Genomic DNA, 288,358 nt, shown 5'->3' on the forward strand with positions numbered 1-288,358 from the left:
CCGATTTTAGCTCTCTTTTTTCTTACAAGCCTTGAACATTTTGTATTTTTTTTTTAAAAAAATAATTGGCAGCCTCTCAGGAGGAGGAAGGCTGTGCGGTATTTTGACCTCCTCTGCTTCTATAGTGCAGAGTTGTTGTTTTTAACTTTTTAATGTTTTATTTGCTGCTGTGGAGCTGTGGAATTTTAATCTTCTGTACCTGAAGCTGGGCTATTCTCTAACAAGTAAGGAGCGGCAAGTAGAGGGTTCCCTGGCTGTTTTGACTCCTTTGGATAGCTCTAGAGAAGCTCCCCCACATACCAAACCTCTCAGGTTGTATCGAGGAGGTAGAAGAAGCAAACAAGAATTAAATAATTAAACATGAAATAAGAGAGCCAGGAACTTGGAATTAAAAGAAGTAAGACATCAAAGAACCAGAGAATTAAGAAATTAAGAAACAAAGAAGAAGGAAGGAAACGGATAAAAAGGCAGAAGCAAAACAAACAAAACAAAATTACCAGGAACTACGCTATGCATAAATCCTTGTCGTAAGTGATCCCACTCTCTACATGCTGATTCCCCCAGGTGTGTTTAATGGCAGGACACCAAGTCCAATTAGGAGCTCAGTACTGGGAGCTTCTGAAGCATTAAAGTTGTTAATCATCATCTAATCACTAACTCTTAAAGTTAGTTAACTGCCCTCATCTGCTTACAGGGAGACTGCTTTGTCTGTTAGTAAGCCAGTTTATCTGCAACTTGGACTGTTTTTTCCTGCTGCCCTTAGAGCTACCGCCACTCAGACATAGCAAAAAGGAATCACCGAAAAGACATCGGCCATCAGTTACTGGATATCACTTCTCGTGCCTCACTGGGCTCTTTCCAGCTCCCTGACTGTGTGCAACATGATAAGGAGCACAATGGTCCTCACCAGGGACAGATAAAAACAACTAGGTCTGGTTCCAGTAAATGAAGATGTGATCTCCTATACTAAGGCCCATAAACAATTAAAAATTACTAACTTTTTTGCCATCAACTCTGAGGAAAATCCCAGTCCAACACCTGAGACAAAGACTCCTTATTTGGATGTTTTAGACTGGTCCCTGGGTCCTCAGAGTATAATGAGGGTCATGGAGTGGGAAAACCCAGAGGAACGTAGATGCAGTTTAACTGCAGAATTTGCATCTGTGGGGGCTCCCCTTGCAGAGACTAGACATACGTCTCATGCATCTAAAACTCCTCAAGGCAGTTCTACAAGTCCTGTCATACTGATCGGCCAGGATGCATTCTCAGACAAGAAACTCGATTCTTTACCTTCATATCGAAACACTCACTCTATCTCTTCTGAAGACAAAGACCTCCACGCAGTAGTCAATTTGCTTAACAGCCAACATGAGCTGACCAAGAAACTGTTTCTGAATTGGGCTGACGATCTATCTTTGATAAAGAAGTTTCTATCAGAATGCAAGGAGCTTCTGACTACTTTAACAGTTTTTGCGCTTGGCAGATTTAAAGAAGGAATCCAGGGCAAGTCAAGTGAAACTGAAATGAAGACTTCTGAAAAAAAATCGACACCAACTTCCAATGCCACATATGCCAGCGGGCTCTCTGCCAAAGATCATCCAAATAGGGAGGTTAATAAAAACACTCACAATATGAAGAGTGATAGTAGTATATGGCCCTACTTGCTGTCAAATTTATGCAAATGAGCCACGTGGCTTTGTTTTGGTCACGTGACCAAAACAAACACCACGTGACCGGAAGTGACGTCACCATCTATCAAAATAAACACCACGTGACCGGACGTGACGTCACCATCTGTCAAAATAAAACACCGCGTGGCCGGAAGTGACGTCACCAGCTGTCAAGACAGCACGTGACCGGAACTGACGTCACGAGCTGTCAAAACAAAACACCATGTGCCCAGAAATGCTGGCACTACCTGTCAAAAGAAAGGCCACGTGGCCGGAAGTGACTTTTTTTCTGCGGCGACCGGAAATTATGCTTTTTGCAGGCGACCGGTGGAACATGTCCAGGCATGTCTCCCCACAGCCTCTCAGCGGTTGGCTAAGGAATATCACATGGCCTGCCCCGCAGCCAATAGGAAGAGTTTTCAGAACCCCTAAAGGATTCACCAGGGTGTGCAATGCTTTTCAGACTTTCAAGCCGTCGGGAACAGTTGCTGATTTTAAGCAGGAGACAACATGGAAACCCCCAGCACCCTGATGAGGCCTATAGAGGTATCTACCCCGCTGGCACCAGACAGGCCTAACCCCAGAAAGCGTTATCTCAGCACCAGCTCTGACGATGAACAGTTCCCACCGACAAAGACCCCACAGGAGGAAGATGAGGAGATCTCACAAATATGGCAAAGCTTGTTGGAATCTATCTCGATACCAAACTCTATAATGCAGGTAAAACTTTTTTTCTGGCATCCGATTTATGTGCAAAAACAACTTGTAAGAGTTACAGAAAATTACATTTTCCCCTTAAATTTCCAGGAGCCAGCAGCAGAGGCTGTAACAGCTCAAGAACCTGAGAAGTGCATCAGTACTAGCACCCCGCCGTCACCGATTGAGCTCTGGAATATGGCTTCCAGATGCATCCACCATTGCAAAGCCATCCAGGGGCAAACCCTGGACACTCCCAAAAAGTCTGGTACTTATCCCGACTTTTTTTTGGCAGTGGAGGCTTGACCCCTGATTGGTCACCATGGGCTGGACAGGGAAGGGGGTGGACCTCCAGGAGCTCAGGAGAGCTCTGTGCCCCATGGTAAATAATAATAATAAAAACGGGGGGAGGGGAGGAGAGGAATGGGGCCTGCACCTCTTTAAAAATCAAAAACGGGGGTGGAGAGGAACAGGGCCTGTTCCTCCCTCCTTTTTTTATTAGCTGTATCTGCACAGATACAGATGGTGATGATGATGATGACGATTTTAAAAAATGGGGGGGGTAGGAATGGGCAGCCAGAGGGAGGTCAGAGGGGGAGAGGTAGTTCGGGAGCCCGGCAACCCTCTCAGCGTCCCCCTCTGGCTGCCTTGTTCCTGCCCCATCCCTCCTGGTGCTCAGCTCCATGGGGAAAGTCCGAACTTGCGTTCCTTCCCATGCAGGTGCCAGGAAGGAATGCAAGTGCGGGAGCCCAGCACCAAAGCAGCACCTTCAAGACAGTGGCAGAGTTTCTGAGTTTTATGGGACTCAACATAGAAGTAAAAAAAAAACCCAACCTAGTTTGACTCTAAGTGCTTTGGCCTTGAATCTAATGCAAAATAGGCAGATTGAAGTTTAGTCATTTGAACAAGGCCCCTATTTTATTTTATTTTATTTCATTTCATTTTATTTTAAAGAAGTTCAAAAGAAGGAGCTTGCCTGTACGTCTGCCTTTTCTTAAATGGGAATCTATACAAAAGAAGTCTAATGATAGCACAGGAGCAGTTTTTTGTTAAGAAAAGCAGCTCTGGAAGGAGTGGTTCTGAGGTAGAGACAATTCAGGGCAGGGCACATGTAACCCTTTCCCTACCTGCTGTTTTGCTTTTCTTTATAACTAGATCTTTCCGTACCCCAATAATTCAAATCCACAGAGCTGCCCCAGCTCTGCTGAAAGAGCAGGTGTCCAATTTTAATAGTTAAGCAGTGTGCAGCTGAGATGTCTGACCTTCTCATAGCTTGTCTGGAGTGCTTTTCTCCTCAGCTGAACTCCAAACCTGGAAGTGTGACCAGCTGGGTAAAATGTACTCAGGGGAAGGCTCTGCAGGAAGATTATGCTCTCCTCACCTTGCTTTTAAAATCGTACTCCCACTCTTTCTACGCGATTTGGGCAAATCAGTCTTTAAACCAGGGATCCCCAACCTTTTTGGGTCAGTGGGCATATTTGGAATTGTGAGAATGTCATGAACACTCTCAGAAAGTGGCTGCCATGGGGATGGGGGTGGGGAAGTTGCCATCAGAGCATGGCAACAAGGGAGAGGGCCTTTTCAGTGGTGGCCCCCCAATTCTGGATGATCTCCCCGACGAGGCTCGCCTGGCGCCAACATGGTTATCTTTTCGGCGCCAGGTCAAGAATTTCCTTTTCTCCCAGGCAGTTAACAACATGTGCTGAGTTTGCTTGTTTTTAACAGACCCCAGAATAGCTGTTTTTATAAGGATTTTAAATTTTGTATATTTGTTTTTAATGTTCACTGTTTCTAACTTTTGTAAACTGCCCAGAGAGCTTCAGCTATGGGGCTGTGTATTAATGTAATAAATGAATAAATAAATTCATAAAATGACAGGGCAGGGCAGGGATGGTCACAAAATTCTAATTTACCATAAGGCAAACTGGTGAGACTAAGGCCTTAGCTATTATTATTGTTGTTGTTGTTATTATTATATTTATTTATTTAGCACCATCAATGTACATGGTGCTGTACAGAGCAAAACAATAAAATAGCAAAACCCTGCCACATAGGCTTACATTCTAATAAAAACATTCTAATTTACATGAACAGGGATGACTCCGGGACGATCCCGGGATAAACCTTAGGTCTAGCTAAGGCCTCCAAGTTTCATAAAACCACTCTTTTGAATCCAAGGGAAGATGGTGCTGGAGGGCATCACTGTGCTTTGCAACATGCCAGCTCACAGTATACATATAAACTAGAAATCAGGAGAGGCAGGGAGCTTGGGGGAGCACATTGGTCGCCCATGCCGAACACCCCAGGGATAAGCTAGTTTCAGTAATCCATGCTCCAGTTTAGATTACTGCAATGAGTAATGAGGCTACCCTTGAATACTGTTCAGAAGCTGCAGCATGTGCAAAATGCAGCATCCAGATTAATAACTAGGGCTAGAAGTTCTGAGCACATAAGATCAATTCTGGCCTGCTTGCATTGGCTGCCTGTATACTTCTGAGCAAGATTCAAGGTGCTGGTTTTCACTTATAAAGCCTTACAGAGTCTGGGACCGCAATACCTGACAGAACGTCTCTCCCGACCTGAACATACCTGGATACTACAATCAAAATATGCCCCCTCCCGCCCAAGTGCCACCTCCAGGAGAGGCTGGGGGGGGCAAGGGGAGGGTTCTGCAGGGCAGGTGACCACCAACATTGGAGTTAGCTCCCCACTCAGGCCCACCTGGCACTGTGGCGTTACACCCCACAAGTCAGTATATATGGAGAACCTGGTGAAATTTCTCTTCATCACAACAGTTAAAGCTGCAGGTGCCCCGCGCTCTTTTAAATCTGTTCACTCTAGTATAGCTCCTGCAGCTTTAACTGTAGTGATGAAGAGGGAATTTCTCCAGGTTCCCCATATATACAATGACACCTGCTGAAATTCCCTTTTCTATGCAACTGTTAAAGATACAGGAGCCCTGTCCTCCTTTTCATAGGGTCACCCTAAGCCAAGCCCTACTCTGATTCATAGTTTCATCCCACATACCTGTTTCCTCGAATTATCCCCTACAGCGCTAAGCTGTTGCCGTAGTAGTTGTTGTTGTTGCTACCGGGTGGCTAGATCCTTTACATACCAGGAAATGGATTTAAGGGGGGAAATGTAAAAAAATCATTAAAAAACAACGGATTACCCAATCTGATTCAAATTTGGTATCCTTAAAGCTCTCCTTAATATCTATTAATGTGCCAATTTTGATATCTTTATCTTTAAAGCTTACACAGATGTAAGCAGTTGTTTAATTTTTCTTCAAATCCTGCTCATGCACCCCAGTGGCCGCTCAGAAAACAACAAATGATACGCTCGAAAACTAGTAGCAAAATACAGCGAGGCTTTTGCCTTTGAAGCGCAATTAAAGCAGGATGTATGGGAATACTTCACAATAAAAGCAGGTTATAAGCTGGAAAACGTCGGAGTCCTTTGCATGCAATTCGCAGTGATTGCACAATATAACGCTGGTGTGATAAAGCTCTCAGCCTGAAGACCCCAGTTTCTGTTCATGCTTCTTGTTGGATGTGGTGTGTGTGTGTGTAATAAAATCTAATTCTTTGTACCTTTCTTGGTTCTAGCAAAGAGCTCTGATGGTGTTTCCCCGCAACCTGGTGTTGTATGGTGTCCGAGTAATTGGATTTTGCATCGAGATACCTGTTTCTACCGTTCAAATGAAGAAAAGAATTGGACGAGTAGTCAAGACTTTTGCTCGTCCCATAATGCTTCCCTGGCTAGGATTGGAAATGAGGATAAGGTGAGAAGAGCAAATATTTTGTCCGTCATAGGCTGCTGGTCCTTTTGTGTAGTAGAGGAACTGTTGCTTTATTGGCCATGTTCAGCCATTATGCAGCATGAAGGCTGTAGTAGTGATGCATCAAGCCTCAGCAGACAACATGAAAATAATATTGGCCCCATTCAGAAGACACCTCAAACCATGGCTTTAACCATGGTGATTAAAGCCATGGTTTAAGGTGTCTTCTGAATGGATGCAAAGGAAATCACATGTTTGTGGGTGTGAAAATTAACACATCATTGTGAAGGTGTTTCTAAAATTAATACAAATAAATAGGGTTCTAGCGGCAAACCTTTAGCACAGCAAATATATTTCTTTCATTTTAATTTTTTTTAAAATTACATTCTATTTTTATGGAGGTAGTTGTTGAGTAAGTGCATATATGATCTGATTTTGGCATGTGTCTCTGCCATTTCAAGGGCTCTAACATCATCCATCTCTTCTAGGCTTTAATGCGTTTTGTAATGCTTCTCAGAGGCAAGGAACCTCTTTGGATTGGTCTTATGAGAGAGCCCAATCAGCCCTGGAAAGGGCCACACGGAGAAAATGCAACGTGAGTTCTTCTCCTCTTTCCCTTTTAGTCTTCAATACTGAATCTCTTATCCCCCAGAGGCGTGAATTTGAACAAACCAAAGTACTTCATCTGAAGTTGAGGGTTAAGATGAATTAGGGTGACCATATGGAAAGGAGGACAGGACTCCTGCATCTTTAACCGTTGCATAGAAAAGGGAACTTCAGCGGGTGTTATTTGTATGCATGCAGCAACACCTGCTGAAATTCCCTCTCCATCACAGCAATTAAAGTTGCAGGAGCCCTGCCCTCTTTTGTATCTGGTCACTCTAGTATAGCTCTTGCAGCTTTCGCTGTTGTGATGAAGAAGGAATTCCACCAGGTGCTGCCTGCATACAAATGACACCTGCTGAAATCCCCTTTTAAAGATGTAGGAGCCCAGTCCTCCTTTCCATATGGTCACCCTAAACCAGTTCAGACTATTAATCCAGCTTGCCCACTGTTGTTTGCTGTGGCTGGCAATGGCTCTCCAGAGTTTCAAGCAGACACCACTTCACCTGCTACGTGGTGGCACCTGGGACTTCACCTGCTACGTGGTGGCACCTGGGACTTCCTGCATGCAAAGCATGGGCTTTACCACTGAGTCGTGGTCCTTTCCCTTTGGTGAAAGTCTAGTTCCTTTTCCCCCTTTTTGTTGTTGTTGTTGTTTTGTAGTTCTGGTTACAGGTGTCAAATAAGCCAGTGCCTGCAGGGGAAGGGGGAACTTCTGCCATCGCCCAGGGCAGGGGGAGAGTCATCACCTGTGCTGCTGCTGCCTGCCTGCAGTGTTGCCACCGCCTCCCTCTTCCGGTTGTACTCCAGCTGCTGCTGCTACTGCTGCACCCTGAAGGGACTGCAGGCCCCCAGGGACTCGGCCAGCTGCTGCTAACACTCCCCATCTGTCCCCTCCCTGGAGGGGATATATAAGCCGGCTGGCTGAGGGGTCCTGGGAGAGCCAGTGCCTGCAGGAAAAGCGGGAACTTCTGCCATCACCCAGGGCAGGGGGAGAGCCAGCTACGCTGCTGAGCCCTGTCAGCCTGTTGCTGCTCTTTTCTTTTTCTTTTTCTGAAGGTCTCAACTATGTGCCTGGGAGGGGGGGATACAGAGCCAGGAGGGGGGATTGGAGGGCCCCCCAATTAGTGTAGTGATGGGTAGAGGGAGATACGGTGTTGTGAGGACAACCTGCCAGGTAAGGGGAACGCAGCCCAGACAGTTAATGGCTGTGCAATGTTCCGGTCCTCCTCACATCCACAGGTTTGTTGGTTGCTCTATCAGCCAGCCTTCAGGCCTCCGGATTCTGCTTTTAAACGCCAGATTGGTGCATAATAAGACCTCCCTCATCCACGACTTAATTGTGGATGAGGCAGACGATCTGGCATGTATAACCAAGACCTGGGTGGGTGTGCAGGGAGGAGCCAGTCTCTCCCAGCTATGCCCACCAGGGTACTTGGTTCAGCATCAAGGTAGACCTGAGGGCCGGGGAGGGGGGGTTGCTGTGGTCTATAGGAATTCCATCTCCCTCTGCAGGCTCCCTGTCCATGTGACTACTGGTCTGGAGTGTTTGCACCTCATGTTGGGTCAGCAGGACAGATTATTATTATTATTATTATTATTTATTTATATAGCACCATCAATGTACATGGTGCTGTACAGATAACACAGTAACTAGCAAGACCCTGCCGCATAGGCTTACAATCTAATAAGTTGTAGTAAACAATAAAGAGGGAAGGAGAATGCAAACAGGCACAGGGAAGTGTAAACAGGCACCGGGTAGGGTGAAGCTAACAGTATAGAGTCAGAACAAACTCAATATTTGAAGGCTATAGGGAAAAGAAAAGTTTTTAGCTGAGTTTTAAAGGCAGTGATTGAGTTTGTATTTCTCAAGTGTTCTGGCGCGCGACCCGCACCATGCAGAGAGCTGAGAGTAGTCTCAAAATGACCCCCATCCACGACTCTCCAAGCACAAGAATTTTTAGAAAGATAGCTTCAAAAACAACACAGTTATCCCCCTTTCTTTTCCGCAATGCAATCCTATGGGCGAAATGTTTCAAGATGGCGATAGAAGCGGAACGCGGAAACCGGAGCGCTCCAAAAATGGGCGCTTCTCTTCGCCTTGCTTCTAAGGGTCTGTGGTCCGCTTCTACTCTGCCTCTGGGCAAGGCGGAGCAGGCCAATTCGCTCCTGCTTCTGAGCTTCTAATCGGAGCGGAGCACATGCCTAATTTACAGCAGCTTTTCCCCTCTGCAAGGGTGGGGGACCTATTAAGATGGTCCACCCCCGGAGACTAATGGATCCGGATGGATTCCAAAGGGCTCTGGGGAGTTTTCTGGCTGATAGGGCTGGCTCTCCTGTCAAAACCCTGGTTGATCTGTGGAATGCAGAAATGACCTGGACGGTTGACACGATTGCTCCTGAGCGCCCTCTCCTGAGCAGAGCTCGTACAGCTCCATGGTATACCCCAGAGCTGGGAGCGATGAAACAAAATAGGAGACGGCTTGAGGGCAGATGGAGACAAACTCCTAGTGGATGCAACCAAATACTGGTAAGTGCCTATAGTAAGGCATATTCAGGGGCAGTGAGGGCAGCAAAAAAACAACACTTTGCTGCCACTATTAAATCTTCAATCTGCCGCCCAGTGGAGCTTTTCAGAGTTGTCCGGGGGCTATCGCACACCAGCCCCAAGGACATGGTAGAACCATCTGAGGCCCGCTGTAATGAATTTGCAAGGCACTTCCAGAATAAAATCTTTTGCATCTGCCAGGACTCCAGTGTTACAGCAGGTGAGTCTAGTGAGGTATCCAGAGCACAGCCTTGTCCAGTTTTCTTGGATCAGTTTCACTTGGTACAGCTCAAGGATGTTGACAAGGTGCTTGGTCAGGTCCACGCAACCACCTCTGTACTGGATCCTTGCCCCTCTTGGCTAATAAAAGCTAGCAGGGATGGAACAGCTGGCTGGGCCAAGGAAGTGATTAATGCCTCTCTGTGAAAGAGAGTGGTCCCAGGCCGTCTGAAAGAGGCGGTAGTGAGACCACTCCTGAAGAAAACTTCCTTGGACCCGGAAAATCTTAGTAACTACAGGCCGGTGGCAAATGTTCCATTCCTGGGCAAGGTCCTTGAGCAGGTGGTTGCAGGCCAGCTCCAGACACTCTTGGATGAGACTGATTATCTGGATCCATTTCAGTCGGGTTTCAGGCCTAGTTTTGGCACAGAAACGGCCTTGGTCGCCCTGTATGATGACCTATGTCGGGAGAAAGACAGGGGGAGTTTGACTCTGTTGATTCTCCTTGATCTCTCAGCGGCTTTCGATACCATCGACCATGGTGTCCTTCTGGAACGTCTGGCTGAGTTGGGAGTAGGAGACACTGCATTGCAGTGATTCCACTCCTACTTGGCAGGTCGGTTTCAGAAGGTGGTGCTTGGGAGACATTGCTCGGCCCCGTGGATTCTCCAGTATGGGGTTCTGCAGGGGTCAGTCTTGTCCCCCAAGCTGTTTAACATGTACATGAAACTGTTGGGTGTGGTCATCTGGAGTTTTGGAGTGTGTTGTCATCAGTACGCTGATGACACGCAGCTCTACTTCTCCTTTTCATCTTCATCAGGTGAGGCTGTGGATGTGCTGAACTGGTGCCTGGCTGAGTCAATGGTCTGGATGAGTGCAAATAAACTGAAACTCAATCCAGACAAGACTGAGATGCTGCTGGTGGGTGGTTCTTCTGACCAGACGGTGGTGTTCAACCTGTTCTGGATGGGGTTGCACTCCCCCTGAAGGAGCAGGATCACAGCTTGGGGGTTCTTCTAGAACCATCTCTGTCACTTGAGACTCAGGTAGCCTTAGTGGCACAGAGTGCTTTCTACAAATTCCGGTTGGTGGCCCAGCTACACCCCTATCTGGACAGGGATAACCTAGCTTCAATTGTCCATACTCTGGTAACCTCCAAATTAGATTACTGCAATACACTCTATGTGGGGCAGCCTTTGAAGATGGTTTGGAAGCTGCAGCCAGATTGATAACTGGAACAAGGAGGTTTGAACATATAACACGGTCCTCCTCCGAGTGCCTACTCCGAGGGAAGCTCGGAGGATGGCAACAAGGGAGAGGGCCTTTTCGGTGGTGCCCCCCCCCCCCCCCGGACTGTGGAATGATCTCCCTGATGAGGCTCACCTGGCGCCAACATTGTTATCTTTCAGCTGCCAGGTCAAGACTTTTCTCTTCTCCCAGGCATTTAACAGCATTTAACAACGCTAAGTTTGTTTATTAACTGACTCAAGAACTTTTGTTTTTAAATGGATACTGTTGTTTTTATACTGTCTTTTTATGTTTTTGATGGTTTAAAATTTTGTATACTTTTTTAATGTTTACTGTTTTTAACTTTTGTAAACCACCCAGAGAGCTTCTGCTATGGGGTGGTATATAAATGTAATAAATAAATAAATAATACATCACATATGTACATTCGGAGTCAATACAAATTACATACACACACACACACACACACACACACACACACACACACACACACACATATTCAAGCCTGGATATAGGATGTTTAACATTGATTTATTTAATTTAATTCCATTTAAATTCCCTTTAATTCAATTTAATTTATGGGCCCCCAAAACTAGTGAAAATCTAGTTCCGAAGTTACAGCATTTTAAAGTTTCTGTTTTAATTAATAGAAGTGAGGCTTAACTCTTAACTTAAATATTTCTAGAACAAATTGGTGAACAGGATATGGCGGGAAAACAGAATTATGCCCAAGGGTTCAAATCCCATCCACAAAAGACAGAGATGGGATTTCATAGTATGTACTGTATGTGTTTCCAGTTTCTAAATTGCTGAATTGTATTTCCCCCCAAGATGTCGAGATACCTGTTCGTTGCTGTTGGGGGAAACATTTGAACCTTGCTTGACTCCAGCTTGTGTTTCAGGTTGGAGGTTCTTGGAAATGGAGGTGATTGTGCATATTTAAATGATGAAGCCAAAGCCAGCAGCTCTAAGTGCGACATAGAACATCACTGGCTCTGCAGCAAAACTGACCCATCAAAAAATTGAAATGAAACACAGACGGTACATAGGCTTACCTCTTGTGATTGAGGCAGCATGGTGAAGTGCTGGGATACGATATGCCTCTGGGGGTGGGGAGGGTTCCAATCACGTCTACACCTGAATAGTCTTGCTTCGGATTGAACTGTTTTGTATTTTGCATTACACCTGACCCTGCCCTCTTCGCTCTCTGTCCTTGGCTCTTCCTCATGCTCTTAGCCCCACCCAAGGCTGGAACGCAGCCCCCCTCCCAAGATTGTGCCAGAACTGAAATATGTCCCTGGAGTAGTGGTGGGAGAGTAAGACTAGGGGTGGGGGAAACTAGGTTCAAATCTCTACTCAGCCATAAGTTCCCTAGGTGACTTTGGGCTTATCTCAAATGGTTGTTCTGCGGATAGAAGCATACAGGCTTGAGCTTTTTTTATGTAAAAATGAGATTTAAAACACAAAATAAATATGTTTTCTTTCTCTGCCTCTTATCCATGCCCCCCTTTCCTTGTGAAATGCATTTTTCTTGATCTGTACACCTGCAGAAGAAGGACGTTTATTCACTATTACAAAAAGTCTCTCTCTACTGATCCCAGGTGGGAGGTTGCTGGAGGATAAGAAAGTTGTCTAAAGTTGAAATTTGGATGGTGATTGTTAGGGGTGTGCACTCCGCCCTGGAATTGTCTAGTAACTGCAAACATCCGTGGAGCATTCAATCTTCCAGAGCAGAAATTGGCTGCTTCCAAACCCATTGATTAATATTACAGCTGTGCAGGGACACACACACACACGATCCGCTTTGGATACCAATCCCAATCTGGACCTTCCTGATTGGGACTGAACCACTCCTGATCAACCCGGACCTCTTCCAAACCGATCCAGATCCGAAGCGAGATCCGGAGGTTCGGATTTTCTCCCATAGACCTACATTGGAAAAGAAAAATGCCTATAACCTTTTTAGTTTTTAAGATAGAAGCATGAAAATGGGCACCATGATAGCTTCTAAATATAGTGAGATGGGAGAAAGGGGTGGATGTATTGGTGACCGTATCAGTGTCAATAATAACATGTAATATGAAGATAACTGAAGTATTTAAAAATCTTTAATATACTGAGCAATATAGCTACTCTGTATAGTCCTTCTACAACTTCATTGGCTGCCAGTCCAGGTCTGGGCCTGATTCAAAGTGCTGGTATTAACATTCAAAGCCCTAAACGGTTTGGGGCCAGGTTATTTGAAGGAACACCTCCTCCCATATGTGCCTGCCCAGACCTTAAGATCATCCTCAGGGGTCCTTCTCCGTGAGCCCCTGCCAAAGGAAGTGAGGCAGGTGGCTACTTGGAGGAGGCCCTTCTCTGCTGTGGCACCCCAGCTGTGGAATGAGCTCCTCAGAGAGGTTCACTTGGTGCCTACATTGTTTTCCTTTCGTCACCAGCTGAAGACCTTTTTATTTTCTCAGCATTTTAACACCTAATTTAACTTAAATTTAAACTCTGCTGTTTTAATCTCATATTTTAACCTATATCAATTTTTGCTGTGTGGTTTTATCCTGGTTTTGCTTTTTATGTTGTATTTTGTATTTGTGTTTTTAAATTGTTGGTTGTTTTATTATGCTCTTCATGGTTTTAATTTTTGTGAACCACCCAGAGAGCTTCGGCTATTGGGCAGTATAGAAATGAAATAAATAAATAAATAGTTCAAGTATATATAAAAAACTATATGGCATTACATAAAAACATAAATAGGAACAATGAAGAACAAAGAAACAATGAAAAACCAAACGCGTTTCGACCATGCAGGGTCTTCTTCAGTGGTCTAATAAAATATACATGTATATAAAGTACTGAGAGTTATTTTTGAATCGTCATAGCCTAAAAGTCAAGAGAATATCACATTATGTTAGGTACATTCATATTAGTGCTAGATCCACATGTTTAAAAAAATATAATTCAATATGGAATTATTTAACTTTTGTCTTTGATCCTACTTACCACTTTACACTCTAGTCTGTTTGTCTTTTAAAGGCTCAATATGGCTCTAGCTGTTATCAAGCTCATGGCTTGGATAAGCCCTCCTGTCCCAACTGGTCTTGCCATTTAAAAACTACCCCACCAGTTGGGACAGGAGGGCTTATCCAAGCCATAAGCTTGATAACAGCTAGAGCCATATTGAGCCTTTAAAAGATTTACAAAAATGCATTTGTCTCTGTCATTTTTCAAGATACACACATGTAACTGGGTACCATGATAGCTTCCACATAGGACCATATGCAAGCCAACTTTGAAGCAAATCGGATCATGCCCTGACTTTTAGCGATTTTTTTAAAGTTAAACCTTAACCACAATATCCTCAGAAAAAAAATGTGTATTCGAAGGAGCGGAACTGCATCTGAGGACATCATTAGCATTTCAAAGGGAATACAGTGTACTGTGTTCCCTTTGAAGTGCTAATATTGTCCTAAAATGTCCTAAGATGTACTTTCAATTAGCTCCTTCCAAAGGCCTATTTCTTACTGGCAGTGGCTCATCAAAAAGGTCCATCTCAGTCAAAGGTGTAGTATCTCTACGAGATTCCATGGCTTCACAATGGTGGTAATGGCTCCAAGGAAGGAACTCATATACTCCCCGAGGGCCCCTGGGCATGATGAAGGGCTGCCTTTGGCAGGGTCCTATTGGTCGAGGGCGGCAAGGCAAGCACATAGAGGGGAAGACTCTGCTCCTGTGGATGCCTGATCATACATTTGGATAGTGCTAATTATAATTAGAATAAACTTGCAAAGAATACAAAACATGTCTTTAGTAAACATTCAATTACAGAAATATGCCACAATCTGTCTTTCTATGTATAAACAACAACAAAACATAGATCTCTTGCTTGCAGCTCAATCCCGCGTGGTTCTGCATCTCCAGGCACTGTGTACTCTGGAAGTCCCTTTTGTAGTCTCTTTCTCAACTTTTATTTCACAGGGCAATCACCAAGCAGTAACAAAACAGTTCAGAGTATTAGCTGATTATATATATATATATATATATATATATATATATATATTATAAAAAATGCAAAAAATATAAAAAATGCAAGAAAAAAGAAAAAGATTCCACCCCCTTAAAATGCTACTGTACACAATTAACAGTTCAATTTGCCTTATACAAGGTGATAAGAGCTTATAATTAAACAAATTCTTCTAATATTCAGCTTTCAGCAGAACTGGTTCTCTTTCTTTCTGCTGATTCTTCTCCAGCCCTCCCTCTGAGTGAGAGCCCTGCCCAAGGGACTAAACCATCTATTCCAAGGGTTACACTAATCTTTGCCTTTGAGGCACCTATTTCATTCTTCATAACGCTGCCTAATGTGTCTAGACCAGTACAATCCAGCCTAGTGATGCAGGTACTTCCACTAGATTTCAGAGCTACAGCCTGCTTCTTAACGGGGCAGGCTGGAACCCTTCTTGGCAAGCAGATAGCTTCTTGTCTAATCAAACTCAGTGTTGGAGCTCCAGTCAAGTTGCCACAACTTGACTGGAGCATTTATTGTGAGTTGATAAGAAAGAATGCCCACTATGCTGTTTTTCAAAGTGGCAAACTTGTTGGGGCAATATTCCTCACATGGTGATACAAGTAGGAAGTAGAAACCTGATCTGGGGAATATTTGGAATGTTGGAAAAACAGGCCTGTGGCAAAACTGGGGCCATAGCTAAATGGGGCGAAATCCCGGGATGATCCCCAGGATCGTCCCTGTGTGTCCACATGATGCACAGGGGATCCCAGGATCAGGGAGGGATGATCCCTCCCTTGCCCCAGGATCTCACCCTACCCTTTAGACCCGGTTTTTCCGCAGTCTTGGGCTGAGCCCCAGACCATGGAACGTGTGGCCGGGTGCTGCGGTTTGTCCCGGCTCCTCATGAGGAGCCGGGACCCACACAAGGGGCACAAAGCTCTTCAGGAGCACTGCGCCAATCTGGGGTGGGGGAGCGGGGGAAATAATTATTTTTTTTAAAAAAAACACTCACCTTTTGTGCACAAGCGCTTGTGCGCATCTTCCCCTTTAAGATTTTTTTTAAAATGGTGGGCGTGACGCCTCTCCCTCTGAGGTCGTCGCGTGTCACATGTAAAGAGAGAGGGGATCTCGTGATAAAACTGTCACGAGATCTTCACTCCTCCGTGGCGCACTAACAGGTAGGTCTAGCCAAGGCCTGGGTCTTTGATCCCTGCTTCAGGGATTCTTGTCATTCAGCCTCCTGCTGCCTTTTCCTAGCCTCCAATGTAGATGTTTTCTCTCCCACAGACTCTGGAATAAAGGCTCATTTTATATTCACAATATTCTTAATTTGAGGGTTTACTGTCATAGGAGAGTTCCTTTCTTGACAGGCTTTAATCAGCTCTTCTATATCCAGGTAACTGCCCATTTATTTTAGCGCAGACTCAGCCATTTCCCCCCTTTCTAGCCTTGTGATGTTAACACTATAAAAATCTTTCCAATTTGAATCTGTTGTTTTGTATTCTCCTATAAATAAATCTCTGTTTGATAAATCCGTATCCCACAGTTACCACCAGATGTGGCAAACCTGGTCTTGGGGTGGAGGCCTATACACTGGGACAAACCCACCCCATCCCCAAATGTGGAGAATCACCACTTACCCCTGGCTAATCCCTGCCTTTCCACTGCCACCATTGATTTATATCCCTTTATTTAATAGAAACCTTTTCCCTTAAAGTAACTGGCCATTAGGTGTGAGATAAAAAAGTAAACAAAGGAAGGAAGGCTGAGAGTGGAACTCCCTTTCCCTGGCCAGTGCTACATGTAAGCATCCTTCCCATTGTCCTCTCCCTGCAGCACAATGAGAGGCCATTTCAGAGGCCATTATGATATCTCGGGCTCTCATTTCATATAAGAGACCTGCTACATAAGAGGTCCACTGGGTAAGAACTGAAGCCAACCTTTGTGCACCATAAATAACGTTCAAGGCACCAACGCAAAAGCTATCATGCTTTCATTGTGCTGCAGGGGAGGGATTTTGTGAAGACCCAGAAAACCAGCAGTGAATTCCTTTGAGAAAAGCCGATGTGTGTTGTCTTCAAGCTCCCTTGCCGGGGAGTCTAAGCGCTACAAGATCTAATATTAGACCGGTACAAATCTCATGCAGAACTGTCATTATTTAAGTGGCTACTCATGTAGCTGTGAGCATTGCAAGTCCTTGAAGTAAAGCAGTAACTTAAGGGAGGCGTTGTATTTGGCCTCTGAGGCTGGATATTCCCTGGCTCAAGGGAGATCCCCCAAAATCATCGTTTCATTTTGCTGCTGGGGAGGTAGGTTGGGAAAGCCCAGAGGAGCAGCAGTTGAGAGTGGAACATTTGGAGGAAAGATGAAGTTTGTCATCTTCAAACTCCATTCCAGGTGAGTCTAGGCTGTAAGTGATCTAATATTAGACCAGTACAATCTATCATCAATATCAATATAGCAAGCCCACCACTAGACCTACCCTTTGTTAGAGAAGGGGATGCAGAACTTGAGTATGACACATAACCTGGCAGCCAAATATCTTGATTTAACCAAGTTTCTTGGAACAATAAAATTTGAAATTGGTTAATATAAGATAGGAAATCAGCATCCTCTAGCTTATTTTTCCATCCTGCTATGTTCCGAGAAAGGCAAAGAAAATCTGTCTTCGGTTGAATTAATAGTCAATTATAGTTTGGAACCTGTGTTTCAGTGACAGTTTCTTCCACTGCTATTCATCGATTCTCTGTCAGAGAAGGGTTACCATTTAATTGATTTATATCAGCAGTAAAGGTGACTTGTTTCCCCTTCTTGGGTTCTTCCATTTCATGTAGCTCTAGTTTCCTCATAGCTAGCCAATTTGCCGTTATTTGGCATGCGTAATCAGAGATAACATTCCTGTTTTTAGAAGGAGTCACAAAGGATATTAAATCCTCCTGGGATATTGGCTCTTGGTCTGGATTCATCACCACACTACCTGATGCTGCTAACCTTGACCTTAATGTATCTAATCTATCGATTATGGCCTTTTTTTCATTCAGAGGTAGGCATTTGTAAGAACTAATTAACTGCTCTTCTTCCAGAATCCTAGAGGCATTAGATGAAGAAGCATGTAAAATAGCCTTTTCTGGTAGAGAAGATGGGCCAGGGAAGTCTCTTGAGGGCTGGGGATTTTCTAGTCTCAAAAAGGGTAGAAGAGGTAGCCTTACTGCATCTAAAAAAACTCAGGTAGAGATGACATCAAACCTAGCTAAAAGAGCCTTCTCCTTCATAATCATTACTGGTATTTTATCAGATCTAAACAGTAAAATACGTTTTTGCACTAGTGGAGGAGCATACAGCTTATCCATAGACATTAAATCAATTTCCTTCAGTGGTAGTTGTAGTAGATAACTAAGGTCTCTCTGTATAGAAGACAAGGTGTTCCATTGGATAATACAATTTCTGTTAGGGTATACAGTTAAAGCTATCCTGTTAGGCTGCAGAAGAAGATTTGAAGCAAACTGAGAGCTCACGACTGCATAGAATCATAGAATAGCAGAGTTGGAAGGGGCCTACAAGGCCATCGAGTCCAACCCCCTGCTCAATGCAGGAATCCACCCTAAAGCATCCCTGACAGCTGCCTCTTGAATGCCTCTAGTGTGGGAGAGCCCACAACCTCCCTAGGTAACTGATTCCATTGTCGTACTGCTCTAACAGTCAGGAAGCAGGTGACTGAGAAAAGTAATCAGGTACCATCCTATTAGGAGCCCTGGTATCATCTATCTTTAATAGGCGACTTAAATAAAGGAACAGAATTTTGCCCCTTCATGACTGTTACAAGACTATCGACCCTATCTGAGATATCTCTAAGTTCCTTATATATATTTTTAACCGTTAGGGCCACCAAGTTCTATTGCTCTTCCAAAAGAAGCCTATCATTACAAAAGGAAGCAGACTTTCCCTTAGCTTCATCAGCATTATCATTAACTACATCTGTATTTCCTATTATACTATTCTGATTTGTGTGACATTGTTTCCAGCATGTAAAGGTTGGGGCTCAAAACTCTCCACCTCCAACACACTAAATCTGTTAGAGGTAGGGATAGTAGGCTTGCAAGTATCTAATTTATAAAACTCAAGGATAGATTGAACTGGAGTTACTACGAGCATGCTTTCTCAGACCCATTGTAGTTAACGGTTCCTCGTCAATCAGACAATAATAAAATAAATCAGATTAAATTACTAAAATACACTGACTAATAGAACGAGCAACTTAATTACACCCACACCCCCAAATCTAGCAACATACATACAGACAGACCCTAAAAATAAAAAAACAGTTACAAATTAACTCTACTTGTACAAATCAACTCTGCTTATAGTCCCAGAAAGTTGAGATGTATGCTTTCTGAAAACATCAGATAAATTCCAAAGATCTAAACAGCTGTAATTCGTTAAAATTTTGTTTTCGTTTCCCTTCCTTCCTCGAAGCTGGCTTATCAGCAGTCCACAGAACCTTCGCAGAGAATCTTTTAGCATAGGATCATCACGCTAGGATATAGAACATCTGTCCGGCTCCTTGCAAATGAAGATTTGTTGTCCTATTGTTATCACCCCCAGAGTTAATGCTCCACACCCAAACACTCAGACACAACCAGAAATGAGCCGCTCCTCCAGAGGGATTATCAGATTCCTTTCTTTCCCTTCTTTCCCTTTCCTTCCTGGACTTTCCTCTCCTCCTGGCTCCCAAGTCCTTGGACAAAATCAGGTTCTAAGAGCTTGAAACAGTACACGGCAAAATCTCATGGCAGGGAGACTACACTCAGACCTCGGCGGCGTCTTTCTCGTAATCAGCTTTCTCTCTGTATGCTGTTAGCTGTAGGCTTGAAACTTCTTGCGTTCTTTCTAGCCTTGTTTCAAAGTAATTAATACAGTAGTAGCTTATCCTCGTGTGGGAGGCAAACGACTTGTCTTCTGTATCCTAAACGCGGCCTTCAAGGTTGTAACATGGATTCCCTCAGCCGCTCCTAGGTTGTTTGGCAATCAAGCAAAAACAACTCTCGCACAAAAGCCCAATATGAAAGGGAAGGCAACAAGCAGATGAGAGAGCTGAAAGGAAGGCAGAATCCAAACAAGGTACTAAATTAAAGATAAAATCAGCAAAGCAGAGCAGAGCAACTAAGACGTGTGTCTTACTGTGCCGCCATCTTCCTTTCCAGCCTACAATCTATCATGTAGAACTGCCCTTATTTAAGTGGCAGCTCATGCAGATGTGAACGAAACAGTTCTCTCAATGCTTATTTGGATCACGCTCAAAAGTACATCTGGGTTTGTTATTTTTCCTTGTATCCGACTTTTTTTTTTTTTAATGAAACTTGCCACCATTTCCTGCTGTGTGCAGGAAAAGCAGCGCAATAAAAATGCCCACTGCATGGGTCACGTGGTCGTTGCTGCTTCCTCTTCCTCTCCTCATGTAAAGAGATCATCACTATTGTGGGACAGCAGCAGGAGGCCATAGCGACGGTAGGGAAATGTGAAAATCCCCCCATCTGATGGCACTCATTGTGAGGCAACCTACCTGGCCACTAAATGCAGCTGCTCCATACCACTTGTATTGACATGTAAAATGTCCATTCCTAACTAAAGGGTATACATGTCCACCATAGGCTTTTGAACAAGACTTTGTTGTGTGGATCAGCAGAACAGTCTTTGGGCTTGAACCATTCTTGTTGCTTATGACTCTGTTCCTGCTGCTGATCACCATGATGCGCTCACAATCAGCTCTGCGCCTCCACTTTTGCCATTATTGCATTATGATGACTATTTGACTTATATCCTGCCCTTCCTCGCAAGGAGCCTGGGGTGGCTATTATTCTAGAGTTAATATTTCATCAGTGTCAACCCGAGCAGCCCAGCTGACTTGCAGAAATAGTTAGCTATCAGTGAGAGGTCAAAGTAAAGGAAGAGAGGGAGGTGTGGTTGCCGATTGTTCTCCGGGCAGCAGCCAAATGGCCATCATAGGTGCAGTTATTTATAAAAGCCCAAAGAGAAGAGCTTTGTTTGGCAACTGGTGCGGCAACTTTTCCATTGCTTCCCTCTTCTGCTCTTTTCCCAAGCCTCCTGAAATGTCTGAGAGATTACAGGAGGGGGTAATAGAAGTCTATAGTGGGTGTACTGAAGACTCGGCACTAGAGCGCTCATAACTTCTAATCTGGATTCAACTTTAGTCAATCCACACCCAGTTTCTTTAAAGACTTTTGGGAGTGTTTCCTACTAGGGGTGTGCACAGACCCCCCCGCTCTGCTTCATTTAGAGATCCGCCATTTTCGGATCGGGCCGCTCCGCCCTGCCCCCACTCCGCCTGTGCCCACTCCACTCCGCCCGCAGCTCCGGATCTGGATCGGAGCTCCGGACCGAGGACGGAGGCAGGTAAGGGAGAGGAGGGCAGGGGGGTTACCGGGCCCTGCCCCCATCGCCGCCCAAGGGACCAACGGGGAGGGGAGGCCTTACCTGCCTCCGTCCGCGGGTCCGTCGCCATCTTCAATTGAGCCCGTGGTTCCAGCAGGAAGTCTGGGCCGCAAGTGCATACATCCCAGGGTTTTTGAGAAGATGAAACGGCGGTGGAATACCATGTATTTCACCCTGATCTTCTTGGAGAAAGGGTGGGATGAAAAAAAAAGTGTCTGTTAAATAAAGAATAGTACCTCAGATTTAGTGCTATGGCAGTGCTACAAATGGTTGCATCTAGGGATGAGTGAGAATCTTGTTTGGTTCGGATTTTGATAAGAACTTACCAACATTTCTTCATAATTGGGAGGGAAAGTACTTGAGATTTAAAAGATTTAAAGGTGCGAGAAAGCAAAATGGACACATTATGTCCAGCTAGGCAGAAGGGCATTGAATGTTCATAGAATCATAGAATCATAGAATAGTAGACTTGGAAGGGGCCTACAAGGCCATCCAGTCCAACCCCCTGCTCAATGCAGGAATCCACCCTAAAGCATCCCTGACAGATGGTTGTCCAGCTGCCTCTTGAATGCCTCTAGTGTGGGAGAGCCACAACCTCCCTAGGTAACTGGTTCCATTGTCGTACTGCTCTAACAGTCAGGAAGTTTTTCCTAATGTCCAGCTAGAATCTGGCTTGCTGTAACTTGAGCCCATTATTCCATGTCCTGCGCTCTGGGAGGATCGAGAAGAGATCCTGGTCCTCCTCTGTGTGACAACCGTTTAAGTATTTGAAGAGTGCTATCATGTCTCCCCTCAATCTTCTCCTCTCCAGGGGGGATTCCACACGTCGTACTGAGGGCACTTCCATGCGCCCCAGTGCCCCCCAAAGCGATCGTATAGCTTGCCTGTTCGAAGAGACAAGGAAGAGGTTCCTTGCCGCCGCCGCCGCCACCCACCTACCTCCTCGGCGGCCGGGTCAGAGAGCCCCGCCTTCTTCCGCTGAGCTCTCCGACCCGGCCGTTGGTATGTTGGGAATAACTGTGCCTGAAAATTTTGGTTAGTGGAGATGGTGTTTTTTTTTTACAAAAAATAATAATCATATAACGTGTGTATGTGTGCTTTTAATAAGGACTTAACAATATTAAGAAGAAGAAAAAACAAGGGGACAAGAGCAGGCAGAAGAAACATCATGGCCTGCTCCTGTTGGACTCTTCCCCCACCCCCACAGGGCAAACTGTCATCTTGGCCCTGTGAGGAAGAAGAAAGTGCAAAGGGACAGGAGCAGGCAGAAGAAACATCATAAATAAATAAATAAACAATATTCCCAAATTACTTTCTAAATGAGATGGAAAGCACTTGAGGTTCTTTAAAATTTATTTTTTTAAAAAAACAATGTGGGAGAAAGCAAATCATGGGTATATCCATGACCATTCCTGGGCATACATGTGAGCTCTGATTAGGTAATGGAGTTTGATGCCTGCTTCTAAACATCATGAGGACCCATGTCTTCGATCCACATTTTTTCACTAAAGCAGCACCGTGAACCAATTATTTTTGTAGTGCAGTCTGTTGGCACAGATGTGAATTGTGATTTGGCCCTGGAGTTGTTGTGGTCTCTGTATATAAATCAATGGGATCCATACGGACTATGCCTAAGTTTAAGTTTTTTAATGCCACAGTGACATCGTAAAGCGCTGAAGCAATGAGTTTTATCATGCCGTCCATGATGCAATTTGTGATTTTTATGTCCTGTCTGCAAAATCTTTATAGATTCAAGAGGGATGCATGCAGGTGCAGTTAGATCCGACCATTACTGAGGTCTAACCCTGACACCAGTTTCCATGAACAACTCTTCCTGTTTGGGTTGTTCATGCACAGATGGAGGCTGATTTAAATTGAAAATAAAAGAACTTGAGCAGCTTAACAAATACGTTGGGTAACAGCTTTCCCACCCCAACCCCAGCACTGCAAGTCTACAGAAATAACCCTACAGAGTTCTGAGAAAAGTTGCCCAATCCGTATGCATCACTGCATCTAAACAGCTTGAACTGTGGAAAATGTTGCCATCATCTATGTAAAGAGGACTCACTCCTCCCGCTTTGACAGCTGCAATATGTGTGCCAGTAAGTGCTGTAGAGGCTCTAGTCCTGTTGGGGTAAACTTTTATTGTTGCAGAACCTGAAGAAACTCTGAAGTTTCCCCTCCCCTCCCCTGTGGTTAGTGGTTGTATAGATGTGGGTGCATGTTATAAAAGAGGTACACCCACACGTTAAAGAAAAATGTAGATTTATTTTATTTTATTTATTGCATTTCTATACCACCCAATAGCCAAAGCTCTCTGGGCAGTTTACAAAATTAAGACAATTCAAGTATAAAACAACAGTATAAAACCATAATATAAAATACAATATAAATGTTCACTTTTTAGTGATTTGCAAGTATGGTGTTGAATGGTAGTTATTTAGGACTTCTTTTAACACCATACTCAGGCACATTCAGCCATAACAATGATCTCTTCCCCTCCAAGCACTCCACAGATCTTCCCAACTCTATGTGAATTCACTCAGCCCTACCCAGTATATATCTACCTCAACATCACATCTTTGATCAGCCAGACTTCAGTAGCATCTCAGGCCTTAGCTAGACCTAAGGTTTATCCCGGGATCGTCCCGGGGTCATCCCTGTTCAATGACACACAGGGGATCCCAGGAGCAGGCAGGGACGACCCTGGGATGATCCTGGGATAAACCTTAGGTCTAGCTATGGCCTAAGGCCTCAGTTACATGTGAGTTCTTCTGAGATAATCCTGCTTCCCTCCCTAGACTATCTTTGGTCTCTCATGATACCCTCTCCTTCTGCAACATTTCCATGAGCACATGAGCAGCCAGGGAGGTATCTATATTCATAGGATTGCTTTCTTTCTCTCCCTTTCTTTTCAAGATGGACATTTAGTATTATTTACTTCTCACATTTATATCGTATCCTTCTTCCAAGGAGTTCAAGGTAGCATTTGTCAGGTTTCCTCCTCCTCACAACAACCTTGTCAGGGAAGTTAGGCTGAGAGAAAGTGATTGGGCTAAATTTACCCAGAAGGCTTTATGGCTGATTGGGGATTGTGGGGGGGAGGGAAGGAACCCAGATCCCCTCGATCCAACTAAAATACTCTACAGCACAAGTGGTTCTTGACTTAATGAATTCTTAATACCTTTAGTGTTGATAGGACTTCACACACTTCATTGTAATCCTTGGAACAACCCTACAAAGTAGACCACTGCTGTTATCCCCATATTGCATATTTTGGGATAGGGATGCTGTTATAGACAAGAGAGAATGGTTTGCTTAAGTCAACCTTAGCAAATCCCTGGCGGAAGCAAGATTATATCCAGGGATGTTTTGATGCACACTGAGAGTGCAACTACTTGGCATGTGGGACAGCCATGATTTGTCCAGCTGGACATCAGGAAAAACTTCCTGACTGTTAGAGCAGTATGACAATGGAATCAGTTACCTAGGGAGGTTGTGGGCTCTCCCACACTAGAGGCCTTCAAGAGGCAGCTGGACAACCATCTGTCAGGGATGTTTTAGGGTGGATTCCTGCATTGAGCAGGGGGTTGGACTCGATGGCCTTGTAGGCCCCTTCGAACTCTGCTATTCTATGATTCTGATTTAACTTGACAAAAAAAATTATCCCACTGAATTTCAGGCATGGGGGTATTAAATCCCCCCTTGACACTATAGCATCCTAAGGAACATTCCAAGGTAAGATGCACAGCAAGTGACTAGCCAGCCTTCTTCATTTGTGTCCCCTGCCTGCATGCTTGTATTTGCTCAAGTCATGTGAACTTTATTGTGTGTTTGTTTAGAGCTAAGTATTCTGCATGTTTGTTTAGTTGAGTTCATTCCAGGGGTGTAAGCCATGGGAGGGGGGCTCAAGGCCCCACCGGGATTTCCCGGGGGGGGGGGCAATGCCCAACCAGATAACATCAGGATGCTCACAGTCTGGCTGGCAGATTCCTCAGTCAGTCTCCAGTGGTCTGTATCATTGTGTGTTTGGGGGTCAGTCTAAATTACCTCCAAGCAAACCCTGCTTCCTCCTCAGCTGCCCAGCAGATCTCTTTGCAAGACAAAAGCCGTTCTCTTTTTGTGTCAGGTTCAGCCTTCCCCAGATTCATTTCCTCCTACCCACTCAGGCCTTGTAGGACAAAAGGTTGCCCATTTAGAAATTACAGGCCTGGTTTGGAGGACACAATAATCAACAAGGGGTGGGGGAAGAGGCAACTATCCGTTGAGTTGATTACTGTGCCGTGTTGTGGGGGACACACAACTAACAATATGTTATTTTGTTCATTTAAACGACATGGAAAAATAATGGGCTGCTCCATTGCTTATCAAATACTCAATTGAGTAAAATGTTGTGTGGAGGGCTCCATTGTATAATTTCCCCCTGTCGAGTGCACTATTCCATAGTTGATAGAGTTGTCTGGCAGGAGCGGCTGAAAACACCTAGGCTGCTCCTGTACAGCTGGCAGAACTCACAATGGTTGATGGGATAGGGCCGGGAGGACTGAGGGAGGAGGGAGGGTGGAGCACCAGACATCCAGAAGGATGCCGGGACTTTCAGGCACAAGACGGGGGAGGAGCAACATGTCATTTGGGGACTACCAGCAAAATAATGGATGCTAAGTGTGCTATTCCACCCTCCATTGCCTAATATGTCGTCCGAACGTGGGCAGTGTGTGTGGATGGTGGGTGGGTGGGTGGGTTTGCCTTTTAAATATGCCTGAACATATAAGAAGGCAAAGCTGTGCCTCTTTAGTTAAGGCCCAACCAGAAAAAAAGCATTCTACCATGATAAAGGGGTAATTGGGGGTGGTCATTCTAACATTCATAAAATTGAAAAGGTTTCACCAACGTTCCTGAAATTTACATGTGCCAGAAAGAAAGGTTGGTTTTACATAACCTGAAAGTTTCAAGAAAATTGGTGAAAGAGTGACGGAAGGAGGGCAGTTTAAAGTAGAAAATAAAAAAACCTCTGAATCAAAATGGTTCTGATAATTTTGACTGGTGATTATTTGTGTCCATGATTTTTGAAGTAATTAGACCCTTATTAATTAATCTAGTGGTGGTGTTTTCTTCCTCCTTCATTGTAGTTGGTGGAATGACTTTTCTTTTTAAAAAAATACCCTTTGGTTGATTTTTAACTAATATTTGTTTGCCCCATTATAATGCATACAGTGGCCATTTCGTCCATGAGCATGATCAGTAGCATCCCTCTCCCTCCCCCTTCCTACTGCATCAGCTAGATTAGAACCTTGACCATGGGACAGCACCAGGTTGGGGAGGGGCTGCTCTAAACAAAAACAAAAAGAGAGAAATAGGTGGCCCTAAGTTGTTCGTCATCAGTTTTCCACAACTCCACAGTCACCTCTGCATATCATATTCTTCATCCTGTCCTCATGGTTTATCTGCTTTGGCAGAATGAGAATTTCACTGGTACTTTCTGCCTCCTTAGGGAGGATGTGGCGTTAAGGCTGGCGAGCCTTAACTCCCAATTTCCCTGCTTTTGGTGCTTGGTTGAAAACTGTAGAGCCTTAACATCATTTTGTAAACCATAGGTTTTTTGTTCGATGAAAATATATAATTGCTTCCGGGACATGTAAAAATAACCAGGCCACGATGTCCAGGCAGGCAGGCAAGCGGGACTCCCTCTCCCTTCCCCCAGGAAAGCTAGGGACTTGTGGAGTCCTTGTAAGGCAAACTCTCCTGCTTCCGGATCCTGCGCGCGTGGATCAACGGGACTTGCATCTGACAAAGCGTTGCACCGGGAGGCACCAGTGCGGCCCAATCTGCCTATGCCTCCTTACTCGGAAGCCTTATTCCCCCGAGTAAACATATGGAGGGGATCAGGATGCCAGGATGCATAGTGGGTTGAGTTCGCACGGAAGTAAGTCCTGGTGAATTCCAGACGGCTCGGTCCCAAATCGAAGTGAGCCAATCCCAGCTCTCCACTCAGCGCACACGTTTGGACTTCTGCACAATTTGGGTGTGTGTGTGCAAGTAGCTCACCTTGCCTAGGGCGCAAAATAATCTGGCACCGGCCCTGAATAGAACCTTGTGGCACCCCACAGCTTAATTGTCACAGGGTGGAGCAGGAATCCCCCAATACCACTCTCTGGGATTGGTCCTGCAAGTAGGAGTGGAACCACTGTAACACAGTGCCTCCTACTCCCATCTCGCAGAGCCTACCCAGTAAGATACCATGATCAATGGGATCAAAAGCCCCCAAGAGATCCAGGATGATCAACAGGGTAGCACTCCCCCTGTCTTTCACCTGGAGTAGGTCATCAGTCAGAACCACCAAGGCTGTGTTTCAGTGCCGTGCCCTGGCCTGAAACCAGACTGAATGAGAGGGGAATATTAATGCAGGTTTCTAGTTTATATATAGTAGGATTAGATTGACATTGGTGCCATCTGATTGAAAGATAGCAAAACATTCTTAAGATGTCTATCGGTCCTGAGTTTTAATAGAGGTCGAGCTCCCTCATTTGCCTCTTTCCAGCATCTGCATGGGAAGGAGAACAAGTGCAGAGTTGCCACCGCCACTGCCGTGCCGAGCATGAGTAGGGCTCGGGAAGGAACAAGGCAGCCAGAGGGGGAGGAAGAGAGGGACACACAGAGTAAAAAACACACCCACCCCCCACCACAACGGTATGTGGGGGGTGGGGGTGCGGGTGGGGAGGAACAGGCAGCCAGAGGGGGAGGAAGTGAAATTTCCTTTTCATCACAAGAGTTAAAGCTGCAGGAGATTTAAAAGAGGGCAGGGCACCTGCAGCTTTAACTGTTGTGATGAAGAGGAAATTTCACCAGGTGCTGCATGCATACAAATGACACCTGCTGAAATTCCCTTTTTTTACACAACTGTTAAAGATACAGGAGCCCTGAACTCCTCTTCACATGGTCACCCTATAACATATGTCACTGTTTTTGGCATGTGTGTGTGATATAAAGGGACTGTTCCCGCCTTTTCTACTCCATTCCGGCTTTTACACCGTCCCTACCTTAGTCTGTGTGATAAAGGATTGGAGGATAGAGCCCATTGGAAGAGAAAGCGCGGGCTTTCTCTCTGTGTGTGTGGGTGTGAACGTTGCAAATCAGACGCCTTACCTCTTGGCTTGAAATTAGTAATCGTTTTCTGGGCGAGAGAGAAAGACAAGAGCGAGGAAGGAGAACGGCGGGGGCGAGAAGTGGGAAAAGCCCCCTTTACATCCGCCCGGACCTTGTAAGCCGAACACGAAGCGTCTGTCTGATTGTTTGAATGAGTGGCCTGAAGGCAGGAAATCCCCGAGTTCTTGCCACGTGGAAGAAGAAGCCTTCCTTCTTCTAGATCGCAGGACAGGTATGGTTGGTCGCATCTGGCTCCGTGTTGTATGCCTGTAGCCTACAGATCGGGCAACGGCTTTTACCCTTTAAAGACATAGCCAAATTGGGTGGACACGAGGGCGAGTGTGTGTGATCGGGGATCGGAGAAAGGTCGCCTTACCCAACTGGCGGGCATAACTTGCCATGTGGAGATAGCCATTGTTTTACAGGTGGACTAAAGATAATTCGAAATTAAAAAATGAGTTTAAATGGCTCGAAGAGTTTGAATCAATTAAGGCTACGAACCGTTCTGTAAAAGTGTTTAGATACGTTGCTTTCAGTAAATCTGCAGGCGTTTATTAAATTAAATTATGCGACCTTGATTATTCACTTTATAGTCTGTATTCAGGAGTAAGTCTCACTGTGTTCAGTGGAGCTTACTCCGAAGTAAGTGTATCTAGAATTTTATCGAGAGATGGATGGTCCCACCTGAGTTTGGCTTGGTTCGCTAGGATTGTAGTGACAAAAATTGCTGTCCTTCCTAAATGCCTTTTTTCTTCCCTGGTTCTGCTGGTATTTAATAGGTTAACTGGGTGAAGCTATTACTTAATCCTATTTGGGATAAGAACCTGTGTTAAACTTTCAGTCTTGTAAGCCCCACTTTAAAGGGTGGTTTAGCTTTTCCTTGTCTGTAGTTCTATCAAGCAACATAAACTTTATGAATTAAATGTTGGTTTGTTTCTCAAAGGTAACACACATTTTGAGTATTTGTTGACTAAAAATTTGGATGCCTTACCTTGGGTAAAAAGGGGGTGGGGGAATCTGAAGAAATAGTTAGTGGGAGGAATGCTATGTTTTAGGTCAACCTGGCATTTTGCAGTGCTAAATATTTTATAATTATTTTTACATCTTCTAAGTGGGTATATTTGAAAACCTGACGATACCACTGCATAACCTGGGGGGAATTTGAGGTATTTAGTTTTCATACCTCTGAAGGCCAAAAATAGTCATGCTATGATTATTATTATTATTATTACTATTAAATTCATTTCTATTCACCTAATAACTGAAGCTCTCTGGGTGGTTTACAAACGTTATAAAAAATCATTTACGTGATCACAAATGACAATAAATTGCGGGGGGAATCCATTAATCTGTCCATTTGACTTCAGTTTGTATGTTTGTTTTGTTTTGCCTCTGTTGCTATATGTACCAAATAATGGCAACAAATGCCAGGAATTTATACATACAACAGTTGTTTTTTCTTCATTATGCATCTTTCAGGTTGTATATGACAAATATGTAAAAAGTGTTCTTTTCTTTTCGGAATGAAACAACACATAAAATGGTGGAGAGCACAGCAAACTGCTTTGAACCAGGTCAGACAATTTGCCTGTCAAGCCCAGTATTGACTGCTCTGACTAGCAGTGGCTCGCCAGGGTCTCAGATGGAGTTTCCCCACCAAATATAATCCAAGGGGTACAGAACTATTTTAATTTGGAGCCCTGAATTACTCCCTCAAGCCCACCGCATGCTGGATGATGTCAGTGGATGTGGCCAAGACCACTGTGTACGGTGACCCTATGAAAAGGAGAACAGGGATCCTGTATCTTTAACAGTTGTATAGAAAAGGGAATTTCAGCAGGTGTCATTTGCATGCATGCAGCACCTGGTGAAATTCCCTCTATATCACAACAGTTAAAGCGGCAGGAGTCCTGCCCTCTGACCAGATGCAGAAGAGGGAATTTTACCAGGTGCTGCATGCATACAAATGACACCTGCTGTCATTCCCTTTTCTGTACAACTGTTAAAGACACAGGAGCTCTGTGCTCCTTTTCATAGGGTCGCCCTACCATTGTGATGACTTTTCCCCACCCCCTGCTCAATGTTTCCCTACTGGGAGAGGTATGGAGTTCTGTGCTTCTCCCAGCACAGTGAAAGAGACTTGGCTGGCACTGAGCAGAGCAGCTGCCCTTCCAGGCACCAGTCAAATCCCGGGCTTCTTCACACAGCGTCCGTTTGGTGCTAGAAAGTGCAGATCGATGAAAATGAGCGTCATCCCACGTACCTGTTTCCCTCGAATTATCCCCTACAGCGCTAAGCTGTCGCCGTTGTTGTTGCTACCAGGCGACAAGACCCTTTGCATACCAGGAAACGGGTTTGAGGGGGGAAATGTAAAAAAAATCATAAAAAATCAACGGATGACCCAATCCAATTCAAATTAGGTCTGCTTAAAGCTCTCCTTAATATCTATTACTGTGCCGATTTTGATGTCTTTATCTTTAAAGCTTACACAGATGTAAGCATTTGTTTAATTTTTCTTCAAATCTTGCTCCTGCGCTCGGAAAACACCAAATGATGCACTCGAAAAGAGGCTTTTGCCTTTGAAGCACAATTAAAGCAGGATGCATGAGAGTACTTCACAATAAAAGCGGATTATAAGCTGGAAAACTTCAGAGTCCTTTGCACGCAATTTGCAGTGATTGCACAGTATGATGCCGGTGTGATAAAGCTAAATGTCCACCCACTGTGCAGCTGCTCTAAAAAAAGAGCATGCTAAACTCCATGTTAAGTGTGGAGCGTAGTCAGAAAGGTGGATTTTTGCATTTCCCTACCATTGTGATGGCCTCCTGCTGCTGTCCCATTAAGTGATTTCCCTTCTCCAGGATATTTAGTGTTAAAATCCCCACTGTTCTTGTCTTACCCTCCTGGGAAATAGCTGCTCCCTTTTGTGATGTTGCTTTTTCTTCTCATGGGGATTCTTCTTTGCAGAGTCCATAACTGCCTCTCCTAATTCTGTCCTGAGACTGAAGAGGAGCCCTGCTTTGATGGAGAAGGTGTCACCCTCTCTGGCTCCTCCTTCTTACTGGGCTGGTGTCTTTTGGCTTTCCATCCCTCTCTGTGGTGTGTATGGATAGTTCAGATGGGTGAACAGAAGTGGTGTTTAGAGCACTGAGATCCGAGCTTCACCCTGCATTAGACGGTATGAAACCCGGCTCTCAAAGGGTGCTTCCAGAGACGTCACCCTGCCTCCTTTCACAGTGGGCGGGACCCAGGATTGTGTACTTTGTTGGAGACCGCTTCTAGTAGGAAACGTTGCCCTTTTATGCCTGGAACTCATTCCCAAAAGCAGCTTCCTGCCCTCCCTCCTTTAAACCCTTCCTCTAACCCCCTCTCCTCTGTAAAGCCTTTGCCTTAACCCTTTAGCACCTGTCTCCTGAAACTAAGCTGAAATACTTGTGCCTCTACTTGAGTAGATTCCCCCCCTGCTTTTAAACACTTTTGTCTTCTTCCCTTTGCTCTATTGGCTCTCTCCACTATTGAAATCTACAATGTAAGCTCCTTGAGGACAGAGAGCTGCCTTTTTGGTTATGTTACTCTGGGACGGGTCCTCTGACGGTGGTACTGTTTAAATAGTCAAGAATAATGTTATGAAGCCTCGTTCCCTCTGTTTCATAAATGATGACTTGAAGAGTATTCTTCAAGGTTAACGGGTTGGAAGAGATTTCTGGTGGATTTTACTTTAGGAAAGGAGGAAGTGGAGTTAAATAAGGAACTGAGAATAGATTTCAACCATTGTCAGTTGACTTAATGACTAAACACAGAACAGCATAAGCACCCCTGGATAAGTAAAACAGAGGGTGGCTGGGAAGGAAGGAAAATAGATTTTTTTTTTTTATTTGCAAGTGGGCGGTTCAGTGGATTCTGTTCCAGCTTTTCTGGCATCACACTTCCTGCCTGCCTGCCTGCCAGCTGCTGGACAAAGGTCTCTGTTTCCAGGAAAGGACATTTTATTTGGGTGTGGTGTCTGCTGTCTGGTAAACCCTTCTTTATCCTTATCTTGGTCTTGGTTTGGCTCCAGTTGTGAGAATAACTTTTTCTCTTCTAAGTTGTGAGTGCAGACTTGCTGGCAAAACCCCAGCTGAAGGAGATCATGATGGTCTGGAAGAGTCTGAGTTATTGAGGATTATAGCTGCTTTCTAGTCTGGGGGACAACTGTGCTTTTCCAGAGCAGAAAGGGCACTCCAGAGTGTATGCTGTTGCTGACTAAATTGCTTTGGCCACATCGCTTCTTTACCTTTTTGAAGAGGAGGGAGTCCTCTGCTTCTACACATTTGTAGATGCTGCTCTTCACAGTTGATCCCTTCTTTAAGATTAGCTACCTTTTTCTAACTGCAGTGCTGGGGTCGAGGCAGGGTGGAGGGGACACTTCCTTTATGTGTAGGGTCTCCATATGGAAAGGAGGACAGGGCTCCTGTATCTTTAACAGTTGTACAGAAAAGGGAATTTCTATATATATATATATATATATATATATATATATATATTTTAAAACACAAAATAAACATCTTACAAAAAGGAAACAACAACACAACATACTACATACATTTTGAATAAATGTTGAATACATATATAAAATAATATTAACTATAACCTATCCTATCATTACATATATAATCATTCTAAACATATAAGTGCACCCTCCACCTCGGGATCTATTCCTGCTTCCAAAATCTCATGCTTTCTTCCGCTGGCGGTTTCCCACTTCCAGAAAAGGGAATTTCTGCGGGTGTCATTTGTCTGCATGCAGCACCTGGTGAAATTCCCTCTTCATCAAATCAGTTAAAGATGGAGGCCCTGCCCTCTTTTGTATCTGGTCACTCTAGTATAGATCCTGCAGCTTTAACTGTTGTGATGAAGAGGGGATTTCACCAGGTTCTCCATATATACAAATGACAGCTGCTGAAATTCCCTTTTCTAAACAACTGTTAAAGATACAGGATCCCTGTCATCCTTTCCATATGGTCACCCTATCATTTGTATACATGGTGAAATACCTGGTGAAATTCCCTCTTCAACACAACAGATAAAGCTGCCTAGCGTGACCAGATACAAATGAGGGCAGATATTTTATTTTTATTTTTATTTATTTTATTTATTACATTTTTATACCACCCAATAGCTGAAGCTCTCTGGGCGGTTCACAAAAATTAAAACCATAATAAGACAATCAACAGTCTAAAAACACAAATGAGGGCAGCTTTAACTATTGTGATGAAGATTGAATTTCACCAGGTGCTACATGCATACAATTGACACCTGCTGAAATTCCCTTTTCAATGCAACTGTTAAAGATACAGGAGCCCTGTCCTCCTTTTCACATGGTCACCCTATTTATGTGTCACATAAGAGATAAATAAGCACTTTGAGCTAGGGCTGTGCACTGCCTTGGACCAAGGCCCTGAATCCGAGGCAAGGCGGGCTGATTTGGCTCAGCCTGAGGCGCCCCGAAGCCGATCAGCTCCAAAGCTTCGGGACGGTTGAGAGGGGCACTGGGGGGTCCTTACCTGCTGCCATCATTGTCGCCTTGCTCCTGCAGGCTTCCAGCACATGTAAAAATAACCAGGCCGCGTGCGATTTTAAGATATTGCGGAGGCTCTGAGTGATTAGTACCTCTATGGCCACCGTAGTTTGTGGCTATGTTCTGATGGAAGCTCCCCTTGAGTGGAGGGGCTACAGGCTGTGTTGATGAGGATTTCAGAACAGAGGGAGAAGGTCTTTTAGTTCTTATGCATCAAAGCTTTGCCTATACCAGGTTTGCATCTTCAGCATGGGTATTTGGCCTACAGTTGCCATCATCCTTCACCATTGGTTGGGCTGGATAGAGCTGATGGGAGTTGTAGGCCAAAACATCTAGAGGGCCACCATGACCTCTTCACAAGCTGGAGCAATCCATCTCCTAATGTTCCTCTCCAGCATCTAGTATGTAGAGGCATACTGTCTCTCAAACAGAGAGTTTCCAGTTCACAGAGGCAGAACTGCCTCGTTTTACGTTGTGCCTTTTATCTCTAGACAGCAATGTGAAAGGAGAAATGGTAAGCAGAAATGACCCTACTGAACAGAGATTGGGTGAGGAGACAACTGAACCACTCAGCACTTTGCATACAATTAGGCAGCCAAAGGAAAGTAAAAGACTTCATCGTTTCATAGGTAAGTTGGAAAGGGTGTCTAGGGCTTTGGCAACAGGCTGTGACTTAGACACACTATATAATCTGCAAGGCAATTGTAGTTTTTATCCAGTATTTACCCCTGCACTCCCCAAGCCTCACCACCTGGAAGCTACCAGGGATTTGGGGAGGGGTATCTCCCAATTGGGATGGGTAGTGGTGTGCTAAATGCTTTACCCCTCCCCAGTGCGTAGGGCAAGTGAAGCCACTCCAACCAAGGTGAGGGGTGGAAGATTGATTTTCCACCTTATGCCTCAGTCTTTGTGCCAAAGTCCACCTTGTGGACTCTTAGATGTTGCTTCAGTCTTGCGCCATGCAGAAGGACGAGCATGGGACGTTTGCATTTTCCATGGAAATGTTTGAGGAGTTCAAGCAAGTGATTGGCTCATGGGTTGCGAACTCCTGGCAGTGCCCCAGAAGCCACAACCCAGCCCATCCAAGTCTGAGACAGTCACACATGATCATGGCCTAATTTCTGAAGCATAACAGCGCTCAAATTGGACACTGAGCATGCTCTTTAAGCCAACTTCCCCACCCTTGAGCCCTGTGCATGGAGTGACATGGTATTCATTTGTTCTTCTACCTCATGTTTAGTGTGCATAGGATTGTCTTTGCATACAAGCTTCTTGATTCGTTATTGGAGTTTGTACAGCAATATCAGCGACTAAATACTCATTGACTAAATACCTATTGTAAATAGGCCAATTCATGAAGTGATCATTGTGTACATTCTGATTCTTCTGTAATTAACCTCCTTAGAAATAGAGTTTGAATGCATGGCTGGGTTCACACAACATGCTAAACCACTACGGGTTAACAATGTAGTCTTGATGCAGTGTGTTTTTCGCAGGGTGCCTAATCATGTTATCTGAGTGCAGTGCATTTTCTGCAGGGTGCTTGTTAATCATGTAGGGTGGTTTATTTCTCTAGAACAAGCCACCTTGGGAGCCCAGTTCAGAGTGGTTAACAAGCCACACTACATGGTTAAGAAGCAACCCCGCGAAAACGTGCTGCGTTCAGACAACACGATAACCCAAGGTTCAGCAACTACCCACACTGGGTGGATTAGCGTGCTGTGTAAACCCAGCCCACATGGGATAAATCTGCTAGGCCACACCACTGCCAAGGGTAAAAGATGCCTTTCTACATGTGGGTCTCCCCCAAACATGTATCTGCAGAGGATGTGTGTTAACAGTTGGGCTGTCTGTATTCCCTGTTTCTGCTGTAAAACCACATGAGCAAAGCATTTGGCATTGGGTGTTACAGAAATCAGCATCCTAAGAATTCTAGCTCTGCTATTCAAAATTTGTTTCAAGCCCCTATTGCTGTGAAGATAAATCTTGAAAATGTATGGGTAATTGCTTAAGCCCAATAAACAGGCATGCTTAAGGCCATTGATTTCAATGGGCGAAACATCCCTAACTCTGTTGCATTTAGGGCAATGCTTGGTAAAATCTCAGAAGCTAAGTGAGACATGAGCTTAACTTCGGTGTAACACTTAACTTGTTGTCCCTCCTCATAGAGAAGCAGAATGCATAGTTCAAAATAAAGGATGCTCACATTTGCTTAAACTGCATAATGTTTCAAAGCTGCGGGATCTAGAGTCTTCCCTTAATAGAGAGTGCACAGCTCTGGCATTTTCAGCCAAAATAATTCATAGAATCATAGAACAGCAGAGTTGGAAGGGGCCTACAAGGCCATCGAGTCCAACCCCCTGCTCAATGCAGGAATCCACCCTAAAGCATCCCCGACAGATGCTTGTCCAGCTGCCTCTTGAAGGCCTCTAGTGTGGGAGAGCCCACAACCTCCCTGGGTAACTGATTCCATTGTCATACTGCTCTAACAGTCAGTTGTTATGCAGGTTTTAGTTTAGTTTGCTTACTCATGTGGCTGGAGAAGAAACACCCCTTCCAGGTGAGATAAACATTCTTCCTCCCTTGAGGCAGCATTGGCCGTTTCTACACCTGCCTTTTTTTTCCAGGGATCATCCCGGGATCATCCCTGTGCATGCAAATGACACACAGGGGATCCCGGGAGCAGGCAGGGACGATCCCTCCTTTATCCTGGGATAATCCTTAGGTGTAGGAAAGGGCCATTGTCAGCAGCATTTGTGTGTCTTATTTCCTTTCAGAAAATCTCCAGAGGCATTTCCGTGTAATAACCCTGTGTGTTGCCATCGCCATCTTAATAGCACTCCTCATCATTGTCCCCATCATTGTTTCGTCACAAGGTGAGTTTTCTGACTCTGGTCTTCCTGCTTTCTTCTTGGTCTGTCACAGTGATGATCCCTCTCTGGCTTCAACAGTTTGGCTTCTGAGGCCCACTTCACGCTTAGGAGTAGTGGTGTGTCAGCTCATGCCCACTTCACTCTGATAAGCACCTGAATCCAAGGTCCACCTGGGTGAAGAAGGCTGCTTGGTTCCTTCCCACTTTATTATTATTATTATTATTTATTTATATAGCACCATCAATGTACATGGTGCTGTACAGAGTAAAACAGTAAATAGCAAGACTCTGCCGCATAGGCTTACAATCTAATAAAATCATAGTAAAACAATAAGGAGGGGAAGAGAATGCCAACAGGTACAGGGAAGGGTAAGCAGGCACAGGGTAGGGAAAAACTAACAGTAGAAAGTAACAGTAGAAGTCTGCACAACATCAAGTTTTAAAAGCTTTAGGAAAAAGAAAAGTTTTTAGTTGAGCTTTAAAAGCTGTGGTTGAACTTGTAGTTCTCAAATGTTCTGGAAGAGCGTTCCAGGCGTAAGGGGCAGCAGACGAAAATGGACGAAGCCGAGCAAGGGAAGTAGAGGCCCTTGGGCAGGCGAGAAACATGGCATCAGAGGAGCACTTAATCATTGCACACACACACACCCAGCCAGTGATTGGAATGGGAAGCTACTGCATGGCTGCCCCCACCAAATGGTTTCTGAAGCCATGGGGGAGGTGTGTCCCATGGCACTATTGGGCCTGAGTGTGTGAATGGAACTAAAAGGCAACGTGGGGAGTCCTAGTTGCTAAGTTGCTTCACTGGCTGGGCTGCTGCTGCTGCTCTGTCTGATCTTACTCAAGCCACAGCTTCCCTCTTCTCTGCTTCAAGTGCTACCTCCAGTATCCGAGGCAGTAAGCACGAGTTGCTGGGGAACATGGGTGGGAGGGTGCTGTTGCACTGTGTCCTGCTTGGGTGGTCCCTGGTCAACAGCTGGTTGGCCCCTGTGTGAACAGGGTGCTGGACTAGGTGAACCCTCAGTCTGATCCAGCAGGGCTCTTCTCATGTTCGTAGGTTCATCAGTGGGCCAAGCTAAAGATTACAAGCAAACCCAAGTAACAACCCCCCACCTGAGACTGCAGTTACTTCCTAACAGGGAAGACCCCCCACCAAAAAGGCTTAACACACCCTGAAGGATCAACAGCCCCAGATAGTGGATGTGTTAACCATTGTTTTGACTTCATTCATTGGCTAAAAACACTAAAAGGTGGGAGCTGGCTAGGTTTTTTTTTACAAAAAAAAATAGGCAGGATAATGGCTGTACAATTGGCCTCATATCTCAGGTTCTACACGGGTTAGAGACCTTCTTTTTTTTTATGAGAGCTTGGTAATCTGGAGACCATGGCTTATCCCCAGGAGTGTCATTTGTGCTTCCTTGCCCCATTCCTGTGGATGCCCATGAGCATGGACAAAATTTGGAACGGCTAGCTAATGTTCTCTTCCAACGCGTTTCCAGCCATCACGGGTGAAAGTATAGGGCAGCCTTCCTCAGCCTGGGGCGCTCCAGATGTGTTGGACTGCATCTCCCAGAATGCCCCAGCCAGGCTGGGGCATTCTGGGAGATGCAGTCCAACACATCTGGAGCGCCCCAGGTTGAGGAAGGCTGGTATAGGGGTTTATGGTGCTTTTGTTGAGAAAATTGGCTTTGCTGAGGAACAAAAGAGAGCGCTATGTCTACTTGCTGTATAACCGTGATAAAGAAGCAGGAGCATACTGAGGTAACCGGGGAGAAGATATGCCCAAGAAAATATGTGCCAAAGGGTGGTGGTTGTTTGGCCCAAACCTTTTTGTCTCCCAGTTAGAACTTTCTGTTAGAGGGGCGCATGTGCAAGCATCCACCAGAAGATGGCATATCAATACTATAGTTTGTTAACTCTTTACTCGAGGAGACACTTTTTTTTTTGCAGCACGAGCGCCTGTGTCTCCATATTCTGCAGAATAAAGTTGGTTTGGACCCAGACCTCAACCTCCTCCTTTGTGTGCTACTTAGCGCAGTACACCAGGGTAACGAGCAGATATTTTTGCAACACTTCCACATGCCAACATTAACTGCCCAATCCTATGCAAGTTTACAGGGTTGAGGGCTTAAGTCACAAAAAGCCTGTGTACATAATAAGGTGTACATCTTCCATTATTATTATTATTATTATTATTTATTTATTTATTTATTTATTTATTTGTATCCCGCCTTTTGCCCAATGCTGGGCCTCAAGGCGGTCTTACAAAGTTTAAAATATACATGGGGGGGGGGGGGAGGGAAACAAAACCATAAACAATTAAAAAATACACAACAAAATTATAAGACATTAACATAGATGGAGGGCTGGATTATTCTCCAAAGGCCTGCTTGAACAAAAAAGTTTTAGCCTGCTTCCGAAAGCCCATCAAGGAGGGAGCCAGCCTAGCTTCCCCGGGAAGAGAGTTCCAGAGCACCGGAGCAGCCACCGAGAAGGCCCTCTCCCATGTTCCCACCAAGCGTGCCTGTGAAGAAGGTGGGACTGAAAGAAGGGCCTCTCCAGAAGATCTCAAAGCACGGGCAGGATCATAAGGGAGAATACGTTCTTATGATTCTGGGAATGGCAGGGACTGTCCTTTCAGGCAGTACCTCCCCACACATTTCCCAGATGGGCAACTTTCCAGGGTTCTCATCTAACCTGTGTGCCTGAAACCAACTCATTGCTTCACTTTACATTAAAGTGAACTCATCCAGTGGCCCATGCCGGGTGGAACAGGAGGCAAAGTCGGTGATTTCCATAGTCACAAGGGATGATTTTTGAAGCAGGCAGTCCTGCAGGCCACCAAATCGAAAGCCTAATAGGCTGTGGTGCTGCTTTAATTTATTGACCTCCTGTCCTTTCCTGAGTCTTGCGAATATGTCTGGAAACTGAAAGTAGAGAGAAATGGGGGAGATGCAGCATGAACAGGCTCTGTTGCTACTCTCAGAATGATGGCATGAGACGAATTGGATTGGGTGGGCAGGCAGTTGCACCTCCTTGCCCCTATGAGTGGATGATGCCCATGGTTGCTATTAGGAGAAGTTGCTATCAGGGCTTGGCTACATGCATTGCCTGTAATGTGTCATTTGGTCCTCTGAGTGTCTCTGCTTGGGCTTTTGGTGGTGGTGATCTGACCTGCTTGTTCAATACTGTCAATCGCTATATGCTACGTAGTTGAATGTTTGAACTTGCGATATGGAGCAGGTTATTGTAGTTTTACTCCATGGTTGTGCTAACTCCATGGGGGGGAAAGGAGCTAAATCAGTGCAGGATTTTGCTGATCTTGGATGATAATAAATTATCAATCAGTGCAGGATACTTTGTGCCATTTCCCTATACCTAAGGATATATTTTATTTTATTTTTAGTAATTCTGGCCTTAAAATCCCTCTGCAAATTTTTGTTCTAGGCTGCTCGGTTCTAGTCCCAAGCAGACAATAATAGATGCCAAAAAAACACACACACACACCCTATTTTGGGGAATGTATTGCTAACAATGTCATAGGCATGCGCACAGGGTGTGCTGGGTGTGCCTTTAAAAAATGAAATAAAATTCCCTGGGTGTACACCCTAATGAAGGAAAGAAGACTGAGGGTGTTGTGTATTCTCTGTGTACCCTTATTCTGCTGTGCTGACGGACCCAATCAAATGCTTGAAATACCCGTGTAACCTTATAAGGTCATTGAAACTGCTTCAAGGCTCTACTGGCAGTCGTCCAAAGGGCACCTTGCCCCCTCCACATATATACCCTGTTTCCCCGAAAGTAAGACATCCCCCGAAAATAAGACCTACTTCCAGTTTTGCCCCTTGCTGTAATATAAGGCATTCCCCCGAAAATAAGGCCTACTTCCAGTTTTGCCCCTCGCTATAATATAAGACATCCCCTGAAAATAAGACCTAGCGCATCTTTGGGAGCAAAAATTAATATAAGACACTGTCTTATTTTCGGGGAAACAGGGTATGCGTGTATCACGAGATTGGGGTTGTTGGGTTCCTGATGCTGATGCTCTAGCATGTATTACTCAGCCTTATACTAGTATAATAAACAAAGAACTAAGAAACCTTGGTGTCGTCTCACCTCAGTGAGTGTCCGGTTGGACAACCTAACCCATAATCCACATCAAGGGAGACATGATAGAAGTTTGTAAAATTATACATGGTGTAGAGAAAGCAGATAGGGAGATTTTTTCGCCCTTTTACAGTACATAATACTAGAACTCAGGTTCATCCCATGAAGCGGATTGGTGAAACATTCAGGACAGGTAAAAGAAATGGCTTGCTCACACAATGCATAAACGATGGAATTTGCTATCACAAGAGGTAGTGATGGCCCCCAATTGGGATGGCTTTAAAAGGGGGTTGGGCATGTTTATGGAGGAGAAGGTAATCAATGGCTATTAGTCCTGATGGCTCCATGCAGTATCAGAGGCAGTAATCTTGCTGGAGACCATGAGCTGGAGGGTCCTGTTGCATTTATGCCCCGCTTGTTGGTTTCCCACTGACAACTGGTTGGCCACTGTGAGTGAGATACAGGTCTAGATGGACCCTCGGTCTGATCCAGCAGGGCTTTTCTGGTGTTCTTATGACTGTCTTGGCTCCCCCTTCATAAGCTTCTATTGCCATGACTTCCCTTTTCCACTCTCCAACTTTTCTGTGACCTGAGTTGTTTCTCTCCTCCTGCACCTGCTTTGCCTCCACTCACAGCCGTCCAAAGAAGTGTTGAATATTTCTGGAAATTTAAAAGATGCAGAAGAGGAATGTGGGAAGAGCCAGGATCAGTTCTACCCAAGGGACTAAAGCAACCCCACAGAGATTAAATAAGGAGGCAAGGCAGGTCTGCCTTTATTCTTCTGTTTCAATTGCTGGCTCACTGGCATTAGTCTGTTTGGACTAGTAATGGCTTCTGTGGGCCAGTTACGTTCCTGGTCTTATTGGCCTGGCAGACGTTGGCTGTTTTAATGGCCTTCCCAAATTGACGTGGCCCATTTCAGCAGCAGATTAAACAGCTGATTGAATTGTGTCCTCCTACAGTTTCAGGAAAGCCGCCTAACCAGATGTGCTCCGGTACGGCTGTCTCTGTTCCTTTGGAGCCACCTTGTGCAAGTGGCTGGATAGGCTATGAAGGGAAATGCTACTTTTTCTCAGAAGAGGAGAAAAACTGGACGTCTAGCCAGACATTTTGTACTTCCTGTGGCTCATCTCTGGCCTCGATTAAGAGTGAACAAGAAAAGGTGAGACCAAAAAATAGGTGTGTGAGAGAAGCTTTTAAGTGTGTGTGAGAACAATTCCCGGCAGTGCTAAGAAAGAGCTAAGCCAGCCTTCCGCATGTGCTGGACTACAACTCCCATCACCCCCAGCCATCATGTGGGTTGTAGTGCAGTGTGTTTTAACGGCATCAGGTTGTGGAAGGCTGACCTATACAGACCCTGATGGAGGCACAAAGATGACCCTTGATGTAACTTGTACTTTCATAACTTGACATGAATATATTTTCCATCTCAGCTACTGGACCACTTTTTTTTTGACAGGCAGTGTTGGATTTAGGAACAAGCCAAGAAGCCATTGCTTAGGGCCTCATATTATGCGGGGCCTCCAAGTATATTGGAGATAACTTAGGGCATGTCTACACCATGCCTATATCCCGGAATCGTCCAGGGATCATCCTTGGGCATCCAAATGACACACAGGGGATCCCGAGAGCAGGCAGGGTCAATCCCTCCATTTGCCTGGGATAATCCTTAGGTATAGAAAGGGCCTAAGCTGCATTATAATTGAAATTGCTTTGGCTTAAATATGTTGGAAAGTCTGGTGTGACTTACAGCAGAGTTACCTTATATAGCGAAAGCATGGCAACACAGCATTTAGTATTGGAGGCAATAAGTGCATGCTAGAGACAGTTTAAGTTGAAATCAGCTTACTTTATTAATGCTTTTATGCACACAGAAGGTTATCTAACACTGTTTAAGCACAAGTATCCCCTGATGCTGGTTGGTAACCTTTCATTACCTTCCTATTGTAATGTAATACACTTTTCCTCTTAATTTTTTATGCTATGGGGCCTCTGAATCTTGGCATGGCTTAGGGCCTCAGCATGTCTTAATCCGGCCCTGTTGACAAGTTTTCAAAAGAATTGAGAGAGTTGAAATACAGGATTTCGGCAAATTGTGATGTGTAAGACAAGCTGGGATAGTAGTAGGCTGCCCAAAAGACAGAGCTCCTGTGCTTTCACTAGTTGCTCAGAAGAGAGAATTTCACCAGATATATTCATTTCATTTTCATTCATTCATTTATTACATTTCTATACTGCCCAACAGCAAAGCTGCATCTAGGATGGCTCCCAGGAATCTTGAAGTTTTGGTTGGCCGTGACAATCAACCCCAAATTTCCGATTGCCAGGACCCTGCCTTTCCCCTTCCCTACAATCCTGTGCATGTCTACTCAGAAGTATGCCCCACTGTGTTCAATGGCACTTCTTCTAAGGTGAGCATGGAAGCACACTTGATCTGGAGGCAAGTCCTATCAAGCTCCCTGGGACTTACTCCTGCGAAGACATGCAAAACTTCCCCTCCATGCAACCCCACTTTTCCTTGGTCTTTTAGGCCCAAATCCAGAATGGATGCAGAGGCTGGGAGCAGCAAAGATGCCCCATGTTGTCCTGGTCCTGTATTGCTTTTATGTATATATACAACTATACATTAACTTCAACAAAAACAGACCAAATATCCCAAGAAGTATCCATATACAGGTGGCATCTATACACTAACCGTTTAAATGTTGCAAGTATTGCAAGGTCTTGGAACCATTGCATTACAGGAAGTAAGCATTTACCTTTCTAGTATTGTAATACCAGTCTTTATTTGTCAGATGGGCACAGAGAATCCATTTGTGTTGACCATGTGTTAACTTCCAGATAATTTAAAAGGGCATGCACATCAGTACATATTAAGGAGTGTTCCAATACAAAATTTATCCATATAATAACATCCTCCCCCAAAGATGTAACTACTACGCATTGCCAAAACATACTTTTAAGAGAAGCATTAGCTATGTTACACCTTCAACAATTTGTGGAGTTATACACCTGCTCCCTCCCACTGTTTTGAGACAAATCCCCTCAGGAGAAAAGGACAAAGAAACCCCCTCCTCAGGGGGCTACAAGGGTGCACCATGACAAGGCCCATGCCTAAGGATGCCAGCGGGCATTCCTACACTCAGAGAGGACAGTAGGCACAATGACTGGGTTTGGACGTCACAATAGTCAATGGTTGATTAAATGCGACATGTTAATATTCATCCGTGGGGTGGACTGTTAACACAGGGTTGACTGTTGTGTTGTTCGAACACGGCCAACGTCTCAAATTCATTCGGTTGTTTGCTTGAGGACTTCGCAATATCAAGCTAAGGGTTATTTCAACCTGTGGAAGCTGGGTCCATTTACAAATACAAACATGTTTAGAATGTTACCCTAGGAGAGCTTTCCTTCAGGATTATCTCTTCCCTATAATCTTCATCCAGCCACTTTCCTAATCTTTTAACATTCTTCCTCGTCCTCCTCTACTATCCTACCTTCACCTCCGTTCAATTTCCATTCCCACTGACAATTCCCTATGCCTTCCTCAGGACTTAACTGACAGCTTTTGTCCTCTTCTTCCTCCATCTAACATAGATTTTACAACTACTGGCATTTCAGGTATAGGATGTTCCTTTGAAGACACTGTTCTATATTCTTTTTCTGTGTGCATTTAAGGCATTCATTCTGCGTTACAAGGGAAAAGCTGATCACTGGATTGGCCTCCAGAAGGACCAAGGCCAAGGTTGGAGATGGGCAGATGGGACAGAGTTCAGGAACACGTGAGTCTTTGTTCCTCTTAATGACAGTGCTTTGGAGGGCGGATTGCAATATAGGAAGAGCTTGACCATTCATTCCTTTGAGGGAGATTTTAGGAGAAGGCCGAATGTCCTGATATTGCCCAAAGAAGCCAACAGGGTCCATAGTCTTATATGTTATTTTGGTTGGGAGCCCATCAAGGATGGTGATTGTGAAAAGATCTAATATAGAGAGTAACCAGTTTCTAAAATAATGTATTGGATGAAGATGAGATTTGAGAGGGTTGAGCTGAACATGAAGAAGAGGTAACAGTTTGGGAGAACCAATGGAATGGGGATATATAACAGACCATCAATCAGCCTAGGTCATCATTTTGCGACCAGAAAGAAGTTGCCCTCAGTAAGTTCACAAGGAAAAACATGGTAGAGGTGGCCATCCCCTCCAGTTTCCTCCTGGCATCTGAATAGATTTCTTTAGCTGTCATAGTTCTATCCCCATCATAATTTATCACTTTTAAAGTGCCTCCTGCACTAAGTCTAGTTCATTAATTAATTCAGTGCAATTAATAGGTTTGCCTACAGGTTTGTAATCTCAATGAAGGAAGGAAAAGTGAGGAAAAGAAAATGGGAAAGCCACTGAAGATGTATGATAACTGCAACCTTCACACCAGGCAGGCAATTTTACGGTCTACATGCCAGTTACAAACCCAACTGTCCCTAGGTCTAATGATTGAATCTCCCATCACCGCAAACTCCCCAGAGGCATATGCTTCATGCAAAAGAATTTTGTCTGCCGAAGGGTGGGTCCCTTTCAAGGGATTATTTCCCTCTTCCTTAGACGGATGCCTTCCTCTCCCTGGACCCCCATTCTCTCTAATTGCAGTGGAGCTGGTACCCTGGGTTTGGGATGCTGTTATGTAGGTCTTCGAAAGTCTCATCCACAAAACTCTCTGCTTCTTATTCTGAATTTTCCGAATTCTGAGGGCCGGTTAGCCTCATACTGCTGTAAATGCATTGAAGCAGCAGATATGCACATACGTTCTAATCTGCATGTGGGGGTTCAGGATAACAAAAGGCAGAGAAGCACATGGCTCTAGCCCCATTGCACTGCAGGTTCAGTGGATTCAATATGCTGACGAATCCAGCTCTTTTTCTCTGTGACATCTGAATTGGGAGAGGCTGTGCACATTCTGAATTGGTCCCTGGATGCAGTTATGTCTTGGATGGGGACCAATAAACTGAAGCTGAATCCCGATAAGACAAGAGATCCTATGGGTTGATGGTTTCCTGGTTTGGGAATTGGGATGTTTGCCTATTCTGGATAGGGTTGCACTCCCTTCGAAGGAGCAGATTCATAGTTTGGGGTTGCTCCTGGATCCATCTTTGTCACTGGAGACCCAGAGGAGCAGGTGTGGCCATTACTTGGGCTTGGTATGCCAACTACATCCATTCCTGGATAGGGCTTGCCTAACCATGGTGACCCATGTACTGGTAACCTCATGATTAGACTACTGCAATGCGCTCTATGTGGGGCTGCCCTCGCATGTGGTTCAGAAGCTGCAGCTAGTGCAAAATGCAGCAGCTAGGGTACTCACTGGGGCACATAGCACCAGTATTAAAAGAACTGCAGTGGTTGCCTATTAAATACTGAACCACGTTTAAGGTTATGTTATCTCTACCTATAGAGTGGAAAGTATGTGTGTGTCACACACATATGTCCTGAAATGTTAACCCACTTCCACATATGGTACTGCCTTAATGCTGTTCATGCAGACAGGTCAGAATCTGTCAGAAAAAATCTAAAAACATGAATTTTGGGATTTAAGTATTTTTTAACGAATTTAATAAAAAACCAGTTCCCAGCATGCCTTGGGCAGAACTCCCAGTGTGCCTTGGGTGGGATGCCAGACTTACTGGCCTTTGGCACCCATTGTGATTCCTAAGCTCAGCCTCAAGCAGTCAACCCAATTCCACGTGAAAGGGAACAACCCACGTAAAAGGGCTGCATCCATTTGCGGTGCCTCCTCCCACCTGACATGTGTGTCTTTGATACAACAGCATGATTTTGAGAGGCCAGACTCTGGACATGCTCAGAGTCACCCCGTCCTGATACCGCTTTTCTCAGAAACTGAGGGAAGCACACACGCAGCCTTCACCCTTAAGAGGGAGGGAGGGAAGGAACTCAGCTGGGCTTACTTTTGAGTAGACATGTATAGGATCACACTCTTAAGTGTCTGAAGTGGAGGGTTATGGAAGACTGATCCTATGGAAATGGACTCCAGTATCTAATGGTTTGGTTCCGTGGCTGCATAGTTTGAAATGTCTGCCCCTCCCCACGAAAGAGAGAATAGCTTGGCATGACTATTCCACCTTTGCTTCTTCTGTTGCAGGGTGGAGGTGAGAGGACAAGGAGGAGACTGTGCCTTTCTAAGCACTGACACTGCCATCGTCTCTCGCTGTTACATAACAAGGAATTGGATCTGCAACCACCCTGATGCTTATTCAACGAACAGGAGCTCTACAATAAGGCAATGAAAAGCCAAAAGACATTATGGTACCGTAGTACGAACATAAGAAGTGCCATGCTGGATCAGACCAAGGGTCCAGCACTCTGTTCACACAGTGGCCAACCAGCCATCGGCCAGGGACCAACAAAACAGGACATGGTGCAATAGCACCCTCCCACCCATGTTCCCCAGCAACTGGTGCACACAGGCTTACTGCCTCTGATACTGGAGGTAGCACATAACCATCAGGGCTAGCTCTATATGGTTCGGGTCCAGGTTATTTGAAAGACTGTATTCTCCCTTATGAGCCTGCCCGTGCTTTGAGATCTTCTGGAGAAGCCCTTCTTTCAGTCCCACCTTCTTCACAGGCACGCTTGGTGGGAACATGGGAGAGGGCCTTCTCGGTGGCTGCTCCGGTGCTCTGGAACTCTCTTCCCAGGGAAGCTAGGCTGGCTCCCTCCTTGATGGGTTTTCGGAAGCAGGCTAAAACTTTTTTGTTCAAGCAGGCCTTTGGAGAATAATCCAGCCCTCCATCTATGTTAATGTCTTATAATTTTGTTGTGTATTTTTTAATTGTTTATGGTTTTGTTTCCCTCCCCCCCCCCCATGTATATTTTAAACTTTGTAAGACCGCCTTGAGGCCCAGCATTGGGCAAAAGGCGGGATAAAAATAAATATAATAATAACTAGCTGTACCCTGCCACGCATTGCTGTGGCTCAGTCTGGTTAAATTGAAAAGAAAAAAAAAGACAAAGTGGATGTTTCTAATATGTTTAATTTCACAATGCTTGTGGGTATACAATATTTTTAGTTGTTCCATTGTCTGTGTAGATATAGAGATTGTCTGGTTTGCCGACTCTAGAACACGCAACATATAATTGTCCATGTGAGAAGCAATCTGTGTCTAGATCTAAACCGCACAATTCTAAAGATTGGCCCTGAGCTTTGTTGATAGTGATTGCAAACGCCAATGGAATTGGGAATTGCAATCTCTTAAATTGAAATGGCATATCTGTTGGAATCAAAGGAATGCGAGGAATGAGGACATCTTCACCTTTGAAAGGTCCTGTCAAGATTGATCTCCGCCTATAACAATTGCCACTTCGTCTATAGTTGGAGCATTGAATCTTCGCACATGTTCTCCAGCAGGCGTTTTGTCAGCATGAATAACAATCTTGTGCGTATCAGATGGCATCATGTCAATTGCTGTTTTGAACAAATGTACTAAATTGTTTTTTTCGTGAAGTAGCTGTTGCAGTTTTGAAACGATGGACCTTTTTATGCCGGTATAAATTCCTCAGCGTGCATTCAATTCATCATTGCCATCACCAATGAAATACATTTGTAGGAATTTATGTTGACTATCTTGAAACGGAAGGAAGGAGCCGGCTTTATGATAAATTTGTCCTTTGACTTTGAAAGTTGGCATAAATGGAGCTGTGATGATTTCTGCGCCGAACGACATCATTTGGAAGCATGAGTTGTATTTCCTGATGTTAGATAGGAAATGCTTTGATTCTGCGGTATATCCGGCAAGCAAAGTTTGTAATGGCTCTGGTGGTTCTCCAAGTTGAGGCAGTTTAATTTTTCCAGCAGCGCAACACATTCCTTTTGTTTCTCCATTAAATTTAAGAGCCTTGCAATAAGGACACACTTCAGTCATAGTGCCGATGAGAACATGCCGCCTCAAACTATAATCATCAGCTGGGTTGTACCGGAATGCAAGGCGATTGTAATCGTGTGATTGTTTACCACGGAGTCGTGTTTGACGCTGATGTGCTGTTTCTCGTTGACGTCTTTTAGCCACTCTCAGCCTGTCGCGTTCATTCTGTTGAGAACAAAGCAGATCTGAAGCTGTAGAATGCGATTGCTGTGCTCGCAACCGTGCATCCTCAAGTCTGGCTGAACGTTGCTTGCCTGGTTCCTTGGCACGTATTTGAGGCATTCTTTTTCTTTTTTTCTCGTTTGCTGATGCCCGTTCTTCCTCAGTCTGATTTGCAATTTCTCGTCGCAGTGCTTCCACTCTGCGAGTACGACAACCTAAGTGTGATCTTCTGTGAGGCATTATTTGGATGAAATAAAGCAGATTGTTTGGTTTTTAAAAAAGGATGTTTTTATGGTGAGGAGGTTAGTGGAAACTCCTGGCAGTTACCTTTCTTCAGAATGTGTAACTGTCACAGGTGTGACATCTATATTCACTCAGCCAATTGTGAGAGAATATGCAAATAGGAGAGGAGGCAGAGGCAGTGGATTGGCCTACTGGTTGGTGATGTCACAATGATCAGCAGGACTGGTTTTGAGGAGGCCTATTTCTTCGATTTTAAGACAAACCTTTGACCCCATAGAGAACATAGTTACATAACAACGCTTGCGTATTCGAACGCAACGCTCTGTCAAAATTTCAAAGCAATCGGTGAAGAACTTTCGGAGATATAACGACAGTAACGAACGGTCTTTTTCATTTTTATTTATATAGATAATAATAATAGCCATTGATAGTCTTCTCCAGGAATTTAACCAACCCCTTTTAAAGCCATCTAAATTGGTGTCCATCACCACATCTTGTGGTAGTGAATTCCATTATTTAACTATGCATTATGTGGAGAAGTACTTCCTTTTATCTGCCTTGAACCTCCCACCAATCAGATTCATGGGATGATCCTGGGTTCTAGTATTGTGGGAGAAGGAGGAAAATGTCTCCCTGTCCACATTCTCCACGCCATGCATAATTTTGTACACCTCCATCATGTCTCCCCTTAGCCTTTTTCCAAGCTAAACAATCCCAGCTGTTGTAACCTTCCCTCCTAAGGGGGATGCTCTAGTCTCTTGATCATTTTAGTTGCCCTTTCCTGCACTTTTTCTAGCTCTACACTATCTTTTTTAGGTGTGGTGACCAGAACTGTACACAGTATTCTAAGTGTGGTCGCACCATAGATTTGTATAAAGGCAGTATGATACTGGCAGTTATAGTCTCAATTCCTTTTCTTATAATGCCTAACGTGGAGTTTGCCTTCTTTACAGCGGCTGCACAATGGGTGGACATTTTCATCAAGCTGTCCACCACAACCCCAAGATTTCTTTTTTTTTTGGTTTGGTCATTGCTGGCTCAGATCCCATGAGGTTATACTTGAATTTGGGTGTGGTTTTTTTTGCCCCAACATGCATTACCTTACACTTGCTTACACTGAATCACATCTGTCTTTAGATGCCCACTCGCCCAGCTTGGAAACATCCCTTTGATAAACCTTTGTCCCTATTTAAGCTAGGGATGTGCTCCGCTCCGATTAGGAGCATAGAAGCAGTAGCGGATTGGCCTGCTCCGCCTTACCCAGAGGCGGAGTAGGAGCGGACCGCGGACCCCCTAGAAGCAAGGCGAAGAGAAGCGCCCATTTTTCGGAGCTCCGAGTTCAGGCGGAGCGCTCCGGTCGCCATCTTGAAAACATTTCGCCATAGGATTGCATTGCGGCAAATAATCGCGCATAACTACGTTGTTTTTGAAGCTATCATTCTGAAAATTCTTGTGCACAGAGAGTCGTGGATGGGGGTCATTTTGAGACCACTCTCACCTCTCTGCGTTGTCTGGGTCGCGTGCTATATTTTTGTGAAAATCGGGTCAACCGCGCGGCTCAAACGGCGTTTTCGGCTTTTCGCCCATAGGATTGCATTGAGGGAAAGAATCGGGGATAACTGGGGGGGGTTTAAGCTATCATTCTGAAAATTCTTGTGCACAGAGAGTCGTGGATGGGGGTCATTTTGAGACCACTCTCACCTCTCTGCGTTGTCTGGGTCGCGTGCTATATTTTTGTGAAAATCGGGTCAACCGCGCGGCTCAAACTGCGTTTTCGGCTTTTCGTCCATAGGATTGCATTGAGGGAAAGAATCGGGGATAACTGGGGGGGGTTTAAGCTATCATTCTGAAAATTCTTGTGCACAGAGAGTCGTGGATGGGGGTCATTTTGAGACCACTCTCAACTTTCTGCATCGTACGGGTCGCGGGCTAGAAGTTTTTAAAAAATCAGCGGGAAAAATACCTTTTTCAAAGGGCTGAGGGGCAGAGTCAGCTCCCGGTCATGATGATCCCAAAGTTGGAGGAGGGCATAGGCAAAACAGGTAACTTGGGATTCTGGGAAACTTCTCTTTCTTCATCTGAACGGGCTTTTCCCCGTGTTTTTTAACACAGTAGCCCCACCAAATGCACAAACACAACCTGAAATCATATACTAAGCCAAGAATAAGAGATAGAAACACAGCACTGCTCCCCACCCTAACCTTGGGGAACAACTGAATCGATGTGGTGCAAGGGGATGAGCTCCCCTAGGGCATCTCATCGTGGACGTGCCCCCACTCTCTCCTGCACTGGAAGGCCATTAGAGCCTTCCAAAGAGAGTAAAACGGTGGAGCAATGCCTATCATGAGTTGAAGTGAATGGTCACTTTTCAGTGGTGGAGCAATGCCTGTTATGAGTCGAAGTGAGCGTTTTACTTCTTCTCAGAGCTGTTGGTGGCTGTCAGTGTCTTGAACTGGCAGCTACTTCCCCCTCCCCCGGGCACGTCCCCCTATTGCTGGTAAAAGACAGATATAGCCTTTTAAAAAAAATTCTTCTTGCTGTTTATTGAGCAACACTGCTGCTTTTAATTCCACCCCTCCTTTGTTTATTGATTGATTTATTCCATTTTATATGCATTACTGGCTTATCCTTGGCTCACTTCCTTATGCCCCCAGAAATGCCAGCTGCATGCCTGCCTGCCTTCCCTCCCTCCTCCCCTGCCCACCTCGCAGGGATGTTGTGTGTGGGGTGCCCGATTTTCAAAAATTCGCCAAAAATCAGGGGATGATGGGATTGCTTTGAAACTTGGCGTGCATGTGTATATCCCCTTGAGGTGTCATGGTGCCAAACATGAGGTTTCTAACTTGAACAGAAAAAAAGTTGTATAATTTTTTAGCTTTCAATGCAAGCCTATGGGGGGGGGGAAACGGAGCTCCGGGCGGAGCGGAGCGGAAGTGGGCGGAGCGGGGGCGGGGCGGAGCGGCCCGATCCGGAAAATGGCGGATCTGCAAGTGAAGCGGAGCGGGGGGTCCGTGCACACCCCTAATTTAAGCCACAGGAGATAGAGTTGAGCTTCTTGATGAATATTTTTATGAATTGTCCTAATAATGGTATTATACTGTATGGATTTTGGAATTGTTCTTATGGGAACATGGCTGCCTTTGATTCTTGAGGAATTGTAGTTTGTTGTTTTCATGTCGATCGATCTTTGAACTTCCTTTAATCAAGAATGGCCACCTTGAGGTCAGTGACCCTGTGTCCTGGGATGATGAAATGTTCCACCACTATTTTTTGCATATTACCATTTCTGATATTATTCTTTATTCAGTTTGGCTTCAGGCCTGGTTATGGGATAGAAACAGCTTTGGTTGCCTTGGTGGATGCCCAGGTTTCGGTGGTGGCAGGTTCATAAGGGAGAATACGTTCTTTCAAATAACCTGGACCCGAGCCATATAGAGCTTTATAGGTCATAACCAGCACTTTGAATTGTGCCCGGAAACAGACTGGAAGCCAGTGGAGCTGTTTTAACAGGGGAGTTGTGTGCTCCCTGTAACCAGCCCCGGTCAACACTCTGGCTGCAGCTCTTTGAACCAGCTGGAGTTTCCGAACACTCTTCAAAGGCAGCCCCACGTAGAGCGCGTTACAGTAATCCAATCGGGATGTAACTAAGGCATGTGTCACCGTGGCCAGGTCCGACATCTCTAGGAACGGGCGCAGCTGGCGCACTAGCTTTAACTGTGCAAATGCACTCCTGGCCACCGCCGAAACCTGGGCATCCAGGCTCAGGGCTGAATCCAGAAGTACACCCAAGCTGCGGACCTGCGTCTTCAGGGGGAGTGTAACCCCATCCAACACAAGCTGAATCCCTATTCCCTGATCTGCCTTTCGGCTGACCAGGAACACCTCTGTCTCATCTGGATTAAGCTTCAATTTGTTCGCCCTCATCCAATCCATTACTGCCAACAAACACCAGTTTAGCACAGAAACCGCTTCCTTGGAATTGGGTGGAAAGGAGTAGTAGAGTTGGGTGTCATCAGCGTACTGGTGGCACCGCACCCCACAACTCCGGATAACCTCTCCCAACGGTTTCATGTATATGTTAAATAGCATGGGGGACAAAACAGAGCCCTGAGGGACTCCACAGGCCAATGGCCAAGGAGTTGAACAGGAGTCCCCCAGTACCACCTTCTGGGTCCGTCCATCCAGGAAGGAATGGAGCCACTGTAAAACAGTGCCTCCAAGACCCATCCCAGCAAGGCGGCCCAGAAGGATACCATGGTCGATGGTATCGAACGCCGCTGAGAGGTCCAGCAGAACCAGCAGGGACACACTGCCCCTGTCCAGTTCCCGGCGAAGATCATCCACCAAGGCGACCAAAGCTGTTTCTGTCCCATAACCAGGCCTGAAGCCAGATTGAAGGGATGTTGATCTGAAAGGATCAGAAAACATCATATAAAAAACACTAAGAACTGGATGCACATTCCATAGGGCATATCTGAGAACAATCAGAGGGTTCTCAGTAGGGTGTAAAATGCGGTAGGCTGATTTCAGCAAATGATGACATATATCACATTGGAAAATGGGCAGGTAAAAGAACCCCTGGTGTTTTGGATGACATGATTAGGTCCTGTAATGGAGTTAGCACAGTAGGCATGGGGGAAGAGTTAATATATGGGTTTGACATGAGGTCTGGTTCCCATGTCTGTATCTCTGTTACATGGGGATCATCTACATCAAGCAGGATATTCCACTATGAAAGTGGCATGAAAGCGTTATATAAAAGGCAGGAGCCACACTACTGCTTTATAGGGGTATTGAAGTTCACTGAAGGATCTACACTGCTGCTTTAAAGTGGTACTGGAGTACACTGACAACTATTGGGGCCCATGACATATCTATACCAAGCAGGATATAGCACTATGAAAGCGGTATATGGTATGTGTCATGGGCCCCAACAGTGTCAGTGCACTTCAGTACCACCATAAAGCAGTAGTGTGGCTCCTGCCTTTTATATACCACTTTCATAGTGGAATAACCTGCTTGGTGTAGATGAGCCCATGGTCTGTTGTTGGTGGATAGCTGTTTTAGGTTGGGCGACTGTTTCTAGGTCTGGCCTACCATTAAAGGCCTGCGAGAGGGAAATGTCATTATCCAGATGGACTGTAAATCATTGATGATAATGTTTGAGAGGTTTTAGCTGCACTATGATAAGAAGGGGTGTTCTGTTTCTTCTTCTGGGTCTGTCGTAGAGTAGATCATTTGGCCAGGTTGTGAATCAATTTCTGAGTCTGAATGGATAAGGTTCTATTGTGGAGCTTGGCTGTAGACAACAGAGTTTGTGGTGTGTTCTGGGTGGAAGCTTGAAGCATGTAAATAGCATGTAAACATTGTTATCTTTTCGGCGCCAGGTCAAGACTTTTCCCTTCTCCCAGGCATTTTAACAGCATTTAACAACGTTAAGTTTGTTTTTAATGGACCCCAGAATTGTTGCTTTTAAATGGATACTGTTGTTGTTTTTATACTGTTTTTATGTTTTTTTAAATTTTTGTATACTTTTAATGTTTACTATTTTTAATTGTTGTAAACCGCCCAGAGAGCTTCGGCTGTGGGGCGGTATATAAATGTAAAAAAATAATTAAATAAATAAATAAATAAAAATAGGTGTAACAGTCAGTAGGTTTCTGATAAAAAGTGATGCTCATATTTCCATTATATTGTTTCACAGTGGTGTCTAGAATTGAACCTGTTGTGTGGACTGGTCTAAACTCTTGTTGATGGCAAGGTGAAAGCTTAGACATGTATGTAATTGGCTAAAACCTGTATTTGGTTGCCTAAAGTAAGTTGATTGATTGAGGTCTAAACTCTTGTTGATGGTGAGGTGACAGTTATTAAAGTCCTGGTGGAACTTTGCCTGGACTTCCTGTACAGATAATAAAGATGTTATAATTTTTTCTCAGTAGAAAAGATGCTTTTGGAGACTGAAGGAACTCCCTAAGTAAAGTTCATCCATCCCCTACACTCTAATTGTGGTGTCCGGCCAAAACCAAAGTCGAAGAACCAAACAGAGGGTGCTGGTGTCAAGGAGCCAAGAGCAAGCGAAGGTCAAGTCCAGTCCTATATCAAGAGCCAAGTCAGTCGTCCAAAATGCCAGGGATAAACGTTCAAGCGGAGTCAATCAAGCCGGTCCAGGTCAGGAATCCAAAGTCACGGTCAAGAGGCAGTGTGTGGGGCACAGTAGCAACCGGAGGAACGAAAGTTGTTTGCTACACCGGACCAGCGGTCAGATTTTCCCTTTTCAAGCCCTGCCAGCATGACCCACCCAGATCCCAGCTGTGCCTCATTCCTCCACCCTTTGACCCAACCCCCTACTACAGCTCGGCGTCTTTTCCCTGCCTGTTTTGCAGGCGCATACTTCGCCTGACCACCTGCATTTGTTCTGCCATTCTCCTTCGTCTCCTTTCACGGGGGCTGGGTGGTTGAACCACCTCCGTCTCTGACTCAGCCTCAGGAGAGACAGGCAGAGGAAGCGACTGACTGGCCCATGGCTCCTCCACGGGACCTGCATCCTCTTCCATTGCACGACTCCCTTCCAACTGTACATCGGTCTCTGGTCCGGCTGTTGGGGAGGAAACACCCTCTACTTCTTGTAAGTTTGCCTCCTCCTCATCTGAGGTGGCTTCCTCGGGTGCAATCCTAACACATGGTGTGGATTATCATGTTGTCTGAACCTGGCATGCTGTGTGGCAGTTCAGAAGTCATCCCCACTGCACACCATGCCACGTTCAGACAACACAATAACCTGTGACACATTGCAGGCAATTTGGCCAATGTTGGGCATGCAAGCAGCAAGACAGGAGGTGGGGAAAGAAACCTCAGTGGCTTCTGATCGTGTGAACCTGGTCAGAGCTAGCTTTTTCCTAGGCTAGCTTTTTGGCTCATAGACAGCTTTTGAATAAATCTTGGTTTTTCTAGGTTTTTCTTTCTTGTTCCTTTATTTCCTGGTGAAGTTCAAACTTCACTACTTTTATGTTTAAACATTTTTTTTCCAGTTTCTGTGTGAATACATTTTCTATTTGAATTCCACTAAATCATACACCTTGGACACTGTTTTACTGAATGGAGAAAGGGCAGATATATATAATAATAACAACAACCTTTTAATATTTATTTATTTATTACATTTCTATACCTCCCAATAGCTGGAGCTCTCTGGGCGGTTCACAAAAATTAAAAACATTCAAAGTATAAAACAACAGTATAAAACCATAATACAAAAATACAATATAAAAGCTCAACCAGATAAAAACAGCAGAAATGCAAAATTACAAATTTAAAACACCAAGTTAAAATTTATTTATAGACTGTTAAAATGCTGGGAGAATAAAAAGGTCTTCACCTGGCGTCTAAAAGCATATAATGTAGGTGCCAAGCGAACCTCCTTAGGGAGCTTATTCCATAGCAGAGAAGGCCTCACTTCCTTTGGCAGGGGCTCGCGGAGAAGGACCCCTGAGGATGACCTTAGGGTCCAGGCAGGTACATACGGGAGGAGGCGTTCCTTCAGATAGCCTGGCCCCAAGCCGTTTAGGGCTTTAAATGTTAATACCAGCACTTTGAATCGGGCCTGGACTGGCAGCCAATGAAGCTGGAAAAGGACTGGCGTGATGGGGGGGGGGGGATTTACACTACTGCTTTAAAGCGCTTTATAACAGTTTTGACAACTGTTGGGGCCCAGGATACACTGCATATACAGGTTTCAAAACGTTTTCAAAGCGCTTTAAAAGCAGTAGCGTAGATCCCCCCGTGGTCTCATTGGCCAGTCCCTGTTAGTAACTGTGCTGCCCTGTTTTGTACCAGTTGAAGTTTCCGGACCGTTTTCAAAGGCAGCCCCATGAATAACGCATTGCAGTAATCCAAACGAGAGGTTATCAGAGCATGGAGAACTGTAGCTAAGCTATCTCTGTCCAGATAAGGGAGCAGTTGGTATATCAGCCTAAGCTGATAAAAGGTGCTCTTTGCCACTGAGTTCAGCTGTGCCTCAAGTGACAGTTCTGGATCGAAGAGCACCCCCAAACTATGGACCCGATCCTTTAGGGAGAGTGCAACCCCGTCCAGGACAGGGCAAACATCACCTCGCCGGACAGATGAACCACCCGCTAACAGTACCTCCGTCTTGTCTGGATTGAGTATCAGTTTGTTAGCCCTGATTAGCGTATCAGTTTAATATGGTGTTTTATTCTTTTAACTTTTATTGTTTACCACTCCAGAATCTGTTTATATGTGCAGTTTATATGAGCAGTATATAAATGTTGCAAATAAATAACATAAACAAATAGCAAATGAAAAAAAAAATCTAATAAGAGCTGGCTTAAATGTTAGACCATTTGTCACCTTGGTACTGATCCATCAGCACTTCCTTAGTAATGCAGAATGCAACTCCTTTTGAAGGCTTGAACCTAGTATTCCAAGGGTATATCACTTTTAAAAATAAAATAAAAACCTAATACAACTCTCCATTACTGGACAACAGGGAAGCAGAAGTTGGGAGATAAATCAATCAAGCCCCTTAAATATCATTGTGCAAATCATGTTACTATCTACTTATCAACTTCTACTTATATAGGCTATATATGACCTCAAACTCTGAAAGGAGCAGATGAACAAGATGGAACTATGCGAGTGGGCAGGTGTCATTCCTGCTGGAATATGGGTGTTATTACTACAGGAGTATGGGTGTACTTACTGCCAAAGTGGTTTAATTTTTATTTTTCTGTCATTCACAAATACCCATACAACCAAACAACTACGGATTATTTCCAGAGTGGCTATTCGTGATGTGCAAAGCACCCCAATAACTAGGCTCAGATTTGGAAAGCAGCCTTCATGGATACCCAATGAGCAAGAGAACTGCAAGATGCACTATCCAGTCTTTGGGGCATAATTTACAGTACTTGACATACTCTACAGGAAGAAAGGGGAACCCCCAAAGTCAAAGTGTATGCTTGTTTTTATCTTTCCCTCATTGACAAGTTGGTGTTTATAATGAAAAATAAAATGTCCCACTGCAAAGAGGAGTTGTATTTATTTGTGAGAACTTACATCCCACCCCTCTTCCCAGGGGCCCGGAGTGACATATGTGGAGTTCCTGATGGTTTCACATCCAAGTTGAGATGATTATTTTCAGATGAAAGCAACAGTGGAGGCTCCCACTTAATTTAGAGGGCAATTCGTGGCCCTCCAGATGTTTTGGCCTAAAACTCCCATAATCCCTCACTATTGCTTATGCTGGATAGGACTGATAGGAATTATAGGCCAAAACATCTGGAGGGTCCAAAGTTGCAGAGTGGCTAGTGGTGCCCATTGTCTCTGCTATTGGCTGGCCCTCTGCATGCACACTAGCCATTACTCAGAATAGGAGGCATATGGGAATGTCTCAGTGGCACCGAACTATTTATTATTTATTTATTTATTACATTTCTATACCGCCCAATGGCTCTCTGGTTGGTTCACCAAAACCGCTTCTCTTGCTTCTCCTCAGGTTCCTATAAGTTACTCCTGCTCTAGCCTGCAAAATGTCTTATGCTCTCTTTGGTAAATCCACTGGGAAGTATGTGCAACAGAGAAACCTTTGAGGAAGGAACACAGTTGACCTTCCCCTTGCATACAGGAAGTGGGGGAAGCAAAATTACTTTCACTTGGCAGTAAAATTGCTTGACTGGCCCTGCTGGAAGGAGGAGGACGCCAAGGCACCTGTGACGTCTGCATTTTAAATCGTGCCCTTAAAGGCTTATAAAAGCAAAATTGCACAATTTTAGAATTCTGTCCTTAAGGGCTTGTAGGAAACCCAGAAGACAGTTCATGCAGATATAATTTGCTGATAAAGAGTGTTGGTACATGAATGAACGTGTGCAAAGCCACACATGAGTCAGGCCTGAGCTATCTGCCGTGCTGCTGTTTGGAGAGCTGCACAGAAAGTGTTTCAGCTGCAACCAGAGTTCAAGAATAGGAAGGCAGCTGGTTCCAGTGGTGATCTTTGATGTTCCATTGGTCTGTAAAACTTTAAAACCCCACATCAATGTTAATAAATGAAATACATTATGTTTCCCCTGTCAACCAAGCATAGTGAGGATTGTTTTTTAATGGTAAGATAACGGCAGTGTGTGATATATAGGCTTGGCACCTTTTAACCTGGCAAATGATGGACAGTCCTATCATTCACAGTATCTGTGGGACATAATAAGTAGGACAGCAAGAAGCCAGGAACACGGTGTACTGTTCGCTATCTAGAAACATTTAATTCTTAAGTAGATGGAAAATTGAGCTAAACTGTACAAATTTTAGGATTATGAAAATTAAGAGAAATGTACAAATGTGTAATTTATTCATGCCCAGAATTCAGCTTTTCTATGTAAACAATTTAGATTGCCTGTACAATGACTTGCATTTATATAATAATAATAATAATAATAATAATAATAATAATAATAATAAAATAATTTTCCATTTCCTTTCCTTTTTGTTTTGTTTTTTGTTTATTCGTTCAGTCATTTCCGACTCTTCGTGACTTCATGGACCAGCCCACGCCAGAGCTTTCTGTAGGCCGTTGCCACCCCTAGCTCCCCCAAGGTCAAGTCTGTCACCTCCAGAATATCATCCATCCATCTTGCCCTCGGTCGGCCCCTCTTCCTTTTGCCTTCCACTTTCCCTAGCATCAGCCTCTTCTCCAGGGTATCCTGTCTTCTCATTATGTGGCCAAAGTACTTCAGTTTTGCCTTTAATACCATTCCCTCAAGTGAGCAGTCTGGCTTTATTTCCTGGAGTATGGACTGGTTTGATCTTCTTGCAGTCCACAGCACTCTCAGAATTTTCCTCCAACACCACAGTCCAAAAGCATCTATCTTCCTTCGCTCAGCTTTCCTTATGGTCCAGCTCTCGCAGCCATAGGTTACTACGGGGAATACCATTGCTTTAACTATGCGGACCTTTGTTGTCAGTGTGGTGTCTCTGCTCTTAACTATTTTATCAAGATTTGCCATTGCTCTCCTTCCAAGAAGTAAACGTCTTCTGATTTCCTGGCTGTGAAGTATAAACTAAAATAGCTTTATCAATATTTGGGCCATGTCTTGGAAAGCCATGCCATTTGCCCTAACTGCTCCTTAATCCTCAGCTTTTGCAATTGTTCCATAATGTGAAAAAAAAGGCATCAGATCTTTGAGGCATCAGATCTTCCCCATTATATTACATTTGTTGATAGCTGCTAGTCATTCCTCCTAGTGAACAGCTATGAACAATGTGCAATTTGATTTTTAATGGAGAGACAAATTCATTAACTGGCAACTTGGGGTCAAAGGAAGTCAGAAAGTTTCTTGGCAGTCTAGTTTTCATTTGTAACATGATGTGGATATGTTGGATCATCAGATCCATAAATCACTTTGTTTCCCCTCCTTTTCTTTCTATTAATAGAGTTGCAATACTTCTTAGATTCTTCCTTTTGTTCTGTATTATTTTATTTATTTATTTATTTATTTATTTATTTATTTATTTATTTGTTACACCTATATACTGCTTCCATAGCCAGAGCTCTCTGGGCGGTTTTACAAAAATTCTAAAATTGAGATAAAAACAAGTATACAAAATTTTAAATTTTAAAACACAGAACATACACAAATAAAGCATTACTTGAATTTTTAGGAAAGGATGTAAACCTTTCCTTTTTTTTTGTTTGGCTGTTTACTCATTTTGTCACTTGTTACTTATGAGTGGTTAGATTTCTAAGACTGCTGTTGTTCATTTAATATGATCATTTAAAATTTGCAGTCTGCATTCCACTTCTGTGTGTGAGGAAAAGAGGCATGTATATTTATAATTCAATAAATCAATGCATGTTTCTTATTGCCATCAGCTGTTCATTTGTCATCATGTTTATTTCATTTTATTGTACTTTCTGAATGAGGAATATCATCCCCCTTTGTACATTATTATACAACTATGTCTGAAAACAGAAGAAATCAAGTATAGACTAAAGACATTTTCTTACTAGGAAGAAAAGAAATAAGCTTGACATAAATTAATACCTGATAAACTCTCCCTTGCTTTGATTCATTGCATTATATTACTTTTGTATTATAGATTAATGTGGGGGTGGGCAACTTAGGACCCTCCAGAAGTTTGGCCTGTAAGCCCCATCAGGCCTAACCTGCACAGCCAGTGGTGAATGATGCCAGGGACTGGGCCTCTTCTCACCATGTCACTACTGCAGCCCTTCCACCAATACAGAAATGACACTTGGGAATGTCTGTAACTTGTTTGCAACACCCACCCACCCCCATACAGAAATGTCATCAATATGTCTAATTATCTCAGTGGTTCACAAGTGCAAACATTTGCCTGTTCAGTCATTTACTTTCTTTTTGTTTTATCAGTAGTGGAGATCAATATTTTATTTATTTATTTATTTATTTATTTATTTATTTAATTAATTAATTAATTAATTACATTTTATACTACCCAACAGCCGAAGCTCTCTGGGCAGTTCACAAAAATTAAAACCATAATAAAACAACCAACAGTCTAAAAACACAAATGCAAAATACAGTACAATATCCCCTCTATATGTGCTGAAATCCCAGTTGTCAATGTGGTCCTGACACTATATCATATTCAGCGCTTCCCTTGACCTCAGACTCTGAAAGCGGCAGCTGCACGAGATGGAAGTATTCGGGTGGGCAGGTGTTATTACAACAGGAGTATGGATGTACGTACTGCCAAAGTGGTTTCATTTTCATTTAATTCCAAACCCCACCCCACCCATCATTCGCAAGTACCCTTACAATGAATTGACTGTGGCTTATTTCCAGAGTGGCTATTCGTGATGTGCAAAGTAGCCCAATAGCTGGGCTCAGATTTGGAAAGCAGCCTTCATGCATACCCAACGAGCAAGAGAACTGCAAGAGTCCGAAATAACCACATCCTTCTTTTTCAGCCCACAGCTGTTCTCTTGAGCAGGGCCTGTTACAGAAAACCTGCAAAATAAAAGAAATTATTTGTTAAAAATAAACAAGGCTCTCCTACAGACTATATCAGGGTATTGTTTTCATTCTCACATCTTTTGTTGTTTATCTTGTATGTTGTTATTATGTTTGTATCCTGCCCATGGGCTCATCTGTTAATGAGCAATTTTTTAAAAAAAGTCACTAAGTAACCACCCAACCTATCCCATGATGCAAAGGGGTGAGCTACTGATTCTCAGCTTAGAAGGACAATATCCTCTTATTCTGGTAATCGCCTTCACAGGGTTAGTGTCATGAGTCATGACACTCTGAGAGGTGCAGTAGTACAGCAGTAATCCACCACTGTAGATTGCCCCCTGGTGCTAACAATCCTACTCTTGCTCTAATTTATCAGATGGTAATTTTAAAATACTTCTATTTGCTGACCAGCACTTAATCTGAACCCAGGCACAATTCCAAAATCTGTTTTCGTTTCCTGGGCTCTTCCCTTCAACTTCTGAAGTAACTAAAAAGGGAATGACTCTGAACATAACACAGAACCACCACTAGCATCACACATCACAGATGCTTCAAGCAGTTGGAGCATCAGCCTCAGCCTCTGGCATTTATTAGCCAGAATTATTAGCCTAGCAGTTGGTTCAGTTCACACCATTGTGGCCTAATAGTTTAGGCACTAATTGACCTGTGTGATCGTCACAGAAATTACATGGATAACGTGCACCTTTAGAAGTACTCACAGTTCTTTCGTTAAGGGGGATCCATCCACCCAGGTCCACCTTTCAGAGTACATGGCTATGAGCCCCAACCAGTAGTGTGTCTTTTGTATTTCTTTACTTATGAAGGCCTAGAATTGAACAAACAAGGATGTTGTAGTTTTGCCAGTTCTGAGATGAGCCAATGCTCGGCTCCAATGGAACCATTGGATTCCATTGGTTCTATGGAACCCTTCGTTGCTCCACACCTTGCTCCTCAACTATCATCAGTCAGCTCTCCAGTGCACTTGATGGCCGTGTAGCAGACCTGCCTTGTGCTAGCCCACGTTTCTGCCTTGCTTGTAACCCTGCCGATTGTACTGCCTCCAAGCAGTGCAGCTGATTGTTATAAGATCCCATCATACTGAGGTTTTGCACTTTCTGCTGGCGTCCCCTTGGTGTCCCCTTCCACCCGACAAAAACAGCCAGTGTAGGCCATGAGGCAACTCTTCATTGTTGCAGTGCTATAGCTCCCCAACTGCATGTGGACCAACAAGCTCTGATGTACTGGGAGGCTACCTCCTGACTTCCTAGCTGGACCAGCAGTGAATTTCTGGTATTAATGCTGCCTTCTTCAAAGACTAAATGGCCCTCAGCAGTTAACACAGTGGTCTCTGTATCCGACATTTATGGAATTTATTACCACAAGATTTGCCAGATCCAAGAATTTGGTGTGTTTGGACAAGCTATTATTTTTAAACCAGCTCTTAATTTCCAAATCAGTGATGGAGAGTGGGGCGGTTTATTTTGGCCTCCGTGACATTAAGATTATACTGTTGACACAGTTTGTACTTTTCCTTGGCTGTTAATACTTGTTCTTCTTCACTTTGAAAGTGTCAGTTGAACTAAATCTTCCAGTACAATACAGATGCCACTTTTTTCCGCCTCCCAGCTCACAAAGCCTAATGACCACTTGATGTAAGCATTGTCTCTGGGGGTTGGCTCTCTTTTTCTGAGGAGAAAGAATGATGGGAGTCAGGCTGATGGGTGGAATTTAGAGAGGATGATGATGATGGCGGTGATGTAGCTAGGTCTACACTACTGTTTTATAGCAGTATAGAAATGCACGGATTACTGTTGAGGCACATTAAACATTCCATATACTACGTTCATAGTGTTATTTCCTGATTTTTATTCCACATTATCCAAAATACCACAATAAATGTCATGATGTGTCCTACGAGGTATAAATGCAGAAGAGAGATATAGTGTTAGTCACAGATTATCTTATATGTGCAAATGTGATGGTGGCGGTGGGAATACCACTACTTCTACTTCACTAAAGATTGTTTTGATGAGGATGATAGTTACTGTATTTTCTGGCGTATAAGACTACTTTTTAACCCAGGAAAATCTTCTCAAAAGTTGGGGGTCGTCTTATACGCCCAGTATAAGATGACTTTTTAACCCAGGAAAATCTTCTCAAAAGTTGGGGGTCGTCTTATACGCCCAGTATAAGATGACTTTTTAACCCAGGAAAATCTTCTCAAAAGTTGGGGGTCGTCTTATACGCCGGAAAATACAGTATTAAGCTTTTAATATTGTAGAGATGAATATAGTTTACCAGTAAGGAGGCATCTTACACCAAGCAGGCTATGACACTTTGAAAATGGGTTGAAAACTGTATACAGCGTGTGTCCTGGGCCCCAAAAGTTGTCACTACTTTTATAAACTGTTTTAAAGCAGTAGTGTGGATCCTGCCTTAGGTTCTAGTGGGGTTGGGCAAAGAAGAGCTGGGACCAAGGCAGAATTCGCAGTAAGGATCAAGTGCTCTTGGATTAATTCAAGATTAAATTGTGTGTGTGTGTGTGTGGTGGTGGTGGGGAGAGGAATCAGTTGTGATTATTTGTTGTTTGATGCCTCTTCCACTAGACTTCTCTTATGAGTTTTATCTTTACCATCTCCTCCTGATTCTGAATCACAAGCAGTGTGGAGTTCTTTGCTCTGCAGTCATCTTGGCTCTGGGTCCAGTTTCTTTTGTCTTGAGATATCCAGTAGCAATTGCCCTGATGCACTATCCAGTCATTGGGACATAATTTACAGTCCTTGGCATATTCTAGAGGAAGAAAGGGGAAGAGATGAAAACCAAAAGTCATAATGTACATACATACATGTTTTTATCTTTCCCTCATTGGAGAATTGGTGTTTATTTCGAAAAATAAAATGTCCCACTACATAGAATTGTATTTATTTGATAAATTTATATCCGACCTCTCTTCCAAGGGGCCCTGAGTAGCATGTGGAGTTCCAGGTGGTCTCACATCCACATGCTAACCAAGGTGAGAGGATTATTTTCAGATGAAACAACAGTGGAGGCATCGAGTTAATTTTTTTAATATCCATTCTATTCACAGTGGAAGTTCAACCTCTCAAGGGATGAGGGCATTCCATCTATTACAAGGAGATAATCTGTCATAGTAAAAACAACAAAGAGTCTTACATCACTTTAAACACTAACACATTTCTTCTGGCATTAGCTTTCATGGATACTGTCCACTTCTTCAGATGAAGTGTGTTATGTGATGTGCTCTCATTAGACCCGTGTACAAACTTGCACACGTTCTAATGAGACTTACACCCGCTTATAAGGAATCTTTTGACATTGGCAATAAAGCGTCTGTGGCTAAGTAAGGCGATTCTTACTTAAGAAACTTACAGCATTGAAGGGGATAACGCCACAATGGCACATTTATTGAGGTTGAAACAAATACAAAGGTACAAGCTAGTTTGGTGGAAATTAGCTGAGCAAGTAGAGGCTTAGAAGCAGTTTCAAGACTGAAAAATAGATATTTTGAGACTTAAGAGCATACACACACACACAGACAACAGGGGAAAGAGTAGAAGGAATCTTTAAAGGCAGTATACCTTTCCTTGGGTTGCAGCCCTTTCCTGTAGAGCAGAACTGGAGAGCATTGCAACTCTTAGTCTTAGGTGAAGAGGAAAAGAAGACAGCGAGGCAAAGCACGCACCCATGGCCGCTTGCTCTCGCAAGTTGGAATCTGTCGTCTATTCTTTGCTTCTGGTTCTAAAGAGAGAGCGAGAGCTAGCCTTTTTCTTCCCCCTAACTTGAGGGTTTTTTTTGTGTGTGATCTTCTCTAAAGATCTACTTGCTATGGGAACAAAAGAGGGTGATTTGGGATGATGGCTATACTAGATGCAGCCTGGAGTTCAGCAACAGGGCTACATTAGCATGTGTATGACCAGGTAAAACTCTTGCCATCCAGCATTCATATTCTGCTTAGTTTTACCCCTACCTTTGTCTCCCGGGAATGCATTTGAAGAAGTCTATCAGGAAATGGTTACTTGACCTAGGCCTTCTGTGAATGCTCTCAGTCTGTAGGTGGGGTTTTGGGTCGCTTCAAAATGGAGTCAGTACTGCTCACAGAAGCTACCTTGTAACAAGTGGATACAAGTCCACAAAAGCTTCTGACAGAATAAAGTTGTTAGTCTCTAAAATGCCATGGGACCCTTTTTTCTTTTCTTTTTGCTGCAACAGGCTAACACAGCTAAACCTCTGGAAACTGTCATACAGTAGTGCATGATCATGGAGGTATGTGGGGGGCCAACGGAGCTAGCTGTCTCTGGCAATGGTTGGCTGTCTGCATGCACACCCTGAAGTATACTGATAATTACTCAGAATGTCAGGTTTATGGAAACCTGCCAATGGCACCCAGCTATCCTCCTCCTCCTCTGCAGGGTCCCATGAATTACTCCCCCTCCAGCCTGCACGTTTCTTATGTTCTCTTCACTACACTCAGACCCGGTTCAGACAACACGCTAAACCATGCTGCTTAACCACAAAATGGTTAAGGGATTCCCTTAACCATTTCGTGGTTAAGCAGCATGGTTTAGCGTGTTGTCTGAACCAGGCCACAGTGGTATGGAACAAAGGGAAGTATGTGCAATAGAGAAAACCTTTGAGGAAGAAACACAACCAATCTCCTCTTCATATACAACAACTCAAAATAGCAAAATTACTTTTTCACTTGGCAGCAAAATTGCTTGACTGGCCCTGCTGGAAGGAGGAGGACGCCAAGGCACCTGTGAATTCTGCATTTTAAATTGTGCCCTTAAAGACTTATAAAAGCAAAATTGCACAATTTTAGAATTGTGCCCTATAGATTTATGAAAGCAAAATCCAGAAAGCAGTTCATGCAGATATAATGTCTGAGAGCCAGATAGCTTTGGCGCACGTGCACATGTGTGCAAAGCAACACATGAGTTATGCCTGAGTTACCTGCTGTGCTGTTTGAAGAGTTGCACAGGAAGTGCTTCAGCTGCAACAAGAGTTCAGGAACAGGAAGGCAGCTGGTTCCAGTAGTAACTTTTGATGTTGCATTAGTCTGTAAAACTTTAAAACCCCACATCAATGTTAATAAATGAAAATTAATATTCAAAGCTGTATATCAAATCTAGAATTAAAAGATATTAAGGATAACTGGGATCAAGGGAGAGCAAAATATATTATGTTTTCCCTGGAAAAGCATAGATATGGTAATATGGGATACGTATAGATTTGGCATCTTTTCACCTGGTAAATGATGGACAGCCCTACCATTCAATGTCTGTGGAGCAAAGTAAGCAGGACATCACAGCGTACTCATAGCTATCTGGATACATCATGTTCATTATTTTACTTCTTAAATAGTGATGGAAAATAGGGCTAACCACTACAAATGGCAGAACTGTGCAAAGTAAGTGAAACACATTTACATAATTTAGTCAGGTTACACAATTCAGCTTTTCTCAGTACAGAATTTCAATTTTCTGAGCAGGTGAGCCTTATCAGGGAGATCATTCCATAAATGGGTGCCACCGCAGAGAAGGCCCACTCTCTTGTTGCTATCTTCTGAGCCTCCCTCAGAGTAGACATCCAGAGGAGGACCTTAGATGTTGAGCGTAGTGTATGGGTAAGTTCATGTCAGGAGAGGTGCTCCATAAGGTATTGTGGGCCCAGGCCGTGTAAAGCTTTATAGGTTAAAACCAGCACCTTGAATTGGGCTCGGAAATGTATAGGCAGCCAATGCAAGCATGCCAGAATTGGTCTTATATGTTCGAACCTTCTGGTTCTGGTTATCAATCTGGCCGCTGCGTTTTTCACAAGCTGCAGCTTCCAAACTGTCTTCAAAGGTAGCCCCATGTAGAGTGCATTGCAGTAATCTAACTTGTTTATTTATTTATTTATTTATTTATTTATTAGATTTTTATACCGCCCAACAGCCGAAGCTCTCTGGGCGGTTCACAAAAATGTTCACAAAAAAACTTGGAGGTTATCAGAGCGTAGACAACTGAAGCCAGGTTACCCCTGTCCAGATAGGGGTGTAGCTGGGCCACCAACCGAAGCTGGTAGAAGGCACTCCGTGCCACCTAAGGACAGTCTCAAGCAGTCAACCCAATTCCACATAAAAGACCTGCTCTCCCACCACATCTCAGATGGTGTTCAAAGACTAACACGTTATTCAGGGAACCTAGGTTTATGCCTACAACTCCCAGCATGCCTTGGGCGTGAGGGAATTCTTATTCAGGACATTCCATAAATAAAATTTCTTCAGCAGGAGATATTGAAAATTGATTTATCCTTTATGTGGCTTCATAGCAGTGGCATAATGCCACCAGCACCATAATGGTGGGTTGGCCATTAACCAGGGTCATGTGCTGTTTGCGGTTAATGACACTAACTGGGTCAAATAGCAGCTTTGGGGAAATTTGAACCAGGAAAATAGCATGTGTGGGAGGGTGGGTGGGTGAGTTAAATTCTCCCTTGCTACAGCCCTGATCACAATCGGGTCCCCATAGCTGCTTTTTGTTAAGAAGAGGTATGGTCAACCTTAAGCATGCTATTTAAGTACAATTCAAGTTACATGCAGTTTGATTCGTAATCAGCGGCTGTATCATTCTATGTGGCTTCACTTCCTTTTGTATGCACTTATTGTAGTGCAGATGGTTAATTTATACATGAGTATAAATTATGTCAGATAAAAGGCCCAAGTCAACCATCCTGGCTCTTGGCCAAAACCTGTTAAATGTAAATATTATACAGTAAATTATGCCAATAAACTGTTCTGGCTGGTTTCTATTTTTCATAACAATAACTTCAGGGCATATGCATACAACAGTTCCTGCGTCCACTGAGATCTGCTTGTTATATGTGAAATCTGGACAATGCCGGGTCCAGATATTTTTAGGTTTGCATCTTTTTTAGCTGGTAGAAAGGGTGTTGTGTGTCCTGATGGTTTTTGAAGTTTAGACAGCTGCTCCAGCTAAGGCATGATGGGAGGTGTAGGCATTTCAGGTAAAACAAAAAATGTGGTTGATCACAAAGCTGTAATTTAAAATACAGTTCTTCTTAACAGAATTGCATTGCACATATAAAACACATACACTTTGAGAAACGAATATTAAACACGGAGTTACTCACCCCAAATCAGCATTATTACAGCTCCAGTGAGGAAAAGAATCACAGCACAAGCGACTCCAAGGGCAGTGCAATGCCACCGTGTACACTGACGCAGACCTATAAGAATGAATGATTAGTAAGATTCCAGGAACATATAATGCAGAAAGCAATTAGATGGGCAATGGGTTGGTGTTGTGGTATTTTTATCTCATGCCTATGGCTATTTAGTCTGTGTAAAGTATTTATTTCATTTCATTTCATTTCTATACTGGCCAATCGGCGAAGATCTCTTTTAATACTAAGTCACTGGGTTCACACAGCATAGTAACCAATGGTGATTTAAATAGTTGATGGCTGTTTATTTAACCTACTGTGGGTTATCGTGTTGTGTGGAGGGATTTTTTTAAACCAACGTTTGGTTAGTTGTCTGAAATAACCCACGCAAAGAACCAAAGCTGTGCAGAGTTGGCTGTTGTAACTAGCATAGGTTATCGTGTTGTGTGGCGGACACCATTGGTTATTTTGTCAGCCATCATTGGCTATTTCATCAGCCACTGAGTAGCAAGGCTAGAGTGGTCAAAGTAGCGACTGCTGTTATAATCTAGCCAGAAGGATAGATTTTTGGCACCAATGGCTGATGGGATACTAGCAGGAGAGGGGGGGAGTGGGAATAGGGATTCAGCTTGTGTTGGATGGTGTTACACTCCCCCTGAAGACGCAGGTCCGCAGCTTGGGTGTACTTCTGGATTCAGCCCTGAGCCTGGATACCCAGGTTTCGGCAGTGGCCAGGAGTTCATTTGCACGGTTAAAGCTAGTGCGCCAGCTGCACCCGTTCCTAAAGATGTCGGACCTGGCCACGGTGACACATGCCTTAGTTACATCCCGATTGGATTACTGTAACGCACTCTACGTGGGGCTGCCTTTGAAGAGTGTTCGGAAACTCCAGCTGGTTCAAAGAGCTGCAGCCAGATTGTTGACCGGGGCTGGTTACAGGGAGCAGACAACTCCCCTGTTAAAACAGCTCCACTGGCTTCCAGTCTGTTTCCGGGCACAATTCAAAGTGCTGGTTATGACCTATAAAGCTCTATATGGTTCGGGTCCAGGTTATTTGAAAGAACGTATTCTCCCTTATGAGCCTGCCCGTGTTTTGAGATCTTCTGGAGAGGCCCTTCTTTCAGTCCCACCTTCTTCACAGGCACGCTTGGTGGGAACATGGGAAAGGGCCTTCTCGGTGGCTGCTCCGGTGCTCTGGAACTCTCTTCCCGGGGAAGCTAGGCTGGCTCCCTCCTTGATGGGCTTTCAGAAGCAGGCAAAAACTTTTTTGTTCAAGCAGGCCTTTGGAGAATAATCCAGCCCTCCATCTATGTTAATGTCTTTTAATTTTGTTGTGTATTTTTTAATTGTTTATGGTTTTGTTTCCCTCCCCCCCCCCATGTATATTTTAAACTTTGTAAGGCCGCCTTGAGGCCCAGGACTGGGCAAAAGGCGGAATACAAATAAATATAATAATAATAATATTAATAGCTAAGGCCTCAGTAGTCGAAGCCCTTTCATACCACTTTGGTAACATAGGAGGCACATCAAAACTCAGACAAGGGAGGGCTGCAGCTCACTAGCAGAGCACCTGCTTTGCATAGAGAAGGTCCCAGGTTTGATCCCCAAGTAGGGCAGGAAAATTGACTGTCTGAAACCCTGGAGAGGCACTGCTAGCAGTCAACATTACTGGACTAGATGGATCAATGGTCTGACTCAGTATAAAGCAGCTTCCTATGTTCCTAAATCCTGCATCATTATATCCCTGTGCAGATTATGGCTATGTACAACTTCGATGCACTTAGCCTCTATTCAGAAGCCCCAGTCAGCATGTGGTCAGGAGTGGGGGCATAGACATGATCATACTCTGTCTCCACATGTGGATTACCCCTGAAATTATAGCAATCGGCACATGGCTTTTGTTTTAATCATATATATATATTAGGGATGTGCTCCGCTCCGATTAGGAGCGTAGAAGCAGTAGCGGATTGGCCTGCTCCGCCTTACCCAGAGGCGGAGTAGGAGCGGACCGCGGACCCCCTAGAAGCAAGGCGAAGAGAAGCGACCATTTTTCGGAGCTCCGAGTTCAGTCGGAGCGCTCCGGTCGCCATCTTGAAAACATTTCGCCATAGGATTGCATTGCGGCAAATAATCGCGCATAACTACGTTGTTTTTGAAGCTATCGTTCTGGAAATTCTTGTGCACAGAGAGTCGTGGATGGGGGTCATTTTGAGACCACTCTCACCTCTCTGCGTGCTGTGGTTCACGTGCAATATTTTTTTAAAAATCGGGTCAACCGCGGGGCTCAAACTGCGTTTCGGCTTTTCGCCCATAGGATTGCATTGAGGGAAAGAATCGGGGATAACTGGGGGGGGGTTTAAGCTATCGTTCTGAAAATTCTTGTGCACAGAGAGTCGTGGATGGGGGTCATTTTGAGACCACTCTCAACTTTCTGCATCGTACGGGTCGCGGGCTAGAAGTTTTTTAAAAATAGGGTCAACCGCGGGGCTCCGTTTCGGCTTTTCGCCCATAGGATTGCATTGAGGGAAAGAATCGGGGATAACTGGGGGGGGGTTTAAGCTATCGTTCTGAAAATTCTTGTGCACAGAGAGTCGTGGATGGGGGTCATTTTGAGACCACTCTCAACTTTCTGCGTGCTGTGGTTCACGTGCAATATTTTTTTAAAAATCGGGGTTTGGGTTTTTTTTTATTATTATTATTATTTTTTTGGAAGCGATGACAGGCACATTCAACTCCCAATCCTGATGAGAATTCATCTCCTCAGAAAGCATCCTCCTCCAATCCCAGCGTTGGAGGGGGGACTAAGGCAGACCCACCCTGAGAACTTTCTGTTTTGTGTCTCTTTGTGGGTTGGCGTTCGTGGAGGGAACACTTACTTAGCTAGTGCTCCTGCTTTGGAGATAGATTAATTTAATATAGGTTTAGTTTGGCGCGTGTGTGTGTTTGTTTGCTTCTTTCTGACTTGTAGCTTAGTTTGCCCTGTGTTTTCCCCTTACTTTGATTTAATATAAACTTTATTTTTGAATTTTGGAGTGTGTGGTTGGGTTGGTTGCCCCCCCCCTTCCCTGTATTAAAGCCTGACTGTTCTGCTTTTGTGAAAGCTTTCTTTTGAAAGCATACACACACTTTTTGTCCCATTTCCCTACATTTATATTCTTAAACATATTTTATTATATTCTTTCACATAGTCCATTAGTATATATTCTCATACATATTATATTAGTATTCATATTTTGTTCTTCTTATAGTAGTGGTTGGTTCTTTTTCCCCCTCCCCTCTCTTAAATCCTGATTGTGTTTCCTTCTATCTTCTATATACCAAATATACCAAAAAAATTGGATTCTCTTTTTCTTCTCTGTGTAACTTCGACGGAGTGGGCTGCTTTTGTCAAGTTCAACAGGCAGCCACAGATTGAGCATTTTGGGGAAAGCATACGCACACCATTTCCCTATTCTTAAACATATTATTATTATATTCTTTGACATAGTCTTAGTAGTCTATTAGTATACATTCTCATACATATTAGTAGTAGTATTCATATTTTGTTCTTCTTATAGTAGTGGTTGTCCCATTTCTTGTCCCATTTCCCTACATTTATTAGTAATATTCTAAAACATATTATTATATTCTTGTAGATATTCTTAGTAGTATATTCTCATACATATTAGTAGTAGTATATTTTATTGTTCTTGTCCCATTTCCCTACATTTAAACATATTATATTCTTCTTATACATATTCTTAGTAGTACCTTATACATAGTATTAGTAGTATTAATATTTTGTTAGTCATCATGAAAAGAGAAAGCAGGCGTGCTGAAAGCAGCAAGGCTCAGTCTGCCAGCAGGGCTTCCTCTCCTCCTGTGAAACTCAAACGGGCAACTCCTTGGCTGACTGCTCCAAAACAGAAGCAGGACAAGCAGCAGGCAGAGCCACTCTCTTCTGCAACTTGTGCCCGGCGTTCTCTTTTTGAGGGTGGGAATGGGAAAAGTGCCCGTTTGCAAGAGGCACGTGGCAGCAGTGCCATTAGAGGAGGAGGAGTATCCCCAACTCCTTCATTCTCCTTTCAGCCCACGAGCCCGCTGATGGACCTAGACGAGGTCCTCAGCACAGTGGAGGGGGGGGAGGAGGAGGAGGCGGTGGGCCTCCAGGATGTGGGGGCTGAGGAGGAGCAGCAGCAGGCCGAGGCTCTCTCCCCAGTCTCATCCCACACCCCTGTTTCTGTGGCAACACCAGAGAGCTCAGGCGGGCAATTGGTGGTGTCACCACAGAAACGAAAGACAAGCATCGTGTGGGACCACTTTGAGTTGGGAGCGGATCCCCGCTTTGCTGTCTGTCGCCACTGCAAACTCAGCCTAAGCAGGGGTTCATCGACAGGGCATTATGGAACCAGCAGCATGAAGATGCATCTTCATAGGCAGCACCAGGCGATCTTGCTGGGGAAAGAGGCGGGCAAGGCGACTGGTTCCAGGGGAAAGCCGAAGGCTGCTGCTGGCACTGCCACTCTAAGCTCTCCATCTCCCATCCCCACAAGGGTTAGGCAGGCAACCCTGCAGGACATGGGGTGGGGGAAGTATTGACCCACAAGATGGCGTTTTCCAATGCCCACCCAGGGTGCTACTGTGTTGGGGCATCTGCCGGGACTGACTCCTCCCCAATACTAGATCTATGACATGTCACTCTGCCTGCCCCTCTGCTAGCCTGTCCTCCTCGGTGACCGACTCGCTGGGATGGTTTGCGTTTGCAATGCGTGACTAACTGCAATGCTGGCTTAGAAACCAGCCATCACTTCCTTGTGCCCCCAGAAATGCCCGCAGCCTGCCTGCCTGCCTGCCCGCCTCCCCCGGGGTGCTGCTGTGGTGGGGCATCTGCCAGGACTGACTCCTCGCCTACTCTGCCTGCCTCTCTGCCCGCCTGGTGCCTGGTTTGCTCCCAATCGTCCTCCTCTGTGCCCCTCAAGGCGTAACTGCTGGCTTAGAAAGAAACAACCAGCCATCTTTGCCTCACTTTGCGCCCACTTATGGGTTGGTTTGCTATGCGTTAGTGCTCAAGCCATCCTTGCGGCACTACAATGCATGCTGCCTGCCTGCTTTCCATTGATGGTGCTATATAAATAAATAATAATAATAATAATAATTCTCCCCTTCCCGCCTTGCAGCGATGGTGTATGTGTCTTGCTTTGACTAAGGGGAGAAGTCCTTCCTGCGCTCACTTAGACTTTATCAAATTCAATAATCCCTTTTTCAAATGTGCCAGAAGATTTAGGGTTATCTCGTGGCATGTTGGGATTGCCTTGGAACTGGCCCCATTGAGCTGTCTGCAATTGCAACTTTAAATCCCTGACATACTGGAGTGTTCAAATTTCAAAAGTTCCCCTAACATCAGGGGATGATGGGATTGCCTTGAAACTTGGTGTCCATGGGGACACATGGGTAAGCTGTCATGGGACCAAAGGATAGGTTTCTAACGTGCAAATTGACGTAGTTGTAGAATGGGACTTGATTTGGGGTGAGTTAAAAAGTTTAAGCCGCGCCAAAAATCAGGGGATGATGGGATTTGCTTGCAACTTGGCGTGCATGTGGACACATGGATAAGCTCTCCTGGTGCCGAGTTTGAGGTTTCTAACATGCAAATTGACGGAGCTATCCCAAGGGGTGTGAATGGGGTGCCCGATTTTCATAAATTCCCCAAAAATCAGGGGATGATGGGATTGCCTTGAAACTTGGCGTGCATGTGGACACGTGGATAAGCTATCATGGTGCTGAGTTTGAGGTTTCTAACGTGCAAATTGACGTAGTTGTAGAATGGGACAATTTGGGGTGAGTTAAGCCATGCCAAAAATCAGGGGATGATGGGATTTGCTTGCAACTTGGCGTGCATGTGGACACATGGATAAGCTCTCCTGGTGCCGAGTTTGAGGTTTCTAACATGCAAATTGACGGAGCTATCCCAAGGGGTGTGAATGGGGTGCCCGATTTTCATAAATTCCCCAAAAATCAGGGGATGATGGGATTGCCTTGAAACTTGGCGTGCATGTGGACACGTGGATAAGCTATCATGGTGCTGAGTTTGAGGTTTCTAACGTGCAAATTGACGGAGCTATCTAAAGGGGTGTGAATTAGGGTTATGGGAGGTGCGTTAGAGGGTAGAGCCGCGCCAAAAATCAGGGGATGATGGGATTTGCTTGCAACTTGGCGTGCATGTGGACACATGGATAAGCTGCCCTGGTGCCGAGTTTGAGGTTTGTAACATGCAAATTGACGGAGCTATCCCAAGGGGTGTGAATGGGGTGCCCGATTTTCAAAAATTCGCCAAAAATCAGGGGATGATGGGATTGCCTTGAAACTTGGCGTGTGTGTGTATACGCCCATGAGGTGTCATGGTGCCAAACGTGAGGTTTCTAACTTCAACGGAAAAAAAGTTGTTTACTTTTTTAGCTTTCAATGCAAGCCTATGGGGGGGCAAAAACGGAGCTCCGGATCCGATCCGGAGCTCCGGGCGGAGCGGAGCGGAAGTGGGCGGAGCGGGGGCGGGGCGGAGCGACCCGCTCCGAAAAATGGCGGATCTGCAAGTGAAGCGGAGCGGGGGGTCCGTGCACACCCCTAATATATATATATATATATATATATATATATATATATGCACCAGAGATGGAGCCAAAAGGGTGCAGAGAGTGCAGAGAGACTTACAGAGTTACAGAGAGAAAAAGGGAATGATATACAACGCTGTGGTAGTAGAGAGCATGAGCTATGTGGTTGAGAGAGACTCCTTGTTCATTGCAGTGGAAATAGAACAGGAAGGAGGTTTTACAGACAGATGGGTTCAGAGAGAACTGAAGTGGTGCAAAGAGGGCTTGGTGAGGAGCACACAAAAATGTGGAAACGGTTGTAGTGATGTGACCCTAATTATGCACTCCTGAAGTAGAAGGATGACCAGATTTAAATGCAGTGTAAATCAACAATGCAACAAATAGAGGGATATTATTAATAGACATTATATTTATGCGTGGAATTCCAAAATCACCTCTGAGTGGGTGGAGAGTACAGGACCATGTTGTCTCTTTTGCAGGCTCCCACCCAAGGAAATACTATTTTACACAGGAAGTTATGAAAAACAAAAACCACCCACCCATAATTTGAACTGAAGAAATAACTTGCTGGCATGTGAACTTTAGTGCAGCTACCCCCAACCTGGAACCCTCCAGATGTGCTGGACTACTACTCTCATAATCCCCCAGATAGCTCTGGAAGGCACCAGGTTGGGGGAAGGCTGATTTAGTGCAAATTCTGCTGGATTTATACAATACAACTTTTGAGCAGAGAAACGGACTTGCATTTTCTTCTGAGAACGAAGTGGAAAAGAATTGAGAGATGGAGCCAGAGAAATACAAGCCATCTTATTCTTCTAGGACTTTAAACTAGATTTGGGCGAGAGATTCTGGGCCTGTTCAGTCAACACTCTAAGCCATGCTACTAACCCCTTTGCAGCAAATGGTTAGTGAGTGTGTTTAAACTGTGGTTATGTAGCTACCATGGTTGGGAATGGTTCACACGACATGCTAAGTCCTGTTTCACACAACACACTAAGCCAAGTTTACCTCAAAATGCTTAACTGCCATGGCTTAGTGTGTTGTCTGAACAGAGTCTTCCTCATACTAAAGCCCAAAAATGTTTCATTAAAAAGTTGTGAGGATAAAGCCAGAGCAAAATATTACCCTATCAGCAATAACATTCCAAATGCCATTGAGAAAATGAAAACTGTGCTGCAACTAACAAAATGAAATTCAAGATAGTCAAATGCAAAGTTCTGCATTGGGGGGGGGGGGGAGAGGTACAGGTATAGGATAGGGAATACTAGGTCTGGCAGTGTAACATGTGGAAAAGATTTTGGAATTATAGTCGGTCACAAGCTAAACATGAGTATGATGTGGCTGCAAAAAAGGCTAATGCCGTTTTAAGCCGCATTAATAGGACCAGACTTTCCAAGTTATGGGAAGTAATAGTTCTACCTTATTTTGCATTAGTTAGGCATCATCTGAGGCACTGTATCTGGTTCTGGGCACCAGACTTTAAGAAGGACATAGACAAACTGGAATAGGTTCAGAGGAGTTATGGGATAGGTCATACAAAACAAGTCTTATGAAGAAAAGTCGAAGGAGATGGGTATACTTAGTGGGAAAAAGAGAAGGCTTGTTTTGGGGAGGGCATATCAGTGCTCTTCAGATACCTGAAGGGTTATCACATAGCAGAAGGCAAAGACTTGCTGTCTATAAATGTAGCCTTCTCTTGCTCAGATGTCGATTCTAATGCATGGATGGCAGGGCAGAGGTGTAGCCCCAGAACCTCTTTCTACCCAGGTACCCCTTCATGCAAACAACACAGGACTTATTTCTCCTTTACATCTGATTCAGATTATCATCATCATCATCATCTATATACTGCCCCATAGCCGAAGCTCTCTGGGTGGTTTACAAAGATTAAAACATTGACCATTTAAGAAAACAGATATACAAAATTTTAAACCCATAAAAACAAAACAAATGTTAAGGCAGTCAGTGTGCTGTGCTATGCCTGCCTGGAATCAGTAACCGACTAGTTGAAGGCCAATTAATTGAAGCTCATTCTAGACAAAACAAGAGGTATTTCTAACATGGGAAGTAGAGGCCAATCTATTCTCTATGAGGTTGTACCATATCTCACAAAGGATCAGCTACATAGTCTGGGGGATGCTTCTAGAGCCAGGTTTGTAATTGGAGGCCCAAGAGGTATTCGTTGCTCAGACTACCTTTTACCATCTGGACAGGTGTGTCGATTTTGCCCCTTCCTAGTTTGAGATAGCTTGGATTCCATTATCCATATTCTGGGAATTTCCAGATTTGTCCATGGTGCTGCATTGAATGTGGGGCTGTCTGAAGACTGTTCAGAAACTCAGTTCAGAACATGGCTGCAAAAATCTTGACTGATTGGTCAATGGAAACATATGTCACCAATTTTTTAAACACTTTTGCAGGTTTCCTTTCTGTTTTTGAGAACAAGTCAAAATGTTTTGCTCAGCTTTTAATTATTATTATAATATTTATTTGTATCCCACCTTTTGCCCAATACTGTTAAGGCCATATATGATTTGGGATCAGGATGCCTGAAGTAATGGCTGCCATTGGAAGAACCTCTTCCAGATGCCACCACCATTCAGAGGTGGGGTGGCTCACAACTGCGGAGAGGGCCTTCTCAGCTGAGGCCCCCCATGTATGGAACTTTCTCCCCAAGGAGTTTGCTATCTTTTTGGTGCCTTCTCATCCTTGAAGACTTTTCATGTTTAACTGTGATGAGATTGTTCGGCCACTCATTCCACAAACTGTTTCGATCTTTTTGTAATGTTCACGTTTTATTGTTGCAAGCTTTCCTGAGAATAGTTATATTGAAGGCTGGCATAAAACAAACATGAAAATAAAATAAACTGAGCATTCCGTCATTGTGTGAAGAAGTACTTCCATTTGTCCTGAATCTATATCAATCCATTTTCTTGGGTGACCCATAATTCTAGTATTATGACAAGGGGAGAAAAATATCACTCACTCTGCTCTCTCCATACCATCCATATTTATAAACTCCTAAAATGTACCCACTTCATAGTATGTCTTGTAAATTAAAAGAGAGTTGGATTTGTTAGCAAAGGAGGATCTAGCAGAGACTAATAAGACAATCCAGAAAACTCAAATTCTAGGAATCCGCTGTGAATAAAAAATAGAAAGCATGAATCTGTACAGCACCATGTACATTGATGGTGCTATATAAATAAATACATAATAATAATAATAATAACTTACTGGAGTTTTGACAAGGACGTGCCACTGGTAGCCTCGAAAATGAAGATATTTCCTGAAGGTTTAAATCTGCGTATGCTACTTCCCCAGCCATAACATCTGAAGAGAAAGCTGAACACATACTGAAAGAAGCTGAGCAGGAGGAGCTGCAGAAGAGAACCTTCAACTCTGAGCCACAGCAACAAGCATCAGATCACAGAGTCCAAGTGGTCTCTGTCAGAGGTTTTTTTTAAACTTCCTTTCTCATGAGAATCCAATTGCATTGAGCATTACCACTTCCACATTTTATCTATCTTACACCTCCTCACCATCTCATTGGGGCAAAACTTTGCACAGGCACTTGAGTGTGTCCCAATCACTTTTTTAGGTTTTGTTAAAGAGTTTTAAATATTGGCTAAATTCTTCCTTTTACTGAAAACAGTCAGATTTATAAGTGATCAGCGGTGGCAGATGCCAGATACGGATGTGCTTACCATTTTTTATTGGTGGTAGCCAAGACAATTCTATCCGTAATTGTGGTTCACGGGTGTCAGAGAAATCCACAATGCAGTCAAATGAGTTTCAATTCGACCTGAGGATTCCACAGTGGACCAACTTTTTTTCCCAAGTCACCCAGATTCTGCGGACTTGTGGAGCAGTTGTTCACTTCTGGGGGGATTTTGCAGAAATTTGCAGTAGTGCTAATGTCCATTAGCACTAATTCACCTTAATTCAGCTGCATTAGTGCATTAGTAGCATTACCAACATTTCATCCTGCTTCTGCAGCTGTGTCTTTTAAATGTGGCTTCATCTGCAGCAATTAGTAGGTAAAACGGTTTATCCCCATTAAGCAAAAAGCCTGAGCTCATCTACACCAAGCAGATATTCCACTATGAAAGTGGTATGAAAGCGGCAGGAGCCACACCACTGCTTTATAGCAGTATTGAAGTTCACTGATGACTGTTGGGGCCCATTGACACATACCATATACTGCTTTCATACCACTTTCATAGTGTATATCCTGCTTGGTTTAGATGTGTCCTGGGCCCCAACAGTTGTCAGTGCACTTCATTACCACTATAAAGCAGCAGTGTAGATCCTGCAGTGCACTTCAACATCACTATGAAGCAGTAGTGTGGCTCCTGCCTTTTACATACTGCTTTCATACCACTTTCATAGTGGAATATCCTGCTTGGTGTAGATGAGCCCCCTGTCTTACTATTTATGAAACTATTGTTAAAGGAACTCCGCCTTCCATATGAGCCTGCTTCATACATCATAGAAAGTGCTGCTCCATGTCCTACTGTGATCTAAGATGCGATTGGTGGGGATACAGGACAGGGCCTTCACTAGACCTACTTCATAGTCCGTGACGGAGGAGGGAAGATCTCACGTTGTGATTAACGCAAAAGCCCTCCTCTATTTACACGTGAGGCGTGACAACCTCAGAAGGAGAGGTGTGACGACTGCCTTTTTTTTTTAAAGAGGAAGGAGTGCATGAACACTCGTGTGCTAAAGGTAAGGTGTTTTTTTAAAAAAATAATTACTTTTCCCACTCCCCCCACCCTACCCCTGATGGGCGAGGAATCACGTGGAGCTGGGTCAACCTGCAGCAACGGGCCACATGTTCCACGGTCTCAGGCTCAGCCCAGGACCATGGAAAAAGCGGGCCCAAAGGGGAGGGTGAAATCCCGGGGCTAGGGAGGGATCATCTCTCCCTGATCCCAGGATCCCCTGTGCGTCATGTGGACACATAGAGACGATCCTGGGATTCGCCCTGGGATTTCACCTGGTCTAGCTAAGGCCTCCGTGGTGGCATCCAAATTGGGGAATTTGTTGTCCTGGGAAACCTGACTGATCTTTATTCTTCTTACTTTCTGAAAGCAGTTTTTTTTAAAATGCTTTTAAAGGTGTGCTTTTGCACAAAACTAACTGGAAATTTGTTGTTCTTGGTATCTTCATTTTTGCTGATCCCCTGAGTTATTCTTGTTATGTTTTATGGTTGCTCTTAATGGCTCTGATATTATGTTTGTGTATCACCTTCATGCCCCCCTAAATGGAATAGCAATGGGGTATAGAGATTTTTAATAATAAATACTTAACCTCTGGATCCTATGGGGCAGGACCAAGCCAGGCAAAACGCATTTTCTGGTGAACTGAAAGTGGAGGGGTGAGGCAAACAGCAACAATCTTAGGGTAGGACACTGGGGCAGATGTCCAGGGATTGACTCAGCAGAATGAGGAGGTCATCACCATCACACAATGCAGCTGAGCTGGCTTACCATATGTCATCTAAATTATTATTATTATTATTATTATTATTATTATTATTATTATTATTATTATTATTTTTTCTATACTGCTCTATGGCCAAAGCTCTCTGGGCAATTTACCTAAAGAGCCTGCACCTGTAAGACCACTAAATCCAGAGTCTAAAATTACCTAACTGTACCGCTGGAGGCAAAGAGCAAATCCAGCCCTTGCCTCCTCCCTGCAAAGGTACATTGGTCTATATTATATAGGGTGGCCATATGGAAAGGAGGACAGGGCTCGTTGTGTTTAGTGGGAGGGCGTCAGAGACAGTTTCAAAAATATCACCATTATCTAGGGTGACCCTATGAAAAGGAGGACAGGGATCCTGTATCTTTAACTGTTGCATAGAAAAGGGAATTTCAGCAGGTGTCATTTGTATATATGGAGAACCTGGTGAAATTCCCTCTTCATCACAAGAGTTAAAGGTGCAGGAGCTATACTAGAGTGACCAGATTAAAGGAGGGCAGGGCATCTGCAGCTTTAACAGTTGTGAGGAAGAGGGAATTTCACCAGGTTCTCCATATATACAAATGACACCTGCTGAAATTCCCTTTTCTATGCAACTGTTAAAGATACAGGAGCCCTGTCCTCCTTTCCATATGGTCACCCTATATTATAATGTGATTGCACTGATGGCAGTGTAAACAGTAGACTGAACACAGTACAGTAGCAAGAAGGTCCTGTGTACCATTTCAACAATATTCGAACACAACTGAGGATTGAACCTAGCACCGCATCAGAAATTACATCACGTCAAGAGTTTTTCAGAACACAGGTGGGAGGCAAATGTATTCATGGTTAACCAAATGGCAGCAAGATGACAGAAAGTGTGGCTACTGGCTTTGCAACAATTGCGTTCTCAGCTGAAGCAAAGAAACTGTGGTTTTCATCAGCAGAATTCTCCTTCCCGCTATATTAAAAATAAACAGAAAGAGCGGCTCGAAATGTTGCTGCTTTGGATACACTTGGTTGCTTAAACCCTCCATCACGGTTTGAGGACAAAACAAGCGGAACTTCTCTCCACTTGATGGATACAAGCAGAAGAGAATTTGGCTCCTATGTGATCCAATTAACTTATATTCACATTCAGGATCCAGACTAGAGGCCTTCTTTATACCAATGAGCACAACACTTTTAGTATCGTTTCTGAATACTATTATCTATTTTTAATTATTTTTTATTTATTACATTTCGGTACCACCCAATAGCTGAAGCTCTTGGGGCAGTTCACAAATCAGTCTTCCTCATATCTCTAATTGTGGAATATATGAGCTTCTCTGCACCAGCGATATATGGCACGCTTGTGACTGCCCACTCACTCAAGTTTGCAGGTCCCTTAGATGACTTCGTTGACCTCCTGCACCTTTCCTGCACCTTTCCCAGTTATACCATTTTTTAAAAAAGCCCTGGAAATTCCATTTCCGAAATATTGCGGGATTTCCTACATGTGCAGCCAAAATTGTGCTACAAAGCAACCACTAGAGGGCGCTGTCCTGTTCAAGTATGTGAGGCTAAGAGAAGGAGAAGTTTCAATTCCAGACCATGTGGTCAGCAATTCAAACCATGTGGTCGCTCCTCTCTGCTCCTGTAATATAGCCCATTACAATTGTGCAAAAGAACCAGGAAGCGCAAACCCCTATAAGGCAACACGATTTTGCCTTAATATAGAGATGCCCTATAACTGCTTCATTATTCACTTATTTATTTAATGTATCTCTTAGCCATGTCTCAAGACCCCCCCCCCTCTCTCTTTCTCTCTCTCTCTCTCTCTGTGTGTGTGTAGTAATGACAACTGACTGGACTGACCTTGTTGTATATATGTGTTGCCAGGCAAGCAAGGGGCAAGATGGCTCTCCTTATCTCCCAATTTACACCTTAGTTTACTAGATAGATTATATACTGGGCTCTGACATCAGGACCTTGTTCAAAAAGAACAGAAGAATTAGAAAGGGAGGTGGAGTTGCACTATATGTTAAAAATACCTATCCCTGCACAGAAATACAGGCGGATACAGGTGGATCAGACTGGGAGCCCCATCGAGAGCATCTGGATTAAAATAAATGGGGCAAGGAATAAAAAGAACATGATAATCGGAGTCTACTACCGACCACCCAATCAAGGAGAGGACGAGGATGAAACTTTTGAGAAACAAATTGCCAGTGTTTCAAGGAAGTGTGATGTAGTAGTGATGGGGGACTTCAATTACCCTGATATCTGTTGGGAGACAAATACTGCCAAAAGCGGCCCTTCCAAGAAATTCCTGACATGTATGGGTGATAACTTTCTCTTACAGAAAGTGGAGGAAGGAACTAGAGGATCGGCAATCCTTGACTTGATATTGACCAATAGGGATGACTTAGTGGATAAAGTGGCAGTTACGGGAACTCTGGGGGAAAGTGACCATGTCATACTTGAAGTTTGAAGATTGTTTCTGTTTTCCAGGGTATTAGCTATCCCACCCAATTTTGTGTCATCTGCAAATTTGATAAGTGTTCCCTGAACCTCCTCATCCAAATCATTAATAAAAATGTTGAAGAGCACTGGGCTTAGGACCGAGCCCTGTTGTACCCCACTCGTTACCTCTCCCCAGTTTGAGAAGGTTCCATTGATAAGCACTCTTTGAGTCCGATTCTGTAGCCAACTGTGAATCCACCTAATAGTTGTTCCATCCAGCCCACTTTTAGCTAGTTTGTTAATCAGAATATCATGGGGCACTTTGTCAAAAGCTTTGCTGAAGTCAAGATATATTACATCCACAGCATTCCCACAGTCCACAAGGGAGGTTATCCTATCAAAAAATGAGATCAAATTAGTCTGACAGGATTTGTTCTTGACAAATCCATGTTGGCTTCTAGTAATCACTGCATTGTTTTAAAGGTGCTTACAGATTGACTTCTTTGTAATCTGCTCCAAAATATTCCCAGAGATGGATGTCAGACTGACTGGTCTGTTGTTCCCAGGTTCCTCTGTTTTGCCCTTTTTGAAGATAAGGACAATGTTAGCCCTCCTCCACTCATCCAGAACCTCACCTGTCTTCCATGATTTCATAAAGATAATAGACAGTGGTTCTGAGAGTTCTTCTGCTAGCTGCTTCATTACTCTAGGATGCAGTTCATCAGGCCCTGGAGATTTGAACTCATTCAAATAAATTAGGTGTTCCTTGACCATTTGTTTATCAATCTCCAATTGCAATCCTGCCCTCTCAACTTGTGCTTCACTTTTTCTAGGGAGATCATAGACCCGCTTTTGGGAGAAGACTGAGGCAAAATAGGAATTGAGCACTTCAGCCTTTTCTTTGTCATCTGTCACCAATTTGCCATCCTCATTAAGCAGTTGAACCACCATTTCTTTCCTCAGTCTTTTACTATTCACGTGTCTAAGGAAAGCCTTTTTATTGCTTTTAGCATCCCTCGCTGAGCAGCTGAAACCAAGATGGGTGTTTGAGGATGAGACCAATGAAGCCACTGGCTGATGAATTTGTGCAGAATAGGGAGCATGAGAAAGGAGACAGAGCTCAACTAGAGGGCCAATCAAATTTTAAGTCTAAGGAAATGGTTTAAAACAGCCTAATCAAAGAAACTTTATTACCTTTCCTCTTATAGAGAACTCTGAATGTAAACTTTGTCCACTGAACTGGGTGCCGCAAGGGGGAAAATGCTACTGGTTTTCTAAAGAGACAAAAACCTGGACTGAAGCCGGTGATGACTGTTCCAGAAAGGGAGCCCAAATGCTTGTGTTCCATGCTATGGAAGAAATGGTATGATGTGCCAACCAAGAGTGGGGAGGAAAGTCAGATGGTGCTAGTTGCAAAATGCCTCTCTTGACTACTGCTGTTGTGAGCCTTTTTGCCAATAAACCTGTTGGTCCTTAAGCTGCCACAAGATGGTGGCCCTGTTCAGAAGTCACCTTATTTTTTGCTTTTTTGCCTTATTCACCATGGTTAAAGCTGTGGTTTAAGGTGCCCTCTGAACAGGGCCTCTTTGTTGTTTTGCACATGGTTAACCATGAGAAAGTGGCTAACAAATAAACATCATGTTGGTGTTGTGTGGGCATCTGTTTTTGAAGTTCAGCCACAGGATTAAGGACCGAACTCTGTTTCCTCAGCCAATTTGTATTTCCCAAATGTATGCTTACTGGTTAATGATTACGGGAAGAACATATATAGCAATGTAATTACCCCACTCCCTTCTGAACAGTTGGTTCCTGGCTTGATTTAAGCTTTTTGAAAAAATATTCTGGGGAACATCTGTGTATTATGGTGTGGTTATGTGGTTTAAGAACACACACTAAGAGAAGAATAAGAATTCTTCTTTCTACATATACCTAGCAGAAATTAATACAAAACTGCAGCAGCATCAATGCGAAAACTCATTTTTGGATTGGACTTCGCTATTCAAACACAAAGAATGCCTGAACCTGGATAAAATGTTCATTGTGAGTGTTTGCCTCTGTTTGTTACTTATAGCTGCTTTGAATGGAAAGGAACCTCTCGTGCAAGCACTGAGTCATTACTGACTCTTGGAGGGATGCCAGCTTTTGATGACGTTTTCTTGGCAGGCCTTATAGCGGGGTGGTTTGCCGTTGCCTTCCCCGGCCGTTATTACCTTTCCCCCAGCTAACTGGGTAGCTACTTACGATCATCATGTTTATATTCTGACTCACAGTGATTTTTGCAAAGACAGCATAACCTCTTCCAGAAGAGTTGGGATTATGGATGCCCTGTCTTCTCCAGGGTTTGGTGTTCAGAGTATTGGCTGATTCCCACATGAATATAGAGCTGGGCTTCACGTTGATATGGCTGTGGTGATTCCCACTTCCATCATCTTGCTTAGTGAAATTTCATGGGTGGGAAACTGTCTGGTGATCTGAAATCTCCATTTGTGGTGTTTATCCAATTTGGGGCTGCCTGCTTCACACATTCTAGTCACTACCTGATGACAATGTCATTATCTTGGGTTCAACATATATACGGTATGTAAATTCTCTGTTAAGTTAAAGGCTTCCAAACTCCAAATTTGATAATGGTTGAATTTGTTTTTAGTTGTGTATACTTTAGTGCTGGGCTGAAAATTTTGACCATTCCATTTTTGGCATTTTGTGGTGGGTGGGAAAAAGGAAAAAGAAAGCTCAAACAAAAGGGGCTGGGAAAGGTGAGAATTTCAGAGAATTTTCTCCCTGCGGGGGTGGGGGACAACAGGGTTTCCACATAGCTTTTTAAATGTTGCCAGTTGTTAAGGGGTCTTCTTTCTTCCTTTTTATTTTTTCAAAACACACACCACCACCACCCCCGGCGCTTGCAGGAACCCAGTAGTTCTTCCTGAGTGCTTATTGGAGAGGGAGTGGTCACAAGGTCTCCAATAGCGTTCACTTAGAATTGCTGGGCTCCTCCAAATGCCTAGTTAAGTGGGGGCGTTTTGTTTTGTTGGAAAACTAAAAATAAAAAGCCCCCTCAGCAACCGGGTATACTTTAAAAAAGTATATTGAAACCCTGGTCCTCTCCTCAAGGAGAAAATTCTCTGAATTCCCCTCCTCCCTTCACAGGGAGAGAGAAAGTTCCAGAAAATAGGGGTCAGGATTCGGCCCAGCACTACTATATTTATTGTTTTATACTGTTTGTATGGTTTTAGCTGTATGCTGCCCTGAGATCTCAGTGATATAGGGTGGGATACAGAGGTTTTAATAAAATACGTAAATAAAGAAATACATAAAATGACAGCTGAATCTCCTTAAAAGAATGTGGGCTGTTGCCAGAGGTGTTCCTAACATTCTATTATTCCTCTACTACCTTACTTTGTATTTGTATCTAGTTGGAAGTTTGGATTATCGAGGATCATCAGATGGTGGGGCGGAATCACGTTTCACTACCATAACGTAACGTTGCTCTGCTCCCCACTGCTCTCATTGGGGATGAGCTCACATTACACGGGGGAGTATGCAGAGACCATGTGGCCCCTACAAAGCAATGGGAACATTACCCTTTCTGGCGGAACTTCCCTGCATACAGCAGGAAATCCCGAGAAATCCCGACTTATTTCAAAAAAGTCAGGTTTCCTGTGACTTCTTTTAAGATGTGAAAAACAGGGGAATGGAGTGGGAGACGCACAGCAGGATCGCTGTGTCGTCGAAATGACCTGCGAAGATCCCTGAGTGGCCATCCATGAGTGTAGGATAAAACGCTCATACACTACTTCATGAACTCCTCTATCCTAATAGTACCTGCTTCTATGTGGCAAGGAAAATCTTCATATGATCCAGACTTCTTGTATGTGCAGAGATGACAAGAGAATGTAATCCTGTTCATTCCAGTCTCTTTGGTTCTTTCTTTCTTGTACTTTAATCATGTCAGCCCCAGATAGGGGGAATGTGTTGGTGGCCCAATATATGATCTATTCATTTTTTGTCTTTGTTATCCTTAGTAAGGCCAAACAAACTTTGCTTTACTTAGGGCCTGCCACTTTTCCAGAGGATTTGAAACCCAGATTTCCCAAAAGTATTATAATATTCCCAATCTAGTGTGAGTCAGAGAACTTCTCTGGAAAGTCCTTGGATTTTGATCCCTGACCACGTGTATCTCACTGCTAAGGCAAGTACAAATTCAGGTCTAGCCCTTCTCAGTAGGGCCAGCCCTTCCATGAAGCCACCTGATGTGGGTCGCTCAGGGGGCAAACGCACCGCTACTTGGTCCTGCCAGCCACCTGCAAGCAGCCAGCGGGGCCAAAATGTAGCCGCTCGCTCAGGCCTCCCATGTGGCCTGTCACTTTGCACATTTGAGTAAAGCTTTAATTCTTTAGAGATCTGGGGTAGGCACTCTTCTTTTTAAAAATGTAACAGAATTGATGAACCTTGAGGATTTCAGAAAAAAAGCTGATCTAAGCCATGCAAGACTTAAATCAGCTTACACCTAAAATAAAACACACCTTCCTATCCAGGGAAGATACAGGAAGAATCCATGGTAGAGAGCTCACCAGGGCCATAGCTAGACCTAAGGTTTATCCCTGGATTGTCCAGGGGGTCAAACCTGTTCATCTAGGTGACACACAGGGCATCCAGTGCTCAGGCAGGGGGTGAACCCTGGATGATCCCAGGATAAACCTTAGGTCTAGCTGTGGTCCAGGTCTAGAAATCTGAAATCTGCTCCAGTTTGATCACTCAAGTAGCTCACCAGAGACTTTCTCCTTTCTTTCCACAGATTCTCAGTATCTCTTCCAGCAGCCATAAATCAATGTGGATCTCTTAAAGACAATATCCTTCGCCCTGAATTGTGCAGCAATGTATTTGAATGGATTTGTGAGAAGGAACCTGTTTCTATCAAAAGGACAAAAAGCCCTGCACAGTGATAAGGGACCTTTCTTTTCGTTTCTTTTTGAAATTTGCATATTTTTTTCCATTAAATAAATCATTTTGTGCACATTTCTCAAAGTACGTGCCCTTTTTGCACGCACTTCTTCAAATGCACACATCTTTTGTATTCACTCCGTAATTTATAAATTGGATGACAAATTTTGGAACTGTTTGTAGTTCCAAAATTTGTTTGGTTCGGGAAATATAAACTGAGAAATTTGTTTGGTTCGGGAAATATAAATATCGCAAGTTCATATGGAAATGCGAACGGAAGAAATTTCTTATCCTTCTTTAGCAACAGCTCTTCAGGGTCTCAAACAGAAGACTTTTTCCAGCCTTGCTGTCCAAGATGCTAAGGGATTAGAACTGGTACCTTCTGCAAGGAAAACATCATCTGCTGTGTTACATGTTATACTTTTGCATTATGTCAGATTTAAAAGGTTTTAAATGCTATTACTAAGTGTAGGAACTTGTGGCAATGAGTAACCAATTCTGAAAATATGTTTTAATATTGTGTGTTGTCTCATTAGTATTTTATTAGTAATGTTACAGCCCCATGAAAAAGACCTCAAAATCAGGCTGAAATGCAACGGGCTTCTTGTTAATAAACCTATTTATATCCTGAGAATGTGCTTCTCTCCTTTGTGACCTACTTTGGATGCTCACCTCCTTTTGCTTTTTCCTGTTCCTCTGACAGTTTAATGTGCATCTTGTAGCAGATGACAATACTTATTTCCGTCCTGTGAAAACATTGACCTATTGATTTCTACGGATCAAGTTGTTTTAAAGGCAGAAGAGCAAGCAAGGCCTTTTTCAGGTCAGTTGGCAACTGCTGAAGGAGCAGTTTTTCTGATTTAAACCTTACCAAAGTTATTTGCCCTGGAGGAGTATGTTACAGGCATCCAAGAACCTGTAAGCTTCACCCCCATGGGGCAAATAGCAGCTTTGGATAGTAATCATGGTGTAATAACCCTAGGGTGACCGTATTTTGGGAACCAAAAAGGAGGACAACATGAGGCATGCCCACTCAATGAGGCATGCCCACAGCAACATGCCTAGCCCCCAAGCAGGGCCGGTGCCAGACTATTTTGCGCCCTAGGCAAGGCAAGCTACTTGCACACCCACCCACCCAATTGCGTGGAAGTCTGAATGTGTGCGTTGAGTGGAGAGCTGGGACTGGCTCACTTCGATTTGGGACCGAGCCGTCTGGAATTCACTTCCGTGCGAACGCAACCCCTCCCCAAAGGAGGTGAGGCAGGTGGCTACCAGGAGGAGGGCCTTCTCTGCTGTGGCACCCCAGCTGTGGAATGAGCTCCCTAAGGAGGTTCGCTTGGCACCTACATTATATGCTTTTAGACGCCAGGTGAAGACCTTTTTATTCTCCCAGCATTTTAACAGTCTATAAATACATTTTAACTTGGTGTTTTAAATTTGTAATTTTGCATTGCTGCTGTTTTTATCTGGTTGAGCTTTTATATTGTATTTTATATTATGGTTTTATACTGTTGTTTTATACTTTGAATTTGTTTTCATTTTTGTGAACCGCCCAGAGAGCTCCGGCTATTGGGCGGTATAGAAATGTAATAAATAAATAAATAAATAAATGAACCCGCTATGCATCCTGGCGTCCCAATCCCCTCCACACGTTTACTTGGGGGAATAAATCTTCCGAGTAAGGAGGCATAGGCGGATCGGGTCGCACTGGTGCTTCCCGGTGCAACGCTTTCTTGGAGGCAAGTCCCATTGATCCATGCACACAGGATTGGGAAGCAGGAGAGTTTGCCTTGTGAGGAGTCTACAAGTCCCTAGCTTTCCTGGGGGAAGGGTGAGGGAGTCCCGCTTGCCCACTTGCCTGGACATTGCGGCCTGTTTGAGGAGAGAGGCAAGGCGACCCGGTGCCCTTTCCTCGGGAGTAAGGCAGAGGCTGGCTTGGGCCAGGGTCGAGCTCGCCACGTGCTTTTTCTTCTTCTGGGGGTGGCGGCCTCGCAGCTCTGGGAGTGCGGCTTCTGGAAGGCTAGAGCGGCTCTGGGATGGCGGCTTCTGGGTGGAAGTCCGAATGTGGAGCCCCCCCACCCCACCCCAGCTGAATCCTCGGGCCGGCTCGGGCTGGCTCACAGCCAACAATGTGCATGACTGCTGTGATGCCCAGCGCCCCTCTTAGCTTGGCGCTCTAGGCAGCCGCCTGAGTGGCCTCTATGGTAGCTCTGGCCCTGCCCCCGAGGGGACGTGGTCACATGTCTGATTCCACAGCTCACAATTAAGACAAACCTACTCTGCGTAATATCTTAATGTTAAAATCACTGAAATAAAGAACAAGTGAGACATTCAGTGTATCTGAAATTAACATTTGATGGACCAGTTTTGAATTACAATTCCCATCAGCCCCAGCCAGCATGGCCAATGGTCAGAAATTATGGGAGTTGTACTTCAAAACATGGAGGGCACCAGGTTGCTTATTCCTGGTCTAAAATATCACAGACTAAAGCATCATCTCCACGTACACCCATGTCTTGTCCCCCGCTCAAAATACTACCTGCAAGTAAATTAATGCATACTTCATAACACTACATAATTAAAATACTGACTTTGAGATTAGATTTACAGAGATCTTGGCAGCTAAGGTTGCAATCCTATGCACTCTTATCTGGGACTTGGAGAAAGCCCAAATGGCAATTGAACTTAGTGGAACTGACTTCTGGGTAAACTGGCATAGGATTATTTTATTTAATTTATTTAATTACATTTATATACCGCCCCACAGCCGAAGCTCTCTGGGCGGTTTACAACATTTAAAAATAGTAAACATTAAAAGTATACAATTTAAAAACACACACACACACACACACACACACACACACACACACAAAAAAAAAAAACAGTATAAAAACAACATGTGATAAATCCTCAGAATTGGCACAAAGCAACTCTTACAACCAGATATTCAGTAGCTGAACAAGACCTCATCTCACTTCTCAATTGCACCACCCATATGCCTCCATCTTTGCATGATTATCAAGATGTGAAAGAAACTTTGCTATAAAATTTCTCCCCCACCTCTGCACTGTAAAGCACAAAAAGGCACCTATCCTAAACACACTTACTGGGGAGCTGGGGCAAATCTACACAGAGCACTGAAGGCGCTTGCATGCGCCCCCAGTGCGCCCCCAAAGCGATGGTGTAGTTCCCGCCCTGGAAGAGACGGCGGAAGAGGCGGAGGAGGCGGCGGCTGGGGAATCCGGCTGCGTCCTTGCCACTGCCGCCACCGCCCACCTCCCCGCCGGCCGGGTCGGTGAGCTCGGCGGAAGAAGGCAGGGCGGAGAGCGGAAGAAGCTCTCCGACCTGGCTGGCTCTTTCGCCGGCAGCAGGAGGCCGGCGGGGAGGTAGGCGGCGGCGGAAAGGATGCGGCCGGATTCCCCAGCCGCCTCCTCCTCCGCCTCTTCCTCCGTCTCTTCCAGGGTGGGAACTACACCATTGCTTTGGGGGTGCACTGGGGGCGCATGCAAGCGCCTTCAGTGCTCTGTGTAGATTTGCCCCTGGTGTATTGCTGTGGCCCTATTTTCCCTTCCTGCAGTGGAAATTGTGGGAAGGTGATAGGAGGGTGATCTAGCTGGCTCTGACTGCTGGTGCTGGTGTATAGTTTGGAGAACTGCCAAGAATAAGTTTGGGCATCAGGGGTTTTAAGGGGGATACAGTTATGAGAGCCCCCACTTCACACACCCCAAACCTTACTTACCTAACGTTAACTGGTGGGATGGAAAGTGAGGTCACTGGAGGCAGAGGCAAGGGTGGTGGTGGTCACCCCACCTCCCAGAAATTTCTCCAAAATAACACAGAGAAAGCAGTTTGTAGCAGAGCCTACTTATTGAAAGCAATGGGAGAGGAACAACCCATTTCACACAAAGGCAAAATGAGGTAGCAGACAAACAAGAGTCAATGCAAGTGAGAGAGTTCGGATTACATAATCACAGGTGTGTGTGTGTTTTAAGTGTGGCCCAACAAACAGGAGGAATTTAGCGAGCCCTATGTGTTAACTTGCACTACAAAAACGCGGGGAAAGGATTTTTTAAAATCACATGTTCACAATATGACTGAAATGTACTACAGCACAAAACAAAATGGATTTTAAGCCCAAATTTAAAAAGAGTTCAACCCAGCAACTTGCAACATTGAAAGCAAAGGGGGTGGGGAAGGAAAACACCCATTTCTCTTTCACGCATGCATGTTTACATGGGAGTAACTCCCACTGAATTCAGTGAAACTTACTTTCAAGCAGACCTTTATAGGATTGCTGTATATACCCCATCATTTAAAAGCACATTGTATCACTTGGCACACACAAGCAAATAATGAGTGCCAATGTGTATTCTATCATCATCATCTTAAGCTGCAGCACCATACATTGAAAAGCATTTATATTAAGTATAGAATCCACCCATACCTCCCTCCCCCTCCCTCCCTCCCTCTCTCTCTCTCTGCACACACACTCATAAGAATTCCTCAATCTGCAAATTCCCACCCCCCACAAAGACCAAATACATTTTTACCCAACATGGCAGTGCAGACTTAAATGTATTCCCCTTCAGTCACAAGCCCATGAAAAGATTTTTACTTAAATTTATTGGACTGTGATGGGAATGGATTTTGTTGAAACAAAAGTGAACAGAGGAAACCAGCAGCAAGAAACATTAAAAAAATGATGGGGTGACTATATGAAAAGGAGGACAGGGCTCCTGTATCTTTAACAGTTCTACTGAAAAGGGAATTTCAGCACATGGCATTTGAATATATGGAGAACCTGGTGAAATTTCCTCTTCATCACCACAGTGAAAGCTGCAGGTGCCCTGCCCTCTTTTAAATCTGGTCACTCTAGTATAGCTCCTGCACCTTTAACTGCTGTGATGAAGAGGGAATTTCACCAGGTTCCCCATATATACAAATGACACTTACTGAAATTCCCTTCTCTATGCAACTGTTAAAGATACAGGAGCCCTGTCCTCCTTTTCATAGGGTCACCCTAGATGACGATATTTTTGAAACTGTCTCTGAAGCCCTCCCACGAAACGCAACGAGCCTCAGTAAGACAGCACGTGCTGCTGCTGCTGCTGCTCCCGCCATGCACTCATACAACGCCTGCTCAGAAGTAGCTGGCCAGGCTAGCAAGGGTTAAGTGAGCCAGATAACCAGCACTACATTAACCCTTTCCTTGCCTAGAAGTGCTCCTATCTCCTCCGTTTCAGAGAGAGCAAGTTGCTGATTAAAAGTAAATTGTTTTTCTTCCGGTTTTGTTTGTTTGTGGTAAACTGGCAGCAGAGAACAGCCAGGAAAGAGAGAGAGATACAGATCTCCAGGAGAGGAAGGGAGGAGAGGGGAGGGAGGAAAATTGAATGAATGGAGAGAATGGGCCCTAGATGTCACAGCCCTGCAGCAACAGAAGGAGGACAGCTGCTCTGAACAGCCCCACTGGCCGCTTTCTCATTGCGGCAAAAGCAAAGACCACCAGGGGAAAGAGGTTGGGTGAGCACCTGGTGGAGGTGGGAGTGGACTCTCTGGGTGGGGTGGGGGGAGCAGGTACTTCTTTGCATTTATGGTTTGGTTGTTTGGTGGGCTCTGCCCCTGCCGTCTTCCGAGCCACCCCCATCCACTTCAGTTTCCTCACCTCTTTCTTTCCAGATCCTGCTGCTCCCTGTCTGGCCCCACCAGTGTCTCCTCCACCTCCCTGATTTGGAGACCCAGCAGCTCCAGCTCTTCCTCCCATTCCTGGTGAGCCTTGATTGGTGTGTGTGTGTGTGTGTGTATGTGTGTGTGGAAGTCATCTTCCTTCCCTTCTTCATCCAGAAGCCTCAAGTTTCACAGATTTCCGGAATGAGGTGTCTCCAGGCATGTTTAGCCTGGAGAAGAGAAGATTGAGGGGAGACATGATAACACTCTTCAAATACTTAAAAGGTTGTCACTCAGAGGAGGGCCAGGATCTCTTCTCGATCCTCCCAGAGTGCAGGACACGGAATAACGGACTCAAGTTAAAGGAAGCCAGATTCCAGCTGGACATTAGGAAAAACTTCCTGACTGTTAGAGCAGTGCGACGGTGGAATCAGTTACCTAGGGAGGTTGTGGGCTCTCCCACACTAGAGGCCTTCAAGAAGCAGCTGGACAACCATCTGTTAGGGATGCTTTAGGGTGGCATTGAGCAGGGGGTTGGACTCGATGGCCTTGTAGGCCCCTTCCAACTCTGCTATTCTATGATTCTATGAAGTCTCAAAGTCCTGGCAAGACTTCAGACTCCTTGTCCCAGTGAGACTTCAAAGCCTCAGGAGACTTCAGGCTTCTGGGAAATGCAGGAAAAGAAGATGTGAGCTCTCCCCCTTTCACCAATCAAGGCTTCGAAATGGACTCTTAAAGTTTGTATTAGAGGCCCAAGCCTTGATTTGGACCGGGGAGGGGGCAGAGGGGGCAACAGGCTTTTTGTGTGCATCCCAGCCAGGCTATGGGGTGGTCGATCTGCCAATCTGCCCACTTTCCGGAGGCCAGGAGGGAACTGGCAGTCTCCAAGAATATTGGGCACCATCTTGGATATTGCAGGGATAATGTATCTTGACTGGTAGAGTGTGTTCTAAATATTCTGGATATTTCTCTAGCTCTCATTCAGATCTCCTCTAGATATAAATGGCCAGTTTTGCTATAAAGGCAGGAATACATTCAGTTCCCATTCTGGGATTTATAAAACAAAACAAAACGCCTTATGAATGTTTTTGACAGAGATCTTTCAACTTTCCCATTTTGACCAGAAGATTTCAAACCTCAAGGGTGATCTCCTAACTTGCTTCAAACTCTGATCTCTCATCTTTGCCATTGTTCCTCATCTTTATTTTATTTTTCATTTTTATTTTATTTATTACATTTTTATACTGCCCAATAGCCGAAGCTCTCTGGGCGGCTCACAAAAATTAAAACCATTAGGAACATAATAAAACATCCAACAAGCTAAAAACCTAAATACAAAATACAATATGAAAAGCACAACCAGGATAAAACCACACAGCAGAAATTGATATAGGATTAAAATACAGAATTAAAACAGCAGAGTTTAAATTTAGATGTTAAAATACTGAGAAAATAAAAAGGTCTTCAGCTGGTGACGAAAAGAATACAGTGTAGGCGCCAGGTGGACCTCTATGGGGAGCTCGTTCCACAGCCAGGGTGCCACAGCGGAGAAAGCCCTCCTGCTAGTAGCCACCTGCCTCACTTCCTTTGGCAGGGGCTCACGGAGAAGGACCCTGTGGATGATCTTAATGTCCGGGTAGGTACATATGGGAGGAGGCGTTCCTTCAAATAACCTGGCCCCAAACCGTTTAGGGCTTTGTATGTTAGTACCAGATCCATTTTACTTTCCTTGCTGTTTTCTAAACATTTTACCAATGAGGCAGGCAGAGTGATGAACTTGCTAGAGCAAAGCGCATTGCCTTATAATACTGCTCTCCTTCCTTTTAAACTGACTCACACTTTGCTGATTAGCAAGGATCAAAGCTAGAAGATACACCAACTCGGCGCTATTCTGAGAGTTTACTGTACAATAACTTGTGTATTATACAGGTTATTGTTATTCTGCAGTAACTTGGGTTCTTTGCAAGAACTCAATACATCTTTCATTATGAGCCAGTGATTGTTTTAGAGCGTAGCATCAACCCTGATAAGGGAGAAGTGGTACAGATAAATTTATTATTCACTTCAGTCTTGTCTGAAACAGAAAACTGTGTCAGTCTTGTAGAAGTGGAAGGTGGGCGAATTTAAGTTCAGACTTGAGTTCAGCTCTCTTACAATAACACTTCCTGACTGCGATTTCCATGGGTTGGTCAACTTGATTCATAAAAACACAACCTCTTGGTCTTATTTGCTGCTCACAGCATGGCCGATGAACTTGTCTACGCTCACCTGAACCTCCCTTCTGAACCTCACTGTGCAAGTCTGCTTCGTCCAGCTCAAGTTTTCAGTAAGTTATATCATCCAAAAGTTTGTTTTTAGGGGTATCTGTTGTATTAGTCAGTCATAGCACAGACTGGTAGGTTTGTTTGGACGTGAAGTCTTTTTAGGGCAAAGGGAGGTAGGCAGTATGACAGGATATTCAGCCATTTTATATAAACATGGACTTGTTGTTTAAAATATACTAGTAAAAGTATACTCTTTTACCAGGTAGAAAAATGGACATGTTTCAAGGAGACCACTGAGAATCTGGAAAGGATTTCAAAGTGATAAAAGCAATGCTTTATTTCAACTAGGGCTTGCTGGTTGAAATAAAAGTCTGAATTTCTCTGCCCACCCCAACATTTGTGTTAGGGTCCAGAGAAATGAAATGTCTCCTTCCGTTTTTCAAATACTGTAGTAGTTGAGTTCCGTCTTAAAGGCTGAACTTAACTTAAAGGCGATTGCAAGAGAGGGGGTGGGGGGTGGAATTAAAGAATGGCATTTTGACTGCTATTTCAGTAGGTACCAGAACGTGCAGAGAGAACAGTTATTAACTATATTCATCAAGGACACAATGAGAGGCACTAGCCAAGATCCAGTAGCTATGATCAAGGTCTTGACATGCCATGGGTGGTTTTGATTTTTTCTTCTTCTTTCAACAGCGGACCACCTCATAACTATATATATATATATATATATATATATATATATATATATATAATCTTTTGAAAGCTGCCTCAAGTTTCTAATGTAGCAATTTCTAGTGAGATACTTGTCATGTGTTGCAGCAAAAAGAACAAAAAATTGTATGGCACATTAAAGAATAAGAAATGTGTATTTTAAGGTGCCACATGATCCTTTTAATTTCAAAAGTTTTTCTGTTTTATCCACCAATTGCCATCTAAATGAGACACGTGGATTGAGAGTATTAACAAACAAAACTGAATCGATTAGAGTGTGGAATAAGACATGATTAGAACCAAACTATGCATTACATTAAAAAGACATAGCTAGCAGCTATGACTTTACTTCTTTTTAATCTACAGTAACCACAGGGGATGCAATCTGGATTGGGATCCTAGTATGTGGTGGTTGTTTTTAATTTTTCTTTTACCCCTGCTATCATCCTGATCCAGATCACCCCCGACCCCACCCCACCCATGCCTGCCATTTAGATTGTCAAAAATTGATCCATTAGCTGCTTTGAATGGATTGATTTGGGGCAGTTTGTGTGTGGGGGTGGGGGTTGTATTTCTGACTGGCAACACAGTAAGAGGCCAAGAATCAAAGCCTCTCTACCCCTTGCCCTAATGTCCAGATCCAGATTAGGGCCCCTTTTACTTTACAGTAAAAGAGAAGATGTAGCTGCTCGCTACATTTTTTATATTAAGGTGTAGATTGGCTCTTAGATATAGATACATGATCAATGTAAAACACTGCAAGTGGACAATGCTTGGATTGTACATTACACTTTCTGGATTGTAGCTTTCATCCTACACAAAGGAGGCTTTATTGTGAAGTTAGAAAGCATAGTTGAGATGTTCATATGAAGTCTCAGTTATGAGGGTGCATAGGAAGCTGAAGTGAAGAGATCTTTGCTTTCCTGGTTCCTTGTTAAATGGTAGAAGTTTTGGAGGATCCATATCTTTTTTAAAAAAGCACCTTAGCCACAAAACATAATAAATTGAACTAATCCATAAATTGTTGTTGGTTAGTAATAACAATGATTTAATAAACGCCACTTTAGTCTTATTTACACATTTACCTTCACATGTTCTCTGAATGCATGGAACAAGGCCATGCCTGATATTCCTATGTCTCTGTCCTCACCTGCTGCATGTAGAGCTGAATGTCTGAAGGGGACTTCTTCACATGTTCTCCTGAATGCACTTGGAGTCCTCTATGCAATCAGGAACGTCTCAGTAGTTCTCTCTAGGACTGTGCTATGAATTGTCTATTCATCTCCATAGATAACTCCCAGGGTTCTCGCTGGCCCTGGATTGCCCTGTGGATTGGATGGATTGGAAACATCATCCTGCTGGTCATTGTAATACTGCTGGGTAGGTACAAAGCATTGCGTATTTATTACTTAGTATGTTTCAATGGCCTTAGCTAGACCTAAGGATTATCCCAGGCAAATGGAGGGGTCATCCCTGCCTGCTCCCGGGATCCCTTGTATGTCATTTGGTTGCACAGGGTTGATCCCGGGATATAGGCCTGGTCTAGCCATGGCCAATGTGTGGTTCTATTCTACTCCTACAAAATCATATCTTTCCCCATTAATTCTATCCTTACAAAATCATATCTTATCCTAATAGTAATTTATTATTTTATTATTTATTTATGATCTCTGCCCTCCTTTTTCACTTCATGGGGCTATCTATATGGGTTAAAAGCCCTGTGGTGGCTGCGCAGTGGGGCCGCGTCAGTTCTATGACGCAGCAGCCACCGTGGGGCTTTCCTGCAAATCTGCAAGCTGGAAAATTCAGGGACTTACCCCGACTTTTCCTGCCAGAGCGAGTTGACTATAGCTCTTCCGCCTTCTGTTCTCACCCCAGGGGGCAATCCTGGGAAGAAGGTGACCTACGATTGATTGCTGGAAGCCAGTCAAAGGGCAGGGGTGGGCCCAGCAAGCCGAATGGCTGCCGGAAAGCACGCACTGCCTCTGACATTGGCATTACCTGATGCCACCCCGCAGCAGCAAAAGCATGGGCTTTTTCTAAAAGCGGGGGCAATCTAGCACCATCAAGGAAGACTCCTGATCACATTCTGAAGATGGCTAACACCACTTATTAAAAACAATCAAAATAAAACATTAACAAACATAGACAGTCAAGAATCATAATACAACTAGGGGGGGAAAGGCAACAAGGACAGACAAATCCATATAGTGGTAAAGCCAAAATCCTGCCAAAATAATCAGATCTGGCTTATGTGATCAAACAACCCATAGTTAACAGACCATGGATGTTGTGTGTGAGTGTGTGTGCTGGTTTCTGCCACTTACCCATTTCTGCTTTCCAAAACAACCCAGAAATACCCAATTTATTGTTGGGTTAAAATCCTAAACAACCCAGAGTTCCCTGTTCACGTGTCACAACAACAACCCAGGAATGGGGCATTCCTAGGTTGTTTCAGAAAGCTGATTCAAAGCAGAATTGGCAAGCAGATGAGAGGCAACCCACTTATTTGCTCCCATGTGGCGATGCTAATTTCTGGGTTATTTAACCCATGAATTTGTGTTACATGTGAACAAGATCTAAAGGCTTTCAGGTGGTGACAGAAGTCCAATAAAAAGGGAGCAAGATTGATTTCCCAGATTGATCTTGCAAATGTTGTGATCTGGTATCGAGATATCTTATATTTTCATCTGACCTTTCCATTGCATATTTCTTTTGATACAGTAGGGAACAACAACACTGGAAGTAGCCCTAAAGTTTTGTCTAAAAGATGGGACTCGTTCAGTATATCCTTCTTGTAATGCAGGAAAGCCAATAATTTGCATTTCAGTTTTAACGAAGCCAAGAATCTTCTGTAACAAGATAATCATTTTAAGTATTATTTTATTTATTATATGCCATTCCTTACAAGTTTTCTGGACAGCTTACAATAACAATAAAAACATTCAAATAAGAAGTTTTAATGCTGCACAGAAATTTCAGCAGCAGGGAGTAAAATAATTTTTAAAGGGTTTGTCACTGATTATATATATATATATATTCACAATGAGTTGACTTTTCCCTGAAGTTTCAGCATAGTGAAACAGGCATAGGAATTCCTCTATAGCAAGTTTCAAGCTTAGATTAGAATATAAGAACATCAGAAGTGCCCTGCTGGATCAGACCAAGGGTCCATCTAGTCCAGCACTCTGTTCACACAGTGGCCAACCAGCCATCGGTCAGGGAACAACAAAGCAGAACATGGTACAACAGCACCCTTCCACCCATGTTCCCCAGCAACTGGTGTACACAGGCTTACTGCCTAGAATACCGGAGATAGTACACAACCATCAGGGCTTCACCTCCAGGAATTATCCAACCTGGAGGTGAAGGTGTTGTGCAGACCTCTACTGTTACTTTCTACTGTTAGTTTTACCCTACCCTGTGCCTCCTTACCCTACCCTGTACCTGTTTGCATTCTCTTCCCCTCCTTATTGTTTTACTATGATTTTATTAGATTGTAAGCCTATGCGGCAGGGTCTTGCTATTTACTGTTTTACTCTGTACAGCACCATGTACATTGATGGTGCTATATAAATAAATAAATAAATAATAATAATAATAATAATAATAATAATAATAATCCGCTTTTAAAGCCATCCAAATTGATGGCCAACACTACATCTTGTGGTAGTGAGTCCCATAATTAGGTTTCACGTGTACTTCACAGGAAGTGGTAGAGTTGATGCATACATATTGGAGTAACAAATTGTGAGAGGAATGTTTAAAAATAACCCAGAGAATTTGCCTTCCATTTAACTTCCTGTTGTTGTTTTTGTTACTATGAGAACAGATGAAGGTGTCAACGTGTGGTGGGGTAACAGGAAATTGAGTGTGACCAGTAGCTGGTGAACTGCTGAATATCTGAGTATGGCACCTGCTAGGCTATGTTCCAATTATGTGTTCTGGGAGTTTGTAAGTAACTCAAACACACATGTTTGAACAATAATATAGTCATTAAATGAATGAATGAATGAATGAATGAATAAATAAATTAGCTTCCCTTCCATATGTATTACTTTTACGGTACAACATATTTTTTTATGTAATGTGCTAACACCACTCCTCTTTATTGACAAATTCCTGTACGTTGCCAGGATGTTGCCTGGGTACCACAATGGAATAGTGTTCCCATGCAGATCCTCTGTGTTGCAGGCTGTTGGAGCCCCTTCTCCGTACAGCCATTCTATTCCTCATCCCCAAGGCTGTACAGTCCCACCTCCAGACCACACTGTCACTTCCAACACTAGATCACAACTCCCACCCACTATTTGCTTCACAGGATCCCAGAAACACTTCCTTTTCCTTGATCAGATTTTCATATCTCCTTTTCTTCTCCACTCCTAGAGCCTTTCTACATGGGGCATTTATTGTGCGCTTGTGATTCCTCAAGTCATAGTCGTTTGTGGGTGCTTTACTAGGGTGACCATATGAAAAGGAGGACAGGGATCCTGTATCTTTAACAGTTGTATTGAAAAGGAAATTTCAGCAGGTGTCATTTGTATGCATGTCGCACCTGGTGAAATTTCCTCTTCATCACCACAGTTAAAGCTGCAGGTGCCCTGCCCTCGTTTAAATCTGGTCACTTTAGTATAGCTCCTGCAGCTTTAACTGTGGTGATGAAGAGGAAATTTCACCAGGTTCTCCATATATACAAACGACACCTGCTGAAATTCCCTTTTCTATGCAACTGTTAAAGATACAGGAGCCCTGTCCTCCTTTTCATATGGTTTTACATAACATTGACAACCTCCAGGGCCTCTCTCATGCTTTGCAACCATTTTTTAAAAAACAAACAAACAAGGGACGTCTGGTGTATCCTGAATGGCAGCATGAAGCCCTAGTTAATTTCCACAATTCCACTATATCACAGTGCCACCTAATGGTTGTGTAATGGAACATGTAGAAAGAAATGGACAGAAAAACATTAGGAAAAAACATGTGTAAAGGAGCTGATCATGATCCCACAAAGAATTCAGAAGCCTCAGTAAAGTGGTGGGTTAAAAGCCTCGTGTTTATTTATTTATTTATTACATTCCTATACCACCCAATAGCCGGAGCTCTGCCCTCGCCTCCAGTTTAACTGTCCCTTCCCCCAAGATTCTCACCCCCTAGCAAGAGTTGCCAGGAGGTATCCATGCTCTCCTTACCCTTTTCTGGACCAGAGTGAGAGGCAGGTGAACAAGCAGGTTGTAATGGTGAAGAGGAGGAGTGCTTCCTGGAGACTCTTGTCTCTGGGCCCCTGCTGGGGTGTGGCCTCTTAGCAGGTTAACTATGCCTACCTTAGACACTGGCCCTGTACTTGTAGGAGATTTCCCCAGCTAAAGTGACTTTTTCAACACTTGGACTGCTTGTGAACATTCTGTTGCAGAGGGTGCAGTCGGAAAGTTTATGCACTTTCCATGATATCACAGTAGCACAGCCACTGGCTGAAGTAGACTTCTCCACCACCAATATAGATTCAACGAATACTCAGGATGTGCCTTCCTTTTCTCATCTACTATTCACCTAAATAAACATTTTTATTTGAAGTTTTTCAGGTGAGGCAATCAGTGGAATCTCTGGAGCAAGCTGCTTTTAAGAATGGAACAGGAAATTCCTACTGTGAAACAGAAAATAAATCAAGCTTGGAGAAGTTTAAGTCTCATTTGCGGCAGCTTTTGTGTAAGCCTCTTGGCAGCAATTCAGCAGGTACATTCGGAGTTGTTCCTCACAGAAAGGAGCATAAATTTATTTATTTATTACATTTATATCCTGACTCCCCCCTCCCCTACTTGCAAGGAACCCCGGGTGGCTCATATGGTTCTCCTACTCTCCATTTTATCCTCACAACAACCTTGTGAGGTAGGTTAGATAAAGAGTCAGTGACTTGCCCAAAGTCACCCAGAGAGCTTCTGTGTCTTAATCCAACACTCAAACCGCTTCACCGTACTGGATCTCATAACAATTCCTCTAAGCTTCATGTGAATTATTTAAGAAAACTGGACTTTGCAGTTGTAGAAAACAGCTTGAAAACATGTTCACAGACCAAGGATAAAAAGCAAAGTAGCATCAGATTTGCTTAACATTAATTCTTTGTGATATTACTGCAATCTATGCCCTGCTTTCTTCTGAGTGTATATTCTATTCACACAGAAGAAAGAAGTATTATATTATAGTCCTCTTCTACCAGGGAACCGGCGGTTTTGTGAACTGCCCAGGGAGCTTCGGCTATTGGGAGGTATAAAAATGCAATAAATAAATAAATAAATAAAATATAATGTATTTCTTCGATTCTAAGATGTCATCGATTGTAACACACACACTAATTTCAGTACCACCAACAGAAAAAAAGCTTTGATTCAAAGAAATAATAAGCGCACCCGCGATTCTAAGACGCACCCCATTTTTAGAGATGTTTATATGGGGGAAAAAGTGTGTCTTAGAATCGAAGAAATACGGTAAGTGCTGGACACAAAGCACAATCCAAAACTAAAAAGGTCTTGTGCAGGTTATGCGGGCCTTAAGGACCCCTCCAAATGTTGTTCAGACTTAATCCTTTCATAACATTTGGGCAGTCATAAGAGAAGAAATTGGAGTGCTGTGCCATAAGAGTGCCTTTAAAAATCCTATGCATGGTTACTCAGAAATAAGTGCTACTGCATTCAATGGAGTTTATTCCCAGGAATAGGAGTGTGACTAGGGCCTAATCTACACCAAGCAGGATACTGCACTATGAAAGTGGTATGAAAGCAGCATATAAAAGGCAGGAGCCACATTTCTGCTTTACAGCAGTATTGAATGCACTTACAATGCTGGGGGCCATTGACACATACTATATACCGCTTTCATACCACTTTCATAGTGCTATATCCTGCTTGGTGTAGATTAGGCCCAAGAATGCATAGGAATATGGCCTTAGAATTGTAATGGACCAGTGTTCCTTACAGCAACACAAAATGTAAAAGACAGATGTCCCTAATTCTTGTAAACTGAGAGCCTCAATTGAGCCAAAGCTTCCAGATGCATGAACATGTTTTTTTTTTAAATGGAAGCGTGTTTATTTATTTATTTTATTACATTTATATATCGCCCCATAGCCAAAGCTCTCTTGGTGGTTTACAAAAGTTAAAAACAGTAAACATTAAAAAAGTATACAAAATTTAAAACCATCAAAAACATAAAAACAACAGTATAAAAACAACAGTATCCATTTAAAAACAACAGTTCTGGGGTCCGTTAAAAAACAAACTTAGTATTGTTAAATGCTGTTAAATGCCTGGGAGAAGAGAAAGGTCTTGACCTGGCGCCGAAATGATGACAATGTTGGCGCCAGGCGAGCCTCATCGGGGAGATCATTCCACAGTCGGGGGCCCTCCACCGAAAAGACCCTCTCCCATGTTGCCATCCTCCGAGCTTCGCTTGGAGTAGGTACTCGGAGGAGGACCTTAGATGTTGAGCGCAGTGTACGGGTAGGTTCATGTCGGGAGAGGCGTTCCATCAGGTATTGCGGTCCCAAGCCGTGTAGGGCTTTATAGGTTAAGACCAGCACCTTGAATTGGGCTCGGAAACGTATAGGCTGCCAATGCAAGTGGGCCAGAATCGGTGTTATATGTTCAAACCTCCTTGTTCCAGTTATCAATCTGGCCACTGCATTTTGCACAAGCTGCAGCTTCCGAACCATCTTCAAAGGCTGCCCCTTTACATATTTGCTACAGGAAACCCCCTGAGGGCTTCATGACAAATCCCACATGACAGGATCGAAATCTCAAAAAGTACATAAACCTAAAGACTTCTGTGACATTGTTGTTGCTGTGGCTTTTGAGTTTGTGGCATAAAGTAGGGAGTCAGCTGTAGTGAAGCCAGCATTAAAAATACTGTAAGTGACAAATCTATTCTTAACAGGATAGAATTCTGAGGCCACAGTAATCTGGCTGACATAGAAACTGTTCATAATAAAAATGTAAAAACCTGTCGAATTTCTAATGAATATTCAGGGACGCTCCCTTGGTGCCATCTCTGGTTTCTTCTTAGAACCAGGTGAAGGTCTTTTAAAGATCTGCCCAAAATAGTGGTGGGCATTTAATGCCCCTCCAGATGATTTAGCCTACAACTTCCATCATCCCTCACCATTATCTATGCTGGCTAAGACTGATGGGTCTTGTAGGCAAAAACATCTGAAAAGGCTACAAGTTGCTCACCCCTGGCCTAAAAGGTTTATCAGTTGGGCAGAGGAATCCTAAACTCCAGTTTAGCTGGGGGGAGAAATATGCTGCTGCCACATTGGCAACATTGCTGCCTGGCTGTGGAAAGGGGTTGTAAGAGCGCTTACAAGTCTACCCACATTCTCTGATTGCAGGATCTTTGTTAGCACATTCATCTAAAAGCACTTACAATCCCCCCTTTAAGAGCTTCGTGCTAAATGCATGAAGATCTCTAACACAGCCAGGAATATAGGGACATTTGGGGGCTTACCCATGGCCCACCCCCACTTTAGTTCCACTCAGGTTGCAGGCAAACATCTCCATAGTCCTGGAGGGGATCTACACTGCGTACTGAAGGCGCTTGCGTGTGCCTCCAGTCCACCCCGAAAACGATTGTGTAGATTCCGTTTGGAAGAGGAGGAGGAAGAGGCGGAGGAGGTGGTGGCCGGGGAATCCGGCCGCATCCTTGCCGCCGCCCACCTCCCCGCCGGCCTCCTGCTGCCGGCGAAAGAGCCACCCGGGTCGGAGAGCTTCTTCCGCTCTCCGCCCTGCCTTCTTCCACCGAGTGGCTCTTTCGCCGGCAGCAGGAGGTTGGCGGGGAGGTGGGCGGCGGCAGCCCTCTTCCTCCGCCTCTTCCAAACGGAATCTACACAATCGTTTTCGGGGCGGACTGGAGGCGCATGCAAGCGCCTTCAGTACGCAGTGTAGATCCCCTCCGGTCGTCTAACTTTGGAGCCAGTAAAACCATTACACCATCTGTTCCTCAACCTACCTCCCATCCCAAAAATGCTGTGGATTTGGGATTTGTTTTCATAAGTAGTTTTGCAAAATATGAACTGCGTCTAATTATATCACGTGACAAGTACATTCATTAATTTATCCAATTTGTTTAGTAGGAAAATGGAGAGAAAGGAGATTAAAAGGATTTTCAGTACAGACGGCAGAACGTAGAGCAATCGTTGAAGCTTCTTTGATTAAGCAAATTGCCTTTGTATGAGTGCGGTTTGCCACTCAAGTTTCCTCCTTTCTCGTTTATTACAGCTCTTGAGGAAGGATTCCTTTGAATCCGAAACGTTGAGCCATTTTAAAATTGAAAACAATAAAACGTTCATTGTATATCAACCACAGCACCAGAGCCTGTCTCTCCTTTCTCTCCAACTTCCATTGGTGCTATTCCCTCTCACCCTGCTTTAGTAGGAAAAACAGAATTCAAAACCTTGAGGAAAAATAGCAATCATGTCTAGTCTACTATATTTTTTATTCCCCCCATCTATTTTAGGTGTAGTGCACATATTTCTACATAGAAAGTCTAATGTTTGCAAAAACTCAAAACCAAAGAAATTTGCAATTCATGAAATTTCTCTGTTTCCATATTTTATTTTCAGAGAACTCCAGATGCAAACTGTGTCCTGAAAACTGGTTCCGTTTAGAGAACAAGTGCTACTGGATTTCAAAGCAAAAGCAAACTTGGAGCAAGAGTAAGGAGGACTGCCAGAAGAAACATGCTCAAATGCTGGTGATACAGAAACTGGAAGAAGTGGTAAGTTCAGAATAAAACCTTCATTCTGTTGATCTGCACAGTTGCAACAGGACAAAAAGGGTTTTGGGATGAAGACAGATATATTGGGTTGGATCCAGGATCTGCCTTCTGTGAGGCAAAGAACTCCGCTCATGGAAGATACGTCCACATGATCTTTGCGGATCCCCCTCTGCCCCACACCACAACTCACCCCAATTCAGTAGGGTCTCCTGACTATCTGTGTAGCATTTTCAGGGAGCTGCAGGGACTGTTGTAGGAAGCACGGGTGCAAAGTCCACTTTGGGCAGCACAGTTGATCAAGCTTAAATCTGGATCCAGCCCAATTTGAAAAGCTGATAGTGTGTCCCTGAATCACTCTCTGACACTGTTTTCCTGTTTGCAACTGAAATGATAAACATGCATGTGATCTATTTTTATTATTATTTAGAAGATGTATAGCCTGCCTTTCACTGGAATGATTCCTAAGGCAACTTACAAGGAATTGCAATAATGCACGTAACACACACACACATGTACACAACCACATTCACAATGCAGCAAAAGCCAGAATGTGCCTCCATTTGATTCTGCAGTCCCAAGATAGGGGGCAGTTGGACCCAAGCGTTCTGCCTGTAGTTGCTCTTTTCTGGCTAATGGAAGGGGGCTGGCCGGCCTTCCCCTTGTTATTTTCTTCCTGTGATCCAGGGAGTGAAAGCTGCCATTGGCCTTGGTTCCTTGGCCAATGTCAGAGGCCAGAGGTCCAGGAGTAACATAGTTTAGTCCTCTAACCCTAATAATTTCAGTATGATGTAGACAACATTTTAGGAGGTTCCCACTCACTTGTATGGGAGATAGTACTGTAATATTACCATGTGGTCCCAGAAACAAGGGGGCATGAATATAATGTGGCAGAGGACTATCTAGTAGATATCTTTCTCCGGAACAGTAAAAAGGATAAAAATGATGATACAAGATCCCCAAACTAACTACTCCACATACAGCCTATCGTTGAAGGGTCGCAGTTGATGTGGATTGGACTGGCAGCCACATTCCCTGAAAAAAAGTGGACCTGGGTGGATGGCTCCTCCCCAGATGAAAAACTGTGAGTATTGCCTCAGGCCATTTGGATTGCCATCCTCTGTGGGCTTACTCAAGCCCCACTGAATACCATGGGACTTGCTTCAAAATCAATAGGCATAGGAGCAGATTGTCAGTATGGTGTAAAAGGTGTTTTGTTTCTTGTGGGTCACAAGCAAGAGACCTGTAGCCTTGCCATGGCTGGCCATGTCTCCGTTTTGTTGTTTTTTGTTTTATTTATTTATTTAAGGATTTTTATGCCGCCATTCAGCCAAAAAAGGCTCTCACGGCAGCTTACAAAAGTATTTCTTGACAGTCCCTGCCCACAGGCTTACAATCTAAAAGACATGACACAAAAGGAAAGGGGATTGGGAGGGAGGAGGAGGAGGGGGGGAAAGGAAAGCAAATTCAGGCACTACAATCTTAGTTGGAAAGTTCAGCAGTTACAGGTGACAGCAGAAGGGAGGGGGCTCTCAGCTGGAGCTGGACCCAGGCACGGTGGAGAGGTGCCCGGCTGCTGCTTCCTCCCTCACTGGTGGCCTCTGCAGAGACAGGTGACAGCAGGAGGGAGGGGGCTCTCAGCTGGAGCTGGACCCAGGCACGGTGGAGAGGTGCCTGGCTGCTGCTTCCTCCCTCACTTTTACAAAGGACAGTCCTCTTTGAAGGGCTGCCCTGTCCAATTTTGGTTTAAAGATAAATAGCCAGAAGAACTGCTGCCCCTCAAGAGTCAGCACCTGGACATCAGACTGAGCAGGAAGGCACACTGGTCACCTGGTCAGTATGATGAGACATACTGTATTTCTATTTAAATTATAATAATTATTTCTGAATTTGCATCCATTCATATAAATTAGCATATGCAAATCTGATGCAAATCAGTGCCTTCTTTTGCCCTCTTTTTGGATGATTCATATATGGCCACTCTACCCATCCCCACAGTTCCCTTCATATACACTGACAAAGAAACAGCTGGGCTGGTTGTCTGAGCTGGCCAGGGGATCACTCATTTTCTAGCCAGACGGCTTTTGGGAGCAGTGATGGCTTCTACTACCCCATCGAAGGACTGACCCTGTCCTTTCCCTGCTGAGATTTGCATAAATTATGTAACCTGCAGCTACAGTTTGCAAAAAAAGAATAATGCAGTTTTAAGGGGAAATAATGAAAATCCGCAAGCTTGCCCAGCTTGATACGGATTGAGTTGAGCCAGTTTGTGGATAGGCATGCCAAAGTCTAGGGGTGGAGGGTGGGGGCACTGCTAAAAGCTCCTCAAACTTCACCCCCCTACCAAAGACTGTTGTCTTTATTTTACAGACTGCAAAACCTGGGTCCTGTTGAAGTAAACAGTTGTGGAATGTTGCAGGGGAGTGCAATTATTCTTGGAGCCTGCAGCACTGTCGCTCCATGGATCTGTGAGACAGAAGTTCTCGATATAAGTTATAAAATGTAAAGCAGTTCCCATAGCAGATTCTTAGGATAGTGAAGGGAAGGCCATCACACCACACCGAAACCATGCCCAGGAAGAGGGTCTGCTCTGCTGTGGAATGAGCTCCCCACAAAGGTTCACCTGGCACCTATGTCGTACCCTTTTTGGCCCAAGGTGAAGACCTTTGTATTTTCCCAGTATTTTCCCATTTTAGCATCCTATTCTTTTAGTTCTGCTGTTTTAAAACTGTATTTTAAATCTCTTATTGCTGCTAGATTTTATTCTGGTTGTACTTTTTATATTGTGGTTTTAAGCTTTTATATTTTATATTGCTTACATTGTACTTTGCTGTTTCAATTTTTGTGAACCAGCCAGAGAGCTTTGGCTGGGATGGTGGTGGTAAAAAACCCGTAATAAATAGATAAAGAAATTCCACCCCATTCCCCTGTTGAATGCATCATCCACTTACCTGGGATTAAGTGCCATTAAACTCAATGGAATTTACTTCTGAGTAAACATGTATATGATTGCACTGTAGGGTATTTACACCTGCCATCATGAGAACTACTCATTCACATTTCTGAAAAAGAAACAGGAATTATTATTATTATTATTATTATTAGTAGTAGTAGTAGTATCCCACCTTTTGCCCAACACTGGGCCTCAAGGAGGTCTTACAAAGTTTAAAACATACATTTTAAAACATAGGAAAAGAAACGTAAAAAAAAAAGAGAAAAGTTTAAAATACACAAGAAAATTATAAGTCATTAACATAGATGCAGGACCAAATTACTCTCCAAAGGCCTGCTGGAACAAACAAGTTTGAGCCTGCTTCCAAAAGCCCATCAAGGAGGGAGCCAGCCTAGCTTCCCCGGGAAGAGAGTTCCAGAGCACTGGAGCAGCCATCAAGAAGGCCCTCTCCCATGTTCCCATCAAGCATGCCTGTGAAGATGGTGGGACTGAAAGAAGGGCTTCTCCAGAAGATCTCAAAGCACGGGCAGGCTCATAAGGGAGAATACGTTCTTTCAAATAACCTGGACCCGAGCCATATAGGGCTTTATAGGTCATAACCAGCACTTTGAATTGTGCCCGGAAACAGACTGGAAGCCAGTGGAGCTGTTTTAACAGGGGAGTTGTCTGCTCCCTGTAACCAGCCCCAGTCAACAATCTGGCTGCAGTTCTTTGAACCATCTGGAGTTTCCGAACACTTTTTAAAGGCAGCCCCACGTAGAGCGTGTAGCTTTAACTGTGCAAATGAACTCCTGGCCACCGCCGAAACCTGGGCATCCAGGCTCAGGGCTGAATCCAGAAGTACACCCAAGCTGCGGACCTGCGTCTTCAGGGGGAGTGTAACCCCATCCAGCACAAGCTGAATCCGTATTCCCTGATCTGCCTTTCGACTGACCAGGAGCACCTCTGTCTTATCTGGATTACGCTTCAATTTGTTCGCCCTCATCTAATCCATTACTGCCAACAGACACTGGTTTAGCACAGAAACCGCTTTCTTGGAATTGGGTGGAAAGGAGTAGTAGAGTTGGGTGTCATCAGCGTACTGGTGGCACCACTCCGGATAACCTCTCCCAACGGTTTCATGTATATGTTAAATAGCATGGGGGACAAAACAGAGCCCTGAGGGACTCCACAGGCCAACGGCCAAGGAGTCGAACAGGAGTCCCCCAGTACCACCTTCTGGGTCCGTCCATCCAGGAAGTAATGGAGCCACTGTAAAACAGTGCCTCCAAGACCCATCCCAGCAAGGCAGCCCAGAAGGATACCATGGTCGATGGTATCAAATGCCACTGAGAGGTCCAGCAGAACCAGCAGGGACACACTCCCCCTGTCCAGTTCCCGGTGAAGTTCATCTACCAAGGTGACCAAAGCTGTTTCTGTCCCATAACCAGGCCTGAAGCCAGATTGAAATGGATCAAGATAATCCGTCTCATCCAGGAATCCCTGGAGTTGGGAGGCCACCACACACTCTAATACCTTGCCCAAAAATCCAATACCTTGGGGATCAAGGAGGGCTTTTTCAATGTGGGTCTTACCACCGCCTCCTTCAAGCAGGCTGGCACCCTACCTTGGCAAAGGGAGGCACTGACCACTCTGCTTGCCCACTTGGCCAGTCCCCCTCTGGCAGCTTTTATAAGCCAGGAAGTGCAAGGATCTAGCATACATGTGGTGGCTCTCACCAATCCAAGGACCCTGTCCACATCATCGGACTGTACAAACTGAAAAGAATCCAATACTGCTGGGCAAGCAGGTGCCAAAGTTACATCCACTGGGACTGTATCAACAACAGCATCCAAGTCAGAACGTATCCAAGCGATTTTGTCTGCAAAGTGCTGGGCAAATTGGTCACAGCAGTCTGTTGTAGGTGTGTATATCACATAGAACATGGATACTTTCGGCAAAGGCTGTGGCAGAGGATGTATGCAAGGAATTAAGAATACAACAGACATCATAAGGTAACTCTTGGGTTCTGTAATAAAATAATACTGGGGTGCTTCCAGGTGAGGCTTTTCTCATTCCATTGCTCTGCTTCATTCATGGAATGTTACAGGTGGCACGTGTGTGTATGTATGTATGTATGTATGTGTTAAGAAGTCACTTCCTACTTGTAACACTCTTATGCTTTCAAACCACTTATTCCATCTTTTTTCTGACCACACATCCTCCATTCAGAAAAATATGGAATAGCTACACAATATTGTCTGAAGGCTTCTCTACATAAAGGAAAAATCCTGCAGCCTCACCAGGGCTTCGTCTTTTGGAGACTTTCTGGGTTTATGATTGGGCACAATACATCCCCAACGCTTTTGTGGACACATTCCATTCAGCCAGTAGATGGCGCTGCAAGATTTCTACAGTATCTCATGATTCTTGAATTATACCACCTGTGTGATGGCGGGTTTTGGCAGGGGGTGGGGTGTTAGCTTATATTTAGCGATGTATAAAATGGTGGAATAAACCTAAAAAATGTTGAGAGGCAGCAGAAGTTGACTGCATCGTGAAAAGGACCCACGAACTTCCGAGAACGCACAATAAAGGCCTCCTGTAGAAAGGCTCTAATTGGTAGCACTAGGAGCTGTCCACCTGGAAGCACCTTAAATCATTAAGCCAAATGAGCATACCAGATAATACAGGCTTGGATCCAAAAAAGCACAAGCAGACTTTTGCTAATGTACCCAGTCTTTTCCACTGACTCCTTCCTGCTGAAGCCTTTTGCATCCCTGAAAATCATGTGTCCATAGGTTCAGGGATTGTCTAGAATTGTATTGGATGGGCTGCAAGGGGATCTGGATATGAGATAGAGATTGGCATAAATTGGAGAGCCCTTTCCTTCTAGGCTGAGTTCAATTTATGCATGTGTTTGCATTCTCTAATTACCACTGATTCTCCCACAACTGCACTTCCCAATTTACATGCCACACATCTTTCCAGAGGCCCTTCAAGAATGTTTTTGCCATCCTGCAGCAGGAAGATGGGAAATCCCTGTCATGGGACCAGCCACATCCTGATCCACATGTTGAAGGGAGATCAGTTCAAATATAGTTCCCCTCCCCCCTCCCATTTGCCCTTCCCTTCCTATTAGGGATGTGCTCCGCTTCTCTTCAGTTCAGACAAGCAGGAGTGAGGCGGCCTAATTCGCCTCCGGAAAAGGCGGAGGCGAAGAGAGTCAGGGGGGCTGCGGATCGAGGTGAAGAGGATTGCCTCAATCCGGAGCTTCGCCTGAAGGTAAGTGGGGGGGAGGGGGACTAATCTGGCGCTACCGGCGCTGCTATCCATACGGCGGCAGCGCCAGGTAAGGGAGCAGGGAGGAGGGACGCTTACCTTCCTCCGTTGCGGGCTTCAATTGAGGCCCCGGTTGAAGGCGGAAGTGAAGGCCGAGGCCTCTTCCGGCTTCAACTGGGGCCTCAATTGAAGCCCGCGACGGAGGAAGGTAAGGGGGCGGGGTGGGTGGGTGGCTTATCTTGCGCCGCCGCCGCCCATATAGTGACGGCGGCGAAGCCGGATCTCGCTTCGCAGAGCGGAGTGAGGCGTGAAGAGAATCAGGCCCGATCCAGATTTTCTGGATCGGACCACGAAGCAGATTGGGGGGTCCGTGCACACCCCAACTTCCTATGGGCTTTCTGCTGCCACCAGGTGGAATTCTTCATTTCCCCTGACTGCCTTCACCAACCACCATCTGGGTCTCTTGTAAATACTTTTAGGTAGTGTGGGGTATGGCTTCTAGATAATAATAATTAATAATTAATAATAATTTTATTTCTTACCTGCCTCTCCCTCCTGATCGAAGCTGGGATATGCGATGGATAACCAAACAAGCAAAGAAACCACGAGGTTTAAACAATTTTTTATTTTACTGAAAAAAATGTTAGCAGGAAAAAGACTTTAGCATCTCAATAGTTCTCTCTCACACACACACACACACACACACACACACACACACACACACGAGCAAAAGGGTAAGAAAATGCATCTATCTGAACCTAACTAGACTGTCCCTATTTTATCCCAAGTTTTCCCCAGCAATATCTTACTTTCAGAGTTCTAAGTTTTTCCAAGCATCTTTCTGTCTTGATCTTATTTCTTCCCCGTTACACTCACAGTCTTCCTCTCTCTCCTTCCTTATATATATTTCCTATATATATATATTTGACCTCCAGTTTTAAAATGATGATCAGGGGTCTGGAAACAAAGCCTAAAAAGTTAAGAAGGAGGGAGGACATCTTATTACCACCATTTATAGAAAACCCACTGATGTTCCCAGATTTGTCAGCTATGATTGCTCCCACCCCTGCTCTCTAAGAAATAACCTCCCAGATGGACACCACACAGGATATTCCACTATGAAAGTAGTATATAAAAAGCAGGAGCCACACTACTTACAGCAGTATTTAAATGCACTGATAACTGTTGGGGCCCATTGACACATGCCATATGCCGCTTACATAATGCTATATCCCGCTTGGTGTAGATGTGTCCTGGGTCCCCAGTGCACTTCGGTACCACTATAAAGCAGTAGTGTAGATCCTGCAGTGCACTTCAATACCACTGTAAAACAGTAGCGTGGCTCCTGCCTTTTATATACTGCTTTCATAGTGGGATATACTGCTTGGTGTAGATGAGTCCTTAAATGCAACTGCTCCAAGGCATCAGATTTCAGACAAGAATCTCAGGCACTGTCTGTGCAACTAAGAGAAAGAGGGTCTCCAGATGCAGCCATCACACAAGGCTTCAAAAAGGCAGAGGGAGGCACAGGCAAAACTTTTAACAAAAAAGAACACAACGCATTCAGACTGAATCAACTGCAGTTTAACATGTCTATATAACAAACCATTTGCAAGGAAGCAAAAGGAGACAGTGTCACACACATAGTCCAACACATCTCTGGGTGTCAGGTGAAACTAATGGTCTTTAAAAGAACCAGGAACATGAGAAATCTACTGATCAGAAGTGGCTACAAAGACCCTTTCTACATGTAAGGGTTATCCCAGGAAAAAGGAAGAATGGTCCCTGCCTGCTCCCGGGATCCCGTGTGGCATTTGGATGCACAGGAACGATCCCGGATATAGGGCTGGTGTAGACATGCCCAAAGAATATAAAAGAGGTTCATTCCACATTTTACCTGGTGCCACCATGCCTAAGGGTCACCATCCATATGGACACTGCTGCTATTGTAAATACACCTCCAAGGTCACAGAATTCAAAAATCCCTCCGACCAGCAGTGATATTTTCTGAGACATTTTACCACCTGCAGCAGTGCTTTTGTCATTTACGCCATCCGGTGTGGATGCCCTAAGGTTTACGGAAGTAAAACTATCAGACCTCTAAAAAGCCACATAGGAGAGCACCTAAGCAATATATATATAAAAAAAACAAGCCAGGTGCTCCACTAGGAAACCATTTTCATAGAATATTAGAGTTGGAAGGGTCCTACAAGACCATCAAGTCCAACCCCCTGCTCACTGCAGGAATCTACCATTTGTAGAACAACACCGCTCCTATGCAGACTTAAAATTCTGGGCACTGGAAAAACTTAGCACACATGATGACAAACTGCTATTAAGGAAGGAACTAGAATGGATTCTAAAATTTAAAAACTTTGAAATGAGTGGTTTGAATGAAGAACTTTATTTTTTGCCACTCCTGTGACTTCTTGCAGGCAGTCCTCCACGATAGCAGTAGTCTCATTATGAGACCCTGCACTTATCACAGCTACATGGAAACACCTGGCAGTCAATAAATAAATGAATAAATAATGAACAAGACTATAAAGATGGCTTTTAAAATGTTATTCTTCTCAGTTGCCATTGATTATCATAGGAGGTATTGCCACAGGTATCTTCTAATAAGTATGGATAAATTATAATTTTGTTGAAAATGATTTTTATATGTTTTTATCATTATACAAGTGTACAGGTGCTTTAGGGTGGATTCCTGCACTGAGCAGGGGGTTGGACTCGATGGCCTTATAGGCCCCTTCCAACTCTACTATTCTATGATTCTAGGTTCTAATGCCTTTATGCTATATTAAAAGTTTTAAGACTTATGTAAGGGCATAGAGAGCTTCGGCTATTGGGCGGTATAAAAATGCAATAAATAAATAAATAAATAAATAAAAGACCCTTGGGGCCATTTTGCCTAATTAACCTTGAAATGTAAACATATTTTAATGTAATGTGTAGTCCCATAAATGTAATTTAATAATATATATATGTTACAGCCCCCGGAGGAAGGTCTTTGAAAAAAAAAATCAGGCTGAAATATGTCAGGCTTTGAAATAAAACATCTTTGGATCCTGAGAAGTTATTTCTCCCTTTTTTCTGATCCACTCTGGAATGAAACCCAGAAATGGTCCTGAAGTAGCCAGATTTGGCTCAGGCATCAGGAGCCATCCAAATCCAATTATCACTACCTTATAATGCCCTCAAAATCACTCTCCCTTTAGGGAAATGTTGTTATTTCTTACTACTGCATATTCCATTTGAGCATTTAAATATATCTGATTTGCTACAGATCCAGAGTAGTTCCATCCGGCACCTTGAGGATATTGCAGTGGATTCATCATTCAGAAAACCACAATCTCCTCCATCTCCCATCACCTCCAGCCTGCAACACAAACATCACAAAAGTTTCAATCAAACAAGGCATATCTGGGTCTCGACAGCTGGGGATACATCTCTTGGGGGATGCAGTCCATAACAATGTGCAAGCAAAGGACACATACAAGTTTCATACATACTGGTTATATATTAACTTTTCTGGGGTTGAATCAATGAGCAGAAGCTCAAGATAGACTGCTAACAGTGTTTCCCTGTAGAAAACATGTGTAGATGGTCTGTTATTTTGCAACTTCTCATCATGCACATGTTAACACAATTTCAAATGTCATCTCACAACAACAAAGTCTTAGCCTGGGATGAGTCCTAACCTGCCCTTCAGCCAGGTGTTCCTGATTCCACTCACTGTGGTGAGGGATAGGGCTGTGCACGGACCCCCTGATCTGCTCCGGATCCTGATCTGCTCTGCTCCACGTCAATCCGCCTCCCCTCCGGGTCCAGATTGGGGCTCTGTTCCCCCCCCCCGCCCCATAGTCTTGCATTGCAAAGGTGAAACGCCTATAACTTTTTTAGTTTTCAAGTTAGAAACATCAAAATGGGCACCATGATAGCTTCTAAATAGATCTTTATTCATGCCAATTTTGATGGAAATCAGATCATGCTCTGATTTTTGGGGAATATTTAAAGTATTTTCCCCTCATTTTTGTGAACCGCCCATTAATTTTTGTGAACTGCCCAGAGAGCTTCGGCTATTGGGCAGCATAAAAATGTAATAAATAAATAAATAAATCAAGCCCTGATTTTTAGCAATTTTTTAACGTTTTAACCCTCAACCGTTGCCCCAATTTACAAAATTGCATTAATCTTTGTCATTTTTCAAGTTAGAAATATCAAAATGGGCCCCATGACAGCATATAGATCCTTATTCATGCCAATTTTGAAGGAAATCAGATCATGCCCTGATTTTTGGGGAATATTTAAAATATTTTCCCCCATTTACAGCAATGCAGTTATCGCTGTTATTTTTTAAGATACACACATGTAACTGGGCACCATGATAGCTTCCACATAGATCCTTAGGCATGGCCACTTTGAAGGAAATTGGATCATGCCCTGATTTTTAATGAATTTTTAACAATTTCAGCATTCCCCCATTTACAAAACTGCATTCATCTCCGTCATTTTTCAAGTTACAGACATGTAACTGGGCACCATGATAGCTTCTAAATAGATCCTGAGTCGTGCCAATTTTGAAGCAGATTGGATCGTCCCCTGATTTTTAGGAAATTTTTAAAGTTAAACCTCAACCACAAAATCCTTCAGAAATAAAGGAGATAGTGCATCTCAGGACAATATTAGCACTTCAAAGGGAACCCAGTGTTCCCTTTGCACTGTGTTCCCTTTGAAGTGTAACACAACAGAGCAAACCCCAACTCTACTCTTGTGCTTAGAGCTGGAGGGACAGACGTCAGTGTCAAACATTTGCCCCAGCGGGTATGCTGTGCTTCAAAGGTGCTCAAAAACACAGTGGCATCTGCATTAATGACACACACACACACACACGCTCCTTCTGCAACTGCACACTTAGCAGGGAGGTTGGAGCTTCATTGTTGGCCCAGAGTTTTGTCAGCACTGTTTTTAGGCCTTGGGAGGAGAATGCAACAGATGACCTCCAGCCCTCTTCTTCAGATTGGACATGAGGTGGAGGAGAAAGGCACTGTCCATAGCTTCATGCTTCCAAAGTGCAGCATGGGGTCTGGGGAAAGAACCTGTCGTTAGAGGGGCAAGCAGGTCACAAGTAAGTACAAATGTAGGTTGGCTACTGAGGTCAGTTAGAATTTGTAACCTGTCTTCAGAACCTGTCTTCTGTCTTTGCAGAAACCATCAACATGAAGAACTACCTTCAGCAAAGGCCAGGGACATACTTATTATAGGACAATAGCTACCTTAATTTTAGAATTTCTGTAAACCGCCCAGAGAGCCCTGGCTATGGGAGTGGTATATAAGTGTAATAAATAAATAAATAAATAAATAAATAAATAAATTGTACAGCAGACTTGTATACAAAGGTTTCACAGATGGGCACGTGCTGGTGGTGCAAGCGATTCATTGCAAAATATCCTGAAGATCCAAATTGTGCAAAGTTAAGGCCGCTGAATCAACTCTTGAAATATGGTGCAAGTATAAATTGTACCACATTGTACCTAGATTATCACCTTTGACTTTCGTTCCGTATAATGAAGAAATGATCCCAGTTAACAGGTGGGTGATATCCCCGTTTGGACAAATTATGGAATGGTATCAATTATGAATGGTCTCAACTAACAATGGAGTATTGCAATGAAGTATTTACCTTGGAAGAAACTAGTGACTTAGTGGGAAAAGGGCCCATTTGGTTCAGTTTTTTTTAATTGAGGCATGTTGTTGGGGCTTTAATTAAAAAAATACAGGGTTTGAATTAGAAATAGCAAATGTTGTAATTCATGTAAGTAAAATATATATCAAATATTGTGACATATACAAGAGGGAAATTGCCATTTTAAGGAAAAGTGGGAGCGAGATATGGCTCAACCTATTCCAGAGTGAATGGGTGTGGATTTGGAAAAATGTTCCATGTTGATTGACTTCAGTTGATCTAATGGGAAATTTTTATAAAGCTCAGTACCAATGGTATCTTAACCCTCATAAGATATCTTTAATCTATAAAATGGGACATCATGTGTGTTGGCGATGCCGCGCATCATGTCCTGACTTACTTCACATTTTTGGTACATTTCAAGTTACTAAGCAATTTTGGAGAAAGGTTATTAGGATAATTGAAGAGATAATAGGCTACATTTTACCAGCAGATCCTGAAGTAGTTATACTGGATTATTTGAAGAATATAGTGCAAGAATCTGACTTGGCACTAGTAATTCATTTATTGAAGGGAGCTAAGATAGGTAATGCCAGTAACTGGTGGTGGTGGGGGGGGGGAGTAATGCCATTACAGAATAGTATTTAAAGATATGGCATATTGCTGCCATGTCATTATGACATGACAGCAATTGGGCAGCAATTTGACACTACAACTGACACAAATCGCATTGCGCTGCGCTAGCATAACCAAGTTCTAGCTCAATGCCAATTGCATCTGCTGGTGCAACAGGCATTCTGGGGAACCCCGTTGCACCAGCAAACATTATTGGCCTTGTCCTGGAGGTTGCTAGTACCAGTGCAACACAATTTGCATTAATGGTAGCCGTGAATTGGATACTGCCCATTATATGAGAAATAAAAGGGGGAATGATACTGAGGGATTTATGAGAAAGTGGATTATCTTTGTAACATATTAGAATAATAATTTTCAACATGATAATGTTTCTTTTATTTATTTTTCTTTGTTATCAATAATGGTGAAGTGTTTTAGGAATTATGTATATTAATGCTGTATGATTTGTAATTAAAAATAAATAAATGAAACTAGGGGGCTGTCTTCATGTGTCGGGCTGGCTCCGCCTCCTTCTCAAACCCTACACTTTCCCTCTCCCAGGCTGTCATCGGGTAATCCCAATGCTGAGGAGGGAGCATGGGGTTTCTGGGCAGCAATCGGGGTACCGGAACCGCCCCTGCCCACTTCATGGTGGAAGGCGACCAATTGCCAGTTGCCTTCCACCAGACACTGCCCCTGGGTTTACCTTGGATTGGCCCTGGAGCAATGTTAGATGGTGAAAGCACCGTATGGACAGCACTCCATTTGAAAAAGTTGGGGGTAAAATCCCTGACTTTTTCAAGCTGCAGCATCGCGGGGAATCCCTGCGATAGTTGCGAAGCTGCACTTGCGTCATCTAACCAACGCAGCGCAGATCCACAGCCACTGTAAGGCTTTCCCTGCGTATAGACAGTCCCTAGGGCAGGAACTACACTACTGCTTAATAACAGTATTGAAGTGCACTGACAACTGTTGGGGGGGCCCATGGCACATTCCATATACCGTTTTCAAACCGCTTCCATAGTGTTATATCTTGCTTGGTGTAGATCTGGCCCAGGGTTAATAATAAGAAGCAAACAAGACATTTGGCAGAGATCTGGATGTGGAAACCTGCGCCTAAGCCTAATTTCTAAAACTGAGGATGGGATGGTGTGATTTGTAATACACCTCTGAATCATGCTGGGAAACAGCAGTGGAAAAGGACTATTTCCTTCATATCCTGCTTGTGGGCTTCATAGGAACATGAGAACAGCCCTGCTGGATCAGCCCAAAGGCCTATCTAATCCAGCATTCTGTTCCTACAGTGGCCAACCAGATGTCTATGGGAAGCCCACAAACAGGACAATGAGTACAACACTACCTTCCTGCTCATGTTCCTCAGCAACCCTTCCTCCACCACCAGTGTCTGTTCCTCAGCAAGCTTCCTCCATTTTTCCTTCCCTCACACTGCTGGAGAACATTAGCAGCAATGATGTCTGAGGTAAAATATAGATAGGGGAGGGAGATGTGTTGGTGAAGGCTGGGATTGAGCATTTTTCTCCTGCCAACTGCTTCTCCTCTCCAAATTCTACTCCCTCCATGCCATGTTGAGGGTAGACCTAGGTTCCCAGATATTGATCTCAGATACTGACCTCAGATACTTCAAATATATTGTACCAGATTCCAAAGTTAAGATAAAATGTTATCTTGTTGTGCATATTTTTATTGTAAAAACAAACAAACAGTAATAAGGTCAAACCCATCAACCACAAATTGTAGACCTGCTTAAAGGCAGAGACTTCAATTCCTAAATCCTAAACAGTGTAGACTAAAAAGGGAAGGCGAATGACTCACGTTGAATTTTGTCCATTTGTCCATTTCCAGGGCTGACCTGGGTCTCTCTTGAGGCCAATCCAAAAAATGTCTTTAGCTTTCAAACGCATCACAAAAACCTTTCAAGGTCAAAATACACAAATGTTAGAAACCTGAATTTGCAATATTCACATACCAGCAATGTAAGAACTGATGTTTCTGTAAGATATTGGTATTATTTTAAAAATGCATTTATTAGTACCTTTCCGTGGTGGTAAGAGTAAAAGGATAGTTCTGGAGGTTTGAATATTCTAGAGTTTTGAGTTACTCCAGCTCTTCTATACAGTTAGAATCAAAACCATGGTTTAAACTTTCAAAGGTAAACAAGACACACTGTTTGCTTACTCCCCCACTTCTTAAGTACTCTTTTTCAATAGTTCATGCTTATCCCCACTTTTTGAGGTAACCTTTTGCGGTAGAGCGATGGCCGTAACTATGGCTTGTCAGTTCAGACATCATGTCGCACCATAGTTTACACAACCATCTGTCAGGGATGCTTTAGGGTGGATTCCTGCATTGAGCAGGGGGTTGGACTCGATGGCCTTGTAGGCCCCTTCCAACTCTGCTATTCTATGATTCTATGAACCCATGTCTGAAAACTACCCAGATGAATGTGAAACCAATTTTTTTAAAGATGTGTTGATTTGTTGTACTAATGTTGTTCCTCGCCTCGATCCAAAGGGAGAGAGAGGTAAGAAATAAATGTATTATTATTAATTATTATTATTGTTGTTAATAAAGTCCGCAGCCAGATTTCTTCCTGACATTTCCTGTGTCATATGCAAGCTCAGAGATACGTTAATTTCCTTCATAGTACCTAATGCCTCCACTGCTTCCAGCGCAGCCACACTACCCTACATAACCATCGACGTGCCAACAAAAATGTGCACCTCTTACCTTTTCCTCGCTGGCACTGAAAGTGAGCAGGGAGGCATTATGTGACAAGCAGAAGCGCTGGCTCGAGTTCCAATTCCTTTTCTCTTTTGAAAAATAGTAGCACTTCCCCTCATAGCCAATCCAGTTATCTGGGCATGCTGGACCATGGAGGAGTTGCTCAAAACATTTTGTTTTCAACACTAAGAAAGGAAGAGAATGTTAAACAGTGGCCCTAACCAAGCACTCCCACACTACACAGCCTAGGCAGAAACAGGAATGACCGCACAACAGCAGAGAAGAACTCTTTGCACATTTTTTAAAAATCCCTTGATGTTCCTCAAAGGAGGTCAAGGCACAGTATGAAGGACCTTCCCTCTGCCATTTGATCACCTCAACAATTCTGTCAAGTTGAGTGATGGCGACTCTCCAGACTCCAGACTCGGGGTGCTTCCAGGTAAGGCTTTTATCACACTGCCTTATTCGTAGAATTTTACAGTGGGAGTTGGGCATCATCATCTTTCACTAGTAAATCTCCTGTGTTTTCCCACCACCGCTTCCATTTTTTCTTACCATGGAAAATCCACCAAGGAAGAAAAGATGGCATAGCTAGATTATGCTTTCTGGTTGGTAGTGCTACGAGTCCTCCATCTGGAAGCACCCTGAATGGGGACCACATTTAACAGTGTGGTGGTTGCTGTTGCTGCCTCCACTATTACTCCTATGTCAGTCTCAACACATGTAAAGCCTTCCATCTATATAATTCTTCCTGTCTGCATGCTTAAAGAACATGCAACTGCTGCACTCCCAATAATAATATTTTACCACTCTTCTGCCTGTTCAAAGTGCTTCACATACTATTATTATTATTATTATTATTATTATTATTATTACTACTACTACTACTACTACATAGCTGAAGCTCTCTGGGCAGGTTACAAAGATTAAAAACAGTGAGTATTACAAACAAATATACAAAATTTAAAACCATAAAAAGCATAAAAACAGACAATATCCATTTAAAACAGCTATTCTGGGGTCATTTAAGAAAAACTCAGCATGTGTTGTTACATGCCTTGGAGAAGATAAAAGTCTTGACCTGGCGCTGAAAAGTTAACAATGTTGGCGCCAGGCGAGCCTCGTCGGGGAGATCATTCCATAGTTGGGGGGGCCTCCACTGAAAAGGCCCTCTCCCTTGTTGCCATCCTCCGAGCTTCCCTCGGAGTAGGCACCCAGAGGAGGACCTTAGATGTTGAGCGCCGTGTACGGGTAGGTTCATGTCAGGAGAGGCGTTCGTCCGGTACTGTGGTTAAAACCAGCACCTTGAATCGGGCTTGGAAACATTCAGTCAGCCAATGCAAGTGGGCCAGAGTCGGTCTTATATGATCAAACCTTGTGGTTCCAGTTATCAATGTAGAAGCTGCATTTTGCACAAGCTGCAGCTTCTGAACCATCTTCAAAAGCAGCTTCATATGGAGAGCGTTGCAGTAATCTAATTTGGAGGTTACTAGAGAGTAGACAACTGAAGCCAGGTTATCCCTGTCCAGATAGGGGCATAGCTGGACCACCAACTGAAGTTGGTAGAAGGCACTCTGTGCCACCAAGGCCACCTGAGCCTCAAGTGACAGAGATGGTTCTAGGAGAACCCCCAAGCTACGAACCTGCTCCTTCAGGGGGAGTGCAGCCCCATCCAGAACAGGTTGAACACCCTCCATCTGGTCAGAAGAACCACCCACTAAAAGCATCTCAGACTTGTCTGGACTGAGTTTCAGTTTATTAGCCCTCATCCAGTCCGTTGTCGCAGCTAGGCACCGGTTCAGCACATCTACAGCTTCACCTGTTGAAGATGAAAAGGAGAAATAGAGCTGTGTGTCATCAGCGTATTGATGACAACACACTCCAAAACTCCAGATCACCACACCCAACATCATGTAGATGTTGAACAGCACGGGAGACAAGACTGACCCCTGCAGAACCCCATGCTGGAGAATCCACAGGGCCGAGCAACGTCCCCCCAAGCACCACATTCTGGAGCTGACCAGCCAAGTAGGAACGGAACCACCACAATGCAGGACCTCCCACTCCTAACTCAGCCAGTGGTTATCCCTCCTGTTGATTCCATGGGGAAGGAAATGAATCATGCCAGTTCCACAGCTGGCAAAGTTCCTTCCCCATTCTGGGACACATGAGGGCTTTGGATTCTGTGGATCCAACTGCTCTCCTAGCATGCCCAGATAACTCCCCCTTTTTTGTGTCCCACATTTGAGAACTGCCAGCTTGTAAAAGGCTTGCAAGGTCAGTCTACCTCTCCGAAAGTGAGCCTCTCTCTCCAGCTTCAGAGGGGGAGATCCAAAGAAATTCAATAGCCCTTGGAGTACCCTCGCAAAAACCATAGGATTGCAGCCTGAGGATGCAGTCTGATACACATGTACCTGGAAATAAGCCACATGGAACTCCATGGGACTTACTTCCAAGTTGATCTGCATAGGATTGCATTGTAAGTGGACTTGATTTCCTAGCTAAGGACATGCAGCTATAGAAGCTGCATGAGTCTGGGGTGGGTGGATTCAGGATAGGAATAACAAAGACTGGGAAACTTACCAACTGTGCAGGTAACGAGGCCAACATTCAGGCAGACTGATATGGCAGCAATGGTTAATGCAATAGTTTTACATGATGACCACTTGTAGTTATTAGTCTGTACTATATCGCAAATAGAGAAATAAAGAGAAGTAAAATGCATTAATTTTTCTGGGCCTGCTCCAGTGGAACAGCTGAGGAAACAGATGAAAACAAGATTTTAGCCCAAACTTGGGATGTGCCAATATTTTAGAATTTAAAATTCAAAACTGAAGATTCTGTTTAAAAACCTTATTTAAGGCAAAAATATTATGAAATGGATGGCCAAATTCAATATTACGAATTAGATAGCCAAATTCAGTTAGAGCTGCAGGAGCCCTGCCTAGCATTACCAGATCCAAAAGAGGGCAGGGCTCCTGCAGCTTTAACTGCTGCGATGAAGAGGGACTTTCACCAGGTGCTGCATGCATACAAATGACACCTGATGAAATTCCCTTTTCTATACAACTGTTAAAGATGTGGCCTCCTTTCCATATGATCACCCTATAGGAGCTGTTTTCAAAGGTACACAAAATCTTTGAAACCAAGGTGTTGCCATATTACTTAGAGCAAGAGTGGGCAAGAAGGTAGCTCCCAGCATTCCTGACCACTGGTCATGCTATCAAGAGGCTCCTGGGAGTTGAAGTCCCAAACATCTGAGTTAGAGCACAATGTTTAGATCATGGGTAGGAAGACACCCGTTTTGGATTCGTGGGCACATTTGGCAATTTGCAAAACAGTCCTGGCCACAAAATGGCTGTCGTGGGAGGCGTTGTTAATCACCCAGAATTAGTAACCTGCCCAAATGTCTGAGTGCAAGGCAGAGGAGCCATAACACATTAAACAACTTCTTTGACCCCACACTTTTCAGCAGCAACAGAAACCTATTTCACAGAAGACAAACTCTTCCCTCCATTCCTCTGTCAGCCAACATGTTACCCTGCTCTTCTTTTTCTCTATAACTCTGGCTCACCACCCATAAACTCACTCTTTCTTCCTCCCTTCCCCCTGACACTCACTCACTCACTCACTCATACAAGTCTACCTCATGGGCACCAAGAAAGGTATGTGGGACAAACTGATGCCCATAGGCACTATGTAACATTGCTTATGCCTGGTTTATGTTATCTCCAGGGTTCGACTTTTGCTCAGGCAGGCGGTCTTCCTGGGGCAGATCCACACTTAAGCTTTGGGACGCCCTGATGGCGCATTGGGGCGTCCCGAAATCGATGATGTGAACCCTACCTTAAGCGTTGCAAGAAGAGGCGGCGACGGTGGAGGAGGCGGCCCCGCGCGGGGACGAGATGAAGAGTAAACCGCGCCCGGCGCCTTCGCCGGGCAATCAGCTGCCGCCCACCTACCCGCCGGCCTCCTTTTGCCGGCGAAAGAGTCACCCGGGGCCCACCCAGGTCGGAGAGCTTCGCGGAAGAAGCTTCCGCCGAGCTCTATGACCTCCTAAATCCCCCTCATCTCCACACCTCCACTCAGGCAGAAAAGGTGTTAATTACCTGCTTGACTGCTTGTTCCAGACTCTGAATCAGAGGGAGGACCAACAAGATTCAACAAATTTTCTTCTATCCTCTCTTGGGTCACCATGTTCCCTCAGCTCAAGTGCTATCAATAGGCGTTCTCTCACAGACTATGAGAAAAACTGTGGTCCAGAGTCAGTTCCAATAATGTGCACAGCGCCTGGCCTTGGCTCACCTGAAATAAGAAATGTTAATGATTTAATACATATTTATTTAGCTGAATATATTTATTGTTTTACATTTTATCTGTGCACCGCCCTGAGACCCCAGTGCTTTAGGGTGGGATACAAATAATTCAGAATGGTGAAGGGTGGACACCTTATGTAGTTCAGAGCAGGCCAAGAGATGCTGAAATCACCGGGTTGGAGGAGGGGGACATGTGACGAAGGAGAAATATTAAGGCTGCAATTCTATACCCACTTACCTGGGAATAAGCCCCACTAAATTCAATGGGACTTACTTCTGAGTAGACATGTCTAGGATTGCATGTTAAGTTAACTTAATAATACTTTGTTTCTCTATGGAGAAGTGCCTTGTAATTTTCTTCACAGTCATCCATGCAGGCAGGCAAGATGGAGAGACTGGACCTGTATTTCCACACGGTGTTCACCATATTAAAAGGAGGACAGGGCTCCTCTATCTTTAACAGTTGCATAGAAAAGGGAATTTCAGCAGGTGTCATTTGTATATATGGGAAACCTGGTGAAATTCCCTCTTCATCACGACAGTTAAAGTTGCAGGTGCCCTGCCCTCTTTTAAATCTGATCACTCTAGTATAGCTCCTACACCTTTAACTGTTGTGATGAAGAGGGAATTTCACCAGGCTCTCCATATATATACAAATGACACCTGCTGAAACTCCCTTTTCTATGCAACTGTTCAAGATACAGGAGCCCTGTCCTCCTTTTCATATGGTCACCCTATGTTCACTATGTGTGTGAGAATCAGAATTGCAAATAGTCACTGGCCTGGTAACTTGTTGCACTTCCAAGGCACTCCTCCCCTTTTTAGCTTTAAAGAGCTGCTTGCCTGGCTTCTGGGTCAGTGCCACCTTAGGGATACTGGTTGAGGGTCAAGTATAGCAGAACATATCCCACTAAGAGCTCCATCCGACGAGCGTTTTATTGCACGCTCATTACTGGGCACTCACGGAGTTTGCTCAGGTCCCTCACATGACGTCTGCCTCCCATGCGCCTTCTGCCCCTTCTGGCCTTAAACCCCTCTTCAAGTCCGATGTTTTTTTTTAACTCAGAATCGCTGCTCTCCCCTGCGGTGTGCAGGAGAAGCAGCGCCATTCGAGCAGCGGACTCAATGAAAGAGGAAGAGGAAGTAACTTTTGAAAGAGGAAGTAACTGAGGAACAAAAACACTGGCTGAGAAGCGAAGGTAGGGGGAGTGTCAACCCCCGGCGTGATGGAGCTTTAAGTCTGGACAGATAACCCAGAATGCCCTTCTCAAAGGAAAGGCATTCTGCATGTGCTCTGAGGCACTTGGCACTAAACGCCAGAATCTTTGTAAACGAAAGTTTAGCACAGGTCAAAGTGTAGGTTGGTTAGGACTACTACCAAGCTCATGTGGTGTAGCGAAAAAGAACGGTGAGAGCTTTCATGGTGCTCTTTAAAACCTCAGGGAAGCACTGTATTCTCCTAGTATAATTCTCTATTATTCATTACTCTTCTAAGTTAATGAGCATTACTTGTATTATTTGACTTGAAATTGACCAGTCAAATGCCAACCCCTGTCCAGCATGCAAGACTCCACATTCTGCAGACCATGTGCCAATCTGTGTCATTCGATCTACTTGACAAGAGGGAAGAAAAGCCCCGAGCGCTACTCCTGCCGCCTCTTTACAACGGTGAAGAGGCTGGATTCTGATGGAAACGCTACGGGCTGTTCCCTGCTTACCGTTCCTTGGAAGGAAGAGAAAGGCTGTTTCCAAAGGGAGGGAATCCTCCTAGTCAACCAAAAGACACTGTGCACCTATTCCAACTTTTCCTCCTTAACAGATTGGTTTTGGTAAGAAAAAAAGATGGAAGAAGCAGTGAGAAGTCACAAGTTAGAAAAGGAAGACGCTGTTGTCTCTAGATAGAAACCTCCACTAAAACTCTATGAATGAGGCAGGGCAATTGCACAATAAAAGCCTTGTGTGGAAGCCGTTTTGTGGGCAGCTTTGAGAACTGCAGTCCCTTTCCCCCACCCCAATCCTCCTCAAGGGGAACAGAAGGCAACCACAAGCTTTCAGGATGCAAAGAAAGCAATTTCTATCTCCACCTCAAAGTAACAGGGAGGGAGCCGTTTTCACAACGTATTTTCTGTTCTATTTTGTTAATATTTTCAGTTTTTGTTTTGCAGCTTGTCTTGCCGTTTGCTTTATTAGTGCAATTCTGATAAGACCAGACATTTTAAAAAATTGTTCACAACAGTTTAGTGGTTGTGTGGGAGGAGGGGAGGCAAGCTCAAGGCTTTCTGTATTTGTCAGCAAACACAGATAATTCCTCTCTCCTGTGCTTTCTCCAGCTCACATGTGACATGCAAAGCAGGGAAAGATCAATGAAGTTCATGTTGCTGATATGGAAAGGAATCTGTGCTTGTTGTTGCCCAAGGCTTTGTGGTACAGACAGGTACGCTGGTGTCCTCGAAGTGTTTTGGACTACAACACCCAGAATGCTTGGCATTGATGGGAGTTGCAGTCCAAAACCTCTGGAGGGCACCAGGTTGCCCACAACTGCTCTAGGAAGCTGCTCTCCCATTTAAGAAGGTAAGAACGTAATGAGAGCCCTGCTGGATCAAACCAAGGGTCCATCTAGTCCTGCATTCTGTTTCCACAGTGGCCAACCAGCTGTCAACCAGGGCCCCACAAGCAGGACATGAGTGCAACAACACCCTCCTGCCCATGTTCCCCAGAAACTGGTGTATATAGGCTTACTGCTTCTGATGTTGGAGGTAGCACATAGCTATCAGGACTAGTAGCTTTCTCCTCTGGGAAGTTATCTACCCCCTTTTAAAGCCATCCAAATTAGTGGCCATCACTCCATCTTGTGGTAGTGAATTCCATAGTTTAACTCTGCGCTGTGTGAAGAAGTCCTTCCTTTTATTTGTCCTGAATCTCTCCGCAATCAGCTTCATGGGATGACCGCAGTTGCTTCTAGTATTATGGGAGAGGGAGAAAAATGTCTCCCTATCCACGTTCTCCACACCATGTGTAATTTTGCACACCTCTTTCATGTCTCCCCTTAATCACCCTTTTTCCAAACTAAACAATCCCAGCTGTTGCAACCTTCCCTTTATAGGGAAAATACTTATGGAGGAAAACACTGCTGGGGAACGTAATGGATAGAAGAGACTCCAGTAGAAACAACAGCAAAAGTAAAGCCTCACACTTATTTTAAATCAACAACAAATGGCTGGTTTAAACAGCAATTTTCTAGCTGCCTGGCTCACTTTCGGTTCCTAAACAAAGTAGAGAAAAAACTGCAGGTCAAAGCAACACAAGATAAGATGGGAGAGGGGTCAAAGGTGCATAAAAAGTAAGACCACCCCAATTTTCTACTGACAAAACAAAAAGCAGAACCTCTCTGCAGCGCATTAGAGGAAAGAGGAGTAGAGGCAGAGGAGGAATTGTCCTCTCCCACCTACTCAATTATCTCTTTTCCCACGTGTGTGAACACAACACAGCAGAATATTTACACCATAAAAGGGGAAAACTTGCAGAAAGTCCATGATTGTGGCTTACACCAGAAAAGCAATGATGCTGAAGCGTTAGGCGCGTTCTGTCTGGAACAAGGGTGGCCAACTTGCGTCCCTCCAGATGTTTTAGCCTACAACTCCCATCAACCTTCACCACTGGCCATGCTGGCTAGGGATGATGGGAATCGTTGGCTAAAACCTCCTGATTCATTCGGTGGTTACAGCGAAAACCGAAAGAGTGAAGGCTGCCACTCCAGGCCAGCCATTCTCCTAAAATGAATGCGTCCAAACAACCTCGTCTCGCCGCACCCCGTTCCTGGCGCTGGGTCAAGCAGGGGATTTTCCTGCTTCATTGCGTTCCATTTCCTTCTTGGTAGGTTCTCATTTTTTACTTCCAAAGTTTGCCATTCTATATTCCCTTTGGCTTCTCTCCCCTGGGCTTCAGAAGCCCTCTTTTTTAAAGCTATCATTTCAAACAAACGGCAAAACTTGGCCTTTCCCGGTGCCACGCGGCTCCGCTCCGGCCCACGCAAGCTCGCTTCCGCCTCCCCCCCTCCGCTGCCCCCCCGGCTCAAACTGCAACCCCAGGACCCGAACTCTCCCGTCTTTCTCGCGCCTTCACTTCCCCTCCCAAAGCAATAACTGGGATGCCTTTGCGGCCACTTCACCTTCTGTCCCGTTGCCCCGCTCGACACCCAAGGACGGACCGATGATGGAGCTCCCTCCCCTGAGCAACCCTAAAGGCGTTGGCGGACGTTGCATAGCGGAAACAGAGAACTACAAAGACACACACAACACACACAAACAGAGTTGTTTCCGCAAAATCCAACGAAGGTAGGATTTTCACATGCTGTGAGCCCGGGAGGGAAGGAAGGAGCATCACTCGCATGCAGCTGCTACAAGCTTGTCCAGTATGATTCCTGGGCTAGATCTACACTAGTGCTTGTTATGCACTAACAAGCTACACTAGTGCTTGGTATTGAAGTGCACTTGTCACCGTTGGGGCACAATGTGCCTTCCGTCTACCACTTTTCTAGCGTTATTTACTGCTTTTTATTCTGTAATCATTCAAAATACTACAACAGAATTCAGTGTGTGCAGTACATGGTATAAATGCCCAAGAGGGATATTGCAGTGATGGGATCATATCCATATGGCATGAGGTGTAGATCTGGTCCTGGAGAAACCAATTCCCTTTCTTTTCCTGCCTGCCTGGCTGACACAGCTTCTAGCCCTACACTGAGCTCTGGGCAGAGTGGGCCAGTTGGCATGGGCCTACAATTTTGAGCGGGCATACTCCGAGTCCCCCTGGTAGAGGCAAAGATGTCTTATATACGTCTTGAATAAAAGTGCTTGCCATTACCTTTTTTTATAAATCGTTCTAGTTCATATGTATTTAGAACTGATTAAAAAAATCTTAATGAGCAGTTTGAAATGGGGCCTACATTTCCCATCTGGCCCGGGCCTATTACCAGCTTTGCCTGGCCCTGGCCCTGGGCATTGGATATGTTGATCTTTTCCAGAATTTTAAAACTTCAGTGTCCATTAAAAAAGCTTTGAGATTAAAAAATACCAGCCAAATAGGTATCCTCTGTCAACCCAAATCCTCCAATATTCAATAATAATAATAATAATAATAATAATAATAATAATAATAATTCTTACCCGCCTCTCCACTTGGATCGAGGCGGGGAACAACAGTGATTATAAAACACATAAAAAACTGATTAAAAACATACCATAGAAGGCAGGGGCTATCAGATCAGACTTGTATTCACCTGGAAGGGGAGGAACCCTCTCAGTGGCCAGTCTTGCTTCAGCTTACAGAAAGAACTTGGAAAAAAGATATTTTAACTGAATGAACTGACCATCTATAAGAGAGAGAGAACCATTAGAGTGGTTTCCTTTACATGGAAAAAATATTACAGCCACCCTAGTCCAACCAGAACCAGAAAGAGGGAGGGAGGGAGAGAGAGAAGGAAAGAAGGTAAAATAATTCTATAATGAGTTAATTAGAATTAAGCCTTTCCAGTATTGAAAACCAGAATTGAACAACCTGAAGAAATATCTCATTAATAATACAGTCAATTCCTGTCTTTGCTTACTTAAAACATACTCCATTATTATTATGTCAAATCTGAATCTTTCTGAACGGCAACCAAATTCCCAAGGAGTCATCCCAAGAATAACCATTTGTATTTTCATCTATCAAATTCTCCAATCCAATTCCATGCCATGGTTTTTCCGCCATATATTATTTTGGTTTCTTTCAAGGATTGTAATTCTGGAAAAAAAATATAACTGCAAAGCAACTTATTTAAAATAAAAAATGAAAAGAAACTACTGATTGATTTTTTTTTATGCCTTAAAATACTTGGAAAAATAAACAATGTTTAATCTACAATATAATTATAAAAGTATTGTTACGCATTTGACTTGATGTTGTATTAAATCAAAAGTTCAATACATTTCTGTACTGCCTAACAGTTGAAACTCTCTGGGTGGTTCACAAGTTGTAAATCATGTTCTTTATCACTGTGTGAATAAGGGCTACATACTTAGATAGAGGAAATATTATCCCAGTTAGGCAATGAGTGGTCCCCAAATAATAAGCCATGTTAAACAATCCACATTATTATTATTATTATTATTATTATTATTATTATTTATTTATATAGCACCATCAATGTACATGGTGCTGTACAGAGTAAAACAGAAAATCGCAAGACCCTGCCGCATAGGCTTACAATCTAATAAAATCATAGTAAAGCAATAAGGAGGGGAAGAGAATGCAAACAAGCACTGGGTAGGGTAAACAGGCACAGGGTAGGGTAAAACTAACAGTATAAAGTCCAAGCAACATCAAGTTTTAAAAGCTTTAGGAAAAAGAAAAGTTTTTAGCTGAGCTTTAAAAGCTGCAATTGAACTTGTGGATCTCAGATGTTCCGGAAGAGCGTTCCAGGCGTAAGGGGCAGCAGAGGAAAATGGACGAAGCCGAGCAAGGGAAGTAGAGACCCTAGGGCAGGCGAGAAACATGGCATCAGAGGAGCGAAGAGCACGAGCGGGGCAATAGTGTGAGATGAGAGAGGAGAGATAGGAAGGAGCTAGACCATGAAAAGCTTTGAAGGTCGACAGAAGTTTATATTGGATTCTGAAGTGAATTGGAAGCCAATGAAGAGATTTCAGAAGTGGAGTAACATGGTCAGAGCGGCGAGCCAGGAAGATGATCTTAGCAGCAGAGTGGTGGACAGAAACCAACGGACTGATGTGAGAAGAAGGAAGGCCAGAGAGAAGAAGGTTGCAGTAGTTCAACCGGGAAATAACCAGTGCATGAACAAGCGTCTTGGCAGAAAATAATAATAATAATAATAATAATAATAATAAGAGACAGACAGAGATGGTCGAATCCTGGCAATATTATACAGGAAAAAATGACAGGATTTAGCTACTGCCTCAATATGAGGAATAAAGGATAGCGATGAGTCATATACGAAGCCAAGACTGCGAGCTTCCTTGACCGGAGTAAGCGTAACATCATTGACAGTAAGAGAGAATGAAAGATGAGGAGAAGGTTTAGGCGGAAAAACAAGCAATTCAGTCTTTGCCCTTCGGTACTGGATGCACCAGCTGCAGATTCTAGACTAGCCTCTACAGCAGTCCTACCTACAGTGCATTGCAATAATTCAACCTTGAATTTTATTTAGCAAGCATTAAAAAAAACATTTTAATTTTGGGCTAGTTCCTTAGCACAACCCTGATTAAACAGTAATTCTCCAGCTCCATGTCTGGAATCCCAATGCTTTATTCATCTTTAACTTACAGATATATGTCAGAATTAATATGAAGGTATCAGTTTACTCAGATTTTAGTTATAATGATTGGCTGCTCAGCTGATTGCTAACATACTGCTAAGCAGTGGAGGGAAGGGGGTCGTGAGGTCCCCCTTTCCCTTCTGCTCAGCTGTCTTCCAGTGCTCAGCTGAGCAGTGCCTGTGATCTCCCCCATGCTATTGTGCTGCTCAGCAGAGGGATAGGAAACAGCTGAGAGACAGGGACTCAACAAGAGTGGTCTGGAAGATGCTTCCCCTCCTGTGTGTGCAGCCACTTGCCCCCCCCCTCCCCACCCAAACTGCTAAAACCAACAGGCGCTCTTTCCCCTGCCCCCTCGTGGCTCCTCTGGCACTGTTGGCCACCAGCTAGGCCCAAGGCCCCAAGTGCAAGGAGAAGGCTGTCAGCTGCCCATGCTGTCCCTGTTGTGCTCACTTGTGGGCTTATCCTTTAGAGCGCCGTCACCAACTAATGGTTCTCAGGCTTACCTGGTGGCAGCGCATGGCCCATCACATAGTCCTTGGGCCATTACAGAGCTGCCACCAGTGGATATGCCTGAAGTAAGTGCTGGAGTATTCATACAAGGAGGAGGCTGACCGCTGCAACATCACCCGCTCACAGGCTTACCTGGCAGCAGTGGCACTGTAATGGACTGGAAGTGGGCAGCAGCTTAGCTCTGGGCCCATTATAGAACCCCCCAGTCTAGGTAAGCCTGCAAGTGAGTGAGTGCTTGAGCCTTCCTGCAAGGAGAAGGCTGAGACTTGCCTTGCTCTTCCCCCTCCCTCTCATGAGCAAGAGGAAGAGGGTGAAGCTGATGGCTACAGTAGTATTGTTGCCGGGGGTGGGGTGGGGGAGAAGAGTGGTGACGGGTACTGGGGGGTAGGCTGCCCAACCCCACCCTAAAATCTGGTCCCAGGCCTTTCTACACTGTAAGCCTTTCTACACGAGGCATGACGGTAGTTTGCAGATGCTATACACAAAATTGTCTTCCTTCAGGACTTCTCCTGTGGATTGCAACCATTATAGTATTCCCCGCCCCCCCCATGAGTAAAGTGTGGTATTTCTGTGAACGGCAGGATCAGTAGGGATGGGCAATGCCCCACTCGCCAATCCCCTACCCGTTGGCTGCCCTTGTTCACTACAGTGCACAGTCCGCAGGTGGCGACCAGCCAGCCACCCTCTCAGCGAACCACCATTTCTCCGCGGAATGGTGGCTTGGATTTTTCCGTAAATGAAATGTTGCATAAATGGGGGACGTGAAGAGGCCATCTATGCAACATGACAGGCATAAATGGACTGTTTACGCCTGTAATGTTGTGCAGATTGCCCCTTTATGGCTGCCACTTATGTAACATTCAATTTACGGAAAAGAACGAGACGTCATTTCTCCGCAAAATGGCGGCTTGGTGAGGGAGTGGGTGGTTGCCAGGCACGTGCAGACTGCGCTGCACTCAGCCAGCAGAACAGCTTGGTGAGCGGCATTGGGAAGCCGAGCGGAGGGAGGGGAGTCCACCAGACTCTACCCGCTTCTCAGACTCCTACAACACCCCTAGTGGCATGGAATCTCCACAATTCCGCCACACCAGAGCACCACCTAGTGCTTATGTAATGGAACATATAGTAAGACAGAGAAAGAAACACTCGGGGGGGGGGGGGGGAGACATATAAAGAGGCTGATCTTAATCCTGTGAAGAATCTAGAAGCAGAAGCCTCGGTAAAGTAGTGGGTTAAAAACCTCATGTAGAAAAGCCCTGTTCAAGGAATTTAACCAACAAAAGGAAAGCAAACCTTTTTTAAAAAAAGCCACCCTCATAACCCCACTTCTTTATTTGAAATGTGAGTCTTTTTTGGATGAAGAACGGGACAAGGAATCCTCCTGAAAAGTCTTTAAGCGTTTTTCCCTTGATAAATACCTGTGTTGAAATGCATTGGGAACACAACTGGTGGAGCGGTCTCTTTTTTTAAATTTTAGTTTCCAACCTTGCAGCTGTTTTTTGTTTTAAATCCCTGTCGTTATTGTTGCTTCGTTTATTTCTCCCTTCCAGCCAACGATGAAGACACCCACAGCTTCAGGAAACAAAGCAAGGCACCTCTCCATCTCAGATCTGAGTTGCGGCCCCTTATATGAGCCGACAAGGCAGGTTCTAAGACAGATTTTTTTCCTATGCACAGCTCTAATGAATTTAAAGTTGAGATACCCAGGTGAATCATGTTTTTCCCCCAAGTGGAGGGCCCCTATTGCTACAAAGGAAAATTATTATTATTATTATTATTATTTATTTATTTATTTATTTATTTATATAGCACCATCAATGTACATGGTGCTGTACAGAGTAAAACAGTAAATAGCAAGACTCTGCCGCATAGGCTTACAATCTAATAAAAACATAGTAAAACAATAAGGAGGGGAAGAGAATGCCAACAGGCACAGGGTAGGGTAAGCAGGCACAGGGTAGGGTAAAACTAACAGTATAAAGTCTGCACAACATCAAGTTTTAAAAGCTTTAGGAAAAAGAAAAGTTTTTAGTTGAGCTTTAAAAGCTGCGGTTGAACTTTTAGTTCTCAAATGTTCTGGAAGAGCGTTCCAGGCGTAAGGGGCAGCAGAAGAAAATGGACGGAGCCGAGCAAGGGAAGTAGAGGCCCTTGGGCAGGCGAGAAACATGGCATCAGAGGAGCGAAGAGCACGAGCGGGGCAATAGTGTGAGATGAGAGAGGAGAGATAGGAAGGAGCTAGACCGTGAAAAGCTTTGAAGGTTAACAGGAGAAGTTTATATTGGATTCTGAAGTGAATTGGAAGCCAATGAAGAGATTTCAGAAGCGGAGTAACATGGTCTGAGCGGCGAGCCAAGAAGATGATCTTTGCGGCAGAGTGGTGAACAGAAACCAACGGACTGATGTGAGAAGAAGGAAGGCCAGAGAGAAGAAGGTTGCAGTAGTCCAACCGTGAAATAACCAGCGCATGAACAAGCGTCTTGGCGGAAGAGACAGACAAAAATGATCGAATCCTGGCAATATTATACAGGAAAAATCGACAAGATTTAGCTACTGCCTCAATATGAGGAATAAAGGAGAGCGAGGAGTCAAATATAAAGCCAAGGCTACGAGCTTCCTTGACCGGAGGAAGCGTAACATCATTGACAGTAAGAGAGAATGAGAGATGAGGAGAAGGTTTAGGAGGAAAAACGAGCAATTCAGTCTTTGCCATATTGAGTTTCAAACGACGATGAAGCAGCCAAGCTGAGATATCTGAAAGACATGCCGAGATACGATCGTGAACATCAGGAGAAAGTTCCGGAGATGACAGATATAGTTGTGTATCATCGGCGTACAGATGATATTGGAGGCCATGAGATTGAATAAGCTTGCCCAAGGGCAACATGTATAAGGAAAACAACAACGGGCCAAGCACCGAGCTTTGCGGAACCCCTACTGAAAGGGGAAAGGAGGAAGACGAGCTGCCATTAGCCAACACGCTGAAAGAGCGACCCGCTAGATAGGAGGCAAACCAGTTATAGACAGAGCCACAAAATCCAAGGTCATGAAGGGAATCTAAGAGAAGATCATGATCAACCGTGTCAAAGGCTGCAGTTAGATCAAGGAGAATAAGAACGGAATAATGGCCTTTAGACTTGGCGGTAAGGAGATCATTGGTGATCTTAGTAAGGGCTGTTTCGGTGGAATGCAGAGGACAGAATCCAGATTGAAGTGGATCCAAAGCAGAGTTACTAGAAAGAAAGTCAAGATAGCGAGAGTAGACCGCCCGCTCCAGGATCTTTGAAACAAACGGCAACAAAGAGACAGGTCGGTAGTTAGACAGAGATAGCCTATCAAGAGTAGGCATGGCGTTGCTTATTCCTTCTTTGCTTCCTTAACAGATTTCTTTTTCAGGTAACAAAAAAGACAGAAGTGGTGGGAAAATGCAGAAGGGCTACAAATGGAAGGTGATACTGGCTGAAAACCTCCCCCCTCCAAACTTGTAAAATTCTGTGAAGCAGGCAGGGCAATTGCATAATAAAAGCCTCTTCTGGATATTTTTTGAGTCGTTATATGGGGCAGAGAGAGGGAGGGACGGAGGCAGAGATCTGCCTTTCCCAGTGCCCTCACTGGGAAGGTGAAAGGTAGGGAGCAAGGTCGCCACTTTTTAAGATGATGTTTTTAGCTGTTTTCTTCTTTTTAATTTCCTTTTCCTCCCATTGATTCCAATGGTGTGGTCAGTTGTAGGTGGGGGACGGGGAGACTGGACTATGCCAGATCCAGGACCATGCTAGCCCTCTTCCCATTCTGCGGACATGTTTTAGTATGCTTTTAGGAAGTTTTAACAACGTATACTATGTTTTTATTCAGTATTTTATGTATTTTATGCTTACTGTTGTTCACCGCCTCAATCCAAATGGAGAGGCAGGTAAGAAATTATTATTATTATTGTTATTACTGTTATTAATAATAATATTGTTATTAATAATAATTAGGAGGTCTTGGGATTCTGTGAATCCGCAGCCCTTTCCAGCTCACCCAGGGAATGCCTCCTTTTCATACCCTCAGACATCATACCCTCTGACCATCTTTTCAACAGTTTTAAAGAAGTAAAGCTCTTTAGTGAGGATTTGTCTGCTGTCTTCAGAATGACCTCAAGCCTTCTTGCTCTTGCACGGTTCATTTGAGCATTGCAATATATCCGATTTTCTGCAGATCCAGAGTAGTTCCATCCGGCACCTTGAGGATATTGCAGTGGTTTCATCACTCAGAAAAGCACAATCTCCCCCATCTCCCATCACCTCCAGCCTGCAACACAAACACCACAAAATGTTTGAAGAATTATTATTATTATTATTATTATTATTATTATTATTATTATTATTATTATTATTGAAGACGGAGAGTGCTTACACAGAATGGTGCTACTGCAACAGCAAAGAGAAGCACAGGAGGTGGAAGAGCAAGAACAAATTGAAGCAGAAGTGAGGACTGCTGAGGTGAGGACAGCTGAAGAAGAGGAAACTCTGGCAAAGGGTGACAGGAGCAGAACCAGAAAAAACTCTGCACCAGTGGAACCACTAGAGAGCTATGTAACCATTTTCAGTTGCTGGAGAATGAGACGGGAAGACAGCTTGAAGAGGAAGAATTCCTGAAGAGGAAGAGGAAATATGAAAAGCAATAAAATATTAAAAATATTAAAAGCCATGAAAACGTGATCACAATAAAACAGCATTAAAACAATAAAACCAACAATAAAACCAAGCAGGAACAAGATTCGCAGCAATAACAGTAATAGCAATACTCATCATGGGAAGGGCATGGTAAAATAAAATTTAGGCAGGCTGCTGAGATCAGCTAGAATTTGTAAGCCCTGCCTTAAGCTCTTTGCCATCCATACGAGGAACCACCTCCAGCAAAGGACAGGTACACAGATTTGTATTATAGGATAATAGCTAAGAGCTACCACAGCAAACTTGAATATGGAAATTGCACAGAGGTGCACATGCTAATGGCATGAGTGAGCCTATTCGAAAAGAAACAGAAGCCCGTCCGCAACAGAATTGTTCCACCTTCTTTTCTGAACAGTTGGTCCCACCTTAATATATGCTTTTGAAAACTCCTACTTTAATTTCTGAGTTTCAGAAGTAGCTTCCAATATGTCACAAGGGTTGCTGCAGTTCAGAAAGACGGCGTACAGCAGACATACAGAAGCTCATACACTTAAATAAAATGGGCTTGCTGGGCCAGATCTACACTAAGCAGGATGTGACACTTTCAAAACATTTTGAAAACTGTATCTGGAGTGTGTCCTGCACCCCAACAGTTGTCACTACTGTTATAAACCGTTTTAAAGCAGTAGTGTAGATCCTGCCCTGGATTGAAGCCTGTATCCAAATAGACTCAGGGTGAATTCATACAGAGAGCAAATTTGGACGTTCATGAGATGAACAGCTTTCACAAACACGAGGGATGCATTCTTTTGATGGTCCATCCAAAGGGATGCTCCAATACATGGCTTCTTTCACTGATCACGCCTGACTCACTTCTCCATTCCAGATTGTACTCCCTCCATGCTGTATTGAGAGGAGAACTAAATTCTCAAAACCAGTTTTTCCATGAACATCTATGTTGGATGCAAATACTTCAAATAAATGGCATTTGCAACAGATTCCAAGGTTAAGGTAAAATAACATATTGTGCCAAATTATACTGTGAAAAGCAATTACCATTAAATTGTAGACCTGCAGAAAAGGAGAGATTTCAAATGCTGAGACGTCAACAGTGAAGGCTAAAAAGGGAAAGAGAATGACTCACGTTGAATTTACTCCATTTGTCCATTTCCAGGGCTGACCTGGGTTCCTCCTGAGGCCAATCCAATAAATGTCTTTGCCTTTCAGACGCATCACAAAATTCTTGTAAGATCAAAAGACATGAATGTTAGAATCCTGATTTGCACTATTCACAGGCTATCATTGTAACAGCTGTAATGTAAGATATCAATATGAATGAAAAAAATGTAACTACTATCTGTCTTTCAGTGGTCCTATGGGAACATCCTAGAGTTTGAAAGGCATGGGAATTGCTCCAATCTCTCCCCTTAGCAGATATTGGGTAAGAATCAAAACCATGGCTTAAACTTCTGAATGTAAACAAGGCGAGCTGTTTGCTGGCTTTCCTGCCCCTCTAAGCACTCAGCTTCATTAATTCATTCCTATTTACACCGTGCAGCAGCCTTTTGATGCCGGCCATTACTATGGCTTGTCCATTCAGATATCATGCTACATCACAGTTTAAACAAACGATGGCTACAAACCCTAATCAAACCATGATTTCCTATTCTGTTTTGCCAGGGGATCACAAACCACGACCTGTCAATGGAGACATCACACCAACCCATCATTAAACAATATTTGGTGTCATGGCTGAACTGAGCCCAAGACTGGGTACTTGCAGATGAGGCTTTTGTCGTGCAATCGCCCTGTCTCAAACATCAATTTTTCCAGGGGACTCCAGACCATTAATACCCTTCCCATATTTTCCCATCTCTTCTTCCATCCTTTTTCTTCCAAGAAAAATCCCGTTAAGGAGGGTGCGATGCCACCACCTCACCCACAAGGCTTTGACGTGCACACCTCCCTCAGGCTAAGCACCACCACTTAAATACCTGAGAAAGAGGTAAAAAGAAAAGTATAACCTTTCCCTTATAGCAGAGGGGAAAGGTAGGGAGTTTTGGAAAAGGCTTTTCTGTGAATATAGCAGGCTGAAGGTTTAATGTAATGTGTTTATTTATGAACTAGTAGAGCAGGAGACACAGCCAAACTGACACGTGGTTTTATGGTAGCAGAATAAAGAAAATGTTTATTGTTTACAGTTTTTAGTTCCTTCAAATTATATTCCAATCCTGCCTATTCCTAATAATACTGGTAGTAACCAATCTAATAATAACAATCCTTAGTCCCTATGATCTTATTTTCACTCACTCCTCACACAACTCCTGACAAGAAATCACAGTCAAACACATCTACCCTCGAAACCCAATCACCAACTGAACCCCTCAAACCCCTCAGCTCCCCCATATATATGCTCCTCCCCTTTCCACAGCATCACCAGCCACACCCACTCAGTCCAACATTCCGCACTCTCTAGACATACTCACACAGACATACCTAAGGGAATAGAAATGTGGGTAATGCTACAGAGGGGGGAAAGGACATAGGTGTAGAATGCCTTATTACTAGGAGCACTCCAACTGAAAGCACCCATTAACAAAACATAGTGAAACATTTTAGATTTTGGTGTATATCGCATACTATTGAAAAAAAGTTCTCCCTTGCTGAAAATGTAAGTTTCAACATTTCATCAGTCCTGCTTCCAAGTTAGGCCTTTCCAACAGAGCATATAAAGTGGAACAATAAAAGGAAAAACACAATAACTGTATTACATTAATTTTATTCCTGCTGGAGATAATGCAAAGGGAGTAGATAACAGAAAAATAAATAAAGATGGGGTAGATCTCTTAGGAAGGACAGACGATTTGTCAATCTATCACAGTCCCACTTACTCCAAGGGTGGGCAACGTGTGACCTTCCAGATGTTTTGGTCTCCAACTCCCATCAACCCTAACCAGCATAGCCAATGGTGTTGGATGCTGGTCATTGTAGGCAAAGAGAGTTGGAGGGTCACAAGTTGCCCATCCCTGGTCTAGGCCATTGGTCTTCCACTGATGGGAAGGAACCCCCTTGCTGGGTAGTATGAAAGAGCAGCACTATCACTATACAAATATATGGTTGAAATGTGGGGTCCCCAACTCTATGTTTGAACCGCCCAGAGAGCTCCGGCTATTGGGTGGTATAGAAATGTAATAAATAAATAAATAAATAAATAAATAAATAAATAAATGTTTGGGCTAAAAGAGGACCCTGGATCTGACAAGGTTGAGGACTAGTGGTGTCCTCTGACTGTCAGTGGTTCTCCAGGGTCTCAGACAGAGAGAGGACTTCCCCATCACCTGTGACTTTGTCGTTTTAGACCAAGGGTGGGCACTTCCGGCCACTTTATGGGGCCCACCTCTTTCTCAGCCACTGATATCACAGCAGCAGTGTGGAAAATTGCAATTTTGCCCTGATAAATGTCATGTTGGGTCTATGCACCTTGTTCTCAAGTGGAATCACACTTCCGGAAAACTCCCAGAAGCACAGTTTTGCTTGCAACCACCCACATGCCTTGTTTCGATGCAAAATTGCCATAATTTTCACTGCTATTGCAGCAAATTTGATGGCAGCAGCAGGGTGCATCCTCTGGTGTATTGGGGGTGGTGGTGGCAATACTGCCATCTATTTTAAATGCAAATGCTGGAAATTGAACTTGGGGAACTTCTGCACGCAAAGCAGGTGCTCTGCTATTGAGCACTGATCACTTTGATCAACCTAGAGGGATTTAGTTTAAACACACAAACACATATTAAACAAACAAGGTGAGTGCGAAAGGGATGGGTGGAGGTGGGGGGCGGGGAAATGTTTTTTCCTCATGGTTTCTGTTTCTCTCAGAAAAGTGAAAGTCTCATTTACTCCTCCTCCCTCCCAATCCCCTTTCCTTTTGTGTCATGTCTTTTAGATTGTAAGCCTGTGGGGAGGGACTGTCAAGAAATACTTTTGTAAGCTGCTGTGAGAGCCTTTTTTGGCTGAATGGCTGCATAAAAATGCTTAAATAAATAAATAAATAAATAAATTTACTCTGTGGGGCCTGACCAGTGGTTAGAGTTGTCAGAGAAATTCATTTTCTCTGTGGGGCCCAATCTGGAACTCTGGTAGAGTTCCAGATCTGGCCAGTTCATGGATTTATGTTGGCATTTTGCGCAGTTTCGCAGGTTCTGCAAGCTGTGCAAATTATGGTCAAATTTGCGCATACTTGGCTGTTGCTCAAAATTGCTCAGAAATTCACGTAACTTGTTCAGAACCTGTGCAAATTGCAGAGCCTGCAGGAAAAAAAATGAGGCCAAAAAAGTTTCTGGAGTTCAGAAAAAAAGACCACAACTTTTCACAAACACAAAGCAAATTGTACACACCATCGAGTCGAAAAAGAATCTGGATTTCCCAGAAATCTGACAGAAATCCCACTTAGTGGTACATACATGTAAACAATGGAAAGATCTGTACCCAGAAGATGGAGAGAAGCACCTTGTGTAACTTCCAAAATTCTGGAAAGGTCTTTCTGATCAAACACGGTTCTATAACACGGGACTTGAAGCAAAGACATGTATTTGGAGCTCACCGTGTGTTCTCTATATACCAATCACCCCAACATCTATTTTCCCAATAACTGTTTGATATGTTAAAGGTCTGGGACCAGACTTCTCTCTTACATATCCTGCATTGCAGCCAAACAAGAGATACCACAAAATTCCTCATGCTGCCCTAATGCCTCTGCCCCTTCCAATGCAGCAACGCTACTCTATATAACCATTGATGTGCCTACAAAAATTTGCACCTCTTACCTTTTCCTGGTTGGCACTAAAAGTGAGCAGGGAAGCATTATGTGACAAGCAGAAGTTCTGGCTGGAGTTCCAATTCCCTTTCTCTTTTGAAAAATAGTAACAATTTCCCTCATAGCCAATCCAGTTTTCTGGGCATGCTGGACCAAGGATGGGTTGCTCATTTTTTTGGGCAGTTAACACTAAGAAAGGAACAGAACATTAAACAGTGGCCATAACCACACAACCTCCGAGCAGAGCTGATCTACTACAAATCCTTTTTAATATCCTTCCTGTCCAAGGTGTTCAAGGCAGTCTACAAGGGACTCCCCTCTCCAGTTTTATCCTCTCTACAACTTTGTGCGGTAGAATCATAGAACGGGGCCTATCAAGCCATCCAGTCCTGCTCAGTGCAGGAATCCACCCCGCCCCAGCTGTCCAGCTGCCTCTTGAAGGCCTCTACGGTGGGAGAAAGATGTGACTGGTGTAAATTCAGTGAACATTATAACTCATGGTGCTTCCAGGCAAGGCCCCATTTGCAAGATGTTACAAGGGGGCCCAGGCATCGTCATGTTCCACTAGTAACCCTCCTGTGTTTTCCTGCCACCTTGAGTGCCGTTTTGGGGTAGAAAGGTGGCATATAAATAAATAAATAATCTATGATTTCTTGTCCATTAAGGAAGGAAAGATGCATGATGCCTTCTGGTTGGTGGCACTACACATCCCTAAATGGGGACCACATGTACCAGTGTGGCAGTTGCCGCTGCCACTACTGCTATCTCAATCCAAGCACATGTAAAGCCTTCCATCTACGTGGTTCTTCCTGCCTGCATGGTTAAAGGACATGCAGGTGCTGCACTGCCAATCATATTTTACCATTCCTATAGCAATTCAGCCTGCTCAAAGTACTTCACATACATTTTCTCTAAAACCTTTACAAGAGTCCTGCAAGTCACGTCCTAAAAACACACCAAAAGCATCCTAAAATTCCACTGGATAGGCCTGCTGGAAGAGGTAAATCTTTATAGCTTTCTTAAATGCTAAAAGACTTTTAAGTTGCCGAAAGAGAAACCAAGAAGAGAACCAAGAAGAGAAACTCCAACTGCAGCTTTTCTTCTTGGTCAATGGGCTTTTCACTTTATTTGCTCTTGATGCTTTTTCTGTGACTGTTTCCATCTGTTTTCTTCTACTAAACCCTCCTGTTTATTCCAGTGGGAGGGAAATGAGCTATGCCAATTCCAGAGCTGCTGTAGGGCTTTACATCCTGTGGATCAACAGCCTTTCCTGGAACGCTCCTGGGACACCTACTTTTGGTGCTCTCCAACACTGGAGTTCTGACGTCTGAGTAGCACCAGCTGTGGACCTTGGGTCTCCCTCTCCAAGGGTGGACCTCTTTCTGCATCCTCAGAGGGGTGACCAGGAAAATACTATGACCTCACAAGAACCTAAGGCTCCAGTCCTTCATACACACAGCTGGGAGCAAGTCTGAGTAGAAATGCACGGGATCGTGCTGTAAGTGGTTTTGCCCTCTTGGCTAAAGAGATGCAGCCACACATGCTCCAAAAGTGTGTGTGTGTGTGTTGTGGCGGTGGAGGGAGGAATTCAAGTTAGCAACAACAAAGACTGGGAAGCTTACCAAGTACAGAGGTTAAGAGGCCAACATTCCCAAGAACAGATACGGCAAGAAAAAAGCGCAGTAGAGCCATTTTCCTTGATAGATGCCTGCAGATATTGTAGTTCTCTATATCACAAAGAGAGAAATTAATTAATTTTCCTGGGCCTGCTCCAGTGGAAGGCATGGAGAAACGTGAGGGTCGGTAACTTTTGCAAGAATTAGAGAGGAAAACAAGATTTTACACAAAAGAAAAGAACTGTGGTAAGATTAGCGTGTAAATGTCAAAACTAAGGCACTTTAAAAGGGAAACCTTAAAATCTGTTGAGGCCTAAGGTAATACTTTTATATGTATTGGATGGCCAAATTCTACAAATTCTTCTGCAATGCACTCTACATAGGGCTACCTTTGTGCCTAGTCTGGAAACTTCAACTAGTTCAAAATATGGTAGCCTAGGGGTGACCACATTACACCAGTTTTAAAATCTCTTCACTGGCTGCCAATTAGTTTCCAGGCAAAGTATAAAGTGCCCCGTAGTAACCTATGGCTGCAAGAGCTGGACCATAAGGAAAGCTGAGCGAAGGAAGATAGACGCTTTTGAACTGTGGTGCTGGAGGAAAATTCTGAGAGTGCCTTGGACTGCAAGAAGATCAAACCAGTCCATACTCCAGGAAATAAAGCCAGACTGCTCACTTGAGGGAATGGTATTAAAGGCAAAACTGAAGTACTTTGGCCACATAATGAGAAGACAGGATACCCTGGAGAAGAGGCTGATGCTAGGGAAAGTGGAAGGCAAAAGGAAGAGGGGCCGACCAAGGGCAAGATGGATGGATGATATTCTGCAGGTGACAGACTTGACCTTGGGGGAGCTAGGGGTGGCGACAGCCGACAGAAAGCTCTGGCGTGGGCTGGTCCATGAAGTCACGAAGAGTCGGAAACGACTGAATGAATAAACAACAACAATCACCTTTAAAGCCCTACATGGTTTGGGTCCAGGCTACCTGTGGGATCGCCTTCTCCCGTACAATCCGCCCTGCACACTCAGGGCCTCAGGGAAGAATTTACTCCAGTCAACAAAAACAAGGCTGACAAATATTACCCAGAGGACCTTTTCTTCTGCCGCTCCCAGATTGTGGAATGGCTTGCCGGGAGAGATTTGTCAACTTAACAGTCTTTAAGACTGTTAATTTAAGAAAGCCATAAAGACTGATCTCTTCCGGTAGGCCTACCCAGTTGAATTTGAAGATGCCTTTTAATGATGTGCTGCTTTTAATAATGTATTAGTTTTAAACGTTTTAATTAGTTATATGCTGTGAGAGCTGGACCATAAGGAAGGCTGAGCGAAGGAAGATAGATGCTTTTGAACTGTGGTGGTGGAGGAAAATTCTGAGAGTGCAAGAAGATCAAACCAGTCCATACTCCAGGAAATAAAGCCAGACTGCTCACTTGAGGGAATGATACTAAAGGCAAAACTGAAGTACTTTGGCCACATAATGAGAAGACAGGACACCCTGGAGAAGATGCTGATTCTAGGGAAAGCGGAAGGCAAAAGGAAGAGGGGCTGATCAAGGGCAAGATGGATGGATGATATTCTGGAGGTGACAGACTTGATCTTGGGGGAGCTAGGGGTGGTGATGGCCGACAGAAAGCTCTGGCGTGGGCTGGTCCATGAAGTCACGAAGAGTCAGAAGCAACTGAACGAATAAACAACAATTTTATAGTGTTTGCATTTGTGTTGTACCCCGCCTTGATCCAGAGGGAGAGGCGGGTAGCTATTATTATTATTATTATTATTATTATTATTATTATTATTATTATTATTATTACATTTGCACTTGGTTTTATCTAGCACAGCTGAGCTTACCAGCATCCATAACAAGAAATGTTGGGGGTGGGAGAACCATTGAAAGTTAGAAGAATACAAATTCAATTATTTTGTTTTTGCCAAAAACAAACCAATCAGGAGAATTTACTGGAATCAACAAAGCTTTAATGAGATGTGTTCCTTCCCAGCTACCTGGCCAAAAGCATCTGGGAAGAAACAGAATGGTTTCTTCAGTGCTTCATATCACCAGCTTGCTAAGGTGGGCAGGGGGTCTGATCCCCGTCCCTTGTTTCTTCAGATAAGAAACTAGTGAGCAAGAAAGCGGAAGTCAGGGGTCTGGGAAACGACGCGCATGAGATGTTTACCCAAGGATCTGTGGCTAGATACCAACTGGAAAAGATCCACGGTTATCATGCAGGAAATGAAATCTTCCCTCCCCCAGTAAATTACGTCCAGAATCTACAGCTAATATTCCAGAAAAGCTTGTATAGGCTGCTTTGTTTCTGAGGCCTTAGCAAGACCTAAGGTTTATCCCAGGATCGTCCCGGGGTTGTCCCTGCCTGCTCCCGGGATCCCCTGTGTGTCATTTACATGAACAGGGACGACCCTGGGATGATCCCGGGATAAACCTTAGGTCTAGCTAAAGCCTGGATTTTGTCATGAAAAGAAACCCTCGTTTTCTTTGCAATGTTTTTCATAATCATTCTTTGCACATAGAAAACCAAATTGGTGTGTGTGTGTGATGATAGCAGTGGGTGAAGCCATGCCAACTGATATCATCGGGCCCACAGAGCCCCCCTACCCAATTAATTAGTTTACATGTTTTATCTGCAGACTGCAGAATTGTGTATATTTTTGCTCTGGCAGGTGGTCTTTCTAAATACCATTCCTTTCAAACAGAGAAAGTATCATTACCTGATTTGTCTCTTGCTTCATAGTTTTCTTGATAGAGACAACAACACAACTTTTCCAACAAAGTTTCCGGAAAATTTATTTGGTCTGGCATCTTCTCTCTGTTCAAAGGTGTTTTGTTGCTATCCATGATTAAAACCTGTGGTCCAGATTCAGCTCGTTCAGCATAGGACTCTTAGAATGGGATCCTCTGGAATAAGAAATAGTTGTTGTTGTTTTAACATTTATATACCATCTTATCTGCTAAAAAAAAAGCCATCAAGGCAACAATTAAAAAAAATTAAACCTTAAAACTGAAGAGCCATGCTGGATCAGGCCAAAGGCCTATCTAGTCCAGTATTCTATTCACACAGTGCCCAACAAGCTGCCTGTGGGAAGCTGAAAAGTAAAATGCAAGAGCAATAGGACCATCCTTCTCATGTTTCCTAGCAACTGGTTTACAGAGGTGCACTGCCACCAATGCTGGAGGTAATACATAGCCACCTTCTAGACTAATAGCCATTGATAATCACCTCCTCCATGAATTTCTCCCATCATAGAATAGCAGAGTTGGAAGGGGCACATAAGGCCATCGAGTCCAACCCCCTGCTCAATGCAGGAATCCACCCTAAAGCATCCCTGACAGATGGCTGTCCAGCTGCCTCTTGAAGGCCTCTAGTGTGAGAGATCCCACAAGCTCCCTAGGTCGTTGGTTCCATGGTCGCACTGCTCTAATAGGAAGTTTTTCCTGATGTCCAGACAGAATCTGGCTTCCTGTAACTTCAGCCCGTTATTCCGTGTCCTGCACTCTGGGAGGATTGAGAAGAGACCCTGGCCCTCCTCTGTGTGACAACCTTTTAAGTATTTGAAGAGTGCTATCATGTCTCCCCTCAATCTTCTCTTCTCCAGGCTAAACATGCCCCGTTGTTTTAAAGCCATCCAAATTCGTAGCCATTGCTACATCTTGTGGTAGTGAATTCCAAAGTTTAATTATGCGCTATGTGAAAAAATCCTTTTATCTGTCCCAAATCTCCCATAGTTTAGATTGATGGGATGGACAAGTCCTAGTATTATGGGAGAGGTCTATCCGCTTTCTCTCTTATGCCTTCCTGGACATTCCCTGTAACAATCCAGGATGTTCTTCTAACCTTTCCTCCTAGGGTAATTGCTCCAGCCCCTTGATAATTTTGGTAGCTCTTTTCTGCACCTTTCCCAATTCTACAACATCCTTTTTGAAGAGTGGTGACCAGAACTGTACATAATATTCCAAATGTGGCCACACCATAGATTTGTATAAGGGCAATATAATATTGGCAATTTTATCTTCAGTTCCTTTTCTAATTTTGCCCAACATGGAATTTGCCTTTGGCCCAGCAGCTGCACTCTGGGTTGACATTTTCATTGACCTGTGCTCCACAACGCCAAGAACTCTTTATAAGTTAGTCACTGCCAGCTCTGACCCCATCAGTGAATACATGGCATTCACGTGTGGGTTTTGTTTTGTTTTTGCCCCAACATGCATCACTTTACAATTGCTTACATTGAACCACATTTGCCATTTGGATGCCCATTCTCCCAGTTTAGAGAGATCTTTCTGGAGCTCTTTGTAGACCATTTTTGCTTATCCACTCTAAATAATGTTGTGTCATCAGCTAACTAAGCCATCTCAATGCTTACTCCTAATTCCAGATCATTTATTACCATTTATGTAACAATATGGTGATAGCCACAAACACCAATGTCTTTAAAAGGGAATTAAACAAATTCCTGATGGCTATGGCCAACAGCGGCTACTAGTCCTGATGGCTATGTATAACCTTGAGGTTCAATTATAGCATGCCACTGAATACCAGTTGATGATGAATAATGGCAGCAGAGAGCTATTGCCTTCATGCGCTGCTTGTGGGATCTTATAGGTATTGGATTGGCCAATGGGGAAAACTGGACTAGATATGCCACTGCCTGGTCTGATCCAGCAGGGCTTTTCTAGCGTTCTCACAGTCGACTCTGGCAATTCCATAGAGGGAGTCTTATGAACCATGAAGTTTCACCAGACTTAATGTGTATTTTCTCTCACTGCAATCTCCATTTTATTCCCAGAACAACCTGAATCTGAGAGATAAAGCCTTTCTATGTCTTGAAGCGACAGAATCAAGTAGTCACCTGGCAAATGTAGGATTTTATTTTTCTTATATAGGCAATAAGTAACTTGAAGATCTCTTCGCGTCCTTTCTCCCTTAGGCCACAGGGTGGCACTGCTTTACAACCCTTATAGCTCCTAGTTTTGATTGTGCTTTGATTCATACAAAGAAAGCAGCAGTTATCTCTTCTTTAAAGTTGTGAAAGCCTGGCAAAAACCTAGAAAGAGTCATCGTCCCCCTAGATGGAGTAGGGTGACCATATGAAAAGGAGGACAGGCCTCCTGTATCTTTTAACACTTGTATTGAAAAGGTAATTTCAGCAGGTGTCATTTGTTTATAGGGAGAACCTGGGGAAATTTCCTCTTCATCACAACAGTTACAGCTGCAGGTGCCCTGCCCTCTTTTAAATCTGGTCACTCTAGTATAGCTCCTGCAGCTTTAACTGTTGTGATGAAGAGGGAATTTCATTTGTACATATATACAAATGACACCTACTGAAATTTCCTTTTCTATGCAACTATTAAAGATACAGGAGCCCTGTCCTCCTTTTCATATGGTCACCCTACTCCATCTAATTTATCCACACTCATGCCAAAGCCTTTCCTTCATGATTTTTACAGTGTGTTTTTTTAAAGAGTTGGGGGGAACCCTTATGAATAATGTGTGTCAAAACATCCAAGGATTCAAAAACAAAATGATCAAAATCCATATTACTGTAATACTTTTATTAGGCCAACGGAAAGGTCACAATGTACTGTTCAAGAATTCTTTTTCCAGGACTGTTCACCAAGCAAGATAAAAGCTTGGTGGCTGATGATAAAGCCACAGAGTCTGCACTTGGTTACAGTCTTAGAATGGAAAGTGGCAGGAGGCTGCAAACATTCAAATTGGACTCCACCAGATACTGAGATGGAAACCTGGAAACTGTCCAAGGGTTGTTGGGAAGAGCAAACAATATTGTCTTTGCTGCCCTTTACTCTCTCAAAATGGTTTCTAACCAGGTGAGAAAAATCTATGGTATTGGGATATTACTACTAGGTGATAACCTAATTCTTTTAGACTAGAGACAAACATTACTTCTTTTTAAGAGAGTTCAGAAGAGGGATTATTGCTTGTGATGTGTACAGTCACTCCACTATCATTTCATGATGTTGCTGCAGGGGGCTTGTTTTGTGGTATTATTATTTCATCTGCTGCTGGCTAATGTAGGCTGGAAAGCGAAGACTATTCCAAAGACCAAATAATAATACAAACTTCCTTTGTTTACTATTTTGTTTACTATTTACATTTAATAAATATAGAACACAGTACACTTTATGTGGTCAGTTATATTTTTTTAATGTGCTTAAAATAGTATCATAGAATCATAGAATAGCAGAGTTGGAAGGGGCCTACAAGGCCATCAAGTCCAACCCCCTGCTCAATGCAGGAATCCACCCTAAAGCATCCTTGACAGATGGTTGTCCAGCTGCCTCTTGAATGCCTCTAGTGTGGGAGAGCCCACAACCTCCCTAGGTAACTGGGCCCATTGTCATACTGCTCTAACCGTCATACTGCTCTAACCGTCAGTGCAGTAAACAGACTCCGTCTCTGCCCTGCCCATCAAAATACAGAAGTTCTCCGCCTTAAGTGGCGCCGGGCCAATCCGGAATGGGTTCCGCCTCGTTCGACTTCGCCCACAGCTGGCCTTAATCGAAATGCGAGTTCTAATCTTGAGCTCAGCGGCTGCTCGGCCGAGGCTCTGTTGGGCTTCTCTCCACAGGCTTTGGAAATACTTTTTTTTTTTTTAATCGTAATTCGATAGACAGGAGAGGAAGGGATCCACACAACGCAGCTCCCTCCGCCTGTTCTCGGCCAGCTTCTATTGAAGGCGCACCAGTAGCAGCATCTGGGTTTAGCTATGCCAGGCGCCCAGATCCCCCGGGCCCCTCTCTTCCTCTTACCTTCCCTTTGCCCAACGCAATTCGGGCGCCTTTGCCGACCGTCCCGTTGCCACACTCGGCAAGCAGGGATCGGTGGCGCTCGCCGAGCAACCAGGAAACGATTGCCTTTCTACAAAATCGAAACGGGTAGTTACAAACATCCTGTCGTCCCCGCACACCCCCGCTTGTTTTCATTTCAGATGCCTGCTGCCCAATAGAAAGCCGCGATCTGGGAGAGGGAGGCGCGGCTAGGAGCGACCCACGTGTCTGGACTGGCTTTCATTGCTGGTTGCAGAGAAAAGAAAGAGAGAGATCCGCTTTGGGGAGGAGCAGAGGCTACACTTGCCAATGTCATGAAGTTCTTTTACTGCTTCTCTGCTTTGCCCACTGGAGTAAACATTGCTCCGAGAACAGCCCTTTCTCTGCCTGCCTGCCTGGTCTTCTAGCCTTCCAGTGAACTCTGGACTTGGGCTTGGATTTGGGGCTTGCTTTTCAGAATCTAGGGATCTACACTACTGCTTTTAAAGCGCTTTAAAGCACTTTGAAAACGTTTTGAAAACTATATATGCAGTGTGTCCTAGGCCTCAACAGTTGTCAAAACTATTATAAAACGCTTTAAAGCAGTAGTGTAGATCCTGTGCCCACCGGAAAAGCTATAAGATCCAGTGGTGCAGCTAGGTAATTTTAGACCCTGGATTTAATGGTTTTATAGGGGAGAGGGTGTGGGGAGACATGATAGCACTCTTCAAATACTTGAAAGGTTGTCACACAGAGGAGGGCCAGGATCTCTTCTTGATCCTCTCGGAGTGCAGGACACGGAATAACGGGCTCAAGTTACAGGAAGTCAGATTCCGGCTGGACATCAGGAAAAACTTCCTGACTGTTAGAGCAGTACAACAATGGAACCAATGACCTAGGGAGCTTGTGGGCTCTCCCACCCTAGAGGCATGCAGCTGGACAGCCACCTGTCAGGGATGCTTTAAGGTGGATTCCTGCATTGAGCGATGGCCTTATAGCCCCCTTCCAATTCTACTATTCTATGATTCTATGACCTTATGTATTACTTAAGTTGTGAAGCACACAATATTTCTAAACACCAGCACGCCATTTCATCTTTACAACTGCTTCTAGATTCCTTATATGTTAAAATGTGTACCAACCCTAGATACAAAAAATACTCTGATCATGTGCAGTTTTGAATTTTAAGATCACTTAAATCACAGCAGCATCGTAATTACAGAGGGGGGATAGAGTTTGTATCTGCTACCATGCTACCTTCAACTCCTGCTACTTCCAGGACCCCTGCTGTGGGGCCCTGGACTTTGGTCCCAAGATCCAGTCCTAGTTGCACCACTGGTAAGGTCAGAAGCCCCAATCAAATAGGTATCCCATGCCAACCAAAACCTTCCAGTATTAGGATTCCCAAATCGCACAGTGTGGATTAGTTGCTACATACCTACATTTTTGAGCACTAGGTCATCCATTTAATGTACTCATTGTCAGGGTGTGTAAATCTACAGCTTTCCCCAACATTTACAAACGTGCTTACAGGGGAAAGGGGATTCTAACCTGAGAAAGCCAGCTTTAAAGTTTTGATACTAATGTACAAAGCCCTAAACAACTTGGGATCAGAGGGCTGTCTACACATGGGGAAAACCCCATGATGTCTGTGGATCTGCACCCTGTTGGTTAGACTTTTTCAAAGGGAGCGATGTCAACACGGTGCTTCCGCCAAGCTCCATTTTGCTCCCCCAAGCTGCTCCCCCAGTGGGATTTCTAATGCATATTTGCTCTTGCATGCAGAAATGTTTAAGTGATCCTCTGCTTCAACACTCTCAATTGCATCTTCTTTCCCAATTTTTCTTTTTTTATATTTAAATACAAAAGCCCTCTGCTGGGGCTTAGCCATGTGTAACATTGGCACAAAGTGGGCATCACTGAACGCCTCGCTTGCTCATTGCAGGTTGTGCCAGGATCTTTTGCCGAGAGCTTCTTTAGCTCACATTCTCTCACAGCAGCTCTTCATGGCATTTTCAGAAGCATTGCAGAAACCGGCTATTCCCCCAAGTAAAGGAGGCTGAAGGATCAACTCAGGTGCATTAAAACCAGCAAGTCAGTCCCAGAGAGGCTTCATGTCGTGGCTGCAGCAGCACCAAGCCGTAGTACTCCCATCGACATCCATGAGCCCCCAATCCTATACATCCCCCATCCTGCTGCCCTTTATTTACCCGTATAGAAGCCGTCCAGCTCCACCGGCAATGTTCTGAATGGGAGGAAGTGCACAGAGTGCTCACAGAAAGCTGGTGGCACTGGCTGTTTTCCTGTCAGGGCTGTCACTTTATGTCTGAGTCACAACAAAATGCTTCTCAGCTGGCTGCTAGTGAAAGAGGAGGGAGGAGGCAGCAGCTATAGGAATAAAGGTTATAGTCAGCTGTGTTTGCAGGGTGCAGCTGCAGTGTCAGACATTTCACAGGTCAGTTTACAATATCTCTTCATGGCTGCTATAAACTGTACTATCGAAACTAACTGAAGAATATTTGTTGCCGAAGAGCAGCTGTGATTCAGTCCACAGAGCTGGAAAGAGTCCTATTGCTTTGCAGGGTCTAGGTTTATTTTTTATTATTACATTTATATCCTGCCTTTTTTTCCTCCAAGGAACCCGGGGCGGTGTACATCATTCCTCTTCCTCTCCACTTTATCCTCTCAACATCAACCCTGTGAGGTAGGCTGGGCTGAGAGTCTGTGCCTGGTCCAAAGTCACCCGGTGGGTTTCAATGGCCGAGCGAGGACTAGAACCCGGGTCTCCCGACTCCCAGTCCAACACTTTAGCCACTACGCCACTTCACTGAGCCTTTTCAAGCAGGAGCCACTTTTGTTCCAGGCCAGCCTTCCTCAACCTGGGGCGCTCCAGATGTGTTGGACTGCATCTCCCAGAATGCCCCAGCCGGCTGGGGCATTCTGGGAGATGCAGTCCAACACATCTGGAGCGCCCCAGGTTGAGGAAGGCTGTTCAAGGCAATGACATCCAGGCCACCTGGGGGTCTTCCCCAACCCGCTGGGAACCTCTGTTCCCCGCCCCCGCCCCCGACAAGCAGTGGCACCGAGCTTGGTGAAAAGGCGACGTGGGATTGGGGAGGAGTGTGTGACTGGCAGCTGCTCGGCTCAATAAGCATGTGGAGGTTCCGCTTGGCACGCCCGCCCCTCTCCAACTATGGGCGGGGGTGGGACAACGGGAGGAAAAGGAAGTGGAGGCAGGAAAATGGCGGCGGCGGCGGCGTTAACAGCGGCAACAATAGCAGGAGATGGCGGCAGTGGTCCGAGGCAGCGCCTGGCATCCACAACCTGGTTTCCGGCATGGTTGCTGGTGGCGGCGCTGTGCGCGTTCCAGGTTTCAGCTTTGGAGGTATACACACCAGCAGAACTTTCTGTGGAGAATGGGACAGAGGCAAAGCTTCAGTGCACCTTTACATCCCCAGAAGTGATCAGCAGCGCCGCTTCTGTTACCTGGTCCTTCCAAGCAGAGGGTTCGTCGACTTCAGTGTCGTCGTTTTTCTATTATTCCAACGGGAAGGGATATACTGGGAAGACTACACCATTTAAGGACAGAAGCAGCTTTGCTGGAGATCTTAACAAGAAAGATGCATCTATTACTATAGCAAATGTGCAGTTTCAAGACAATGGCACATACATCTGTGATGTCAAGAACCCACCAGACATAGTGGTCACAACAGGAGAAATCAAGCTCAGAGTTGTGGCGGAAGATACAGGTAATGATGGTGCGTGGAATGCCTCTGAGATGTGATGGATTATTTCACAGAAATTGTTCTGACCTCTAACTGCCGTTGATATGAGAGGTGTAAGTTGAGCTCACCTCTTCCTCTGTTCTTTTCTTTTGAAGCATCACACAGAAGAGGAGAAAGGCCGATCCCAGGGAACCAGGAACTTTATGAAATGTTCCTCCACCTACAGCAGTCAGTCTCAGCTACCTGTAAGTGTGACCTATGGCCCCTCCCTAGACTACCCACTCCCACCCCCTCTGACCCACTGTGTACCACCTGGATCATCCTTCCTCAGCTGACACCAGATGAAAAGTGAACTGAGCAATGCTTTCTGTTCTCACCCTTCTCCCCTCTTAGTGCTTGCTATGGATGAGAGGATCGGGCAAGTGGAGGTAGCCGTGGCACGACTGGAGGCAATGGTACAACGAGAGAGGATCGGGTGAGTGGAGGTAGCCATGGCACCACTGGAGGCAAGGGGAAGGGGCTGTGGACGTGGCCAGACACCCCCACCAGAAGAGTTTTTGTTCTGTTTGTGTTGTTGTTATTATTATTATTACTATTACATTTGTATACTGCCCCATAGCCAAAGCTCTCTGGGTGGTTTACATAATATTGAGACTCTTAAAAACAATATACAAAAATTAAAAACCACAACTGATCCAGCACTGGCTCTACTTTCTATTTTTAGGAATGCCAATAGAAACATTATTCCCAAAGCCTTGGTCACCCATTTGCTGGTTGCAGCCAGGTGGGAAATTGCCCAATTCTGGAAAAACGACAGACCTTTTGACCATCAACGCTGGTTTGATAAGATTTGGAAACTAGCTTTAAATGATAAATTGACAAAACATAGCAGGTTAGCAAGAGGAGAAATAACATCAGACACATTTGTGGAAAACTGATTGGACTTTTTCACATTTATTAATATGAATCCTGGAGAACCTAGACCCCCAATGACTCAGGAATCCTTTTGGTCAGAGGTTCTAACTTAACCTGCATCTTTTTCTGTACCAAGTGCTTATTGAAGGAATGAACACCGAACATTTATATTGTTGTTGAGTGTTTTCTTTTACTCTGTGTGTTTATTGTATTTGTCCTTACTTGAAAATCTATAAAAATAGTATTTTTTTTAAAAAAAAATAAAAAAACCACAAAAAACATACACTATACATATACATTTAAAACCACATTTGAAACCACTATAACAACTTTAGAAAACATTAGCCTAAAAAAACAGACACAGGCTCATTTCATATTGCTAAATGCCTGGGAGAAGAGAAAAGTCTTGACCTGGCACCGAAAAGATAACAATGTCGGTGCCAGGCAGGCCTCATCAGGGAGATTGTTCCACAGTTGGGGGGCCACCATAGAGAAGGCCCTCTCTCTTGTTGCCACCCTCCAAGCTTCTCTCGGAGTAGGCACTCGGAGGAGGACCTTAGATGTTGAACATAGTGTTCAGGTAGGTTCATGTTGGGAAAGGAAGGTGTTCCTTCAGGTATTGTGGTCCCAAGCTGTGTAAGGCTTTATAGGTTAAAACCAGCACCTTGAATCGGGCTTGGAAACATACAGGTAGCCAATATAAGTGGGCCAGAGTGGGTCTTATATGCTCAAACTGTCTGGTTCCTGTTAGCAATCTGGCTGATGCATTTTGCACAAGCTGCAGCTTCGGAACTGCACTGTACACTGTAGTTCGAATTTATGAATCCATAAAAAATAAAGTTTATTTCCAAATTATTCTGCTGTCTGTGTGTCTGTGATGTATTTTCTGTTGTATAGAGCCTGTGCCCTCTCTAATTTCCCTTTGTCCCACAAACCTCTTGTCCCATGACCAGCAGTTTGAGTAGCACCAGTATGTTGTACTGGTCAACAAAATCTCCAGCCACTGACAGCAGGATGTTAGTCATTATAAGAAAAGGAAGTGACCAAGGTTCTTCACAGTATGCATTGCCATCTTACTCGAACCCTGTCTGTGTGTACCCTGTACTGTCTCTATGTACGTATATGGTATAGGCATATAATCCCAGACCACCCTGGTCTTTTACTACAGCTGGAAACACTCAGAGCCACTGGGGGTTCGATAGAGTCACACAGGAAAAAATCAATTCCTTTCCTTGCAAAAAGGCATGGTTCACTGTGTAAGGGTGTTTAACACACATCACCACCTCGAGCGACGCTCTCAGTATGATTCTAGGGGAAAGCGGAGTTGTGTATTCTTGTACTTGTGCACTTGCACACTCACATGCTTACGCTGGGATGCCCAGGGCTCTCTCCGCCCTGCTTAACTGGAAACATAAGAACATAAGAAGAGCCTGCTGGATCAGACCAAGGGTCCATCTAGTCCAGCATTCTGTTCACATAGTGTTGGCCAACCAGCCATTGGCCAGGGATGAACAAGCAGGACATGGTGCAACAGCACCCTCCCGCCCATGCTCCCCAGCAACTGGTGCACACAGGCTTATTTATATATTTATTTTATTACATTTATATACCACTTCATAGCTGAAGCTCTCTGGGCAGTTTACAAAAGTACTTTTGTAAACCGACTAGAGAGCTTCAACTATGGGGCGATATATAAATGTAATAAATGAAAATAAATAAATAATACTGCCTTGAATACTGGAGATAGCACACAACCATCAGGGCTAGTAGCCATTGATAGCCTTTGCCTCCAGGAATTTATCCAACCCCCTTTTAAAGCCATCCAGATTGGTGGCCATCACTACATCTTGTGGTAGCGAGTTCCATAATTTACCTATGCGCTGTGTGAAGAAGTCCTTCCTTTTATTTGTCCTGGAACTCCCACCAATCAGCTCCATGGGAAGCGGGACTGGCATGGGCACTAGAAACCACCCTGTTCAGAAGTGGCTAAAACTGCCCCAATTCACCCTGGAGGTCTGCGTTGTTGTTCCCAAAAGGCATCCAACTTCCTGTTGTTTCCCAAAAGTATCCAACATGGGATATCCTTCCTACCTCACTTAGGGAAGAGAGGTGTTTAGGTTTTCCTTAAGCGCCCAGGGAAAGATGGTACACAATAGGGGAGGGTGTGTGCCATGCCCATCACCCTCACTGCCACCACCACCAACCGATGAACTGTAAGGGGAGGTACAAAGGAAGTGTAGAGGTGGCTGCAATAGCAAGGGAATACAAGTGAGAGTGCATCTCGCTCTCCTTTATTCCTCATATTGAGGCAGTAGCTAAATCTTGTCGTTTTTTCCTGTATAATATTGCCAGGATTCGATCATTTTTGTCTGTCTCTTCTGCCAAGACGCTTGTTCATGCGCTGGTTATTTCACGGTTGGATTACTGCAACCTTCTTCTCTCTGGCCTTCCTTCTTCTCACATCAGTCCGTTGGTTTCTGTTCACCACTCTGCCGCAAAGATCATCTTCTTGGCTCGCCGCTCTGACCATGTTACTCCGCTTCTGAAATCTCTTCATTGGCTTCCAAATCACTTCAGAATCCAATATAAACTTCTCCTGTTAACCTTCAAAGCTTTTCACGGTCTAGCTCCTTCCTATCTCTCCTCTCTCATCTCACACTATTGCCCCGCTCGTGCTCTTCGCTCCTCTGATGCCATGTTTCTCGCCTGCCCAAGGGCCTCTACTTCTCTTGCTCGGCTTTGTCCATTCTCTTCTGCTGCCCCTTACGCCTGGAACGCTCTTCCAGAACATTTGAGAACTACAAGTTCAATCGCAGCTTTTAAAGCTCAACTAAAAACTTTTCTTTTTCCTAAAGCTTTTAAAACTTGATGTTGTGCGGACTTTACACTGTTAGTTTTACCCTACCCTGTGCCTGCTTACCCTACCCTGTGCCTGTTGGCATTCTCTTCCCCTCCTTATTGTTTTACTATGATTTTATTAGATTGTAAGCCTATGCGGCAGGGCCTTGCTATTTACTGTTTTACTCTGTACAGCACCATGTACATTGATGGTGCTATATAAATAAATAAATAATAATAATAATAATAATAATAATAATAATAATAATAATAATAATAATCTCAACGGAATAACAGCGATGCGCAGATACACAGGACAGGAGAGGTGTAAAGATGCATGAGATATAAAAGAGCTTCACTCGCTATGGAAACGAAGGGGGATAATGCGGGGCCAATCCATGGCAAAAGTGTAGGTGTGATGGAGCCTGTAGTGCCTTCCGAACTGGCAGAATGGAATCCAAATCGGACCAACTTGTGAGAAACAGCCTGTAAGAATCAGCTATATGGATCTCTCTTCCGGATTCTTACTGTGTACTTCTTGTAAAGTCAACTTCTTTGTTAGGGAACATTCTTGCGTTAGCATCTTCCTTTTCTCCACCCTTCATAGTTGCCTGGCCCCGTATTTATTTATTTTTACCAGAGCTTGCTATTACTAAGGCTCTGCTGATCACACTCTGTGGCAGTCCAGAGAGACACTTCAGACCCGAGAATCTGGAAAAAGCAGACACTGCTTGGGACGACCGAGGTCCTGACGCCGTGCCACCATGCTCCCACCCTGGGACTTCCATCCCATACAGACAGCTCCTAGCTTCATTTCAGAAGTATCATGGTTTACATTTATTGTATAAGTAGGAGGAGGCAGGAAGGGAGTATCTTTGCTGCTGCTATTGCTAAAGAAATGTGAGTCAGATATTTTTCCCAATATACTGCAAATCTCAAGAGATCTACCACCAGCTCTAGATCTATCTTCTGCTCACCACATCTTGTGTTATAGTATGGCGAGTACTTGGTGTGCAGTTGGAATGCAGCTGATGTTTCATTGCTGAGGCATGTGGGAGTTCTGAAAAACAAAGGAACTTTTGCCTCGTTTCCCATCCTGTTGTTGAAGTTGGCAGTTTTTATGTTCCGTCCAGGCCAGAGCACTCCCTCCCCTGCTCTGCTTCCAAGAAAGTTCTGGGGACTTGTAGAAAAGCCACATTGTATCAAAAAAGGATATATGTAGTGATGAATTTACACAGGGTGTGTTTATGTACAGGAAAGTCAAGTGTAACAGAAAATCGCCATGACTGTTTAATTCTTTTCATAAGAAACAAAGATGTTTATCATAAAAAAAAGGCAACTTGGCAATCATCCTCGAATGAGCTTTAAAAGAAACCAAAACCACAACAGCCCACATTTTAGCTACACAGCCTACGCAACTTTGATTGGTTGGCAGTAAGGGTTAACTTGGAGGAAAATGAGCTTGGGGAGAGAAATCCCTCTTGGAAGATTGCAGTGGAAAACTAGCAGCTAGGGGCTTCCACATGAATTCCACATGTGTAGGAGCACAACAACCTCTCCATCATGCCTGGATCCAGATCCAGCTGAGAGTCCCCCACCCCCACTACCAACTGTCGCTACTGAGACCATGAGAGGATTTCCCTGTAGTAGTTCTTGTTAGTATGAAAGCTAGATTGAAACCCACGAACCAATTTTAGCTGTACACTTTGGGCTCATCTACACCAAGCAGGATATTGCACTATGAAAGTGGTATATAAGAGGCAGGAGCCGCACTACTGCTTTATAAGTGGTATTGAAGTGCACTGACAACTGTTGGGGCCCATGGACACATACCATATACCGCTTTCATAGGCCCTTTCTACACCTAAGGGTTATCCCAGGGAAATGGAGGGATTGTCCCTGCCTGCTCCCGGGATTCCCTGTGTGGCATTTGGATGCACAGGAACAATCCAGGGACGATCCTGGGGGAAAAGGCAGGTGTAGAAATGGCCATAGTGTTATATCCTACTTGGTGTAGTGGTGTCATGGCCCTCAACAACTGTCAGACTGAGTATGACAGGATGTAGCAAGGATTCAACCTTAATGTCCCGCCATTCCCTGCTCCCTCTCCAGGGTCAGCACTACCATTAAGGCCAGCTAGGCAGCCACCTAGAGCGCAGACGTCAGAGGGGCGCAGACTGCCCCCTCTCCCCACTCCTGGGGTCAGAGGTTTTGGGGGGTTGGGGCTGGGCTTGCATGTGCCCCCACGTGGCCAGCCTTTTCCTGCAGCTGCACCCAGAGAGGGGCCGCTCGTTTCCGCTGTCCGCGGGCGGAGGGAAGAAAAGACACGGAGGAGACGGAAGAGGAGCGGGCTGGGGGACAGCCGAAGGCTCTGTGGGCCGGGGAGGCGGGTGAGGAGGACGCAGAGACAGGCAGACCCCGCAGAGCTGCAGCCGCCCCGGCGCACTGCCTTCCCCGTTGGGGGCTGCAGCTGTTGGGCACATGGGTGGGGACTGCGGGGCAAAGGTCACACACACCCAGACAGACAGACAGGGCTCATTCACAGGAGCAGCCACACGGTCGTGGGCAGAAGTGGCGTGCCCAGCGTTGCTGCTGTGCCCCAAAGGAGGCTCGGACGGGCTGCCCTTCCGGAGCTGGGAGCAGCGGCCCTTTTGGAGGTGTGGAAGAAGTGGCACGCATGGGCTGCCCCTCAGAATAAGGGGTGGGGCTGCACCCCCAATAAGCTTTGGGATAGCACAAGTGACACCCCCTCATACACACACCACCGTGAGGTAGCCCTCCTCCCCGTCCGCACCCAGAGCTCGCCTTGCCTAGGGCGCAAAATAGTCTGGCACCTGCCCTGTCCCTCCCACGTCCTAGTTCATTGCTCCTGAGCATGCACACGAGCGTGGGTGTACACTTGCATCCATGCTTCTTTTGTCCCCCAACCGCAAACTGCGCAATTCCAGAAGTTCAAAATATTCTCAGCTATTCCTTTCACGTCACACTTCCTGATTCTTATTTTTTAAAATGCATTGTTTTGCCCTTAAGTATTGGAGGGGCGGAGCGGGGTGTTGCCTTGCAAGTAGCCAGCGTGGGCCCTCAATCCAGATCAGGGCCTTGGCATGGAGGAGGAGGAGGAAGGTTTTTTTTAATTATTTGTCTGCTCCCTACTGTAGTTAGATTTGAATCCCTCTCTGGCTATTTGCATGGAGATGGGGGCGGGGGAACCTGCCACGACACAGGCTCTGAACACCAGACCTCACGTCTGCCACCACTTCTTATGGGGCGACACAGGCTCTGAACACCAGACCCGGCCGAGGCTACTCCCTGCTCAAGCCAAGCACCACCGCTTGGTACGCCTGAGGCGAGGGATAAAGCCCACCTTCCTCCAAACTATGTGGAGAAAGGGGTTTAAAATGGAGAATGGATTTTAATATATATATAATAATGTGCTGTGAGTTATATCTGCTTAGGTGAATGATAGTCAGAGTGGGTGTTAAATGTGTAAACTTAAGATGATAAATGCCAAACAGACACGTGGGATTTTTGTGGTAGTTTAAAATCAAAACAATCAAAATTTATTTTTAAAAGTTCATAAGCTTTGTTTCAAATAACAACATTTAAAAACCTTTTTGAAACCTTTCATACAATCTGGTCACTCTCACATTCGCGCTTTCCTTTCTCTCACACAATCACTCTTGAACTTTATTATCGGTATTGATTAATATACATCCACTACGTGCACACCACACTCTAAAGACACCACTCACTACACTGACTCTCAAACTCTCCAGACCCAAGTACTCTGAACATAGAGAGCACTACAGACTCTAAGAGTACCTAACAAGTCTCCCTGAAAAAGGTTTCTTGAAAAGATCTCTCCATCCCCTCAGTCCTTCCCTTATATATCACTCCTCCCCACTCCCAAGACATTCTAACTCCGCCCACTCAGGCCAACATTCTAAAAACCACAGACTTACAAACTGCAGACATACCTTTGGGAATTGACTTGTGGGGTCTAACGCCACAGAACCCTTTCGCATTCCCTCCTATCAGAGCTTTTAGTGCCTTCCAAACAGGCAGAATGGAATCCAAATTGGACCAGCTTGTGAGGAAAAGCCTGTAAGAATCAGATATACGGATCTGGATTCTGTAGTAACCTATGGCTGCGAGAGCTGGACCATAAGGAAGATAGATGCTTTTGAACTGTGGTGTTGGAGGAAAATCCTGAGAGTGCCTTGGACTGCAAGAAGATGAAACCAGCCCATACTCCAGGAAATAAAGCCAGACTGCTCACTTGAGGGAATGGTATTAAAGGCAAAACTGAAGTACTTTGACCACATAATGAGAAGACCAGTTCTGGGCTCCACAATTCAAGAAGGACGCAGACAAGCTGGAGCGTGTTCAGAAGAGGGCAACCAGGATGATCAGAGGTCTAGAAACAAAGCCCTATGAAGAGAGACTGAAAGAACTGGGCATGTTTAGCCTGGAGAAGAGAAGATTGAGGGGAGACATGAGAGCACTCTTCAAATATTTAAAAGGTTGTCACACAGAGGAGGGCCAGGATCTCTTCTTGATCCTCCCAGAGTGCAGGACACGGAATAACGGGCTCAAGTTAAAGGAAGCCAGATTCCGGCTGGACATCAGGAAAAACTTCCTGACTGTTAGAGCAGTGCGACAGTGGAATCAGCTACCTAGGGAGGTTGTGGGCTCTCCCACACTAGAGGCATTCAAGAGGCAGCTGGACAACCATCTGTCAGGGATGCTTTAGGGTGGATTCCTGCATTGAGCAGGGGGTTGGACTCGATGGCCTTGTAGGCCCCTTCCAACTCTGCTATTCTATGATTCTATAAGACAGGATACCCTGGAGAAGAGGGAAAGTGGGAAGGCAAAAGGAAGAGGGGCCAACCAAGGGCAAGATGGATGGATGATACTCTGGAGGTGACAGACTTGACCTTGGGGGAGTTAGGGGTGGCGACAGCCGACAGAAAACTCTGGCGTGGGCTGGTCCATGAAGTCACGAAGAGTCGGAAACAACTGAACGAATAAACAACAAACTTCTTGTAAAGTAAACTTCCTTGTTAGGGAACGTCCTTGCTTCAGCATCTTTCTTTTCTCCACCCTTCATAGCCCCCTCCCCCTGGTTGGTTTTTTTTTTTTTTGCCAGCGCTTGCTATTACTAAGGCTCTAGTCCCCATGGACACTTTTGTTGCCAGCCAGATCAATTTCTTGGGCGCAAAAGGGAGTGTGTGAAAAGCCCTGCTGAAGCAGCAGACTCGCGTTTCTATAGTCGGGGAGCCGGGGTCTCTGGCAAATCCCATCCCCGCCCGTCCAAAGTGGCTTGACCTCCCCTGTACCTTCCTACAGCGCTCAGTCCAGTGAAGGCGGGGCTTGGCTTGGCACAAAGCTGGGCTGGGTTTGTGCAGCTGCGGGCGAGGTGGTTTTCAAAACTACATTTTTATTTAAAAAAGAGAACAACCAACCCGCCAATCAGAAGCTGTCAGACTGGCACCCGTCCTGCCCTCCAAACAAACAACCCGCCAATCAGAAGCTGTCACACTGGCACCCGTCCTGCCCTCCAAACAAATAAGTAATTTGCAGGTAGCAACGTTAGGATGGTCATATGGAAAGGAGGACAGGGCTCTTGTGTTTTGACAGTTGAATAGAATAGGGGATATGGCACTTGGTGAAATTCCCTCGTCATTGCAATACTTAAAGCTGCAGAAGCTCTACCAGTGTGACCAGATACAAAAGAGGGCAGGGCTCCTACAGCTTTAACTGTTGTGATGAAGAGGGAATTTCACCAGGTGCTGCATGCATACAAATGATACCTACTGAAATTCCCAGTTCTATACAAACTGTTAAAGGTACAAGTCATCCTAAGCAATGTGAACCAGCCCACAAAAAACAAGAAGTACAGCTCCAGGCAGGGCAAGTTAGAAGCAGGAAAAAACTGGTTTACTAAATCCCAGGGAGGGGAATGACTTCACTTGCCCTCGCAATATCTTTCTTGCAGATATCTAACATGTGGAGCAAAGTTCATTACCTCAGAAATGCACTTCGCTCCTTCTTAGGGCGACCATATGGAAAGGAGGACAGAGCTCCTGTATCTTTAACAGTTGCATAGAAAAGGGAGTTTCAGCAGGGGTCATTTGCGTGCATGCAGCACCTGGTGAGATTCCCTCTACATCACAACAGTTAAACCTGCAGGAGCCCTGTTCTCTTATGCATCTGCTAGAGTGACTAGATAGAAAAGATGGCAGGGCTCCTGCAGCTTTAACTATTGTGATGAAAAGGGAATTTTACCAGGTGCTGTATGCAGAGAAACTACACTGACTAAGCCTTTTAAAGTAATCTCACTTGAAAATGAAAATAAAAATAGAGGTTATTATTTATTTATTTATTTATTTATTTATTTTAATTTTATTACATTTATATACCATCCCATAGCCGAAGCTCTCTGAGCGGTTTACAGAAGTTAAAAACAGTGAACCTTAAAAACAAGCATACAAAATTTTAAACCATCAAGAACATAAAAACAACAATATCCCTTTAAAACAACGATTCTGGGGTCAATTAAAACACACACACACACACACACACACACACACAGAGAGAGAGAGAGAGAGAGAGAGAGAGAGAGAGAGAGAGAGAGAGAGAGAGAGCATATGTTGTTAACTGCCTGGGAATATTTTTAATAATCACAGGATGTCCCCAGTGTGTAAAACTGGTATGGCACTATAATTCTACAAACTAGATGGTGCTGTTTCATTGAATTTAGTAGCATGGCTGAGAGGGGGAAGTTTTCAATTCAATATTACATGGTTGCCATGTAAAGGTGCCAGTCGTAAACACGGAAAAACTCCAGCGGAATAACCCCTGGTAAAGATGTAGAGACATGCTAAAAACAAACCACAGAACCTTGGATATTTGAACAAAACCCATAATTCTCCCTACAGTGTCTTTGTTTCAACGCTCTTGACACTATGCCTAGTCTACTTTTCATAATATCCTTTATTTCTGATTCATTAAAAAACAAAGGGAGCCAGGTTGGCCATAAGAAACATTCCAAATTCTGCACAATGTAATACCTTAAGGGAACAATCCGATGTGCCCGTAAACAGCATCTGAGGGGCTATAGGATAATTTGGATTCCCCGATCCACCGTCAAAGACAGGGCTCCAATCTGGGAGCGGGGAATTGGGAATCATGTGAACCTGGCCAATGACATCTGGATAACAACTAAAGCATGCTCAGTATTCAGTATTATCGTAACAAAAGTATAGGCTGGATGGAAGGTGTCTGGATTTTGCCTAGCTAATAAAAATAAACATTGATGTTACCTGCCATAACTTTGCTAATCCTTTGAAACAAAGAAAATGTGCAAGGCTAGTTAGGTTATTGTTAAGCCTACTTTAAGAGATACAAAGTCCTTCCAGAGACAAAGTAGAGGCTGAAAAGGTATGCAGCAACTGAAGGGGAAAATGTAAAGAATGTCTTTCAATCTAGGATAACAGTAGGCCATCTCAAAGGTGATAGATAAGACTATACTATGTTACATTTGCATTAGCAAGGCAGGGTATTGATTTAGAAAAGCACATGGGAGAGAGAATTAATTCCATTTATTTTAAAGATGCAACACACTTTAATGAACTCTGTATAATCGCATTTGATATAGATATAGATATATATCAAGGCAATCAAAATCTCTCTCTCTCTCTCTCTCTCTCTCTCTCTCTCTCTCTCTCTGTGTGTGTGTGTGTGTGTGTGTGTGTGTGTGTGTGTGTATGGAGAGACCTTACAGATCTATTTTATGGAATATAGTGTGTGCAATTACTTTGGAACTTGGTACATATTTATTTTTTAAAATGTACGTACACACACACACACACACACACACACACAAATAAGTATTTAATATGTTTGATGAATAGTTTGATTACCCTACCTTAATAAACTGTGGTTTCTGTGTCATGTAGTCACTGTGAGGACTCATGTTGATCACTAAGTGGTTGGGTTCAGTCCAACGAAGGTGTTCTCTGTTTAAGTTATCATTTATTTCTGAAGCCTCGCTACCTTTTGGTAGACTGTGCCGACTAAGGATTTCACTTGGAAAATGTGATTGAGGGTTTCACGCAATAAAAGGCCATGCAAAGAAGCAAAATATTAGGCAACACTTTCTATGGTCATTTCCAATACCATCAGCATTGGAATGGTTCTACTTGAACTAAAAGTGCTGAGAAGCATCATTTCTCCTTTTCAGTGGTTTGGAGACACGGATTATCAAAAGCTAACAGCCTTTAGTCTCTGTTGTCAAACTGTCTCTTCTGTGTTTACTTCCTTCCTCTTCTGAGAAACCAACATGTTAGTTTTCCTTTCCGGGGCTGAAGAACTACATTCAGTTCACTGTTTACCATACTGCTGCCAACGATGCCACAAACTCTGAATGTCTTTATGGTTCAGAACTCTTAAGGGCACAGTTGAAGCCCAACTGTGGGTCTTTTTGTCTCAGTTTCCACCATCAGTGACAAAGGCAATGCTGCCACTGCCACGGTGGATGGCAGGGGGACAAACGCAAGCTCAATGCCACTACTAAGGTTATTACTTGTCCATTTTTACATCTGGAAAGTGTAAGATCTGAAGGTTTATATTTAGTGTCCAGAGCAGTTTCAGTTTGATCTGGATACTCAAAACCCATGAACGTCTAAAGAAGGAGCAGATTGGTTAAGACATTTTTCTCCCTCTCTGACCAGCTTTCCTTTGCTGTCACTTGACTCACCCCAGAAAGGCTTATGCTCCTGCTGTGCATCTCTACCCAGAAGCCTTGGGGAAGAGACAGAGGGTGTTTCCAGATGGAGGGTCCCTGCGTTACCAATCCAAAGACATTGTCTGCCTATTCCATCTTTTCCTCCTCCACCACTACCTCCTTCTCTCCCCCCACCCCCTCCCTCTGTCCGTCTTTTTGGTAAGAAAAATGATGGAAGAAGTACCAGGAACACATGGGAGGTTTGCAAATGGAAGAAGAAAAATCCATCTTCCCCTCCCCTCCACCCCTAAAATTCTGGGAATGAGCCAGGGCAATTGCACCATAAAAGCACCAAGAGTCAAGAGAGGGATAAAGGTTGTGTCTGGAAGCATCACAGGTCAGAGACTGCAAGGGAAGGAAGCATATAGATCAGGGTAATATTTCCCCCTCCTTTGTTGTCACTTGGCTAACCGGAACCCATGCTCCTCTACTGGGAAGCCTAAGTTTTTTCGTGAGGTTGCCCTTGCAGCTGTTCTGGAAGGTGCAGCTAGTGGAGAATGCAGCTGTCCGGCTGTTACTGGTAATATTCTTTGAGCTTCATCACACCTACTTTCCCCCCCTGCTATGCATCCACGATTTCCACCTCTGTTTCATTAGCGCATCAAGCACTGGTCACTTTCACGTGTGCACGTTGTTGTGCTATTTCACCTTGCTTACCTTTTTGATGAATTGGCTTGCACTTCCTGGTATCATTGCCCAAGCCTGCCCCTTCTCCTTCCTCCTCCAGTTCTTTGGTTCTTGTGGTTGATGGACATTCTGATGGACATGGACACCTCCCCACCCAACTCTGATTTTGTTGTCTAAAGTTTAGTGATTTAGTGTTTCATCAACTGGGCACCTCGTACAGTGGGGGGGGGGGGGAAGAGGGAAGTTGAAATGGGTGGATGATAGAACAATGAGAGTGGGGCTGGAGCAGTGAAAGACTGTTTGACCAACTCAGCGTGCTGGAGAAGAACCACCCCACCCTCCTCTTTCATCAGCAAGACCACCGTTCAACGCACATGCCCCCAGGAAGGGACATTCTGCAACATAGTGCAAAGATGGCAATATATGGGGACAGAAGGGTGGTTTTATCCTGTGTGGAGAAAAAATACCACACTTTCCCTGCCCCAGAAAAACACGGAAAATGGAGAGGAAGAGGTGAGATGACTGCAGGACAGGGACAACATTGTGTGAAGGTCACAGGGCAAAATGGTAAACAAAGCAAGACAAAAGTGCAATAAAATGCTGGTGTGATGGAGCCCTATATCAACACGTAGCATCTCTGCTGAAGGCTCTGCGCTGGCTTTTGAACTGCTACTGGACCTGGTTTGGGACCAAGATACTTCAGGACACACTTTCTCCCTCTTGATGGCCCTCCCAACTCTACTACTGTATGATTCTTTGATCCACCCTGAGATCCCGGTAATATAGGGGAGGATGCAAATATTTTAATAAATAAATAAATAAATACATACATAAAATAAAACAAAATAAATCCTGCCCAATCATTGAGATCTTCTGAAGAGGCACCCTTGGTGGTCACACGGGTCAAAGATCCGCTTGGAGGCCACCAGGAGTAGGTGCTTTATATGCTGGGCCCCATCCTATGGAATACCCTGCCAACTGAGATCAGACTTGCTTCCGCATAACTTTGTTTTCAGCTTTTGCTGAAGACTTTTCTTTTCAGACAAGCATTTGCTAGTTGATGATTAAAATCAGCCACTGTTTCATTGATGTCCTGACCTTGCTGTTTACATTTGTGGGAGCCAGGCTTTCTGATCAAGCTACACCTACTCTGCTGCCTATTTGTTTCCAGATTCAAGTTGAGGTGCTGTTTTTGACTTTTAATGCCCTAACATTTAGGGCTTTAAACCCTAAAATGTAGGGCTTTAAAGGCCCTAAATGGATTGGCCCTAGGTAATCTGAAGGACTGCCTTCACCTGCATGAACCTGCCCAGACCTTGCAATTAGCCTTGGAGGCCCTGACCTGCCATTAAAAGATACCAGCTTGTTGGGTACCAAGGACACAGCCTTTTCGGTGGTGGCTCCTCCATTATGGAATCTTCCTCCCTTTGTATTCTTTCATGTGGGCTGAGCTGAGGGACATGAGAAGGAGAGGAGGGCCATTCCACCAGTCCTGTTGAAAGCCCCCCTCCCTTCATGAAGGCTCCTCCTCTCTCAAGTGGCACTACCAGCAGCAGGCTTTCCTGGGGGAGATGAGAGAGAGCAGGACCATTCTACCAGCCCTACTCAAAGAATTATCCCCCCTCCTCTCCCCCCCTTTCATTTTTTCTTGTGTGTTGCATCATTCTAGGTTGTAGGCCTGCAAGCAGGGGCTGTCTTGTTTAATTGATTATATGTAAACAGCTCTGGGGGCCCGTTTTTGATCGAGTAATGGCATAAAAATGCTTCAAATAATGAATGAATGACTTTGATTGTACTCTGCTTTGTACAAAAGATTTTACTGGTGTAATTTTAGCTGTTGCTGCGTTTTAACATTTAAATTGCTTCTAGTCCAATATGTTTTAAACTGTTGTTATACGCTGCCATATGGCGTTGTAGGGGGTCTTCCCTAAAAGGTTGGTTATACATTTAATTAATTAATTAATAACTCGCCCGCTCTTCCAGTGCCTTCTGATTCTCTTCTGCAAATGCCTCCTGGGTTTACCAGCCGTCCCCTCCAAGTCAGTTTATTCAGATCCTGGATGGGGAAGAAATGAATTTAAAATGGACAGTGGGGATTGGGGAATACAAGGAAGAATTGGTGGGCAGTGAAGAGTTAAGCGGCTTGCTTCCACCTACTGATTTTCTCCTGCAAATGCCCTTCTACTTCTGGCATTAGCATTAGGAACCCCAGTTAACATGCAGTTTCTTGGTTAGATCATTTAATCTGGGCTCCAGTGTAGTTAGACTTGCATTTCACAATGCTTTCTTCACATTGATAAATTGGAATGTTCTCTCCAGTGATTGCAAATTCCTGTAGTCTGGTGCTATAATATTAATTTAGCTAACTGCTTGGTGGAAAAGAATGGAGAGAATGAGATGGGGGGTGAGGGGTGGGAATGAACAAGAGCGTGCCTTTGAGCGTGTGCTCTGTGATCTTCCCTCACCACCATTTTTGGAAACAAGCCCCATTGGCAGCCTTCAGTCATCAAAAGCAGAGCAGAGGTGTTGACAGGTAGCCAGGGCAGAGGCCCTGTTTCCTGTGCGCTTTGCTTCCTTTTCTCCGAGAAGTGGTCAGCGCTGCCTCTCAGGCTGAGCTGAGCTTGAAGCTCAGAGAAGGACCCTGCCTCCCCCTCCATATCGTTTTCCTTCTAAAGGGACGCCAAAGAGTAGCTTAAAAAATGGAAGACGAGGAAGGCTACATGGCACTTAACATGCGGCCAAGGAAAGAGCAAAGACAGAATCCCGGATCTCAGGAACTAGGTAAATGAGAGCTTGTTTATTGGAATCACAGGTTTCTCGGTAGTTAGTGTTTGGTTTGTTCCATCTGTTTTGTAGATCTTCAGAACAAAAAATGATTCACAAGGTATTCAACAGTAGAGATGCTCAGTGTCTGCCTTCCTGAACATCTAGTTTGCCCTGATGGTTGCCATATGTATAAGAAGGGGAAATAATTCTGCTTACTTGCATTTGGTAATTCATTTTAGTGAAGCCAAACAGGATTGCAAAGGGCTTTGAATGGATCTCTCCAAACTGGGGTGGGTGGGGGGAGGCATTAAGATGCCAAATGTGGTTCAATATGAGCAAGTGTGACGTGATGTACGTTAGGGCAAAAGATTCTGATTTTGTGTATGTGCTGACGGGAATTGAGCTGGTCGTGACTGACCAAGAACGCGATCTCACAGTTGCGGTGGATAACTCAAGTGAAAAAGCTGGCCCAGTGTGTAACTGCTGCGAACAGGGCAAATTCCATGTCGGGAATAATTAGGGAAGGAGCTGAAAATAAAACTGCCAGCTTCAAAATCGATGGTGTGGCCACACTTAGAAACTGTGTACAATTCTGGTCACCACATCTCAAAAAGGGTACGGGAAAGCTGGAAAAGGGGCAGAAAAGGGCAACCAAAATAATCAAGGGGCCAGAGCAAGTCCTGGGATTGTTTAGCTTACCAAAACAGTGAGTGAGGGGAGGGTTTTCTTATAACTTTGTTGAGGGTGCTACCCCAATTACACTTGAAACATGGGTTTCCCACTTCAGCAGCACTTTGGGGAGCAATGCAATTATATGAATGAGAAGCCTCTAAGACAGCCTTCCTCAACCTGGGGCGCTCCGGATGTGTTGGACTGCATCTCCCAGAATGCCCCAGCCAGCTGGCTGGGGCATTCTGGGAGTTGTAGTCCAACACATCTGGAGCGCCCCAGGTTGAGGAAGGCTGCTCTAAGAGCTTTATCACATCAGGGTTATACTGTGCAATCACTGCAAAGGACTCTGAAGTTTTCGAGCTTATAACCGGCTTTTATTGTGAAGTACTCTGAAGTTTTCCAGTTTATAATCTGCTTTGACTGTGAAGTACTCCCATGCATCCTGCTTTGATTGTGCTTCAAAGGCAAAAGACCCCACCTATTTTGGTACTACTTTTGGAGTGAATCATTTGTTGTTCTCCGAGCGGCCACTGGGGGCACAGGAGCAGGATTTGATATGTTTAAAGAAAAATTAAACAAATGCTTATATCTGCGTAAGTTTTAAAGATAAAGACATCAAAATTGGCACAGTAATAGATATCAAGGAGAGCTTTAAGCGTACCGAATTTGAATTGGATTGGGTCATCTGTTGTTTTTTTAATGATTTTTTACATTTCCCCCCTTAAACCCATTTCCTGGTATGCAAAGGAACTTAGGAGTGCTGCTGCCCGGGGTGTGATTTAGCTAGCAACAACAACAATGCTGACAGCTTAGCGCTGTAGGGGATAATTCGAGGGAAATGGGTACGTGGGATGAAGCTATGAATCTCCTGGATTAGTGGCCAGTCTCCTCTACTGAAATAAAGGATGCTGGACTAGGTAGGCATTTGGTCTCTTTCTCCAAACATTGGCTTTTGTAGAAACCCTACCGAGACATCACCGTTGGCGTCGGATCGTTGCCGGAGTTGGCTGTGCTGTGATCCTTCTCATTGTAGGAGCTGCGTTAGCGCTGCGCATTTGTGGTGAGTTGCTAGTTTAGGCTGTACATTATTATTTGTCATTTTTTAAAATCAAAATAATGCAAGTGTAACTACATACTTTAAAGGGCTCAGTTTCAAATACTATAACATTCTAAATGAAAGGGGGGGGAAGAGAAAAAGAGTAAATTACACAAACTTCAGTAAATATCCAAATAGGTCCATTTATAAATGGCGCCTATATACCACTCTTTCAAATGTTGCTAGTGTTGTTAGGTTTTCAATCCATTGCATTATAGGTGGTGAGCTTTTACCTTTCCAATTTTGTAGTATCAATCTTTTAGCAGTCAAGAGGGCACTAAAAATCAGTTTACGTGTTACATTACAAGAACCAGGTACATTAAGGTTGACCATATGGAAAGGAGGATGGGGCTCCTGTATCTTTAATAATTGTACAGAAAAGAGGATTTCAGCAGTTGTCATTTGTATGCATGCAGCACCTGGTGAAATCCCCTCTTCATCACAACAGTTAAAGCTGTAGGAGCCCTGGCCTCTTTTGTCAAGAGTGGTCAAGAGTGCAGGGCTGTCTTAGAAGGTATTTGCAGAACTGGTGATTGTCCTTCTGGTAGCTTTTGAAATGTGTTTAGGAACTTCATTTGGCACAAAATAAAACTGCTATACTGCTGTTGGGAGCCCAATTTATTTTGACTATATAACACCAATACCAATATCATTGACTTCTGATCTGTCTCCAGACCCAGTTCAAATCACTGGATTGTCCTTTAAAGCCCTAGATGGTTTGGGACCTGGATATCTAAAGGATTTGTCTTCATAGGAACCTGCCTGTATACTTTGCTTTTGTGATGAGGCCCTGCTGTGTTACACTAGCATCTGAAGTGCAATTGTTGGAGATGTGAGACAGGACCTTTTTGGTGGTGGTGGCTAGTCCCATTGATTTCATTGGGTCTACCCTAAGTATGACTAAATGTAGATCCATACTGATGTTTTTCTAGAATATTTTAACTAAAGGAAAACAAAATCACCTTCTTTGCTTTTGAATCATTTGACCTGATCCAGGTTCTGGCTAAGCTGAAACTTTCTTGTTCATCTGAACACACTAAATGCTGGTGCATAGTTTAATCTCCTATGTAAATTGCCACCAGTAAATGCTGCTGAATGTATTTGAGTTGCACCTATTCTATAATAAGTTCAGACTTATCCACTGTGAACGTACCTATTTTATTAAACATTCTTAAGCCCCAACCATAAAAGTTAAAATCGTGGTCAGTTTACCAATACTACATACAGCAGCAGAGAGGAGATGTGTAATAATGTGTGAGGAAGGCAGTGAGAACGGTGTTCTTTTATTTTCACCTAAGAAATGTTGGCCAAGAAAACCTTCATTTTCTTAATTTACTAATCACCAAAACAGAATTTGTTATTTCAAGCTTTTCAGACAAGGCGATATATGGATGCGCTAGAGAAATCTTTCGTCTCTCGGGAACTCACCAGCGGCACAGAAAATAAGTCCAATGTGGAGAACGTCATCACTCGCTTCCGACAGTTTTTGTGCAAGCCAGTTCACATAAGTGTAACAGGTAATGGCGTTATGTTCTGACAGTGACAATGGGAAGAGATGGCACAGATCATAGCAATTCCTCTGAGTTTCACGTGGTGTTATAAATAATTATATTTATAACACCATCCAGGGCTGTCTCAAGACATCTTGCTGCTTGAGGCCAAGGACACTATACAGAAGCTGACTTGACTGGCGGCTGTGCCTTACTTTGACACTGATGATAGGATCACCACATCCTTCACCATAACTGAGGCAGCAAGCTAGTTTAAGGCCCCCAGGACAGGTTGCGTGGAATACAGCTGGGGAGTCCAGGAGTAATTGCCAGGGTCTGCCACTTTTGCTTCCTTCCCCACACTCTGCCTAATTGTAGGGTCACCCCTGGCTATACTGCATGTAGACATTATAAGGGTTTGAGATTTAACTGAAAGGCATAACTAGACCTCATAGTTGTGGGGAACATTGTGTTTCCATGCCCTCCCTCTGCAGTGTGAGACAATTAAGAGGTCTGCCAAATAATCCACCAAACTTTATTCAGCAAATAAACTAGGTTGACCCTATGAAAAGGAGGACAGGGCTCCTGTATCTTTAAAAGTTGCATAGAAAAGGGGATTTCAGCAGGTGTTATTTGTATATACGGAGAACTTGGTGAAATTCCCTCTTCGTCACAACAGTTAAAGCTGAGGAGCTATACTAGAATAACCAGATTTAAAAGAGGGCAGGGCACCTGCAGGGAGGAAGCAGTAGCCAGGCACCTCTCCACCGTGCCTGGGTCCAGCTCCAGCTGAGAGCCCCCTCCCTCCTGCTGTCAACTGCAACTGCTGAACTTTGCAACTAAGATTGTAGTGCCTGAATTTGCTTTCCTTTCCCCCCTCCTCCTCCTCCTCCCTCCCAATCCCCTTTCCTTTTGTGTCATGTCTTTTAGATTGTAAGCCTGTGGGCAGGGACTGTCAAGAAATACTTTTGTAAGCTGCCATGAGAGCCTTTTTTGGCTGAATGGCGGCATAAAAATCCTTAAATAAAATAAAAATAATAAAAATATTAAATTAGAAATGTTATAAGGTTATGCAATTTTATGTATTATGATTTTAATTTGTAAATTTTGTTTGTTTTGTTTGTTATTGGATTGATGTATGTTTAAGTTTAATTAAAAAAAACAATTTTTAAAAAAACTGTCCAATACTATTGTTAATACCATTATAAACTGTTTTTAAGCAGTAGTGTAGATCCTGCCATAATGTGACGTGGGAGATCTGTGATTAGATCTCTGAGTAGCGATGCCAGAGAAATCCATTTGGGGCATGGGGTTCAGTGAGTTGTCCTAGCTTTAGCCTCTGGACTTCATTCCAGTTCCTGCTGCAGCACCCAACTCTCAGTCTGCAGCAAGCCAGGCCAGTTCATGGGCTTCTGGGAATTTTTCACATTTCCCCCCCCCCGCCCCCGCCCCACCGCTTCCACAATTCAGTTGTGATTTGCACAAATTGCAGAACCTGTGGGGGAAAATGCACCAAAAACAAAAAAAAGAGGTTCCCGGAGCTCAGGGAAAAACCCGCGGCTCAGCTCACAAACACAAATTGAATTGTACATGCCGTGGAACTCCGTCGAGTAAAAGAAGAACTGGATTTCCCAGCAACGGATATCCCTATCTCCGAGTGTTATCTTCTTTGCTTAAAGTAGCCGTGTCAGGGAGAGGGACTAATCTGAATTGTTGGGGGTGAACTAATTTGGTTTGATGCTGATTAACTAGGGGAGGGGAGTTAACCGTTCCTCTTATTCTGTTTTCCTGATTTTAATTAGTTTCCCCACCCCAAGCTGCTATTAGCCAGAGAGTAGGAAAAAAAATAGATGCTTGTATTGTACCTGTCTTGGTTCCTCTCCCTGGCTAATTGCAGCTGGGAGTGGGGGCTGGTAATTTAATTGGAGAACTGGCATGGGGGGAAATGTTAACTTTCCCGTGTCTCATTTGCCCTCTTCACAGCCACTTTTAAACAAACAGAAAAAACGGTATCGAGAGATTTGATCATGGATTTGCCTTACCATGTCTAGTTGGCCCCCAATTTTGGTTCGTGCTCAATGCCTGATGGTGTGGTTCCAGTTATGACTGCGACAAGTACCCCAGTGCTACATTTCTATGGGAAATGCTTAAAGTGTGAATGACAGCTGTAGAGCCTTAAAACTTGTGTGTGCATAGAAACAAAATTGGTCCTATTTAGCATTGATTCAAGCAGGAATCTAAATTTCCATACTTTTCAGAGAGCTTCAGGTGCAAACTATGCCCCGAAAATTGGTTCCGTCATGAGAACAAGTGCTACTGGATCTCTAAAGAACAAGGAACCTGGAGGAAGAGTCAGGACGACTGCAATGCAAGGGACTCGCAAATGCTGGTGATACAGAAACAAGAAGAGGTGGTAAGTCTACGGGCTTTTTTATATGAGACTGATAATCCATTGCACCTACTTTTGATTAGTATTGTTTGGGCCCAGAAAACCATGAGAACAGGATATAGTGTGGCAGGCTGGCAGTTGACAGTTAAGTAGAATCTGTTCTGTCTGTCATCCTTACAGTTACAATAACTTTAATATAGCATTATCAAGCCAATTACATTGCTTACAGACTTTTATCCAGAGTGTTATTGAAGAGACACAGTTGCTATGGATTGGACTAACGGCCACATTCCCTGAGAAAAAATGGATCTGGGTGGATGGCTCCCCACCAGATGAAAAGCGGTGAGTATTTCTCCCTACTATTCAAGACTGAAGTCCTATGAAGAAAGGTTACAACATTTGGGATTGTTAGGGGGAATCCGCACGTCGTACTGAGACCGCTTCTAAGTGACCCCAGTGCGACGTGAAAGGCAAGTTACACGATCGCTTTCACGTCGCACTGGGGTCACTTAGAAGCGGTCTCGGTACGACATGCGGATTCCCCCTTAGAGTCCCTTACTGAAGAGGGGAGTGAGAGGAGACATGATAGAGATGTTCCAAATTATGCATGGTGTGGAGAAAGTGGATAGGGAGACATTTTTCTCCCTCTCTCATCTTATTAGAATCTGGGGTCATCCCATGAAACTGATTGGTGGGAGATTCAGGACTAATCAAAGGAAGTACTTCTTCACACAGCACATAGTTAAACTATGGAATTTGCTACCACAAGATGTAGGGATGGCCATTAATTCTGATGGATTTAAAGGGGGATTAGACATATTCCTGGAGGAGAAGGCTATCAGTGGCTACTAGTCTTTATGGCTATATGCTTACGTACACCGGTTGCAAAGGGTGCTTTTACACAAATGTCGGATTTGTAGGTTTCCCACCAGTAGCTGGCTGGCTACTGTGTGAAAAGAAGGCTAGATGGACCTGAAACTCATCCAAAGGAAGTGGATAAATGCAGCCCAAGGTCACCTTCCCCAATTTGGGATCCAATCTGATGTGAGGTTTAAGTCATGAGGATGTGAGCACTCTTGCCAGCAATGTCCTTACAAGTACATTGGAGAGAGCTGTTTTAAATAGTACACCTCCATTGTGCGGCTATTCCATCATTTTTTTTCTTCTTTAACATTGTTTCTGATATGAAAAAAAGATGGAAGGAATAGTGGGAAAGCATAAGAGGGCTACAAATTGATTACGATGACACCTGGAGCCCACCCTCTAATAAGATTCTGTGAATAAGGCAGTGCAATTGCACAATGAAAGCTTCGTCTTCAAGCAACCCAGGTCACTTGGTGTGGACCTGGAAACCACCCAAAATTAAAAACTCAGTAGACTATCTCATCACTAAAGAATTATGCAGGAATATGGCACTAAATCAGAAATGAAGTAGGTTTTTGTACATTTCTTTAGTGACGTGACAAAGCCGTTAAATTACCCCAAAGAAGGGCATTCAGCCTTTTTTCAGCATTAGGGGCTTACAGATAAAATGCAAGAACTTCTGTTCTTGTATGTTGAAAGGATTCCTGCATGGAGCAGGGGATTGGACTCGATGGCCTTAGAGGCCCCTTCCGACTCTACTGTTCTATGATACTTCTATGATACTTAGACTAGGAAAGCATAAGGGTACTAGGCCCAATAGAAAGCAAATAAGGGATAAAGTTCTATAAAGAGGAGGGGGAGACAGCAGAAAGATATGTGCCCCAGAAGGACCTGTGCCACTGTTTGATAAATGCTGGGGACCTTCTCTTTTATTTTACAGTTTGCAAGAACTGGGCCCTGTTGAAGCAAACAGCTGTGGGATGCTGAATGGGCACAAAGCTATTGCTGAAGCCTGCAGTACTGTCGCCATGTGGGTCTGTGAGACAGAAGCACTTGATATAAGTACTAATTAGGGTGAACCAAAGTTCTGTGTTGGAATTTTTTCTCCCAAATTCAGTGTGTGCATATGTGTGTGTGTGTGTGTGTGTTTAAACCAGTTCTTTTTCAGGTGATGGGAAGAAAAATCTCTATATTTAGGGTACAGGGAATTTACTGGGAACAAGCAGTACACACTTCCTTGTTAAATAAGTAGTTTGGCCAATGCTGCAACTAAGAGCTCTTGGTGACCCAGTGGACCACCACGTTTTCCCATAATGCTTCACATTGAATGGCTCTATATTACCTAAAGGGGATCTACACAGCGTACTGAAGGCGCACGCAAGCGCCTTCAGTGCGACCCGAAAGCGCGTGTGTAGATCCTGCCCTGGAAGAGGCGGCGGAGGAGGCGTCCTTGCCGCCACCGCCGCCGCCCACCTCTCCGCCGGCCTCCTGATCAGCCCGGAGGACGTGCTGGGGCTGGGGCTGGCCTGAGCAGGGAAGGAGGAGCCTGGTCCGCGGCGGGAGGGGGTCTCGACCCCACCCCCGTGACTGGGACGAGGCTGGCGGGGAGGTGGGTGGCGGCGGCAGCAAGGACGCAGCCGGATTCCCCAGCCGCCTCCTCCTCCTCCGCCTCTTCCAGCAGGATCTACACACGTGCTTTCGGGTCGCACTGAAGGCGCTTGCGTGCGCCTTCAGTACGCTGTGTAGATCCCCTCCTAGTGTCTTAGGACCGCCATCTTTTTTGTGTGTACCAACAGAGCAGAGCCAACTCTGAAACTACGTTTTTAACATGAAAGGTGGGGAGGGGGAAGCCCCCACTGCCCCTTGGCCCTGGTGAGCCCCTATCCCTGAAAATATGGAGGAATTCCCATGCATCTGCTAGGAATTGGAGAAAGTGCCACTGCAGGTTTAAGGTCAGCGAATGGGATGTTGCAGAAGTGGGGTGGCATTTTTGGCTCAGCACTAACAGTAATAAAAGCCAAAACGTTGCCCTGGCTCATACATTCAGCCAAGGGCATTGACACTGAGTAAGATGGCTGAGGAGCACCTTGAGCCCTTCTGTGCACCGTGCAGAAGGCTTAGTGCAACCCAACCCTCCATATGTACGCCATGTAAAATTCCAGTGGAGGCTAGTGCCTCCGATATCAGTGGGCTGTGATCCACGCTGGGTTTTAGTCAGAACTCTAAAGGAGTTGTCCAAGGTGCTTAAACTATTTGGGAGCACATTGGATAACACCTTTAGAGTTTTGTCCAGTTCTGACTGAAACCCAGAGCAGAATCGCAGCCCCACTGACATCAGAGCCACCAGCCTCCACTGTGAAATTCCTCCATCTGGTCACCAGTGGGCAGGCTTGCATTATTTCTTCCTGTCAACCAGGGGAGGAAGGATCACACTACTTGTGGCTTTGCATGAGAGCACTGTTCATGTTGAAGGCTCTCTGTATGGGGAATGGGAGAGGCTTGCATTGCGCCTTCAGCACAATATTTCAGTGCCACCCCCGACTGAATTATGACGTTAACGCCTGTTATCATGAGAAGTGCCTATTTACATATTTTAATGCAACCGCATGTTGTGGATTTTGGGAATCTCTGCATTGCTGCTGTTCGGTTTTATCCTAGTTGTGCTTTTATATTGTGTTTTTATACTGTTGTTTTGTACTTTGAATTGTATTTGATGGTTTTAACTTTTGTGAACTGCCCAGAGAGCTTTGGCTATTGGGCGGCATAGAAATGCAATAAATAAATAAATAAAGGATGGATAGTAAACTTAATTATTTCTTTATTAAAGTTTTTGCTTAACAGTTGATGATGAATGTATAAGATAGAAACCCTATAAAACCCTATAAAGAGATGTCTAGAAAAGTTTACATCCTTTGGTGTAAGTAGTCAATTTTGAGTTAGTTGTTTGCTCAAAGATATGATCCAAACTAAGAGCTTCATCACACCAGGGTTATACTGTGCAATCACGGTGAATTGCGTGCAAAGGACTCCAAAGTTCTCCAGCTTATAATCTGCTTTGACTGTGAAGTACTCCCAGGCATCCTGCTTTAATTGTGCTTCAAAGCCAAAAGAACCGAACTATTTTGGTACTACTTTTGGAGTGAATCATTTGTTGTTTTCTGAGTGGCCACTGGGGGTGCAGGAGGAGGATTTGATATGTTTAAAGTACAAATTAATCAAATGCCTACATCTGTGTAAGTTTTAAAGATAAAACCATCAAAATTGGCACAGTAATAGATATTAAGGAGAGATTTAAGCATACCAAATTTGAATCAGATTGGGTCATCCATTGATTTTTTTAAAGATTTTTTTTCCATTCCCCCCGTTAAACCCTTTTCCTGGTATGCAAAGGATCTTAGGAGCGCTGCCGCCCAGGGTGTGAGTTAGCTAGCAACAACAACAACAACAGCTTTACACCATAGGGGATAATTCGAGGGACACAGGTACATGGGTTGAAGCCTTAAATCTCATCTAGCCATCTTTTTAACCCTTTTTTGTGTGTTTCAATCTCACAGCAATTTTTGAGGCATTCAGACTGTGAACTCACATGTATGGGAGAGTAAAGGGTTATCAAAAATGAATTAGTTTTGTAGAAAGTGCATAAAGATATTCAGCTATTGTGGACCTACATCAACTTCTTACCATCTGGAAGCTGACCAAGCCTGTGTCCTGTCAGCTGAACAGCCTATTCAGAGCTCGGTAAGAAACATGGTACTCCTCTCTTCGATGATGAGGACTGGAAGCTTTGTTAAAAAAATGTTTAGGAAACACTGCCTTCTTTTCAACTATTAAGGTCTTGGATTCTTGGCTATCAGGGAACTCCTTGGGAGTTGCCAAGCGTTATTTGTTAGAATGTAAGCCTATGCGGCAGGGTCTTGCTATTTTATTGTTTTACTCTGTACAGCACCATGTACACTGATGGTGCTATATAAATAAATAAATAATAAGTGTGAGCTTAAAATCATTTTAAGTCCTTCATTTTAATCTTCTCCTTTGCTTTGGACTCCATGCATGTCTGAAAATCTGTGCTTAGATACGTGTAGGCAGGTTGGGGCAAGCCCATATGAAAAGGGGGATAGGGCTCCTGTTTCTTTAAAAGTTGTATTAAAAGGGGAATTTCAGGAGGTGTCATTTGCACACATGCAACACCTGGTGAAATTCCCTCTTCATTAAAGTGGCAGGAGCCCTGCCTAACATGACCAGACACAAAAGAGGGCAGGGCTCTTGCAGCTTTAATTGCTGTGATGAAGAGAGAACTTCACCAGGTGCTGTGTGCATACAAGTGACACCTGCTGAAATTCCCTTTTCAATACAACTGTCCTCCTTTTCATATGATCACTCTACATAGTAACCAGTGCCTACTCCCTACCATTTGAAAATGCGTCCATAAAAAATGTATGTAATCACTTTTGTATTTTTCTATGGAGTCCTGCACCATTATATTACGTGTACCACCTGGTGGAAGCCAGCAGGAGGCACTGCAGTCCTAGCCTCTCTCCTGCTTGTTGCAGGTTCCTGTTTGTCATATTTCCTTTTGTGTATGCTTGGGTAGGGTGACCCTATGGAAAGGAGGACAGGGCTCCTGTATCTTTAACAGTTGTATTGAAAAGGGAATTTCTGCAGGTGTCATTTGTATATATATTGGGAACCTGGTGAAATTCCCTCTTCATCACCAGTTAAAGCTGCAGGTGCCCTGCCCTCTTTTAAATCTGGTCACTCTAGTATAGCTCCTGCAGCTTTAACTCATGCGATGAAGAGGGAATTTCACCAGGTTCCCCATATATACAAATGACACCTGCTGAAATTCCCTTTTCAATACAACTGTTAAAGATACAGGAGCCCCGTCCTCCCTTTCATATGGTCACCCTATGCTTGGGTATTTATTTTAAAGACACACACATTTTATTTCCGCCCTTGATGTGCTTACAACTGAAAATATTGCTGTAACCCTGGTCTTTCCTTCAGCCACTGTTAATGAGCAGTGCTGCTCTCAGGTTTACAAACATGAAAGTAAACATACAGGCAATATTATACCCAATCAGTCAGTACAAAGTCATGGCAGCATTATCTTCTTCGCTTGCTGCCCTGTAAGCTAATCCTGCATTTATTTATTTTTCTAGTCTACCCTCCAATTTTTGTCTATAGGTCGTCAATTGGATTTATATATGCAGCAGGTTTGCTGCAGATCCAAGGCAGTTTTGTGTGACATCCGGATGAGATGGCCAAGGCTTCATTCTCTAGATATGCACAGTCTCCTCCTCCTCCAGAGACCTCTATTCTGTAACACAAGCACACAGAACTGGAGTCAAGCAAGATTTGGGTATTTCCAGATAACAGCAGAAACAGATCTCAATACCCTGGAAAATGCAACATGTGATCATTTGCAAAGGGACAGCAAATACAAATGGACAAATTATACCTACGCAACTTGTCAAGCTCCCTTGACATTAGAACCCAGCATCCTTGAGTGCCTTGCAGGGCCCCAACACCCGGCAGGGCCTACCCTGGGATGGCCCCGCACTGTATTTCTTTCCTAGTGCTCCAATGACTGCTGAGCAGTTTTCATCTGCCATTTGAATTTCCCCAAAATGCCCCTGATATAGCATTGCTCCCACAAGGTCCTGGAGTGATGGGACATGGGTGTGTGTGTTTGTTTGTTGAAATTAAAATGGCAGATGACAGCTGCCTGGCACCCATTTGAGTGCCGCTCACTTCAGTGCCCCTTGCCCTGAAAGAAAGTGATTTTCTGCTGGGCTGGGGGTAGCGGTGACACTAATCTGCACCAATTCAGCCAGAACAGTGACGGCGGCAGTCCAATGTGCACTTAGTGGCTTCCAGAAAGCCACTTGGTGCTCATCTGACCTTCACTGCTCCCACTATGGCTGAAGGACACTCACTGATGTGTCCCCTCCGCCATCACTGCCCTCAGGCTCCCACCCTGGCTGAAAGATGCGCTGCCATAGCCCCTGCCCTCCCACCCACAGTCTAGGGTGGGCGAGAAAGTTTGTTTCCATCTTCACTTCCACACAGGCCTTAGCTAGACCTAAGGATTATCCCAGGCAAATGGAGGGGTTGTCCCTGCCTGCTCCCGGGATCCCCTGTGTGTCATTTGGATGCACATGAATGATGCACAGTCTGTGAGACTGACAGGCCACAGTACAGAACACCAGCCTTCTTCCAACCTGATGCCCTCCTGATGCTTTGGACTTCAACTCCCATCAGCTGCAGACAGCATAGCCAATGGCCAGGAATAGTGGGAGCTGTAATCCAAAACATCTGGAGCACTTCAGGTCGGAGAAGACTGCAGTAAACAAACAGGCTACAAATGCAATAACTAAATACTTCAGCTGAAAAAAAAATTGGTTGAGCAGAGGTCATCGGGCTATCAGCAGATTTGAACCTCTGCCTGAAGGGTGTCTTGAAGCTTGTGGCTATAGGTATGGGTTGCTGCTCCCCTGAGTACTAAGCTGTGTAGCATAAACTGTGTTGGGAAAGATGCTATGAGCTCTTCCTGGCGCTCTGCCACCAAACTTCACGGTATCACTGGCGTGGGATGTCGGAGAGTAATCCAGATGAAGGGAGGCAGCTCAGGCTTTCCAGCAGCCATCAGGATCACCGGGCCCACCCTTTCCCCTCCCACGGCTTCCGATGACCAATGGAAGGCTGCCTTCCACCCAGGAATGTCCCCAGAGTAGCGCTGGAGTGAGGACAGATGGCAGAAGGACAGATGGCTGACCTTGCTAGGGCAGAAAAAGTCAGGGTAGGAAACGTTGGGGTAAGTCCCCGGCTTTTCTACTGCAGATCTTCACCCCTGGGTGGCTCCAAATCAGCAGCTGCATCATACAACTGACTCAGTGCAGATTTGGAGCCACCCAGGGGCTTCCAGAGTGTATAGACAGACCCCTGGTATTATGCTTGTGCACTGTCTCTGAAAAAGGATATAGACTGGGTTCCATAACTTCATCCTGTATTCCTGCTATCACATGTTCATTGATTCCTACCATAGAAGTCTAATGTGGGCTGTCATCTGAAGCAACTTTATGTTTGGTAAGATGACCCTATGGAAATGAGGACAGGGCTCCTGTATCTTTAACAGTTGTAGAGAAAAAGGAATTTCAGCAGGTGTCGTTTGTATGCATGCAGCACCTGGTGAAATTCCCTCTTCATTACAACAGTTAAGGCTGCAGGAGCCCTGTCCTCTTTTGTATCTGGTCAAGAAGGCAGGGCTCCTGCAGCTTTAACTGTTGTGATGAAGAGGGAATTTCACCAGGTGCTGCATGCGTACAAACGACACCTGCTGAAATTCCTTTTTCTCTACAACTGTTAAAGATACAGGAGCCTTGTCCTCCTTTCCATATGGCCACCCTATATTTGGTGGGAAGTGTTGCTTCGTGACTGTTCAAACAGGGCTCTTTTTTTTTCTAAGTGTGTGTCCAGATTAATCTGAATCCAAAACTAAACTGAGCTGATTTGGAGACATGGGAGATGTCCGAATTAAAGTAGGGCTCCACCAAAGTGGACCAAATCTAAAGTTTGTTAGCCATTTGGATTTGGAGGGGTACAGAAACCCAGACAGTGTGTCTGTAAAGACTGATACATTTCTCCTCAATAATTTCTCTCTCTATAAAGAAAAGAACAGAGGAGGAAGAGGGAGGAATACAGATTTTTGACTGGCCTCTCTAGATTCTTATCACTGTGGATGGTTTTACTGGGGGGGTGCGGTCTCCAATCCCAGTGCTTCGGAGCAGGGTTGTTGCAGTAATATATCTCATGACTGTTTCAGTGGCCTTCGTTAGTTCTCTCTCCCAGGAGGAGGAATGTTAAAAAAAACCTTGACTTTCCTGAGAGTAAGGAGAATGAGGTGGTGGTGGTGAGGATTTGATAATAGCCCTCCTTCGCCACCCCCCAGTAACCCTTGTTAGCCTTAAGAACATAAGACGAGCCCTGCTGGATCAGACCAAGGGTCCATGTAGTCCAGCACTCTGTTCACACAGTGACCAAGCAGCTGTCGACCAGGGACCCACAAAGCAGGACACAGTGCAACAGCATCCTCCCACCCATGTTCCCCAGCAACTGGTGCACACAGGCTTACTGCCTCAGATACTGGAGGTACCACATAACCATTAGGGCTAGTAGCCACTGATAGCCTTCTCCTCCAAGAATTTATCCAACTCCCTTTTAAAGCCATCCAAAGTGGTGGCAATCACCGCACCTTGTGGTAGTGAATTCTATAATTTAACTATGTGCTGTGTGAAGAAGTACTTTCTTTTATTTGTCCTGGATCAATCACCTGGACCAATCACCAATCAGCTTCATGGGACGACCCCAGGTTCTAGTATCAGCTTCATGGATGACCCAGGGTTCTAGTATTTTGAGAAAGGGGAAAATGTCTCCCTATCCACATTCTCTATACTATGCATAATTTTGTACACCTCTTTCATGTCTCCCCTTAGCCTCCTTCCCCCCAAAAACTAAACAATCAATAAACCTTGTCTTATTGAAAACACCTGCAGCAAATCCACCGGGAGGAGCACACCTTGATATAAAGTCTGGCACAGCGGCTGGCATACCATGGCCGGATCTACACTACTGCTTTAAAGCGCTTTAGTAGTGAAGATCCTGCCCATCTTAACTGGTCCATAGGCTTGCCCTGTCCCAAAAATGTATAAATTGTGTGCTTTATATACATATGCTCAGAGAATACTTCAACAACAGAATATTTGAATCTCTTACCATTTCCTCAGGTTCAATCTTAGCCAGTGAGGCATTGTGTAAAGAGCAGAATTTCTGGCTGTACATCCAGTTCCTTTTTTCCTTTGAAAAGTAGTAGCACTTCCCTTCATATCCAATCCAGTAACGTGGGCACGGTGGACCACAGATTGCTGGGGAAGCCATGTATTGGGCCAGCTGCTGAATTTGTTCTGCTGCTATTGCTAAAGAAGGAACAGAATTAGCCCAGTCTTTGTCTCTTCCAGGCATGAATCAGGATGAAAAGAACAGAGCCTATCTACTTATCTATACATCCATCCATCTCAAAAAAACCAGGGACCCTCTGAATACTATTTCTAAAGCAGAGAAGGAAAGTACTGCTGGCAGGGTAGAAATCCACATACCTGCATTTCCTGCCAGTTCTGTGAGGTCAACATTCCCTACAAATCAAAAGACACAGAATTTCGCTACTATACTTTCCTATTCATGCCACTGGGTGCCACCTATTTTATTGTGAGAATTTGCTGCTATCTAGACTGGGGATTGCCAAAAGGCAACTCAGGGGCAGGATCTGTTCAGCAGGATGACATGCTCCCGGCCTTTGTGTGCCTAATTGTAATCCCAGGCCTCATCTACACCAAGCAGGATATTGCACTATGAAAGTGGTATATAAAAGGCAGGAGCCACACTACTGCTTCATAGCGGTATTGAAGTGCACTGACAACTGTTGGGGCCCATAAGACACATACCATATACCACTTTCATTGTGTTATATCCTGCTTGGTGTGGCTCCTGCCTTTTATATACTGCTTTCATAGTGCCATATCCTGTTTGGTGTAGATTAGGCCCTAGGCTACTCCAGTAGATTGTTTCAGTGCTCTTCCTGTGTGTATCTCGACACAGGAAGATTCTGGAAATCTTTCTCTCCTCTTTCCCTTTGTTAGGTTTTCGGGGGGGGGGGGTTGACTGGCAGATCTAAAGGAGAAGCCCTGTCTTGTGACTATATGTGGGCAATGGTATCAGAGAAGGGTTACCCTCACTTCTGGCAGTTTTGGTTTAAAACATACAACCCCTTGGGCCTAGGATGTTGGCCATCCCTGATTTAAGGTGTAATACATATTTAGACAGGGGGGGAAATCCTACAACTCCCTGTCTTGGGAGTAGCAGGGCTTTTTCCTGTCTAAACATACATAGGATTGCACCCATAGACAAGTTTCATCTTTCCCACTGGCTTGCTGTGTCTTCCCCGTCCCATCTCCACATCAGTATGATCCTGTTATGATTTTCCTCACTATGACCCTGTTACGATTTTCTTCCATGAAACATAGTTTGTCCGTTGAGCCACCAACTGATATATTATGCTACACAACACATTGCAAAAAATTATAAATGTACCATGCTACAATAAATTACATAGATCTTATCAGGGTTTGTTTTTTTTTTTTTGCTTCTCCTACGGGTTCTTGCTTTGAGCTGGAGGCATGCTTGCTGGAATGGCCTATTGATAGAACTATCACCCAATTTACAACATTTTAGATTATTAATTGTACAGCTTTATTGGGGGATGCTAATTAGTAAACAAAGCGAAACATGAATCTGTGAGAGTTCCAGCAGAGGAGTTCCTCTTCGGATGCTCCCTCATAAGGCATGAAGGGTGGAGTGTGGCCACACCTCCTTGATCAAAGGTATGCAAGATGGCACCCACAGGTACCAATGTGCCCCTGTACACCTTTCTCAAAGACCCTCTAAGGTACCCTACCCCTACCCCACATTTTTTTTAAAAAATTAACACATCTTCTAACAGGCATCTGGATTGCTATGAAACAGGTTTCTTTTGGTGCTGAAAACTATGGGTTCAAAGGCGTTGTTTAGTGTGTTGGCGCTCAGACCCCCACCCCTGCTTTGTACTCAGTCTTTGGGGCAGGTTACTTGCCCTCTGTCATGCCTCCCATGACAGCCATTTTGTGCTGGTGCCCAGGTCAGTTCCACAAATTCCCAAATATGCCATTGGCCCAAAAATGTGGCCTACCTCTGCCCTAGATTGTTGAGTGTGTTTGTCTGGAAAAGGGAAGCTTTGGGTAAGACAATGGCAATTAAGGGGCAGGGGAACAGCAGAAGTCACAAGTGGACGGAGTGCGAGAACGGGTCCTCATGTTAGGGCTGAGTTAGATGTAGTTTGGCCCTTAATATCTTTGGTTTGTTTGCTCATTTGGGATTACTTCCTGTGGGCAGTATCCAACTGTGTCATTCCACTACTGAAAATGTTGCTGTGCTAGCAGAAATTAGGTTTTGAATTATGTGCAAGAGGAGAATCCAACCAAAGTTACATTTGCATAAGTGAGGTTGCTCAACTGGTAGTACCACTGGCTGTGCATAATGTTTGCACCACCCTTTGTGTAACCACTTGTGCACCATACTTGTGCAAGGCATTGTGCAACCAGTTGTGCAAGCATAATGCACAATGGCTTGCACAACAGAAAGATTTGGTGGAGCTCTGTTAGTGCTATTTCAATTTGCAAAAGGACCCTATCTGCCTTGTGTTAACAACTTGGAAGAAACATTCCCTTCTAGGTGGATGAGAAGAAGACATTTCTCTTCTAAGACGGTGCCTCAATTTTGTAAATACTTTAAAGGCAAAATAAAAAATAAGTTTAAAATATCTTAGAGCCTGATTAATTAGAAGGTACCTTTTAATTTTAAAAAAACGTTGATAAAATTGATTAAAAATTGATAAAAATCATAAATGAATCTATCACATTAATTGCAACCATAGGAAACCATTAAAGTCTGTTTCGGATTAAGAGAAATGTTGCTGTTTAAGAGAAAGGGTGCCTTCCCCAGCTCAGAAGGCAGCAGTTCTGAATACCAGAAATCATTCCCTATTTTGCCCCTGAGTCAAGTAACAACTTGGCCAAAGCACTTTGATTCTACCCTTATCCTTTCAGGGGCTGGGATGACTGATTCCTTTTGCAAGGCTCTTTAGGCAGAGATACATCAACTAGGGTGACCCTGTGAAAAGGAGGACAGGGCTCCTGTATCTTTAACAGTTGTAGAGAAAAGGGATTTTCAGCAGGTGTCATTTGTATGCAGACAGCATCTGGTGAAATTCCCTTTTCATAGCAATAGTTAAAGGTGCAGATGCCCTCCTCTCTTTTGTATCTGGTCAAGAGGGCAGGACTCCTGCAGCTTTAACTCTTATGATGAAGAAAAAATTTCACCAGCTGCTACATGCATTCAAATGACATTTGCAAAAATTCCCTTTTCTATACAACTTTAAAGATACAGGAGCCCTGTCCTCCTTTTCATATGGTCACCCTACATCAACAACCCCTCCTGGGCAGCTACAAAAAGAGGACTTTCAAGAGAAAAGCACTGAAGACTGGATGACTTACCAACTGCAACACCAATGGCGACAAGCAGGAAGAGGATAACAACTCGGTACAGTAAAGCGATGAATTTTACCAATGTTATATTTTCTAGTAATGTCCGGATTTTGTTTGTTGCTTGACCGCAACCTGGGGGAGGAAGCAAACTTATTAAATGCCATTTATTGCAAACCATCTCTCCAGATGTTGAGGGGCAGAGTCAACATGCACATCCTGTTTTCCCTCCAGACTTTTGAACTCCCGAATAAAGCTGCTAAACTTACAATGTCTACTTGGCATACTTCTAAATGCTATGGGTTTCTTGGTAGCTCTGACCCAAACGGTGCATTTACAGCATAAGGCAGAAAAGTAGAATGGCACCTTCAAAGAAACAGAATACCAGTACAGAAAACTCTGAACATGCTTTGAAACCAAGGCCTTAGCTAGACCTAAGGTTTATCCCGGAATTGTCCTTGGGTCATCCGTGTTCATGTAAATGACACACAAGATATCCCGGGAGCAGGCAGGGACAACCCTGGGACGATCCTGGGATAAACCTTAGGTCTAGCTAAGGCCCAAGAGGCAGACATTTTAAGAGTAGTAGTAGATTTGGTATTTTCTAGGGCCCTTTCTACACCTAAGGATTATCCCAGGTAAATAAAGGGATCGTCCCTGCCTGGTCCCAGGATCCCCTGTATGTTATTTGGATGCACAGGGATGATCCCAGGACGATCCCGGGGGGAAAGGCAGGTGTAGAAACGGCCTAGGACAGCTGTATAACTGCAGGAGCAAAGCTTTGGGCACACACATTTGTTCTGTACATTGGACATTTTATTTATTTATTTATTTATTTAATTTATTTATTTATTACATTCTACATCTCTTGAGTCTCTCTGCTGCTTACTCCCAGGAAAATATACTGCCATTACCTGATGTCTGCCTTTCTGCTTTTTTATCTCCTTCCTGCATGAGATTCTTCCGTTCTCGTACGTTTGTCTCAGGTTCTTTGTTCGCCATTTTCCTCTGAGAATAACAATACTCCAGAAACAGTGGTTAGATGCACAACTCCTGGTTTTGACTCATCTGGAGCAAAATGAAACATCAGAAGCACATAAGTATTCCAGAACAACTTGGTTAATAAAATGAGGCAGCATTTAAGAGAAATTTAGTTACAAAATCATTTAGCCTCAGTTATGCTGTGACTTGGCCAATGTCATAAAACCTTGGCCAAAAAAGCATTGGCCAGAGAGCACCTGCTTGCCTCCATTTTGAATCCCTAGATGATCAAATGATGCATGTTACACTTTAGTGCATTTTGAGAAACATGCTCATTTCTGGACTCTTCTGGACAGATTTCTGGAACTCTTCTGAACTGATGCCACTTTGTCCTCTGGCAGAATAGGGCCAGGGCAGAGGATGCCCTAGCATAAGGGTGGAGAATGGAGAATGCCAGACCCACACGCCAAATCCTGCCTTCATGGGGTCCTAATCTGGCCCTCTAGAATTCCCCAAATGGCCACTCCCCCTTTCCCTGACCACCCATCCTTTGGTGGTTCTCCAGCTTTAGCATGTTTTCTTCCATTCTAAAAGGTTAAAATGCCTCTCCTAAGGCTAGTTACTGCCAGTAAGAGCCTTAAGGTAAAATATGCTGGTGTTTTGACCCCATCCCTATTGCCTTAGGCCCGCCCCTTTTACCATTGGTCCCACTCACCATTGGAATGCAGCCTCTGGGTAGGATGACCATATGGAAAAGAGGACAGGGCTCCTGTATCTTTAACAGTAGTACTGAAAGGGGAATTTCAGCAGGTATCATTTGTATGCATGTAGCACCTGGTGAAATTCCCTCTTCATCACAACAATTAAAGCTGCAGGAGACCTGCCTAGCACGACCAGATACAAAAGAAGGGCATACCAGCTCTCAAGGTAAATGACTGTGCAAAGCAAGTGGTGGCTCCTCAGTAGCCAAGTTCCTACCCCAGCATGCCTTTTTGTGGAGCGCTATGAAGAGGCCATGCTGCCAGGTGGACCAGCAAGCAAGAGGACCGGAGTAGGCAAAGCAGTCCATCTATTTGGTGTATTGTATTTCTTTATTTACAGTCAACAGACCAATGTAAAACAAGAAGATACACCATTATATAAAACAGTACAAAGTAGGGATAAAAAAAGAAGAGGGAGTGTTACAAAACCACTAAAGATACTAGATTGTTATTTGTTGGTTTCTGAAAAGGGAACGGAATTGGGTTATTGGAGCCTAGCATAGTGAAAAAGGGAGGGATATATAGATAATAAAATTGCTAATCTGTGGATTTAAGCACAATCAACATCCATAAGAGATGTGGTGCGGATGGCCAAATTCAGGAATTTGGCCACCTGCTCAGTGGTAGATTTACTGGAGCCCTGAAGTAGACTAATCAGGAGTGACTCAGGGGAGCGTCCAGGGAGACGTTGCATAATAGGACATAATAGGTATGAAAGCAAGTTGAACTTTGGACCATTGTGAGGAAAAGGAGGAGGAGGAGGAGCAAGGCCACCCTTTCACCATTCCCATGGAGCCGATTCTTCTTCTGTGCCATAAACCCAGAAGCAATACCCTCCCAGAGCACACATAGTTTATTTTCTGCCTTTTGGTCAGCTTAGAAACTTCCTTAACAGTGCAGATAGCTAAGTTGCCAGGTACAAACTTTTGTTAGGGAGTTTGGTGGTTGATTGTTCTCAATTGGTAGATCTTCCACAAATCTTCTGAATGTTGTAAACAGGCATAGCTTCTCCTAGCTAAGGATGTAATCTACTCCTGTGTCGGTGCTTCCAGACAGAGGGCTCCTAGCAGTAGCATTAAGGATTGTCTGCATTTTGGAAAAACACAGAAGGAGCAGTTAGAAAATATGGGCGAGTCTCAGGTACAAGATGATGATGTTTGGACCACCTGTAAACTTCTGTGAATGAGGCAGGGGTGGCAACCTCACAAAACCCTTGTCTGGAACCACCCGAGGTGAAAAGAAGCAATAGAAATGACACTTTGAGCCAGGGAGTAAAATGAACTGAGGCAGAAAGCTCCATCACAACAGCTTTATAGTCTGCTGTTGCGGTGAATTGCATGCAAAGGACTCAGATGATGCTGACCATGTCCTGCTGTGATTGCGGTTCTTCTCCCCCACTCTTAGTGACGTTTTTCGGTGTGTGGAAAGTCCGGTTCTTCCAGTAATGCAAAAGCAACCCGCTCAAACTTCAACATGTATTTTCATCCATCATTTTCAATCTGATGTTCTATGGGCTTGTTTTCTCTCCCCTCCCCTTTCCCTCTCAAATGGAAGTGTGTGACAAGGGGAACACTATGCAACCTCCAGTGGCAGGTAAAAGGAGTTTTAGTTGATTAATCAATTAATCTATTTATTAAATTTGCATGTGGGTTATAAACAGTCTCTCTGGAGCAAGAAGAGGTCCCATTGAACTCTATGTTCTTACTCCTGAGTAGCCATTTTCACCTTAAAAGAAAAGGTGGAATATGCACTCTCCTTGCCAACAGTGCCTTCACTTATAAAGATAAAGAGATCAAAATTGGCACATTGATAGGTCTTAAGGAGAGCTTTCAGCTTGCCCAATTTGAATCTGATTGAATCATCCCTTGATTTTAAGGGATTTAAAAAATGGAGATTAAACAAATGTTTACTTCTGCATAAGTTTTAAAGGCAAAAAGATCAAAAAACAGCACAGTGATAGGTCTTAAAGAGGGCTTCAGTGTACCAATTTTGAATCAGATTGGGTCATCCCTTAATTTTTTATGTTTTTTTATATTTCCTCCCTCAAACTCTTTGGAGTTTATAGTCCATCAGTGCGAAGGATCATAGGATTGTACTTCCATTCCTTTAATCATGCGGAGCTGTGCATCTTCAAGTTCATAAACTACAGGTCTGCTGGTTCTCTTACTCAAAAATAAATCCCATTGATTTCAACTGCTAACATCACATGCTGGCTTACCTTTGAAGAAACCGCATTGAACAGAGAGAGTCTTACTCCTGAGTAAACACATATAGAACTGATTTTTAATAGTGTGGTCTCTCAGATGCTTTCTTTTTAAGTCTTTCCAGCAAACTGGAAAGAAGTGCTCTGCAACCCCATGCTTACTTCTGAGGTCTTATTTCTGTTTACTCAGAAGTAAATCTCTCTGTTCAATTGGGTTTACTCAAAGGGAAGAAGCTTTCATCTGATTTTAGTATGTTCACGCTCCAAAGCCTCCAGGCAGGGCGAGGGGAACGGCCGTAGCCTGGTGTCCAACTACCACCAACCAATGAACTGTAGAAGGCAGTACAAGGAGATCAATGGGCGGAGGCGATGGCGAAAACAAGGTGAGAGTGAACCTCAGTGGGATAACAGCAACGTGCTACAGACGTACAAGCGCACAGGTATAAGTTTGCAAGCTTTCATACACAATGGAAACGAAGTGGGATAATTCAAGGGAAAATGAGGACAAATGTGTAGGTGTGATGGAGCTTTTAGCCATATTCACAAATAGTTGACAAATCGTATTTGGCACACAAGATAGAAAACAACAAAAACTCATAGTCAGCACCCACCAGTTGATCCAAAGTAAAAATCGCCTATTCTGTGTGTGTCTGCCACCAAAACATTTTCTTACCAATTTTTAGATTTGGATTTCCTCATGAAGTCAATTTAGCATGAGAAAATGGATCACAGTGTAATTGATGTGATATATATATCACACAGCTCTAAGTTGAAACACTGGGAGGAATCCTATCTGTTTCTGTGTGCCTAGAACCTAGCGCTATCCATTTAGAGAGAGGAACCAACAATAAAACTTTAAAAGGTGGAAGATACAATTTATTGCATAATCATTCCTTTAACAGCCTGAAGCCTCCTTGGCTTCAGTCATTCCAATTACAGCCCAGGGGAAGGTATCATGAGGCATTCCTCTCACGGGGATTTTTTTAGATTAGGAAGCACAGGCATGCTGCTTCTTATACTGGAAGGAAGGTTTAGCCATGACTAGCAGCCACATTTTACAGGGATTGTCTAAGGATTACTGAAAATAGTCTTTGAACACTCATGCTTAAAGTGCTGTAGAAATGCAAAGCATTACTATTATGATGGAAGGGGGATAGACTTGGAGGGGAAAGGGTGAGAGAAATAAAAAATAATAATCCCAATTTAACACTGGGACCTAGGCATACACTTATTACTACTCAGAAAGAGTAAAATAACAAAGCATTCCCCTAATAAGTTTTAAAAGATTTAGGCCCTTTCTACACCTAAGGATTATCCCAGGAAAATGGAGGGATCGTCCCTGCCTGCTCCTGGGATCCCGTGTGTCATTTTCATGCACAGGGATGATCCTGGGACAATGCTGGGGGTGGGGTGGGGAGGCAGGTGTAGAAACAAGAGCCAGATGGTACTGAAAGGAGTTATCTAAACTTCAAACTGCCAAATAGTTAAAGTTGTTGGGTTGTTCTATTCAACCCAACAGCAGACAAAACACATACAGATCATACAGAACATTAAAAGGCGAAAGAAGGCATTTCACTGTTTCTTCCCCTGCCACGGGGCCAATGAAAATGGCCCATTTTCTGGCAAGCATCAAGTTGTACTTAAATTCTGCTTAAGGTTGTTTCCCATTCTGTTCCTACTACCCCCCACCCCACAGTTGATTAGTGTGAGGTCTGAACTCTGCCCTAATGAAGACTTACCCCTCCACAGCTGAAGCGCTCATACGGAAGGCAGACGGTGGTTCCTCAGCAGGCCAGGCCTTACTTCCTTATAGGGTAGGGCTGTTGCTAAAGGAAACTAAAAGCAAGATAGGCTAAGGGGAAAAAAACTGAAAGCAAGCGAAGACTTTTGTTTATTTATGTCTGCTAGTAGAAAAATAGCGGGCGGGGGGAAGGGGGAACTAGTGTTAAACCAATCACATCCCGAGCAAACAACTTCTATTTCGTTTGTGCAGCTCTTGGGGAAAACACTGCAGGGCAGGATATATAGGGAAGTTGTAAAAGACGGAATGGAAGAGGCTGGAATGACCCCTTTATATTAAAAAAAAAAAAACATGTCAAAAACAGTGGCATGTGTTAGAAACACTAGAGAACAATAATATTTTAGGACTAAAACCATTCCAATATTATATCACTATTAACCCCATAACTCCCAGAACAACATCCGGAACAGAATGGATGGCCTGGAATGGCCACTTCCAAATGACTGAAATCAGCCAAACCCACCAGCCACGCCTAACTTCATGGCAGGGATGCAATAAGCACCAAAGCTTCCATGAAAACCACGTTCTGGGCCATAGTCTGTTTAGCGCAAAACAGGCCGGAATGGCAGCTTCCAAGTGAGCCAACTCAACTCAACTCGCCAGTCACACGTAACTTCATGGCATGAGAACCCCCTGGTAAGGCAGCACTTTTCTTCTTCTTTTTAGCTCTGTAATGGATTTTAATATGTTCAATGGATTTTAATCTACTGTTATATGTCAAAGTGTCTGTTACCAACAATTGTAGTAGAATTCCTAAGATGGGATTTGTAGTTAGAATCTCTGGAATGTTGGGGCCCCCTTCCTACAAGCTGGAAGAATGTGTGTAACCGTGGCAACGAAGGACACAATGAATTTATGGCTGATGAGAGAGATAAGGGTTACTCTCTCTAGACTTAAACCACTAGAATATACCTTCGAAGACAGAAATAAAGGGGGGTCATTGGGGGATAGAAGCTATTTGCATAATACTATAAATACAGTGACCCTTGAGGTGGAGACTCAGTTTCTCTTTTCGTCTTTGAGAAGAGGCTCCGCTGCAGTGTGTGTATCTGACTTGCAATTAAAAGCCCCTTTCGGCTTGTGAATGTACCTGTGTCGAGTCCGTGTTGGCCAGTAGAATAAGGAAATCCATGACAGCTCACAAGTGTACAAAGTGAAGTGGAAGGGAAGGGGTACCGAAACAAAGCACCCACGTGCCAGGTTCCAACATCCGCAGCAACAGGGCATCTGCAAAGATGAGAGCCTCTCTCTCGATTGGTGTCTCACTGATGGTCGAGAGAGTTTTTCTCTAAGGATGATCCTTCATCGCCCATGATGTGGAATGCTGAGGAAAAGGCCTCTGACCCATTTTGTTTTGCCCTGTGGGCTGCTTTGACTGACCTCTCCTTTCCCACATTTTGATTTGAGGACACCTCACCTCTGCTGAGCTCCAGGTACCCAACTGCTCACCAAATCTGCAACAGGAAAGGTGCCCTGCTTGCCCAGCACTTCTTAGCTAAAAACTGGAGATCCCTTTGATGCCAAGGGCTGAAACTGCTCAAGGTGCAAGACCCCAAAGAGGAGGTTTGACAACCTGAGTTTGAAGGATATGGCTCCAGCAGTTTTTTAAAACAATAATTTTAAAACCTCAATTTTTTTAAAAAAAATCCTAAAAATCAATGGATGAACAGATCTGTTTCAAACTTGGCATGGCTAAAGTCCTCCTTAAGAGCAATCATGGTGCCAAGTTTCATCTCTTTATCTTTAAAAATACAGTTTTTAAAAATAATTTTAAAACCTGAAATTTTTTAAAAATCCTAAAAATTAATGGATGAAAGGATCTGATTAAAATTTGGTATGGCTAAGGCCCTACCTAAAAGCTACCATGGTGCCAAGTTTCATATCTTTATCTTTAAAAATGATGGTTTTAAAAATAATAAGTTTAAAACCTCAAATTTTAAAAAAATCCTAAAAATCAACCAATGAATGGAACTGTTTCAAATCTGGCAAGACTAAAGCCCTACCTAAGAGCTATCATCTCACCAAGTTTTATCTCTTTATCTTTTTAAAATGACAGAGGTATAAGTATTTTTGTTATTTGACTGGGGAGGATGGGGGAAATCCTGATTTTTCTTCAAATTTCATAATTCCCCCCCTTCCCAGATTTGCCACCAAAAATCCTGACAAATCCAGGTTTTTCCTGTCATATGGTCACCCTATCATGCAGCACCTGGTGAAATCCCCTCTTCATCACTACAGTTAAAGCTGCAGGAGCCCTGCCCCCTTGACCATCTTGGAAAGGTCTCTAAGGAATTTTGAAGCTTTGTTGTTCGTGACAAAATAAGCAGTGGACAGAGCATGGGATACCACTAAATAGTCTGTTTCTTTCTCAGGAAGGAAATGCATTAGTGGTTAACCATGTGGCAGTAAGGCCGCTGAATTTTAAAAGTCACAACATTCTGGGAGAAAGGAGGGTGTCACATCTGCCATTTTTTTTTAAAGGAACTGAGTGCATGTGCGCTCCAATGAAACGTGAGGTGTGTTTTTTTTTTTTTTAAAAAAAGAGACCCAACCCCACTCCACCACATCCCTGATTCCTCCTGGCCCGGTTCCTTCCTGCTAGTCACGGGGAGGAGGGAAGAATCCGGGATGGGCGGCCGCACCTCCTGCTGTCTCAGGACGATCCCAAGACCGCGGGAAGAATCGGATTTTCCCCAGGATTATTTATCCCTGGGAAAACCCGTGCTCATCCTCCCCTGCCCCTGGGAGTCCTGTGCATCATTTAGATGCACAGGGACTTGGCCGTGACCAGCCCACATTTTCGGGCTGGTGTAGAAACGGAGAGAGAGAGAGAGAGATCTATATACACTGTGTGTTTTATTCTATCATTCCTGAACTCTGGTCCTCTGTCACTCAAGTGTTGAAGAGTAAAAGAAATATATGCTTGTGATTCAGTGTTTGTGTATTTGATGGAATGGGGGCTGCCCTACAGGATAACACTGAATGGCACTGATATATCCCTCTGATCAAAGAACAGGGGGAAACTTCCTTAAATAAATAAATTTAAAGAACATCTACATTCTTTAAATCAATAAATCCTTTCTAAAATCAATTATAGATTTATCTTCTGTACATATGCTTTGTGGCCACCATAACATCCTGTGACAAGTGATTATGCAAGCAAAGTTGATAGTCTAGTTCACATTTAACCTGTACAAGGTTTTGTTTTGGTTGGTTGGTTTTTTTGTCCGTTTCAAGAACTAGCAAGTGGCCATTTTCTGTATGAGGTGTGAGTGAAAAATAATCTTGAGAGCTGGAAATCGGGTATTGTGGGGTGTCGAAAGAGAAAACAACCATATGCATGAATGTTTAAGTACGTTCATTTATTTATTACATTTTTATACCGCCCAATAGCCGAAGCTCTCTGGGCGGTTCACAAAAATTGAAACCATGAAGAGCATAAAAACAACCAACAAATTTAAAACAAAAATACAAAATACAATATAAAAAGCACAACCAGACTAAAACGACACAGCAAAAATTAATATAGGTTAAAATATGAGATTAAAACAGCAAAGTTTAAATTTAAGTTAAATTAGGTGTTAAAATACTGAGAAAATAAAAAGCTCTTCAGCTGGTGACAGAAAGAAAACAATGTAGGCGCCAAGTGAACCTCTCTGGGGAGCTCGTTCCACAACCGGGGTGCCACAGCAGAGAAAGCCCTCCTCCTAGTAGCCACCTGCCTCACTTCCTTCGGCAGGGGCTCACGGAGAAGGACCCCTGTGGATGATCTTAAGGTCCAGGCAGGCACATATGGGAGGAGGGTTCCTTTAAATAACCTGGCCACAGGTCATGTACAATCAAATACATGACCTGTGGGACTGAAATATTTGTGTGTGGGTGTTGGGTTGCTTTGCAATAATACTATTAAAAGATCTGATAAGAAACTTCTGTGGCTCTGCAGATGTTTTGGCCTACAACTCCTATGGTCCCTCACCATTAGCTATGCCAGCTAGGGCTGATGGGGATTATAGGCCAAAACATCTGGACGACCACAAGTTGCCCACCTCTGTTGTGGAGGCTCAAAGGGGCAGAGGTTACCAACAGAAGAACAGAGGGAAAGATAGATGGGAATGAGGGAAGGGGTGAAGATGGAAATTCAAGCACCTGGACTTCGCCACTTTCTTCTGTAATGTTTATTTATTTATTTATTTATTTATTACATTTTTATACCGCCCAATAGCCAAAGCTCTCTGGGAAGTTCACAAAAGTTAAAACCATAATAAAACAACCAACAGGTTAAAAGCACAAATACAAAATACAGTATAAAAAGCACAACCAGGATAAAACCACGCAGCAAAGTTGATATAAGATTAAAATACAGAGTCAGAACAGTAAAATTTAAATTTAAGTTAAAATTAAGTCTTAAAATACTGAGAGAATGAAAAGGTCTTCAGCTGCCGACGAAAGCAGTACAGTGTAGGTGCCAGGCGGACCTCTCTGGGGAGCTCATTCCAAAACCAGGGTGCCACAGCGGAGAAGGCCCTCCTTCTAGTAGCCACCTGCCTCACTTCCTTTGGCAGGGGCTCACGGAGAAGGGCCCCTGTAGATGATCTTAAGGTCCAGGCAGGTACATATGGGAGGAGGCGTTCCTTCAAATAACCTGGCCCCAAACCGTTTAGGGCTTTAAATGTCAATACCAGCACTTTGAATTGGGCCCGGACCTGGACTGGCAGCCAATGAAGCTGTAAAAGGACTGGCGTAATGTGATCTCGCCGGCCAGTCCCTGTTAGTAAATGGACTGCCCTGTTTTGTACCAGATGAAGCTTCCGGACCGTTTTCAAAGGCAGACCCACATATAACGCATTGCAGTAATCCAAATGAGAGGTTATCAGAGCATGGATAACTGTAGCTAGGCTATCTCTGTCCAGATAAGGGCGTAATTGGTATATCAACCTAAGCTGATAAAAGGTGCTCTTTGCCACTGAGTTCACCTGTGCCTCAAGTGACAGTTCTGGATCTAAGAGCACCCCCAAGCTACGGACCCGATCCTTTAGGGAGAGTGCAACCCCGTCCAGGACAGGGCAAACATCACCTCGCCGGACAGATGAACCACCCGCTAACAGTACCTCCGTCTTGTCTGGATTGAGTCTCAGTTTGTAAGCCCTCATCCAGTCCATTACCATGCCCAGGCACTGGTTCAGAACAGTCACTGCCTCACCTGGGTTTGATGAAAAGGAAATGTAGAGCTGGGTATCATCCGCATATCGATGACACCTCAGTCCACATCTCCATCTCCAGATAACCTCCCCCAGCGGCTTCATGTATATGTTAAACAGCATAAGGGATAAGATAGAGCCCTGTGGAACCCCATAGCTTAGGAGCCACGGCACAGAGCAATAATTCCCCAGCACCACCTTCTGGAATCGGCCATCCAAGTAGGAGCGGAACCACTGCAACGCAGTACCTCCAACTCCCAGCTCAGACAACCTATCCAGAAGGATACCATGGTCGATGGTATCGAAGGCCGCTGAGAGGTCTAGGAGAACCAACAGGGTCGCACTCCCCCTGTCTCTCTCCCAGCAGAGGTCATCCCACAGGGCGACCAAGGCAGTTTCCGTTCCAAAACCAGGCCTGAAACCCGATTGAAATGGATCTAGATAATCCGTTTCATTCAAGAGTGCCTTGAGTTGTCCTGCAACCACCCGCTCAAGCACCTTGCCCAGGAAAGGGATATTAGCCACTGGCCTGTAGTTAACATCCTCCGGGTCCAGATTAGGCTTCTTCAGGAGTGGTCTAATTACCGCCTCTTTTAAAGAGGCCGGCACCACTCCCTCTCTCAAGGAGGCATTTACAACCTCCTGGACCCAGCCGGCGATCCCCTCCTTATTTGATGTAATGAGCCACGAGGGGCAAGGGTCAAGCACACAGGTGGTCGACCGGACTTGGCCAAGCACCTTGTCCACATCCTCGGGCCTCAATAACTGAAACTCATCCAATAAAACTGAACCGGACGGCGCTCTGAACGCCTCTACTAGTGGAGCTGCATTAAGTGTGGTGTCCAATTCATGACGAATCTGAGTGACTTTATCTTCAAAGTGCCGTGCAAACTCGTCACAGTGTGCTACCGAGGGTTCCACCATCTCTCGCCCTGGCCCAGAGTGTAACAGGCCGTGAACCACCCGGAAAAGCTCCGCCGGACGACACTGAGAAGACGCAATGCTGGTGGAAAAGAACTGCCTCTTTGCCACCCTCACCGCCACAGAGTAGACTCGATAGTGAGCTCTAACCCGTGTTCGATCAGACCCAGCACGAGTTTTCCTCCACCTGCGTTCTAGCCATCTCCCTTCTTGCTTCATTGCCCTCAGCTCAGGTGTATACCAAGGTGATGGCTCAGTTGATGGCTTCTGGAGAGCTGTGTCACATGTTGGAGTAGTCAAACTCCTTTCTTGCTGCAAAGTTGAGGCTTTTAGCTAGGGTGGTCAGTTACACACTACCAAAAAAGAGAGGAAATGCATCATGAAAAAGAGGTCAAAAGAGGACACTGGTTGACATAAAATTTGCATATGCTATTTCATACATCTAGATTATTGTTTAAAAAAATACTGTAATTTAAATAAAAACACAATACCTCTCACCGTAGAGCTCCATTAGGCAAGTGTTTTATTGCACGCTCATTACTGGGCACTCACGGATTTTCGCGGGTCCCTCTCATGATGTTGTCTGCCTCCTGAACGCCTCCCGCTCCTTGCCTTCTTCGTGTCACAAAAAAACCCAACCACCCCAGCAAGTCCGATTTAAAATTAAGACAGAAGTTGCTGCTATCTCCTGCTGTGTGCAGGAGAAGCAGTGCGATCAGAACGGCCGACTGAATGGGCCGCGTGCATGTTGTTTACTTCCTCTTTCAACGAGCAATGAAAGCAGAGGCAGACAAACATTGGTAGGGAAGCATGATTCCCCTCTGTCTGATGGAGCTCATAGTGGAGAAAAATGGGACCAGAAGAGCTGTGTGCCAGCTCAGTGTGCTGTCCAGATAGCTAACCATTGATGGGGCAATGGAGGCTCTGTGCCCCTTTCTTTATATTTAAACTCAACTTGGACTGGAAAGCCCTTCAAACAGAGAACACCTTCAGACAGAGGATGCTCCTTTGATAGCCCTTCAATGAGAGGATTGTCCCCAACAAAGTAGCATATCTGGGCACCTACTATTAGGGTCAAGCCATCACATTTTGTTGCCTGAAGTCAAGGGCAAGATGATGGTGCCCCCATTCCATGTGCACAAGTCTACCAAAGTGGCAGTTGAATCATATTTCAATGTTAGTCATGGGATAGTGCCCTCCACCATACCTGAGAGCAGGAAAATCAGTGGTCTGGGTTGTGTGGAGAGCCATCATGGATACAGGAGGGTATCCTCTTCAGAAAGTCAGCCTTCACAAGTACAGGATGATGGAAATTTGCAAGGAGACATATTTACTCAGGTTCAGAACACCTGAATGGGGCTTTTCAGTTCATCTTGGATCCATCACAAGGTAGATTAAGGACTTGTGTCCTTCACACTGATACCATTAGATGTTCTCTCCGATAACTATGTGCATTTTTTGTAGTTTGATGTTATAGTATTTACTTGATTCATTTATTTGCTGGGAAAAGGAGAGATTAGAATTTTTACACGTTTCGCAAAACACAGAAAGGCCTGTCCTTGGGATTTTTCACAACAACCATTTTTGAAACAAAAGCTATTGTCAGTCATCAAGAGCATGACCGAGGTGCTGAGAGGTGGTCAATTCTACCGGGGCCCCTGTTTCCTGTGTGACTTGCCTCTTTGCCTCCGAAGAGTGGGCAGTACTTTTTCTCATGCAGAGCTGAGTTTGATTATCAGAATGGGGGGAAACCGCTCGACCTTGCTGAATAATTTTTTCCACTGACGGTGAATTTGGGCTGTAGGGACCTCAAAGCAAAGAGAATCTTGCCAAATGGAGGATGCAGAAGGCTACATGGCGCTTAACTTCCAGCTAAGGAAAGAGCACAGGAAGCAAACCCTTCCATCTCAGGTCCAAGGTAAATAATAGCTTGCTCGTGGAACTCCCAGGGTTATTGTTACTATTTGGTTACTGCAACAGTTTGGCGGTTCTCATTACTTTAGCTGTCTTCAGTAGGAGAGTGTCCTCATTCCTGCCTTTCCATTTTGCAGGTAACACTTGTCGTATCTCCCAGAAGGAGATAAACATTTTTCCTCATGTGCATTTAGTAAATGAATGAAGCCTGAAAAAAATTGTAGCTGAATTAGGACTGGTCTAGCTCAATGTTCCACTTATGCTGAGAGGCCACCCAGACACTTAGTACACACATAGGACATGGATGGTGACATCTTTCCTCTGTCAACCACTGCAATTCTATTTCAGTTCATTTTTGATAAGGATATACCCAAATTTGCAAATTCCTTCATATTCCAGATGGAAAGAACTCGAGATTTAAACAATTCCAATGTGTGGTGGGGGGAATGAAGCTGACAGATTCGTTTTCCCAGGCCCAGGGATTTGAATGCTTTCCTTTTAAAAGTCTGCATTTGAATCTCTTTATGCGTGGTGCTGCATTAGGGTCTCCACCTTTTTAATGACAGACTTCTCATCTTTAACAGCTATATGGCAGGCAGGTACCACATGGTCATCTCAATGCTGGAAATAGCTGTAGTTATGGAATTTGGCCACCAGTGCAAATGGGTGAGAATTCTGTTCAGTTGGTTTTTGATAAGGATTTATCAAAAATTGCTACAACTTTCATATTAAGGATAGAAAGAACTTGAGATTTCTTTTTAAAAAATGAATGTGGGAGAAAGCTAAATTGACAGATTTGTCCATCCCTAGTCAGGAATAAAGCATCTATGAAAGGGGAAGCTCATCCTTTTGCTATCATAGCTACTAGCCTCTGCCAATCTTTTCCTATATATTATTAGCTGTGAGTTCCTACCGAAGGAGGGCACGAATAAGTTGGTCTCAATGCAGTTTACTTCACTAGCTGAGCAACTGTTTGCAAATAATTCAGCTCCCTACAATCACTGCTATGTCCTCCTTGAAGACCCAGTAGATGGGCTCATTATTATTATGTAACTGCATCTGTGGGTGTCAGGAAGGAATTTCCCTTCTGGACATATTGAGGGATATTTTTTGTCTTGCTGTTTCCCAATGAATGAGTGACTTGTTTGCAGGGAACTATGGATTTTGTAAAATCCGTTTCATCTGCGTTTTGTGGCTTGTCAGGTGCCTTTCATTCCACCGTCTGTTTATTGGAAGAATTGGATTTTTCCAGTTTTCCAAATTTGTGCAAATTTGCATTTGCACAAATTTGCACACAAATGCACAACCCAACCCAACCCATAATGGGCATTTTCATGCTTTAGCCAATGAAGTAAATGTGCATTTTCAGCCCTGTTTTTATTTTATGAAGTTTTTTATAAATAAATTTGCATAAAATTCTGGAAAGTTTTTTTTTTAAAAAAGGTGCAAGTCCATGGAATCCATAAGACCATGGAAAAGCTGGTCCACTGCAGAATCCACTGGTCAAATTCATAGAAATCCAGACTAATTTGATTCCATTGTGGATTTCTCCAACATCCCTACTTTCTTTGAAAATCTGGAATTATTTTCCCTTGCAAATATCTTTCTGCAATACATCTACTCTTTGCCTGAGACACAGTGCCCCGTTCATTCAACACACTAAACCATGCTGCTTAACCACAAAATGGTTAACGGAATGCATTAAGGTTAGTGCATTCCGTTAACCATTTTGTGGTTAAGCAGCATGATGTAGCGTGTTGTCTGAATGGGGCCACTGTCGTGGGGGATCCTGCCTTTGATGATGTAGTTGAGTTAGAAGCTACCTTTGTTCCTGTCAACTCAAAGAAGCTATGAAAACCACTGCAGTTGCATGGGCTACATGATTCATGATAAGAATTAAAAAGTAGCTTTGTATCATTATCTCCATTCATGAGAGGCTAAAGACCTTTTCCCAAACCCTGATTCTTGTAGAAGCGCTGCCAAGACAACCCACCCAGCATCAGCTCACTGTTGGGGCTGGATGTGCCATGATCTTCCTCTTAACGGGTGCCTTGATTGCATTGTGTGTTTGGGGTGAGTAGCCCATTTAGTTTTAATAGGTTTTAATGTTTATGCTGTATTTTAATGTGTTTGCGTGTGAACCACCCAGATAACATTTGTTATGGAGCGGGTAAATGAATACAGTATTTATTTATTTATTTATTTATTACATTTTTATACTGCCCAATAGCCGAAGCTCTCTGGGCGGTTCACAAAAATTAAAACCATCATAAAACAAACAACAGGTTAAAAACACAGTAATAAATAAATACACAGGGTTGTTTCCAGCTGTGTCATTCCACTAGTATGAATGACATTGAGCTAGCAAAAACCAAGTTCCAAACTATGTGCAATGGGAGAATTTGGCTGTGCAACTTGTCCAATGATTGTGCAATCCCTTGCAGATTTTAGGTCTACAAAATGATCAGCTAGCACACAAGCACTTGCATGACCAGAAAAGGCAGCAGCAATTTATTCCACTAATAATACATGGGTTTTAGGCGATAAGGTAATAAATATTGTACAGTTTGGGCTAGGAATGCAATAGTTTGGATTAGAGGATATGCAGCTGTGTGGATTATACAAAATGATACAAAATGCATGAGCGGGATCTATTTATTAGACGATAACGTTGTGTAAAAGTATTGCATAGAAGTTTATTTCGTATGTTTGTTTTAATCATATGTATTCATAACAAAAATGAAATGAAAGATAGCAGGAAAGGCTCTTACATGTACAAGTAGTTCTTGGTCCCAAATGCTTATCCGAATGAACTTGTTTGCATTCCTGATCAGATCATTGACAGTTATGCCAACCATCCGTTTAGGGCTTGTGCCTTAACTTTTCTGCCATGTAAACAATAAACATGTTCCAGCCTGGTTCCCTCCAGCTATGCTAGACTACAACCCCCATCCTCCCTGACAATGGGGATTATGGGTTTTGTAATCCAACATAGCTGGAGGGCATCAAGTTGGCGACAGCTGACCTCACATATTGTACTTATAATTTAGCTCCTGTGCATTTTGATCCAAGCTCACCTTGAATACTTCTAGGCTATTTAAAGCCGGAATGTGCAGGCCGCAGGCCATATGTGCTCCCCCCAAGGCCTGTTGCCTCATGGAGCCCCCTGCAGCTGTCAGATCCAAATCTCCCCCCTCCCCCCCACACACTGGGGTTGCTGCTTCCATGTCGCTAATGGCCACTGGGGCAGGGAGGAAGCTGTAGTGCCCCCCTCCAGAGCAGCCTGAATCCCTGCTTCTGCATCCCCAGTGGTGGTGGGAAAGCAGCTTTCCATATCGGGGTCACTCAGCAACCCCAAAGCATCCTTCCCCCGCCTTAGCAATCTTTTTATCTTCTTTTAGTCAATCCCCTTTATGATAATCACCTCCCAAAAAAAATTCATGTTTACAGCTTTTCACATGAAGCGACCCATGGATGTTCTGGAGAAAGACTTTATCTCTCCAGGAGCCACCAAGAGAAGAGAAAGCAATCAATGCCTGGAGACCATGTCCCAATTGCAGAGGTTTTTGTGCAAGCCCCTTGACAACACCACAGCAGGTAATTTCCGTCTCATTTCTCCATAACAGGGCTTAAGGCTATACATCAGAAGAGAGGCAAGCAACTTGGTGCCCTCCAGATGTTTTTGACTACAACTCCCATAATCCCCAACCACTGGGATTATGGGAATTGTAGTCTCAAACATCTGGATGACACCGAGTCACCTAACCCTGCATTAGAACAATTAATCTCGGTGGACTGATCCTCTTTTAAATTTTTTTTAGGAGTAATCAATTAAACTTAAAATTGTGTCTAGACCACACACGCCTAGAAAATTAATATTAAAAAAATTACAGATGTATTGTTATACTCTCCTCTGTCTAATGAGAAATTCCATGGGCAGAGCACTTTCCCAGGTATGGTTTCCTTTGGCAGGCAACAACTAGAGGGGCTTCAGGCATTTTGCAAAAATTCAAGCTCATATGTAAGTATACAGGTTGAACATAGCATAAAACAGCCTTCCCGAACCTGGTGCCCTTCAGAGGTGTTGGACTACAGCTCCCATAATCCCCCAGCCAGCCATGGGGATTATGGAACTGTAGCCCAACACATCTGGAGGGCACCAGGTTGTGAAAGGCAGTCTTAAAACACTTCAACAGATAGCCAAAGTCCACTGTTTCTGTTGAGAGGGGCTGTTAAAGGGGAAGTTTCCCAGGCAGCAAGCACAGCTAAACACCTCTGCCTCCCTTAGCAGTGACAGAAGGCTTCTACTTACATTGATCCAATTTCCATTGTCTAGAACTGGAACAGTTCAGGGATCTTCCCATGAGCTGATCGAACAGGAGGCCCAAGCTCAGACATCATCTTCCCCCTTTCCTAGGATGACAGATAGCCAGCCTGTGTTCGGAAGACACCTTAAACCATGGCTTCATTCACCAAAGTTAAAGCCATGGTTTAAGGTATCTTCTGAACAGGGCCAAAGACACTTGAGCAGGATCTACACTACTGCTTTGTTTCTGTTTCCCCCCCTTTCCTTCTAGAGAGCTCCAGTTGCAGACTCTGCCCTCAGAACTGGTTCCTTCACAAGAAGAAGTGCTACTGGATCTCCAGAGAAAAACAGACCTGGCACAAAAGCAAGGAAGGCTGTGAAGCAAAACGCTCTCAAATGGTGGTGATACAGAACCAGGAAGAAGTGGTAGGCGTGCATTAGCATTTCTAGCCAGCTTGCGCAGAATTAACTACAGTGGTGCCTTTCAATGCAAATGAAATAAATATTTGTTACAATTAGGGATGTTGCAGGCACCCGACTGTGTCCAAGAGTCCAATGGACTTCCCCGCATCTCCCCCCACAGACCAGCACTCTAAGCGCCTGTGAGGCCCGGCAAGCTCTCGACAGCTGTCGTACCTTGCCCTCGCCCAGAACCTCCATTGCGCAAGACAACAGAGGCTCCAGCAATTACGTATTTCCCCCTTGTGTAAATGGCAGCCCTAAAGGCTCCGTTTGTGCCTTTACTCTAGCATAAATGAGGTTTTTACAGCCGCCATTTACACAAGGGGGGTGGGAATGCTTGGCAGCTGGCGGGGGGCAGCACTGAACTCCTGTCACTGTTGGCTCTGAAGCCCCCATGCACTGTCCTTCCTTGCAAGGAAGGAGAGCCCACGAGAGCCTGTGGGGGCAGGAATTGCCACTGGTGTGCCCCAGGTGCCGGATCTTTCCTTGAGGAGAGCAGGGGCAAACAGTGGCAGGGCTGGTGTATGATGAGTTAGACCTGGTTGAGTTAGCCCTCCTCTAGTTACTATATTGGTGTAGCAGCTAGTGCTGGACTGGGCATTGGGAGATCCAGGTTCTAGTCCCCACTCAGTCATGGAAGCCCACTAGGTGACTTTGGGCCAGTCACAAACTCTCATTCCAACCTACCTCACAGGGTGGTTGTTATGAGGAGGATTATGTACTTCGCTTTGGGTTCCTTAAAAAGGAAGAAAGGCGGAATATAATGAATAATAATGAATAATATATTGCTTGCCTCTTGCAATCTCAGTATTGTTTATTACATAATCTGCATCTACATTCTCAACTTTTATAGGGACTAACACCTTTTAAGAGGATGCATGAATCTTCCCCAGCCCTATATGAGTTTAAATCTCCCCGTTGCCTCTCCCTGCACACCTCAGTGGTGTGTAAAAGGTTTCGGGGGACGCTGCTGATGCAGCTATAACAGCAGTGGCTCTTGCTGGCGGAGTTAACATTGAACCACACAGCTGTGCTCTCACCATCCTGCGGTGATTCAGAACATTGCTAGAGATCAAATGAATGTCCACAAATGCACATGCATTTTATTTATTTATTTATTTATTTATTTATTTAAAACATTTATATCCAGCCCTATATCAATAAGATCTCAGGGCAGCATACAGATAAAATCATACAATATAAAACAGTAAATAGACACAGCTAAAAACAAAGTAAACCATAAACCAAGTTAAAACAATATATAATTTAAAAGCAGTAAAACTATTAAAACAGTTAAAACAATGTGCCTAGTGAATTCAGCCATTAAAAGCTTTGTTAAAAAGCCATGTTTTCACTTGGCGCTGGAATAAAATCAGCGTTGGGGCCAGTCAGGCCTCCAAGGGGAGGGCATTCCACAGTCGGGGTGCCACCACAGAGAAAGCCCTCTCCCTTGTCCCATCATAGCGAATGTGTTGTGCTGGTGGGATGCGGAGAAGGGCTCCTCCAACAGATCTAAGGTCTCGGGCAGGCATATATAAGGAGAGGCGCTCCCTCAAGTATCGAGGTCCCAAGCCGTTTAGGGCTTTAAACGTCATTACCAACACCTTGAATTCCGACCCGAATCGTATAGGCAGACAGTGCAATTCCTTTGTGTTATGTGGTCTCTGTAAGATGTACCCACCAGCCGTCTAGCTAATGGACACATTTCTGTCACAGGTTTGCCCAATATACACAATTTGTATACCAATTTTCCTGTTGTATAAAATTGTTCAAACAGGTTTTTTAAAATATATAATGTTGTATATCCAAAAGTATATGCATGTTTGTGCTCACTTTTCCCCAATAGTCACATTTTTACACCGCTTTTTATGTTTGTAGAAATGCGTTGCAAAATTCTGAAAAACGTGAATACGAAAGGATGGCGACATTCTGATTCATACATTGATTTAGGAAGAACCAACATGCTAAATTCTCCCCCATCTGTGGGTGCAAATACATCTTGGTTCTTGGTAGATTAGCAATTGCTGGGGGATTATTGCTCTGTGCCGTGGCTTCTAAGCTATGGGGTTCCACAGGGCTCTATCTTATCCCCTATGCTGTTTAACATATACATGAAGCCGCTGGGAGAGGTTATCCGGAGATGTGGACTGAGGTGCCATCAATATGCGGATGATACCCAGCTCTACCTTTCCTTTTCATCAAACCCAGGTGAGGCAGTGGCTGTTCTGAACCAGTGCCTGGGCACGGTAATGGACTGGATGAGGGCTAATAAACTGAAACTCAATCCAGACAAGACGGAGGTACTGTTAGCGGGTGGTTCATCTGTCCGGCGAGGTGATGTTTGCCCTGTCCTGGACGGGATTGCACTCCCCCTGAAGGATCGGGTCCATAGTTTGGGGGTGCTCTTGGATCCAGAACTGTCACTTGAGGCACAGGTGAACTCAGTGGCAAAAAGCACCTTTTATCAGCTTAGGCTGATATACCAGCTGCGCCCTTATCTGGACAGAGATAGCCTAGCTACAGTTATCTATGGTCTGATAACCTCTCATTTGGATTACTGCAATGCGTTATACGTGGGGCTGCCTTTGAAAACGGTCCGGAAACTTCAACTGGTACAAAGCAGGGCAGCACGTTTACTAACAGGGACTGGCCGACGAGACCACATTACACCAGTCCTTTTCCAGCTTCATTGGCTGCCAGTCCAGGTCCGGGCCCGATTCAAAGTGCCGGTATTGACATTTAAAGCCCTAAACGGTTTGGGGCCAGGTTATTTGAAGGAACGCCTCCTCCCACATGTGCCTGCCCGGACCTTAAGATCATCTACAGGGGCCCTTCTCCGTGAGCCCCTGCCAAAGGAAGTGAGGCAGGTGGCTACTAGGAGGAGGGCTTTCTCTGCTGTGGCACCCCGGTTGTGGAACAAGCTCCCCAGAGAGGTCCGCCTGGCGCCTACACTGTACTGCTTTCGTCGCCAGCTGAAGGCCTTTTTATTCTCTCAGTATTTTAACGCTTAATTTTAACTTAAATTTAAATCTTACTGTTTTAACTCTGTATTTTAATCTTATATCAATTTTGCTGTGTGGTTTTATCCTGGTTGTGCTTTTTATACTGTATTTTGCAATTGTGCTTTTAACCTGTTGGTTGTTTTGTTGTGGTTTTAATTTTTGTGAACCGCCCAGAGAGCTTTGGCTATTGGGCGGTATAGAAATCTAATAAATAAATAAATAAATAAATAAATAAATTGTAATCAGGAATGAAATGGGTAAAAATAGAATGATTGCAAAATAAGACCTGTATTTATCTGTGATGTAGAAAGAAGTTGGACACTGCGATTCAGCATTGCAGACCTAATATGTTGCTTATAGTCTTTCATTCAAAGCATTACCGAAGGGGCACAGCTGCTGTGGATAGGACTAGAAGCCTCGTTCCCCGAAAGAAAATGGACCTGGGTCAATGGCTCCCCCTTAGATGACAACCTGTAAGTATGTTGTCCTAACTCTTTCAATAGGTGGCCTGTGGCCCACCAAGTTTCTTTGATATGTCTCCCACTGTTGTTAACAGCAACTGCCCTCCCAATGCAAATGGAAGCATAGATGGCAAGGGGAGGTCTAATTTTCATTGGGACAGCACTGGCGGAAAGGGCTAATCTCGCCTTCCCTTGAGTCCTTGTCCCAGTTCTGTTCTCTCTCTCTCTCTCTCTCTCTCTCTGGCCTTAGCTAGAAGAGGCGAAATCCCGGGGACATCCCCGGGATCGTCCCTGTGCGTCCACATGATGCACAGAGGATCCCAGGATCAAGGAGGGATGATCCCTCCCTTGCCCCAGGATCTCGCCCTACACTTTAGGACTGATTTTTCCCGCAGAACGTGTGGCCAGGCATCACAGTTTGTCCCGGTTCCTTTCAAGGAGCCAGGACACGTGCACAGGGTGCAGAGCTCCTCAGGGAGTGGGGAAAATAATATATATTTTTTAAAAAAACACTTTGCCTTTTGCACACGAGCACTCGTGCGCATCTTCTTCTTTAAGAAAGAAACCAAAATGGCAGGCGCGACGCCTCTCCGTCTGAGGTTGCCGCTCGCCGCTTGTGAACAGAGGGGGAGATCTTCACCCCTCCATCCTGCTAGACCAGTAGGTCTAGCTAAGGCTTCTCTCTCTCTCTCTCTCACACACACACATGCACGTACGCACGCACACACACACTCCCATGATGACTGTTTGCATATGGACATACTGTTTTCACTCAATTAACATCATATGCCATTTATATATTTATGGTAAATCATTATATCCTACTTTTTTGCTTATCAGAGATAATTAATAAATGCAAGAGCTAAAAGTGGGGCTGGGATGTGGTCATGCACACACACGCAGCCCCCCAATACTGGAGCCCACTTGGCTCCCCTGTAGATCTTTTTGTGTTCACCTAAACCCACTGAGCTGAACACACATTCAGCTGAGCCTACTTACAGATATCAGGAATCCTGCCTTACATAAAGTTTAACGAGGAACTGGGCATGTGGGAAGGTTATGTGTGGCCACGTCCTCTCCCCACTATTAACTCTTGTGTGAGCAGGCTGAATGCCTGCCTCGGGGCTTCTCCACACAGGGCTTATATCGTGCGATCAGGATTGGTTACTCTTGGAAGTTTGCGGGTCCTTTACACGACGTTGTCAACCTCCAGGGCCCCTCCTATGGTTTATTGCCTTTATCCCACCATTGTAAATCACAGGGGAAGTCTGACTTTTCTCTAGGAAGTATGGAGCACTTTACTTGCTGTGGGTACAATAATGGTGCAATAACAGCAACATTATCTAGTGGCTATAAAATGAAACATATAAAAAGGTATCTCCAAATCAAAGCATGTGTCAGCCTGTGTAAAAGAGCCAATCTTAATTCCACAAAGAATCCGGAAGCAGATGCCTCAGTAAGAATGCAGGATTTTATCCACATGTGGTGAAGCCCCAAGACTCTTGAAAAGAGTCATTACAGCTGAGTTGAGGATACAGTAATATCCTGAGCATCCTTGCCATACAGGTAGATCCTAAACATTTGCATGAACTTTTGTTTCATTATCTTAATTTCCCAGGCAGCTTAAGTACCCTTACTTCTTCATGTAACAGGATTCTATCCAATAAGAATCCCCAGATATCGACATGAGATGCAAACACTACCATGCAATAGAAGAGCCACTGACTAGATCTACCATCCTCTGACAAGTATTCTTGGTTTTCTCCTTCATTCTGCAGATTTCAAGAACTAGGTCCAGTTGAAGCAAACTTCTGTGGGAGACTGAATGGAAACCAAATTATTGCTGAGGCCTGCAGCAGTGTAACCACGTGGATGTGTGAGACAGAAGCTTTCTTAATATCACTAGCATGATTGCAGCCCATGATGGCACTGCAAGAGTTACCCAGTGAGTGGCTAAATTGAGCAATTTTAGAGCACAATTCTATGGATGAACTGCCCAGAGAGCTTCAGCTATTGGGCAATATAGAAATGAAATGAAGAAATAAATTAGAAAAAGAAGTCCTACAACTCTCAGCATTCCTGGGAATGCTGGGAGTTGTAGACATTTTTTCTGTATAAACTTGGGTAGGGTTGCGCCCTTAGAAACATTTGCACTCCAACAGTCTTGCACTCCAGCCTCATTCTTGCTGGGGTCACCATCTCTCTTGATGCTATTGCTCTAGGGTAGCCATACGAAAAGGAGGACAGGGCCCCTTTACCTTTAACAGTTGCATAGAAAAGGGAATTTCAGCAGGTGTCATTTATATATATGGAGAACCTGGTGAAATTCCCTCTTCATCACAACATTCACATGATGCACAGGGGATCGCGGGATCAGAGAGGGATGATCCCTGCCTTGCTCCGGGATCTCACCTTACCCTTTAGGCCCGGTTTTTCCATGGTCTCAGGCCGGGACAAACCACAGTGCCCAGCTACCAAGTTAGGTGGACGTGGTTCTTGAGAAATGTGTATATCAGCGATTGTGTAACTTGCCTGGCGAAGAGACGAGTAAGAGGCATCCTTGCCGTCGCCACCCACCTCCCTCCTTGCCGGCCGGCTCGGAGAGCTCGGCAGAAGAAGGCGGGGTGGAGAGCTTCCGCTCTCCACCCCGCCTTCTTCTGCCGAGCTTTCCGTCCCGGCCGGCGAGGAGGGAGGTGGGTGGCAGCGCCAGTGCCGGCGCCGGCAAGGACGCCTCTTACTCGTCTCTTCGCCAGGCAAGTTACACAATCGCTTTGGGGTCGCACTGGGGCCGCATGGAAGCGGCCTCAGTACGACGTGTGGAATCCCCCCCAGTCCCTTGGCCTATTACGGCTTCTCTAAATGAGTGATTTGTAGCACACTCTTGACTGGCCACTCATGAAAGTTTGTGGGTCATTTTGATGATGTCGTGAACCTCCTGCATGTCTCCCGCTGGACTACCTTTGAATCTTGCCCCATCTCTAGAAACCTGCACTGGTGACTCTGGTAATGGTGACCACTGCAGATGGATGTGTGGAAAGACAAAACTGGAGAAACCGTATTATTCAGAGCCCTTTATTGGTAGGGCAGAGATAATTTAGGCTGACCCCAAATACATAACAATAAATACTATTTTTTGAAGGAGAGTTCTCATTGTTGTTGTTGTTGCTTTCCTGTGAAGCTTACAGTGGTGGCCAAAATTGTGGACACTTTTTGAAATGTTCATGTTTTGCAACTTTGCATGCTTATAGAAAATGTTCTGTTTCACGAAATTCAAATGTTTATATATCAATTGAAAGACCTGATTCACGTAATACAACAATCCTGCTTCTTTTCCTGGGTGTCCAATCAACTCTTTTCTTTGGTGCCATTGCTCTATTTATGATGTACATACGTACACTTTTAATTTGAGGAATACTGCAAATATTCACACAATCCCCAATTGCGCTTCAGTTACAGAACGAACAGCAAAACTGACTTTCCCTAACTTGAAACATGATGTATCGCTGCTACTGCCATGTGATTGGTCCCCAGATCAAGGACTGTGATTGGCCAGTAGGGTTTGCAATTCCAATCCTCTTCTTCAGTCAATCACACCTGTGTTTGTTTTTAGACTAAAGTAAGCATAACTTTTTTTTTTGTACTGCAGATATTTGCATTCTGTTTGTTTGTATTGAATTCAGCATTAAATTCTCTTTCAATTGATATATAAACATTTGAATTTCGTGAAACAGAACATTTTCTATAAGCATGCAAAGTTGCAAAACATGAAAATTTCAAAAAGTGTCCACAATTTTGGCCACCTCTGTATTAGCAGGACTGGGTGGATAGTCTTTGTCCCTTTGAACTGAGAATCAACTGTCTCTCTGCATTATCATAAAGATTCAAATCAATTACCCAATATCTCATTTTGAAGAAGACATTGGCTGCTTTCTTGATCTATAACCTGAAAGGTTACCTGCAGCCCAGGAACAGTACCATTTTTTTTTTACCATAACATGCAAAATCAAGAACAGAGCCTTTGTTTCCCTTGCAATGTGGTGCCTAACTTGTTTTATTGTTATTCATTTCATTTATGACAGAAATTCATTTATTACATCCACTCAGGTCAGTTATGTGCATGTTTACCATAGGCTATCCTCTGACAGAGCCCTTGTTCCTTGTATAAGTATCAGGCTGGCTGCAGATCCACTTCCTTGTTTCTTGGCAAGGGGAGGACAAGGCAAGGTCAGCGCTCAGATAAGCACAATCTCCATTTTCTCCTCTCACTTCCAACCTGCAATGAAACAACCAAGACCACAGTGTTGACTAGATGTTCTCTGTTTTACAGAAATGGGAGAGTATTCCAAATCACATAGCTCAGAGCAAAAACATACGGCATTTCCACCACTTAAGATGCCTTTTCTGGGCCAGAGAGCAGCACCTCCAGTGCTTCATATGAACAAAGATGGACCTCAAATCAAGGCCATATTTGCTCTCATATTATCCTGCCTCAACCTTAAGATCAGCATCTTTAGCAGACATTTGGCTGGCTAGTACTACAGACAAAGTCTTCTCAGAGTCTGCAATTATGGAATGATCTCCCCAGGGAGACGCAAGAAGGTTTACCTCTTCCTATTTTTACACTGATATTGAATTTTTTAAAAAACGAATTCCAGTAGGCATTTTATAATATCTCCTTTAGAAAATATAATAGAGAACTGTTTTATTCTAGTTTTAGCACTGCTGTTTGTTTACTTGTATATTTTTAGTATGCTTTTATTTTTAGTATATATTTTATTCTGGATATGTAAATCTGCTTTGATAAGTTCGTTTAAAAGCAAGTCAGATATAATCTAAATAAATAAAATATATTTTCCTAACTGTAAGAATCTGAAAGATGCCATGAAAGAGACTGGCCTCTATTTATTCCATATCTAGAAATCAGGGTTATGCTTTCTTCACATACTTAAAATGCATGATTGATGCTAGTTTGATCTGGCCAAGAGATAAAACATGAGCCTAACCCATTCCTTCATGTGCAATGCCATTCCAAAACAATCCCCCTACCATCACAACTTTCATCCCAGCTCTCCCAAATAGCATCCAATACATTACTCTAAAAATTGGTTTAAGCCCTACAACAGATTTCACAAGTTCCCCCAGAGAAATTCCCAAGCAAGATAAAATATATAATAGAGTTTGGGTATTTGTGGCCTTCTACTTGTTGATGGATTCCAATTCCCATCAGCCCCAGCTAGCCTGGCCAATGGAAAGTCATGATGGCAGTAGTAGTTCATCAACACCTGGAAGACCCCTGGTTCCAGAATCTTGACACTTAGAACAAGGACTTACGTGTTCTTGAATTCTGACCCATCTGCCCATTTCCAGTTTTGGCCAGAATCCCTCCAGAGGCCAATCCAGTGATCCGCAGTGCCCATGTAACGCAAAATGAATACCTGAGATGAACACAAACAGTGTCTTCAAAGAATTTCCTTTCCATTTCTCCTCTTGGGTATATAGCCCCGTCTGTGTGCTACATATGAAATGCCCAACGTTAAAAACCTACATTTGACGAGTCAGAAGGACACGAACTACCAGACAGTAAACTTTACCAATGGAGGGCAAACAGCACATAGATTCCGTCATAGACTGGAGATAACAAGAGGACTGGGGGAGTTGTGGGTTCACTTGCCCCACATCGTCTTCATGGAGGAAGATGGTAAGGGACAGGTGAAGCTGGTTCACAGCAACCATGTTGGGATGATCCGCCTCCCAACAAGGTTGCTGGGATTCAAATGAAGTCATGGGGAATCATGGAACCTACCCCTTGGGGTTATCTGGCCCATGGAGGGCTAGGGGTTCATCTGTCCCCGCCCCCACATTATGGTTGCCTGCCCTTTCTGTAAAGGATATAATTTAGACCAGGAAATATCTATAGGAATGGAGCTGTGAGGAAGATGAGGCTAGGAAGGCCTCACTGAAGAAGAGGAGGACAAGGGAACATTATGGAAGACAGGAAGTGGCTGAAGGAAAGGTATTATGAGACAACATGGTGGATGTCTCAGATAAGGCTGAATGGAAGCTCTTCATGGACAGGGCTTCAAAGTCTGTTTGTGTGAGGACTCACAAACTTGGATTAACACAGTGACCCTGTTCAGACCACACTCTAAGCCACAGTAGTTAAGCATTTTGAGCTAAACATTATGGTTTAGCGCAGAGCTTTCCAAACTTTTCATGTTGGTGACACTTTTTAGACATGCATCATTTCGCGACACAGTAATTCAGTTTTACTAGCAAACCGGAGGTTAAACTAACCCCTTATAAGAGATACGGACACATACATAAATTGTAATACGTTCGCACGACACACCTACACACTGCAGCCGACACACTAACGTGTCGCGACACACAGTTTGGAAAGCTCTGTTTTAGCGTGTTGTGTGAACCAAGACTTAGCCAACTATGGTGGCTACATAACCACGGATTAAATTCATTCACTAACCAGAGGAGCTCTGTCCACTCATGAATAGTCTTCTGAATGATAATTTGCTCACCTTACTGCTATCCAAATCTGCTGTCCCACATGTTTGAATGGCATGCCAGACTCACAACACCTTTTTCAAATCCTACTTTTGTAAACCGCCCAGAGAGCTTCGGCTATGGGGCAGTATATAAATGTAATAAATAAATAAATAAACGCACATCCAATCCCTCACTAATTTCTTTCGAAAATCTCTCCTACAGAATGGTGCTTCAGCAGCCAATATGGAGAATTTCTTTGTGCCACATTATGGCTATGCAGCTGCGGAATAGCTTGTTGGAGGAGATTCGTCAGCTTGACAGTCTTTTAGCATTCAAGAAAGCTATCAAGACTGATCTCTTCCAGTGGGCCTATCCAGGAGAATTTTAGGATGCTTTTAGTATGCTTTTAGGATGTTTTTTAATGGTGTATACTATGTTTTAAATCAGTATTTTATGTCTTTTATGCTTGCTGTTGTTCCTCACCTCGATCCAATCGGAGAGGCGGGTAAGAAATAAATTATGATGATGTTGATGGGTTGACTTTGTGCTTCCATCATGGGCTGTCTAGATCTTCCTTAGCCCTTCATGGAATCATTCTCTCGCTCACTTAAAACTTTCTCACATGCATTTGTTGGTCTCACCTTTTCTTGCTTACTCTCAATGACAGCCAGGGTGGAGTCATGGGAACCACAATAGCTCTGGCTAGAAGTCCAGCTTCTTTTTTCCTCCGAGAAAAAGTAGCACTTTCCTTCAGAGTAGATCCAGCCAGTTGGGCACGCTCGAACAGATGATGCAGGGGCATCCACACCAGAACAGGGCTGTTCAGGTTTCCACACTGCAAATGTAAGAGAAGGAAAACTCTCTTCTGAACTGTTTAGTTTCCCTGTTTGTGTACATGAGACTTAAAGGGATCTCTAGGTACCAACCCTGCACCTATAGCACCCCCCTCCCAAAAATCCCTGTTGGATCTTTTCTTGAAAAAACTTCAAGGATAGGGTCCCTCTCCAAAAAACAAAACAAAACATCTCCAAATCATCACATTTGACAAACAGGAGTCTGCATCTCCACCCCTGTGAGGGAGGACAGGCTGCTAGATACACTTTGTCTATATTTTAAAGGTTGACTGCCCCCAATCACATTTTTAAATAATTCTTATGTCCTGGATACATGGCAGTCCAGGCTTTTACACTTATGGAGAAAGAAAGGTCTCTTTTCCAGAACTTCATTTTAACTCTTCGGAAAAACAAAACAAACAAACAAAAAACAAGTTCAATGTGTTTGCCAAGCAGTTCAGTGTGTTGGTAAAACTAGGGTGGCCATATGGAAAGGAGGACAGGGCTCCTGTATCTTTAACAGTTCCATAGAAAAGGGAATTTCAGCAGGTGTCATTTGTATGCATGTCGCACCTGGTGAAATTTCCTCTTCATCACAACAGTTAAACCAGATGTAAAAGAGGGCAGGGCACCTGCAGCTTTAACTATAGTGAGGAAGAGGGAATTTCACCAGGTTCCCCATATATACAAATGACACCTGCTGAAATTCCCTTTTCAATACAACTGTTAAAGATACAGGAGCCCTGTCCTCCTTTTCATATGGTCACCCTAGTAAAACCAACCTTTAGACTCGGCAAAAAGAAAAGTTCTGTGCCTGTTTGGACAGAAAAAAGTACTTCAAGGCTGAATCATGGGCAGTGAGAGTCAGAAAGCAGACCGGACTCTGATGGAAAACGTGGAAGGGTTACACAAATGGAAGACGATGACATCGAGACCACCCAATAAAATTCTGTGAATTAGGCAGGACGATTGCACAATAAAAGCTTCTCCTGGAAGCATCATAAGTGGAGAAATAGAACCTGTAATGACTAAGATCTGAGTAGGATCCAGTGGTACATCCAATGAGGGGCTCAGTAGCTCCAATTCCCTGGCTTGCCTTTTTTTTTTTTTATCCATTCATTCACTTAGGCCCGGCCTAGTTCATGCTTATTGGTTTGGTTGCCCCATGAGAGTTGCTTCCCTCAGGATTTTTCACATGTTGCTTTGGGTAACCCTGTGATGTGAATCCAAGAGCTATGTGGGAGGGTCCAGCCAGCCACATGGTTCCTTCTCATTCAGTCATTAGGCAAGAGGCAGGGCAAGGATTGGGTGGGAAGGAGCCAAACAGTTGGAGCCCCGCCTGTCCCATTCCTTGATCCAGGTGCTTCCCAGTAGGAAGTAGAGATAGCAAAGCAGCTCTTGCACAGCCACCACGAAGTGTGGATTGGGCCTAAGAAGCCAAAACTGTTGGAGCCAGAAGGAAGAATACATGGCTGCAGCATCACTGTGACAGGCCTAGAAGCAAACACTAAAGATAACAAGGAAGCTCACCTCTCAACGTTATGAATATGGCGATGGCAACGATGGGGACTGAGATAGCCAGGAAAAATTTCACACCTCTCCCTGAAAGCAAACAAATCACACAAATTATGCTGATGGCAATGTAGAGAGGGCTGCAAGGAAAAACTAAATTGATAACTAAATGCAAAGACGGTGAGCAGAATCAGGACACAAGCTGAGCTGCTTTTCTGACTTACCTTGCCTTGTTCTGTCAGAGTGCCCGGTCTCCTCCCGTGTTACTAGTTTGCTGCCAGTGGGTTTACTCCTACTTCAATAAAATAACATAAGATCCATGCATGATCAGATTAAGGGCCTAGCTAATCCATCATCATCACCATCACCACCACCATCATCATCTTTATTATAGAATAGTAGAGTTGGAAGGGGCCTATAAGGCCATTGAGTCCAATCCCCAACTCATCACCACCACCCTTTCTCTCCTTTGCTGTCTAGCAGTCCTTTTGAGTTGATATTCCCACTGATCTACCCCCTTGTCCCCGAGATTGTTTCTAATTTGTCAAACAGTCCTGCAAGTTCATCTCTGGTCTCTTCTATGGCATTCATTGACTGATGTGATTGCTATCCTGCCCTTTGATCCAGAATGATCCCTCAGGGATGGCTTACAGAAAATAATATACGATTATTAGTCTGGGATGGCTTCTACCTCCTTTCATGCAAGTCATCACTTTGGGGTTGCATCTCCTCCCTTCCTCCTGTGTCTGGTCTCTTCACTGCCTAGGACAGAGCAGGCGAAGTCAGATGTAGCAGCACTAGGGCTCAGATGAGCAGATGAGTGATGGCGGATCTTCTAAGGCCTGGATGATAGTCTGTTGTTGCCTCTTTGACTCCGTCTTTCAGACTCCTTCTCTGAAATATTTAGTACAGGAATGAATGTTTGGCTTAGCACTAACTCTCATTCCTTGAATCTTCTTTGCTCTCTTGTCCTCTCCTACTGTGTGTCTCCCAACCCGCCAAGTCCCCCTGCTACATACTTCACCTGTTTTTCTCCCTTTCATTCCAGAATACCACTGCTCTGAGCACTGTCCTTTCTCTGCAGATCAAAATTATTTCCCCTACCCACTCTTGTCATTTTTAAAAGCCCCCCACCGCATCTACCTGTATCCATGTCTCCCTGTCATAGCTCTGCCCTCCCCCTCTGTTCCTTTCTTGCAGCTCACCTTGCAAACTAACAAAGTGGAGAAGTCACCCAAGGTTGCTCCATGTATCTACTTTGTAGCCAGGAAGGCTGCATGCTTCCTTGAAGGTAGACGATGTGTAAATGTAAGAATGAACCAGGGGCGTAGACTTCTCATTTTGGTGGTAGTGGTGGTGGTGGTGCATGGGGCTAAACATGGAAAAGGGGGTTGGCTTATTTGTTTACATTTGTGTATACATTTCTATTTCCGGAAACCATCTTTCATCAGCAAGAATGTTTAAAGCCACATATTGAAATAACAAGTAGTCAACAAAAATATTACATTTTAATTATAATATTATGATAGTTTACAAACTACCCCACCATCCATAGTCTTAACAATATACCAGTGCTCTTCAAATTTTTCCCTCATGACCCAGTGCAGAAATATCACATACCCTCAAGACCCTGTTCTTGTGCTTAGGCATAAAATGTATGGCATGCTTTTGACTCATTAGTCAAGACGTACTATATTAATTTAAGGAGAAGCTTTATAATTAAGTAACTTCCAGTGAGCTCTCTGGAAATTACTTCTAAGTAAACCTGCATAAGTTTAGGTAGCTAAAAGTGTTTAATAGTAGCTGGATTGTGCCATATTATTATTATTATTATTATTATTATTATTATTATTATTATTATTATTATTATTATTTTGCACCATCAATGCACATGGTGCTGTACATAGTAAAACAATTATATATTTTCATCAAACAAAAAACTTATGGTTTACAAAATGATGTTAAGGCTCTGCAGTTTTCAACCAAGCACCAAAAGCAGGGAAATTGGGAGTTAAGGCTCACAAGCCTTAACGCCACATTCTCCCTAAGGAGGCAGAAAATGCTAATGAAATTCTCATTCTCCCAAAGCAGATAAACCATGAGGACAGGATGAAGAATATGAAGAATATGATGAAGGATAAAGTTCACATGACTTGAGCAAATACAAGCATGTAGGCAGGGGGCACAAATGAAGAACGCTGGCTAGTCACTTGCTGTGCATCTTACCTTGGAATGTTCCTTAGGATGCTATAGTGTCAAGGGGGGATTTAATACCCCCATGCCTGAAATTCAGTGGGATAAAAAAATTTGTCAAGTTAAATCATAGAATCATAGAATCGTAGAATAGCAGAGTTGGAAGGGGCCTACAAGGCCATCGAGTCCAACCTCCCGCTCAATGCAGGAATCCACCCTAAAGCATCCCTGACAGATGGTTGTCCAGCTGCCTCTTGAAGGCCTCTAGTGTGGGAGAGCCCACAACCTCCCTAGGTAACTGATTCCATTGTCGTACTGCTCTAACAGTCAGGAGGTTTTTCCTGATGTCCAGCTGGACAAATCATGGCTATCCCACATGCCATGTAGTTGCACTCTCAGTGTGCATCAAAACATCCCTGGATATAATCTTGCTTCTGCCAGGGATTTGCTAAGGTTGACTTAAGCAAACCATTCTCTCTTGTCTATAACAGCATCCCTATCCCAAAATCGGCAATATGGGGATAACAGCAGTGGTCTACTTTGTAGGGTTGTTCCAAGGATTACAATGAAGTGTGTGAAGTCCTATGAACACTAAAGGTATTAAGAATTCATTAAGTCAAGAACCACTTGTGCTGTAGAGTATTTTAGTTGGATCGAGGGGATCTGGGTTCCTTTCCCCCCCCCCACAATCCCCACTCAGCCATAAAGCCTTCTGGGTAAATTTAGCCCAATCACTTTCTCTCAGCCTAACTTCCCTGACAAGGTTGTTGTGAGGAGGAGGAAACCTGACAAATGGTACCTTGAACTCCTTGGAAGAAGGATACGATATAAATGTGAGAAGTAAATAATACTAAATGTCCATCTTGAAAAGAAAGGGAGAGAAAGAAAACAATCCTATGAACATAGATACCTCCCTGGCTGCTCATGTGCGCATGGAAATGTTGCAGAAGGAGAGGGTATCATGAGAGACCAAAGGGAGGGAAGCAGGATTATCTCAGAAGAACTCACATGTAACTGAGGCCTTAGGCCATTGCTAGACCTAAGGTTTATCCCGGGATCATCCCAGGGTCGTCCCTGCCCGCTCCTGGGATCCCCTGTGTGTCATTGAACAGGGATGACCCCGGGACGATCACGGGATAAACCTTAGGTCTAGCTAAGGCCTGAGATGCTACTGAAGTCTGGCTGATCAAAGACGTGATGTTGAGGTAGATATATACTGGGTAAGGCTGAGTGAATTCACATAGAGTTGGGAAGATCTGTGGAGTGCTTGGAGGGGAAGAGATCATTGTTATGGCTGAATGTGCCTGAGTATGGTGTTAAAAGAAGTCCTAAATAACTACCATTCAACACCATACTTGCAAATCACTAAAAAGTGAACATTTATATTGTATTTTATATTATGGTTTTATACTGTTGTTTTATACTTGAATTGTCTTAATTTTGTAAACTGCCCAGAGAGCTTTGGCTATTGGGTGGTATAGAAATGCAATAAATAAAATAAAATAAATCTACATTTTTCTTTAACGTGTGGGTGTACCTCTTTTATAACATGCACCCACATCTATACAACCACTAACCACAGGGGAGGGGAGGGGAAACTTCAGAGTTTCTTCAGGTTCTGCAACAATAATAAAAGTTTACCCCAACAAGACTAGAACCTCTACAGCACTTACTGGCACACATATTGCAGCTGTCAAAGCAGGAGGAGTGAGTCCTCTTTACATAGATGATGGCAACATTTTCCACAGTTCAAGCTGTTTAGATGCAGTGATGCATACGGATTGGGCAACTTTTCTCAGAACTCTGTAGGGTTATTTCTGTAGACTTGCAGTGCTGGGGTTGGGGTGGGAAACCTGTTACCCAATGTATTTGTTAAGCTGCTCAAGTTCTTTTATTTTCAATTTAAACCAGCCTCCATCTGTGCATGAACAACCCAAACAGGAAGAGTTGTTCATGGAAACTGGTGTCAGGGTTAGACCTCAGTAATGGTCGGATCTAACTGCACCTGCATGCATCCCTCTTGAATCTATAAAGATTTTGCAGACAGGACATAAAAATCACAAATTGCATCATGGACAGCATGATAAAACTCATTGCTTCAGCGCTTTACGATGTCACTGTGGCATTAAAAAACTTAAACTTAGGCATAGTCCGTATGGATCCCATTGATTTATATACAGAGACCACAACAACTCCAGGGTCAAATCACAATTCACATCTGTGCCAACAGACTGCACTACAAAAATAATTGGTTCACGGTGCTGCTTTAGTGAAAAAATGTGGATCGAAGACATGGGTCCTCATGATGTTTAGAAGCAGGCATCAAACTCCATTACCTAATCAGAGCTCACATGTATGCCCAGGAATGGTCATGGATATACCCATGATTTGCTTTCTCCCACATTGTTTTTTTAAAAAAATAAATTTTAAAGAACCTCAAGTGCTTTCCATCTCATTTAGAAAGTAATTTGGGAATATTGTTTATTTATTTATTTATGATGTTTCTTCTGCCTGCTCCTGTCCCTTTGCACTTTCTTCTTCCTCACAGGGCCAAGATGACAGTTTGCCCTGTGGGGGTGGGGGAAGAGTCCAACAGGAGCAGGCCATGATGTTTCTTCTGCCTGCTCTTGTCCCCTTGTTCTTTCTTCTTCTTAATATTGTTAAGTCCTTATTAAAAGCACACATACACACGTTATATGATTTATTTATTTTTGTAAAAAAAAACCACCATCTCCACTAACCAAATTTTTCAGGCACAGTTATTCCCAACATACCAACAGCCGGGTCGGAGAGCTCAGCGGAAGAAGGCGGGGCTCTCTGACCTGGCCGCCGAGGAGGTAGGTGGGTGGCGGCGGTGGCGGCAATGAACCTCTTCCTTGTCTCTTTGAACAGGCAAGCTATACGATCGCTTTGGGGGGCACTGGGGCGCATGGAAGCGCCCTCAGTACGACGTGTAGAATCCCCCCTGGAGAGGAGAAGATTGAGGGGAGACATGATAGCACTCTTCAAATACTTAAACGGTTGTCACACAGAGGAGGACCAGGATCTCTTCTCGATCCTCCCAGAGTGCAGGACATGGAATAATGGGCTCAAGTTACAGCAAGCCAGATTCTAGCTGGACATCAGGAAAAACGTCCTGACTGTTAGAGCAGTACAACAATGGAACCAGTTACCTAGGGAGGTTGTGGCTCTCCCACACTAGAGGTATTCAAGAGGCAGCTGGACAACCATCTGTCAGGTATGCTTTAGGGTGGATTCCTGCATTGAGTAGGGGGTTGGACTCGATGGCCTTGTAGGCCCCTTCCAAGTCTACTATTCTATGATTCTATGATTCTATGAACATTCAATGCCCTTCTGCCTAGCTGGACATAATGTGTCCATTTTGCTTTCTCACACCTTTAAATCTTTTAAATCTCAAGTACTTTCCCTCCCAATTATAAAGAAATGTTGGTAAGTTCTTATCAAAATCCGAACCAAACAAGATTCTCACTCATCCCTAGATGCAACCATTTGTAGCACTGCCATAGCACTAAATCCGAGGTACTATTCTTCATTTAACAGACACTTTTTTTTTTCATCCCACCCTTTCTCCAAGAAGGTCAGGGTGAAATACATGGTATTCCACCGCCGTTTCATCCTGTCAAAAACCCTGGGATGTAGGTTAGGCTGCAAGAGAGTAACAGGCCTAGGGTCACCTAGTGAACTTCATGGCTTGGGGGTGGGATTTGAACTCGGGTCTCCCCAGTCCAACACTGTAACCCCTGCACTGTGCATGTTCTCATAAAAGCACCATTTTGAATAAGCAGCAGCAAACAGTCTTTTCACCTTGAGGGATCTGAAACTAGATCTCTCCACATTCCATCTGACCCTTTAATCACGACACACGTTTCATCCATACTGCGTATGGCTGCAGCTTGTTGAACCCCAACAAAACCTCTTTTTTAACTCACACATCACAGCTATGCCTGGCCATCCAGCACCTCCCTATTGCCATCCCTGGTTACTCCCCTGTCTCCATGGTTCTGATATGTTATTAGAGCTTACCAGTGGAGGCTGGTGGCTCCCATTTCAGTGGGGCAGTAAATCCGCTCTGATATTCAGTCAGAACCAGTCAGAACTCTATCCAAAGTGCTGAACTCAACCTGCAAAACGAGCTCAGAGCCACGGGCAGCAACTATGCAGCGTTCTAGCCGAAACCCAGAGCAAATTCACCGTCCCACTGAACTAAGAGCCGCCAGCCTCCGCTGGGGCTTAGCCATGTGAAACATTGGCACAAAGTGGGCACCACTGAATGCCTCGCTTGCTCACTGCGGGTTGTGGGAGGATCGTTTGCCAAGAGCTTCTTTAGCTCACATTCTCCCACAGCAGCTCTTCATGGCAAACTTTCAGAAGCTTTGCAGAAACCAACCAGCTCTTCCCCTAAGAAAAGGAGGCTAAGTCAGATGCATCAAAACCAGCAAGGCAGTCCCAGAGAGGCATCATGTTGTGCCTGCAGCAGCACCAAGCCATAGTACTCCCATGAACATCCATGAGCCCCCAATCCTATACACACACCCCATCCTGCTGCCTTTTATTTACCCGTATAGAAGCCGTCCAGCTCTACCGGCAACGTTCTGAATGAGAGGAAGTGCACGGAGCTGTCACAGAAAGCTGTTGGCACTGGCTGTTTTCCTGTCAGGGCTGTCACTTTTTGTCTGAGTCACAACGAAATGCTTCTCTCAGCTGGCTGCTAGTGAAAGAGGAGGGCGGAGGCAGCAGCTATAGGAATAAAGGTTATAGTCAGCTGTGTTTGCAGGGTGCAGCTAGAGTGTCAGACATTTTACAGGTCAGTTTACAATATCACTTTATGGCTGCCAAGAATCCAAACTCTAACTATCGAAACTAACTTAAGAATATTTGTTGCCGAAGAGCAGCCGTGACTCAGTCCACAGAGCTGGAAGTTTATTTAGAGCGTCATCCCACGTACCCGTTTCCCTTGAATTATCCCCATAGCGTAAAGCTGTCATTGATGTTGTTAGCTAAATCACACCCCGGGCAGCGGCACTCCTAAGATCCTTTGCATACCAGGAAAAGGGTTTAAGGGAGAGAAATGTAAAAAAAATCATTAAAAAATCAACGGATGACCCAATCTAATTCAAATTTGATATGCTTAAAGCCCTCCTTAATATCTATTACTGTGCCAATTTTGATGTCTTTATCTTTAAAACTTACACAGATGTAAGCATTTGTTTAATTTGTACTTTAAACATATCAAATCATCCTCCTGCGCCCCCAGTGGCTGCTCAGAGAACAACAAAAAATTCGCTCCTATAGAGGTAGTAAAATAGGTCGGTTCTTTTGGCTAAGAAGCACAATTAAAGCAGGATGCCTGGGAGTGCCTGACAGTCAAAGCAGATTATAAACTGGAAAACTTCGGAGTCCTTTGCACGCAATTCACAGTGATTTCACAGTATAACGCTGGTGCGATGAAGCTATTATTTATTACATTTATATCCCACCTTCTTTCCTCCAAAGAACCCAAGGCAGTGTACATAATCCTCCTCTTCCTATCCACTTTATCCTCTCAACATCAACCCTGTGAGGGAGGTTGGGCTGAGAGTCTGTGACTGACCCAAAGTCACCCAGTGGGTTTCTATGGCAGAGTGAGGACTAGAACCCAGATCTCCCAGTCCAGCATTTTAGCCACTACACCACACTGGTGATCTTCACTGATTCTTTTCAAGCAAGAGCCACTTTTGTTCCAGGCAATGCCATCTAGGCCTCCTGGGGGCCTTTCCCAGCCCATTGGGGACCTCTGTCCCCCCTGGACAAAGCAGTGACACCGTGCACCAGACTTGGCCGGAAACCTTTTCCATCCTGTCCTCTCTATCCCCTTCCAGGTTGTCCCAGCAAAGACTCATCATTCCGTCACCAGGAAGGCAAATTCTGATAGGATCAGTTGGCCATTGGATTGAAATGGATAGTTTTCTCAGCCCCGAGAGAGAGCGATGCTTTGCTCAATGCTGCAAAATCTCCCAGAACAGGTTCACATGGTGCACTCTCTCTCTCTTGCCCATGCCCACACATTCAGTATCTCGTCCACTTCTGGCACCGGCACGCTGCAGCACTGCAGCATGCCAAACACATTGGTCTTTAACTCTTTTTCCTGCATTCTCTTCTTCCTTTGCTACACCAGCCACCTCACAGTTGACTCCCCACATCTGAGGCCTCCTCCTCCGACAGCCCAGATCACAGCAGCCAGCACAATGCTGAAGCAAACCACAAGGCAAAGCTAGAGAGCTCTTTCTTCATGAGAAGGAGCAGCTACTGCAAAGGGAGGACTCGTGTCGTGTGTGTGTGTGTGTGTGTGTGTGTGTGTTTCTGGTGGTTTTCCCTCCATTCTAAGAGGTCGGAATGCCTCTGCTCCTGTGTAAGCATCGATGTGGTCAGAACCCCTGCAAAGTCAGGGTTTCTGATTGCATGCAATCATACAGAGGGTTTCCCAATGCCAATATCTATACCAATGTGCAGACGCCCAGGGGGTGGGTCATTGAGACCTATGGCATCGGGGCAGTAGTGCTGCCCCTTCTCCACACATAGATTCTGTGTGTGGAGAAGAACTGGGCAGGATTTGCACTACTGTTTTAAAGTGCTTTGTAACAGTTTTGACAACTGTTGGGGCCCAGGACACACTCCGTATATCATTTTCAAAACTGTTATACAGCGCTTTAAAGCAGGGCTTCAGTGTCATCAACTTGTTATTATTATTATTTATTTATATAGCACCATCAATGTACATGGTGCTGTACATGTACTTGCTGTACTTGCTGTGCTTGCTGATAAAACCCAGCATGCTTTATCTGCGGCCACAACTAGACCTAAGGTTTATCCTGGGATCATCCAGGGTTCACCCCTGCCTGAGCACTGGATGCCCTGTGTGGCATCTAGATGAACAGGTTTGACCCCTGGACGATCCAGGGATAAACCTTAGGTCTAGCTATGGCCTATGTCCCTTTTGTGGTGTACTTCTTTAAGAGGCAAACCCAGAGGGCCTCATTGTTTGCAGCCCATGTGAGAGGAATAGAAGGGAATGTTTTCCCTTTGGGGCAGAAGTCACTAGGAGCAGTTGGGCCTGTGTAATCTCTTGAGAGGCCACGACAATCCCGGGCTTGTATGTCTGTACCTGTTACCAAAGATAAATTCTTCAGTTAAATTGTTTGTGTTCCTCTTACAAGTCAGAGGAGTTGGCTATGTGTTTTTGGAAGTTGTAATAAATAGCTGTTGAGAACATAAGAAGTGCCATGCTGGATCAGACCGAGGGGCCATCTAGTCCAGCACTCTGTTCACATGGCCAACCAGCTGTCGACTAGGGACCCACAAAGCAGGACACGGTGCAACAGCACCCTCCCACCCACGTTCCCTGGGAACTGGTGTACACAGGCTTACTGCCTCGGATACTGGAGCTTAAAGACAACTGGTGTGTGTTGCTCTTTCCCTATATACAAAGGTATCCATGTGTTCTCTCTATTTTTCAGCCGATGTAGGAAATAGGCATGTGCTCCGCTCCAATTAGGAGTGTAGAAGCAGTAGCGGAGCGGGGGGCTTCGCCTGCCCTTAAGGCGGAGGCGAAGAGGATTGGGGGGCCGGCGGAGCATGGCGAAGAGGATCGAGGTGAAGGCGGATCCTTCGCCTCGATCCGGAGCTCCGCTGGAAAGGTAAGTGGGGTTTACCGGGCCCTGCCACTGTCGCCCATGTGGCGACAGCGGCAGGGCCCGGTAAACCCCCCCTCCTCTCCCTTACCTGCCTCCGTCCGCGGTCCGTCAGCGTCTTCAATTGAGCCCGTGGTTCCAGCAGGAAGTCTGGGACGCACTTGCGGCCCAGACTTCCTGCTGGAACCACGGGCTCAATTGAAGACGGCGACGGACAGCGGACGGAGGCAGGTAAGGCCTCCCCTCCCCGTTGGTCCCTTACCGGGCTCTGCCGCCGTCGCCGCATGGGCGGCGACGGTGGCAGGGCCCGGTAACCCCCCTGCCCTCCTCTCCCTTACCTGCCTCCGTCCTCGGTCCGGAGCTCCGATCTGGATCCGGAGCTCCAGGCGGAGCGGAGTGGGCACAGGCGGAGTGGGGGCGGGGCGGGGCGGCCCGATCTGAAAATGGCGGATCTCTAAATGAAGCAGAGCGGGGGGTCTGTGCACACCCCTAGTAGGAAACACTCCCAAAAGTCTTTAAAGAAACTGGGTGTGGATTGACTAAAGTTGAATCCAGATTAGAAGTTATGAGCGCTCTAGTGCCGAGTCTTCAGTACACCCACTATAGACTTCTATTACCCCCTCCTGTAATCTCTCAGACATTTCAGGAGGCTTGGGAAAAGAGCAGAAGAGGGAAGCAATGAAAAAGTTGCCGCACCAGTTGCCAAACAAAGCTCTTATCTTTGGGCTTTTATAAATAACTGCACCTATGATGGCCATTTGGCTGCTGCCCGGAGAACCATCGGCAACCACACCTCCCTCTCTTCCTTTACTTTGACCTCTCACTGATAGCTAACTATTTCTGCAAGTCAGCTGGGCTGCTCGGGTTGACACTGATGAAATATTAACTCTAGAATAATAGCCACCCCAGGCTCCTTGCGAGGAAGGGCAGGATATAAGTCAAATAATCATCATAACGCAATAATGGCAAAAGTGGAGGCGCAGAGCTGATTGTGAGCGCATCATAGAGATCAGCAGCAGGAACTGAGTCATAAGCAACAAGAATGGTTCAAGCCCAAAGACTGTTCTACTGATCCGCACAACAAAGTCTTGTTCAAAAGCCTATGGTGGACATGTATACCCTTTAGTTAGGAATGGACATTTTACATGTCAATACAAATGGTATGGAGCAGCTTCGTTTAGTGGCCAGGTAGGTTGCCTCACAATGAGCACCATCAGATGGGGGGATTTTCACATTTCCCTACCGTCGCTATGGCCTCCTGCTGCTGTCCCACAATAGTGATGATCTCTTTACATGAGGAGAGAAAGAGGAAGCAGCAACGACCACGTGGCCCATGCAGTGGGCATTTTTATTGCGCTGCTTTTCCTGCACACAGCAGGAAATGGTGGCAAGTTTCATTTTTTTTTTTAAAAAAGAAGAAGTCGGATACAAGGAAAAATAACAAACCCAGATGTACTTTTGAGCATGATCCAAATAAGCATTGGGAGAACTGTTTCGTTCACATCTGCATGAGCTGCCACTTAAATAAGGGCAGTTCTACATGATAGATTGTAAGCTGGAAAGGAAGATGGCGGCACAGTAAGACGCACGTCTTAGTTGCTCTGCTCTGCTTTGCTGATTTTATCTTTAATTTTAGTACCTTGTTTGGATTCTGCCTTCCTTTCAGCTCTCTCATCTGCTTGTTGCCTTCCCTTTCATATTGGGCTTTTGTGCGAGAGTTGTTTTTGCTTGTTTGCCAAACAACCTAGGAGCAGCTGAGGGAATCCATGTTACAACCTTGAAGGCCGCGTTTCGGATACAGAAGACAAGTCGTTTGCCTCCCACACGAGGATAAGCTACTACTGTATTAATTACTTTGAAACAAGGCTAGAAAGAACGCGAGAAGTTTCAAGCCTGCAGCTAACAGCATACAGAGAGAGAGAGAGAGAGCTGACGACGAGAAAGACGCCACCGAGGTCTGAGTGTAGTCTCCCTGCTAGGAGATTTTGCCGTGTACTGTTTCAAGATCTTAGAACCTGATTTTGTCCAAGGGCTTGGGAGCCGGGAGGAGAGGAAAGTAGGGATGTGCTCCGCTTCTAATCGGACCGGCGAATTAGAAGCGGAGCGGGGTGCTTCGCCTCCCCTTAAGGCGGAGGCGAAGAGGATTGGGGGGCCGGCGGAGCATGGCGAAGAGGATTGAGGTGAAGGCGGATCTTTCGCCTCGATCCGTAGCTCTGCCGGAAAGGTAAGTGGGGTTTACCGGGCCCTGTCGCTGTCGCCCATGCGGCGACAGCGGCAGGGCCTGGTAACCCCCCCTCCTCTCCCTTACCTGCCTCCGTCCGCGGTCCCTCAGCTTCTTCAATTGAGCCCGCGGTTCAACAAGGAAGTCTAGGCCGCACTTGTGGCCCAGACTTCCTGGCTGAACCGCGGGCTTAATTGAAGAAGCTGGCGGACGGAGGCAGGTAAGGCCCCCCTCCCCCTTGGTCCCTTACCAGGCTCTGCCGCCATCGCCACACAGGCGGCGATGGCGGCAGGGCCCGGTAACACCCCCCCGCCCTCCTCTCCCTTACTTGCCTCTGTCCGCGGTCCGTCGGCTTCTTCAATTGAGCCCGCGGTTCAACCAGGAAGTCTGGGCCGCAGGCCCCCCTCCCCCTTGGTCCCTTACCGGGCTCTGCTGCCCCCCCGCCCTCCTCTCCCGGCCTTACCTGGCATCACTCCCCTCCACTGCGGAGCTCCGATTCGGAGCCGGAGCTCCGCGGCGAAGAGGAGCGGAGTATGGGCGGAGCGGCGCGGAGCGGGCCGATCCGAAATTTTCGGATCAGCCCGCGGGGCGGTGCGGGGGGTCTGTGCACACCCCTAGAGGAAAGTCCAGGAAGGAAAGGGAAAGAAGGGAAAGAAAGGAATCTGACAATCCCTCTGGAGGAGCGGCTCGTTTCTGGTTGTGTCTGAGTGTTTGGGTGTGGAGCATTAACTCTGGGGGTGATAACAATAGGACAACAAATCTTCATTTGCAAGGAGCCGGACAGATGTTCTATATCCTAGCGTGATGATCCTATGCTAAAAGATTCTCTGCGAAGGTTCTGTGGACTGCTGATAATCCAGATTCGAGGAAGGAAGGAAAACGAAAACAAAATTTTAACGAATTACAGCTGTTTAGATCTTTGGAATTTATCTGATGTTTTCAGAGCGCATACATCTCAACTTTCTGGGACTATAAGCAGAGTTGATTTGTACAAGTAGAGTTAATTTGTAACTGTTTTTTATTTTTAGGGTCTGTCTGTATGTTGCTAGATTTGGGGGTGTGGGTGTAATTAAGTTGCTCGTTCTATTAGTCAGTGTATTTTAGTAATTTAATCTGATTTGTTATTTTATTATTGTCTGATTGACGAGGAACCGTTAACTACAATGGGTCTGAGAAAGCGTGCTCGTAGTAACTCCAGTTCGAACTATCCTTGTACCCCCTCCACTAAACAGCTTATAATTGATGAGTTTTATAAATTAGATACTTGCAAGCCTACTATCCCTACCTCTAACAGATTTAGTGTGTTGGAGGTGGAGAGTTTTGAGCCCCAACCTTTACGTGCTGGAAACAATGTCACAAATCAGAATAGTATAATAGGAAATACAGTTGTACTTCATGATAATGCTGATGAAGCTAAGGGAAAGTCTGCTTCCTTTTGTAATGATAGGCTTCTTTTGGAAGAGCAATAGAACTTGGTGGCCCTAACGGTTAAAAATATATATAAGGAACTTAGAGATATCTCAAATAGAGTCGATAGTCTTGTAACAGTCATGAAGGGGCAAAATTCTGTTCCTTTATTTAAGTCGCCTATTAAAAAGATAGATGATACCAGGGCTCCTAATAGGATGGTACCTGATTCCTTTTCTCAGTCACCTGCAGTCGTGAGCTCTCAGTTTGCTTCAAATCTTCTTCTGCAGCCTAACAGGATAGCTTTAACTGTATACCCTAACAGAAACTGTATTATCCAATGGAACACCTTGTCTTTTATACAGAGACACCTTAGTTATCTATTACAACTACCACTGAAGGAAATTGATTTAATGTCTATGGATAAGCTGTATGCTCCTCCACTGTGCAAAAACGTATTTTACTGTTAAGTAGGCATGTGCTCCGCTCCGATTAGGAGCGTAGAAGCAGTAGCGGATTGGCCTGCTCCGCCTTACCCAGAGGCGGAGTAGGAGTGGACCGCGGACCCCTAGAAGCAAGGCGAAGAGAAGCGACCATTTTTCGGAGCTCCTAGTTCAGGCGGAGCGCTCCGGTCGCCATCTTGAAAACATTTCGCCATAGGATTGCATTGTGGCAAATAATCGCGGATAACTACGTTCTTTTTGAAGCTATCGTTCTGGAAATTCTTGTGCACAGAGAGTCGTGGATGGGGGTCATTTTGAGACCACTCTCACCTCTCTGCGTCATGCGGGTTGCGTGCTATTTTTTTTGAAAATCGGGTCAACCGCGCGGCTCAAACGGCGTTTTTCGGCTTTTCGCCCATAGGATTGCATTGCGGGAAAGACTCGGGCATAACTGGGTTGGTTTTTAAGCTATCGTTCTGAAAATTCTTGTGCTCAGAGAGTCGTGGATGGGGGTCATTTTGAGACTACTCTCAACTTTCTGCGTCCTGTGGTTCACGTGCAATATTTTTTTAAAAATCGGGGTTTGTTTTTTTTTTGTTTTTTTTGAAGCGATGACAGGCACATTCAATTCCCAATCCTGATGAGAATTGATCACCTCATAAAGCATCATCCTCCAATCCCAGCGTTGGAGGGGGGACTAAGGCAGACCCACCCTGAGAGCTTTCTGCTTTGTGTCTCTTTGTGGGTTGGCGTTCGTGGAGGGAAGACTTAGTTAGTTAGTGCTCCTGCTTTGGACTTTGGAGATAGATTAGGATAAATTTAGTTTGGTGTGTGTGTGTGTGTTTGTTTGCTTCTTTCTGACTTATAGCTTAGTTTGCCCTGTGTTTTTCCCTTACTTTGATTTAATATAAACTTTATTTTTAAATTTTGGAGTGTGTGTTTGGTTGGTTGGGTTGGTTGCCCCCCCCCTTCCCTCTATTAAAGCCTGACTGTTCTGCTTTTGTGAAAGCTTTCTTTTGAAAGCATACACACACTTCTTGTCCCATTTCCCTACATTTATTAGTAATATTCTTAAACATATTATTATATTCTTTTACATATTCTTAGTAGTATATATATTAGTATATTCTCATACATATTATTAGTAGTATTAATATTTTATTCTTCTTATACATATTAGTATAGTAGTAGTGTTTGGTTGGTTCTTTCCCCCCCTCCCCTCTCTTAAATCCTGATTGTGTTTCCTTCTATCTATATACAAAAAAATACCAAAAAATACCAAAAAAAATTATTCTCTTTTTCTTCTCTGTGTAAATTGGACTGTGAGTGTGCTGCTTTTGTGAAGTGCAACAGGCAGCCACAGATTGAGCATTTTGTGGAAAGCATACACACACTTCTTGTCCCATTTCCCTACATTTATTAGTAATATTCTTAAACATATTATTATATTCTTTTACATATTCTTAGTAGTATATATATTAGTATATTATCATACATATTATTAGTAGTATTAATATTTTATTCTTCTTATACAGCATACACACTTCTTGTCCCATTTCCCTACATTTAAACATATTATATTCTTCTTATACATATTCTTAGTAGTACCTTATACATATTATTAGTAGTATTAATATTTTATTAGTCATCATGAGAAGAGGGAGCAGGCGTGCTGAAAGCAGCAAGGCTCAGGCTGGCACCAGTAAGCAGGCAGGTGGCAAGAGGCAGGTGGCAGCAAGAGGCAGGTTGCAAGAGGCAGGTGGCAGCAGTGCCATTAGAGGAGGAGTAGGAGTACCTCCTTCATTATCCTTTGAGCCCATGAGCCCGCTGATGGACCTAGACGAGGTCCTCAGCACAGTGGAGGGGGAGGAGGGGGAGGCGGTGATCCTCCAGGATGTGGGGGCTGAGGAGGAGCAGCAGCAGGCCGAGGCTCTCTCCCCAGTCTCATCCCACCCCTCTTCCGCTGCCACCCCTGTTTCTGTGGCAACACCAGAGAGCTCAGGCGGGCAATTGGTGATGTCACCACGGAAGCGAAAGACAAGCATAGTGCGGGACCACTTTGAGTTGGGAGCGGATCCCCGCTTTGCTGTCTGTCGCCACTGCAAACTCAGCCTAAGCAGGGGTTCATCTACAGGGCATTATGGAACCAGCAGCATGAAGATGCATCTTCAGAGGAAGCACCAGTCGGTCTTGCTGGGGAAAGAGGTGGGCAAGGCGACTGGTTTCAGGGGAAAGCCGAAGGCTGCTGCTGGCACTGCCACTCTAAGCTCTCCATCTCCCATCCCCACAAGGGTTAGGCAGGCAACCCTGCAGGACATGGGGTGGGGGAAGTATGGACCCACAAGATGGCGTTTTCCAATGCCCACCCAGGGTGCTACTGTGGTGGGGCATCTGCCGGGACTGACTCCTCCCCAATACTAGATCTATGACATGTCACTCTGCCTGCCCCTCTGCTAGCCTGTCCTCCTCGGTGACCGACTCGCTGGGATGGTTTGCGTTTGCAATGCGTGATTAACTGCAGTGCTGGCTTAGAAACCAGCCATCCTGGCCTCACTTCCTTGTGCCCCCAGAAATGCCCACTGCCTGCCTGCCTGCCTGTCTGCCCGCCTCCCCCAGGGTGCTGCTGTGGTGGGGCATCTGCCAGGACTGACTCCTCGCCTGCTCTGCCTGCCTCTCTGCCCGCCTGGTGCCTGGGAGATGGGCTTTGCGGTTCGTGCCCAGCACCCTCCGGCACGCTTGCTCCCAGTCGTCCTCCTCTGTGCCCCTCAATGCGTAACTGCTGGCTTAGAAAGAAACAACCAGCCATCTTTGCCTCACTTGCTCCTTGCGCCCGCTTACGGGTTGGTTTGCTATGCGTTAGTGCTCAAGCCATCCTTGCAGCACTACAATGCATGCTACCTGCCTGCCTGCCTGCCTGCCTGCCTTCCCTCCCTTCTCCCCTTCCCGCCTTGCAGGGATGGTGTATGTGTCTTGCTTTGACTCAGGGGAGAAGTCCTTCCTGCGCTCACTTAGACTTTATCAAGTTCAAAAATCCATTTTTCAAGTGTGGAAGAAGATTTAGGGTTATCTCATGGCATGTTGGGATTTCCTTTGAACTGGCCCCATTGAGCTGTCTGCATTGCCTGACATACTGGAGTACCCGATTTTCAAAACTTCCCCTAACATCAGGGGATGATGGGATTGCCTTGAAACTTGGCATCCATGTGGACACATGGGTAAGCTGTCCTGGTGCCGAGTTTGAGGTTTCTAACGTGCAAATTGACATAGTTGTAGAATGGGACTTGATTTGGGGTGCCAAAAATCAGGGGATGACGGGATTGCCTTGAGTCTGGGCGTCCATGTGGACACATAGATAAGCTGTCCTGGTGCTGAGTTTGAGGTTTCTAACATGCAAATTGACGGAGCTATCCCAAGGGGTGTGAATGGGGTGCCCGATTTTCAAAAATTCGCCAAAAATCAGGGGATGATAGGATTTGCTTGAAACTTGGCATCCATGTGGACACGTGGATAAGCTATCATGGTGCTGAGTTTGAGGTTTCTAACGTGCAAATTGACGGAGCTATCTAAAGGGGTGTGAATTAGGGTTATGGGTGGTGCGTTAGAGGTTAGAGCCGCGCCAAAAATCAGGGGATGATGGGACTGCCTTGAGTCTGGGCATCCATGTGGACACATGGATAAGCTGTCCTGGTGCCGAGTTTGAGGTTTCTAACATGCAAATTGACGGAGCTATCCCAAGGGGTGTGAATGGGGTGCCTGATTTTCAAAAATTCGCCAAAAATCAGGGGATGATGGGATTGCCTTGAAACTTGGCGTCCATGTGGACACATGGATAAGCTATCATGGTGCCGAGTTTGAGGTTTCTAACATGCAAATTGACGGAGCTATCAAAAGGGGTGTGATGGGTGGTGCGTTAGAGGTTAGAGCCACGCCAAAAATCAGGGGATGATGGGATTGCCTTGAGTCTGGGCGTCCATGTGGACACATGGATAAGCTTTCATGGTGCCGAGTTTGAGGTTTCTAACATGCAAATTGACAGAGCTATCAAAAGGGGTGTGATGGGTGGTGCGTTAGAGGTTAGAGCCACGCCAAAAATCAGGGGATGATGGGATTGCCTTGAGTCTGGGCGTCCATGTGGACACATGGATAAGCTTTCATGGTGCCGAGTTTGAGGTTTCTAACATGCAAATTGACAGAGCTATCCCAAGGGGTGTGAATGGGGTGCCCGATTTTCAAAAATTCGCCAAAAATCAGGGGATGATGGGATTTGCTTGAAACTTGGCGTGCGTGTGTATACGTCCATGAGGTGTCATGGTGCCAAACGTGAGGTTTCTAACTTGAACAGAAAAAAAGTTGTATACTTTTTTAGCTTTCAATGCAACCCTATGGGGGGAAAAAATGGAGCTCCGGATCCGGATCGGAGCTCTGAGCGGAGCGGAGCGGGGGCGGGGCGAAGCGGGCCGCTCCGAAAATGGCGGATCTCTAAGTGAAGCAGAGCGGGGGGTCCGTGCACACCCCTGCTGTTTAGATCTGATAAAATACCAGTAATGATTATGAAGGAGAAGGCTCTTTTTGCTAGGTTTGATGTCATTTCTACCCGAGTTTTTTTAGATGCAGTAAGGCTACCTCTTCTACCCTTTTTGAGACTAGAAAATCCCCAGCCCTCAAGAGACTTCCCTGGCCCATCTTCTCTACCAGAAAAGGCTGTTTGACATGCTTCTTCATCTAATGCCTCTAGGATTCCGGAAGAAGAGCAGTTAATTAGTTCTTACAAATGCCTACCTCTGAATGAAAAAAAGGCCATAATCGATAGATTAGATACATTAAGGTCAAGGTTAGCAGCATCAAGTAGTGTGGTGATGAATCCAGACCAAGAACCAATATCCCAGGAGGATTTAATATCCTTTGTGACTCCTTCTAAAAACAGGAATGTTATCTCTGATTACGCATGCCAAACAACGGCAAATTGGCTAGCTATGAGGAAACTAGAGCTACCTGAAATGGAAGAACCCAAGAAGGGGAAACAAGTCACCTTTACTGCTGATGCACATCAATTAAATGGTAGCCCTTCTCTGACAGAGAATCGATTAATAGCAGTGGAAGAAACTGTCACTGAAACACAGGTTCCAAACTATAATTGACTATTAATTCAACCGAAGACAGATTTTCTTTGCCTTTCTCGGAACATAGCAGGATGGAAAAATAAGCTAGAGGATGCTGATTTCCTATCTTATATTAACCAATTTCAAATTTTATTGTTCCAAGAAACTTGGTTAAATCAAGATATTTGGCTGCCAGGTTATGTGTCATACTCAAGTTCTGCATCCCCTTCTCTAACAAAGGGTAGGTCTAGTGGTGGGCTTGCTATACTGATATTGATGATAGATTGTACTGGTCTAATATTAGATCACTTACAGCCTAGACTCACCTGCAATGGAGTTTGAAGATGACAAACTTCATCTTTCCTCCAAATGTTCCACTCTCAACTGCTGCTCCTCTGGGCTTTCCCAACCTACCTCCCCAGCAGCAAAATGAAACGATGATTTTGGGGGATCTCCCTTGAGCCAGGGAATATCCAGCCTCAGAGGCCAAATACAACGCCTCCCTTAAGTTACTGCTTTACTTCAAAGACTTGCAATGCTCACAGCTACATGAGTAGCCACTTAAATAATGACAGTTCTGCATGAGATTTGTACCTGTCTAATATTAGATCTTGTAGCGCTTAGACTCCCCGGCAAGGGAGCTTGAAGACAACACACATCGGCTTTTCTCAAAGGAATTCACTGCTGGTTTTCTGGGTCTTCACAAAATCCCTCCCCTGCAGCACAATGAAAGCATGATAGCTTTTGCGTTGGTGCCTTGAATGTTATTTATGGTGCACAAAGGTTGGCTTCAGTTCGTACCCAGTGGGCCTCTTATGTAGCAGGTCTCTTATATGAAATGAGAGCCCGAGATATCATAATGGCCTCTGAAATGGCCTCTCATTGTGCTGCAGGGAGAGAACAATGGGAAGGATGCTTACATGTAGCACTGGCCAGGGAAAGGGAGTTCCACTCTCAGCCTTCCTTCCTTTGTTTACTTTTTTATCTCACACCTAATGGCCAGTTACTTTAAGGGAAAAGGTTTCTATTAAATAAAGGGATATAAATCAATGGTGGCAGTGGAAAGGCAGGGATTAGCCAGGGGTAAGTGGTGATTCTCCACATTTGGGGATGGGGTGGGTTTGTCCCAGTGTATAGGCCTCCACCCCAAGACCAGGTTTGCCACATCTGGTGGTAACTGTGGGATACGGATTTATCAAACAGAGATTTATTTATAGGAGAATACAAAACAACAGATTCAAATTGGAAAGATTTTTATAGTGTTAACATCACAAGGCTAGAAAGGGGGGAAATGGCTGAGTCTGCGCTAAAATAAATGGGCAGTTACCTGGATATAGAAGAGCTGATTAAAGCCTGTCAAGAAAGGAACTCTCCTATGACAGTAAACCCTCAAATTAAGAATATTGTGAATACAAAATAAGCCTTTATTCCAGAGTCTGTGGGAGAGAAAACATCTACATTGGAGGCTAGGAAAAGGCAGCAGGAGGCTGAATGACAAGAATCCCTGAAGCAGGGATCAAAGACCCAGGCCTTGGCTAGACCTACCTGTTAGTGCGCCACGGAGGAGTGAAGATCTTGTGACAGTTTTATCACGAGATCCCCTCTCTCTTTACATGTGACGCGCGACGACCTCAGAGGGAGAGGCGTCACGCCCACCATTTAAAAAAAAATCTTAAAGGGGAAGATGCGCACAAGCGCTTGTGCACAAAAGGTGAGTGTTTGTTTTTTTAAAAAATAATTATTTCCCCCGCTCCCCCACCCCAGATTGGCGCAGTGCTCCTGAGGAGCTTTGTGCCCCATGCGTGGGTCCCAGTTCCTCGCGAGGAGCCGGGACAAACCGCAGCACCCGGCCACACGTTCCATGGTCTGGGGCTCAGCCCAAGACTGCGGAAAAACCGGGTCTAAAGGGTAGGGTGAGATCCTGGGGCAAGGGAGGGATCATCCCTCCCTGATCCTGGGATCCCCTGTGCATCATGTGGACACACAGGGACGAGCCCGGGGATCATCCCGGGATTTCGCCCCATTTAGCTATGGCCCCCGTTTTGCCACAGGCCTGTTTTTCCAACATTGCAAATATTCCCCAGATCAGGTTTCTACTTCCCACTTGTATCACCATGTGAGGAATATTGCCCCAACAAGTTTGCCACTTTGAAAAACAGCATAGTGGGCATTCTTTCTTATCAACTCACAATAAATGCTCCAGTCAAGTTGTGGCAACTTGACTGGAGCTCCAACACTGAGTTTGATTAGACAAGAAGCTATCTGCTTGCCAAGAAGGGTTCCAGCCTGCCCCGTTAAGAAGCAGGCTGTAGCTCTGAAATCTAGTGGAAGTACCTGCATCACTAGGCTGGATTGTACTGGTCTAGACACATTAGGCAGCGTTATGAAGAATGAAATAGGTGCCTCAAAGGCAAAGATTAGTGTAACAAAGGACACAAAGATTAGTTTGTGTCCGAATTCTTGGGGTTTGTCTGGGCACGCTGCCCACATCTGTATCTCCGTCTAATTAGCTGGTCTATTGGCAGCTTTCCCGGACAACTACGGGGAATACCATTGCTTTAACTATGCGGACCTTTGTTGTCAGTGTGGTGTCTCTACTCTTAACTATTTTATCAAGATTTGTCATTGCTACTTGAACTATTTATTTATTTATTTATTTATTTCATTTCTATACCGCCCAATAGCCGAAGCTCTCTGGGAGGTTCACAAAAATTAAAACCATGAAGAGCATAATAAAACAACCAACAATTTAAAAACACAAATACAAAATACAATATAAAAAGCACGACCAGGATAAAACCACACAGCAAAAATTGATACAGGTTAAAATATGAAATTAAAACAACAGAGTTTAAATTTAAGTTAAATTAGGTGTTAAAATACTGAGAAAATAAAAAGGTCTTCAGCTGGTGATGAAAGGAAAACAATGTAGGCGCCAAGCGAACCTCTCTGGGGAGCTCATTCCACAGCCGGAGTGCCACAGCGGAGAAAGCCCTCCTTCTAGTAGCCACCTGCCTCACTTCCTTTGGCAGGGGCTCACGGAGAAGGACCCCTGTGGATGATCTTAAGATCTGGGCAGGCACATATGGGAGGAGGCGTTCCTTCAACTAACCTGGCCCCAAACCGTTTAGGACTTTGAATGTCAATACCAGCACTTTGAATCAGGCTCAGACCTGGACTGGCAGCCAATGAAGTTGTAGAAGGACTGTACAGAGTAGCTATATTGCTCAGTATATTAAAGATTTTTAAATACTTCTATTATCTTCATATTACATGTGATTATTGACACTGATACGGTCACCAATACACCCACCCCTTTCTCCCATCTCACTATATTTAGAAGCTATCATGGTGCCCATTTTCATGTTTCTATCTTAAAAACTAAAAAGGTTATAGGCATTTTTCTTTTCCAATGTAAGTCTAAGGGAGAAAATCCGAACCTCTGGATCTCGCTTCGGATCTGGATCGGTTTGGAAGAGGTCCGGGTTGATCAGGAATAGTTCAGTCCCAATCAGGAAGGTCCAGATTGGGATTGGTATCCAAAGTGGATCGGGGGGGGGGGGGGTTTCCCTGCACAGCTGTAATATTAATCAATGGGTTTGGAAGCAGCCAATTTCTGCTCTGGAAGATCGAATGCTCCACGGATGTTTGCAGTTACTAGACAATTCCAGGGCAGCGTGCACACCCCTAACAATCACCATCCAAATTTCAACTTTAGACAACTTTCTTATCCTCCAGCAACCTCCAACCTGGGATCAGTAGAGAGAGACTTTTTGTAGTAGTGAATAAACGTCCTTCTTCTGCAGGTGTACAGATCAAGAAAAATGCATTTCACAAGGAAAGGAGGGCATGGATATTTATTTATTTTATTTATTTATTTATTATATTTTTATACCGCCCAATAGCCGAAGCTCTCTGGGCGGTTCACAAAAATTAAAACCACAATAAAACCACCAACAGGTTAAAAGCACAATTACAAAATACAGTATAAAAAGCACAACCAGGATAAAACCACGCAGCAAAATTGATATAAGATTAAAATACAGAGTTAAAACAGTCAGATTTAAATTTAGGATAAAATTAAGTGTGAAATTATTGAGAGAATAAAAAGGTCTTCAGCTGGCGACGAAAGCAGTACAGTGTAGGTGCCAGGCGCACCTCTCTGGGGAGCTCGTTCCACAACCGGGGTGGCCACAGCGGAGAAAGCCCTCCTTCTAGTAGCCACCTGCCTCACTTCCTTTGGCAGGGGCTCATGGAGAAGGGCCCCTGTAGATGATCTTAAGGTCCGGGCAGGTACGTATGGGAGGAGGCGTTCCTTCAAATAACCTGGCCCCAAACCGTTTAGGGCTTTAAATAGGATAAGAGGCAGAGAAAGAAAACATATTTATTTTGTGTTTTAAATCTCATTTTTACATAAAAAAAGCTCAAGCCTGTATGCTTCTATCTGCAGAACAACCATTTGAGATAAGCCCAAAGTCACCTAGGGAACTTATGGCTGAGTAGAGATTTGAACCTAGTTTCCCCCACCCCTAGTCTTACACTCCCACCACTACTCCAGGGACATATTTCAGTTTGGGCACAATCTTGGGAGGGGGGCTGCATTCTAGCCTTGGGTGGGGCTAAGAGCATGAGGAACAGCCAAGGACAGAGAGCGAAGAGGGCAAGGTCAGGTGTAATGCAAAATACAAAACAGTTCAATCCGAAGCAAGACTATTCAGGTGTAGACCTGATGGGAACCCTCCCCACTCCCAGAGGCATATCCAGCCTGGGGGCAGAGGTCCCGTATCCCAGCACTTCACCATGCTGCCTCAATCACAAGAGGTAAGCCTATGTACCGTCTATGTTTCATTTCAGGTTTTTGATGGGTCAGTTTTCCTGCAGAGCCAGTGATGTTCTATGTCGCACTTCGAGCTGCTGGCTTTGGCTTCATCATTTAAATATGCACAATCACCTCCATTTCCAAGAACCTCCAACCTGAAACACAAGCTGGAGTCAAGCAAGGTTCAAATGTTTCCCCCAACAGCAACGAACAGGTATCTCGACATCTTGGGGGGAAATACAATTCAGCAATTTAGAAACTGGAAACACATACAGTACACACTATGAAATCCCATCTCTGTCTTTTGTGGATGGGATTTGAACCCTTGGGCATAATTCTGTTTTCCCGCCATATCCTGTTCACCAATTTGTTCTAGAAATATTTAAGTTAAGAGTTAAGCCTCACTTCTATTAATTAAAACAGAAACTTTAAAATGCTGTAACTTCGGAACTAGATTTTCACTAGTTTTGGGGGCCCATAAATTAAATTGAATTAAAGGGAATTTAAATGGAATTAAATTAAATAAATCAATGTTAAACATCCTATATCCAGGCTTGAATATGTATGTGTGTGTGTGTGTGTGTGTATAATTTGTATTGACTCTGAATGTACATATGTGATGTATTATTTATTTATTACATTTATATACCACCCCATACCCGAAGCTCTCTGGGTGGTTTACAAAAGTTAAAAACAGTAAACATTAAAAAAGTATACAAAATTTTAAACCATCAAAAACATAAAAAAACAGTATAAAAACAACAGTATCCATTTAAAAACAAAAGTTCTTGAGTCAGTTAATAAACAAACTTAGCGTTGTTAAATGCTGTTAAATGCCTGGGAGAAGAGAGAAGTCTTGACCTGGCACCTGAAAGATAACAATGTTGGCGCCAGGTGAGCCTCATCAGGGAGATCATTCCACAGTCCGGGGGGGGGGGGGGGGCACCACCGAAAAGGCCCTCTCCCTTGTTGCCATCCTCCGAGCTTCCCTCAGAGTAGGCACTCGGAGGAGGACCGTGTTATATGTTCAAACCTCCTTGTTCCAGTTATCAATCTGGCTGCAGCTTCCAAACCATCTTCAAAGGCTGCTCCACATAGAGTGTATTGCAGTAATCTAATTTGGAGGTTACCAGAGTATGGACAATTGAAGCTAGGTTATCCCTGTCCAGATAGGGGTGTAGCTGGGCCACCAACCGGAATTTGTAGAAAGCACTCTGTGCCACTAAGGCTACCTGAGTCTCAAGTGACAGAGATGGTTCTAGAAGAACCCCCAAGCTGTGATCCTGCTCCTTCAGGGGGAGTGCAACCTCATCCAGAACAGGTTGAACACCACCCATCTGGTCAGAAGAACCACCCACCAGCAGCATCTCAGTCTTGTCTGGATTGAGTTTCAGTTTATTAGCCCTCATCCAGTCCATTGACTCAGCCAGGCACCAGTTCAGCACATCCACAGCCTCACCTGATGAAGATGAAAAGGAGAAGTAGAGCTGCGTGTCATCAGCGTACTGATGACAACACACTCCAAAACTCCAGATGACCACACCCAACAGTTTCATGTACATGTTAAACAGCTTGGGGGACAAGACTGACCCCTGCAGAACCCCATACTGGAGAATCCACGGGGCCGAGCAATGTCTCCCAAGCACCACCTTCTGAAACCGACCTGCCAAGTAGGAGTGGAATCACTGCAATGCAGTGTCTCCTACTCCCAACTCAGCCAGACGTTCCAGAAGGACACCATGGTCGATGGTATCGAAAGCCGCTGAGAGATCAAGGAGAATCAACAGAGTCAAACTCCCCCTGTCTTTCTCCCGACATAGGTCATCATACAGGGCGACCAAGGCCGTTTCTGTGCCAAAACTAGGCCTGAAACCCGACTGAAATGGATCCAGATAATCAGTCTCATCCAAGAGTGTCTGGAGCTGGCCTGCAACCACCCGCTCAAGGACCTTGCCCAGGAATGGAACATTTGCCACCGGCCTGTAGTTACTAAGATTTTCCGTGTCCAAGGAAGTTTTCTTCAGGAGTGGTCTCACTACTGCCTCTTTCAGATGGCCTGGGACCACTCTCTTTCACAGAGAGGCATTAATCACTTCCTTGGCCTAGCCAGCTGTTCCATCCCTGCTAGCTTTTATTAGCCAAGAGGGGCAAGGATCCAGTACAGAGGTGGTTGCACGGACCAGTCCAAGCACCTTGTCAACATCCTCAAGCTGTACCAACTGAAATTCATCCAAGAAAACTGGACAAGGCTGTGCTCTGGATACCTCACTAGACTCACCTGCTGTAACACTGTAGTCCTGGCAGATGCAAAAGATTTTATTCTGGAAGTGCCTTGCAAATTCATTACAGCGGACCTCAGATGGTTCTACCATGTCCTTGGGGCTGGTGTGCGATAGCCCCCGGACAACTCTGAAAAGCTCCACTGGGCGGCAGATTGAAGATTTAATAGTGGCAGCAAAGTGTTGGTTTTTTGCTGCCCTCACTGCCCCTGAATATGCCTTACTATAGGCACTTACCAGTATTTGGTTGCATCCACTAGGAGTTTGTCTCCATCTGCCCTCAAGCCGTCTCCTATTTTGTTTCATCGCTCCCAGCTCTGGGGTATACCATGGAGCTGTACGAGCTCTGCTCAGGAGAGGGCGCTCAGGAGCAATCGTGTCAACCGTCCAGGTCATTTCTGCATTCCACAGATCAACCAGGGTTTTGACAGGAGAGCCAGCCCTATCAGCCAGAAAACTCCCCAGAGCCCTTTGGAATCCATCCGGATCCATTAGTCTCCGGGGGCGGACCATCTTAATAGGTCCCCCACCCTTGCAGAGGGGAAAAGCTGCTGTAAATTAGGCATGTGCTCCGCTCCGATTAGAAGCTCAGAAGCAGGAGCGAATTGGCCTGCTCCGCCTTGCCCAGAGGCAGAGTAGAAGCGGACCACAGACCCCTAGAAGCAAGGCGAAGAGAAGCGCCCATTTTCGGAGCGCTCCGGTTTCCGCGTTCCGCTTCTATCGCCATCTTGAAACATTTCGCCCATAGGATTGCATTGTGGAAAAGAAAGGAGGATAACTGTGTTGTTTTTGAAGCTATCTTTCTAAAAATTCTTGTGCTTGGAGAGTCGTGGATGGGGGTCATTTTGAGACTACTCTCAGCTCTCTGCGTGGTGCGGGTCGCGCGCTAGAATTTTTTTAAAAACCGGCGGGAAAAATACCTTTTCTGAAGGGCTGAGGGGCAGAGTCAACTCCCGGTCATGATCACATGATCCCAAAGTTGGAGGAGGGGATAGGCAAAACGGGTAACTTGGGATTCTGGGAACTTCTCTTTCTTAGTCTGAACTGACTTTTCCCAGTGTTTTTTAAAACAGTAGCCCCACCAAATGCACAAACACAACCTGTGAAATCATATACTAAGCCAATAATAAGAGATAGAAACACAGCACTGCTACCCACCCTAACTTTGGGGAACAACTGAAAAGATGTGGTGCAAGGGGATGAGCTCCCCTAGGGCATCCCATGTGGATGTGCCCTCACTCTGTCCTGTACTTGGAAGGCCATCAGAGCCTTCCAAAGAGAGTAACCCGGTGGAGCAATGCCTACCATGAGTTGAAGTGACAGTTCTACTTCTTAGTGGTGGAGCAATGTTTTTCATGAGTTGAACTGACAGCCTTGCTTCTTAAAAGACTGGTTGACAAGTCAAATTGGCAGCTGCTGCTTCCCCCTCCCCTTCTTGTTATTTATTCAGCAACACTGCTGCTTTTAATTCCACCCCTCCTTTGTTTATTTATTTATTTATTCCATTTTATATGCCTTACTGGCTTATCCTTGGCTCACTTCCTTATGCCCCCAGAAATGTCTGCTGCCTGCCTGCCTGCCTTCCCTCTCTCCTCCCCTGCCCACCTCGTAGGGATGTTGTGTGTGTGTCTGGCTTTGACTCAGGGGAGAAGTCCTTCCTGCGCTCACTTGGAGTTTTGGAAGTTCCAATTCCATTTTTCAAGTGTGGAAGAAGATTCATACTCCCCAACTCATGGCATGTTGGGATTTCCTTTGAAATGCCCCCATTGAGATGTCTGCAGGTTTAAGCCCCGCCAAAAAACAGGGGATGATGGGACTGCCTTGAGTCTGGGCATGCATCTGTATCCCTGGATAAGCTATCATGGTGGCAAGTTTGAGATTTCTAACGTGCAAATTGACGGAGCTATGGAAAGGGGTGTGAATGGGGTGCCCGATTTTCATAAATTCCCCAAAAATCAGGGAATGATGGGACTGCCTTGAGTCTGGGCATGCATGTGTATCCCTGGATAAGCTGTCATGGTGGTGAGTTTGAGGTTTCTAACATGCAAATTGACGGAGCTATGGAAAGGGGTGTGAATGGGGTGCCCGATTTTCATAAATTCCCCAAAAATCAGGGGATGATGGGACTGCCTTGAGTCTTGGCATGCATGTGTATCCCTGGATAAGCTGTCATGGTGGCGAGTTTGAGGTTTCTAACGTGCAAATTGACGGAGCTATGGAAAGGGGTGTGAATGGGGTGCCCAATTTTCATAAATTCCCCAAAAATCAGGGGATGATGGGACTGCCTTGAGTCTGGGCATGCATGTGTATCCCTGGATAAGCTGTCATGGTGGTGAGTTTGAGGTTTCTAACATGCAAATTGACGGAGCTATGGAAAGGGGTGTGAATGGGGTGCCCGATTTTCATAAATTCCCCAATAATCAGGGGATGATGGGACTGCCTTGAGTCTGGGCATGCATGTGTATCCCTGGATAATCTGTCATGGTGGCAAGTTTGAGGTTTCTAACGTGCAAATTGATGGAGCTATCGAAAGGGGTTTGAATGGGGTGCCCGATTTTCATAAATTCCCCAATAATCAGGGGATGATGGGACTGCCTTGAGTCTTGGCATGCATGTGTATACCTCCATGAGGTGTCATGGTTCCAAACTTGAGGTTTCTAACGTGCAAATTGACGGAGCTATGGAAAGGGGTGTGAATGGGGTGCCCGATTTTCATAAATTCCCCAAAAATCAGGGGATGATGGGACTGCCTTGAGTCTTGGCGTGCATGTGTATCCCTGGATAAGCTGTCATGGTGGCAAGTTTGAGGTTTCTAACGTGCAAATTGATGGAGCTATCGAAAGGGGTGTGAATGGGGTGCCCGATTTTCATAAATTCCCCAAAAATCAGGGGATGATGGGATTGCCTTGAGTCTTGGCATGCGTGTGTATACCTCCATGAGGTGTCATGGTGCCAAACTTGAGGTTTCTAACTTTCACAGAAAAAAAGTTGTATACTTTTTTAGCTTAATGCAAGCCTATGGGGAGGGGAAACGGAGCTCCGATCCGGATCCGGAGCTCCGATCCGGATCCGGAGCTCCGAGCGGAGTGGAGCGGACATGGGTGGAGCGGGGGCGGAGCGAAGCGGCCCAATCCGCAAATCATGGATCTGGAAGTGAAGCGGAGCGGGGGGTCCGTGCAAACCCCTACTGTAAATCTAACCCTCAGCAAGCAGTGATCCGACCATGACAAAGGGACTGATGTAAGGTCCCCCGCTTCCAGATCGCCATCTCCATGTCCAGTTGTGAAAATCAGGTCAAGAGTATGCCCTGCTACATGCGTTGGACCGATGACATGTTGGGACAGTCCCATGGTTGTCATGGAGACCATGAAATCCTGAGCTGTCCCAGATAAGGCGCCCTCAGCATGAATGTTGATATCCCCCAGAACCAACAGTCGGGGGATCTCAGCAGTGCAGCCGAGACCACCTCCGTCAGCTCACCTAGGGACTCTGTTGAGCAGACTCCCTAGGTGAGCAGCAGGATGGGCGGTACACCAACAGAATCCCTAATCTGTCCTGCTGACCCAACATGAGGTGCAAACACTCCAGACCAGTAGTCACATGGACAGGGAGCCTGCAGAGGGAGATGAAATTCCTATAGACCACAGCAACCCCCCCTCCCCGGCCCTCACGTCTACCTTGATGCTGAACCAAGTACCCTGGTGGGCATAGCTGGGAGAGACTGACTCCTCCCTGCACACCCACCCAGGTCTCGGTTATACATGCCAGATCGGCTGCCTCATCCACAATTAAGTCGTGGATGAGGGAGGTCTTATTATGCACCAATCTGGCGTTTAAAAGCAGAATCCGGAGGCCTGAAGGCTGGCTGACAGAGCAACCAACAAACCTGTGGATGTGAGGAGGACCGGAACACGGCACAGCCATTAACTGTTTGGGCTGAGTTCCCTTTACCTGGCAGGTTGTCCTCACAACACCGTATCTCCCTCTACCCATCACTACACTAATTGGGGGGCCCTCCAATCCCCCCTCCTGGCTCTGTATCCCCCCCTCCCAGGCACATAGTTGAGACCTTCAGAAAAAGAAAAAGAAAAGAGCAGCAACAGGCTGACAGGGCGCAGCAGCGTAGCTGGCTCTCCCCCTGCCCTGGGCGATGGCAGAAGTTCCCGCTTTTCCTGCAGGCACTGGCTCTCCCAGGACACCTCAGCCAGCCGGCTTATATATCCCCTCCAGGGAGGGGACAGATGGGGAGTGTTAGCAGCAGCTGGCCGAGTCCCTGGGGGCCTGCAGTCCCTTCAGGGTGCAGCAGCAGCAGCAGCAGCTGGAGTACAACCGGGAGAGGGAGGCGGTGGCAACACTGCAGGCAGGCAGCAGCAGCACAGGTGATGACTCTCCCCCTGCCCTGGGCGATGGCAGAAGTTCCCCCTTCCCCTGCAGGCACTGGCTTATTTGACACCTGTAACCAGAACTACAAAACAACAACAACAACAAAAAGGGGGAAAAGGAACTAGACTTTCACCAAAGGGAAAGGACCATGACTCAGTGGTAAAGCCCATGCTTTGTATGCAGGAAGTCCCAGGTGCCACCACGTAGCAGGTGAAGTCCCAGGTGCCACCACGTAGCAGGTGAAGTGGTGTCTGCTTGAAACTCTGGAGAGCCATTGCCAGCCACAGCAAACAACAGTGGGCAAGCTGGACTAATAGACTGAACTGGTTTAGGGTGACCATATGGAAAGGAGGACTGGGCTCCTACATCTTTAAAAGGGGATTTCAGCAGGTGTCATTTGTATGCAGGCAGCACCTGGTGGAATTCCTTCTTCATCACAACAGCGAAAGCTGCAAGAGCTATACTAGAGTGACCAGATACAAAAGAGGGCAGGGCTCCTGCAACTTTAATTGCTGTGATGGAGAGGGAATTTCAGCAGGTGTTGCTGCATGCATACAAATAACACCCGCTGAAGTTCCCTTTTCTATGCAACGGTTAAAGATGCAGGAGTCCTGTCCTCCTTTCCATATGGTCACCCTAATTCATCTTAACCCTCAACTTCAGATGAAGTACTTTGGTTTGTTCAAATTTACGCTTCTGGGGGATAAGAGATTCAGTATTGAAGACTAAAAGGGAAAGAGGAGAAGAACTCACGTTGCTTTTTCTCCGTGTGGCCCTTTCCAGGGCTGATTGGGCTCTCTCATAAGACCAATCCAAAGAGGATCCTTGCCTCTGAGAAGCATTACAAAACGCATTAAATCCTAGAAGAGATGGATGATGTTAGAGCCCTTGAAATGGCAGAGACACATGCCAAAATCAGATCATATATGCACTTACTCAACAACTATCTCCATAAAAATAGAATGTAATTTTTAAAAAAATTAAAATGAAAGAAATATATTTGCTGTGCTAAAGGTTTGCCGCTAGAACCCTATTTATTTGTATTAATTTTAGAAACACCTTCGCAATGATGTGTTAATTTTCACACCCACAAACATGTGATTTCCTTTGCATCCATTCAGAAGACACCTTAAACCATGGTTTTAATCACCATGGTTAAAGCCATGGTTTGAGGTTTCTTCTGAATGGGGCCAATATTATTTTCATGTTGTCTGCTGAGGCTTGATGCATTACTAATACAGCCTTCAAGCTGCATAATGGCTGAGCATGGCCAATAAAGCAACAGTTGCTCTACACAAAAGGACCAGCAGCCTATGACGGACAAAATATTTGCTCTTCTCACCTTTTCCTCATTTCCAATCCTAGCCAAGGAAGCATTATGTAACGAGCAAAAGGTTTGACTACTCGTCCAATTCTTTTCTTCATTTGAACGGTATAAACAGGTATCTTGATGCAAAATCCATTTATTCGGACACCATACAACACGAGGTTGCGGGGAAACACCATCAGAGCTCTTTGCTAGAACCAAGAAAGGTACAAAGAATTAGATTTTATTACACACACACACATACACACACACACATCCAACAAGAAGCATGAACAGAAACTGGAGTCATCAGGCTGAGAGCTTTATCACACCAGCGTTACACTGTGCAGTCACTGCGAATTGCATGCAAAGGACTCCGAAGTTTTCCAGCTTAAAATCTGCTTTTATTGTGAAGTACTCCCATGCAGCCTGCTTTAATTGCGCTTCAAAGGCAAAAGCCTCGCTGTATTTTGCTACTAGTTTTCGAGTGTATCATTTGTTGTTTTCTGAGCAGCCACTGGGGCACAGGAGCAGGATTTGAAGAAAAATTAAACAACTGCTTACATCTGCGTAAGCTTTAAAGATAAAGATATCAAAATTGGCACAGTAATAGATATTAAGGAGAGCTTTAAGCATACCAAATTTGAATCAGATTGGGTCATCCGTTGATTTTTTATGATTTTTTTTACATTTCCCCCCTTAAACCCATTTCCTGGTATGCAAAGGATCTAGCCGCCCGGTAGCAACAACAACAACAACAACAGTGACAGTTTAGTGCTGTAGGGGATAATTTGAGGAAACAGGTACGTGGGAAGGAACACAAGTTCGAACCTTCCCCATGGAGCTGAGCACCAGGAGGGATGGGGCAGGAATGAGGCAGCCAGAGGGGGACGCTGAGAGGGTTGCCAGGCACCCGAACCACCTCTCCCCCTCTGACCTCCCTCTGGCTGCCCATTCCTACCCCCCCCCATTTTTTAAAATCATCATCATCATCATCACCATCTGTATCTGTGCAGATACCGATAATAAAAAAGGAGGGAGGAACAGGCCCTGTTCCTCTCCACCCCCGTTTTTGATTTTTAAAGAGGTGCAGGCCCTATTCCTCTTCTCCCCTCCCCCCGTTTTTATTATTATTATTTACCATGGGGCACAGGGCTCTCCTGAGCTCCTGGAGGTCCACCCCCTTCCCTGTCCAGCCCATGGTGACCAATCAGGGGTCGCCATGGGCTGTGACAAGCCTCCGCTGCCAAAAAAAGTCGGGGTAAGTACCTGACTTTTGGGGAGTGGAGTTTCCAGGGTTTGCCCCTGGGTGGCTTCGCAATGGCGGCTGCGTCATGTAGATGACCTGCCACTACTGCGAATCCACCTGGGGCAAAACCTTCATCTAAACATGCCCTTTGTGTGTGTGTGTGTGTGTGTGTGTGTGTGTGTGTGTGTGTGTTGGGGGTAGATCTAGAACAAGGCACAGGAAGAAAGAGTTAAATATACTCATAGTTTCACTTTCCTAATGTTTGACATCTTCACTTGGGTTTGTTAATAAGTAATTATCTGTGTGTGTCCCTCTTTCTCTTACATGCACACACACCCCGTTAGAAATTCTTATGAGGGAGCTTTCACATCATGGCTACTTTGGCCCTTAGTCCACATTTTACAGGGATTGGGATGATTGATCCATTGCTTTGGCAAAGCTTTCTGATACTACAATACTTGAAAGCCAGACAATAAGATTTTGACCTGCTGACTGAAGGTGTGCAGCTGCATTAGCTCCAAGAGAAAGTTTAGGAAAGTAACACCAAAGTTTGGGCAGCTCACCTCTCCCAACGGCAAAGCCTATGAAAAAGACAATCACCGAAGCAAGGACAACAGCAACAGCAACAGCAACTATGATGTATTTGGGCTTCTTGCAAAACTCTGGAACACAAGGAAAAAAGAACAGCCAAAGCCATAAGCATTTGTTAGCCTGATTCAATGAAGCACTAAGAGAACTTAGCATTGTTAACATATGCATGTGATGCTACAACTGAAAAACAGGCACTTCCACATTACAATTGATTTTGGACATCTAATATTACGTGTTTTAGAGAACCTAAATTCACCTGCAAGACAGCATGAAGGCTGAAATTGAAGCATCTGCCGCTGTAAGATGTGAAGTTGCAACTGATCTCTCTGTCAAAGTCAACAAGACTGTGGGAGAATCTCCCCTCTCAGACACTGCTGTCTCTGGAACAAATCTACCCCTCCTCCACCACCACTCCTTTCCCCCCTTTCCGTCTTAACCACCATCCCCAAAATCTCCCAGAAGCCAGTGAGGTGTAGTGCCTAAAGTGTTGGACTGGGAGTTGAGAGATCTGAGTTCTAGTCCCCACTCGGCCATGGAAACCCACTCGGTGACTTTGGGCCAGTCACAGCCGCTCAGCCCAACCCACCTCACAGGGTTGTTGTTGAGAGGATAAAGTGGAGAGGAGGAGATTATGTATGCCGCCTTGGGTTCCTTGGCGGAAAAAATGCGGGATATAAATTTTTATTTATTTATTTATTTATTTATTTATTTATTTATTTATTTAAAACATTTATTTCCTGCCATATATCATTAAGATCTCAGAGCGGCATACAGATAAAAACATACAGTATAAAACAATAAATATGCACAGTTAAAAACAAATTAAACCATGATCCAAGTTAAAACAATATATAATTTAAAAGCAGTAAAAGCATTTAAAACTGTTAAAACAATGTGCCAGTGAGTTTAGCCATCAAAGGCTTTGTTAAAAGCCATGTTTTCACTTGGCGTCGAAAAGAGATCAGTGTTGGTGCCAGTCGGGCCTCCAAGGGGAGGGCATTCCACAGTCGGTGTGCCACCACAGGGAAAGCCCTCTCCCTTGTCCCAACAGAGCGTATATGTTGCATTGGTGGGATGCGGAGAGGGGCTTCTCCAACAGATCTAAGGTCTCAGGCAGGCATATATAAGCATTTTGTTTGGTCCGTGAATCACAATGTAAACTCGGAAATGTACAGTCCTTGACCACAGACTGCATCCAATCCATGTTCAGTTCAGAAGGTGTGAACTGGGTAGATCCTGAGAAAAAAATGAACTGAACTGAATTTCTCATAAGCCTGACACATCAGAGTGCAGTATAAATAAAAAATGTTCTTGACCTATTGCTGGAAGACCACTAGCGAGGGCTCCCTCCCTGTATGTAAATGCAATACATACAGAAAATTACACAATTTCAACTGGAACTGATCTCTGACTTGTTGCTCCATGGCTCACCCGGAACACCTAAAACCTACAAATTTTGGGCAAATACGTCTCCAGCTGTGCACCTGATGTATAACAAATGCAAAACACATTTAATCAAGTGAGGAAGCACGAGTGCACAATAATAGCAAGAGGGGCATAGCTTTTGTCAAACTAAAAGTGGCAAGTGAGTGGAGTACACTGTGGCCACTATTTTGGGGGCACCCCCCCCCCACACATTTAGAGGTGTCACACCCCACCTGGCAATCAATTCCTTTAAAAAAAATGTGTGCTGGTCAATCAGCCATTGCCTTGAGGGGGTCGAAAAGTGGTTCCAAAAACAGATCAAGGTGGTCTGGGCCATTGGGTGGAGCATGTGGAGGCATCACACCCTACCTGGAAATCCATCCCTTTTTGAAATGTGTGCTGGCCAATCAGCCATTATGTTGAAGGGGTCCAAAAGTGGTTCCAACCAGTCGGTGCCATTGGGCTGAGCACTTTGAGGGGTTACACCACACCCCGAAACCCATCACACACAAAATGGCCACCCATACACAAAATGGTGGCCTGGGAGGCTGGAAATGGGCTGTATGGGGTCCCTGGGATGCGGGGAGTCCCTGGGGGATGTCCAGGGAGTGGCCTGGGCCCCCCAAAAACCCAATCCAAAATTTGTTCAGTCTCCTAAAATGGGGGCATGCCCCCAAAATAGATGCCACAGTGTTCCCCACTCACTTGTCACTCTCAGTTTGATGAAAGCCAAGCCGGCTGCCTGAGAACCAGCTTCCGCTGGGATCGAACTCAGGCCGTGGGGAGAGTTTCAGCTGCAGAAACGGCTGCTTTACTGCTCTGTGCCACACGAGGTGCCACACCAACAAAACAAACAACAAAAATTCAAGCAACACACACAAACAGACATAAGAACACAAGACCAGCCATGCTAGATCAAACTAAAGTCTCATCTCGTCCAGCATTCTGTTCACACAGTGGCCAGGTGTGTGTGAGAGACAGGCTGTGGTGCTGTAAGGTTTGTAGGAAGCTTTTATTGATATCCAAGAAGCTTCATGGATGTCAGTAAAAACTTTCTACAAATCTTACAGCACCGGAGCCTGTCTCTCACCTACACCTGTTGATTGGTGCTTCTTCCCCTCCCATTCACACACAGTGGCCAGCCAGTTTCCCATGGGAAACCCACAAGCAGAAACCCACAAGCATCCTCCTGCCCATGTTCCTCAGCAACTGATATTCAGAGGCATAAAGCCTCCAATACGGGAGGCAGCTCAGGTAGCATATATAGCCATCAATAGCTTTATCTTTCTCCAAACTAGCTAACATACACATGCCTTTTAAAAAAAAAAAAAAAAAAAAAACACACAATCCCCCCCCACACATACATGCACAATATAGGCAAAACAGCCCCAGGATCCCGGTTCCCCATGCCCTAGGATGCCCACACTGACCACCCTGTAGCTCACCTTTTTTGCTTTCTGGGTAGCTGGGCATACTTGGAAACAAAGCACTGGGCTACAGCCACTTTGCCATTTTTATTTTCTAAGGAACCGTCTGCAGCCAATGTGAAGAACAGAGGGATAGTTAGAAATAAAACTAACCGTGGAGGATGGTACTTTGCTTTGCAGTAGGCCAGCCTCCTGGTTTATTTATTTTTTAATGTTTAAAAAAGAATAATCAGAAGGAGCTAGTATACTATTTATTTTATTTATTTATTTATTACATTTTTATACCGCCCAATAGCCGAAGCTCTCTGGGCGGTTCAGAAAAATTAAAACCATCATAAAACAACCAACAGGTTAAAAGCACAAATACAAAATACAGTATAAAAAGCACAACCAGGATAAAACCACGCAGCAAAATTGATATAAGGTTAAAATACAGAGAGGAATATCTGTATCTGAATAAGGGCTGGAATGATGCTACTTGAGTTTATCTAGGAAATGACTAACTAGTATCACTCTAGATTAATTTACCACAAGTGCCACAACATAACTGAATATAATTCCCACTACAATTTGTGGCTTATTATCAGAAATTTAAAACCCCAATCAAAAAATAGCTAATCACGCTTCTTCTCCTGCACACAGCAGGAGGTAACAGCAACTTCTGCCTTTAAAAATAAATCGGACTTACTGGGGTGTTTTTTTTGTCATGTGAAGAAAGCTAGAAGGGGCAGGAAGCGCACGGGAGGCAGACGTCGTTGTGAGAAAGACCCGTGAAAATCCATGAGTGCCCAGTAATGAGCATGCAATAAAACACTTCTCTGATGGAGCTCAATGTGCCACATCACACAGACACAGTGGGCTCATCGAGGGTTATTTAACTGATGATCATAGAATAGTAGAGTTGGAAGGGGCCTACAAGGCCACTGAGTCCAACCCCCTGCTCAATGTAGGAATCCACCTTAAAGCATACCTGAGAGATGGTTGTCCAGTTACCTCTTGAATGCCTCTAGTGTGGGAGAGCCCACGACCTCTCTTGATAACTGCTTCCATTGTTATACTGCTCTAACCGTCAGGAAGATTTTCCTGATTTCCAGCCGGAATCTGGCTTCCGGTCACTTGAGCCCATTAGTCCATGTCCTGCACTCTGGGTTGATTGAGAAGAGATCCTGGTCCTCCTCTGTGTGACAACCTTTCAAGTATTTGAAGAGTGCTCTCATGTCTCCCCTCCATCTTCTCTTCTCCAGGCTAAACATGCCCAGTTCTTTCAGTCTCTCTTCATAGGGCTGTGGCGCATGCCAGTTGAATATGCAACTCCTGATAAGACGGTGGCAGTGGTGGGGTGACTGGGGGTTGTACCATGTCCTGCAAAGCTGGCCATTGTGGATTATTACATGGTTAAACAAGGGTTATTAACTCTCAAATAACTCCAGATGGCCGGGGTTTGCATGATACAGCACAACCTCCAATTGCATATTCAAAATGGCAGCCAGCATGCACTATGGCTCATCGTGGGTTAACTAAGTAACCCATGATCAGCTGGCCATGTTGTGCGAACAACGTCTATAGCTGCTTGGCAGAGTGCAAGCGTTGCTTGCAGATATTCCCACATCTGACCCCTGGCATTTCCAGATATGGCTGGAAAAACTGCTGCCTGAAGCCTTGAAGAGAGAGCCACAGCTATCTGAGGTATTGAACGTATTTTGGGGATTAGGGGTCAGAATCTTGGAGAGTTCCTTAAGAGTTCTGGCTTGATCGGAATGATATCCAGAATGGATTCAGAGCTCCACCAAAATTGGAGCCACCAGCCCTCACTGGATCACTCTCCATCTTACCCCGAAGGAAGTAACGCCCTTTCAAGAAGCAAAAATTAGGCAGCAGCCTGGCAGATGTGTGGGGACACACAGACCACAAGTCTTTGAGTCTTCCCAACCCCATCTGCCTCATTCACCACCCTCTCGACCTGCTTGGGACTGTCAACACCGCTGTTGCTGCGCTCCGATCCTAATGTGGAAGAAAGGAGCATTGTGAACTTTACCCCCCTTCAGCCGCCTGACACCCCATCGGCGAAGGCTGGCCCAAGCAACCGAGGTGTCGCTTCCTATCCGGTCACCCACCTTGAGGGTTCAACTTTTGCCCTGGATTCTTATCAGCGCTCAGTCCTGTGAGGCTGGCTATTGTCAAGCCATTTTTGCCCCCAGGGAGGAAGTCCTCGCTTCCTTCTCACACACCCAAAGACCCTAGCAAGCTTGGAGCAAAGCAGATTCTCCTGCGTAAACAGCTTCGCACTCACCTCCGCCTGGGATAGCTGGTGCAACCAGCATGTCTCTCTCTTTCTGCTTCCTTCCGCATCTCGTCTCTTTCCGAGTGCCTGACTGACACATAGAGTAATGTACGCTTCTCTCCATTTCCTGTTTGCCCAATTGTGCGAAACTAGCCAAGACTCCCTGTTTTTGTGATTTTGTGTGTATGCCTGGGGCGTGGGGAGAAGCTTATTTATTTATCACATTTATATCTCACTTGCCCCACACCCCGCTCCAAGGAGCATAAGGTTCCTCCTCCTCTCCATTCTACCGTCACAACAACCCTGAGAGGTAGGTTAGGGTGAGAGTCAGTGGGCCAGTTCACATGCCACAACAACACACTGTGGGTGAATTTATCTGCGAGGGGCTGTTGCATCATGTGGGCAGCCACTTGGAATATCCAAATCTTGCTGTATCATGCAAAGCCAGTGGGAAGGCCCCCGTTATAGGGTTGTAAGTGGTTAACCACACCAACAACCCATCCTCACCCGGTTCGCATGACACAACAAGCGGCGATTGTGGCTTGAATGGGTTACAAATGCATGTACAAATGCATTTTCAAATTTAAAGAAAAGGTTCAACCCACCAAGCATGAGCACATTTCTTTGTGGGTATCAAAGAAGATCTTGGTTGGATGGTGTCCAGTGGCAGAAATAGGCAAGTCCTGTCTCATTAAACTTCTAGAATTCTTTGAGAGTGTCAACAAACATGTGGACAGGGGTGATCTGGTGGACATTGTTTGTTGTTATTTATTCGTTCAGTCGCTTCCGGCTCTTTGTGACGTCATGGACCAGCCCACGCCAAAGCTTTCTGTCGGCCGTTGCCACCCCTAGCTCCCCCAAGGTCAAGTCTGTCACCTCCAGAATATCATCCATCCATCTTGCCCTTGGTCGGCCCCTCTTCCTTTTGCCTTCCACTTTCCCTAGCATCAGCCTCTTCTCCAGGGTATCCGGTCTTCTCATTATGTGGCCAAAGTACTTCAGTTTTGCCTTTAATGCCATTCCCTCAAGTGAGCAGTCTGGCTTTATTTCCTGGAGTATGGACTGGTTTGATCTTCTTGCAGTCCAAGGCACTCTCAGAATTTTCCTCCAACACCACAGTTCAAAAGCATCTATTTTCCTTCACTCAGCTTTCCTTATGGTCCAGCTCTTGCAGCCATAGGTTACTACGGGGAATACCATTGCTTTAACTATGCGGACCTTTGTTGTCAGTGTGGTGTCTCTGCTCTTAACTATTTTATCAAGATTTGTCATTGCTCTCCTCCCAAGAAGTAAACGTCTTCTGATTTCCTGGCTGCAGTCAGCGTCTGCAGTAATCTTTGCGCCCAGAAATATAAAGTCTGTCACTGCCTCCACGTTTTCTCCCTCTATTTGCCAGTTACCAATCAAGCTGGTTGCCATAATCTTGGTTTTTTTGAGGTTTAACTGCAACCCGGCTTTTGCACTTTCTTCTTTCACCTTTGTCATAAGGCTCCTCAGCTCCTCCTTGCTTTCAGCCATCAAAGTGGTGTCATCTGCATATCTGAGATTGTTAATGTTTCTTCCTGCGATTTTAACTCCAGCCTTGGATTCGTCAAGCCCAACTTGTATGATGCGTTCTGCATACCAGTTGAATAGGTAAGGTGAGAGTATACAGCCCTGCCGTACTCCTTTCTAGGGGTGTGCACGGACCCCCCACTCTGCCCCGCGGGCCGATCCGAAAATTTCGGATCGGCCCGCTCCGCTCCGTGCCGCTCCGCCCATACTCCGCTCCTCTTCGCTGCGGAGCTCCGGCTCCGAATCGGAGCTCCGCAGTGGAGGGGAGTGGCGCCAGGTAAGGCCGGGAGAGGAGGGCGGAGGGGGGTTACCGGGACCTGCCGCCGTCGCCGCCCATGCGGCAACGGCAGCAGAGCCCGGTAAGGGACCAAGGGGGAGGGGGGGCTTACCTGCGTCCGTCCGCGGTCCGTCGGCTTATTCAATTGAGCCCGCGGTTCAACCAGGAAGTCTGGACCGCGGACGGAGGCAGGTAAGGGAGAGGGGGGGTTACTGGGCCCTGCCGCTGTCGCCGCATGGGCGACAGCAACAGCAGCAGGGCCCGGTAAACCCCACTTACCTTTCTGGCGGAGCTCCGGATCGTGGTGAAGGATCCGCCTTCACCTCAATCCTCTTCGCCATGCTCCGTGGCCCCCCAATCCTCTTCGCCTCCGCCTTAAGGGCAGGCGAAGCCCCCTCGCTCCGGTTCTAATTCGCCGGTCCAATTAGAAGCGGAGCACATCCCTACTCCTTTCCCAATCTTAAACCAGTCTGTTGTTCCGTGGTCTGTTCTTACCGTTGTTAGTATTTCAGGCCTCTTCCCTGAATTTTCAGGACTCATTAAAAGAAGCAGCAGCATATCTGTAGCCCTTTTACTTACAGATATATAAGGGCGGTGGTGGTGCAGGAGGGGATATGCAAGCAGTATTATTTTCTCCAGTTGTTCACCAAACTAAATCTTCGCTTGTCTTCCAGTCTTCTAGCCAGTGAGTGCAAAAGCATCTGGCTCATGGACAAAAATGTGAGAATATAAATATATATTTTAAGCTATATTAAATTTGTTCAATGTTGTTATGCATGTACACCCATTTCTGAGTGATAAAATTTAGGAATTTATAAGAAGACCTGCCTTGTACCAGGGCATCCTTATAGTGTCAGGCTGTGGTTCTTCTTTAGAGCCCCTATCTGGATATGTTGATCACTATTTAAAACCTTTCATACCTAAGAGTCAATCTTATATTAAAGATACGGGCAACTTCCTCAATTAACTTAATACTGTCTCTCTTGATTATAAAGAATTATGGTTGGTTATGATCAATGTGGTTTCACTATATAACAAAAGTTCAAGAATTAGAGGTGATTGAATCCACCCTCAATGGTAGGGAGGATCTATATAGCCCACCAACCCATTTTATTGGTGCAGTAGCTGAACTGACCCTCAAAAAGAATTTCTTTCAATTTCAGGACAATTTCTATTGGCAAACATCAGGCACAGCTATGGCTTGTAAATTTGCCCCTGAATTGGCCCATCTCTATATGCATTGGTTTCAGCAGACATATATTGTCAATCGTGATTTTGGGGTGGGTTTTTTTTGTAATATTATTGTTTACAAAAGGTATCTGGAAAATATTTTTCTACTCTGGCAAGTTTCGGAAGATAAATTGTTAGCATTTAGGGATTTTATAAACACCAGACATGATGCTATAAAATTTGATATGATTTATGACAAACATGCAATACACTTTTTGGATGTCACAGTGTTGAGGCCCAGTCGAGTCTGGGAGATTCTGTGTCCTGCACTCTGGGAGGATCGAGAAGAGATCCTGGCCCTCCTCTGTGTGACAACCGTTTAAGTATTTGAAGAGTGCTATCATGTCTCCCCTCAATCTTCTCTTCTCCAGGCTAAACATGCCCAGTTTTTTCAGTCTCTCTTCATAGGGCTTTGTTTCCAGACCCCTGATCATCCTAGTTGCCCTCCTCTGAACACGCTCCAGCTTGTCTGCATCTTTCTTGAATTGTGGAGCCCAGAACTGGACACAATACTCTAGACGAGGCCTAACCAGGGCTGAATGGAGAGGAACCAGTACCTCACGTGATTTGGAAGCTATACTTCTATTAATGCAGCCCAAAATAGTATTTGCCTTTCTTGCAGCCATATCGTACTGTTGGCTCATATTCAGCTTGCGATCTACAACAATTCCAAGATCCTTCTCGTTTGTAGTATTGCTGAGCCAAGTATCCCCCATTTTGTAACTGTGCCTGGAATAAATCACTGGAATAAAGTATGTGAGACATTCAATGTATCTGAAATTAAGTTCACTCATTCCTACTTCTGTAGCTTTTGCTGTACATTGAAGCTTTTGCTATACTGTGTGTTCAGCTACACCAAGAAGCGTATTCTACTATGAAAGCGGTGTATAAAAGTCAGGAGCCACACTATTACTTTATAGAGGTATTCAACTGCACTGCAGGAGCTACACTACTGTTTTAGAGTGGTACTGAAGAGCACTGACAACTGTTGGGGCCCATGACACATCTACACCAAGCAGGATATAACACTATGAAAGTGGTATATGGTATGTGTCATGGGCCCCAACAGTTGTCAGTACACTTCAATACTGCTATAAAGCAGTAGTGTGGCGCCTGGATTTTCTATACCCCTTTCAGAGTGGAATATCCTGCTTGGTGTAGATGAGCCCTGTGTGTGATAGTCTTCCCTTCCCTCAAATATCTTTTCTGACTGCAAATCCTTCACTGGATGACCATAGTCTAACCTTTCCTAACATTTAACACTGTTTCCCCATCACCTTACTGCATACTGCTACCACTGAACAAATGAAGCAGTTGACAATTATACAACAACCAAACATTCAGAAAGAGCATAAACTACTATTAGCCTTGTTACAAGGTAGCTTCTGTGAGCAGTACTGACTCCATTTTGAAGTCACCCAAAACCCCACCCATAGACTGCGAGCATTCACAGAAGGCCTAGCTCGAGTAACCATTTCCTGATAGACGTCTTCAAATGCCTTCCCCAGAGACAAAGGTAGGGGTAAAACTAAGCAGAATATGAATGCTGGATGGCAAGAGTATTACCTGGTCATACACATGCTAATGTAGCCCTGTTGCTGAACTCCAAGCTGCATCAAGTACAGCCATCATCCCCAAATCACCCTCTTTTGTTCCCATAGAAAGTAGACCTTTAAACAAGATCATACCAAGACACCCTAAAGGGGGAGGGGAAAGAGACACTAGCTGCTTCTTTTTGAGCGCTGCCATGCTTTGCCTCACTGCTTTTCTTTCCTCTTCACCTAAGACCAAGAGTTGCAATGCTCCACAGTTCTGCTCTACAAGAAAGGGCTGCAGCCCAAGGAGAGGTATATTGCCTTTAAAGATTCCCTCTACTCTTTCCCCTGCTGTCTCTGTGTGTGTGCTCTTAAGTCTCAAAAGGTCTATTTTTCAATCTTGAAACTGCTTCTAAGCCTTTACTTGCTCAGCTAATTTCCCCAAAACTAGCTTGTGCCTTTGTATTTGTTTCAACCTCAATAAATGTGCCATTGTGGCGTTATCCCCTTCAGTGCTGTAAGTTTCTTGAGTTAGAATCGCCTTACTTCGCCACAGACGCTCTATGGCCAATGTCTCGGCATGTCTTTCAGATATCTCAACTTGGTTGCTTCATCGTTGTTTGAAACTTAATATGGCAAAGACTGAATTGCTTGTTTTTCCTCCTAAACCTTCTCCTCATCTCTCTTTCTCTCTTACTGTCAATAATGTTACACTTACTCCAATCAAGGAAGCTCGTAGTCTTGGCTTTATATTTGATTCCTCGCTCTCCTTTATTCCTCTTATTGAGGCAGTAGCTAAATCCTGTCGTTTTTTCCTGTATAATATTGCCAAGATTAGATCATTTTTGTCTGTCTCTTCTGCCAAGACTAGGGTGACCATATGAAAAGGAGGACAGGGCTCCTGTATCTTTAACAGTAATATAGAAAAGGGAATTTCAGCAGGTGTCAATTGAAGAGGGTGAAATTCCCTCTTCATCACAACACTTAAAGCTGCAGAAGCCCTGCCCTCTTTTGTATCTGGCCACTCTTCTATAGCTAGTGTAGCTTTAACTGCTGTGATGAAGAGGGAATTTCACCCTCTTCAATTGACACCTGCTGAAATTCCCTTTTGCACTTTACTGTTAAAGATACAGGAGCCCTGTCCTCCTTTTCATATGGTCACCCTAGCCAAGACTCTTGTTCATGCATTGGTTATTTCTCAGTTGGACTACTGCAACCTTCTTCTCATGGCCTTCCTTCTTCTCACATCAGTCCATTGGTTTCTGTTCACCACTCTGCTGCTAAGATCATCTTCTTGGCTCGCCGCTCTGACCATGTTACTCCACTTCTGAAATCTCTTCATTGGCTTCCAATTCATTTCAGAATCCAATATAAACTTCTCCTGTTGACCTACAAAGCTTTTCACTGTCTAGCTCCTTCCTATCTTTCCTCTCTCATCTCACACTATTGCCCCACTCGTGCTCTTCGCTCCTCTGATGCCATGTTTCTCACCTGCCCAAGGGTCTCTCCTTCCCTTGCTCGGCTTCGTCCATTTTCTTCGGCTGCCCCTTACGCCTGGAACGCTCTTCCAGAACATTTGAGAACTACAAGTTCAATGGCAGCTTTTAAAGCTCAGCTAAAAACTTTTCTTTTTCCTAAAGCTTTTAAAACTTGATTTTGTTCTGACTTTTATACTGCCTGTTTGGTGCATTCTCTTCCTCTCCTTATTGTTTTATTATGATTTTATTAGAATGTAAGCCTATGCGGCACGGTCTTGCTATTTATTGTTTTACTCTGTACAGCACCATGTACATTGATGGTGCTATATAAATAAATAATAATAATAATAACAATGTCAAAAGATTCCTTAGAAGTGGGTGTAAGTCTCATTAGAACGTGTGCAAGTTTGTACACGGGTCTAATGAGAGCACATCACGTAACAGATCTGGTGTAGAATGTGGGCAGACACGTGTCTGTTCATACACACATTATTATTTATTTATTTATTTATTTATTTATATAGCACCATCAATGTACAGCATAGCGGTTCACTGTATGAATGCTTTCTTGTTTTCTGTTTCCAGTGCTGGGTAACACCAATGTGTTTGAAGTAATATTGCATGCAAAATGTTTTGCTTAGCCTAAATGTTTGCTAGAACTGTGATTTTAGAAACTGCTTTTTAGAACTGCAAAAATTAGAATTGCTAGAATTGTTTTGCAAGGCCTTGGTGTCTTGGTGTCTTGAAGGGGCTCTCCTTGTGCCTTACAAGGGACTACCCAATGTGTGTAATTTTTGTCTACTCTCTGGTGGCTGCACTTTGAGACTATTTAGAATCATAGAATAGCAGAGTTGGAAGGGGCCTATAAGGCCATTGAGTCCAACCCCCTGCTCAGTGCAGGAATCCAACCTAAAGCATCCCTGACAGATGGTTGTCCAGCTGCCTCTTGAATGCCTCTCTTAATAGATTAGAGAGAAAACTAGTTTAATTTTTAAATTTAATTCAGGTTTGAGGTAGACTCTTCTTGCCGTTGGAGGCTCTATTTTTGAAGTTTTTCTGGTATGAACAGGTTGCTTATCAGGAAGCAACAGCTGGTTTGCAAACACAATGTTTTCTTTACTAGACTTTGCTAACCAGCTGTTGCTTCCTGATAAGCAACCTGTTCATACCAGAAAAACTTCAAAAATAGAGCCTCCAACGGCAAGAAGAATCTACCTCAAACCTGAATTAAATTTAAAAATTAACCTAGTTTTCTCTCTAATCTATTAAATAGTCTCAAAGTGCAGCCACCAGAGAGTAGACAAAAATTACACGCATTGGGTAGACCCTTGTAAGGCACAAGGAGAGCCCCTTCAAGACACCAAGACAGAGTATAGCATTTGCCTAACTAAAGCTGAGAGTGTCCTTAGCTTGCAGTCCAAAGAATGGAAAGTAAAGCCCCCTGACTATAAGCCTTTTTCAATTGCAATTACTCAGTCAAGCTTTGCACAAAGAGCACCAGTAACTTTCAGAGTAATTGCTTTAGTTTTCTTTATTCTAGCCAGCCATGCAAGTATGTTTAAAGAATTGGTTATTCTTTAACCATGCATTGGTTATTTCTCAGCAAATAACCATGCATTGGTTATTTCTCGGTTGGACTACTGCAACCTTCTTCTCATGGCCTTCCTTCTTCTCACATCAGTCCATTGGTTTCTGTTCACCACTCTGCTGCTAAGATCATCTTCTTGGCTCGCCGCTCTGACCATGTTACTCCACTTCTGAAATCTCTTCATTGGCTTCCAATTCACTTCAGAATCCAATATAAACTTCTCCTGTTGACCTACAAAGCTTTTCACTGTCTAGCTCCTTCCTATCTTTCCTCTCTCATCTCACACTATTGCCCCACTCGTGCTCTTCGCTCCTCTGATGCCATGTTTCTCACCTGCCCAAGGGTCTCTCCTTCCCTTGCTCGGCTTCGTCCATTTTCTTCGGCTGCCCCTTACGCCTGGAACGCTCTTCCAGAACATTTGAGAACTACAAGTTCAATCGCAGCTTTTAAAGCTCAGCTAAAAACGTTTCTTTTTCCTAAAGCTTTTAAAACTTGATTTTGTTCTGACTTTTATACTGCCTGTTTGGTGCATTCTCTTCCCCTCCTTATTGTTTTATTATGACTTTATTAGAATGTAAGCCTATGCGGCACGGTCTTGCTATTTATTGTTTTACTCTGTACAGCACCATGTACATTGATGGTGCTATATAAATAAATAAATAATAATAATAATAACAAGAAATGCTGCCACCCCCAAAGCCCCCTGATTGAAAGTTTGACTCAGCTTTAACTAGCCCTTGGCAGCCTAGCCAACAGCATGTGCAGAGTAAAAACTTAGCCTCTAAATCTTAAGGAGAAAAAAAAAAGATGCACAGATTCATGTACATAGTTATTGTTTTGTTATTGCTCTTCATCCAGCGATCCACACCTCTTTGTAGTTAATTTCCTATGCAGGTTTTTGCCAACACCATCATAACCCTAAAGAGATGCAAGAAGTCTTCTCAGAAAAGTAATAATGAAAGATGGAACCCAGATGAACTGCAGTACAGAAGACCAGAGTCCAGATGACACCAGTTGCAGTAGTCTTCCAGCATCCAAAGATTACAAGAGCCCCAAAACAAGCAGCTACTCAATAATTCCATATAGACTATTTGCTCGTCAGTGAGAAGACCCACAATAGACTGTATGCAGCATTCCAGATAACTTAGGCCGTTGCTAGACAAGGCCTTAGCGCGCTGCGAGGCCCGGTTTCCCTGCTGTGCGTGCAGATGACACACAGGGGAATCCGGGCCCAGGCCGCGCCGAGACCTGGTTAAAGGTACCATAAGCAAAGTCGCTTATGGCGCGCCTTTTCTGCAGTCCCGGCCTGAGGCCGAGACTGCGGAAGGTCTAGCAGCATCCACGGCTTTTTGCGGCTACTCGCTTGCTCGCGAGTAGCCGGGAAAAGCCACAGAGGGAACAGCGCGCTGGGAGGGGATCCGGGGGGGGGAGGCCAGACCGGCAGGAGAGGGGGACAGGGAGGGCGGCGGAGACGGACAGGCGGCACAAACACACACACGGGAGGATGACTGGGAGGGCGGCGCGGACATCGGGGCTGGGGAGGGAGGGTGGGGAAAGAGTGGGCAGGGGGGCTGGGGGGGGGAATCAGGAGCAGGACGGGGGTTTAATTTTTTAAAAAAACCTTACCTGCTGCGGAGTCTTTGGGGCGCACGTTGCCCCTTTAAAACAAAACAAAAAATGGCAGACGCTGCAGGGAGAGCGTCTTCCCTGCGGCTTCCGCGTCTGGAGCCGGGGCGACGCACATTGCAAGAAAACTTGCTTTTGAAGAAGCTCTAGAAATTTCAGTCCCATCAAGAACTGATATCTCAGCTGAATAAAAATAGAACTTTGAGTGTAATTGTTTGACTCCTGTATAAAGAAAGATGTGCTCTCTTTCAATTGTTGTTTTCCCAAAACATTTATAGTGTTAATATTGTGAAGTTTACCCCATGCTTCCCTCCTTAATAGCAAGTTTCTTTGTCTATCCTAGTACATTCAACTCTTCTTCCATTCCCTCCACCAGCTAATCACCATACATAGGCAGTCACACATAAGCAATAAGCAAGAATGAAAGAATCATATAAAATGTGTTCCCCCACCTCAGAAAGAATATGTTTAAGTGCCACAGTTTTAATACTGTCAGTAGTATTGTGTATTGCCAGATTATCACTTTTGTGTTTTCAGCATGAACATGTTTTTGCAATACTGTATCCTGTTTTAAGGATAAATTCTAATTGGCTATAAAGTCTAATTAGAAAGAGTAGTTACTATGATTCTAGACCAGTGAAATAAGTCTCCAGTTCCAACCTGTATAATTGTTGTGATGACGCTACCAATAAGATTGGTTTGTCATCAATGGGGGGAGTTGTTACAAGGTAGCTTCTGTGAGCAGTACTGACTTTTTTGTACACGGGTCTAATGAGAACGCATCACGTAACAGCCTGCAAATGTTAGCCATGGAACAAAATGGATTAAAGCTTGTCTTAGCTTGTTTCAACTTCAACCAGACATAACAGTCAAAAACAACCAAGAAAAACACACCGACACTGAAATTGCAATACCTAATGACAAAAATGTTGCAGAAAAGAAAAATATACATCACTGGATATGGAAGTTAAAGAACTATGGCACTAGGAAAAACTTACAATTATTTGTTACTCACATCAGTCACCAGCATGACATTGTGGTTGTTTTTACAGAAAACCTTCAGAAATTAGGTCTACCGAAATACCTGCATGCCAACATCCAGAAAGTAGTTATACTTAAAATATGTTCAATAGTCAGGACATTTCTGAATCGGTAAAAGACAACATGACTTGGCAAAGCCCATCATGTTCATCTAGAAAAACCACAAGCAAGAAAAGAGAGATGATGATGATGATAATGATAATGATGATAACAGCAACCCTGTTAATTTTTTAAAAAGTTTCTTTAAGAAGGATGAACAATTGTCAGCCACTGTTACAAAACATATGTCATGCCAATTATAGTAAACAAATTGGAAAGGAAGGTCTATGGGTCTAAAATGCATTATTTAATAGGAACTTCACCTCCAAATCATCCCCCCAACTCACAGAAAACTACAGCCGACTGCAAACATGCACATGCATTCATTCAGTCAAACAACCAGGCATCCCATTCAGACATCAATACACTCACACTGCCAGCACACGTGTGCATGCACACACACACTCAGCATCACTCACTCAAAAAACATGCATGCACACATGCATTCACTCAAAGACCTCATGCACCCACACATTCTCACACACAAACACACACAAACTTCAGTCTTACCTCCTCCTGTTCTTGCTGCTGCTGCTGCTTCTGCACTGGGGGGGGAGCGGGGGGGCTGGAGGCTGCGTTGCTGGAAGTTCCTGCACGCAGCCCCCAACCACTCCACTCTCACTACCCACCCCTTGCAGTGTCCATCTTGAATCTCGCCCAAACTCACGCGGGATCTCGGCTGTTGGCTGGGTCTCGCAGAGTTCCCAGCCAGCTGCCGAGATTTCGCGTGATTTCGGGCGAGATTCAAGATGGCCACCACCACTCACTAGGGAAATTTAGGCCTGGTAAGTTGGGGTTTATTAAGGCTCTCCCGGCTTCCATTGGGGCCGGACAAAAGGGGGGGAAGGTATTTCTGGCCGGACGCAGATCCCCCCCCGTTTTCTGGGCGTGTCCGGCTGAATCCGGACGTTTGGTCACCCTGATTGAAGGCAGACTTGAGATCAATAAAAGCGGTGAATAATTTGCCTCCACTGGGTGTAGAATATTTATGAACCAGGTGAGCCAGTACCAGGCAATGGTCAAGAGTAGAGCAGCCTGCTTTAAAGCCAATCTGTTCTTCTCCCAAGATATTGTTATCAAGGATCCATGTTTTTAGTTTCAAGGCCGAGAAACTGGCATAGACCTTACCAACTATAGATAAGAGGCTAATAGGTCGATAGTTGGATGGATCATCTTTGGGTCCTTTTTTATATATTGGAATGACAATGGCTTTTAGCCAAGTTGCGGGAATTAACCCAGTTTTATTTATTAAGGAGAAAAGAGGCGCTAACAGGGCAGTCCACCAGCTGATGTTGCTTTTCAGTAGGGATGTGCTCCGCTCCGATTAGGAGCGTAGAAGCAGTAGCGGATTGGCCTGCTCCGCCTTACCCAGAGGCGGAGTAGGAGCGGACCGCGGACCCCCTAGAAGCAAGGCGAAGAGAAGCGGCCATTTTTCAGAGCTCCTAGTTCAGGCGGAGCGCTCCGGTCGCCATCTTGAAAACATTTCGCCATAGGATTGCATTGCGGCAAATAATCGCGCATAACTACGTTGTTTTTGAAGCTATCATTCTGAAAATTCTTGTGCACAGAGAGTCGTGGATGGGGGTCATTTTGAGACCACTCTCACCTCTCTGCGTTGTCTGGGTCGCGTGCTATATTTTTGTGAAAATCGGGTCAACCGCGCGGCTCAAACGGCGTTTTCGGCTTTTCGCCCATAGGATTGCATTGAGGGAAAGAATCGGGGATAACTGGGGGGGGGGTTTAAGCTATCATTCTGAAAATTCTTGTGCACAGAGAGTCGTGGATGGGGGTCATTTTGAGACCACTCTCAACTTTCTGCATCGTACGGGTCGCGGGCTAGAAGTTTTTAAAAAATCGGTGGGAAAAATACCTTTTTCAAAGGGCTGAGGGGCAGAGTCAGCTCCCGGTCATGATGATCCCAAAGTTGGAGGAGGGCATAGGCAAAACAGGTAACTTGGGATTCTGGGAAACTTCTCTTTCTTCATCTGAACGGGCTTTTCCCTGTGTTTTTTAACACAGTAGCCCCACCAAATGCACAAACACAACCTGAAATCATATACTAAGCCAAGAATAAGAGATAGAAACACAGCACTGCTCCCCACCCTAACCTTGGTGAACAACTGAATCGATGTGGTGCAAGGGGATGAGCTCCCCTAGGGCATCTCATCGTGGACGTGCCCCCACTCTCTCCTGCACTGGAAGGCCATTAGAGCCTTCCAAAGAGAGTAAAACGGTGGAGCAATGCCTATCATGAGTTGAAGTGAATGGTCACTTTTCAGTGGTGGAGCAATGCCTGTTATGAATCGAAGTGAGCGTTTTACTTCTTCTCAGAGCTGTTGGTGGCTGTCAGTGTCTTGAACTGGCAGCTACTTCCCCCTCCCCCGGGCACGTCCCCCTATTGCTGGTAAAAGACAGATATAGCCTTTTTAAAAAAAATCTTCTTGCTGTTTATTGAGCAACACTGCTGCTTTTAATTCCACCCCTCCTTTGTTTATTGATTGATTTATTCCATTTTATATGCATTACTGGCTTATCCTTGGCTCACTTCCTTATGCCCCCAGAAATGCCAGCTGCATGCCTGCCTGCCTTCCCTCCCTCCTCCCCTGCCCACCTCGCAGGGATATTGTGTGTGGGGTGCCCGATTTTCAAAAATTCCCCAAAAATCAGGGGATGATGGGATTGCTTTGAAACTTGGCGTGCGTGTGTATATCCCCATGAGGTGTCATGGTGCCAAACATGAGGTTTCTAACTTGAACAGAAAAAAAGTTGTATAATTTTTTAGCTTTCAATGCAAGCCTATGGGGGGGGGAAACGGAGCTCCGGATCCGGATCCGGAGCTCCGGGCGGAGCGGAGCGGAAGTGGGCGGAGTGGGGGCGGGGCGGAGCGGCCCGATCCGGAAAATGGCGGATCTGCAAGTGAAGCGGAGCGGGGGGTCCGTGCACACCCCTACTTTTCAGCATCTCTGAGGGGATACCATCTGGTCCGGGAGCCTTACCTGGCTTTAACTGTAGTATTAAGTCCTCTACAGTGCTGATATTGACATTGGGCCAGTTAGGGGAGTCAGGTGGCAGTCTCGGATCAGTATTTGATATATGGCTGTCACTAAAGGCGATACGGAGATGATTCTCCCAGATTTCAGCTGGTATATGGCATTCCATGCTACCATTGCTGTTACTTAGGGCACCTGATACTATCTGCCAAAAGGTTTTACAGTTGTTGAAAATGGAAGCCCCTATCAGTAGTTGCCAGGTTTCCCTGTCTGCCTCACTTTTTTTTATGTTGCAGGAGCTTCTTGTATTTTTTCTTTAGCTCATAGTATGTGCGTGGTAGTTGGCGTTCATTGTTCTCACGGTAGGAGCGGTAGGTGAGCTGAATTTTTCTTTTAAGGTTTACACAGTCCCAATCAAATCATTTATTAGTACGAGCTCTCTTGCATTTGGGGTTGCTGAGATTGTTTAGGAGGGAGGAGTACAAATCCTGCATCAGCTCCTCGTAGGCTAAGATTCCCAACTCAGGGGGTGCGTCTACTAAAATCCGTGCGATAGTATTCCTATAGCTGGGAGAGAGGACTAGCCAATCAAAAGCCTGTGTCGTTTTGTCTGTCCATTTGAGCTTTTTAGCATACACAGTAAAGGGTGGGCTGGAGAGTGGAAAATGTTTCGCTTCCATCCTAATAGGCCCTGGAATATGGAGAGAAAGCACTAGGGGCAAATGGTCACTGTCAAAACGTTCTGCAACTCGGAGGTTACACCCCAGGGTTTTCAGGTCCTTATGGACTAAAACATTTGAGAACTACAAGTTCAACCGCAGCTTTTAAAGCTCAGCTAAAAACTTTTCTTTTTCCTAAAGCTTTTAAAACTTGATTTTGTTCTGACTTTATACTGTTAGTTCTACCCTACCCTGTGCCTGCTTACCCTACCCTGTGCCTGTTTGCATTCTCTTCCCCTCCTTATTGTTTCATTATGATTTTATTAGATTGTAAGCCTATGCGGCAGGGTCTTGCTATTTACTGTTTTACTCTGTACAGCACCATGTACATTGATGGTGCTATATAAACAAATCATCATCATCATCATCATCATCATCATCAAAACAGCCAGGGAACCCTCTACTTGCTGCTCCTTACTTGTTAGAGAACAGCCCAGCTTCAGGTACAGAAGATTAAAATTCCACGGCTCCACAGCAGCAAATAAAACATTAAAAAGTTAAAAACAACAACTCTGCACTATAGAAGCAGAGGAGGTCAAAATACCGCACAGCCTTCCTCCTCCTGAGAGGCTGCCAATTATTTTTTTAAAAAAAAATACAAAATGTTCAAGGCTTGTAAGAAAAAAGAGAGCTAAAATCGGTCAAGTTAAAAAAAGAATACTATAATAATTGTTGATAGTTCCAAGAGAGCTCGGAGCAAGGTGTCCTCCCTCCTCAGACAAATAACAATCTAGTATCTTTAGTGGTTTTGTAACACTCCCTCTTTTTTATCCCTACTTCGTACTGTTTTATATAATAGTGTATCTTCTTGTTTTATATTGGACTGTTGACTGTAAATAAAGAAATACAAATACATCCAAGGCATATGAAAAAGAATTTGCCATATTCATAGAATCATAGAATAGTAGAGTTGGAAGGGGCCTAGAAGGCCATCAAGTCCAAACCCCGCTCAGTGCAGGAATCCACCCTAAAGCATCCCTGACAGATGGTTGTTCACAAATGGTCAGGAGGAATTGTAGCAATACACATACTTTTACGAGACAGGCCAGAATTTTGATGCTTTTTTTTTTTTTTTAAAGAAGAAGGAGCGCACAAGCACTTGTGCGCAAATAGTGAGCATTTTTGTTAAAAAAATAACTAAATTTCCCCATTCCCCCCACGCCACCCCTGATGGGCCCCGATATCTCGTTTCTTAACCTTGAGTCCATGCGCACAGCAAGCCTCTATCTCATTATGACTACACCATATAGTATAATTAGGCACAGCATTACGTATGGGTTTATGACATTTTTCGATGGAGAGTTTGGTAGCAGTATCTGCTATTCATTGTGGGAGTAATTTTCCAATGTGAGTATCATAAATTTATTTTGGTAAGTTATGAATAATATTTTTTTTTTAAAAAAAAAGGTCAGTCAGAAAATGGCAAATTTAATTATAATATATAGATTTTAAAAAATAAAAAATATCTTTTCTTTGCTGGTTCTCAGACAATGACCAAGCAAAAAATAACAATACCCACCCTCCATTTAAGCTGAGGCTTAAACAAAAAGGGTAAATTTTAAATGGTCAAAACAGCTATGATAACATAACAAAAGATATACAGATATTGTGTCACTTTCTTTCTTTGTCTTTTCATTGTGTCTGTGTAGGTCACTGACTAAGACAAAATTGTCAAAATGTGTTTGGCCTCCTTGTGATTTGTTTTTAATTCTTTTAATGTAATAAATATTTTTGTACACATATTTGTCAACATAGTAATTAGGTTGTAACTGCTGGTGCCATTTATGTTGTTCTCCTTAACTCTATTGCAGTCATTTCATGTTTTGTGTTAAGGACAAGTGTGGTTTTTCACTTGTGGTTGTTATGCATGTTGTACACTCATATCTGAGTGAAAAGATTTAGGGGTTCCAGTGCTTACCTGGGGTTCAGTTTCCTTAGCAGGAGGTCCCTGGAGACCTCTGTGCTTTGTTTACACTGATATACAGGTTAAGCATAAGAGGGGGGTTCACTGTATTAACACTCCCAACAGTTTCCTGCTTCTTATTAGACTTGTGTGTGTGGGCGGGGGGGACTAGAGATTCAGGCCATGGCTAGACCAGGTCTATATCCCGGGATTGTCCTGGGATCGTCCCTGTGCATCCAAATGACACACAGGGGATCCCAGGAACAGGCAGGAAAGACCCCTCCATTTGCCTGGGATAATCCTTAGGTCTAGCTAAGGCCTCAAAAGAACTGTATAATGTTGATGCAAGAGAGCGAAGCAGAACGAAAGAAATATGTTGACACTGTCCTACCGACTCAAATGTGGCTGTGATTTGAGCCACAGAATCGGAGGCAATAACTATATATAAACCAGTTGCTGGGGAACATGGGCAGGAGGGTGCTGTTGCACCTGGGTCCTGCTTATGGGTCCCTGGTCGAAAGCTGGCTGGCCACTGCGTGAACAGAGTGCTGGATAAGATAGACCATAAGGTTATGGGTTACTGTGTTTTGTCAGTTCTTATTAAGGCAGTTTGTAGGACATGATTGTATGGAAGCTCATCAATGAGCCATGGTGCCTGCAGGTGCCATCCTGAATATTCCATTCCCAACCATGGGTGGTTGTGTTGTGCAAGCCCAGCAGGCAGGGGTTATGCCTGGGATAAACAAAGCTCACATATCCCTAGAACAGGCAATGGTATGAATCCAGTCGTTGCCTCAGGGTACCCACTCTCCTTACAGATTCAAGAATTACAGAGCTGGAAGGGATGTTTTAGGGTCATTGTGACCAGCCCTCATCCCAGAATGATACCTAATAAATGAACTGAATTAGCTGTATGTAGATTTTTGCTGTTTCAGATTTCCCAATGCTGCCTCTTCCCACAACGTAACAGCTCTGTTCAGAAGACACCTTAAACCATGGCTCTAACCACAGTGCTTAAAGTGTTTTGGCTTAAGCACCATGGTTCAAGCCATGGTTTAAGGTGTCTTCTGAACAGTGCCAGTGCAACCTTCCACCACCACCACAAAATGTCTGGCTGCAAACCATTTAGTGCTTGTAGTTACTCAATGCCCACTGGATTGCATGATTCCTGCAAGGTGGTCTTTCTGGGCTGCCTGTTCTTAAAGATTGTATGAAACTAGCTCCATCTGTCAAGACAGCAGCACCATCTCCTCACATGGGTTTGCATAATCAAGGCTTCTCTAGAATCATAGAATCATAGAATAGCAGAGTTGGAAGGGGCCTACAAGGCCATCGAGTCCAACTCCCTGCTCAATGCAGGAATCCACCCTAAAGCATCCCTGACAGATGTCCAGCTGCCTCTTGAAGGCCTCTAGTGTGGTAGAGGCCACAACCTCACCAGGCAACTGATTCCATTGTCGTACTGCTCTAACAGTCAGGAAGTTTTTCCTGATGTCCAGCTGGAACCTGGCTTCCTTTGACTTGAGCCCATTATTCCGTGTCCTGCACTCTGGGAGGATCGAGAAGAGATCCTGGCCCTTCTCTGTGTGACAACCTTTTAAGTGCTAGAGCAATACTCCGGCACCTGCTCTGGCTTATTCTGTTCTAGTGTTCCTGACATGTCTGGCAAGGTATTATTGAGGTTGAGTGAGAAAAACCACACAGGAAACACTGCTGTTAGCATAACCACCTCCATTTTTAACAGGAAACTATAAAATCTCCATTGCACACCAAGCGAGATGTCACGTACCAAGAATGTCTTCAAGGATGTTTCCTGTGTAACTATCTTATCCATCCAGAACAATAGCTTTATGTTCCCAAGCGGAATGTACTGTTACAGAGGAAATGTTTTGCAGAAGATAAGGGGGCTCTCTGGTGTTACATTCTGATTGGTTAATGCTGCTACTGGGCCCTGCCCCTTGAAAGCTTTAATACTGTTCCATATTCCCTATGTCTTTTGTCTGATTGCTCCCTTTGAAGAGACCAGGCCTTGATTACTAATCAATAAAGCGCTTTTGAACCCTCTGTCGCTGGAATGGTGGAGTCGTGCTTAAGGGCTGTTTGGATCTCGTCCTTGGGTGAAAAGAACATTGATCTAACAAATGGCGCCTGACTCGGATCTATCCCAAGACGGATTCATGCCTGCCAGTGGAGCCTAGATTGAGGAGCGATCGCCAAGAGAGATTTCTCTTGCCTCTGGTAGGTTGACATGCACTGTGCAGACATGGAGACCGAATTGACGGGACCATTCGAGCCAAGGTTACAAAATCGACTCCACCCGACAGATGGAAGGGAACAGGCAACAACAATTTGCAATCAGACGTGATTAGAAAGGGCAAAGACGGGAGACGTCTATTTGGTGAGTGAAACCTTTAATCCCATGGACCCTGACACGGGAAATGGAGGGAGTGGGTGTTCACAATTGACCTCAGAAATGGGAAGCTTATAGTTCGTATTGGAAAAGAGTCCCTGAGCCCATTGGTTAAGGTTGTTGTCTTTGGGAAAGCTTTCATTGAAATTGAAAAAGAGATTTTGAAACTGTAACAGTGTAACAATGAGTTAAAAATGTTTGTGACTGTGAATGGATGTCTTTTTTTATGTTAGATTGCCCCTTGTGGATTTTTTGAACTTGATCCAAAGTTAATTTCAGGTGTGTCATTGGAATCAATTTGCAAACATAGAAATGTAATTGAGTAAATGTACCTCTCAAAGGATCACCCTTTCGTGTTGGAATGTGAAATACAGAAAAGTATGTTAAAGTGAGAAAAAAAAAAGAATTGTCAGTTTGTGTTTTCCACCCGGCCCACGTAAAAGAAATTTGAAGTTTTTGTTTTCCTTCTCCTCCCTAGTGTTTTTTTGCTTCTCCTATGCTTAGCAGCTAGTGATAAGCAGTTTTTGTTTTCAGTGAAAGTAGTCCAAAGAATTTGAAGACTTTGTGTATTTTGTCTTTCACAAACCTCAGATAATTAGAAAATGTAGAACCCCATTTTCACAGAAGAAATGTCTTCCATAGCTTTGAAGATTCACTGCCTGAGTTAACCTTGTAAGCACAAATAGTTTTGCCAACCGTTTTGCCAAGATGAGAGAAGAAAAAGTATGTTGCTAAAAGTGGATAAGAGAAATGTCTGAAAAAAGAGAGAGAGAGAGAAGGCTGTGCAGAAGAGATAGTTTGAAAGACTTTTAAAAAGGTTGTTTTGGTTGTTTTGAAAAGAAGTTGATTTGAAGTGAAGTTGATTTGAAGAAGAGTAAAGTATGTGAATAGAAGAGGTGAAGAAGATGAGAAGTTGAAACGTAGTGAAAAAGGAAAGTGTTTGAAGGTTAGTGTACGTGGCATGGTTTTTGACCAGAAGGAAAAGGGGGGTGAAGAAGCCCTGCCTTGAAAAAGTTAGTGAATGGACAATCTTGCATCCTCTGCTGACAAAGATTGGAAATACTGAATTGCTATATTTTTGTGTGTGTTTTGAACGTTGTGTTCTGAAAATTGCCCAGAGGCTCTTTTTTTGGGGAGGCAGAGATATTCTGACTAAGTTGTGGGTGCAAATTTCCTTTGGCCTAATAGAACTTTTGAAATGCTTTGAGCCCTGAGCCTGAGCTCTAAATGCAACTACAATTGAAGTCTAAAAGCACCCCTGTGTTCTTGCATCAGTATCCTTTGAAATTAGAAGCCAGAAGAAGAATACAGCTATTGCTTTTTAAAAATGGACTTGTGAAATGATTAAAGCAATTAAAAACTCCAGCTTGCATTACTGTGTTTGCACTACCAGCCTCAAGTGTGCTGTGCCAAAAACGTGGCACAGACCAGTGGAGTACAGTAGAAGAAGCTGACACCTGAACCCTGCCTGCCAGTCCAGATATGAGATCAACCTCCTTGTGGACCCAAGGCTTGCCTCATTGAATCCTGCCACGTTGATACCTGAACTACAAAGAAAAGAAGAAGTTCCAGAGCATAAATGCCTTGAAGTCTTGCAACTTGGCAAACCTCGCCCAGACCTATATGATGACCTCGAGTTGTTTACTGATGGATCCAGCTACAATTGTACAACAAGCAGCTGAACTCGTAGTATGCACAGAAGCCCTGATGCTTGTTTCAGGCAAAAGACTATATTTACTGATTCAAAATATCACATGGACAGATTTGGAAAGAAAGAAGATTTGTGACTGCCCATGGAGCAGTGACCCATGGAGAATTAACAGTTGATCTGTTAAAAGCCCTGATGTTGCCAAAAGAATTGGCTAATTTGTCTACAAACAGCTGCCATAATTGGAGCTAGCCCATTTCTCAGTATTTGAATCCACCTTATAAAAAGAAGACTTGGAATTAGCACAAGAACTCAAAGTTTTCGAGAACCCAGAAAGATGGGATTTGTTACCCCTGATGTGCCAAGAATCATCATGACCTTTAAACCAGGTGTTTAAAGACCTCACAAGATGGACATTGATCAGACTCTTCAATGACTGAAAGACTTTTTTGAGAACCATGATCAGCCAAGGAATATAAATGCTCAGTGAATTGTTTTTACTGGCCTCATTTGTAAATGCATCAAAAGAAAAGCCCCTGCAGACATGGACTTGTTATCTTTTTTTTAAGAATCCAGACTGACTTTGTTGAAATACAGAAGTTTTTTGAACGCCTACTTGTTTTTGTTCAGTTTTTTTCTGAACACCTACTGTTTTGTTCAGGCCTGAAACCATAGAATCAGATCTAGAAAGCTATTTTACTTCTTAGGTAGTGTAGAACATGGCACTTTTGTCCTAAAAATAGGCTGGCATCTCATGAAGATTCCAGTCTGGAAGGCAGATAGAGTTAATAGGACCCTGAAAATTAAATTAGAAATTTCCTTGAAATGGGTGGATGTATTTCCAATTGCATTGTTAAAGTTAGAAAAAGGTTTTAAATTGTTTTCTTTTGAACTAATGTTTGGCTTTTCCTCTCAGTTTTTAGTGGGGGAACAAGAAAGAATTAAATAGGAATTGGGAAATGTTTTATTCCAAGAATATGTAATTGCCCTGCAGTTTTCTCTTTTCCAGCTCCATCGTTACCTGCACCTTTCCAGAGATTGTCGTTAGAAGAACCCTGCTTGTTCCAGCCTACCTGCTTAAAAGTAGGACCCCAGAAGTTAAAAAGCCCTTGCTGCTTCGTACTTGTAAGTGAAATTATTATAGACAGATAAATGGACACATTGTTCTAAAATAAAGCCTCCCCTGGCCCCGTGTGCCAGAAGGACACAGGCAAAGCAAAGTTCATCTGCCTTCTGGTGCACCGGAAGCCACCAGCAACATAGGCGAAGAAACCAACACAGAGCAGCCTGAGTACTCAGCTCAACATTTAAAGGACACTAAAGTTATCTTACATGTGTGTGAAGATTGTGTAGCTGTAATTTTGATAATTCTTACTTTAGTAGGTTCCAAGTGTTTCTTTAATTGCCACAGCAAATGTTTTTAAGAAAGGATTTGTGCCTTTTACCACTCATAAGTGACTTGGCTTCGTTCCACAATTGCCAAATGTTCTTTGCAAAACGCTTATCTTCCTGCCCTGCAAAAGCTTGTGATCACCACACAAGCCAAAATATAAGATAATTAAAGGTTCAGAATTGTGTACACATATTATGATTCTACCCAAGGACTTTTAGAGCATACGTTAGTTATAAATGAAAGTTAACAAAGAATCATAGAATAGCAGAGTTGGAAGGGGCCTACAAGGCCATCGAGTCCAACCCCCTGCTCAATGCAGGAATCCACCCTAAAGCATCCCTGACAGTTAGTTGTCCAGCTGCCTCTTGAAGGCCTCTAGTGTGGGAGACCCCACAACCTCCCAAGGTAACTGATTCCACTGTCGCACTGCTCTAACAGTTAAGAAGTTTTTCCTGATGTCCAGCCGGAATCTGGCTTCTTTTAACTTGAGCCTGTTATTCCGTGTCTTGCATTCTGAGAAGGGATCTTGGCCCTCCTCTGTGTGACAACCTTTTAAGTATTTGAAGAGTGCTATCATGTCTCCCCTCAATCTTCTCTTCTCCAGGCTAAACATGCCCAGTTCTTTCAGTCTCTCTTCATAGGGCTTTGTTTCTAGACCTCTGATCATCCTGGTTGCCCTCTTCTGAACACGCTCCAGCTTGTCTGCGTCCTTCTTGAATTGTGGAGCCCAGAACTGGACACAATACTCTAGGTGAGGCCTAACCAAGGCTGAATAGAGAAGAACCAGTACCTCACGTGATTTGGAAGCTATACTTCTCTTAATGCAGCCCAAAATAGCATTTGCCTTTCTTGCAGCCATATTGCGCTATTGGCTCATATTCAGCTACAACAATTCTCGTTTGTAGTATTGCTGAGCCAAGTGTCCCCCATCTTGTAACTGTGCATTTGGTTTCTCTTCCCTAAATATAGAACTTGGCATTTATTCCTATTAAGTTTCATTCTGTTGTTTTCAGCCCAGCACTCCAGTCTATCAAGATCACTTTGAAGTTTGTTTCTGTCTTCCAGAGTATTACCTATCCTACCCAATTTTGTGTCATCTGCAAATTTGATCAGCGTTCCCTACACCTCCTGACAAATCCATGTTGGCTTCTAGTAATCACTGCATTGATTTCAAGGTGTTTACAGATTGACTTCTTTATAATCTGCTCCTTTATAATCATTCCTAGGAATGGATGTCAGACTGACTGGTCTGTAGTTCCCAGGTTCCCAGGTTTCTTTTTGCCCTTTTTGAAGATAAGGACGTTAGCCCTCCTCCAGTCGTCCGGCACCTCACCCGACTTCCATGATTTTGCAAAGATAATAGACAAAGGTTCTGAGAGTTCTTCTGCTAACTCCTTCATTACTCTTAGATACAGTTCATCGGGCCCTGGAGATTTAAACTCATTCAGGGAAATTAGGTGTTCTTTGACCATTTCTTTATCAATCTCAAACTGCAATCCTGCCTCCTCAACTTCTGCTTCACTTTTTCTAGGAGGGAGTCATAGACCCGCTTTTAGGAGAAGACCGAGGCAAAATAAGAATTAAGCACTTCAGCCTTTTCTTTGTTGTCTGTTATCAATTTGCCTTCCTCATTAAGCAGTTGAACCACCCACTGATGATCTATTTAGATGGCTCACTAGTTACTTATCCAATATGGAGTAGTTAAAAGAGGGATTTCTTGCATTGTATTTTGTTCCATTATAATGATTTTTGTTTATCCTTGCTTTTTGCCCTCCCTGTATTTTGTCTCTTGTGAAAAATCTTGCAAAATCTGTAATCCACCAGCAAATGTATTTGTATTGTGAAGCCTTAGCCACAGATGATGTAAAAGAAGCTAGCAAGCTTAAGTTTTGAATTGCTTTAAAGGGGGGGAAATGTTAGCATAACCACCTCCATTTTTAACAGGAAACTATAAAATCTCCATTGCACACCAAGCGAGATGTCACGTACCAAGAATGTCTTCAAGGATGTTTCCTGTGTAACTATTAGGGATGTGCTCCGCTCCGATTAGGAGCGTAGAAGCAGTAGCAGATTGGCCTGCTCCGCCTTACCCAGAGGCGGAGTAGGAGCGGACCGCGGACCCCCTAGAAGCAAGGCGAAGAGAAGCGACCATTTTTCGGAGCTCCGAGTTCAGGCGGAGCGCTCCGGTCGCCATCTTGAAAACATTTCGCCATAGGATTGCATTGCGGCAAATAATCGCGCATAACTACGTTGTTTTTGAAGCTATCGTTCTGGAAATTCTTGTGCACAGAGAGTCGTGGATGGGGGTCATTTTGAGACCACTCTCAACTTTCTGCGTTGTCTGGGTCGCGGGCTATATTTTTGTGAAAATCGGGTCAACCGCGCGGCTCAAACTGCGTTTTCGGCTTTTCGCCCATAGGATTGCATTGAGGGAAAGAATCGGGGATAACTGGGGGGGGTTTAAGCTATCGTTCTGGAAATTCTTGTGCACAGAGAGTCGTGGATGGGGGGTCATTTTGAGACCACTCTCAACTTTCTGCATCGTACGGGTCGCGGGCTATATTTTTGTGAAAATCGGGTCAACCGCGCGGCTCAAACTGCGTTTTCGGCTTTTCGCCCATAGGATTGCATTGAGGGAAAGAATCGGGGATAACTGGGGGGGGGTTTAAGCTATCGTTCTGAAAATTCTTGTGCACAGAGAGTCGTGGATGGGGGTCATTTTGAGACCACTCTCAACTTTCTGCATCGTACGGGTCGCGGGCTAGACGTTTTTAAAAAATGTAACATGGTCAGAGCGGCGAGCCAAGAAGATGATCTTAGCAGCAGAGTGGTGAACAGTCTTGCTGATCAATTACAAATCACTTGGGAGATCTACTAGTAGATCTGGATCTATGTTCTGCTCACCTCTGCTCTACAGAACTGTGAATTCCTCTTACCAGTGAATGACAGAAACCCATCGATTGTATTATAATGACATTTGGAATTCAGTCTGGATAACCTCCTGGAGATCCCTTCCAACCTTGTGATTCCATGACTGTAACAAGAGAGGGATGCTGAACTGATTCAAACATGGGGGACAAGTCTGCCTTGACAATCTCTAAGTAGGTATTTGAATAGGAGGCCTCTGCCCCCTTCCCCCAAGGGACATGCTTGGCCAGACCTTGCCTGGGCATGCCTTTGAGGGCTACATGAATGGAAGATGACTTAGAGACATTGTGTGCAGGCAGCAGTGTTAGATCAATGTTCTTTTCACCCAAGGACGAGATCCAAACAAGCACGACTCCACCATTCCAGCGACAGAGGGTTCAAAAGCGCTTTATTGATTAGTAATCAAGGCCTGGTCTCTTCAAAGGGAGCAAGACTGATTCTCAATGGCTTAACAATAGTGACAATAAAAGCACTCTCCCCTGTCCCCTCCTAAATTAGGATGCTGAAATCAAGAGCACTTCTTTCATGAGGGAGGGGGTGGTTACTTCCAAGTCCAAGGATGTTTTCAGAAGAGGCTTTTTTATGGTGCGATCACCCTGCCACATTCGAAAAGAAAAGCTCCAGACCACAGCCTCCCATGGTGATCAAGCAGGTGCCTACAGGGAAACCACATGAATGCAGGAATCCTCTGAACTTGTTGGCACTCACTGCATCTAAAAAGGGGATATTGTAAAGATGAGAAAAGTGCAGGAAAGCGCAATTGCAATGATCAAGGGGTTGGACTAACTCTCTTAGGAGGAAAGGTTACGTCTGTGATTGTCTAGCTTAGAAAAAAGGCAAGTAAGGGGAGACACGTTAGAGATGTACAAAATTATGCATGGTAGGGAGATTATTATTATTATTATTATTATTATTATTATTATTATTATTATTATTTATTTATATAGCGCCATCAATGTACATGGTGCTGTACAGAGTAAAACAACAAAATAGCAAGACCTCTCTCCCTCTAGCCAGAGTCATCCCATGAAGCTGATGGGTGGGAGATTCAGGACAGATAAAAGGAACGACTTTTTTCACACAGTGCATAAAAACTATGAAATTCACAACTACAGGATGTAGCGATGACCACCAAATGGGATGGCTTTAAAAAGGGATTAGACAATTTCATGGAGGGCATGGTTATCAATGGCTACTAGTTATAGTGACTATGTATTATCTTCAGTATCAGTGAACAGAAACAAACGGACTGATGTGAGAAGAAGGAAGGCCAGTGAGAAGAAGGTTGCAGTAGTCCAAGCGAGAAATAACCAATGCATGAACAAGAGTCTTGGCAGAAGAGACAGACAAAAATGATCGAATCCTGGCAATATTATACAGGAAAAAACGACAGGATTTAGCTACTGCCTCAATATGAGGAATAAAGGAGAGCGAGGAATCAAATATAAAGCCAAGACTACGAGCTTCCTTGACCGGAGTAAGTGTAACATCATTGACAGTAAGAGAGAATGAGAGATGAGGAGAAGGTTTAGGAGGAAAAACAAGCAATTCAGTCTTTGCCATATTAAGTTTCAAACGACGACGAAGCAACGAAGCTGAGATATGGAGTTGCAATCCTCTATTCGCTTATCTGGGAGCTAGGCCCCATTGAACTCCATGGAGTTCATGAGTAGGCATGTTCAGCATTGGAAAGTCTGGGCCCTGGTTCACATGGAGATCCTCCACAGTGACAGAGGCTACATGGGCCTTTTTATCTGATTCAGCAGGACTCTTAGATGTTCTTTTGTCTATATACTATGCTCTGATACTTGCCCCCAGTTTCCTTGTGTGAATATGTGCCTGTATTCACACACTCACACTCCTCTCCTTTCAGCTGAGTGTCACACACACACACAACTGTGGAGGCCAAACAGTGTAGGAGAAGACTTCTTAATTCTGCAGAAAACCAGTGAACAAGGGTGGCTACATTACCACATTACCACAGAGTCCCTTATAAGTCAATGACTTACTTCTACACAGTCAGAAATCAACACTCCTGCACCCCATCTGTCCCTCCAGAAGGGAGAAAAAAACCACAGTGAAGTTGTCTTCCTGGCACAATCAACCCAAGGTGCTCTAAAACTAGCTGTTTCTATAAATAGCAGCCTGTTGCCAAGTAGAACTGCTGCTGGTACTCTGACAAAGCCCTGCTTAAAAAAGAATTGTGTGGGGTAACGATGTTGCTGCCAAAAATGAAAGAAATCTTGGGGGCAACGAACAGCACAGGAGAAAATTGGTTAAAGGCACAATCTTATACATGATTGACAGAAACAAGTCTGACAATACCCAGCATTCTCCAGCCAGTCATGCTGGCTAGGGAATGCTGGGAGTTGTAGGTCTTTTTTCGGTCTAAACATTCATATGTTTGCATCCTAAAATCTGTAAGAGTGTGGAAGATGACATTTTGCACACTGTTCCCAACTGTGTACTTATGCTGGTCCAGTGATCGCTCCTTTGCTGGTCTAAAGAGTGGGTCTTGTATCTTGGCTGCATGCTGGTTAAGTCATGCTGCTTTTCAGCAGCAGATGGTAGGGAGGCCAGTGAAGCATTCCATGTAGGTTTTAGGCTATCAGGTTGTTGAAATTCCTCCCACCCAAACAAATGAGAATTAAAAGGCCTTTTCAACCTTTCTCCTGCCATTTCTTTATGTCCATGAGGTTCATCAGATGAGCTACTGTCCATTTACAGATGTGCACGTGTCCTTTAGATGAAGTCATCCGCCTCCCGCATGCCTCCCGCTCCTTCTGCTCATTTTCCCGTCGCAATATAGACCCCTTTTTAATCCAACTTTTAAAAACAACAACACGGAATGTGCTGCGATCTCCTACTGTGTGTGCAGGAAAATCGCCGCAATGAAAACAGCCCCTGAATGGGCCACTTGGTCTTTGTTCAATTCCACTTTCCTCTCCAGGAGAAAGAGGAAGTACCGTATTTCGATTCGAAGACACACTTTCCCCCCCATGTAAATATTTCTAAAAACGGGGTGCGTCTTAGAATCACGGGTGGGTTTATTATTTCTTAGAATCAAAGCTTTTCTTCTGTTGGTGGTACTGAAATTAGTGTGCGTCTTACAATCGATGGCGTTTTAGAATCGAAGATAATGAGGGACAAAAGCAGGGACAGAGAAACGACAGTAAGGTAAGGAATTGCAATGTCCCCCCATGTGATGATGCTCTTTTATCTGATCATTTGTAATGTGTCAGAAAGAAACAGGGGAGAACAGGAATTTGCAATGGTGGTAAGTATCCTCCTAAGTGTTTTATGCAGTTCAGAACCAACTGAAGTAAGAGCTAGGGTTGACGCTTCTTACCCCAGACACTATCCAGTAAAAGCAAGTTACAAAGCCTACCTAGTGCATCACCTCCCTGTGAGAAGGATCCTGAGCGTGCCCCCACAGCAATTGAGGGTTGG

The 288,358-nt window shown here is 44.4% G+C and overlaps 7 protein-coding genes across 9 annotated transcripts; 3 read left to right on the top strand and 4 right to left on the bottom strand.

The window, feature by feature from the left end:
* The first annotated feature begins 41,873 nt into the window (after nucleotides 1-41,873).
* LOC134395985 (C-type lectin domain family 2 member D-like) lies at nucleotides 41,874-47,437 on the top strand. Its single transcript, XM_063122281.1, has 3 exons — nucleotides 41,874-42,056; nucleotides 44,573-44,676; nucleotides 47,043-47,437. The coding sequence occupies exons 1-3, from the start codon at nucleotides 41,880-41,882 to the stop codon at nucleotides 47,185-47,187; spliced, it is 426 nt and encodes a 141-aa protein (XP_062978351.1). The 5' UTR covers nucleotides 41,874-41,879; the 3' UTR covers nucleotides 47,188-47,437.
* Nucleotides 47,438-62,063: 14,626 nt separating this feature from the next.
* On the bottom strand, nucleotides 62,064-65,938 carry LOC134395504 (killer cell lectin-like receptor subfamily F member 1). Its single transcript, XM_063121667.1, has 4 exons — nucleotides 65,935-65,938; nucleotides 64,864-65,021; nucleotides 62,951-63,057; nucleotides 62,064-62,225 (listed from the first exon to the last, which is right to left on the bottom strand). Exons 1-4 carry the CDS (start codon nucleotides 65,936-65,938, stop codon nucleotides 62,102-62,104), a joined length of 393 nt encoding a protein of 130 aa, XP_062977737.1. The 3' UTR covers nucleotides 62,064-62,101.
* Nucleotides 65,939-69,450: 3,512 nt separating this feature from the next.
* On the bottom strand, nucleotides 69,451-136,398 carry LOC134395986 (C-type lectin domain family 2 member D-like). The gene is made up of 10 exons (XM_063122282.1): nucleotides 132,081-136,398; nucleotides 126,635-126,830; nucleotides 125,109-125,210; nucleotides 122,532-122,710; nucleotides 121,617-121,714; nucleotides 114,022-116,861; nucleotides 110,217-110,327; nucleotides 107,459-107,650; nucleotides 98,657-98,831; nucleotides 69,451-69,479 (listed from the first exon to the last, which is right to left on the bottom strand). Exons 2-6 carry the CDS (start codon nucleotides 126,720-126,722, stop codon nucleotides 116,711-116,713), a joined length of 618 nt encoding a protein of 205 aa, XP_062978352.1. The 5' UTR covers nucleotides 126,723-126,830; nucleotides 132,081-136,398; the 3' UTR covers nucleotides 69,451-69,479; nucleotides 98,657-98,831; nucleotides 107,459-107,650; nucleotides 110,217-110,327; nucleotides 114,022-116,710.
* A 2,290-nt stretch (nucleotides 136,399-138,688) lies between these two features.
* LOC134395984 (C-type lectin domain family 2 member D-like) lies at nucleotides 138,689-196,605 on the bottom strand. 3 transcript variants are annotated; one of them, XM_063122277.1, is made up of 7 exons: nucleotides 196,507-196,605; nucleotides 193,489-193,650; nucleotides 191,737-191,890; nucleotides 190,835-190,957; nucleotides 187,467-187,666; nucleotides 140,460-140,557; nucleotides 138,689-138,950 (listed from the first exon to the last, which is right to left on the bottom strand). In XM_063122277.1, exons 3-7 carry the CDS (start codon nucleotides 191,822-191,824, stop codon nucleotides 138,797-138,799), a joined length of 663 nt encoding a protein of 220 aa, XP_062978347.1. In that variant the 5' UTR covers nucleotides 191,825-191,890; nucleotides 193,489-193,650; nucleotides 196,507-196,605; the 3' UTR covers nucleotides 138,689-138,796. The 3 variants fall into 3 exon arrangements, with proteins under 3 accessions (XP_062978347.1, XP_062978349.1, XP_062978348.1); XM_063122279.1 differs by lacking the exon at nucleotides 193,489-193,650 and having other exon boundaries at nucleotides 196,507-196,597; XM_063122278.1 differs by lacking the exons at nucleotides 187,467-187,666; nucleotides 190,835-190,957; nucleotides 191,737-191,890; nucleotides 193,489-193,650; nucleotides 196,507-196,605 and adding exons at nucleotides 144,139-144,317; nucleotides 145,751-145,855; nucleotides 148,468-148,654; nucleotides 152,528-152,643 and having other exon boundaries at nucleotides 138,695-138,950.
* LOC134396956 (killer cell lectin-like receptor subfamily B member 1B allele A) lies at nucleotides 172,117-179,767 on the top strand. Its single transcript, XM_063123569.1, has 6 exons — nucleotides 172,117-172,198; nucleotides 173,814-173,915; nucleotides 175,319-175,468; nucleotides 177,700-177,858; nucleotides 178,001-178,172; nucleotides 179,635-179,767. Exons 1-6 carry the CDS (start codon nucleotides 172,117-172,119, stop codon nucleotides 179,765-179,767), a joined length of 798 nt encoding a protein of 265 aa, XP_062979639.1.
* A 7,919-nt stretch (nucleotides 196,606-204,524) lies between the features above and the next one.
* LOC134396883 (killer cell lectin-like receptor subfamily B member 1B allele C) lies at nucleotides 204,525-219,615 on the top strand. Its single transcript, XM_063123488.1, has 7 exons — nucleotides 204,525-204,605; nucleotides 206,573-206,674; nucleotides 208,052-208,198; nucleotides 209,179-209,333; nucleotides 212,732-212,844; nucleotides 214,611-214,708; nucleotides 219,556-219,615. Coding segments are annotated over exons 1-7 (681 nt in total). The 5' UTR covers nucleotides 204,525-204,541; the 3' UTR covers nucleotides 219,558-219,615.
* Nucleotides 219,616-244,995: 25,380 nt separating this feature from the next.
* On the bottom strand, nucleotides 244,996-258,254 carry LOC134395505 (C-type lectin domain family 2 member D-like). Its single transcript, XM_063121669.1, has 6 exons — nucleotides 258,227-258,254; nucleotides 255,329-255,427; nucleotides 253,553-253,728; nucleotides 252,964-253,070; nucleotides 245,565-245,703; nucleotides 244,996-245,076 (listed from the first exon to the last, which is right to left on the bottom strand). Exons 1-5 carry the CDS (start codon nucleotides 258,252-258,254, stop codon nucleotides 245,580-245,582), a joined length of 534 nt encoding a protein of 177 aa, XP_062977739.1. The 3' UTR covers nucleotides 244,996-245,076; nucleotides 245,565-245,579.
* Between the last annotated feature and the right edge of the window lie 30,104 nt (nucleotides 258,255-288,358).

This window comes from Elgaria multicarinata, chromosome 3 (genome assembly GCF_023053635.1).
Source record: "Elgaria multicarinata webbii isolate HBS135686 ecotype San Diego chromosome 3, rElgMul1.1.pri, whole genome shotgun sequence".
Classification (NCBI taxonomy): domain Eukaryota; kingdom Metazoa; phylum Chordata; class Lepidosauria; order Squamata; family Anguidae; genus Elgaria; species Elgaria multicarinata.

Bases quoted from the DNA above. Each gene is read 5' to 3' on its own strand.
- LOC134395984 (XM_063122277.1), bottom strand. From the start codon at position 191,824: ATGGCGAACAAAGAACCTGAGACAAACGTACGAGAACGGAAGAATCTC. The intron at 190,958-191,736 runs GTAATGGCAGTA...TTCCTCCCCCAG, and splicing joins AGCAGAAAGGCAGACATCAG to GTTGCGGTCAAGCAACAAAC. The intron at 138,951-140,459 runs GTGAGTCATTCT...TTTGTGTTGCAG, and splicing joins ACAAATGGAGTAAATTCAAC to GCTGGAGGTGATGGGAGATG.
- LOC134396956 (XM_063123569.1), top strand. From the start codon at position 172,117: ATGGAAGACGAGGAAGGCTACATGGCACTTAACATGCGGCCAAGGAAA. The intron at 172,199-173,813 runs GTAAATGAGAGC...TGGCTTTTGTAG, and splicing joins TCCCGGATCTCAGGAACTAG to AAACCCTACCGAGACATCAC. The intron at 177,859-178,000 runs GTCTACGGGCTT...GTTCTGTCTGTC, and splicing joins GAAACAAGAAGAGGTGGTAA to ATCCTTACAGTTACAATAAC.
- LOC134396883 (XM_063123488.1), top strand. From the start codon at position 204,542: ATGGCGCTTAACTTCCAGCTAAGGAAAGAGCACAGGAAGCAAACCCTT. The intron at 206,675-208,051 runs GTGAGTAGCCCA...TCATGTTTACAG, and splicing joins GATTGCATTGTGTGTTTGGG to CTTTTCACATGAAGCGACCC. The intron at 208,199-209,178 runs GTAATTTCCGTC...CTTTCCTTCTAG, and splicing joins CCTTGACAACACCACAGCAG to AGAGCTCCAGTTGCAGACTC.
- LOC134395986 (XM_063122282.1), bottom strand. From the start codon at position 126,722: ATGGTGACCCAAGAGAGGATAGAAGAAAATTTGTTGAATCTTGTTGGT. The intron at 122,711-125,108 runs GTAAGTTTCCCA...TTCCTTTCTTAG, and splicing joins CCTCGTTACCTGCACAGTTG to TGTTGAAAACAAAATGTTTT. The intron at 121,715-122,531 runs GTAAGAGGTGCA...TGACCTTGAAAG, and splicing joins TCAGTGCCAGCGAGGAAAAG to GTTTTTGTGATGCGTTTGAA.
- LOC134395505 (XM_063121669.1), bottom strand. From the start codon at position 258,254: ATGCCCAGCTACCCAGAAAGCAAAAAAG. The intron at 255,428-258,226 runs GTGAGCTACAGG...CTTGTGTTCCAG, and splicing joins CTACCCAGAAAGCAAAAAAG to AGTTTTGCAAGAAGCCCAAA. The intron at 245,704-252,963 runs GTGAGTTCTTCT...CTTGTGTTTCAG, and splicing joins CCACACGGAGAAAAAGCAAC to GTTGGAGGTTCTTGGAAATG.
- LOC134395985 (XM_063122281.1), top strand. From the start codon at position 41,880: ATGTGCTCCGGTACGGCTGTCTCTGTTCCTTTGGAGCCACCTTGTGCA. The intron at 42,057-44,572 runs GTGAGACCAAAA...TGTGCATTTAAG, and splicing joins TTAAGAGTGAACAAGAAAAG to GCATTCATTCTGCGTTACAA. The intron at 44,677-47,042 runs GTGAGTCTTTGT...CTTCTGTTGCAG, and splicing joins GGGACAGAGTTCAGGAACAC to GGTGGAGGTGAGAGGACAAG.
- LOC134395504 (XM_063121667.1), bottom strand. The intron at 63,058-64,863 runs GTAAAGATAAAA...GTTCAATTCTAG, and splicing joins TTCAGAATCAGGAGGAGATG to GCCTTCATAAGTAAAGAAAT. The intron at 62,226-62,950 runs GTGAGTACTTCT...TTTATTTTGCAG, and splicing joins TCCCCCTTAACGAAAGAACT to GTTTTCTGTAACAGGCCCTG.